The sequence below is a fragment of the Taudactylus pleione genome, unplaced genomic scaffold (genome assembly GCF_031769625.1).
Source record: "Taudactylus pleione unplaced genomic scaffold, aTauple2 ptg001299l, whole genome shotgun sequence".
Classification (NCBI taxonomy): domain Eukaryota; kingdom Metazoa; phylum Chordata; class Amphibia; order Anura; family Myobatrachidae; genus Taudactylus; species Taudactylus pleione.
Genome location: NW_028285699.1, coordinates 618,401 through 906,758, shown reverse-complemented (window position 1 = coordinate 906,758; position 288,358 = coordinate 618,401). Strand labels below are relative to the sequence as shown.

The window sequence follows — 288,358 nt, the reverse complement described above, 5'->3', positions numbered from 1 at the left end:
TATATGTGTACACATCCACCCACCATCCCTGTATATACCCCTATATCTGTATATACCTCCCCTCTATATGTGTGTACACATCCACCCACCATCCCTGTATATACCTCCCCTCTATATGTGTGTACACATCCACCCACCATCCCTGTATATACCCCTATATCTGTATATACCTCCCCTCTATATGTGTGTACACATCCACCCACCATCCCTGTATATACCCCTATATCTGTATATACCTCCCCTCTATATGTGTGTACACATCCACCCACCATCCCTGTATATACCCCTATATGTGTATATACCTCCCCTCTATATGTGTGTACACATCCACCCACCATCCCTGTATATACCCCTATATCTGTTTTTACCTCCCCTCTATATATGTGTGTACACATCCACCCATCATCCCTGTATATACCTCCCCTCTATATGTGTGGACACATCCACCCACCATCCCTGTATATACCCCTATATCTGTACATACCGCCCCTCTATATGTGTGTACACATCCACCCACCATCCCTGTATATACCCCTATATCTGTGCATACCTCCCCTCTATATGTGTGTTCACATCCACCCACCATCCCTGTAAATACCCCTATATCTGTATATACCTCCCCTCTATATGTGTGTACACATCCACCCACCATCCCTGTATATACCCCTATATCTGTATATACCTCCCCTCTATATGTATGTACACATCCACCCACCATCCCTGTATATACCCCTATATCTGTATATACCTCCCCTCTATATGTGTACACATCCACCATCCCTGTATATACCCCTATATCTGTATATACCTCCCATGTATATGTGTGAACACATCCACTCACCATCCCTGTATATACCCCCCTCTATGTGTACACATCCACCCACCATCCCTGTATATACCCCTATATCTATATATACCTCCCATCTATATGTGTGTACACATCCATCCACCATCCCTGTATATACCCCCCTCAATGTGTACACATCCACCCACCATCCCTGTATATACCCCTATATCTGTATATACCTCCCATCTATATGGGTGTACACATCCACCCACCATCCCTGTATATACCCCTATATCTGTATTTACCTCCCCTCTATATGTGTGTACACATCCACCCACCATCCCTGTATATACCCCTATATCTATATATCCGCTCCCAGCTATATGTGTGTACACATCCACCCACCATCCCTGTATATACCTCTATATCTATATATACCTCCCCTCTATATGTGTGTACACATCCACCCACCATCCCTGTATATACCCCTATATCTGTATTTACCCCCCCTCTATATGTGTGTACACATCCACCCACCATCCCTGTATATACCCCTATATCTGTATATACCTCCCCTCTATATATGTATGTAGACATTCACCCACCATCCCTGTATATACCCCTATATCTGTATATACCTCCCCTCTATATGTGTGTACACATCCACCCACCATCCCTGTATATACCCCTATATCTGTATATACCTCCCCTCTATATGTGTATACAACCACCCACCATCCCTGTATATACCCCTATATCTGTATATACCTCCCCTCTATATGTGTACACATCCACCCACCATCCCTGTATATACCCCTATATCTGTATATACCTCCCCTCTATATGTGTGTACACATCCACCCACCATCCCTGTATATACCCCTATATCTGTATATACCGCCCCTCTATATGTGTGTACACATCCACCCACCATCCCTGTATATACCCCTATATCTGTATATACCTCCCCTCTATATGTGTGTACACATCCACCCACCATCCCTGTATATACCCCTATATCTGTATATACCTCCCCTCTATATGTGTGTACACATCCACCCACCATCCCTGTATATACCCCTATATCTGTATGTACCTCCCCTCTATATATATGTGTACACATCCACCCACCATCCCTGTAAATACCCCTATATCTGTATATACCTCCCCTCTATATGTGTGTACACATCCACCCACCATCCCTGTATATACCCCTATATCTGTATATACCTCCCCTCTATATGTATGTACACATCCACCCACCATCCCTGTATATACCCCTATATCTGTATATACCTCCCATGTATATGTGTGAACACATCCACTCACCATCCCTGTATATACCCCCCTCTATGTGTACACATCCACCCACCATCCCTGTATATACCCCTATATCTATATATACCTCCCATCTATATGTGTGTACACATCCATCCACCATCCCTGTATATACCCCCCTCTATGTGTACACATCCACCCACCATCCCTGTATATACCCCTATATCTGTATATACCTCCCATCTATATGGGTGTACACATCCACCCACCATCCCTGTATATACCCCTATATCTGTATTTACCTCCCCTCTATATGTGTGTACACATCCACCCACCATCCCTGTATATACCCCTATATCTATATATCCGCTCCCAGCTATATGTGTGTACACATCCACCCACCATCCCTGTATATACCTCTATATCTATATATACCTCCCCTCTATATGTGTGTACACATCCACCCACCATCCCTGTATATACCCCTATATCTGTATTTACCCCCCCTCTATATGTGTGTACACATCCACCCACCATCCCTGTATATACCCCTATATCTGTATATACCTCCCCTCTATATATGTATGTAGACATTCACCCACCATCCCTGTATATACCCCTATATCTGTATATACCTCCCCTCTATATGTGTGTACACATCCACCCACCATCCCTGTATATACCCCTATATCTGTATATACCTCCCCTCTATATGTGTATACAACCACCCACCATCCCTGTATATACCCCTATATCTGTATATACCTCCCCTCTATATGTGTACACATCCACCCACCATCCCTGTATATACCCCTATATCTGTATATACCTCCCCTCTATATGTGTGTTCACATCCACCCACCATCCCTGTATATACCCCTATATCTGTATATACCGCCCCTCTATATGTGTGTACACATCCACCCACCATCCCTGTATATACCCCTATATCTGTATATACCTCCCCTCTATATGTGTGTACACATCCACCCACCATCCCTGTATATACCCCTATATCTGTATATACCTCCCCTCTATATGTGTGTACACATCCACCCACCATCCCTGTATATACCCCTATATCTGTATGTACCTCCCCTCTATATATATATGTGTACACATCCACCCACCATCCCTGTATATACTTCTATATCTGTATATACCTCCCCTCTATATGTGTGTACACATCCACCCACCATCCCTGTATATACCCCTATATCTGTATATACCTCCCCTCTATATGTGTGTACACATCCACCCACCATCCCTGTATATACCCCTATATCTGTATATACCTCCCCTCTACATATGTGTGTACACATCCACCCACCATCCCTGTATATACTTCTATATCTGTATATACCTCCCCTCTATATGTGTGTACACATCCACCCACCATCCCTGTATATACCCCTATATCTGTATATACCTCCCCTCTATATGTGTGTACACATCCACCCACCATCCCTGTATATACCCCTATGTCTGTATATACCTCCCCTCTATATGTGTCTACACATCCACCCACCATCCCTGTATATACACCTATATCTGTATATACCTCCCCTCTATATGTGTGTACACATCCACCCACCATCCCTGTATATACCTCTATATCTGTATATACCTCCCCTCTATATGTGTACACATCCACCCACCATCCCTGTATATACCCCTATATCTGTATGTACCTCCCCTCTATATATGTATGTACACATCCACCCACCATCCCTGTATCTACCCCTATATCTGTATGTACCTCCCCTCTATATGTATGTACACAACCACCATCCCTGTATATACCCCTATATCTGTATATACCTCCCCTCTATATGTGTGTACACATCCACCCACCATCCCTGTATATACCCCTATATCTGTATATACCTCCCCTCTATATGTGTGTACACATCCACCCACCATCCCTGTATATACCCCTATATCTGTATGTACCTCCCCTCTATATATGTATGTACACATTCACCCACCATCCCTGTATATACCCCTATATCTGTATATACCTCCCCTCTATATGTGTGTACACATCCACCCACCATCCCTGTATATACCCCTATATCTGTATATACCTCCCCTCTATATGTGTGTACACATCCACCCACCATCCCTGTATATACCCCTATATCTGTATATACCTCCCCTCTATATGTGTGTACACATCCACCCACCATCCCTGTATATACCCCTATATCTGTATATACCTCCCCTCTATATGTCTACACATCCACCCACCATCCCTGTATATACCCCTATATCTGTATATACCTCCCCTCTATATGTGTCTACACATCCACCCACCATCCCTGTATATACCCCTATATCTGTATATACCTCCCCTCTATATGTGTCTACACATCCACCCACCATCCCTGTATATACCCCTATATCTGTATATACCTCCCCTCTATATGTGTCTACACATCCACCCACCATCCCTGTATATACCCCTATATCTGTATATACCTCCCCTCTATATGTGTCTACACATCCACCCACCATCCCTGTATATACCCCTATATCTGTATATACCTCCCCTCTATATGTGTCTACACATCCACCCACCATCCCTGTATATACCCCTATATCTGTATATACCTCCCCTCTATATGTGTGTATACATTCACCCACCATCCCTGTATATACCCCTATATCTGTATATACCTCCCCTCTATATGTGTGTATACATTCACCCACCATCCCTGTATATACCCCTATATCTGTATATACCTCCCCTCTATATGTGTGTACACATCCACCCATCATCCCTGTATATACCCCTATATCTGTATGTACCTCCCCTCTATATATGTGTGTACACATCCACCCATCATCCCTGTATATACCCCTATATCTGTATATACCTCCCCTCTATATGTGTGTACACATCCACCCACCATCCCTGTATATACCTCTATATCTGTATATCCCTCCCCTCTATATGTGTGTACACATCCACCCACCATCCCTGTATATACCCCTATATCTGTATATACCTCCCCTCTATATGTGTGTACACATCCACCCACCATCCCTGTATATACCCCTATATCTGTATATACCTCCCCTCTATATATGTGTACACATCCACCCACCATCCCTGTATATACCCCTATATCTGTATATACCTCCCCTCTATATGTGTGTACACATCCACCCACCATCCCTGTATATACCCCTATATCTGTATATTCCTCCCCTCTATATGTGTGTATACATTCACCCACCATCCCTGTATATACCCCTATATCTGTATATACCTCCCCTCTATATATACATTCACCCACCATCCCTGTATATACCCCTATATCTGTGTATACCTCCCCTCTATATGTGTGTATACATTCACCCACCATCCCTGTATATACCTCTATATCTGTATATACCTCCCCTCTATATGTGTGTACACATCCACCCACCATCCCTGTATATACCCCTATATCTGTATATACCTCCCCTCTATATATGTGTACACATCCACCCACCATCCCTGTATATACCCCTATATCTGTATGTACCTCCCCTCTATATATGTGTGTACACATCCACTCATCATCCCTGTATATACCCCTATATCTGTATATACCTCCCCTCTATATGTGTGTACACATCCACCCACCATCCCTGTATATACCTCTATATCTGTATATCCCTCCCCTCTATATGTGTGTACACATCCACCTACCATCCCTGTATATACCCCTATATCTGTATATACCTCCCCTCTATATGTGTGTATACATTCACCCACCATCCCTGTATATACCCCTATATCTGTATATACCTCCCCTCTATATGTGTGTACACATCCACCCACCATCCCTGTATATACCCCTATATCTGTATATACCTCCCCTCTATATGTGTGTACACATCCACCCACCATCCCTGTATATACCCCTATATCTGTATATACCTCCCCTCTATATATGTGTACACATCCACCCACCATCACTGTATATACCCCTATAACTGTATATACCTCCCCTCTATATGTGTGTACACATCCACCCACCATCCCTGTATATACCCCTATATCTGTATTTACCTCCCCTCTATATATGTGTACACATCCACCCACCATCCCTGTATATACCCCTATATCTGTATATACCTCCCCTCTATATGTGTGTACACATCCACCCACCATCCCTGTATATACCTCCCCTCTATATGTGTGTACACATCCACCCACCATCCCTGTATATACCCCTATATCTGTATATACCTCCCCTCTTTATGTGTGTACACATCCACCCACCATCCCTGTATATACCCCTATATGTGTATATACCTCCCCTCTATATGTGTGTACACATCCACCCACCATCCCTGTATATACCCCTATATGTGTATATACCTCCCCTCTATATGTGTGTACACATCCACCCACCATCCCTGTATAAACCCCTATATCTGTTTTTACCTCCCCTCTATATATGTGTGTACACATCCACCCATCATCCCTGTATATACCCCTATATCTGTATATACCTCCCCTCTATATGTGTATACACATCCACTCACCATCCCTGTATATACCCCTATATCTGTATGTACCTCCCCTCTATATGTGTGGACACATCCACCCACCATCCCTGTATATACCCCTATATCTGTACATACCGCCCCTCTATATGTGTGTACACATCCACCCACCATCCCTGTATATACCCCTATATCTGTATATACCTCTCCTCTATGTGTGTACACATCCACCCACCATCCCTGTATATACCCCTATATCTGTATATACCTCCCCTCTATAAGTGTGTACACATCCACCCACCATCCCTGTATATACCCCTATATCTGTGTATACCTCCCCTCTATATGTGTGTACACATCCACCCACCATCCCTGTATATACCCCTATATCTGTGCATACCTCCCCTCTATATGTGTGTACACATCCACCCACCATCCCTGTAAATACCCCTATATCTGTATATACCTCCCCTCTATATGTGTGTACACATCCACCCACCATCCCTGTATATACCCCTATATCTATATACCTCCCCTCTATATGTATGTACACATCCACCCACCATCCCTGTATATACCCCTATATCTGTATATACCTCCCCTCTATATGTGTACACATCCACCATCCCTGTATATACCCCTATATCTGTATATACCTCCCATGTATATGTGTGAACACATCCACTCACCATCCCTGTATATACCCCCCTCTATGTGTACACATCCACCCACCATCCCTGTATATACCCCTATATCTATATATACCTCCCATCTATATGTGTGTACACATCCATCCACCATCCCTGTATATACCCCCCTCTATGTGTACACATCCACCCACCATCCCTGTATATACCCCTATATCTGTATATACCTCCCATCTATATGGGTGTACACATCCACCCACCATCCCTGTATATACCCCTATATCTGTATTTACCTCCCCTCTATATGTGTGTACACATCCACCCACCATCCCTGTATATACCCCTATATCTATATATCCGCTCCCAGCTATATGTGTGTACACATCCACCCACCATCCCTGTATATACCTCTATATCTATATATACCTCCCCTCTATATGTGTGTACACATCCACCCACCATCCCTGTATATACCCCTATATCTGTATTTACCCCCCCTCTATATGTGTGTACACATCCACCCACCATCCCTGTATATACCCCTATATCTGTATATACCTCCCCTCTATATATGTATGTAGACATTCACCCACCATCCCTGTATATACCCCTATATCTGTATATACCTCCCCTCTATATGTGTGTACACATCCACCCACCATCCCTGTATGTACCCCTATATCTGTATATACCTCCCCTCTATATGTGTGTACACATCCACCCACCATCCCTGTATATACCCCTATATCTGTATATACCTCCCCTCTATATGTGTGTACACATCCACCCACCATCCCTGTATATACCCCTATATCTGTATATACCTCCCCTCTATGTGTGTGTACACATCCACCCACCATCCCTGTATATACCCCTATATCTGTATATACCTCCCATCTATATGTGTGTACACATCCACCCACCATCCCTGTATATACCCCTATATCTGTATATACCTCCCCTCTATATGTGTGTACACATCCACCCACCATCCCTGTATATACCCCTATATCTGTATATACCGCCCCTCCATATATGTGTGTACACATCCACCCATCATCCTTGTATATACCCCTATATCTGTATATACCTCCCCTCTATATGTGTATACACATCCACCCACCATTCCTGTATATACCCCTATATGTGTATGTACCTCCCCTCTATGTGTGTACACATCCACCCACCATCCCTGTATATACCCCTATATCTGTATATACCTCCCCTCTATATATGAGTACACATCCACCCACCATCTCTGTATATACCTCCCCTCTATATGTGTGGACACATCCACCCACCATCCCTGTATATACCCCTATATCTGTACATACCGCCCCTCTATATGTGTGTACACATCCACCAACCATCCCTGTATATACCCCTATATCTGTATATACCTCCCCTCTATATGTGTGTACACATCCACCCACCATCCCTGTATATACCCCTATATCTGTATATACCTCCCCTCTATATGTGTGTACACATCCACCCACCATCCCTGTATATACCCCTATTTCTACTTCAGGGTCCATAGGGGGTCCACAGGGTTGACCTTGGGGTTATAGCTGTAACAGGATCCATGGGCACCACACAGTTAAGCTTTTAGCTCCCAGGATGCACTTGGGTCCTCCTCTATACCCCGCCCCCGAGCCACAGGCACCTCAGTGTAAGCTGGTGCCCCGCCGGAGTCGGTCACCGCGCAGGGGGGCTGCAGGAGCAGCCCCCAGAAGCTTTTTATTTTAAGTTAAATTTTATTTAGTTTTAATCTATTTTTACTACAGACGGCAGCGAAGGGCTGTCTGTACAGACGCCCACGCTGCCGCTCTGATCCCCGACTGGCGCCGCGACGCCAGTACTGATCTGGGGATCGCGGCGGGAGGACAGAGTCCGTACTAGCCGGACTCTGTCTACCTCCCAGGACTGCTGCCGGAGTCGCCGGGGATGCAGGTAAGCCGCGCGTCGCTGGCTAGCGGCGGCGCGCGGAATGCCTTAAATGCAGTCCTTTAGCCTCCGGTCCTGGGGACAGACCGGAGGCTGCTGGCAGTGGCGGCGTCCCCCCCCCCATAACCCGTGGGACGACTAGACCACCAGGGATAACCGGCAAGCGGGAAGCCAGCATCCCTGGGGTTATGGCCAGCCAGGGGAGGAAGCCTTCCCTGTCAGCGGCTCCTCCCCTCAGCTCAGCGCGCCTTTCAGCACGCAGTCTGGCGTCGCTGAGCTGCAGATTCCTCGGCCACTCCTCCTCTGAGGTCTCCAGCGGCCATTTTCCCACAGTGGCAGCGCAGATCTCAGGGAGCACGCGGACCGGTCCCCCTGTGTACCTCTCCCCTGATTAAGGACAGCGTACACAGCACTATAGCCCTCCCAGACACTGAATCTGGGCAGGTTGATTGTAGTGTAAAGGTGCAGTGAGTATATCTTCCTGCATGGTATGTGACTTTTTGCTAGTGCTGCCTGTCTGTGCTTATTTTCTACTTACTGTCAGCTTATACCTATCCCTTTACTTCTCCTACAAGCCCTGCAGGTGTGTGGGGGAGGGGCATTTCTACTGACCTCACTTATATAGATCACGTATTTGTGAGGTCCGTCACATACAGTAGTGTGCTACTCAGTGCCATATTGTGGGCTGTTGTTCAGCACACCGGTGAGTGCGTTTCACTTCTACCCTGGTGCCAGATATATAATATATTCTGTCATGTCAGACGAGGAGGTTGAGCGCTCAGTGGCTCCGGTGTTGGCCTCCTGCGGACTCTGTTCTGCAGGAGTAGATAGGGAGGATTTGTCACAGGATGGCCTGTGTAGTCGATGCCAGGTGGCTCCTGGCCCATCCAGACCTTCTCTGGTGCAGGAACCACCGTGGGCGATGTTTTCTCAAGCGCTGGTGTCTATTGCGGACCGTCTGTCGGTCCCGACTGCTCTCCCTACTAGGGCGGTGCCCCAGCCGACCATCCCCCATTCCCCGGGTGTCCCGCAGTTATTGCGGAGTCCTCCTGGGTCTCAATCAGTTGGTCCCTATGCGGGGTTGCCTATGTATATACAGGCTTCCCCTGTGCCGCAGCAGCCTGTGGTACCTTTTCAGGCCCCTTTGGCGACGCCTCCACCATGGGTGGATGTGCTCTCCAACTCCGTGCAAAATTTGGCGGCCGCTTCCTCGGCTTTTCAGTCAATGTTGCAGACTGACATGCCTTCTAGGATTTCTAAACGCCCACTCATGACACGGGCTGCTCAGGTATCGGACTCAGAGGGTTCCTCAGATGATGGGGAGGTCCCTGATGACACTGACTCGGACGCCTCGGTCCAGGAAATGGATACCAAGTCGTCCATTAATGTGCGAGCACTAGTTAGGGCGGTGCGAGCTATTCTTCTTATAGAGGATGAGGCACCGGTTCCTAGGTCGAAGTTTCCTAGTTTCAAAAAAACTAAGGTGGCTTCTGCGGTGTTTCCCCTGTCGGATCAGTTGACGGATCATATGGCGGTAGCTTGGCAGGCGCCCAGTAAGAGATTCCTTCCTCAGAAGCGGTTGGCTTCTAATTACCCCTTCCCTGAGGCACATTGTAAAAAATGGGAAACTCCACCGGCGGTGGATTCCCATGTCGCCCGTTTAACTCGGGGCGCCACCTTACCATTACCGTCGATATCCTCGCTGAAGGATCCCACGGACAGGAAAGTTGAGACTTGCTTAAAGTCTATTTACTCCCTCTCCGGGGCGGTGGCCCGACCGTCCATGGCCATTTCCTGGGTGGCCAAGGCCATTGAGGGGTGGGCCAATGCATTGGAAGATACCTTCCCGGACGACGCTCCGGATGTCCAGCGGGCGTTGTTGGGACAAATGAGGGACGCCGCTTCTTACATTGGAGAAGTTTCTTTAGATGCTAGTCTGCTGACCTCGTGGGTATCGGCTGCAGCGGTGTCTGCCCGCCGATCCTTATGGTTGCGGTCCTGGAGAGCGGACTCTGATTCAAAGAAAGGTCTGGAGGCCTTACCTTTCAATGGGGAATTACTATTTGGTCCGGACTTGGACAAAATAGTGGACACCCTGGCTAAATCCAAGTCGGCCTTCCTCCCTTCGGCGGCACTGCCTGCTAAGGTTCGGAGTTCGGCTTTTCGTTCCTTTCGGGTTCAGGGTAAGGCGAAAGGTCAGTCCTTCCCGAGACAGTCTGCGAGTAAGACGGCCTCTAAACCCAAGAAGCAAGCCTGGAGTGCTCGGCGCCCTTCTTCCAAGCAGGAAGATAAACCTGCGGCCTGATGGGACGGGCCTCCCTCTGGGGGACCTCAGAGTGGGAGGCCGACTTCTTCTATTTGCCCAGTGCTGGCACAATACCACCACGGATGCCTGGGTTCGAGAAGTGGTCTCCCAGGGGTACGCACAGACCACCCCACCAGTTTTTCTGCACAAGTCCTTCTCAGAACAAGACCAAGGCGTTACAGGTTCAGGAGGCTATAGAGTCCTTGCTGAAAGCAGGGGTCATTGTTCCCGTTCCTCTTATCACAACGAGGGACGGGGTATTATTCGTCTCTGTTTCTGGTGCAGAAACCCAATGGCTCTCATCGCCCTATCCTCAACTTGAAGTCTCTGAACAAATTCCTCAGAGTTCCCAAGTTCAGGATGGAAACGTTACGTTCCATCATTCTGGCGATGGAACCGGGGGATTACATGGTGTCCCTGGACATCCAGGACGCCTACCTCCATGTTCCGATAGCATCTTCACACCAGCGGTATCTGAGGTTCGCTATCCTTCAACACCACTATCAGTTCCAGGCGCTACCCTTTGGTCTCTCCACGGCACCGAGGGTGTTCACGAAGATTATGGCGGTCATGGCCGCACATCTTCGGAACCAGAATGTACGGCTACTGCCGTACCTGGACGACCTCCTGTTGCTGGCGAGCTCCCCGGAGGTACTGCTTCAACATCTCCACCTGACGATCGCTTGCCTGCAAGCGCACGGGTGGTTGATAAATTGGAAAAAGTCCTCTCTGATTCCATCACAGCGGATGGTTCATTTGGGAGCCCTGCTGGATTCGCGTCAGCAAAGGATCTTCCTGACTCCGGAGAAGGTCGCCTCACTACAGCTGCGGATACGCAGTTGCCTGAGCCGTTGCCGCCTGTCGGTCCATTCGGCTATGAGAGTTCTGGGGTCCATGGTGTCGACATTCGACATGGTGGAATTTGCCCAGTTCCATTCCCGGCCCCTGCAGGGGCTGATTCTATCAGAATGGAACGGGTTACCTCACCGGATCCGCTCTCAGGTGCTGGTGTTGTCTCCGGACGTTCGGCTATCTTTGGCTTGGTGGCTTCAGACAGCTCATCTGGTCGAGGGGCGCCCATTTTGGATCCCGGACTGGGTCCTGCTCACGACGGATGCCAGTCTCCGGGGTTGGGGGGCAGTGACCGGCTCTTTGTCGCTTCAGGGTCGTTGGTCAGCGGAAGAAGCACTTCTCCCCATCAACATCCTGGAACTGCGGGCAGTATACAAGGCCCTGCAGTCGTCCGGCCCCGCTCTTCACGGAAGGGCGGTACAGGTGCAGTCCGACAACGCCACCACGGTGGCGTATATCAATCACCAAGGCGGAACTCGCAGTCAGGCAGCGATGTCGGAGGTGTCTCGTATCCTGTCTTGGGCGGAGGGTCACATTCCAGCGATCTCGGCGGTCTTCATCCCCGGAGTCCTCAATTGGGAGGTGGACTTCCTCAGCCGTCACGACGTGCATCCCGGGGAATGGTCGCTTCACCCAGAGGTGTTTCAGCTACTCGTGGACAGGTGGGGACTGCCGGAGCTGGACTTGATGGCCTCCCGTCACAATCACAAGTTGCCCGTTTACGGGTCAAGGACAAGAGACGCAGGTGCAAGTCTGGTGGACGCGCTGTCGGTGACATGGACGTTTCACCTGGCGTATCTGTTTCCTCCGATATCCCTGCTTCCTCGGGTTCTGCGGAAATTCAAGCAGGACGGCGGCATGCTCGTGCTGGTAGCTCCGGCGTGGCCCAGACGTCCTTGGTACTCCGATCTGAGGAGCCTCTCCATCGACGCTCCGTACCTTCTTCCTCAACGTCGGGACCTGTTGTCTCAGGGGCCCTGCCTTTACCCGGATCTGGGTCGGCTGTCTTTTACGGCGTGGCTCTTGAGACAGCCGTCTTGAGGTCTCGGGGCTTCTCCAGTTCGGTTATTGGTACGATGCTCAGGGCACGCAAGCCTGCTTCAGCACGGATTTGTCACAGAGTGTGGCACACTTACTTTCAGTGGTGTGAGTCCAGACTTTATGATCCTCAGGTGTTCCGAGTTTCTAGGATCTTGGAATTTCTTCAGTCAGGATTGGATCTCGGCTTACGCCTTGCATCTCTGAAGGTTCATGTGTCCGCCTTGTCCGTGTGGTTTCAACGGCGGATTGCAATACTACCAGACGTTCACACCTTTTTCCAAGGTGTTCTCAGGATCCAGCCTCCCTTTGTGCCTCCTGTGGCTCCTTGGGACTTGGCGGTGGTGCTACGGGTCCTGCAGGGTCCTCCGTTTGAGCCTCTTGAGGCGGTGGAGCTCAAGTGGCTGACATTTAAGACGGTTTTTCTCCTGGCAATTGCTTCGGCCAGGAGGGTGTCTGAATTGGGGGCGCTTTCCTGTCGCCCTCCTTTCCTGATTTTTCACCAGGACAGAGCGGTGCTCCGCACTCGTCCTGAGTTTTTGCCCAAAGTGGTCTCGAAGTTCCATATTAATCAGGAACTTGTTGTGCCAGTTTTTCAGTCCCCTGATCTTTCAGCTGGTGAGACTTCCTTAGATGTGGTCCGGGTGCTTAGAATTTATGTAGACCGGACGGCTTCGGTTAGGAAGTCGGATTCATTGTTTGTCCTCTTCGGTTTTCACAAGAGGGGTTGGCCTGCCAACAAGCAAACGTTAGCCCGTTGGCTTCGTTCCGTTATTTGTGAGGCTTATGCACAGGAGGGCTTACCTGTGCCAGCCTCTGTTAAGGCTCATTCCACTCGTTCTGTGGGTCCCTCTTGGGCTGCTAGACGTGGCGCTTCTGCTGTTAAGCTGTGTAAGGCGGCCACTTGGTCTTCAATTCAAACGTTTTTGAGGTTCTATGCGTTTGACACCTTTGCCTCTCAGGATGCATCCTTTGGGCGCCGGGTACTCCTTTCAGCACAGGAGCGTCCCCGCCCTTAGTTGTACTGCTTTGGGACATCCCCAAGGTCAACCCTGTGGACCCCCTATGGACCCTGAAGTAGAAAACAAGAGATATGGTAAGAACTTACCTTTGTTATCTCTGTTTCTACGAAGTCCATAGGGTCCACAGGGCGCCCGCCCTGACGCACCTGGCTTCAAACGGGCTGTGTGGCTGGTCACCGGTTTTCCGTCTCCTATTGCTGTGAGTATGGTTTCTTGTGTGTTCCAGTCTTCCTTCTCTCTGTTCCATATTCTCCTCCGGCCTAGGCTGCTTACCAACTGAGGTGCCTGTGGCTCGGGGGCGGGGTATAGAGGAGGACCCAAGTGCATCCTGGGAGCTAAAAGCTTAACTGTGTGGTGCCCATGGATCCTGTTCCAGCTATAACCCCAAGGTCAACCCTGTGGACCCTATGGACTTCGTAGAAACAGAGATAACAAAGGTAAGTTCTTACCATATCTCTTGTTATCTGTATATACCTCCCCTCTATATGTGTGTACACATCCACCCACCATCCCTGTATATACCCCTATATCTGTATATACCTCCCCTCTATATGTGTGTACACATCCACCCACCATCTCTGTATATACTTCCCCTCTATATGTGTGTACACATCCACCCACCATCCCTGTATATACCCCTATATCTATATATACCTCCCCTCTATATGTGTGTACACATCCACCCACCATCCCTGTATGTACCCCTATATATATATATATATATATATATATATATACCTCCCCTCTGTGTGTACACATCCACCCACCATCCCTGTATATACCCCTATATCTGTATATACCTCCCCTCTATATGTGTGTACACATCCACCCACCATCCCTGTATATACCCCTATATCTGTATATACCTCCCCTCTATATGTGTGTACACATCCACCCACCATCCCTGTATCTACCCCTATATCTGTATGTACCTCCCCTCTATATGTATGTACACATCCACCCACCATCCCTGTATATACCCCTATATCTGTATATACCTCCCCTCTATATGTGTGTACACATCCACCCACCATCCCTGTATATACCCCTATATCTGTATATACCTCCCCTCTATATGTGTGTACACATCCACCCACCATCCCTGTATATACCCCTATATCTGTATATACCTCCCCTCTATATATGTGTACACATCCACCCACCATCCCTGTATATACCCCTATATCTGTATATACCTCCCCTCTATATGTGTGTACACATCCACCCACCATCTCTGTATATACTTCCCCTCTATATGTGTGTACATATCCACCCACCATCCCTGTATATACCCCTATATCTATATATACCTCCCCTCTATATGTGTGTACACATCCACCCACCATCCCTGTATGTACCCCTATATATATATATATATATACCTCCCCTCTGTGTGTACACATCCACCCACCATCCCTGTATATACCCCTATATCTGTATATACCTCCCCTCTATATGTGTGTACACATCCACCCACCATCCCTGTATATACCCCTATATCTGTATATACCTCCCCTCTATATGTGTGTACACATCCACCCACCATCCCTGTATCTACCCCTATATCTGTATGTACCTCCCCTCTATATGTATGTACACATCCACCCACCATCCCTGTATATACCCCTATATCTGTATATACCTCCCCTCTATATGTGTGTACACATCCACCCACCATCCCTGTATATACCCCTATATCTGTATATACCTCCCCTCTATATGTGTGTACACATCCACCCACCATCCCTGTATATACCCCTATATCTGTATATACCTCCCCTCTATATATGTGTACACATCCACCCACCATCCCTGTATATACCCCTATATCTGTATATACCTCCCCTCTATATGTGTGTACACATCCACCCACCATCTCTGTATATACTTCCCCTCTATATGTGTGTACATATCCACCCACCATCCCTGTATATACCCCTATATCTATATATACCTCCCCTCTATATGTGTGTACACATCCACCCACCATCCCTGTATATACCTCTATATCTGTATATCCCTCCCCTCTTTATATGTGTACACATCCACCCACCATCCCTGTATATACCCCTATATCTGTATATACCTCCCCTCTATATATGTGTACACATCCACCCACCATCCCTGTATATACCCCTATATCTGTATATACCTCCCCTCTATATGTGTGTACACATCCACCCACCATCCCTGTATATACCCCTATATCTGTATATACCTCCCCTCTATATGTGTGTACACATCCACCCACCATCCCTGTATATACCCCTATATCTGTATATACCTCCCCTCTATATTTGTGTACACATCCACCCCTGTATATACCCCTATATCTGTATATACCTCCCCTCTATATGTGTGTACACATCCACCCACCATCCCTGTATATACCCCTATATCTGTATATATCTCCCCTCTATATATGTATACACATCCTCCCACCATCCCTGTATATACCCCTATATCTGTATATACCTCCCCTCTATATGTGTGTACACATCCACCCACCATCTCTGTATGTACCCCTATATCTGTATATACCCCTATATCTGTATAGTGTTCACTCTAGCTCCGGCGGTAGGCAGGGCATCGGAGCTAGAGAGGGCAACGTTGTGCGCGCGCCCGAAAAGGGGGCGTGGCCATGAAAAGGGGGTGTGTCTATAAGACGCGTCCCCTTTTCGTCATACTTGGCGGAGTGTCCGGCACTTACGGACACGCCGGGCAGCCCCCAAGCGCTGCAGATAGGGAGAATAGATGCCGGGCGCATGCGCCCGGCGTCTATTCTCCGGCGGTGATCGGGTCACCGCACATTTCTCCACCCACGGGACACTGCATCCCGCGGGTGAAGGCGGCACCTGCAGGCTGTGAGGGCAGGGCGCCGCGCCCCGCTTAAACAGCCTAGCGGGAACGCTATCTGTATATGATGATGATTATCCGTTTAGTCGACTTTCGGACATTTTATGGATCAGTGAAGGCCACGCTTCTCTTTCTCTGACCGCTTCCTTCAGGTCATTTATGGGCATGTACGTGTCAGCCTTTATTGTGTCCAGCCAACAAGTTCTTTGGCGTCCTCTTCTTCTGGACCCGCTGACGAATCCAAGCATTAGCGCTGTTTCTAGGGAATTAGCCCGCATGACATGTCCAAAGTACGAGAGTCGTTGTTTGGTGATCTTGCCTTCTAATGATACTTTTGGTGTGACCCGCTCTAGGACTGCCTTGTACGTATTCATTGCTGTCCATGGTATGCGCAGCATTCGCCTCCAGCACCACAATTCAAAAGCGTCGATTCTCTTGCAATCTGCCTTCCTGAGTGTCCAGGTTTCGTATGCATACATAAAGATCAGAAAAAAAAATGCATTGACCAACCATGCTTTTGTTGTGCTGCTGATATCGTTGCTCTTCCATATCTTTGTCATTCCTAGCATAGCATCGCGGCCAAGTGCAATTCGTCGCTTTATTTCAGTAGATGATTCTCCACTGCGATCAATCTTGGAACCCAGAAAGAGGAAGTCTCGTACCGATTCAACGTCCTCATTATCGATTGCAATATGGACTTCATCGTCACTTGCCGTAGTCATTAACTTTGTTTCCTTGATGTTGAGGTATAGTCCCATGCTCTCGCTTTCTTCTTTGATTCTTCTGACCAGATATTCTAGGTCTTTCCAACTTTCAGCAAGCAGAGTCGTGTCATCGGCATATCGTAGATTGTTGATGTTCCTACCTCCGATTTTTACTCCAATTGTAGACTCGTCCAAACTGCATCGTCTCATGATCATTTCGGCGTTAAGATTAAATAAAGCTGGCGAGAGAATACAGCCTTGTCGAACGCCTATTCCGATCTTGAACCAATCCGTGTTGCCAAAAGCTGTCCTTAGAGCGATCGCATCAGTTTCTCCAGGTGCTCCGGAATGCCCATCTGCTGTAAACATTTCCATAGCTTGTCGTGATCAACGCAATCGAATGCTTTGCTGTAGTCAATGAAGCAAATGTACACGTCCTTTTGATACTCTAGTGTCTCTTCCATAATCCATCGCAGGTTTGCGATTTGATCTCTGGTCCCCCGACCCCTGCGAAATCCAGCCTGCGTGTCTGGGAGCTCCTTCTCTACAAAGTCGGCCATGCGTCTTTGAATAATCTTCAGCAATATTTTGCTTGCGTGCGATACGAGTGCAATAGTCCGATAGTTGCCACTTTCCTGTGCTTCACCCTTTTTTGGAAGTGGGACAAAGACTGATCTAGTATAATCTTTGGGCCATGAGTTCATTCTCCATATCTGCTGGCAAAGTGCTGTTAGTGTTGAGACAGGTACCCACTTGAGTACTTCGGCTTGTAAACCGTCGACGCCTGGGGCTTTCCTGTTTGGTATTTGTTTTAAAGCCCAGGCAACCTCCTCCTCTAGAACAGGGGTCTTCAACCTTGGCCCTCCAGCTGCTGTGGAACTACACATCCCAGCATGCACTGCCACCTTTTTGATATAACAGCATGCTAAAACTATGGCAGTGCATGCTGGGATGTGTAGTTCCACAGCAGCTGGAGGGCCAAGGTTGAAGACCCCTGCTCTAGAACATCTGGTTCATACTCGCTTGGGTTTTCCTGGCCGATTTGGTCGATTGCCTGCATATAATTCCATTGTGTATTCCTTCCACCTGTGCTTGATTTGTTCTTCATTCAGTAGGATTTTACCATTCCGGTCTTTGATGGTCGCTGCTTTGCGTGACGTAAATGGTGCACGTGCCTGCTTCACAAAGGCAAACCGTTCACGATTGTGGCCTTGCTTGTTTGCCTCTTCCAATTTTATGCACTGGGTCTCATTCAGACCCGCTCGCGAGCGCTGTACGCTCGCAAGCGGGTTGATGTTACCCAAATGCGTACGACGGAGGCTGCTCCGTCGTGCGCATGCACGTCACCCGGCGAGCGACGGGGAAGCCGTCGCTCGGGTTCTCGCACCAAAGGGTGCGTGCTGTCGATGGTGATTGACAGCGTGCCCCCTTTGGTGGGCGTGCCGGTCGCGTGGCTGCCCTGACGGAGGCGTTCCCTTGGGAACGCCTACCGTCTGGGTCCGGCCCCACTGACATCACTAGTGATGTCAGTGGGAGTGTTTTTGGCTCTGATAGAGCCAAAAGCACTGCAGGCTTGCGGCAGACGAGATCCTACCGCAAGGGTCTCGTCGCAAGCCCGATGGTCGCGATGGTCAAGACCATCGCGACCATCTTTTTGGCCGCTCGCATAAGCTGTGGGTTGTCACACAGGCCGCTCCAATTTGAGGTAGGACGGGCCAGATTCAGAGCGAGCGCTCTTGTCAGAGCGTCCGGCTCTGAATCAGGCCCACTGTTCATTCCAGTACCGTTCCTTATCTCGTCTTGCTTCTCTCTGAAATTTCGCATTTAGCAATTTGAATTCGATACTATTGCCAGAGGCCTTGGCTGTTCGTCTCTTTCTTGAAATTTCAATCGACTCATCTGATAACCATTGCGATTTCTTTGCTGGTTCTTTGTACGGAACACATTTTTTCGATTCATCCATTATGATTGCATTCATTTCTTCCCACAGATCGTCTGGGTCTTTTCCAGTTGTACTCGAATCGTTTTTTTTACCTCTCTTCCATATTGTGCTGGAATATTGTTGCTATCAAAACGTTGCATTGTAGACGTCCTTTTGATGGTGTTGAACCAGAGTTTCACTTTAGCGACGAGTAGCTGATGGTCAGAGCCACATTCCGCACCTTGGAGTGTTTTAACTGCTTGTATTGAGCTCTTCCATTGTTGTTGGCAGAGAAAGTAGTCGATCTGATTGCGATGTTGACTGTTAGGAGATGTCCATGTGTATAAGCGGCGTTTAGGCTGTTCAAACCACGTGTTCATGATCAGTAGCCGATTTTCTTGACAGAACTGAACCAGTCGGTCCTTGGCCTCATTCCGTTCTCCTAATCCGAATTTGCCAGCGACCAGTGGCTCTTCTCCTTCGTTTACTTTTGCATTGAAATCTCCAGCAATAAAGATGATGTCTTTAGCAAGAATTTGGTCGACTGCTTGTTGGAGGTCTGCATAAAATTGTTCAATATCCTCTTCTGTTGCATCTGAAGTGGGCACATAAACCTGCAGCAGTGTGATAGTATGGGGTTTCCCGTACAAACGAACGGACATGATTCTGTCGTTGATTGCATTGAACCCCTGAACGGACTTGGCGATTTTTTTCTTTTTCATGATGACAGCTACTCCATTACTTCTGATGTTTTCGTTACTGGAGTAGTAAACTGCATAATCATCGCTGTTAAAGTATCCACTGCCAATCCAGTGAAGTTCGCTGACACCAAGGATATCGATATTTAGACGTTCCATCTCCCTTTTAACGATTTTCAGTTTGTCCGTGTTCATGCCATGTTCCATGTTCCGATGTTGAGAGCCTTAGTAAAACACAGACGACTTCTTTCGCTTGAAGCTGCATCAGCATAACGGAGTCCTGACGACTTTATCCGATCCACATCATAAATGCTCGCATTACTCGAAGGGCGTCGTCGTTCTTCCCTGGTAGCATGTTGGGTGCCTTCTGGCCCAGGGGGCCCACCTTCCAGAAACCTATTCGAAAGCGATTGTTTGTGATCCATAAAGTATTTTGGCAGTAATGGTGGAGTAGTTTGCCATTTCTTTCTCCACCCCTCCCAATTTATCCAGGCTTGGGACCGGCACGTAACTGTTGACAACTACATGGATGGGTTATCTGTATATACTTCCCATCTAAATGTGTGTACACATCCACCCACAATCCCTGTATATACCCCTATATCTGTATTTACCTCCCATCTATCTTTGTATACCGTCTCGTGTATACATCCCGCTCCCCCTATCTTCCAGGAATCTGTAGCATATACAAACATGCATACATGAGAGAAATAAAAAAAGAAATATATATATTTATATTTATTGTAGCAGTCAAATCAGCCTGAAAAGAAAATACTTGTCAGGTCTCCCCGACCATATACCGTGCAGGTGTATGAGATATAAAGAGACTGTATGGCTGATGTGCAGGGCTTGCAGAAAAGATGAAGCTACGCACTGACTCCTGTCTGACAGCGTTTCCTTTCATTAGGGAAAGTCCCAGAGTGCTGCCATAAGCTCGCTCTCTCTCTCTCGTTATAGTGTACAATGCACACCTAATACACCTTGTGGTCGATGATACATACAGAGACCCTCTACAAATCCTTATCATGACGGAGACCAATTTCCTTTCTGTTTCTGCTTTATCGTTCCCCAGATTACCCAGCATGTATAAGGCTACAGCTGGAGAACCGATGTACTGCGCCACCTTCCGCTGTATTCCCTCCGCCTGCATACTGTGCTTTTTCCACTGTATTCACTCCGCCTGTGTATTGCGCCACCTTTTGCTGTATTCCCTCCGCCTGCGTACTGTCACCTTCCACTGTATTCCCTCCGCCTGTGTACTGCGTCACCTTCTGCTTTATTCCCTCCACCTGTGTACTGCACCACCTACTGCTGTAATCCCTCTGCCTGTGTACTGCGTCACCTGCTTTATTCCCTCCACCTGTGTACTGCGCCACCTTCTGCTTTATTCCCTCCACCTGTGTACTGCGCCACCTTCTGCTTTATTCCCTCCGCATGTGTACTGCGCCACCTTCTGCTTTATTCTCTCCACCTGTGTACTGCGCCACCTACTGCTTTATTCCCTCCGCCTGTGTACTGCGCCACCTTCTGCTTTATTCCCTCCACCTGTGTACTGCGCCACCTTCTGCTTTATTCCCTCCGCATGTGTACTGCGCCACCTTCTGCTTTATTCTCTCCACCTATGTACTGCGTCACCTTCTGCTTTATTCCCTCCGCCTGTGTACTGCGTCACCTTCTGCTTTATTCCCTCCGCATGTGTACTGCGTCACCTTCTGCTTTATTCTCTCCACCTGTGTACTGCGTCACCTTCTGCTTTATTCCCTCCGCCTGTGTACTGCGTCACCTTCTGCTTTATTCCCTCCGCCTGTGTACTGCGTCACCTTCTGCTTTATTCCCTCCGCCTGTGTACTGCGTCACCTTCTGCTTTATTCCCTCCGCCTGTGTACTGCGTCACCTTCTGCTTTATTCCCTCCGCCTGTGTACTGCGTCACCTTCTGCTTTATTCCCTCCGCCTGTGTACTGCGTCACCTTCTGCTTTATTCCCTATGCCTGTGTACTGCGCCACCTTCTGCTTTATTCCCTCCGCATGTGTACTGCGTCACCTTCTGCTTTATTCTCTCCACCTGTGTACTGCGCCACCTTCTGCTTTATTCCCTCCGCATGTGTACTGCGTCACCTTCTGCTTTATTCTCTCCACCTGTGTACTGCGCCACCTACTGCTTTATTCTCTCCACCTGTGTACTGCGTCACCTTCTGCTTTATTCCCTATGCCTGTGTACTGCGCCACCTTCTGCTTTATTCCCTATGCCTGTGTACTGCGTCACCTTCTGCTTTATTCCCTCCGCCTGTGTACTGCGTCACCTTCTGCTTTATTCCCTCCGCCTGTGTACTGCGTCACCTTCTGCTTTATTCCCTCCGCCTGTGTACTGCGTCACCTTCTGCTTTATTCCCTCCGCCTGTGTACTGCGTCACCTTCTGCTTTATTCCCTCCGCCTGTGTACTGCGTCACCTTCTGCTTTATTCCCTATGCCTGTGTACTGCGCCACCTTCTGCTTTATTCCCTCCGCATGTGTACTGCGTCACCTTCTGCTTTATTCTCTCCACCTGTGTACTGCGCCACCTTCTGCTTTATTCCCTCCGCATGTGTACTGCGTCACCTTCTGCTTTATTCTCTCCACCTGTGTACTGCGCCACCTACTGCTTTATTCTCTCCACCTGTGTACTGCGTCACCTTCTGCTTTATTCCCTATGCCTGTGTACTGCGCCACCTTCTGCTTTATTCCCTATGCCTGTGTACTGCGTCACCTTCTGCTTTATTCTCTCCACCTGTGTACTGCGCCACCTACTGCTTTATTCTCTCCACCTGTGTACTGCGTCACCTTCTGCTTTATTCCCTCCGCCTGTGTACTGCGTCACCTTCTGCTTTATTCCCTCTGCCTGTGTACTGCGTCACCTTCTGCTTTATTCCCTCCGCCTGTGTACTGCGTCACCTTCTGCTTTATTCCCTCCGCCTGTGTACTGCGTCACCTTCTGCTTTATTCCCTATGCCTGTGTACTGCGCCACCTTCTGCTTTATTCCCTATGCCTGTGTACTGCGCCACCTGCTTTATTCTCTCCACCTGTGTACTGCGTCACCTTCTGCTTTATTCCCTCCGCCTGTGTACTGCGTCACCTTCTGCTTTATTCCCTCCGCCTGTGTACTGCGCCACCTTTTGCTTTATTCCCTCCGCCTGTGTACTGCGCCACCTTCTGCTTTATTCCCTCCGCCTGTGTACTGCGCCACTTTCTACTTTTTCTACTTCAGGGTCCATAGGGGGTCCACAGGGTTGACCTTGGGGTATAGGTTGGGAACCAAATCCGGGCACCACGCAGTTAAAGCTTTTAGCTCCCAGGATGCACTTGGGTCCACTCTCCCTATAACCCCGCCCCCCAGCCAGAGGCACCTCAGTTTAAGTTGGTGCCCGGCCGGAGTCGGGTCACCGTTACTGCAGGGGGGCTGCTTAGCAGCCTCTAAGCTTAAAAGAGTTTTGTTTTATTATTTTTTTACTACTCTTCAGAGCGGCAGCATCAGACTGTCCAATGGACGTCTGAGCTGCCGCTCCTACACCCCGCCGGCGCTGCGACGCCAGTACAGATCTGGGGATCGCAGCGGGACCCCAGAGTCTGTACTAGCCGGGCTCTGGAGGAATCCCTGGGCTGCTGCCGGATCGACGGGGACAGGTAAGTCGCGTGGTCACCGCGTGCGGTGACCCGCGTGTACATGCAGCCTTATGCCTCCGGTCTCTGGGGACAGACCGGAGGCGCTAGCGGTGGCGGCGGGCTCCCCCTCCATGGAGGCATACCCCGCGTGTCCACAGCCCACCAGGGATTATAGCGGCAGCGGGAGCCGGCATCCCGGGGGGTTAATTGCTAGCCAGGGGAGGAAGCCTTCCCTGTCTAGCGGCTCCTCCCCTCAGCTCAGCGCGCCTTTCAATAATACAGTCTGGCGTCGCTGAGCTGCTTCCTCCGCGGGCCACGCTTCTTCTGAGGTCTCCAGCGGCCATTTTCTCTCTGTGGTGCTGCAGAACTCTTAGGATGTCAGTGAGCCCAGTCCCCCTGCGTACCTGGCCATTTTGGGTGAGTGTACACAGCGCTATAGCCTTCCCAGACACTGAATCTGGGCAGTTGAATGTAGCGACATTGTGCAGTATATTATATGTCATGCTTATGTATGTATATATATTTTTCTGCATTGTATGTGACTTATGCTAGTGCTGACTGTCTGCTTTTTCTCTCACCTGTCAGTGTATATCTATCCCTTTTCTTTATCTGCCCTAATACAGGTGTACCTGGGGTGGTTCTGAGACCTCACATATATATATTTGTTAATATCTGTGAGGTTTGTCACATACTGTTGCGTGCTGCACGTTGCCATATTTTAGATGGAACTGTGAGTTGCGTACGCTGATAATGGGTTCCTGCAGCTAATCTTAGCGTCAGTCAGGACCGGTATGGCGCTGCTTAATATTTCCGTCAAGATAGTCAGATATATCTGACCAGGAGATTGCACACGATACTGCACCCATTATTGCTATCCTGCAAGTCATAGCCTGCAGGAATTAGTGCGGAGGATTTTAACTCAGAAAGGTTTACGTATGCGGCACCATCTGGTGCCGGGCCCCTTGCACGACCCCCTTAAAGGGCGTTGTTTCTCAGGATCCTCTCCTTTGAGGATCGCCGGGCGGGCCCCATTGTCGTCACTCGCTGGGAGTTACTTCACCATACTGCCCTTTTGAACTCGGGGTATCTCGCAATTTCTTGCAATTTACCCCTGTGTCACAGACTATCGCTCCCTGCCGGGGTTTTTCACAGTACATGAATTACCTCCGATACCACATCGGTCTGTCATTCCCCTTGCAGGGATTACCACAACGGCCACCCTGGTGGATGTCGTTTTATACGAAATACTAATTGGCGTGATATACGCCCTGTGGTTACTGACCAGTGGCTCTGCCGTGAACTGGATGGTATATTCGGCTCTTTCCCTCTCACATGGGGGGGAGCCGATCTCAAGTATTATTATCCCTGCTTTGGGGCTGGTAGCCAGGCTCATTCTGGATATAGAGAATGTCGATCCTGCACCTGTATCATACATCTCCCGTTTTCTGCCCAGCGGGTGGATCTCATAGCGGGAGTCTGGCTGTCCCCAGATACGAGGAGTCACAAAGGCCTCCTGTTTCCCATTCCCTGAGGGTCCTCACAAGTAATGGAAATCCCCTTCTGGGATGGATTTGTATGTTAATCATCGGGTTACAGGCATTAATACGCCTCCCATCCCGGCCTGGACGGATTTTACGGATCCGTAGGTGGTAACTTTGCCTGAAATCAATGTACTCGTTTTCAGGGCCTGTTGCCCGTCCTACCATGGCCATCGCATGGTGATGCTTTTGTGACGTTTTTCCCCTCCAACACGTCTGAGGTTCAAATATCTTTTTGCCGCTCACAAAATATGCAGTGGTCATATGTGGGATTACCTCATGGGATGCCGGTCTTCTAACTTTCAGGGTTTCGGCGGCATCTGTATCCGCCGCAGTACCCTATGGCTGCGTTATGGGAAAGCAGAGGTGCACACTCCTTCCAGGGGGAAGTTCTTGTTTGGTCCCGACCTTGACAAGATCGTTGCATCATTGGCAGTATCACTAATGGGGAGATACCGTCTTTAGCTACTCCCACTACATTCGGACTAACTCTGTTAAGTCTTTTTGTCCTCAGGGTCAGCCTAAAGGCCTGTTTTTTCCTAGGCTGTCGGCCTCCACGGGGGCCACCATATCCAGTACCGAGCAGTCCTGGACTTCCGGACGACCCTGTTTCTACACCTGAGGATATACCCTCAGCCTGACGGGACAGGTCTACATCTGGGGAATTTCCAGAGTGAGGTACTGATTCTCAACGGCCTCTCATTGCTCATGCAGCCTCCTCACAGGCATTGGTACACGGGCCCTTCTTCAGAACTGATCAGGGCCTTACAATCCCAGAAAGCTATACAGTCTTTGTGGTAAGCAGAGCTATTTCGGCCAACCTCACTATCTCAGTGAGGGACTGGTTGTTCTACTTTCTTTTTGGGGCGGTGACCGACTGGTCCTCCTTTGCCTATACTCTGTCTCAAATCCCTGAATCAGATTCCAACGGTGCCTTGACTCAGGTGGAATCGTCCATGCTCCATCATCCGATGTTTGGAACCTGGGGATTTTATGGTATATCCGAGTATTCAGGATACGTACCTACGGGTACATACAGAGCCCTCTCATCAGCATGGGTTCAGGTTTGCTGTGCCACAGCAACACTTGTAAGTTTCGGGCTCTGCCTTTTGGGGCTGTCCTCAACTCCACCGGGGTTTACCAGCTTTATGGATTTTCTGACAGTTCACCTGTTCAGTGTATCCGAATGCTCCTTTCTCTGGACGGTCTCCTACTTTTAGCAGGATCACCAAGGTACTTTACCGCCAGGTCAGGATAACCGGGGCTTCTTCTCGTCACAGAAAAGTCCTCCCTGCATCCCTCACAGGGTTTTCTTCATCTGGGAGCACTGCTGGATTCTCAGAATCTGAGAATTTTTCTGGCGTAAGACAAGATCTCCACTCTTCAACTTCGAGGGTGCGGATATCTACGCAGTCGACATATGTCATTACTCTTTGTGATGCGCGGTCTACCAGAGTGTCTACCTTTTGGTAGGGTGGAATGTGCTCAGTTCCATTCCAGGCCTTGCCATAATTGACTCCCCTCCAGATGGATCGAGTTTTTTCCATCGGATCACTGTTCGAACGATGATACTTTCTACGGAGGCGAGTTGGTCTCTGTCCGGGTGGCTATGGCCATCTCGTCCAGGGTGTTCTTTGCTAAAGACAGTGTCTGGTCCGCATTCATTTCGGGGCAGTTGGACGTCTGTCGCTTCTGCCCTGCCACTTACCTTGTTGATACTTTAAGCTGTCTTGGACTTTCACTCTGGCCTAACCCATTTGTCACGGTTAACCTGAATAGGTTCAGTCCGACAGTGTCACAACAGTGGCTTCCATCTAGGCAACACTGGTAGTTGGGTGGCAATGTTAGGAATGTCACCCATTCTGACATAGTCCAAGGGTCTTCTCCTGGCCAACTCTGCGGTGTTTATTCCCGGAGCTCTCCATTGGGAAGCGGGCTTCCTCAGCCGTCACGGCGTGCATCCCGGGGACTAGTCTCTTCTCCAAGAGAGGTTTCAACTCCTGGTGAGCAGAGGGGGCCTCCCTGAGGGGATTGATCCCCATGGCCTTCTGACTCGATCACACATTACCGGTGTTACAGTCCAGCTCTAGGAGTACTGAAGCTACCTTCAGTGACTCTTTGTCAGTGAAGTGGTCCTTCCACTTTGTGTACCTGTGTCCTCCGGTCTCCCTTCTTCCTCGAGGTCTTCGGAAGTTTAATTCGAGACGGAGGGGCTTTCCTTCTGGGGGCTCCAGGTCGTCCCAGACATCACTGGTACTAAGATTTTCGGAGTCTCCTCCTCGATGCTCCGTTCCTACTGCTTCACTATCTGGACCTGTTGTCTCAGGGTCCTTGTTTTTCCCTGGATCTGGATCGCTTGTCTTTAACTGCGCCCCTACTGTGGTCCTCGGGCTTCCCTGGCTCTGTCTTCATTGAGATGTTTAGAGCAGATAGGCCAGACTTTGCTGGGATCTGCCACGGACTGTGGCATACATAATTCTTATGGTATCGTACCTGTCGATACGATCCTCCGGTGTCCAGGATTTCCAGATATTCTGGCATTCCTTCCAGCTGGCTTGGGTTTCACCCTTGGCCTGGCCTTCCTGACAGTGCGGATCTCTACACTGTCGGTATGGTTAAGATATGGAATTGCTCCGCTCTGGTATCCAGTTCATCCTTAGGAGTGTTTTCTGGATTATGTCTCCACTTATCCTCCCTAGGGACTCCTGGGGAGTTAGTAGTGGTTCTTTGTTCCCTCCGGGGACAGTCCATGGAACCGCTGGTTGTGATAGCCATTACATGGTCTATTGTTTAAGCTCTCTCTCTCTCTCTCTCTCAGGGTGTTTAAATCAACCAGGAGAGTGTCTGAATGGGGAGCGTTCTCATGTGGCTCCCTCTTCTGGAGGGCATCATGTCAGGGTGTGAGTTGCTCTCGCCCTGTGTTTCTTCTTAAAGTGGTTTTTAGGTTCCATATTATTCTGGAACTTATGGTATGGCCATTCAGTTCCCAGTCCTCTCGGCTGTTGTGGCCTCATGGACTGTGGTCCGGCCTCTTTGGCTTTATGTGATCCGTTCAAGTTCCTTATGGTAAGCGGACTCCTTATTGGTGGTCTGCGGTTTCTGGTTTTAACAGGAAACGATGGCCGGCCTATAATGAAATGTTGACTGGATGGCCTCGTATGTCTTCCTCAGGGGCCTACCCATGGGTGGGCATTTCTGTCGTTGAGGCTTGTTTTTTTCTCGGGCCGTGTAACCCTCGTGGGCGGCTCGTCGTGGCGCCTCGGCTGTTTTGCCTTACTAGGTGTCCACGTGGTCTTCTGTCCATACCTTTTTAAGGTTCTAGGCATTGGTTTCCTTTGCCTCTCAGGATGCTTCCTTTTTGGCGACGGATTCTCCTCTCAGCACAGGAGCGTCCCCACCCTTGGTTGAACTGCTTTGGGACATCCCCAAGGTCAACCCTGTGGACCCCCTATGGACCCTGAAGTAGAAAACAAGAGATATGGTAAGAACTTACCTTTGTTATCTCTGTTTCTACGAAGTCCATAGGGTCCACAGGGCGCCCGCCCTGACGCACCTGGCTTCATATGGGCTGTGTTACTGGTCACCGGCTTCCCGTCTCCTTTTCTGTGAGTATGGTTCTAGAGTGTTCCAGTTTTCTCTCTCTTTTTCTCTCCTCCTCCGGCCTTTGGCTACTTACAATCTGAGGTGCCTCTGGCTGGGGGGCGGGGTTATAGGGAGAGTGGACCCAAGTGCATCCTGGGAGCTAAAAGCTTTAACTGCGTGGTGCCCGGATTTGGTTCCCAACCTATACCCCAAGGTCAACCCTGTGGACCCTATGGACTTCGTAGAAACAGAGATAACAAAGGTAAGTTCTTACCATATCTCTTGTTATTCCCTCCGCCTGTGTACTGCGTCACCTTCTTTATTCCCTCCGCCTGTGTACTGCGCCACCTTCTGCTTTATTCCCTCCGCCTGTGTACCGCGCCACCTTCTGCTTTATTCCCTATGCCTGTGTACCGCGCCACCTTCTGCTTTATTCCTTATGCCTGTGTACCGCGCCACCTTCTGCTTTATTCCCTATGCCTGTGTACCACGCCACCTTCTGCTTTATTGCCCGTGTACCGCGCCACCTTCTGCTATATTTCCTCCGCCTGAGTACTGAGCAAGACTGCAGAGCCCCTTTAAATACATTTATACAGGACAGTCTGCCTTATTCAGAGTTGGGAATAGAGTAAGAGTGTACCTGGACAACCCATGCTGCACTGCAAAGGGTGCCAAAACATACGTATTTATGTTTGCATTTTGGGTAAATACCGGCTGCTTTTGCATGTAGCCTACAAATTTTGGACAGCTTTATTGTTACACTGCAATTTAAATGTCAGTTTGGACACACCCCTCCCACATCTAGCTTTTTGTGCACGTATTTCTGTACATCTGCCCCACCTGCAGTGCAGCATGGGGTTACCAAGATGCACAGTTACTGGCTCTTACTCTATTCCCAACTCTAAATCTGGCCCAGTGATCTTCCCCTGATCATGGAGCTCAGTGACACTTTATTCCAAGACTTAAGGTGCCCACACACATACCGACTTTTCATCCAATTTGGCCGATTTCGACGAATCGTGACGGCAGATCATGTAAAAAATGGCCAAATCGTGAGTTTCTACTCTTGATCACGATGCCGATGCTCGTCCCCGCTTGTCGTACATCGCATCTTCAGATCTGCCGTGCTGTAGGGCAGATTAGCCAATCTGGGATACAATGCATTGGCTGCACGATAGATCTTAAGTCAGATTGGACATTTTTAACTCCAAATCGTGACCACGACTGCCTGGGGAGAGTTCAGGGGAAATCGTGTTCATTGGCTGATTGGGAGCAAGTCGGTATGTGTGTGGGCACCTTATAAAGCTCTTTAAGGGAAGAGGAAGTTTGGAGAAATGAGGAACCTTTCTACAAACTGTGATGTATTTATGAGTTCACCCACTCAATTATTATTGTGCTGTTTCATTTATATAGTGAGTATTAGGTTTTAAAACACTGTCTCCTATCTATTACCCTATGTTGATGTTATGAGAATCTCATTTGAAAAAGTCCACCTCCGCTGCCCAACGCCAGCGACTCTGCAAACCAGGGCGACGCTGAATGGTGTATTGCTTTTGTACTCCCAATTTCCAGGCTACATTGACCGGTAGCAATTCAGTTGTTCATGCCAATGGGCGCCCATTTTTCTGCTCTCACCGTCCTGAGGTGGCAAGCAGAAATCTGCAAAAAGTCAGGCTTTTGGGCACCCAAACTGTGGTTTGGGCAGCGCGCCCATCAATTTGCGCAGGTTTTAGCCGCTTTCTTTGACTAAACCTGGTGTATTTGGGTGCGATAAGTAATGGGCGCCTGTGACCGGACGCCTTTCGTCTAGGCCGGCCCTGGTCACGGGTTAGCGCTTTTGGACTCCCACTCACCGCCAGTGACCGCCTGTCATTGACTCCGCCCACTGCGCCGTGGGCGTTTACTGAAGTTGCCACCACCAAACTCTGCCATCGCTGCCGCCGCTTATTAGGTACACTCAGGCTCCTACCGCCGGCGCCTGGAACCGCTCTGCTGTGTATGCGTCGACTAACTGCGGACACGCCTCCTGTTTGGTGTCGGCTGTTCCCACCTGATCCCTCGCAATGGACCAGGTCTGCACGGTAGCTTGGCAGAGGGCTTGAACTTGGAGACGCTGAGCTCTTACCCAGGGCAGGAGAACGGAATAGCGTTTTGGCGCAATTCTGTTGGTCGCAGGGTACGGATGTAGTCGAAGTAAAAGGCAAGATGTTTATTGCTCAATGGTCTTTAAAAAGACCCGTCCCTTCGGATTGAAGGGGAATAATCAGCATATAGTAAAAGATGTTACAGGAATCTTAACAGCAGTTCTTCTCCACAAAGGATTGTCAGAGATGTACAACATACAGGGCTCACAGTCCCTCTTTTTATATCATTCTTACACACAATATCACAGGGGGGGTAAATCCACCCTGGGTTCCACTCAACCAATCAGGCTGTCTCACATAATATAATTTACCAATATATTACATTCCAAAGGGGTCACCCAATTTCCTCCTTTCTAACCTACCACCTAAAAGCAGTTGCTTCCTAAACATAAACTGATTTAGCATCCAGTATAACTGTCTCCTAAAATGTTGATATAACATTTCACAGGAAATAGTAAATGACATTCATCCTTCCCAATGGAAGTATCAATCAGTTTGGCATTCCCAACCTTCACACATTAAGGTTTTAGAAAGTGACATCAAAAAGGTGCTTCTTAAAACAACCAAATTGACTTTATCAACCTTGCTGGCTATTGCCTTTTCAAATGAAGTGTTGTAAATGAAAGGTTTAGCCATACGACACTATTCACACTGAAAATTTCCAGTCAAGCCTTTCTGTTCATCAGACCTACTGCTAGGGAACGACAATTAGCATCTAGTTCCTGCAGTCACAAGCTTGTCAGGCATATTCAAGAAGTGCATAGCATATTAAATATACTCTGCTTCATGCACCACTAATGCATTGCAGATCAGCTGCAGTGCATTACAGCAATACATATATACTTTAATACAGTTTATTATACACCATGTGCAGTATGCTTTTACACTGTGTCCTGTGACTTTAACTGTTTCAGCGCTGGTCGCAGTGGGAGCTGGCTCTTCCTGTCTCCCAGCGTGCAGCCACACTCTACCCACACTACTGCAGTGCAGCAAGTCCTGGCCGCGGCATATAAAACATTAAAAGCACACTTTTCTACTTCAGGGTCCATAGGGGGTCCACAGGGTTGACCTTGGGGTATAGCTGGATCTGGATCCACGGGCACCACGCAGTTAAAGCTTTGCTGCTCCCAGGATGCACTTGGGTCCGTCCTCCTCTATACCCCGGCATCTCAGTTTTAGTTGGTGCCCGGCCGGAGTCGGGTCACCCTGGGCAGTGGGGCTGCATAAGCAGCCCCTAAGCTTTATTTTAATTTTTTTCAAAGAAGATTTTATTATTTTATTTTTTTTACTATCTTCAGAGCGGCAGCATAAGACTGTCCATCTGGACGTCCATGCTGCCGCTCCAACAGCCCCGCTGCGACGCCAGTACTGATCTGGGGATCACAGCGGGACCCTGGAGTCAGTACTAGCGTGGCTCCGGGAGTTCCCCCTGACTGCTGCCGGATTCTACGGGGCCAGGTAAGCCGCGTGTAGCGCTTCGTGCTGCACGCGGGGGAAAATGCAGTCTTTCAGCCGCCGGTCTCTGGGGACAGACCGGCGGCGCTAGTAGCGGCGGCGGGCTCCCCCCTCTGTGGCATACCCCGCGTGACCGCTGGCCCCCGGGGTGTAAGTACCGGCGGGGTTTAGTAGTAGCAGGGGAGGCAGCCTTCCCTGCTTGAGCGGCTCCTCCCCTCAGCCCAGCGCGCCTTCTCTCATGTGTGCTGGCGTCGCTGGGCTGTTATCTCCTGGCCACTCCTCCTCAGTGCTCTCCGGCGGCCATCTTCCAGGCAGCATCGCAGAGCTCCCGGGCGGATACAGTGGACCAGTCTCCCTGCGTACCTCTCCCCCTGCAAAAGACAGTGTTCGCAGCGCTATAGCCCTCCCAGACATCTATCTGGGAGGTTGATTGTAGCGGAAGGTGCAGTGAGTATAACTTCTCTGCATGGTATGTGACTATTGCTAGTGCTGCTGTCTGCTTTTTCTACTTACTGTCAGCTTTTTACCTATCCCTTTCCTTCTCCTACGGCCCGCAGGTGCGTGGGGGAGGGGTGTTCTTTCTGTATACCTCACTTATATAGATCTACGTATTTGTGAGGTCCGTCACATACTGCAGTGTGCTACTCAGTACCATATTGTGGGCTGTTTGGGTTGCATACTTGGGAGTGCGTGGGTGTTATACGCCTTACCTCTTTTCGGTGATACATTTTTTATTGCAAAAGTTTTGTGTCATGTCTGATGAGGAGAATGAGCGCTCCGTGGCTCCTGTGTTGTTTTACTGCAGACGCTGTTCGGCAGGGGTTGACGGGACGGATTTGTCTCAGGACGGTCTGTGCGGACGGTGCCAGCTGGTACCTGGTCCCTCTAAACCCCCAGTGGCGCAGGATCCTCCGTGGGCGATGTTTACACAAGTGCTGGCATCGATCGCGGACCGGCCTGCGGTCCCTTCTAGGGCGTTGCCCCAGCCTACCATCTCCCGTTCCCCGGGCGTGGCGCGTCTGGTGCAGTCTCCTCCCAGGTCTCAGACTGTGGGTCCTTATGCGGGTTTGCCTGTATACGTGCAATCTCCCACGGTACCGCAGCAGTCGATGGTACCGTTTCAGGGGTATCCTCAAGCGGTACCCCCTCCCTGGGTGGATGTCCTCTCCAGCTCTGTTCAGAGCCTGGCGGCTTCGTCATCGGCCTTTCAAACTATGTTGCACAGTGATTTGCCACCAAGGACGTCCAAGCGACCCGTTCCGGCTTCATTGGCGGCACAGTTTACGGACACGGACGTTTCTTCGGATGACGGGGAGATCCATGAAGACTCTGACTTGGATGCTGGGGCCCAGGAGGTGGAGGCTAAGTCCTCCATTAATGTACCGGCATTGGTTAGGGCGGTGCGGGCCATCCTTCATATAGAGGAGGATGCGCTGGCTCCCAGGTCGAAGTACCCTAATTTTAAGAAGGCCAAGGTAGCTTTGACGGTTTTTCCCCTGTCTGACCAGTTAACGGATCATATGGCAGGGGCCTGGCAGTTGTCCAGCAAGAGGTTCTAACCGCAGAAACGGTTGGCTTCAAACTATCCTTTTCCTGAGGCTCATTGCAGGAAGTGGGAAACTCCGCCTGCCGTGGATTCCCACGTTACCCGCTTAATTAAAAGCACTATGCTGCATTTGCCGTCGATCTCGTCCCTGAAAGATCCCACGGACAGGAAAGTGGAGACTTGTTTAAAGTCTATCTACTCTCTCTCGGGGGCGGTTGCCCGTCCGTCCATGGCCATCTCTTGGGTGGCTAAGGCCATCGAGAGCTGGGCCAACGCTTTGGAGGATACCTTTCCGGAAGATGCTCCGGAGATCCAGAGAGCGTTGATAGGACAAATGAGGGATGCGGCTTCCTACATAAGGGGGAGCATCGTTAGATGCAAGCCTGCTGACCTCTCGGGTGTCGGCTGCAGCTGTGTCGGCGCGTCGGTCCTTATGGCTGAGGTCTTGGAGAGCTGACGCAGACTCCAAAAAGGGACTGGAGGCCTTACCTTTTAATGGTGAGTTGCTTTTTGGTCCAGACTTGGACAAAATTGTGGATACTCTGGCTAAGTCTAAATCAGCCTTCCTCCCTTCGGGTTCTGCACCTACCAAGGTACGGAGCTCTGCCTTTCGGTCCTTTCGGGTTCAGAGCAAGGCCAAAGGTCAGTCCTTCCCAAGGCAATCGGCGACCAAGGCCGCTTCTAAGCCCAAGAAGCAGGCCTGGAGTGCCAGGCGCCCTTCTTCCAAGCAGGAAGATAAACCTGGGGGACCCCAGAGTGGGAGGCCGACTTCTTCTATTTGCCCAGTGCTGGCACAATACCACCACGGATGCCTGGGTTCGAGAAGTGGTCTCCCAGGGGTACGCCCTGTCTTTTCGGCACAGACCGCCCCACCAGTTTTTCTGCACGAGTCCTTCTCAGGATACGACCAAGACTTTACAGATTCAGGAAGCTATAGAGTCCTTGCTGAAAGCAGGGGTCATTGTTCCCGTTCCTCAATTACAACGAGGGACGGGGTACTATTCTTCTCTGTTTCTGGTGCAGAAACCCAATGGTTCTCATCGCCCTATCCTCAACTTGAAGTCTCTGAACAAATTCCTCAGAGTTCCCAAGTTCAGGATGGAAACATTACGTTCCATCATTCTGGCGATGGAACCGGGGGATTACATAGTGTCCCTGGATATCCAGGACGCATACCTCCATGTTCCGATAGCACCTTCGCACCAGCGGTATCTGAGGTTCGCTATCCTTCAACATCATTTTCAGTTCCGGGCGCTACCCTTTGGCCTCTCCACGGCACCAAGGGTGTTCACGAAGATTATGGCGGTCATGGCTGCACATCTTCGGAACCAGAATGTACGGCTGTTGCCGTATCTGGACGACCTCCTGTTGCTGGTGAGCTCCCCGGAGGTACTGCTTCAACATCACCTGACGATCGCTTGCCTGCAAGCGCACGGGTGGCTGATAAATTGGAAAAAGTCCTCCCTGATTCATTTGGGAGCCCTGCTGGATTCTCGTCAGCAACGGATTTTCCTGACTCCGGAGAAGGTCTCCTCCCTGCAGCTGCGGATACGCAGTTGCCGCCTGTCTGTCCATTCGGCTATGAGAGTTCTGGGGTCCATGGTGTCGACATTCGACATGGTGGAATTTGCCCAGTTCCATTCCCGGCCCCTGCAGGGGCTGATTCTATCAGAATGGAACGGGTTACCTCACCGGATCCACTCTCAGATGCTGGTGTTGTCCCCGTAGGTTTGGCAGTCTTTGGCTTGGTGGCTTCAGACAGCGCATCTGGTCGAGGGGCGCCCCTTTTGGATCCCGGACTGGGTCCTGCTCACGACGGATGCCAGTCTCCGGGGTTGGGGGGCAGTGACCGGCTCATTATCGCTTCAGGGTCGTTGGTCCGCGGAAGAAGCACTTCTCCCCATCAACATCCTGGAACTGCGGGCAGTATACAGGGCTCTACAGTCGTCCGGCCCCGCTCTTCACGGAAGGGCGGTTCAGGTGCAGTCCGACAACGCCACCACGGTGGCGTACATCAACCACCAAGGAGGAACTGGCAGTCGGGCAGCGATGTTGGAGGTGTCTCGCATTCTTGCTTGGGCGGAGTGTCACATTCCAGCGATCTCGGCAATCTTCATTCCCGGAGTCCTCAATTGGGAGGCGGACTTCCTCAGCCGTCACGACGTGCATCCCGGGGAATGGTCGCTTCACCCAGAGGTGTTTCAGCTACTCATGGACAGGTGGGGGCTGCCGGAGCTGGACTTGATGGCCTCCCGTCACAATCACAAGTTGCCCGTTTACGGGTCAAGGACAAGAGACGCAGGCGCCTGTCTGGTAGACGCACTGTCGGTGAAATGGACGTTTCACCTGGCTTATCTGTTTTCTCCGATATCCCTGCTTCCTAGGGTTCTGCGGAAATTCAAGCAGGACAGCGGCACACTCGTGCTGGTAGCTCCGGCGTGGCCCAGACGTCCTTGGTTCTCCGATCTGAGGTGCCTCTCCATCGACGCTCCGTACCTTCTTCCTCAGCATCGGGACCTGTTGTCTCAAGGGCCCTGCCCTTACCCGGATCTGGGTCAGCTGTCTTTGATGGCGTGGCACTTGAGACAGTCATCTTGAGTTCTAGGGGTTTCTCCAGTTCGGTCATTGGTACCATGCTTAGGGCACGCAAGCCTGCTTCCGCACGGATTTACCACAGGGTGTGGCGCACTTATTTTCAGTGGTGTGAATCCAGAAACTATGATCCGCAGGTGTTCCGGGTTTCCAGAATCTTGGAGTTTCTTCAATCGGGTTTGGACCTCGGCTTACGCCTGGCCTCTCTGAAGGTTCATGTGTCTGCTTTGTGCGTGTGGTTTCAGCGACGGATTGCTACACTGCCAGATGTTCACACCTTTTTCCAGGGTGTTCTCAGGATCCAGCCTCCCTTCGTGCCTCCGGTGGCTCCTTGGGACTTGGCGTTGGTACTACGGGTCTTGCAGGGTCCTCCTTTTGAGCCGCTTGAGTCGGTGGAGCTCAAGTGGCTGACGTTTAAGACCGTTTTTCTCCTGGCAATTGCTTCTGCCAGGAGGGTGTCAGAATTGGGGGCGCTTTCCTGTTGCCCTCCTTTTCTGATTTTTCACCAGGACAGAGCGGTGCTCTGCACTCGTCCTCAGTTTTTGCCCAAAGTGGTCTCAAAGTTCCACATTAATCAGGAACTTGTTGTGCCAGCTTTTCAGTCACCTGATCTTTCAGCTGGTGAGGCTTCCTTAGATGTAGTCCGGGCACTTAGAATCTATGTGGACCGGACTGCTTCGGTTAGGAAGTCGGATTCATTGTTTGTCCTCTTCGGTTTTCACAAGAGGGGTTGGCCTGCCAACAAGCAAACGTTAGCCCGTTGGCTTCGTTCCGTTATTTGTGAGGCTTATGCACAGGAGGGTTTACCTGTGCCAGCCTCTGTTAAGGCTCATTCCACTCGTTCTGTGGGTCCCTCTTGGGCTGCTAGACGTGGCGCCTCTGCTGTTCAGCTGTGTAAGGCGGCCACCTGGTCTTCAATTCAAACGTTTTTGAGGTTCTATGCGTTTGACACCTTCGCCTCAGGATGCATCCTTCGGGCGCCGGGTGCTCCTTTCAGCACAGGAGCGTCCCTGCCCTTAGTTGAACTGCTTTGGGACATCCCCAAGGTCAACCCTATGGACCCTGAAGTAGAAAACAAGAGATATGGTAAGAACTTACCTTTGTTATCTCTGGCCCTGATTCAGAGCCGGACGCTCTGACCAGAGCGCTCGCTCTGAATCAGGGCCCACCTCCATTAATATGGAGCGTCCTCCTGAACGCTCGTATAGCTGTGGGTCACCACCCACAGCATATACGAGCGTGCAAAATGATGGTCGCGATGGTCTTGACCATCGTGACCATCGGAACTGCGAGTAAAAGCCTGCGGTTGGGTTTTTCAACCGCAAGGCCCGGAGTGATTTTGGCTCTATTAGAGCCAAAATCAATCCCACTGACATCACTAGTGATGTCAGTGGGGCCGGCTTCAGACGGTAGGCGTTCCCTTGGGAACGCTTCCGTCTGGCAGGCACGCCCACCAAAGGGGGTGTGCTGTCAGTCACCATCGACTGCACGCCCCCTTTGATGAGACACTCCGAGCGAAGGAAAGTCCTTCGCTCGTCGGGTCTCGCGCATGCGCGCGACGGAGCTCCCTCCGTCGTGCGCATGCGCAGTGGGGACCATCGACCCACTTGCGAGCGGACAGCCGCTCGTGAGTGGGTCTGAATGACCCCCTCTGTTTCTACGAAGTCCATAGGGCGCCTGCCCTGACACACCTGGCTTCAAATGGGCTGTGTGGCTGGTCACCGGTTTTCCGTCTCCCGTTTCTGTGAGTCTGGTTTCTTGTGTGTTCCAGTCTTCCTTCTCTCTGTTTAGTCTCCTCCGGCCTTAGCTGCATACCAACTGAGGTGCCTGTGGTCGGGGGCGGGGTATAGAGGAGGACGGACACAAGTGCATCCTGGGAGCAGAAAAGCTTTAACTGCGTGGTGCCCATGGATCCAGATCCAGCTATACCCCAAGGTCAACCCTGTGGACCCTATGGACTTTGTAGAAACAGAGATAACAAAGGTAAGTTCTTACCATATCTCTTGTTATTAACAGCGCCTAGCGCAGAGTACACATTTACAATGGGCGCCTTTTGTCCTTTTAAAAATGGCACCGCAGCACGGGGGTTAACCCCTTCAGTGCCACGGCCGCCATTATACATGTACATGTGTATACACTGCGTCCATTGGCAAAACAATTGAATATTGCTAGTTGGACGCCCATTATGGTAGGATGAGACTGACAAAATATGGTCGGCGATTTTGGAGTGCTAGCTCAGCCTACCTGCAGTAGTGTGGTGAGAAAAATGCGCCAAAGTACCATACGAGTCTCGAGACTGCTTTTGAAGTAACCTAAAATCCTGGAAACATTGTTTATAACGCCTATATAATTCCATAGCGGAGTGCTGGAAACAAATATAGACGATGGGAGATTATCCACAGATGAATGTTTTTCCTGTTGCACAACAGATGAGCAGAATGCCAAGACTTAGAGGTGCCCACACACATACCGACTTTTCATCCAATTTGGCCGATTTCGACGAATCGTGACGACAGATCATGTAAAAAATGGCCAAATCGTGAGTTTCTACACTTGATCACAATGCCGATGCGCGTCCCCGCTCGTCGTACATCGCATCTTCAGATCTGCCGTGCTGTAGGGCAGATTAGCCAATCTGGGATACAATGCACTGGCTGCAAGATAGATCTTAAATCAGATTGGACATTTTTAACTCCAAATCGTGACCACGACTGCCTGGGGAGAGTTCAGGGGAAATCGTGTTCATTGGCTGATTGGGAGCAAGTCGGTAGGTGTGTGTCTGTGTGCGGATGTGTGTCTATGTGTTGTGGATCGGTCTCATCAGCCTCGAGTTGCACATAACACGTACAGGCCATTCTCAGCTCCCGCGTCCTTTTGGCGTTATGAATGGTCACTTTAATAGCGGAAGCCACATTGGAAGGATTAGTCGCAGAAACGAGAGTAATTATTTCATTAGTGACAAAAACAAGGCCCAGTGTGACCTAATAGACGTGAGGCACTGGGATCATGTAAGCCAGTCTCTGGCAGGGACAGCCGTGTGAGGGAAGGAGCAGGTATCTGGGAGGAGTGGTATAACTGCAGATGGGAGCTACAAAACAGGAATCGGGAGAAGCGCTACAAGTACGAGGCATGAATCAAGATAAAGAGAGGGAGAAAACAAAGCATGCCAAATCCATCGTTACTTGTAAGAACAAAACGATAGGATTAAAAAGGGAAATTGATCTTATATATACATTAGTTGGTTATGCATTAGAACAACCCTGCACCGATTGGGATAAAACCAACAGGAGGTGGCCCAGTTGGATCCTGGCCTGGTTTTGGGTGGTTAGGAACCCGGTCGGACCTCCCGTTGATCTACGCTGGGCAGAGCTTTGACCCATGGAGCCTATTCTGAGCCTTCCACTGGATGGATTTGGATGAAAACTGCACAGAGGGGTACAATTGGATCCCAAAAGACATACTTGGGGGTTGAGGTTCCAGTCGGACCTCCCGTTGATCTACGCTGGGCAGAGCTTTGACCCATGGAGCCTATTCTGAGCCTTCCACTAGATGGATTTGGATGAACATTTCACAGTAGGGTGGCAATTGGTCTGGAATACTTAATGGAGTGGTTGGGGTCGTGGTTGGACCTCATGGCGGAGTGCGCGGGGAAGAACTGACCCAGGGAGCCTGTTCTGGGCCTTCCACTGGATGGATTTGGACGAAAACGTCACAGAGTGGTAACTTTAGATTCCAGAAGTCATACTAGGTGGGGTTGAGGACCTGGTTGGACCTCCCATTGGTGTGTGCTGGGCATAACTTTGACCTGGGGAGCCTGTACTGGGCCTTCCACTGGATGGATTTAGATGAAAACTTCACAGAGGGGATGGTAATTGGTCTGAGGTGCCTAATAGAGTGGTTGGGCTCCCGATCGGCCCTCACGGCGGAATGCGCCGAGGAGACCTCTGACCCAGGGAGCCTGTTCTGGGCCTTCCACTTGATGGATTTGGATGACACCACATAATAAAACCTAGTAACTTGAAGATTTAAACCCGGGCAATGCCGAGTACTTCAGCTAATAGGATAATAATGAAACCGGTGGGGAAACGATTAAATTGTCCAAAAGTTTTTCTAAATAAATGTAAAGAAAGGACAGACAGTCTGTAACACGACACATCGATAATCTGTGGTCGGTCACGCAAATACCACTGTACAATTATCTGGCCTATCCGCCTAGATCTGGTGGATCGGCCTGATGGTTGTATAATGTATGCCCAGCTTATAGTAACAATTACATACTGCAGAGATCTTTGAACGTTACCTCCCAGCTCGGCGACGATACAGCGGATGACATCTTGTGGGGGGTGCAGGGGTCAGTGACCATTGCTGTGACTGGTTACCGCACTGGCGACCGATGGTGGCATCTCTATGGACGCACCAATCAGTCTATTTATAGATGGAGTGGGATGACGGTACCAGTCATGTACAAGGTGCCACGAATTTACTGATTTCTAAGCGAGGATAACACCCAAAGCAAACCTGTCAGTGCCAGCGAGGGTGTGCATGTAACCGCGTAGAGGTAAAGGGAGGGGGAAGAGGGTGAACGCCGGTGGTTATGCTGCACTATTTCATTCCGTGGCATGAAATTCTCAAGGGGTGTATCTGTCCAGAGAGCAGTATTTCGTTATAGCGGTAATTCCACTGCGCCAACCGTGCTGCATTGTGTACTGGCATTGCCAAATCACTGCGGCAGCTAAGGAAACGGCAGAGCCAAACCCCTCTCTCTTACGCCGCCTCTAGCTGTATAAGCTGGTCAGGGCTGTGATCATTGCCACTCCACAATTTGGCAACCGAACGCCCTCATTTCAGAGTCACTTCTTGTGGGTATAGGAACAAGGGTTAGTAAAGGATCCCATGCAATAAGTATACTGGACAAGGGGCCTTCTGTTGTATATTGGTGTGTGTATTATGTACTGACCCTATACTGTGCATTGTGATAGGAGAGCTGCACTGTGTATACAGGCGATAGGAGAGCTGCACTGTGTGTACAGGTGATAGGAGAGCCGCACTGTGTGTACAGGTGATGAGGAGAGCCGCGCTGTGTGTACAGGTGATAGGAGAGCTGCACTGTGTGTACAGGTGATGAGGAGAGCCGCTCTGTGTGTACAGGGGATGGGAGAGCCGCTCTGTGTGTACAGGCGATGGGAGAGCCGCACTGTGTGTACAGGCGATGGGAGAGCCGCACTGTGTGTACAGGCGATGGGAGAGCCGCACTGTGTGTACAGGTGATGGGAGAGCTGCACTGTGTGTACAGATGATAGGAGAGCTGCGCTGTGTGTACAGGTGATAAGAGAGCTGATAGGAGAGCTGCACTGTGTGTACAGGTGATAGGAGAGGTGCACTGTGTGTACAGGTGATGGGAGAGCTGCACTGTGTGTACAGGTGATGAGGAGAGCCGCACTGTGTGTACAGGTGATGAGGAGAGCCGCACTGTGTGTACAGGTGATAGGAGAGCCGCACTGTGTGTACAGGTGATAGGAGAGCCGCACTGTGTGTGTACAGGTGATGAGGAGAGCCGCACTGTGTGTGTACAGGTGATGAGGAGAGCCGCACTGTGTGTACAGGTGATGAGGAGAGCCGCACTGTGTGTACAGGTGATGAGGAGAGCCGCACTGTGTGTACAGGTGATGAGGAGAGCCGCACTGTGTGTACAGGTGATGAGGAGAGCCGCACTGTGTGTACAGGTGATGAGGAGAGCCGCACTGTGTGTACAGGTGATGAGGAGAGCCGCACTGTGTGTACAGGTGATGAGGAGAGCCGCACTGTGTGTACAGGTGATGAGGAGAGCCGCACTGTGTGTACAGGTGATGAGGAGAGCCGCACTGTGTGTACAGGTGATGAGGAGAGCCGCACTGTGTGTACAGGTGGTGAGGAGAGCCGCACTGTGTGTACAGGTGATGAGGAGAGCCGCACTGTGTGTACAGGTGATGAGGAGAGCCGCACTGTGTGTACAGGTGATGAGGAGAGCCGCACTGTGTGTGTACAGGTGATGAGGAGAGCCGCACTGTGTGTGTACAGGTGATGAGGAGAGCCGCACTGTGTGTACAGGTGATGAGGAGAGCCGCACTGTGTGTACAGGTGATGAGGAGAGCCGCACTGTGTGTACAGGTGATGAGGAGAGCCGCACTGTGTGTACAGGTGATAGGAGAGCTGCACTGTGTGTACAGGTGATGAGGAGAGCCGCTCTGTGTGTACAGGGGATGGGAGAGCCGCTCTGTGTGTACAGGCGATGGGAGAGCCGCACTGTGTGTACAGGCGATGGGAGAGCCGCACTGTGTGTACAGGCGATGGGAGAGCCGCACTGTGTGTACAGGCGATGGGAGAGCCGCACTGTGTGTACAGGTGATGGGAGAGCTGCACTGTGTGTACAGATGATAGGAGAGCTGCGCTGTGTGTACAGGTGATAAGAGAGCTGATAGGAGAGCTGCACTGTGTGTACAGGTGATAAGAGAGCTGATAGGAGAGCTGCACTGTGTGTACAGGTGATAGGAGAGGTGCACTGTGTGTACAGGTGATGGGAGAGCTGCACTGTGTGTACAGGTGATGAGGAGAGCCGCACTGTGTGTACAGGTGATGAGGAGAGCCGCACTGTGTGTACAGGTGATAGGAGAGCCGCACTGTGTGTACAGGTGATAGGAGAGCCGCACTGTGTGTGTACAGGTGATGAGGAGAGCCGCACTGTGTGTGTACAGGTGATGAGGAGAGCCGCACTGTGTGTACAGGTGATGAGGAGAGCCGCACTGTGTGTACAGGTGATGAGGAGAGCCGCACTGTGTGTGTACAGGTGATGAGGAGAGCCGCACTGTGTGTACAGGTGATGAGGAGAGCCGCACTGTGTGTACAGGTGATGAGGAGAGCCGCACTGTGTGTACAGGTGATGAGGAGAGCCGCACTGTGTGTACAGGTGATGAGGAGAGCCGCACTGTGTGTACAGGTGATGAGGAGAGCCGCACTGTGTGTACAGGTGATGAGGAGAGCCGCACTGTGTGTACAGGTGATGAGGAGAGCCGCACTGTGTGTACAGGTGATGAGGAGAGCCGCACTGTGTGTACAGGTGATGAGGAGAGCCGCACTGTGTGTACAGGTGATGAGGAGAGCCGCACTGTGTGTACAGGTGATGAGGAGAGCCGCACTGTGTGTACAGGTGATGAGGAGAGCCGCACTGTGTGTACAGGTGATGAGGAGAGCCGCACTGTGTGTACAGGTGGTGAGGAGAGCCGCACTGTGTGTACAGGTGATGAGGAGAGCCGCACTGTGTGTACAGGTGATGAGGAGAGCCGCACTGTGTGTGTACAGGTGATGAGGAGAGCCGCACTGTGTGTGTACAGGTGATGAGGAGAGCCGCACTGTGTGTGTACAGGTGATGAGGAGAGCCGCACTGTGTGTACAGGTGATGAGGAGAGCCGCACTGTGTGTACAGGTGATGAGGAGAGCCGCACTGTGTGTACAGGTGATGAGGAGAGCCGCACTGTGTGTACAGGTGATGAGGAGAGCCGCACTGTGTGTACAGGTGATGAGGAGAGCCGCACTGTGTGTACAGGTGATGAGGAGAGCCGCACTGTGTGTACAGGTGATGAGGAGAGCCGCACTGTGTGTACAGGTGATGAGGAGAGCCGCACTGTGTGTACAGGTGATGAGGAGAGCCGCACTGTGTGTACAGGTGATGAGGAGAGCCGCACTGTGTGTACAGGTGATGAGGAGAGCCGCACTGTGTGTACAGGTGATGAGGAGAGCCGCACTGTGTGTACAGGTGATGAGGAGAGCCGCACTGTGTGTACAGGTGATAGGAGAGCCTGGATAATGAAATAATGAGGGAATAGCCCACACCTGTCCATGAAATAGCTTTTGAGTTGATAGTCCCATTACTTTTGGCCCCTTAAAAAGTGGGAGGCACATATAGAAACCGTTGTAATTCCTACACCGTTCACCTGATTTGGATGTAATTACCCTCAAATTAAATCTGAAAGTCTGCAGTAAAGCACATCTTGTTTGTTTCATTTCAAAGCCATTGTGGTGGTGAATATAGGCCAAAATATGAAAATTCTGTCAATGTCCCAATATTTATGCACCTGACTGTATATACTGATGTAATCTATATTGGAATTGTTACTGTGATAACTGCTGCTGACAATGATCTGTAAGCGAAGTCTGTAATTGGGGTGCGGCGGTTAGTACTACAGAGGGCGACGTGATTGGCTATGAGACCCTTGGGTTTTGACAGACCAAGTGTATTGTCTTCTATATGCATATTTACAGACACGTATGATTCACATTCACTATACACACAACCCAACCTTCAAACTTCCATGTCAGATCTGTCATTATATCTACCCCATAACCCCCCCCCTCCCCCCCGCACACATACACACGCGGTACCTCTCTCTCTCTCTCTCTGTTCTACCAGATTCAGTATCGTGACATTTCCCTTCCCTCTAGCTTATATGTCTCAGTATTGTCTCCTCTATCTAGACCAGGGGTTCTCAACATGCGGTTGTAGAACTACACATCTCAGCATGTCCTGCCGCAGTGTTCGCATTCCGTAATAGCAAAACTGTGGCATTGCATGCCGAGACATGTAGTTCCCAAACAGCTGGAGGGTCGTATGTTGAGCAACCCTGATGTAGACTGTCAGCTCTTGGTCCTCTCTCTCCCATGTCTCACATATGCGCCTCCTCCATCATCCTCCGCTGACCTTTGTGTCGCCGTATGTTGTGTGATTAGTAACTGGCTGCCTGACGCTGCAGATGATGATGTATACGTAGGCCAGAAACTCGGAATAAAACTGCAGCTCTTCACGTGCACCCCAAAGTATGTGTGTGAGCCTCCTAATAGATCCATCATTGGTCACTATGGTTGTGTTACATGGTATCTCTCCATATAATCTCCTGCCCTCCAGGACTTCAGCAACGTCATCGTCTCTCTTCTCACTGATGGGATGGACCATGTGTGTGAGCCTCCTAATAGATCCATCATTGGTCATTATGAATGTGTTACATGGTTACATGGTATCTCTCCATGTAATCTCCTGTCCTCAAGGACTTCAGCAACACCATATTCTGGCTTATCACTAATAGGAAGGACCTGGTGTGTGAGCCTCCTAATAGATCCATCATTGGTCACTATGGATGTGTTACATGGTATCTCTCCATGTAATCTCCTGCCCTCCAGGACTTCAGCAAGGCCATCGTCTGGCTTCTCACTGATAGGAAGGACCATGTGTGTGAGCCTCCTAATAGATCCATCATTGGTCATTATGAATGTGTTACATGGTATCTCTCCATGTATTTCTCACTTTGTGTCCCCTTTGTCACCATCTTCTGTTCTCCATTACTATTGCCCTCCCTAATAATTTCTCCCTTGTCTCTTCCTGTATAGAGCACAGCAAATTCGGACACCCTGTGGCCTAACATCTCTTCTCCTCTCCCCGAGATGTCCAGCTATTTACAATGAATAGCAAGGAGTGTTCCGAGGTCTCAGGTGAGATTATATCATTTGATGTTCATGTGAGTTTACGTCACTGTACAGCGAGGTCTCTGGTAAGATTACAACACTGTACAGCGAGGTCTCTGGTGAGATTACATCACTGTACAGCGAGGTCTCTGGTGAGATTACATCACTGTACAGCGAGGTCTCTGGTGAGATTACATCACTGTACAGCGAGGTCTCTGGTGAGATTACATCACTGTACAGCGAGGTCTCTGGTGAGATTACATCACTGTACAGCGAGGTCTCTGGTGAGATGATGTCACTGTACAGCGAGGTCTCTGGTGAGATTACATCACTGTACAGCTAGGTCTCTGGTAAAATGACGTCACTGTACAGCGAGGTCTCTGGTGAGATTACATCACTGTACAGCGAGGTCTCTGGTGAGATGACGTCACTGTACAGCGAGGTCTCTGGTGAGATGACGTCACTGTACAGCGAGGTCTCTGGTGAGATTACATCACTGTACAGCGAGGTCTCTGGTGAGATGAAGTCACTGTACAGCGAGGTCTCTGGTGAGATGACGTCACTGTACAGCGAGGTCTCTGGTGAGATGACGTCACTGTACAGCGAGGTCTCTGGTGAGATGATGTCACTGTACAGCGAGGTCTCTGGTGAGATGATGTCACTGTACAGCGAGGTCTCTGGTGAGATGATGTCACTGTACAGCGAGGTCTCTGGTGAGATTACATCACTGTACAGCGAGGTCTCTGGTGAGATTACATCACTGTACAGCAAGGTCTCTGGTGAGATGATGTCACTGTACAGCGAGGTCTCTGGTGAGATGATGTCACTGTACAGCAAGGTCTCTGGTGAGATTACATCACTGTACAGCGAGGTCTTTGCTGAGATGATGTCACTGTACAGCGAGGTCTCTGGTGAGATGAAGTCACTGTACAGCGAGGTCTCTGGTGAGATGATGTCACTGTACAGCGAGGTCTCTGGTGAGATGAAGTCACTGTACAGCGAGGTCTCTGGTGAGATGACGTCACTGTACAGCGAGGTCTCTGGTGAGATGATGTCACTGTACAGCGAGGTCTCTGGTGAGATTACATCACTGTACAGCAAGGTCTTTGCTGAGATGATGTCACTGTACAGCGAGGTCTCCGGTGAGATTATTTCACTGTACAGCGAGGTCTCTGGTACATCACTGTACAGAGAGGTCTCTGGTGAGATTATTTCACTGCACACCACAGTCTCTGGTACATCACTGTACAGAGAGGTCTCTGGTGAGATTTTGTCACCGTACACCGAGGCCTCAGGTGAGAATAAAGTATATCATTTGGACCCCTATTAGTAGAAGCAATAATGAAACATTGGCAATATATGAAATACCGTGTGACGCTTTCCTCTATGTTCTGTCCTCTTTGATCCATTTCTGATCCTGTGAATCTTTCCTTCCCTTAGAGAACGGCCACCATATCAAGGTTTTCCTACCCAAGAAGCTGCTGGAGTGTTTACCTAAGTGCACGGTTTTACCTAAAGAGAGACAACGCTGGAACACCAATGAGGTACGGACCCTGCATTACATAGCTCTGCACTAGACTCCGCAGCAGTGGGGCAAATGCAAAATAGTGATCTATGGGGATGTAACTGCGAATGATGGACACCCATAGCCACATGTGTATTTACCACAATGTGATCAGCCATTGCCCCTCAGATATATTACTTTGTCATCACCTAATGTACTCTGTGCTGCTACTGTCACATGCAGCCCTGTCCTCACTAACACATCACTCATCTCCTGATATACTCTGTGCTGCTGGGGACCCTGCTCCTCCCACTATATAACTCTCAGTCTGTGACTTCCTGCTGCCTCCATTCCCCTCCTCACATCATGTCACTGCCCCTGTCACATGCAGCCCTGTCCTCACTGACACATCACTCATCTCCTGATATACTCTGTGCTGCTGGGTGACCCTGCTCCTCCCACTATATAGCTCTCAGTCTGTGGCTTCCTGCTGCCCCCATTCCCCTCCTCACATCATGTCACTGCCCCTGTCACATGCAGCCCTGTCCTCACTAACACATCACTCATCTCCTGATATACTCTGTGCTGCTGGGGACCCTGCTCCTCCCACTATATAACTCTCAGGCTGTGACTTCCTGCTGCCTCCATTCCCCTCCTCACATCATGTCACTGCCCCTGTCACATGCAGCCCTGTCTTCACTAACACATCACTCAGCTCCTGATATACTCTGTGCTGCTGGGTTACCCTGCTCCTCCCACTATATAACTCTCAGTCTGTGGCTTCCTGCTGCCTCCATTCCCCTCCTCACATCATGTCACTGCCCCTGTCACATGCAGCCCTGTCCTCACTGACACATCACTCATCTCCTGATATACTCTGTGCTGCCCCCATTCCTCTCCTCCCACTATATAACCCTGTCACATGCAGCCCTGTCCTCACTGACACATCACTCATCTCCTGATATACTCTGTGCTGCTGGGGACCCTGCTCCTCCCACTATATAACTCTCAGTCTGTGGCTTCCTGCTGCCTCCATTCCTCTCCTCACATCATGTCACTGCCCCTGTCACATGCAGCCCTATCCTCACTAACACATCACTCAGCTCCTGATATACTCTGTGCTGCTGGGTTACCCTGCTCCTCCCACTATATAACTCTGTCTGTGACTTCCTGCTGCCTCCATTCCCCTCCTCACATCATGTCACTGCCCCTGTCACTTGCAGCCCTGTCCTCACTGACACATCACTCATCTCCTGATATACTCTGTGCTGCCCCCATTCCTCTCCTCCCACTATATAACCCTGTCACATGCAGCCCTGTCCTCACTGACACATCACTCATCTCCTGATATACTCTGTGCTGCTGGGTGACCCTGCTCCTCCCACTATATAGCTCTCAGTCTGTGGCTTCCTGCTGCCCCCATTCCCCTCCTCACATCATGTCACTGCCCCTGTCACATGCAGCCCTGTCCTCACTAACACATCACTCATCTCCTGATATACTCTGTGCTGCTGGGGACCCTGCTCCTCCCACTATATAACTCTCAGGCTGTGACTTCCTGCTGCCTCCATTCCCCTCCTCACATCATGTCACTGCCCCTGTCACATGCAGCCCTGTCCTCACTAACACATCACTCATCTCCTGATATACTCTGTGCTGCCCCCATTCCTCTCCTCCCACTATATAACCCTGTCACATGCAGCCCTGTCCTCACTGACACATCACTCATCTCCTGATATACTCTGTGCTGCTGGGGACCCTGCTCCTCCCACTATATAACTCTCAGTCTGTGGCTTCCTGCTGCCTCCATTCCTCTCCTCACATCATGTCACTGACCCTGTCACATGCAGCTCTGTCCTCACTAACACATCACTCAGCTCCTGATATACTCTGTGCTGCTGGGTTACCCTGCTCCTCCCACTATATAACTCTCAGTCTGTGCTTACAAACTGGCTGCCTCTGCTCTGTATCCTGTGACTTCCAGAGAAGCGCAGACGATTACCCCTTCTCCCGCTGTCCTGAGTGAGCGCTGTGACTCGCCTTCTGCTCGCTAACATAGTCTGAAACAAATTTCAAGTTAAGCAGTCGATGGGAATTTTTGCCGTCACCATCAGGGAGATGCCGCAGAAGCGTCACCATAGATGCGCCCAGAATCCAGCTCTTCCAGGTGCCCTTGTAGGAATGAGTTGTTGTTTGCCCACCATTGTTCCCAGACATCGGAGCTCCAGCTTTCACTGCTCTTTATTCGTGGAAAAGGCCGGTAGTCATCTTCCGGAGGACGCGTTTCAGTCCATTCAGACAAACCGCCAGCATGACGTGCACCGATTTGCCCATCCGCTGGTGATAGCCGTCTGTTTCTCCTATGTGGCCGGAGGTCCGATTCTACTTCTGACGCCTGGTTAAACAGAATTGTACATTGGGAATACCTCAGAAGCCCCCCACCTAGTCCTCTTTACTTTATCAGCTATACTTGAGACAAGGCCTTTATTCTCCAGCTGCTCTGCTCGTTGTGTTGGGGTCTTTCCATTCATATTAGACTAGAAGAGTTTGGGGGTGGTGGGGTTGCACACATCGGCTGGGCGGAAATATGCAAATGTCACAGGCGCCGGGATTTGTACAGAGACGGCCACTGGCGGGGGCTGCGCAACTTCAAGAGACTGCTAACAAAGTCGATGCATCGGTCGCTGATCAGTCGATTATCTGAGTTCTGAGTAACCCCATGGTCGTCCAGGATCGATGCCGGAGCCATTTTTACTGCGTACGGGATCACAGTCGTAGATGGAGACATGCCCCAAAAACTTCTGCGATACGTTTGTGTTTGAGTCTACGGGTTTTGCAGGAGCATCATCTATGTTACAGTCACCGACTTCGCTAAAGGTCCAGGTTTTCCCTCAAAGGAAACGGTCACTTTTACCGTAAGTGTTTCCGCTCTTCTCAGAGTCCCCTATTCCGAATTAGATGGAGCTATGGTTTCTTTTGGCTACATTTTCAGCGAGTAGAGTCTCCATAGCTCCTCTTTCTTGAAGACAACACTGTTCTTCACACTGATCCTTCCTTAGTGTCCACAGTGGTCTTCAGGTCCCATTAAAATCAGCACACCGTCATTCCGTTCTTAGGCTCCTCTATTATCATCTAGATGGTGTCTCGACCTGAGGTCTTCTGTTCATGGAACTCGCACTGTGCGCAGGGCGAAGTTTCTGTCCTCTATGGCAGTGGTTCCCAAACTTTTTTGAATCACGGCACCTTAGAGTGTCAGCATTGTTTTCACGGCACCCCTAAGCTTAAGTTTGTTATTCAGAAATTCAGAAAATAATGAAGTAAATTAAATTGTGCCAACCTGTCATCCTTAGGGTCAGTTATGTGGTGGTAGACAGGTTGGCACTTTTGTTTGTCCACATATTTACATTACATTGACCATAAATTATTTAATTTCTACTTCAGGGTCCATAGGGGGTCCACAGGGTTGACCTTGGGGGTATAGGTTGGGAACCAAATCCGGGCACCACGCAGTTAAAGCTTTTAGCTCCCAGGATGCACTTGGGTCCACTCTCCCTATAACCCCGCCCCCCAGCCAGAGGCACCTCAGTTTAAGTTGGTGCCCGGCCGGAGTCGGGTCACCGTTACTGCAGGGGGGCTGCTTAGCAGCCCCTAAGCTTAAAAGAGTTTTATTTTATTATTTTTTTACTACTCTTCAGAGCGGCAGCATCAGACTGTCCAATGGACGTCTGAGCTGCCGCTCCTACACCCCGCCGGCGCTGCGACGCCAGTACAGATCTGGGGATCGCAGCGGGACCCCAGAGTCTGTACTAGCCGGGCTCTGGAGGAATCCCTGGGCTGCTGCCGGATCGACGGGGACAGGTAAGTCGCGTGGTCACCGCTTGCGGTGACCCGCGTGTACATGCAGCCTTATGCCTCCGGTCTCTGGGGACAGACCGGAGGCGCTAGCGGTGGCGGCGGGCTCCCCCTCCATGGAGGCATACCCCGCGTGTCCACAGCCCACCAGGGATTATAGCGGCAGCGGGAGCCGGCATCCCGGGGGGTTAATTGCTAGCCAGGGGAGGAAGCCTTCCCTGTCTAGCGGCTCCTCCCCTCAGCTCAGCGCGCCTTTCAATAATACAGTCTGGCGTCGCTGAGCTGCTTCCTCCGCGGGCCACGCTTCTTCTGAGGTCTCCAGCGGCCATTTTCTCTCTGTGGTGCTGCAGAACTCTTAGGATGTCAGTGAGCCCAGTCCCCCTGCGTACCTGGCCATTTTGGGTGAGTGTACACAGCGCTATAGCCTTCCCAGACACTGAATCTGGGCAGTTGAATGTAGCGACATTGTGCAGTATATTATATGTCATGCTTATGTATGTATATATATTTTTCTGCATTGTATGTGACTTATGCTAGTGCTGACTGTCTGCTTTTTCTCTCACCTGTCAGTGTATATCTATCCCTTTTCTTTATCTGCCCTAATACAGGTGTACCTGGGGTGGTTCTGAGACCTCACATATATATATTTGTTAATATCTGTGAGGTTTGTCACATACTGTTGCGTGCTGCACGTTGCCATATTTTAGATGGAACTGTGAGTTGCGTACGCTGATAATGGGTTCCTGCAGCTAATCTTAGCGTCAGTCAGGACCGGTATGGCGCTGCTTAATATTTCCGTCAAGATAGTCAGATATATCTGACCAGGAGATTGCACACGATACTGCACCCATTATTGCTATCCTGCAAGTCATAGCCTGCAGGAATTAGTGCGGAGGATTTTAACTCAGAAAGGTTTACGTATGCGGCACCATCTGGTGCCGGGCCCCTTGCACGACCCCCTTAAAGGGTGTTGTTTCTCAGGATCCTCTCCTTTGAGGATCGCCGGGCGGGCCCCATTGTCGTCACTCGCTTGGAGTTACTTCACCATACTGCCCTTTTGAACTCGGGGTATCTCGCAATTTCTTGCAATTTACCCCTGTGTCACAGACTATCGCTCCCTGCCGGGGTTTTTCACAGTACATGAATTACCTCCGATACCACATCGGTCTGTCATTCCCCTTGCAGGGATTACCACAACGGCCACCCTGGTGGATGTCGTTTTATACGAAATACTAATTGGCGTGATATACGCCCTGTGGTTACTGACCAGTGGCTCTGCCGTGAACTGGATGGTATATTCGGCTCTTTCCCTCTCACATGGGGGGGAGCCGATCTCAAGTATTATTATCCCTGCTTTGGGGCTGGTAGCCAGGCTCATTCTGGATATAGAGAATGTCGATCCTGCACCAGTATCATACATCTCCCGTTTTCTGCCCAGCGGGTGGATCTCATAGCGGGAGTCTGGCTGTCCCCAGATACGAGGAGTCACAAAGGCCTCCTGTTTCCCATTCCCTGAGGGTCCTCACAAGTAATGGAAATCCCCTTCTGGGATGGATTTGTATGTTAATCATCGGGTTACAGGCATTAATACGCCTCCCATCCCGGCCTGGACGAATTTTACGGATCCGTAGGTGGTAACTTTGCCTGAAATCAATGTACTCAAGTTTTCAGGGCCTGTTGCCCGTCCTACCATGGCCATCGCATGGTGATGCTTTTGTGACGTTTTTCCCCTCCAACACGTCTGAGGTTCAAATATCTTTTTGCCGCTCACAAAATATGCAGTGGTCATATGTGGGATTACCTCATGGGATGCCGGTCTTCTAACTTTCAGGGTTTCGGCGGCGTCTGTATCCGCCGCAGTACCCTATGGCTGCGTTATGGGAAAGCAGAGGTGCACACTCCTTCCAGGGGGAAGTTCTTGTTTGGTCCTGACCTTGACAAGATCGTTGCATCATTGGCAGTATCACTAATGGGGAGATACCGTCTTTAGCTACTCCCACTACATTCGGACTAACTCTGTTAAGTCTTTTTGTCCTCAGGGTCAGCCTAAAGGCCTGTTTTTTCCTAGGCTGTCGGCCTCCACGGGGGCCACCGTATCCAGTACCGAGCAGTCCTGGACTTCCGGACGACCCTGTTTCTACACCTGAGGATATACCCTCAGCCTGACGGGACAGGTCTACATCTGGGGAATTTCCAGAGTGAGGTACTGATTCTCAACGGCCTCTCATTGCTCATGCAGCCTCCTCACAGGCATTGTTACACGGGCCCTTCTTCAGAACTGATCAGGGCCTTACAATCCCAGAAAGCTATACAGTCTTTGTGGTAAGCAGAGCTATTTCGGCCAACCTCACTATCTCAGTGAGGGACTGGTTGTTCTACTTTCTTTTTGGGGCGGTGACCGACTGGTCCTCCTTTGCCTATACTCTGTCTCAAATCCCTGAATCAGATTCCAACGGTGCCTTGACTCAGGTGGAATCGTCCATGCTCCATCATCCGATGTTTGGAACCTGGGGATTTTATGGTATATCCGAGTATTCAGGATACGTACCTACGGGTACATACAGAGCCCTCTCATCAGCATGGGTTCAGGTTTGCTGTGCCACAGCAACACTTGTAAGTTTCGGGCTCTGCCTTTTGGGGCTGTCCTCAACTCCACCGGGGTTTACCAGCTTTATGGATTTTCTGACAGTTCACCTGTTCAGTGTATCCGAATGCTCCTTTCTCTGGACGGTCTCCTACTTTTAGCAGGATCACCAAGGTACTTTACCGCCAGGTCAGGATAACCGGGGCTTCTTCTCGTCACAGAAAAGTCCTCCCTGCATCCCTCACAGGGTTTTCTTCATCTGGGAGCACTGCTGGATTCTCAGAATCTGAGAATTTTTCTGGCGTAAGACAAGATCTCCACTCTTCAACTTCGAGTGTGCGGATATCTACGCAGTCGACATATGTCATTACTCTTTGTGATGCGCGGTCTACCAGAGTGTCTACCTTTTGGTAGGGTGGAATGTGCTCAGTTCCATTCCAGGCCTTGCCATAATTGACTCCCCTCCAGATGGATCGAGTTTTTTCCATCGGATCACTGTTCGAACGATGATACTTTCTACGGAGGCGAGTTGGTCTCTGTCCGGGTGGCTATGGCCATCTCGTCCAGGGTGTTCTTTGCTAAAGACAGTGTCTGGTCCGCATTCATTTCGGGGCAGTTGGACGTCTGTCGCTTCTGCCCTGCCACTTACCTTGTTGATACTTTAAGCTGTCTTGGACTTTCACTCTGGCCTAACCCATTTGTCACGGTTAACCTGAATAGGTTCAGTCCGACAGTGTCACAACAGTGGCTTCCATCTAGGCAACACTGGTAGTTGGGTGGCAATGTTAGGAATGTCACCCATTCTGACATAGTCCAAGGGTCTTCTCCTGGCCAACTCTGCGGTGTTTATTCCCGGAGCTCTCCATTGGGAAGCGGGCTTCCTCAGCCGTCACGGCGTGCATCCCGGGGACTAGTCTCTTCTCCAAGAGAGGTTTCAACTCCTGGTGAGCAGAGGGGGCCTCCCTGAGGGGATTGATCCCCATGGCCTTCTGACTCGATCACACATTACCGGTGTTACAGTCCAGCTCTAGGAGTACTGAAGCTACCTTCAGTGACTCTTTGTCAGTGAAGTGGTCCTTCCACTTTGTGTACCTGTGTCCTCCGGTCTCCCTTCTTCCTCGAGGTCTTCGGAAGTTTAATTCGAGACGGAGGGGCTTTCCTTCTGGGGGCTCCAGGTCGTCCCAGACATCACTGGTACTAAGATTTTCGGAGTCTCCTCCTCGATGCTCCGTTCCTACTGCTTCACTATCTGGACCTGTTGTCTCAGGGTCCTTGTTTTTCCCTGGATCTGGATCGCTTGTCTTTAACTGCGCCCCTACTGTGGTCCTCGGGCTTCCCTGGCTCTGTCTTCATTGAGATGTTTAGAGCAGATAGGCCAGACTTTGCTGGGATCTGCCACGGACTGTGGCATACATAATTCTTATGGTATCGTACCTGTCGATACGATCCTCCGGTGTCCAGGATTTCCAGATATTCTGGCATTCCTTCCAGCTGGCTTGGGTTTCACCCTTGGCCTGGCCTTCCTGACAGTGCGGATCTCTACACTGTCGGTAGGGTTAAGATATGGAATTGCTCCGCTCTGATATCCAGTTCATCCTTTGGAGTGTTTTCTGGATTATGTCTCCATTTGTCCTCCCTAGGGACTCCTGGGGAGTTAGTAGTGGTTCTTTGTTCCCTCCGGGGACAGTCAATGGAACCGCTGGTTGTGATAGCCATTACATGGTCTATTGTTTAAGCTCTCTCTCTCTCTCTCAGGGTGTTTAAATCGACCAGGAGAGTGTCTGAATGGGGAGCGTTCTCATGTGGCTCCCTCTTCTGGAGGGCATCATGTCAGGGTGTGAGTTGCTCTCGCCCTGTGTTTCTTCTTAAAGTGGTTTTTAGGTTCCATATTATTCTGGAACTTATGGTATGGCCATTCAGTTCCCAGTCCTCTCGGCTGTTGTGGCCTCATGGACTGTGGTCCGGCCTCTTTGGCTTTATGTGATCCGTTCAAGTTCCTTATGGTAAGCGGACTCCTTATTGGTGGTCTGCGGTTTCTGGTTTTAACAGGAAACGATGGCCGGCCTATAATGAAATGTTGACTGGATGGCCTCGTATGTCTTCCTCAGGGGCCTACCCATGGGTGGGCATTTCTGTCGTTGAGGCTTGTTTTTTTTCTCGGGCCGTGTAACCCTCGTGGGCGGCTCGTCGTGGCGCCTCGGCTGTTTTGCCTTACTAGGTGTCCACGTGGTCTTCTGTCCATACCTTTTTAAGGTTCTAGGCATTGGTTTCCTTTGCCTCTCAGGATGCTTCCTTTTTGGCGACGGATTCTCCTCTCAGCACAGGAGCGTCCCCACCCTTGGTTGAACTGCTTTGGGACATCCCCAAGGTCAACCCTGTGGACCCCCTATGGACCCTGAAGTAGAAAACAAGAGATATGGTAAGAACTTACCTTTGTTATCTCTGTTTCTACGAAGTCCATAGGGTCCACAGGGCGCCCGCCCTGACGCACCTGGCTTCATATGGGCTGTGTTACTGGTCACCGGCTTCCCGTCTCCTTTTCTGTGAGTATGGTTCTAGAGTGTTCCAGTTTTCTCTCTCTTTTTCTCTCCTCCTCCGGCCTTTGGCTACTTACAATCTGAGGTGCCTCTGGCTGGGGGGCGGGGTTATAGGGAGAGTGGACCCAAGTGCATCCTGGGAGCTAAAAGCTTTAACTGCGTGGTGCCCGGATTTGGTTCCCAACCTATACCCCCAAGGTCAACCCTGTGGACCCTATGGACTTCGTAGAAACAGAGATAACAAAGGTAAGTTCTTACCATATCTCTTGTTTTGGTGATGGACCACCAACCTGAGGCATCCCTTCAAGTGTCCCGAGGCACCCCAGGGTGCCACGGCGCACAGTTTGGGAACCACTGCTCAAGCAGAGCATTACTAGGTGGATTACATTGGAATGGGGCAGAAAATAGAAGGGCTCATTCTACGAGATGGGAGAATGTCTCCTGCTTGGCGCTGCGTGGAGCATCAGCGTTGTAACTCCGTCATGCGGGCACCTGGTCTCCAGTCCCCGGGTTACTGTGCTTGTATCCTGCGATGCTAGTTGTGTACAGAAGATGCTTCCTCACCAGTTCTGCTGAGCAGAACCAACCTCAGAGGCAGCTTTCCAATGTCCCTGTATTAGTTGAAAGAGAGAACAGTGTTTTATTCTCCTGACAAGCCATTAGGAGCCCCTGTGCACCCCCCTACGCTCCAGTTCCCCTTCATGGCTGGTTGTCGTTGTTCTAGAAGGGTCCCGTCCTCCTCCCCCCTGTTGTGCCTGCTCTTCTGTCCTGTGGGGCTTGGTTGGTAAAATCATCGGCTTCCTGCCTGCGGTCAGATATAGATGGGGAGGAAGTACTGTGGTTAGTGTAGACATTTGGAGTTCCCGCACTCCCTGCTGAGCCTCTATACCCCACGGCCTCCATCATCCCCGGTTGGGAGAAAAATATTTAGGGTAAGAATAAAAATCCTAATTTTCTACCTCTGATGAAGACACAGTCGCACGCAGCCCTCCCCTCACTAAATGTAATCACACAGTCACTGTGTCCCGCAAGATCAACCGACTAATTTCCTGAGATAATCTGTGCTGCTGTGACCATTTTAGTGATTAGGTTGTTGCGTCGGTCCCTCCCACTTCAAAACTGGGCTGACCCGGATGTGCAGGAGGAAGAGCCGCGCTGAGAAGCTGCTACTGAGACCCCAGTCACCCGTCCGTCATTCTGTACGTTATCCTATGGCTGTCATTATGTTACAGGAAGGTCTGTCTCTCTCTTCCCTGCAGGAAATTGCCTCTTACCTTATTACCTTCGAGAAGCATGACGAATGGTTATCTTGTGCCCCTAAAACCAGGTAATGTAGCTGCATGTTTATGGCATGCCATGTTTTCTCTCCCATCAATAAGTTCTTTACAGTAGGTCTGATTTTCTCTGTGTTATTGTCCGACATGGTCAGGAAATGTAACCGTTGCTAATTCTCTACTGCGCAGGTTCTCAAACGCTGTCCTCAGGACCCCAAACAGTGCATGTTTTCCAGGTCTCCTCACAGAATCACAAGTGAGATTTTAGTTCCACCAGTGGAACTTTTAAAATGTGTCAGTGAGTAATGAGTACACCTGTGCACCTGCTGGGTGACCTGGGAAACGTGACCTGCGTGGGGGTCCTGAGGACCGAGTTTGAGAACCACAGCTCTAGGGGACTGTTCTCCTTGGGAGACTTCTGTCCTCATTAATACCTCTGGTCGCAGTTCACATCTTTAGGAAATAAAGCAACAAACTCTGTCCGCCTGTTACTGATCCATTCCTGCAGCCTCGCGGTAACCACAATGGCGGCTGTCTCTCCGCCTGGGCGAATCCGCGGTCACCAAAGAGACGCAGACAAGAGCCCAACCAAGGCCCTTGTGCTGCAGATGATTGAAGTCTGCCCGTCCTCTGCAGGCAGTGCGCACAGCCATTATATGTATTGAACCTACATGCGGCATAAAGGTTCACCTGCCACGCTATTCCCCAGCGGAGTCACTGGCTCCTGTATATATGATTTCATACCCCTGAATATTGGTTCCGCCTCCAAAATGAGTGCTGCCCCCCTCGTGCACTTTAATACCCCGCACAGACTACCAGCAACCCGCAGTGCTTCCATGCTTTTCTAACGTGATGTACAGATAACCATGGCAGTCAGTAAGATACTCATGTTTGCCAATTGAAAGATATTATTGGGAAGTGGGAAACTGTGTTGCTCTATGACCTGTCCTCTCTGTGCTAGACCCCAGAATGGCTCCATCATCCTGTACAACCGCAAGAAGGTGAAATATCGGAAGGACGGCTATTGCTGGAAGAAGAGGAAGGATGGAAAGACGACCCGGGAAGATCACATGAAGCTGAAAGTGCAGGGGATGGAGGTGGGTTCATCTCAGATTCTCTTCTGTCTTGGTTACAGTCCGCGCGCAGTTTTTTGACCGGGTGTTTTACGGCGATGGGATCAGCCGTAGGCGGAGGAAACCAGCCGCTGTAATGTAAATACCGAGCTAAGAACCGGGAGTGCTCATAACTCTGCCGTCTATCACAGACACTCAGTGTAATTGTAGTTGTTTTATTTTCGTAGTGCCTCTACGGATGCTACGTCCACTCGTCCATTGTTCCAACCTTTCACCGGCGCTGCTATTGGCTCCTGCAGGTGAGTAACGGGGGGGCCGGAGGATGTGCTAGGTCTGCGGCCCTAGAGACACCCCGATAAGTGTGAGGGCCCTCTCTGATACCTGTACCGTTGTAGCCTACTGCAGCCACATTGACCTGTACTGACACTGGGTAACTTTATGTAAGCATAGCCAGGATACGGCATATCCTTCCTGAGACCCTTCCTGCCAGCTCCATCTCACTGACAGGCGTGTAGGCGTACTTATTAGTATGTCTTCTGTATTGTCCAGAATGCATCCTTTTCTCTCCCTCCTTCTAGTTATTTTTTATTAATTTTGCAGTTAGTGAAGTGGCCACAAGATGTCCTCAGTGTTCTGAGAGCATTTTCGGTTGCCTATAGATTATTGTAGAAGGAATACTTTGTGTAACTGAGCTCTTAAGGCAGCCCTTGTCATATACAGATAGGGGCCTTAATTCATCTGTTAGTTTTTTGAGTTTTTAGTACGCTGATAATGCCAGTTCTGTAGCTTTTTTAACCTTTAAATTAGTTTATTTTGTTATTCCCTGTGGGCGCGATCCAGTGAAGCGCGTGGTTCCGTCCGTACACACATACATAGTACAGAAGAAAAACCTCTTTCCTTTTAGCTCACAGCTCTGTGGGGTGGAAGTAAGAACTAGTGGGGTCATCCTGCCAAACAACCCACCGTTGCCTGAATCTCCCCCCGTGAGCGCCTGAAGAGAACCTGTCATTGCCTTGTGCACTATGTGTGGCCTAAGAAGTCTACCAGTAGAGTGAGCATGAAGTTTCCCTCCGAGCTGTATGCATATGTCCCCTGTGGAGACGATCTTGTGCTCGCTCACACGCGGCTTCCTCCTACAGCTCCTCTGCACTGCGGGGCATGGTAGATCTTGTAGACAGAGGCTTGCAGTATAGCGCCCGGGGTTAATGATTTGTCCAGATGGAGTCTCGTGAGGACCACCAGCCAGAATCTGGTGACTAAATCTAGTCCTAATTAGCAGTGTCGGCTAGGGATGGGTGGGGGATAATAGGGATGGGTGGGAGATAATAGGGAGGGAGTCGCATATTTGAGATCACACAAATTGAGGCTGACACTTGGGAGAAAAAGTGGTTTTGAGTTGTCCATGAGTAGAAAGTCCTATGGGACAGGACACGAAGGATGGTCCTTCCACACTTAGAGTTGCGAATGGGGAATATGTAAGAGAGGGATCAATAATGACCAATTGTTATTCTTTCAGAACCCAGATATTGTTCTAGTTCACTATCTGAATGTACCAGCCATCGAGGACTGTGGAAAGATCTGTGGCCCCATCCTGTGCTCCACAAGCAGTGACCGGAAGGAATGGATGAAATGGAGCAAAGAAGACCTCATAAGCCAACTGAAACCCATGTGTAAGGGACAAGAGGGGGTGTAGAGAGTAGTGGCAGCTTATCTATCAGCCATAACCCATGTGTAAGGGACAAGAGTGTAGAGAGTAGTGACAGGTTATCTATCAGCTATAACCCATGTGTAAGGGACAAGAGGGGGTGTAGAGAGTAGTGACATCTTATCTATCAGCCATAACCCATGTGTAAGGGACAGGAGGGGGTGTAGAGAGTAGTGACATCTTATCTATCAGCCATAACCCATGTGTAAGGGACAGGAGGAGGTGTAGAGAGTAGTGACATCTTATCTATCAGCCATAACCCATGTGTAAGGGACAGGAGGGGGTGTAGAGAGTAGTGACATCTTATCTATCAGCCATAACCCATGTGTAAGGGACAAGAGGAGTGTAGAGAGTAGTGACATCTTATCTATCAGCCATAACCCATGTGTAAGGGACAGGAGGAGGTGTAGAGAGTAGTGACATCTTATCTATCAGCCATAACCCATGTGTAAGGGACAAGAGGAGTGTAGAGAGTAGTGACATCTTATCTATCAGCCATAACCCATGTGTAAGGGACAGGAGGAGGTGTAGAGAGTAGTGACAGGTTATCTATCAGCCATAACCCATGTGTAAGGGACAAGAGGGGGTGTAGAGAGTAGTGACAGCTTATCTATCAGCCATAACCCATGTGTAAGGGACAAGAGGGGGTGTAGAGAGTAGTGACAGCTTATCTATCAGCCATAACCCATGTGTAAGGGACAAGAGGGGGTGTAGAGAGTAGTGACAGCTTATCTATCAGCCATAACCCATGTGTAAGGGACAAGAGGAGTGTAGAGAGTAGTGACAGCTTATCTATCAGCTATAACCCATGTGTAAGGGACAAGAGGGGGTGTAGAGAGTAGTGACATCTTATCTATCAGCCATAACCCATGTGTAAGGGACAGGAGGAGGTGTAGAGAGTAGTGACAGGTTATCTATCAGCCATAACCCATGTGTAAGGGACAAGAGGGGGTGTAGAGAGTAGTGACAGCTTATCTATCAGCCATAACCCATGTGTAAGGGACAAGAGGGAGTGTAGAGAGTAGTGACATCTTATCTATCAGCCATAACCCATGTGTAAGGGACAAGAGGGAGTGTAGAGAGTAGTGACATCTTATCTATCAGCCATAACCCATGTGTAAGGGACAAGAGGAGTGTAGAGAGTAGTGACAGCTTATCTATCAGCCATAACCCATGTGTAAGGGACAAGAGGGGGTGTAGAGAGTATTGGGATCTTATCTATCAGCCATAACCCATGTGTAAGGGACAAGAGGGAGTGTAGAGAGTAGTGACATCTTATCTATCATCTATAACCCATGTGTAAGGGACAAGAGGGGGTGTAGGGAGTAGTGACAGCTTATCTACCAGCCATAACCCATGTGTAAGCGAGAAGAAGTCATTTCAAACCAACTAAAACCCTTGTCTAATGGACGGTAGGGGTGTGGAGAGTAATGTGGGGTGTGTATATTCGAGTTGAACATGGTGGGTAAGGCGAGATATGGCGAATGGTAGAATTGTATGGTTTACCATCCATCTATGGCCATTTTTAATCAGGGGGAAGTTGTCTTCCTGTTACTTGATACATTATTTGGGGAGAGGCCCATGTTCTGTACGGGGGGAGAGGTTACAGCACCTTTTATCAGTGAGTGAGTGAGGGGTACATCCATCTTTTGTCTTCTTTACAGTTCATGGAGTTAAGTGGTCCTGCAGTAATGGGAACGGAACCAGCGAATTCTCCATAGAGCAACTTGTGCAGCAGACGCTGGAAACGCACCAGGCCAAACCCCCGCCCCGCACCCACACCTGTCTGTGTAACACCACCCTGGGTGAGTCTATGCCCCCCCATACATCCACACCTGTCTGTGTAACACCACCCTGGGTGAGTCTATGCCCCCCCCATACACCCACACCTGTCTGTGTAACACCACCCTGGGTGAGTCTATTCCCCCCCCCCCATACACCCACACCTGTCTGTGTAACACCACTCTGGGTGAGTCTGTGCCCCCCCATACATCCACACCTGTCTGTGTAACACCACCCTGGGTGAGTCTATGCCCCCCCATACATCCACACCTGTCTGTGTAACACCACCCTGGGTGAGTCTATGCCCCCCCCATACACCCACACCTGTCTGTTTAGCAGCACCCTGGGTGAGTCTATGCCCCCCCGATACACCCACACCTGTCTGTGTAACACCACCCTGGGTGAGACTATTCCCCCCCCCCCCCCCCCATACACCCACACCTGTCTGTGTAACACCACCCTGGGTGAGTCTATGCCCCCCCCCATACACCCACACCTGTCTGTGTAACACCACCCTGGGTGAGTCTATGCCCCCCCCATACACCCACACCTGTCTGTGTAACACCACCCTGGGTGAGTCTATGCCCCCCCCCATACACCCACACCTGTCTGTGTAACACCACCCTGGGTGAGTCTATGCCCCCACCCCCATACACCCACACCTGTCTGTGTAACGTCACCCTGGCTGAGTCTATGCCCCCCCCATACACCCACACCTGTCTGTGTAACAGCACCCTGGGTGAGTCTATGCCCCCCCCCCATACACCCACACCTGTCTGTGTAACACCACCCTGGGTGAGTCTATGCCCCCCCCATACACCCACACCTGTCTGTGTAACACCACCCTGGGTTTGTCTATGCCCCCCCCTCCCCCCATACACCCACACCTGTCTGTGTAACACCACCATGGGTGAGTCTATGCCCCCCCCATACACCCACACCTGTCTGTGTAACACCACCCTGGGTGAGTCTATGCCCCCCCCCCCCCCCCCCATACACCCACACCTGTCTGTGTAACACCACTCTGGGTGAGTCTATGCCGCCCCCCCCCCCCCCCCCATACACCCACACCTGTCTGTGTAACACCACTCTGGGTGAGTCTGTGCCCCCCCATACATCCACACCTGTCTGTGTAACACCACCCTGGGTGAGTCTATGCCCCCCCATACATCCACACCTGTCTGTGTAACACCACCCTGGGTGAGTCTATGCCCCCCCCATACACCCACACCTGTCTGTTTAGCAGCACCCTGGGTGAGTCTATGCCCCCCCGATACACCCACACCTGTCTGTGTAACACCACCCTGGGTGAGACTATTCCCCCCCCCCCCCCCCATACACCCACACCTGTCTGTGTAACACCACCCTGGGTGAGTCTATGCCCCCCCCCATACACCCACACCTGTCTGTGTAACACCACCCTGGGTGAGTCTATGCCCCCCCCATACACCCACACCTGTCTGTGTAACACCACCCTGGGTGAGTCTATGCCCCCCCCCATACACCCACACCTGTCTGTGTAACACCACCCTGGCTGAGTCTATGCCCCCACCCCCATACACCCACACCTGTCTGTGTAACACCACCCTGGCTGAGTCTATGCCCCCCCCATACACCCACACCTGTCTGTGTAACAGCACCCTGGGTGAGTCTATGCCCCCCCCCCATACACCCACACCTGTCTGTGTAACACCACCCTGGGTGAGTCTATGCCCCCCCCATACACCCACACCTGTCTGTGTAACACCACCCTGGGTTTGTCTATGCCCCCCCCTCCCCCCATACACCCACACCTGTCTGTGTAACACCACCATGGGTGAGTCTATGCCCCCCCCATACACCCACACCTGTCTGTGTAACACCACCCTGGGTGAGTCTATGCCCCCCCCCCCCCCCATACACCCACACCTGTCTGTGTAACACCACTCTGGGTGAGTCTATGCCGCCCCCCCCCCCCCCCCATACACCCACACCTGTCTGTGTAACACCACTCTGGGTGAGTCTGTGCCCCCCCATACATCCACACCTGTCTGTGTAACACCACCCTGGGTGAGTCTATGCCCCCCCATACACCCACACCTGTCTGTGTAACACCACCCTGGGTGAGTCTATGCCCCCCCCCATACACCCACACCTGTCTGTGTAACACCACCCTGGGTGAGTCTATGCCCCCCCCATACACCCACACCTGTCTGTGTAACACCACCCTGGGTGAGTCTATGCCCCCCCCCATACACCCACACCTGTCTGTGTAACACCACCCTGGGTGAGTCTATGCCCCCCCCCATACACCCACACCTGTCTGTGTAACACCACCCTGGGTGAGTCTACGCCGCCCCCCCCCCCCCCCCCATACACCCACACCTGTCTGTGTAACACCACCCTGGGTGAGTCTATGCCGCCCCCCCCCCCCCATACACCCACACCTGTCTGTGTAACACCACCCTGGGTGAGTCTGTGTGCATGTGTGTATGTGTGTGTTCTCTGTACAGAAAATAAATGTGTGCCCATACTGTGCCTACTCCTCTATTACACCTAAACTAGCTTTTTGTCTTGTTCCTTAAGGTTCAGCCGGGAGCGTCCCACACAAATGTACCAGTACCAAGCACCGCATCATCTCTCCAAAGGTGGAGCCTCGACTGTGCCCATTCCCTGCTCTTACTGAGGTCCAGAACATCTCTTCATCTTCTACAGAGCCAGACCAAGGCAAGGAACGTAGACCTGGGCACAAGGGGGCCAAGGCACCTTTGGCAAATGACCCCAGCTCCTCACATTCCTTCTCAGACCTCCCAGACACCACTCAGACGTCCCCTCCGCTGACGCTCACCAATGGTTTCTACACCGATAGGGAGCTGGCTGGAGTCACCATAACGACTACCCCTGGTGTTCCCGGCATTAGTGCAGTGCTGGTGATGACCGGAATCGCTGAGAAGCCCTTGACATTGACACCAAGCCAACATCTTTTGCCAACAGACACCGGAAACCAACCTGCCACCGTACCAGTCGGTATTTCCATCCTGCCTTCGCCTGTAGAGGGTCTCCTGCTCTCCTCCTCACACAGCCTGGAGGTAGCAATGGAGGCAGCTCCCGGGGGAAGCAATGGAACTTTCGACCCAGACTCCTTCCTCAATAGTCCTAAGGAAGGACAGACTTACGGTGGAGCGGCAAAGGCTGATGTGTTTAAAACGGAGATGATTGATGGAGGGGTGGAGGACCTGGGCTCCAAAGTGGAAGGTTACATGGAAACAGGCAGTCTAACAGAAGCTGGATTAGTAACAAACGTGGCCGAGGAGAAGCCAAGTGTGGTAAATTCGGGAATGGAGGAGGAGAGTGGCGAGGCGGTGGCGGAGGAGGTCAGCCGCGGATCTGAGATTGTTATGGAGGACACAAAGGAAGAACATGTTAGCTCCAGCGATGAGGTGAGGGCGGACATTGTATCAACAGCTGAAGGACAGGAAGATGGCGAAACTCCGGGGACCAACATGAACGATCTCTATTCCATCATCCAAAATGATTTGAGTTCTTCTTCTGGGGCGTCCAGTGTTCACATGGAACTGTCTGCCGAAAACTTCAACATCTCCTTCGACAGCCAGTTCCCGGACCTCATCTCCGATTTGATGACTGACGAAGCTGCCACAGGAGGGTATGAACAGTTTGGGGAACCTCAGGCCAATTCTTCTCCAGTTCAAGCGGTGTCTGGACAACCCCAGCAGATGCAGCCATTGGGAGGAAGTACTTCTGCGGTTACAGACCCTTTCCCTGAGCCAGGAGACACTTCCGCAGGGCTTGTCGAGATTACAGACTTCTCGCCGGAATGGTCCTATCCCGAGGTAAGGGGTCCCCCTACCACCCTGTGTTTCCCTGTGCTGTCATTCCCTTGTTGCTCTTGTGTCAGTAACGGCGCCCTCTGCAGGCTCAGGTAATAGTGAGTGCTCAGCTCAAGATTGTGCCGATGTAAGAAGATCATAACTTGGGTTTAACTAGAGTCTCGCAGCTAACACTGAGCCTGACTCAGCAAGGAGCGCACGCACCCAGCCACTGCGAGAATATGCTAATCAATGCATACGCACGTAGACCGGAGCACAATATGCAGACGTCCAGCCCCGTATTAATCCGCCCATCTCCCTCTACTCACAGCCTGATGAGTACACAAGATAGCGTAAACATCGGTAACATCGAGAACCATCGCCCATATTTGCATAATAGTGGTTGACCAGACCTCGCGCAGGATCTTTGGAACTTCCTGTGTGCACGGAGACTCATCACTGCGTCCATCACCGCACTGGCTTAATTATGGACGCCCCTAAAAAAGCGTCCCAACGCACAGGCACGCCTGCATTCGCCCGACCGCCCCCCCGTCACCACCCACGAACGGCATTTCCTGTCAATCACTACCGAAAGGGGTCTGCGTTAATTTTGCGTGTAGTCTGCGTACACTTACCCGATCGCATCGGCTAGCTCGCGCACTCGCAGTGCGATGCATGCGCAGTGCGAAAACATCGGCCGAGTGCGTGTGTTCTCTCACTTGCGTTGCTTGCTGAATGAGGTCATTTACTAAAGGATGATTAAAAATCAATCTAAATCGATCAATGTCGAGTAAATCACACATTTACGAACACTTCAAAATCACCATAAAACATCGTCTGTTAGTAAATGTGCGATTTAGCCCCAGAAACACAACATTAATGTTGATCGATTAAAATCGACCTTTAGTAAATTTACCCCTTATACGGTCACCCACCAGCAGGAAAATAGCGGCTCTCTACCTCATCCAGACTGGAACGGACATTGGTTTAAATCTCCACTCTTGGGGCCTGATTCAGAGCCGCTCGTAAGCGGACGCTCGTTCGTTATGAGCGATGTTCGCACATCTGCGCATGCGTACGGTTTGTAATACACGTGCGAACCAGTCAGTGCGGCCGAAAATCGTTTGTTCGCTATATAGCGAATGGCTGCTATTTTGAGTGACAGGAGGAGGCGTATGTGGGTGGTAACGGGAAGGTGCTTGAAAATGGGGAGTGGAGATCCGAACGCAGGCGTGCTTAAGGGTCAAAACGGGTGTTTTAAGGGTGTGCATAATTAATACAGCAGCGTCATTGACCACGTCACTTGGTTTTTTTTTTTTACTCAGAACTACTCGCAAAATAGCGGTTGAAAAAATCAACCACAAGAATAGCGAGCAGTTCATACGCTGTACGATGTACTCGATTAATCTATTAAATAGTGGACATGACGTATGGTGCGAGCGGCCAGGGGGCGTATTTTTCAAAATTACAGCCGCAAGTTTTGCTCGCAACAGACTGAACGGATCATTTGAATAGCCACCCCTTGTTTCTACTTCAGGGTCCATAGGGGGTCCACAGGGTTGACCTTGGGGTATAGCTGGATCTGGATCCACGGGCACCACGCAGTTAAAGCTTTGCTGCTCCCAGGATGCACTTGGGTCCGTCCTCCTCTATACCCCGCCCCGGCCACAGGCACCTCAGTTTTAGTTGGTGCCCGGCCGGAGTCGGGTCACCCTGTCGCAGTGGGGCTGCAGGAGCAGCCCCTAAGCTTTATTTTAAAAGAGAAATTTTTTATTTTTTTCTTCTTTTTTTACACTTTTAGAGCGGCAGCATCAGACTGTCCTTTAGGACGTCCACGCTGCCGCTCCTTCTCCCCGCTGGCGCCGCGACGCCAGTACAGCTCTGGGGATCGCGGCGGGACCCCAGAGCCTGTACTAGCCGGGCTCTGGGCGTGCGGCGGCCCGCGGATACTTCAATGCAGTCAGGAGCCTCCGGTCTCTGGGGACAGACCGGAGGCGCTAGCGGCGGCGGCGGGCTCCCCCTCAATTGAGGAATACCCCGCGTGTCCGCTAGACCACCAGGGTATCAGGCTGGTAGCGGGACCGGCAACCCGGGGGTTAATTGCTAGCCAGGGGAGGCAGCCTTCCCTGTCTAGCGGCTCCTCCCCTCAGCTCAGCGCACCTTTCAACAAGCAGTCTGGCGTCGCTGAGCTGCTCTTATCTCTCGGCCACTCCTCCTCTGAGGTCTCCGGCGGCCATCTTTACTGGCACATCGCAGACTCCCAGGCGGTATCAAGTGGACCGGTCCCCCTGTGTACCTCTCCCCTGCTAAAGGACAGTGTACACAGCGCTATAGCCCTCCCAGACACTGAATCTGGGCGGTTGATTGTAGCGGAAGGTGCAGTGAGTACTAACTTTTCTGCATTGTATGTGACTATTGCTAGTGCTGCCTGTCTGTGACTTATTCTCCTTGCTGTCAGCTTATAACTATCCCTTTCCTTCTCCTACGGCCCGGCAGGTGTGTGGGGGAAGGGCGTTTTTCTGAGACCCTCACTTATATAAAACACGTATTTGTGGGGTCAGTCACATACTGTTGTGTGCTACACAGTACCATATCTGGGCTGTTGTGTCGCATACTGGTGATTGCGCGGGTGCTAAAACCGTAATTCCTCTGGTGATACCTATTTCTTGTGTATTTACGGTATCATGTCGGATGAGGAGACTGAGCGCTCTGTGGCTCCTGTGCTATTTTCCTGCAGACGCTGTGCTGCTGGAGTTGATGGGGAGGACTTATCTCAGGATGGTCTGTGCGGGCGGTGCCAGCTGGTACCGGGCCCCTCCAACCCCCCTGTATCACAGGACCCTCCTTGGGCGATGTTTTCACAGGTGCTGGCGTCTATTGCGGACCGGTTATCGGTCCCATCAGCGGTCCCTTCTAGGGCGTTACCGCAGCCCACCATCCCCCATTCCCCGAGGGTTCCACAAATGTTGCGGTCTTCCCCCGGGGCCCAGACTGTGGGTCCTTACTCGGGACTGCCTGTGTATGTGCAGTCTTCCCCAGGGACGTGTCAGTCTGTAGTGCCTTTGCAGAGTGTTGCTCCGACGGCTCCTCCGCCTTGGGTGGATGTTCTATCCAGCTCCGTACAGAGTCTGGCGGCTTCATCCTCGGCGTTTCACTCTGTTGCAAGGTGATGTGCCACCAAGGGTGTCTAAACGTCCGGTTGTGAGTTCACTAGCTGCGCAGTTGTCGGACTCGGAAGTGTCCTCAGATGATGGAGAAATCCATGAGGACTCTGACTCTGATGTCATGGGGCAGGAGGTGGAAGCTAAGTCCTCCATTAATGTTCCAGCCTTAGTTAGGGCGGTGCGGGCTATCCTACATGTTGAGGATGATGCGCCGGCTCCTAGGTCGAAGTTTCCTAATTTTAAAAAGGCCAAGGTGACCTCAACTGTGTTCCCCCTGTCTGATCAATTATCGGATCATATGGCGGCGGCCTGGCAATTACCTAGTAAGAGGTTCCATCCACAGAAGAGGTTGGCGGCGAACTATCCTTTTCCTGAAGCTCATTGCAGGAAATGGGAAACTCCGCCGGCGGTGGATTCCCACGTTACCCGCTTGATCAAAAGCGCGACGTTGCCATTGCCGTCTATCTCCTCTTTGAAGGATCCCACGGACAGGAAGGTGGAGACTTGTTTAAAGTCCATTTATTCTCTTTCCGGGGCGGTGGCTCGCCCGTCCATGGCTATCTCCTGGGTGGCTAAAGCCATTGAGGCATGGGCCAATGCCTTGGAGGATACCTTTCCTGATGAGGCTCCGGATATCCAGAGAGCGTTAGTGGGACAGATGCGGGATGCAGCTTCCTATATTGGGGAAGCGTCTTTGGATGCCAGCCTGCTCACTTCTAGGGTGTCGGCTGCAGCGGTATCTGCTCGGCGCTCCCTGTGGCTGAGGTCCTGGAGGGCTGATGCAGATTCAAAAAAGGGTCTGGAGGCCTTGCCTTTTAATGGTGATTTACTATTTGGTCCGGATTTGGACAGAATAGTGGATACTTTGGCTAAGTCCAAGTCGGCTTTTCTCCCTTCGGCCTCTGCGCCGGCTAAAGTGAGGAGCTCTGCCTTTCGGTCCTTTCGGGTTCAGGGTAAGGCCAAGGGCCAGTCCTTCCCGAGACATTCGGCGACCAAGGCCGCACCCAAGCCCAAGAAGCAGGCATGGAGTGCTCGGCGCCCTTCTTCCAAGCAGGAGGATAAGCCTGCTGCCTGATGGGACGGGCCTCTCTCTGGGGGACCCCAGAGTGGGAGGCCGACTTCTCCAATTCGCCCAGTGTTGGCACAATACCACCACGGATGCCTGGGTTCGAGAAGTAGTCTCTCAGGGGTACGCCCTGTCTTTTCGGTTCAGGCCGCCCCACCAGTTTTTCTGTACGAGTCCTTCTCTGGACAAGACCAAAGCTGGTCAGATTCAGGTAGCTATAGAATCCTTGCTACAAACAGGGGTCATTGTTCCCGTTCCGCAGTCTCAGCGCGGGACGGGGTACTATTCTACTCTGTTTCTGGTACAGAAACCCAATGGTTCTCATCGCCCTATCCTGAATTTGAAGTCTCTGAACAGATACCTCAGAGTTCCCAGGTTCAGGATGGAAACGTTACGTTCCATCATTCTGGCGATGGAACCCGGGGATTATATGGTCTCCCTCGATATCCAGGACGCCTATCTCCATGTGCCCATAGCACCGGCACATCAGCGGTATCTGAGGTATGCTATCCTGAACCATCACTACCAATTTCGGGCGTTGCCTTTTGGCCTTTCCACGGCTCCGAGGGTGTTCACCAAGGTGATGGCGGTTATGGCTGCCCACCTTCGGGGTCAGGGTCTACGTCTGTTGCCGTACCTGGACGATCTTCTGCTGCTGGCGAGCTCCCCGGAGGTGCTTCTTCGACATCTCCACCTGACCATTGCTTGTCTTCAAGCACACGGGTGGTTGATAAACTGGAAGAAGTCCTCCCTGATTCCATCACAGCGGATGGTTCATTTGGGAGCCCTGCTGGATTCTCGTCAGCAGCGGATTTTCCTGACTCCAGAGAAGGTCTCCTCCCTGCAGCTGCGGATACACAGTTGCCTGAGCAGTTGCCGCCTGTCGGTCCATTCAGCTATGAGAGTTCTGGGGTCCATGGTGTCGACATTCGACATGGTGGAATTTGCCCAGTTCCATTCCCGGCCCCTGCAGGGGCTGATTCTATCGGAATGGAACGGGTTACCTCACCGGATCCGCTCTCAGATGCTGGTGTTGTCCGCGGAGGTTCGGCAGTCTTTGGCTTGGTGGCTTCAGACGGTGCATCTGGTCGAGGGGCGCCCCTTTTGGATCCCGGACTGGGTCCTGCTCACGACGGATGCCAGTCTTTGGGGTTGGGGGGCAGTGACCGGCTCATTATCGCTTCAGGGTCGTTGGTCCGCGGAAGAAGCACTTCTCCCCATCAACATCCTGGAACTGCGGGCTGTGTACAGGGCCCTGCAGTCGTCCGGCCCCGCTCTTCACGGAAGGGCGGTTCAGGTGCAGTCCGACAACGCCACCACGGTGGCGTACATCAATCACCAAGGGGGAACTCGCAGTCGGGCAGCAATGTCGGAGGTGTCTCGCATTCTTGCTTGGGCGGAGTGTCACGTTCCAGCGATCTCGGCAGTCTTCATTCCCGGAGTCCTCAATTGGGAGGCGGACTTCCTCAGCCGTCACGATGTGCATCCCGGGGAATGGTCGCTTCACCCAGAGGTGTTTCAGCTACTCGTGGACAGGTGGGAGCTGGACTTGATGGCCTCCCGTCACAATCACAAGTTGCCCGTTTACGGGTCAAGGATAAGAGACGCAGGCGCCTGTCTGGTAGACGCTCTGTCGGTGAAATGGACGTTTCACCTGGCGTATCTGTTTCCTCCGATATCCTTACTTCCTCGGGTTCTGCGGAAATTCAAGCAGGACGGCGGCACGCTCGTGCTGGTGGCTCCGGCGTGGCCCAGACGTCCTTGGTACTCCGATCTGAGGTGCCTCTCCATCGACGCTCCGTACCTTCTTCCTCAGCGTCGGGACCTGTTGTCTCAGGGGCCCTGCCTTTACCCGGATCTGGGTCGGCTGTCTTTGACGGCGTGGCTCTTGAGACAGCCGTCTTGAGGTCTAGGGGTTTCTCCAGTTCAGTGATTGGTACCATGCTTAGGGCACGCAAGCCTGCCTCCGCGCGGATTTACCACAGGGTGTGGCGCACTTATTTTCAATGGTGTGAATCCAGAAACTATGATCCGCAGGTGTTCCGGGTTTCCAGAATCTTGGAATTTCTTCAATCGGGTTTGGACCTCGGCTTACGCCTGGCCTCTCTGAAGGTTCATGTGTCTGCTTTGTCCGTGTGGTTTCAGCGACGGATTGCTACACTGCCAGATATTTACACCTTTTTCCAAGGTGTTCTCAGGATCCAGCCTCCCTTCGTGCCTCCGGTGGCTCCGTGGGACTTGACGGTGGTACTGAGGGTCTTGCAGGGTCCTCCTTTTGAGCCGCTTGAGTCGGTGGAGCTCAAGTGGCTGACGTTTAAGACCATTTTTCTCCTGGCAATTGCTTCGGCCAGGAGGGTTTCAGAATTGGGGGCGCTTTCCTGTCGCCCTCCTTTTCTGATTTTTCACCAGGACAGGGCAGTGCTCCGCACGCGTCCTGAGTTTCTGCCCAAAGTGGTTTCAAAGTTCCACATTAATCAGGAACTTGTTGTGCCAGCTTTTCAGTCACCTGATCTTTCGGCTGGTGAGGCTTCCTTGGATGTGGTCCGGGCACTTAGAATCTATGTGGACCGGACCTCTTCGGTTAGGAAGTCGGATTCTTTGTTTGTCCTCTTCGGTTTTCACAAGAGGGGTTGGCCTGCCAACAAGCAAACGTTAGCCCGTTGGCTTCGTTCAGTTATTTGTGAGGCTTATGCGCAGGAGGGTTTACCTGTGCCAGCCTCTGTTAAGGCTCATTCCACTCGTTCTGTGGGTCCCTCTTGGGCTGCTAGACGTGGCGCCTCCGCTGTTCAGCTGTGTAAGGCGGCTACTTGGTCTTCAATTCAGACGTTTTTGAGGTTTTATGCGTTTGACACCTTCGCCTCTCAGGATGCATCCTTTGGGCGCCGGGTACTCCTTTCAGCACAGGAGCGTCCCCGCCCTTAGTTGAACTGCTTTGGGACATCCCCAAGGTCAACCCTGTGGACCCCCTATGGACCCTGAAGTAGAAAACAAGAGATATGGTAAGAACTTACCTTTGTTATCTCTGTTTCTACGAAGTCCATAGGGTCCACAGGGCGCCCGCCCTGACGCACCTGGCTTCAAATGGGCTGTGTGGCTGGTCACCGGTTTTCCGTCTCCCATTTCTGTGAGTATGGTTTCTTGTGTGTTCCAGTCTTCCTTCTCTCTGTTTAGTCTCCTCCTCCGGCCTTAGCTGCTTACCAACTGAGGTGCCTGTGGCCGGGGCGGGGTATAGAGGAGGACGGACCCAAGTGCATCCTGGGAGCAGCAAAGCTTTAACTGCGTGGTGCCCGTGGATCCAGATCCAGCTATACCCCAAGGTCAACCCTGTGGACCCTATGGACTTCGTAGAAACAGAGATAACAAAGGTAAGTTCTTACCATATCTCTTGTTTTTTGAACGAACGACCGCAAATAGCGTGCGGCTCTGAATGAGGGCCTTGGTCCATATTTGATGTTAACGATTTGTATTTCTGTGATGATATTCGGATTTTTATACATGGGGTATTTTTTTTTTTCTTAATCTATGAAAGGGCACAGGACCCAGAGGATAAAGTGTTACCGTCTCCTTCAGCACGTTAACACTTTAAATGTCCTGAAGTGAGAATCTCCTACCTGTCCTGTATTCCCGTCTGTTTCCTGTAAGCTGCGCAAATCAGAAACGGAAAGAAAGGAAAACCTCTCCCCCCGAAATAAAATAAATCTTTGATGACGTTTAAACCGTAAGACAAATATGGACTTCCCAAAGTCGCCGCACTGGGCGGGGCCGCTCACAGGCTGGCGTTGCGCGGCACCCTACACCCAGGCCAGGCGTCTTCAGCCGCAAACACACAGAATTTGTACAATTTTGTAGAAGTGATCACGGAAAGCCACGTGGCTGTCGGACACCGCGCCGGACCACGCGGCCCATGTCACACATGTCAGGAATGGGTTTTCCTACTATAATGTGGGTCTGACCAACCACAGCACCGATCAGACGGGCGAGTCTTTGGATGCGGGATAGCCCCTTTTGTAGGTATCATCCAATTTACCGGCATGTGGGGCCTGATTTTTAGTCACTATGTCGATTTGTGTTCGTACAGAGTCGCAGTAGCGATTTCAGATGCACACAGAAGTTTGTTGAAGTTTTTTGTAGATGTTTGCCCCTCCCCCATCTCACGGCGCTGCGGAACCCCCGGTGGTGATTGAAATGGAATTTCGGGTGAAAAAGATGGCGCTGTATGGAGAACTGCGTCATCTACATGAAAAGGTCTGAAGGTTTGCCGTGTCCGACACCCTCCGTTCTCTGACCCCCTCCGTTCTCTGACCCCCTCACCCTCCGTTCTCTGACCCCCTCCAGACTGTGGGGATTGTTTTCCATACGAGAAGCTTTATCTCCACTGAGTTAAGTGGATAAATAGGAGATTGTTCTTTGTGTTCAGCAATAGTATGAAGTCCCGAGAGAGTGATGGAGGGCTTCTCTCCTGCCGCGCACCCAGCATAGCAAAAGTCTGTTCTCTCCTGGAAGAAAACAGGAGGGTAGAAACCGAACTTTTAAGAAACTCCTCTTTATCCTATCTCTAAGCCATCCTGCAGAATCAGGAGCTAGCTGACTGGGATTTAGTTGTGGAAAAAGTCTTCCTGTCGCACTGACGGGCGTGGCTTCCTGTCGCACTGACGGGCGTGGCTTCCTGTCGCACTGACGGGCGTGGCTTCCTGTCGCACTGACGGGCGTGGCTTCCTGTCGCACTGACGGGCGTGGCTTCCTGTCGCTCTGACGGGCGTGGCTTCCTGTCGCTCTGACGGGCGTGGCTTCCTGTCGCTCTGACGGGCGTGGCTTCCTGTCGCTCTGACGGGCGTGGCTTCCAGACCCTGTGATAATTCTTAACGGAAAATACAAGTTTTGTGTCTCTGAGAATGGATCCGACCGCACAGTCAATGATCCTCCTTTTCCTTAAGGATCGTGACTTAAGTTGCCACAGGAAGCACTGATTGTAAAACCATCCCTGGGCGCGAGAGTCCAGATTTTCAGGAAGACACCAGGAAGGGCAGACACTGAGACTCAGGGAATTTCCCGGTCTCACGACCACCTTGGTCATGGTAGTGATACTGGCAGCTCCTGCACCTCTTCCCGGTTTTTTATTTTATTTATATTGCTCTGTAGCACTTCCACCAGAGGAAAAAATAGGTAAATTAGGCTGTCATAGCATCGCCTTGTCCTTAAACAGAAGTGCTCTAAATTGTGGTTCAACCGTGAAGCTATAATGTCAACATCTGGCTGAGCCTTTCTCTCCACAATTTGTTGGAAGATATCTGAGTGGAGCAACCGTTCTCCGGAGTCCAGGACAGGGATGCTGAGATAATCCGCACCCCTGGAATGAACATGTACTATATCGCCGATACATTTTGGTCTGCTGAGTGCCTGATACCCCTGTTTAACTTCTTTTGCAAGTTACGATAGTTGATGTATAAAGCTCTTGAACCGTCAGTGAAGGCATGACAGTCCCCCAGCCCCGGAGGCTGGCATATGTCGTTGCAGTTGTCTAACTTATAGGGACAGCCCTTGTTGAAGCTGTCGAGCAGAAGATTAACCAACACGTTCTTGGTGACAAACTGGTCTATTGTCTGGTCAAGTGGTGGCGTGACGTCCAATTTGGAGAGGTGTTCGATCTGGAATGCCGTGATTGGATCCACGCAAACTTCAAGTGTCTCGTTCATCTATCCCTCGACTCTCATGCAGAACTGACATCCATCGGAGTTCCAGAATACTCCTCACATGTTTTTGTAAAGAGGGCTACTTGTCCCCCGGAAGACACCCTCTGCTGTCGATAGGAGATCAAGAATGACCAACCTTGGTGTAGGCACCAAGCTGGATGTCTAGTAGTTGATCATCCAACTGTGTAGTTCTACTGCCTATGCCATCGCTAGCCAGTGTTGCCCGGAGCAAGATCATAGACTGCCTTGGAGATCATCCAGGCAGGGTATTATCATCACCCCTCTGAATCTGAGAAGTGCCACCTTGACTGCCATAATCTTGTGAACACATTCCTTCTATCCCATACCATTTATATCTTCTTCACTAGTCCACTAGTCCATAGGGGACACACAGCTGGGGTATAGGCTGACAGGCGGAGTCTGGGCACCAAACAGGTCATTTCTTCAGAGAAGTGCAGCTCTGGCTCCTCCTACCCTACACCCCACCTCCAGCCCAGGCTCCTCCTCCCCAATACCCCAGCCCAGGCTCCTCCTCCCCAACACCTCAGGCTCCTCCCCAACACCCCAGCCCAGGCTCCTCCTCCCCAGCACTCCCAGCCCAGGCTCCTCCTCCCCAGCACTCCCAGCCCAGGCTCCTCCTCCCCAGCACTCCCAGCCCAGGCTCCTGGTCCCCTACACCCCAGCCCAGGCTCCTCCTCCCCAACACCCCATGCTCCTCCTCCCCTACACCCACCCCCAGCCCAGGCAGGACAGTCTTAAGTTTGGTGCCGCAGGAGCGTGCACCTATAATGGGGCTGCTGCTAAAGCAGCCTCTTATTCTTCTGTTTATTTATTTTTACTTCTTTGAGCAGGCAGCACTGGGTGTTCTATAGGACGCCTGCGCCCCCGCTCTACCAACCCCCTGTGCCGGCGAGTTGGTCGGCAACCTCGGCCAAGTCCTCACAGCACAGAGGGCCACAGCCGGACGCCAGGGGCAGCGATCAGCTAAGAGGCGGCTCCTTGCTACAGGGGTTACTTCTCCACCACTCTCCTCCTTCATGCAGGCCATTTCAGTGCGGTGCTGGCTCCTGTCTCCCTGTATACCTCCCCTCAGGTCAGGTTATACAGTCCAGCTCCTTCCAGCCCACTGGGGTTGGATTGTTGAGCATATTCTGCCTATTATATTGCATTAATGTGACGGTGTGCTTGTTCTCATATTTCACACTATTGTCTCTGTCTATTTTTCATTGCTATAGCTGTGAAAGGGGTTAACTCCCCCTCTGTGGCCCCTACATTCAGTGCACTGTTCCCTATTGCGCACCCCTGTTATATAACTAGGTGTGTGGGACCTTTCTTGGAACACTGTACAATGTCTTCCAGGAACAAAGCGCCCAAGGAGAAAGAAGCGGTCCAGAATGGTCTCTGTATCCGGTGTTACTCAGACACCTTCTACTGCTTCCAATCAGGACACGACATAGGCCGCCAACTTTTCGCAGGTAATGTCGCAGTTGGTGCATCGCCTTACAGCTCCTGCACCTATCCTTCCTACTTTGGGGGTCCAGGCCGCCCCTATTATGCAGCCTCAATTGCAGTTGCCTGTGCAGGAACCCCCATGGATGAGTCTCTGCCTCCTTTCAGCAGATGCTGGATTGGGACCGTACTTCTGGACGCAGACCGTCCAGGCGTGAGAAATCTGTCCCCCAGATGGTTGACTTTTCTGATTCTGAGCTCTCCTCGGACCAAGAGGAGTATTTGCCCGATGCCTCTGAGATTGAGATCTCATCTGTTCAGGAGGAGCCTCTCCCTCTAGTAGATGTTGTTGCCTTAGTTAGGTCAGTCAGATCGGTCCTTTCTATTGAGGACGAGGAACCAGCTCCTAGACCAAGGACTCCGGTTTTCAAGTGTCAGAAAAAGGTCTCAATGGAGTTTCCTGAATCTGAACAGCTTGAGGAAATACTAGCGAAGGCTTAGACTGCTCCTAACAGGCGGTTTCAGGTCTCCAAGCGCATTGCGTCTTTTTACCCACTCCCTGCTGAGGAGCGTAGCAAATGGGAGTCTCCTCCTCCTGTTGATGGCCACATTGCCCATCTCATCAAAAGTTCTACACTTCCTATTTCCAATATGGCTTCCCTCAAGGATCCCGACGGACATGAAGCTGGAAAATTTTCTTAAGGGAATTTATACACATGCAGGTGCTATCACACATTTGGCCATGGCGTCTGCATGGGTGGCTAAGGCGATTAGCGCTTGGTCGGATGCCCTGGAGGAAGGCCTTATGTCAGGGGCCCATGGTGATCAGCTATCTACGGTGGAGCATATCAAGCAGGCTGCTTCCTATCTGGATGAAGCGGCTTTTGACACCGGCATCTTAACTTCCAAGGTGTCAGCTTATGTGTCGGCCAGAAGAGCCCTCTGGCTGCGCTCCTGGTGCACGGACTTGAACTCTAAGAAGGCCCTAGGAGGCCCTTCCTTATTTTGGTGACTTTCTCTTTCTCTTTGGGCCACATTTGGATATAATTGTTGCCACAGTGGCGGCTTCGAAGACATAATTTCTGCCTTCAGCGGCAGCCCCTAGAGCTCGAGCGTCCTCCTTTTGACCGCAAAGGAAAACCAAGGCGCAATCTTTTTCTAGGTCCCAGATTCTTCCGCTAAAACCTCCAAGCCCAGAAGCAAGCAGTCATGGCCTACCAGACGCCTGGCTGCCAAACCAGCCGCCAAGCCTACCAATTGACGGGTCGGGCCTCTCCCTGGGGGACCCCAGTGTGGGAGGCTGGGTTCTGCTTTTCTCCGATATTTGGATGACAACCACGTCGAACGCCTGGGTTCGCGGCGCGGTCTCACAGGGCTACGCTCTGACTTTTAGGAGGCGTCCACCGGCACGGTTTTTTACCACAGGTCTTCTGGGAAATCTGGGAAAAGCAAAAAGCACTGCGGGAGTTAATTCGCTCTCTACTAGCCTCCAGGGTAATAGTTCCTGTCCCTCAGGATTAGAGGGGCTCTCGCTTCTACACCAATCTCTTCTTGGTTCAGAAGCCGAACGGCTCCTTCAGCCCAATTCTCAACCTCAAATCCCTCAACAAGTATTTGCGGGTCCCCAAGTTCCATATGAAGTCTTTGCGCTCCATCATTTTTGCCTTGAAACCGGGAGATTTCATGGCGTCCTTGGATATCCAGGATGCTTATATACATGTGCCTATTTGACACCGTCACCAGCGTTTCCTATGGTTTGCGGTCTAGGAGGATCACTACTAGTTTTGGGCCTTGCCCTATGGTCTTTCCATGGCTCTTTGTGTGTTCACGAAGGTCATGGCAGTTCATTTGCGGCGCAAGGGTATCCGAATTCTCCCTTACCTGGACGATCTTATCCTAGCTAGATCTCCGGATATGCTCAGGGAGCACCATCGCCTAACAATAGATCTTCTACAGTCGCACGGGTGGGTCATCAGTTGGAAGAAGCCCTCCCTGACTCCAGCCGAGGAGATACTCCACCTGGGGGCCCAGTTAAATGTGTTCAGAGAGTGTTTCTTTCAGTGGACAAGATTCAGGATCTGCAGGACAGGATTCACCGCCGGGTGTCAATTCACAACTGCGTGTGGATCCTGGATCTCTGGTCTCCACCTTCGACATGGTGGAGTACACCCAGTTTCACTCCCGGCCTCTTGAGGCAGAGATTCTGACTCGGAACGGATCCCATCTCTAGATCAATCTGCAGACAATAGTGCTATCTCGGGAGGTTTGTCTCTCCCTTTCGTTGTGGCTCCCACTTGGACAAGGGTCGCCCCTTCTGGATTCTGGACTGGGTCCTTCTCACCACGGATGCCAGTTTTTGCGGGTTTACTGAAGCTGCCACCACCAAACTCTGCCATCGGCGTTTTGAACCGCTTATTGGGTACACTCAGGCTCCTACTGCCGGCGCCTGGAACCGCTCTGCTGCCTATGCGTCGACTAACTGCGGACACACCTCCTGTTTGGTGTCGGCTGTTCCCACCTGATCCCTCGCAATGGATCAGGTCTGCACGGTAGCTTGGCAGAGGGCTTGAACTTGGAGACACGGAGCTCTTACCCAGAACAGCTGGAGAACGGAATAGCGTTTGGCGCAATTCTTTTGGTCGCAGGATTGAGGCAATTGAAGTAAAGGCAACGGTGTTTATTGCTCTCAGTCTTAAAGAAGACTCGTCCCTTTAGAGTGAAGGGGAATAATCAGCATATAATTCAAGATGCTACAGGAATCAAACAGCAGGTCTTCTCCACAAAGGATTGTCAAAGATGTACAACATACAGGGCTCACAGTCCCTCTTTTTATATAATTCTTACACACAATATCACAAGGGGGTAAATCCGCCCTGGGTTCCACTCAACCAATCAGGCTGTCTCACATAATATAATTTAACAACATATTACATTTCAAAGGAAATAGTAAATTACTTTCATCCTTCCCAATGGAAGTATCAATCAGTTTGGCATTCCCAACTTTAAAACATTCAGTGACATCCAAAAGGTTCTGAACAACAAACAAATTGTCTTTATAAAGGAAGTTCTGTAACTGAAGGGTTTGGCTATATGACACCATTCACACCTTCAAATAGAAACCTTCCAGCCAGAGGGCCTGATTCAGACCCGGTCACGAGCGCTGAGCGCTCGCAACCGGGTCGATGATGGCCCAGAGCGCATGCGCACGACGGAGCTGTCTCCGTCGTGCGCATGCGCGAGACCCGGATAGCAGCGACGGGCAAGCCGTCGCTTCGGGTCTCGCAACAAAGGGGGCCTGCTGTCGATGTTGAGTGACAGGACGCCCCCTTTGGTGGGCGGGCCGGGGGTGTGGCTGCCGAGACGGAGGCGTTCCCATGGGAACGCCTACCGTCTGGGGCCGGCACCACTGACATCACAAGTGATGTCAGTGGGAGTGCTTTCGGCTCTGTTAGAGCCGAAAGCACTCTGGGGCTTGCGGCAACGAGACCCTACCACAAGGGTCTCGTCGCAAGCCCGATGGTCGCGATGGTCTTGACCATCACGACCATCTTCCTGGCCGCTCGCTATAGCTGTGGGTGGTCACCCACAGCTATACGAGCGGCCAGGAGGCCGTTCTAAAATAAAATAGCCCGGCCCTGATTCAGAGCGTCCGGCTCTGAATCAGGGCCAACCAGAGTTCACTGACCACAACAGGTCTTCCTATTCATCAGACCTCCTGCTAGGAAATCACAATCAGCATCTAGTATCTGCAGACACAGAGGCTGGTCGTGTCATATACAGGCATATATTCAAGAAGTGCTTTTTCTCTACAAAATATACATTTAAACCATATAGTGCATAGCCTATTAAATATATGTTGCTTCGTGCATTAATGTATTGCAGAGCAGCTGCAGTGCATTACAGCAATACATATATACTTTAATATAGTTTATTATAAACCATGTGCAGTGTGCTTTTAAACTGTGTCCTCACTGGGACCATAACTGTTACAGCGCTGGTCGCAGTGGCTCCCAGCGTGCAGCCACACTCTACCTACACTCCCGCAGTGCAGTGGTTCCAGGCCGCGACATGTAAAACATTAAGGCCGCGATATGTAAAACATTAAGGCCGCGACATGTAAAACATTAAAAACACACTTATCAACACTCAGCGCGTAGCACAGAATATACATTTACAATGGGCGCCTGGCGCCTTTTTTGTCCTTTTAAAAATGGCTCCGCAGCTCGGGGGTTAACCCCTTCAGTGCCGCGGCCACCATTCCACACATGAGGCCGGCCACAGATACGTTTGCCTCCGCAGACGCGGCCGTGGGCGACTGTTACTCAGTGCAGCACAGGAGCGTCCCCTCCCTTATGGGGTGTACTTTGGAATGTCCCCCAAGCGTAGTCCCTGTGTCCCCTATGGACTGTGATAAAGAAAAGGAGACTTATGTCTTACCTGTTTAAGTCCTTGGTTTAAGTACATGGTGCGATTTTTTTTACACGATGTGCACGATTTCGATCAATCGCAACGATCAGTTGTGCACATCGTGTGTTGTTTCTGTGTGTATACGATGCCGATGTGCGTCCCCGCAGTCGTATAGTTGGATCGTAAATGTTACTGCAAAACCGTAAGATCTGCGATCTTTTGAGTACAATGTGATACACTTCTATGCATCTTATCCTATGATGGTAACGATCAATCGTACACCATTCGACCACATCGTATGAAGAATTTCAAGGGCAATCGTACAACGCATCTTACCAACTTTGTGTTGTGTATGGGGCCCTTAAGTATTCCCTGTCCTTGATCTCACCTGGGTAACTCTCTCCATCACATTCACCATAGAACCAGTCACCAACGTTATCTACCTCATCTGAAGTCACTGTGACAGTTACATTAATATAACTGAATAACTGAAGGATTTCTTCTCGCACCCCTCCAAGGGTGCGAGCAAAAATCCGACAAAAGTACAGGCGTAATGCTGTTTTCTGCCCTTAGCGAAGCGGAAACAGGATCGCGCCGGAGAATGCCCGTTCTCACGACTAAACACCGTGTTTAAGGCGGGAGGAACGGGCATTGCCCAACCTAACAGCCCGCTGAATTGAATAGCTCCGGGAGCTTCTTCCCGGCACTTTTTAAATTGCGTTCAACTGAATCGAGCCCATTGTGTCCTATATTTAATGGAATGACCCCTCTGTTTTATGTTCAGGGTGTGCGTAAAGCGCCTTGAGTCCTTTTTGGGAAAAGCGCTACATAAAAAAAAAATATATTATTATTAGCTGATACTGCCCCCACCTGACCTGACATTTCTCAAGCAGACGTAAGGCCCCCATATAATAGGCGAAGAATTGCCCGATCGTTCGGATCGGTAACGACGATCCGCCAGTTGGAAATGCCGACTGGCAGCTATCGATGTTCTCTGATCCATCGGAGAATCGGTGAAATTCTCTGTTACATTTCACAGATGTGCAAAGCACGACTGTATTTTGATCGTGATCGGCAAATCAGTGAATTCCAACATCGCGGCGATCCTTCGGTATTGGGCCCCTATAGTCAATCCTTAGTATTAGTAGAAAAATGTTTTAAAAAACAAGGAATTAATGACATTAAACAAATTGAGCAGGATGGAAATACGTAAGGGAGGAGCTCAATATTTCAGTTCACTTAAAGTGCCAAAATCCTGATGGAGACTCTCTGTATCCTGATGGAGACTCTCTATCCTGAAGGTCCAGTGTCCCTCAAATGCTAATTGGGACACTCAGATTATTGAATGTCTTCTGCACCACTCACGGTGGGTGCAGTACCGGCTGGTGATCTGCAGAGGGCCCCTGTGTGCTTAATTCGCATGGATAGTACTGTCGTAAAGCCCAGAGATGAACATACTGTATATTGTGTAAGAGGCACAGGCTCTGGTGACTGTCCAGCCGCTATACACACATTGGGTTCTGGCAGGAGGAAATGCTCCTGTGACTGAGGCGTCAGATTAACTCCAGGAGTAAATATTTGGGAGATAATATCAATGTGTTTAATGGTATCGTCTCCCCAGGCTGTGCGTGTGGTAGTTATATATATGGCTGATGTATGAAACACAATGTTCTTAGGTGTTATGTGCATTCTTGTAATAATCAGAGGATGCCAGCTATGTTCTCCCGTGTAATAATAAGGAGATGACCGTACAGAAGATGACCGTTATCTGCACCTGTGTAATAATCAGGAGATGACCGTTATGTGCACCTGTGTAATAATCAGGAGATGACCGTTATGTGCACCTGTGTAATAATCAGGAGATGACCGTTATCTGCACCTGTGTAATAATCAGAGGATGACCGTTATGTGCACCTGTGTAATAATCAGGGAATGACCGTTATGTGCACCTGTGTAATAATCAGAGGATGACCGTTATGTGCACCTGTGTAATAATCAGAGGATGACCGTTATGTGCACCTGTGTTATAATCAGAGGATGACCGTTATGTGCACCTGTGTTATAATCAGGAGATGACCGTTATGTGCACCTTGTAATAATCAGGAGATGACCGTTATGTGCACCTGTGTAATAATCAGAAGATGACAGTTATCTGCACCTGTGTAATAATCAGAGGATGACCGTTATGTGCACCTGTGTAATAATCAAAAGATGACCGTTATGTGCACCTGTGTAATAATCAGGAGATGACCGTTATGTGCACCTGTGTAATAATCAGAAGATGACAGTTATCTGCACCTGTGTAATAATCAGGAGATGACCGTTATGTGCACCTGTGTAATAATCAGGAGATGACCGTTATGTGCACCTGTGTTATAATCAGGGAATGACCGTTATGTGCACCTGTGTTATAATCAGGGAATGACCGTTATGTGCACCTGTGTTATAATCAGGGAATGACCGTTATGTGCACCTGTGTAATAATCAGGAGATGACCGTTATGTGCACCTGTGTAATAATCAAAAGATTCCCGTTATGTGCACCTGTGTAATAAGAGGATGACCGTTATGTGCACCTGTGTAATAATCAGGAGATGACCGTTATGTGCACCTGAGTAATAATCAGGGAATGACCGTTATGTGCACCTGAGTAATAATCAGGGAATGACCGTTATGTGCACCTGTGTAATAATCAGAGGATGACCGTTATGTGCACCTGTGTAATAATCAAAAGATTCCCGTTATGTGCACCTGAGTAATAATCAGGAGATGACCGTTATGTGCACCTGTGTAATAATCAGGGAATGACCGTTATGTGCACCTGTATAATAATCAGATGACCATTATGTGCACCTGAGTAATAATCAGGGAATGACCGTTATGTGCACCTGTGTAATAATCAGGAGATGACCGTTATGTGCACCTGTGTAATAATCAGGAGATGACCGTTATGTGCACCTTGTAATAATCAGGGAATGACCGTTATGTGCACCTGTGTAATAAGAGGATGACCGTTATGTGCACCAGTGTAATAATCAGAGGATGACCGTTATGTGCACCTGTGTAATAATCAGGAGATGACCGTTATGTGCACCTGTGTAATAATCAGGAGATGACCGTTATGTGCACCTGTGTAATAATCAGGAGATGACCGTTATGTGCACCTGTGTTATAATCAGAGGATGACCGTTATGTGCACCTGTGTAATAATCAGAGGTTGACCGTTATGTGCACCTGTGTAATAATCAGGAGATGACCGTTATGTGCACCTGTGTAATAATCAGGAGATGACCGTTATGTGCACCTGTGTAATAATCAGGAGATGACCGTTATGTGCACCTGTGTAATAATCAGGAGATGACCGTTATGTGCACCTGTGTAATAATCAGGAGATGACCGTTATGTGCACCTGTGTAATAATAAGGAGATGACCGTTATGTGCACCTGTGTAATAATCAGGAGATGACCGTTATGTGCACCTGTGTAATAATAAGGAGATGACCGTTATGTGCACCTGTGTAATAATCAGAGGATGACCGTTATGTGCACCTGTGTAATAATCAGGAGATGACCGTTATGTGCACCTGTGTAATAATCAGAGGATGACCGTTATGTGCACCTGTGTAATAATCAGGAGATGACCGTTATGTGCACCTGTGTAATAATAAGGAGATGACCGTTATGTGCACCAGTGTAATAATCAGAGGATGACCGTTATGTGCACCTGTGTAATAATCAGGAGATGACCGTTATGTGCACCGGTGTAATAATCAGGCGATGACCGTTATGTGCACCTGTGTAATAATAAGGAGATGACCGTTATGTGCACCAGTGTAATAATCAGAGGATGACCGTTATGTGCACCTGTGTAATAATCAGGAGATGACCGTTATGTGCACCTGTGTAATAATCAGAGGATGACCGTTATGTGCACCTGTGTAATAATCAGGAGATGACCGTTATGTGCACCTGTGTAATAATCAGAGGATGACCGTTATGTGCACCTGTGTAATAATCAGGAGATGACCGTTATGTGCACCTGTGTAATAATAAGGAGATGACCATTATGTGCACCAGTGTAATAATCAGAGGATGACCGTTATGTGCACCTGTGTAATAATCAGGAGATGACCGTTATGTGCACCGGTGTAATAATCAGGCGATGACCGTTATGTGCACCTGTGTAATAATAAGGAGATGACCGTTATGTGCACCAGTGTAATAATCAGAGGATGACCGTTATGTGCACCTGTGTAATAATCAGGAGATGACCGTTATGTGCACCTGTGTAATAATCAGAGGATGACCGTTATGTGCACCTGTGTAATAATCAGATGACCATTATGTGCACCTGAGTAATAATCAGGGAATGACCGTTATGTGCACCTGAGTAATAATCAGGGAATGACCGTTATGTGCACCTGTGTAATAATCAGGAGATGACCGTTATGTGCACCTGAGTAATAATCAGGGAATGACCGTTATGTGCACCTGTGTAATAAGAGGATGACCGTTATGTGCACCTGTGTAATAATCAGGAGATGACCGTTATGTGCACCTGTGTAATAATCAGGAGATGACCGTTATGTGCACCTGTGTAATAATCAGGAGATGACCGTTATGTGCACCTGTGTAATAATCAGAGGATGACCGTTATGTGCACCTGTGTAATAAGGAGATGACCGTTATGTGCACCTGTGTAATAATCAGGAGATGACCGTTATGCGCACCTGCATAATACTCAGGAGATGACCGTTATGTGCACCTGTGTAATAATAAGGAGATGACCGTTATGTGCACCTGTGTAATAATCAGGAGATGACCGTTATGCGCACCTGTATAATACTCAGGAGATGACCGTTATGTGCACCTTGTAATAATCAGGAGATGACCGTTATGTGCACCTTGTAATAATCAGGAGATGACCGTTATGTGCACCTGTGTAATAATAAGGAGATGACCGTTATGTGCACCTGTGTAATAATCAGGAGATGACCGTTATGTGCACCTGTGTAATAATCAGGAGATGACCGTTATGTGCACCTGTGTAATAATCAGAGGATGACCGTTATGTGCACCGGTGTAATAATCAGGAGATGACCGTTATGTGCACCTGTGTAATAATCAGAGGATGACCGTTATGTGCACCTGTGTAATAATCAGGGAATGACCGTTATGTGCACCGGTGTAATAATCAGGGAATGACCGTTATGTGCACCTGTGTAATAATCAGAGGATGACCGTTATGTGCACCTGTGTAATAATAAGGAGATGACCGTTATGTGCACCTGTGTAATAATCAGGAGATGACCGTTATGTGCACCTTGTAATAATCGGGAAATGACCGTTATGTGCACCTGTGTAATAATCAGGAGATGACCGTTATGTGCACCTGTGTAATAATCAGAGGATGACCGTTATGTGCACCTGTGTAATAATCAGAGGATGACCGTTATGTGCACCTGTGTAATAATCAGAGGATGACCGTTATGTGCACCTGTGTAATAATCAGAGGATGACCGTTATGTGCACCTGTGTAATAATCAGGAGATGACCATTATGCGCACCTGTATAATACTCAGGAGATGACCGTTATGTGCACCGGTGTAATAATCAGGAGATGACCGTTATGTGCACCTGTGTAATAATCAGAGGATGACCGTTATGTGCACCTGTGTAATAATCAGGAGATGACCGTTATGTGCACCTGTGTAATAATCAGGGAATGACCGTTATGTGCACCTGTGTAATAATCAGAGGATGACCGTTATGTGCACCTGTGTAATAATAAGGAGATGACCGTTATGTGCACCTGTGTAATAATCAGGAGATGACCGTTATGCGCACCTGCATAATACTCAGGAGATGACCGTTATGTGCACCTGTGTAATAATAAGGAGATGACCGTTATGTGCACCTGTGTAATAATCAGGAGATGACCGTTATGCGCACCTGTATAATACTCAGGAGATGACCGTTATGTGCACCTTGTAATAATCAGGAGATGACCGTTATGTGCACCTTGTAATAATCAGGAGATGACCGTTATGTGCACCTGTGTAATAATCAGGAGATGACCGTTATGTGCACCTGTGTAATAATAAGGAGATGACCGTTATGTGCACCTGTGTAATAATCAGGAGATGACCGTTATGTGCACCTGTGTAATAATCAGGAGATGACCGTTATGTGCACCTGTGTAATAATCAGAGGATGACCGTTATGTGCACCGGTGTAATAATCAGGAGATGACCGTTATGTGCACCTGTGTAATAATCAGAGGATGACCGTTATGTGCACCTGTGTAATAATCAGGGAATGACCGTTATGTGCACCGGTGTAATAATCAGGGAATGACCGTTATGTGCACCTGTGTAATAATCAGAGGATGACCGTTATGTGCACCTGTGTAATAATAAGGAGATGACCGTTATGTGCACCTGTGTAATAATCAGGAGATGACCGTTATGTGCACCTTGTAATAATCGGGAAATGACCGTTATGTGCACCTGTGTAATAATCAGAGGATGACAGTTATCTGCACCTGTGTAATAATCAGGACTTTGTCCCTAGCTGTTACACATGTTATATGGATATGGTGTCTGTTACATTACTGTATAGCTACAGGCGTGTATTATTATTACATGTTATTTATAGGGCGCCACACGTGGTCCGCAGCGCCGTACATACAGTACAGGGAACACAGAACATTACATTACAGTAACCAAAATATAAACAGAGCACAAGTAACAATTAGCACCACAAATCTCCATACACAGTACAGCTGGGAAGGTGAAGGCCGTCGTATAAGTGCTAGAGAAGAGGGCTGTGAGACAGTGGGAAGGAGGACCCTGCTCCTAGGAGCTTACAATCTAGGTGAGAGGGGAGACAGACAGATGACCTGAGGCATGAGTGTGTAGAGGGGACCTGAGTGCAGGAGGTGGCGGAGGCAGGAGGTAGAGCGGCCTGGTGACGGGGTTATGCTGTGAGGAACAGGGGCACGTGTGAAGCTATGCCAGGCCTGGGAGAGGATTATACATAGGAGGACTGTATGCCTCTAGCTGCTACACGTCTCTCACGTGACATTATCTAATCAACTTTAACAATCAGTGATAAAGAAAGTAGAGAAGTGTTTTTAAGCCTATAGGGGTTCATGTATCAAGCAGTGTAAATCATGGAGAAGTTGCCCATATCAACCAATCAGCTCCTACCTATTATCTTATAGACTGGACTTGATAGATGCTACTTCAAAGCTGATTGGTTGCGATGGGCAACTTCTCCACTGGCCCACGTCTCACTGCTTAATACATAAACCCCATAGTCACAGTTATACAGGATACATATACCCCATAGTCACAGTTATACAGGATACATATACCCCATAGTCACAGTTATACAGGGTACATATACCCCATAGTCACAGTTATACAGGGTACATATACCCCATAGTCACAGTTATACAGGGTACATATACCCCATAGTCACAGTTATACAGGATACATATACCCCATAGTCACAGTTATACAGGGTACATATACCCCATAGTCACAGTTATACAGGATACATATACCCCATAGTCACAGTTATACTGGATACATATACCCCATAGTCACAGTTATACAGGGTACATATACCCCATAGTCACAGTTATACTGGATACATATACCCCATAGTCACAGTTATACAGGGTACATATACCCCATAGTCACAGTTATACAGGATACATATACCCCATAGTCACAGTTATACAGGATACATATACCCCATAGTCACAGTTATACAGGATACATATACCCCATAGTCACAGTTATACAGGGTACATATACCCCATAGTCACAGTTATACAGGATACATATACCCCATAGTCACAGTTATACAGGATACATATACCCCATAGTCACAGTTATACAGGATACATAAACCCCATAGTCACAGTTATACAGGGTACATATACCCCATAGTCACAGTTATACAGGATACATAAACACCATAGTCACAGTTATACAGGGTACATATACCCCATAGTCACAGTTATACAGGGTACATATACCCCATAGTCACAGTTATACAGGGTACATATACCCCATAGTCACAGTTATACAGGGTACATATACCCCATAGTCACAGTTATACAGGGTACATATACCCCATAGTCACAGTTATACAGGATACATATACCCCATAGTCACAGTTATACAGGGTACATATACCTCATAGTCACAGTTATACAGGGTACATATACCCCATAGTCACAGTTATACAGGATACATATACCCCATAGTCACAGTTATACAGGGTACATATACCCCATAGTCACAGTTATACAGGGTACATATACCTCATAGTCACAGTTATACAGGGTACATATACCCCATAGTCACAGTTATACAGGGTACATATACCCCATAGTCACAGTTATACAGGGTACATATACCCCATAGTCACAGTTATACTGGGAGTTTCACTCGCTATTGGCCCCAAAGTTTTTCTTGTTTACTTGAATGTGGACACACCACCACCGTCAGAAGCAGGAATCCCTACTGACCAGAGGGGGGCGCAGCACAGGCCAAAATTCAAATAGGGGAACTACACCAACTGCCCTCCTCACTGGTTATATCCTCACTGGTTATATCCTCACTGGTTATATCCTCGCTGGTTATATCCTCACTGGTTATATCCTCACTGGTTGTATCCTCACTGGTTGTATCCTCACTGGTTGTATCCTCACTGGTTATATCCTCACTGGTTGTATCCTCACTGGTTATATCCTCACTGGTTATTTCTCTTTCCTCAGGGCTGAGGGACACTGGACCATGGGCGGTAGGTGGGAAGGGCGTGGGTTTGGCACTAAACCCCTGACGTCAGTGTAAGTTAGCGCCTGTGGGGAGAGGCGCGTTGTTTCTGCGCTGCAGCCCTGGTTTAGCTTAGGGATTTTTTGTGTTATGTTTAAGCAGCGCACAGCCAGAGTGTAAATCAGCGGTGAGAGCCGCATCTAAGGGGGGGATGGCGCTTCTCGCCTCCCCGGTTCCACACACTTAGGTCTCTGAGAGCCCGTCTGGGCCCAGGGACCGGCGCTCGCGGTCACCCTGTGAGAGGGTGCCGGCGGAGGGGCGGTCCTGGATGGCGGTAGCCATTTTTCCGGGTTTTTAGCGGCGGCTCCCCTCCATGCAGGGGGTGCGGCGCGCTTGACTGGCTGCCCGGGGGTGCGGGCTTGACCAGAGTTTTCCCCCAAGGGAAGTTCTCCAGGTCTGGGGACCGTGGACCTGGTGGGGGCGAAGCCTGCAGCGCTGCACTCCCCCTCCAGGGGCAGCAAAGACAACGCGCCCTGTATTCACCAGGGAACAGGGCGTCATCCATCAGCGTTTCTCCTGCCCTTCACAGGATGCTCCACAGCTCCCCTGCAACTTCCATCAAGCCAAGTACTGGACACCTGCACTATACTGTGCGGCCTATGTATGTACACTATACTGTGCGGCCTATGTATGTACACTATACTGTGCGGCCTATGTATGTACACTATACTGTGCGGCCTATGTATGTACACTATACTGTGGGGCCTATGTATGTACGCTATACTGTGGGGCCTATGTATGTACGCTATACTGTGCGGCCTATGTATGTACGCTATAGTGTGGGGCCTATGTATGTACACTATACTGTGGGGCCTATGTATGTGCACTATACTGTGCGGCCTATGTATGTGCACTATACTGTGCGGCCTATGTATGTGCACTATACTGTGCGACCTATGTATGTGCACTATACTGTGTGGCCTATGTATGTACACTATACTGTGCGGCCTATGTATGTACACTATACTGTGCGGCCTATGTATGTACACTATACTGTGGGGCCTATGTATGTACTCTATACTGTGCGGCCTATGTATGTACGCTATACTGTGGGGCCTATGTATGTACGCTATAGTGTGGGGCCTATGTATGTACGCTATAGTGTGGGGCCTATGTATGTACGCTATAGTGTGGGGCCTATGTATGTACGCTATAGTGTGGGGCCTATGTATGTACGTTATAGTGTGGGGCCTATGTATGTACGCTATAGTGTGGGGCCTGTGTATGTACACTATACTGTGCGGCCTGTGTATGTACGCTATACTGTGGGGCCTATGTTTCTGTATTATACTTGGGGGCCTATGTATGTACTCAATACTGTGGGGACTATGTGTGTATATTATACTTGGGGGCCTATGTAGGTACACTATTCCATGGGGCCTATGTATGTATACTATACTGTGGGGCCTATGTATGTATGCTATACTGTGGGGCCTATGTATGTACGCTATAGTGTGGGGCCTATGTATGTACGCTATAGTGTGGGGCCTATGTATGTACGCTATACTGTGGGGCCTATGTATGTACGCTATAGTGTGGGGCCTATGTATGTACGCTGTAGTGTGGGGCCTGTGTATGTACACTATACTGTGCGGCCTGTGTATGTACGCTATACTGTGGGGCCTATGTTTCTGTATTATACTTGGGGGCCTATGTATGTACTCAATACTGTGGGGACTGTGTGTATATTATACTTGGGGGCCTATGTAGGTACACTATTCCATGGGGCCTATGTATGTATACTATACTGTGGGGTCTATGTATGTACATTATACTTATGGGGCCTATGTACAGTATGTATACTATACTTGGGGGGCCTCGGTATGTACACTATACGGTGGGGCCTATGTATGTAGATTATACTTGGCCTATGTATGTAGATTATACTTGGCCTATGTATGTACACTATACTGATGAGCCTATGTGTGTACATTATACTTGTGGGGCCTATTATTATTATTATTATCATATATTTATATGGCGCCACAAGTGTTCTGCAGCGCCTTACAAAGTACATAAACAAATTGTAGACAAGCGACTTACAGAACAATACAATACAGGACATGGATAATATATATTGCTACATTAGCGACCATATCACCCAGATAAGCAACAGAGCATAAGCAGCCAAGTGTTAGGTGCCCTGGTGGGGAGTAAGAAGTAAATGACACTATAGTAAGGAGAAGCACAAGAGGGTAGAGAGCCCTGCTCGTGAGAGCTTACATTCTAAAAGGGGGAGGGGAAGATAAACAGGCATGACACAGATGGGGAGGAAGGAGAATGTTGCAGTAAGTTAGGATGAGAGCTGGAAGGCTTTGATGAAGTAGGGGATCTTGAGAGCCCGTTTGTAGGATTGTAGATAGGTGAAGAGTCTGATGGGGAGTGGGAGAGAGTTCCAGAGGTGGGGAGCAGAGCGGGCAAAATCTTGGAGGTGGGAGGAAGTAATCAGCTGGCATGAAAGGCGACGTGCATTAGTTGAACGAAGAGAGAGGAGAGTGAAGGGAGATGAGATCAGAGATGTATATGGGAGAAGATTGGGTGAGGGCTTTGTGAGCGAGCGTGAGAACCTTAAATTGCGTTCTAAAGGGGAAGGGGAGCCAGTGGAGGGCTTGTAGGAGAGGGGAGGCAGATGCAGAGCGTTTTGAGAGGAAGATGAGCCGTGCAGCAGCATTAAGGATACTGGAAAGGAGAGAGATGGGATTTGGGGAGGCCAGATAGGAGGAGGTTACAATAGTCCAATCTGGAGATGACCAGTGAGTGTATGAGGGTTTTTGTAGCATCCTGGGTGAGAAAGGGTCTGATCCTGGGAATATTCTTGAGATGGAAACGACAAGACTGTGAGAGGTTCTGGATATGTGGTTTGAAGGAGAGGGATGAGTCCAGGATAACTCCAAGACAGCGCACTTTGGGACTAGATGAGATAGTTATTCCATCAATTGATAAAGAAATAATGGGACATGATGTTATGTGGGAGGGTGGGAAGATGATCAGCTCTGTCTTAGACATATTAAGTTTAAGAAATCGCTGGGACATCCAGGAAGAGACAGCAGAGAGACAGTTGGAGACACGAGTGAGGAGAGAGGGGGAGAGATCAGGGGAGAAAAGGTAGATTTGAGTATCATCAGCATAGAGATGATAATGGAGGTCAAAAGAGCTGATGAGTTCACCTAGAGAGGGAGTATAGAGGGAGAATAGGAGAGGACCAAGAACAGAACCTGGGGGAACACCTACTGTAAGAGGCTGTGGGGGGGAAGAGGAGTCATGAGAGGAAACTGAGAAAGATCGGTCAGAGAGGTAGGAGGACAGCCAGGAGAGAGCAGTGTCACATAGACCAATGGAGTGAAGGATATGCAGCAGGAGAGGGTGGTCCACAATGTCAAAAGCAGCAGAGAGGTCAAGGAGAATGAGCAGGGAGTAGTGGCCCTTGGATTTGGCAGCAAGGAGGTCATTGCTGACTTTTGTGAGGGCAGATTCAGTGGAGTGGAGAGAACGGAAGCCAGACTGAAAAGGGTCAAGGAGGGAGTGGGAGGAAAGAGAGGTGGTAAGGCGTTTGTAGACAATCCACTCAAGGAGTTTGGAGGCATAAGGGAGTCGAGAGATGGGACGGTGGTTAGAAAGAAGGTTAGGATCAAGGGTAGATTTTTTTTTAAGAATGGGGGAGACAAGGGCATGCTTGAATGCAGAAGGAACAGTGCCTGATGAGAGGGAGAGGTTACTGAGGTGGGCAAGATGGGAGCAGGCAGAGAGAGAGGAAGCGGAGGAGGCGGGAGGGGATAGGATCATGGGGGGAGGTGGAAGGGGGGGAGGACCGGATGAGGGCCATGACTTCCTCTCTAGATACAGGGGAGAAGGATGTTAGAGTTGGTAAAGTTGATGGGGAGGTGTTATCTGGGAAAGGAGGAGGTGGAGTGCTGGGGGACTGGTTGGATATGATGTCCTGACGTATTGAGTCAATTTTGGATGTAAAGTAGGTAGCAAAGTCAAGGGCAGTGAGCAAGGAGGGGAGACGAGGAGGGGGTGGGCGAAGGAGGGAGTTGAAGGTGATGAAGAGACGCTGGGGATTAGAGGACTGAGAGGAGATGAGGTTCTTGAAGTATGACTGTTTAGAGAGGGAGGCCTATGTATGTAGATTATACTTGTGGGGCCTATGTATGTAGATTATACTTGTGGGGCCTATGTATGTAAATTATACTTGTGGGGCCTATGTATGTACATTATACTTGTGGGGCCTATGTATGTACATTATACATGGGGGCCTCGGTATGTACACTATACTGTGGGGCCTATGTGTGTACATTATACTTGTGGAGCATATGTGTGTACATTATACTTGTGGGGCCTATGTATGTACACTATACTGGTGGGGCCTATGTATGTACACTATAGTTGTAGGGCCTATGATGTACACTATACTTGTAGGGCCTATATATGTACACTATACTTGTAGGGCCTATGTATGTACACTATACTTGTAGGGCCTATGTATGTACACTATACTGGTGGGGCCTATGTATGTACACTATACTTGTAGGGCCTATGGCGTACACTATACTGGTGGAGCCTCTATATGTACACTATACTTGTGGGGCCTTGGTATGTACATTATACTTGTGGAGCCTCTATATGTACACTATACTTGTAGGGCCTATGGTGTACACTATACTGGTGGAGCCTCTATATGTACACTATACTTGTACGGCCTATGGTGTACACTATACTGGTGGAGCCTCTATATGTACACTATACTTGTAGGGCCTATGTATGTACACTATACTGGTGGAGCCTCTATATGTACACTATACTTGTAGGGCCTATGTATGTACACTATACTTGTAGGGCCTATGTATGTACACTATACTTGTAGGGCCTATGTATGTACACTATACTTGTAGGGCCTATGTATGTACACTATACTTGTAGGGCCTATGTATGTACACTATACTTGTAGGGCCTATGTATGTACACTATACTTGTAGGGCCTATGTATGTACACTATACTTGTAGGGCCTATGGTGTACACTGTCACTAAATGTACGTGTCTTGTGTTACTATGTCCTATTGACTGCCCATGTCACACTGTATTAGCTGCCTATGTATTAGGTCACATGCTAATGTCTGATTTCTACTTCAGGGTCCATAGGGGGTCCACAGGGTTGACCTTGGGGTATAGGTTGGGAACCAAATCCGGGCACCACGCAGTTAAAGCTTTTAGCTCCCAGGATGCACTGGGTCCACTCTCCCTATAACCCCACCCCCAAGCCAGAGGCACCTCAGTTTAAGTTGGTGCCCGGCCGGAGTCGGGTCACCGTTAGCGCAGGGGGAGCTGATTAGCAGCCCCTAAGCTTATTTTATTTTTTTAGGGACAAAGTTTTTTCATGGACTTTGGACTCTTCAGAGCGGCAGCGTCGGACTGTCCATAGGACGTCTAAGCTGCCGCTCCGTCACCCCGCTGGCGCTGAGACGCCAGTACAGATCTGGGGATCTCAGCGGGACCCCAGAGTCTGTACTAGCTGGACTCTGCGGGCGCCCAGGACTGCTGCCGGATCCACGGGGAGCAGGTAAGGTCGCGGATCACCGCTTGCGGTGATCCGCGCATTTCAAATGCAGTCCTGTGCCTCCGGTCTCAGGGGACAGACCGGAGGCGCCGGCAGTGGCGGCGGGCCCCCCATACCCCGTGTGTCCACTAGACCACCAGGGACTTAACGATCGGTGCAGGGAGCCGGCGTCCCGGGGGTTAATAGCCGGCCAGGGGAGGCAGCCTTCCCTGTTACAGCGGCTCCTCCCTTCAGCTCAGCGCGCCTTTCAGTATCCATAGTCTGGCGTCGCTGAGCTGCTTCCTCCGCGGGCCACGCTTCCTCTGAGGTCTCCAGCGGCCATTTTATCTCTGTGGTGCAGCAGAAATCTCTCAGGATGGCAGTGAGTCCAGTCCCCCTGCGTACCTCACCATCAGGTCAGTGTACACAGCGCTGTAGCCTTCCCAGACACTGAATCTGGGCAGTTGAATGCAGTGTAATAGTGCAGTATATTATATGACATGTTTATGTATATATGTATATATCTGCATTGTATGTGACTTATGCTAGTGCTGACTGTACTTTATTCTCTCACCTGTCAGTGTATATCTATCCCTTTTCTTTATCTGCCCTAATACAGCTGTACTTAGGGTGGTTCTGAGACCTCACATTTATATACTTGTTAATATTTGTGTGGTTTGTCACATACTGTTGCGTGCTGCACGTTGCCATATTTTAGATGGAACTGTGTGTTGCATACGCTGAAAATGGGTCCCTGCAGCTAATTTTTGGCATCAGTCAGGACCAGTATAGTGCTGCTTAATATTTCCACCAAGATTGGTCAGATATGTCTGACCAGGAGAGCGTTATACTGCACCCATTTTTACTATCCTGCAAGTCATGTGCTGCAGGTGTTAGTGCGGAGGATTTGACTCATAAAGGGTTCTATATGTGGCGTCATCTGGTGCCGGCCTCTTTCACGACCCCCTTGGGCGATTTGTTTTCTCGGGATCCTCTCAATTGCGGATCGCCGGGCGGGCCCCATTGTTGTACCTCACTTGGGGTTACTTCACCATACTGCCCTTTTCATCTCAGGGTATCTCGCAGCTTCTTGCACTCTTCCCCTGTGACACAGACTACCGCTCCCTGCAGGGGTTTTTCGCAGTATATGAATTCCCCCTGGTGCCACAATAGTCTGTCATTCCCCTTGCAGGGATTACCACAACAGCCACCCTGGGTGGATGTTGTTTTCTACGAAACGCTAATTGGCGTGGTTGACGCCCTGTGGTTACTTCCCAGTTGGCTCTGCCGTGAACTGGGTACTGTTCGGGGCTCTTTCCCTCTTACACGGGGGGAAGTCTATTTCAGGTATTATTATCCCTGCTTTCTACTTCAGGGTCCACAGGGTGACCTTGGGGTATAGCTGGATCCTGGATCCTCGGGCACCACGGAGTTAAAGCTTTTAGCTGCTCCCAGGATGCACTTGGGTCCAACCTCCCCTATACCCCGCCCCCGAGCCACAGGCACCTCAGTTTTAGATGGTGCCCGGCCGGAGTCGGGTCACCCTGCGGGGTGGGCTGCAGGAGCAGCCCCCTAAAGCTTTTAATTTTTTATTGAACTTAGTTAAATTTATTTATTTTTTACTATTAGTTTTTTCTCTAGAGCAGCAGCGCTGGGCTGTCTGTACAGACGCCCACGCTGCCGCTCCTTCTCCCTGCTGGCGCCGCGACGCCAGCACTGAACTGGGGATCGCGGCGGGGGAAGCCACAGTCTGTACTAGCCGGACTCTGGCTTCCCCCGGGACTGCTGCCGGAAGACGCCGGGGAGATCAGGTAAGCCGCGCACCGCTGATTAGCGGCGGTGCGCGGGTTCCTTGTAAATGCAGTCCCATGCCCCCGGTCTAGGGGACAGACCGGGGGCGCTAGCGGTGGCGGCGGGCCCCCCCTCCAGCGGAGGCATACCCCGCCAGACCACTAGACCACCAGGGTTAATATCGCGGCAAGCGGGATGCCGGCAACCCGGGGGTTAATATGCTAGCCAGGGGAGGAAGCCTTCCCTGTCTAGCGGCTCCTCCCCTCAGCTCAGCGCGCCTTTCAGCTCGGAGTCTGGCGTCGCTGAGCTGCAGATACTCGGCCACTCCTCCTCTGAGGTCTCCAGCGGCCATTTTCTTACTGGCAGCGTGGATACTCTCAGGGAGCACGCGGACCGGTCCCCCTGTGTACCTCTCCCCTGCAGAAGGACAGTGTACACAGCACTATAGCCCTCCCAGACACTGAATCTGGGAGGTTGATTGTAGTGGAAAGGTGCAGTGAGTATATCTTCCTGCATGGTATGTGACTTTTGCTAGTGCTGCCTGTCTGTGTCTTTTTTCTACTTACTGTCAGCCTGTACCTATCCCTTTCCTTCTCCTACAAGCCCTACAGGTGTGCGGGGGAAGGGTGTTTCTACTGACCTCACCTATATAGATCACGTATTTGTGAGGTCCGTCACATACAGTTGTGTGCTACACAGTACCATATTGTGGGCTGTTGTTCAGCACATTGGTGAGTGCGCACGTTTTCTTCCTAAGTCATGTCTGAGGAGGAGATTGAGCACTCCGGGGCTCCAGCATTGTTCTCCTGCAGGCGCTGTTCTGCAGGAGTGGATAGGGAGGATTTGTCACAGGACGGCCTGTGCGGACGGTGCCAGGCGGTCCCTGGTACGTCTAAACCTCCCATTTCGCAGGAGCCACCATGGGCGATGTTTTCCCAGGTGCTGGTGTCCATCGCGGACCGTCTGTCGGTCCCGACTGCCGCCCCTACTAGGGCGTTGCCCCAGCCTGCCATCCCCCATTCCCCGGGTGTCCCACAATTATTGCAGACTCCCCCGGGGTCTCAGCCTGTTGGTCCCTATGCGGGGTTGCCAATGTATATTCAGTCCACCCCTGTGGCACAGCCGGCTGTGGTGCCGTTTCAGGCTCCTGTGACAGCTCCTCCACCCTGGGTGGATGCGCTTTCCCACACTGTCCAAGATTTGGCGGCAGCATCTTCGGCTTTTCAGTCGATGTTGAGCAGTGACGTGCCCTCCAGGGCGTCTAAACGCTCAGTCATGGCACAGGCTGCGCATCTTTCGGATTCTGAGGGGTTCTCGGATGATGGTGAGGTACAGGATGACTCAGCCTCAGATGCCTCAGTCCAGGAGGTAGACACTAAGTCTTCCATCAATGTGCGGGCTCTGGTTAAGGCGGTGCGGGCTATTCTTCTGATTGAGGATGAGGCACCCGCTCCCAAGTCAAGGTATCCTAGTTTTAAAAAAGCTAAGGTTACTTCTACAGCGTTCCCCTTGTCTGATCAGTTGACTGATCACATGGCGGTGGCCTGGCAGACGCCCAGTAAGCGTTTCCTGCCACAGAAACGCTTGGCGTCCAATTATCCATTCCCGGAAGCGCATTGTAAGAAATGGGAAACTCCGCCTGCAGTCGATTCCCATGTAACACGCCTCATCAGGAGTGCTACTTTGCCATTGCCGTCTATATCCTCGCTGAAGGATCCTACGGACAGGAAGGTGGAGACTTGTCTAAAGTCTATTTATTCTCTCTCAGGGGCTGTAGCCCGGCCGTCCATGGCCATCTCCTGGGTGGCCAAGGCCATTGAGGGGTGGGCCAACGCCTTGGAGGACACGTTTACGGATGAATCTCCGGACGTCCAGGGGGCGTTGTTAGGACAGATGAGAGATGCCGCCTCCTACATTGGAGAAGCATCTTTGGATGCTAGCCTGTTGACCTCTAGGGTTTCGGCGGCAGCAGTGTCTGCTCGTAGATCCTTGTGGTTGCGGTCTTGGAGAGCAGACGCGGATTCAAAGAAAGGCTTGGAGGCCTTACCTTTTAATGGGGAATTACTATTTGGTCCGGACCTGGACAAAATAGTAGATACCCTGGCAAAATCCAAGTCAGCCTTCCTCCCTTCAGCTACTACACCTGCTAAGGTCAGAAGCTCGGCCTTTCGTTCCTTTCGGGTTCAGGGCAAGGCAAAGGGTCAGTCCTTCCCGAGGCAGTCCGCACCCAAGACCGCCACAAAGCCAAAGAAGCAAGCCTGGAGTGCTAGGCGCCCTTCTTCCAAGCCAGAAGATAAGCCTTCTGCGTGATGGGACGGGCCTCCCTCTGGGGGACCCCAGAGTGGGAGGCCGACTTCTTCAATTCGCCCAGTGCTGGCACAATACCACCACGGATGCCTGGGTGCGAGAAGTGGTCTCCCAGGGGTACGCCCTGTCTTTTCGGCACAGGCCGCCTGGCCAGTTTTTTTGCACAAGTCCTTCTCAGGACAAAACCAAGGCCTTGCAGGTTCAGGAAGCCATAGAGGCCTTGCTGACGGCGGGGGTCATTATACCCGTACCACAGTCTCAACGTGGGATGGGGTATTACTCTACGCTGTTTCTGGTGCAGAAACCCAATGGCTCTCATCGCCCCATCCTCAATTTGAAGTCCCTGAACAGGTTTCTCAGGGTTCCCAAATTCAGGATGGAAACTTTGCGTTCCATCATACTGGCGATGGAACCGGGGGATTATATGGTCTCCCTGGATATCCAGGACGCCTACCTCCATGTGCCTATAGCAACATCGCACCAAAGGTTTCTGCGGTTTGCTATTCTCCACAACCACTACCAATTCAGGGCTCTACCCTTTGGTCTCTCCACGGCACCAAGGGTATTTACCAAGGTGATGGCGGTCATGGCGGCTCACCTTCGGAGCCAGGGGATACGGTTGCTACCGTATCTAGACGACCTCCTCTTGCTGGCAAGCTCCCCGGAGGTACTGATCCAGCATCTCCACCTGACGGTCGCTTGTCTACAGGCGCACGGCTGGTTGATCAACTGGAAGAAATCCTCCCTCATCCCATCACAACGGATGGTTCATTTGGGGGCCCTGCTGGACTCTCGTCAGCAACGGATTTTTCTGACTCCAGAGAAGGTCTCCTCCTTACAGCTGCGGATTCACAGTTGTCTGAGCAGTGGCAGAGTGTCGGTGCACTCAGCGATGAGAGTTTTGGGGTCCATGGTGTCGGCATTCGACATGGTGGAGTTTGCCCAGTTCCATTCCAGGCCCCTGCAGGGGCTGATTCTTTCAGAATGGAACGGATTGCCACACAGGATCCGCTCTCAGATGCTGGTGTTGTCCTCGGAGGTGCGTCTGTCCCTAGCCTGGTGGCTGCAGACAGCGCATCTCCTGGAGGGGCGCCCCTTTTGGATCCCGGAATGGGTTCTGCTCACGACAGATGCCAGTCTCCGGGGTTGGGGGGCGGTGACAGGCTCCTTGTCACTTCAGGGTCGTTGGTCGGCGGAGGAAGCGATTCTTCCCATCAACATCCTGGAACTGCGGGCAGTATACAGAGCCCTGCAGTCGTCCGGCACCGCTCTTCACGGAAGGGCCGTTCAGGTGCAGTCAGACAACGCCACCACGGTGGCGTACATCAATCACCAGGGAGGGACTCGCAGTCGAGCTGCGATGTCGGAGGTGTCCCGCGTCCTGGCTTGGGCGGAGCGCTATCTTCCAGCTCTCTCGGCAGTTTTCATCCCAGGAGTCCTCAATTGGGAGGCAGACTTCCTCAGCCGTTACGATGTGCATCCCGGGGAATGGTCGCTTCATCCAGAGGTATTCCAACTACTCGTGGACAAGTGGGGGCTGCCAGAGCTGGACCTGATGGCGTCCCGTTACAATCACAAGCTGCCTGTGTACGGGTCAAGGACAAGGGACGCAGGCGCAAGTCTGATAGACGCGCTGTCGGTGAAATGGCTGTTTCAACTGGCTTACTTGTTCCCTCCGATATCTCTGCTGCCTCGGGTCCTGCGCAAGTTCAAACAGGACGGAGGCACACTGATCCTGGTGGCCCCAGCGTGGCCCAGAAGGCCGTGGTACTCCGATCTGCGGAGCCTGTCCATCGACGCTCCGTACCTCCTACCTCAACGGCGGGACCTGTTGTCTCAGGGGCCCTGTCTTCACCCGGATCTGGGTCGACTATCTTTGACGGCGTGGCTCTTGAGACAGCCGTCCTGAGGTCTCGGGGCTTTTCTAGCTCCGTTATTACCACCATGCTGAGGGCGCGCAAGCCTACTTCCGCGAGGATCTATCACAGAGTGTGGCACACTTACTTTCAGTGGTGCGAGGCCAGAAACTATGATCCCCAGGTGTTCCGAGTTTCGCGTATTCTGGCTTTCCTTCAGTCCGGTTTGGACTTAGGATTACGTCTTTCTTCACTGAAGGTACACGTGTCTGGTCTGTCGGTGTGGTTCCAGCGCAGGATCGCTGCTATGCCGGACGTACACACCTTTTTCCAGGGTGTTTTGAGAATCCAGCCTCCCTTTGTGCCACCTGTGGCCCCGTGGGATTTGGCGGTGGTTCTTAGGGCCTTACAGGGTCCTCCTTTTGAGCCCTTGGAGTCAGTGGAGCTCAAGTGGCTAACTTTTAAAACTGTTTTCCTCTTGGCAATTGCTTCTGCCAGGAGGGTTTCAGATTTGGGGGCGCTTTCTTGTCGTCCCCCTTTTCTGATTTTTCATCAGGACAGAGCGGTGCTTCGCACTCGTCCTGATTTCCTGCCTAAGGTGGTTTCCAGGTTCCACATTAATCAGGAAATTGTTGTACCAGCCTTTCAGTCACCTGATCTTTCGGCTGGGGAGACTTCCTTAGACGTTGTAAGGGCACTCCAGGTTTATGTGGACCGGACTAGTTCTGTGAGGAAGTCGGATTCTTTGTTTATCCTCTTTGGTTTTCACAAGAGGGGTTGGCCTGCCAACAAACAGACTCTAGCCCGTTGGCTTCGTTCTGTTATTATTGAGGCTTATATGCAGGAGGGTTTAGCTGTTCCAGCCTCTGTTAAGGCTCATTCCACTCGGTCCGTGGGCCCTTCTTGGGCTGCTAGCCGTGGCGCCTCTGCTGTTCAGCTCTGTAAGGCGGCCACCTGGTCTTCCATTCAGACCTTTTTGAGGTTCTATGCGTTTGACACCTTTGCCTCTCAGGATGCATCCTTTGGGCGCCGGGTTCTCCTATCAGCACAGGAGCGTCCCCGCCCTTAGTTGGACTGCTTTGGGACATCCCCAAGGTCACCCTGTGGACCCCTATGGACCCTGAAGTAGAAAACAAGAGATATGGTAAGAACTTACCTTTGTTATCTCTGTTTCTACGAAGTCCATAGGGTCCACAGGGCACCCGCCCTGACGCACCTGGCTTCATAAGGGCTCTGTGACTGGTCACCAGTTTTCCGTCTCCCATTTCTGTGAGTATGGTTCTTGTGTGTTCCAGTCTTCCTTCTCTCTGTTTCGTCTCCTCCTCCGGCCTGGGCTGCTTACCAACTGAGGTGCCTGTGGCTCGGGGGCGGGGTATAGGGGAGGTTGGACCCAAGTGCATCCTGGGAGCAGCTAAAAGCTTTAACTCCGTGGTGCCCGAGGATCCAGGATCCAGCTATACCCCAAGGTCACCCTGTGGACCCTATGGACTTCGTAGAAACAGAGATAACAAAGGTAAGTTCTTACCATATCTCTTGTTTTAGGGCTGGTAGCAGGTCCATTCTGGTTAGAGTGAATGTTGACCTGCACCTGTATCATACACCCTCAGTATTGCGTGCCTTCGGGTTACCTGTTGCTGACTAGCGGGTGGATCGCATAGCGGGACTCTGGCTGTTGCCAGATAGGAGGTGTTACAACAGTGTTTGGCCTCCTGTCCCAAATTCCCTGAGGGTCATCACGAGCCCCTCCTGGGGGGGATGGGCGTGTTACTCGTCTGATTACAGACGTTACTACGCCTCCCATTCCTGCGTGGTCGGATTCTTCGGATCCGTAGGTGGTAACTCTGTCTGAAATCAGTATACTTGCTTTCAGGAGTTGTTACCCATCCTACCATGGCTATAGCATGGTTGGTTAATACTATTGCATATTGGGTTGATGCATTTGTAACGTTTTTTCCCCTCCAACACGTCGGGGTTCAAATGTATTTGGTCGCTCACGTAATATATGCTGTTGTCATAGGTGGAAATGCCTATATTGGATACCAGTCTCCTAACTTTCAGAGTTCCGGCTGCGACTGTATCCTCCGTAATACCCTATGGCTGCGCTCTGGGAATGCAGAGGTGCAGATACCATCTTTAGGGTTGATATTGTTTGGTCCTGACCTTGACAAGATTGTAGTAACATTGGCAGTATTACTAACGACAAGTTTACCGCTTTCAGCTATGCCCACTACAAGGCCTCAGACTAAGTCTGTTAAGTCTTTTTTGTCCTCTGGGTCAGCCTAAAGGTCTGTTTCTTCGTAGACTGTCGGCATCTACAAGGGCCGACATATCCAGTACCGAGCAGGCCTGGACTGCCAGCCGATCCTGCTTCTGAACCTACGGATAGCTCTTCAGTCTGACGGGACAGGCCTACAACTGGGAGATACCGATTTTCTCAGTTCGCCCGGTATTAGTGTCAAGTTGCCGCGGCTACGTGGGTAGGAGGGTACGCCCTCTTTACAAGGGCCTTACAGATCCAGAAAGCTATGCAGTTGTTGCGGTAAGCGGAGCTAATTAGGCCATCCCCACTATCTCAGTGAGGGACTGGTTGTTCTGTTTTCTTTCTGGTGCGGTGGCTGAATGGTCCTCTTTGGCCTATTCTCTGTCTCAATTCCCTGAACCAGTTCCTAAAGCTACCTGGGCTCAGGAGGAAATCCCTATGCTCCATCATACGATGTTTGGAACCTGGGGACTTTAGGGTATCACTGGATATACAGGACGCGTGCCTACGGGTACTTACAGAGACCTTTCCTCAGCATGGGCTGAGGTTTGCTGTATCACAGCAACACTTACAATTTTTCGGGCTCTGCCTGTTGGGACTGTCCTCAGCCCCACAGGGGTTTACCAGCGTTTTGGATTTTCTGACAGTTCTTCTGTGCAGTATATCCCAATGCTCCTGTACCTGGACGGCCTCCTGCTCTTAGCGGGATCACCGGGGTACTTTACGGCCAGGTCAGGATGACTGTGGCTTCTTCAGGGTGCAGACGTTTAATCAACGGGGAAAAAGTCCTCCCTGCATCCCTCTCTGGGTATTCTTCATCTAGGATCCCTGCTGGATTCTCAGAATCTGAGAATTCTTCTGGCGTAAGACGGAATCTCCTCTCTTCCATTAGGAGTACATGGTTGTCTGCGCAGTCGACAGATGTCTTTACACTCTGGGATGCATGGTGGAATGGGCTCAGTTCCATTCCAGGCCTTTCCATAATTGGCTCATCTCCAGATGGAATGAGTTTTTTCTGTCGGATAACTGTTCAAACGATGATGCTCTCTCCGGAGGCAAGTCGGTCCCTGTCCGGGTGGCTATGGCCATCTCGTCCAGGGTTTTCTTTGCTAGGGACAGTGTCTGGATCGAATCCTTTTCAGTGCAGTTGGACGTCTGTCGATTCCACCCTGTCAATTAACTTACTCTGGCATAACTCTTGTTTCCCGGTGAACCTGAAAAGGTTCAGTCCGACAGGGTCAGGACAGTGGCTTCCTTTTTAGCAACACTGTTCGTTGGGTGGCAATGACAGGTATGTCACATATTCGGACATAGTCCGAGGGTCTCCTCCCGACCATCTCGGCAGCGTTCATTTCAGGAGCTCTCCATTGGGAAGCGGGAGTCCTCAGCCGTCACGACGTGCATCCCGGGGACTAGTCTCTTCCCCAAGAGAGGTTTCATCTCCTGGTGAGCAGGGGGGGCCCCCCTGAGGTGACCCTCATGGCCTTCTGACTTTATCACACTATGGTGTTACAGTTCAGCTCTGGGGATTCTGAAGCAAACTTCAGCGACTCTTTGTCGGTGAAGTGGTCCTTCCACTTTGTGTACCTGTGTTCTCCGGTCTCCCTTCTTCCTCGAGGTCTTTGGAAGTGTTTTCAATCGAGACGGAGATGCTTTCCTGCTGGTGGCTCCTGATTGCCCCAGATGTCAGGGGTACTTGGATCTTCGGAGTCTCTACATCAATACTCCATCCCTGATGCTTCACTGCCCGGACCTGTTGTCTCAGGGTCCTTGGTTTTGCCTTGGACCTGGGTCGTTTGTCTTTGAATGTGTCCTTACAGTGGTCTTACGGCTTCCCTGGCTTTGTCATCGTTGGAATGATTAGAGCACATGGATCAGCTTTTGCTGGGACCTACCACAAACTGTGGCAGCCATAAATCTTATGGTATTGTACCTGTCGATACAATCCTCCGGTGTCCAGGATTTCCAGATATTCTGGCATTCCTTCCGGCTGGCTTGGGTTTCACACTTGGCCTGGTCTTCCTGACAGTGCGGATCTCTACACTGTCAGTATGGTTAAGATATGGAATTGCTTCACTCTGGTATCCAGTTCATCCTTTGGAGTGTTTTCTTGATTATGCCTCCATTTGTCCTCCCTAGGGACTCCTTGGGTGTAAGTAGTGGTTCTTCGTTACCTCCGGGGACAGTCAATGGAACCGCTGGTTGTGATAGCCATTACATGGTCTATTGCTTAGGCTCTCTCTTTCTCTCAGGGTGTTTATATCAACCAGGAGAGTGTCTGAATTGGGAGCGTTCTCATGTGGCTCCCTCTTCTGGAGGGCATCATGTCAGGGTGGGAGTTGCTCTCGCCCTGTGTTTCTTCTTAGTGGTTTTCAGGTTCCATATTATTCTGGAACTTATGGTACGGCCATTCTGTCCCCAGTCCTCTCGGCTGGTGTGGCCTCATTGACTGTGGTCTGGCCTCTTTGGATTTATGTGATCCGTTCAGGTTCCTTACGGAAATCGGACTCCTTATTGGTGGTCTGAGATTTCTGGTTTTCACAGGAAAGGATGGCCGGCCTATAACCAAATGTTGGCTTGGATGGCCTCGTAGGTCTTCCTCAGGGGCCTACCCATGGGTTGCCTTCCTGTTGTTGATGCTTGTTTTTTCTCGGGCCATGTGACCCTCGTGTGCGGCTCGCTGTGGCGCCTCGGCTGTTTTGCCTTACTAGGTGGCCACGTGGTCTTCTGTCCACACCTTTTTAAGGTTCTAGGCATTGGTTTCCTTTGCCTCTCAGGATGCTTCCTTTTTGGCGACGGATTCTCCTCTCAGCACAGGAGCGTCCCCACCCTTGGTTGAACTGCTTTGGGACATCCCCAAGGTCAACCCTGTGGACCCCCTATGGACCCTGAAGTAGAAAACAAGAGATATGGTAAGAACTTACCTTTGTTATCTCTGTTTCTACGAAGTCCATAGGGTCCACAGGGCGCCCGCCCTGACGCACCTGGCTTCATATGGGCTGTGTGGCTGGTCACCGGTTTTCCGTCTCCCATTTCGGTGAGTATGGTTATTGAGTGTTCCAGTTTTCTCTCTCTTTTTCTCTCCTCCTCCGGCCTTTGGCTACTTACAAACTGAGGTGCCTCTGGCTTGGGGGTGGGGTTATAGGGAGAGTGGACCCAGTGCATCCTGGGAGCTAAAAGCTTTAACTGCGTGGTGCCCGGATTTGGTTCCCAACCTATACCCCAAGGTCAACCCTGTGGACCCTATGGACTTCGTAGAAACAGAGATAACAAAGGTAAGTTCTTACCATATCTCTTGTTTTACATAGTGCACAACTGTCCTGTGTTACAAGGGGCGCACAGATAGTGTAATGGTTAGCATTGCTGCCTCACCACAGTGTGGGTTATTTCCCCGCCACAACCCTAATCATCAGGAGTTGGTTGGTAGGGATATTGCTAGTAGGCCTCAGGCTGCATAGGGCCCGGTGACGCGCAGGCACCTGAGGTGCTGAGTCCGCCATGGTGGGGTAAGCGTAGGCTCCTGCTCTCAGCAGGTCCGTGGTTATCCTGGCAAAGTAGCTTCTGCTCCAGGCACAGACTTTGGCAGGCTCTGCGGTGCGAGGCACAGGTGGAGATTGTTTTTGGAGGCGTCTTCCTCCTCATAAACAGTTCTGCATATGTAGGAATTTCCGAAGCCTTGGCCAGTCTCGAATTGTGATGAGGACCCACTGTCCTCTTTGACTAATTGCTGCTGTGTGCCACTTTTTAGTGAATATGGCTTCCCAAGCGCGGGCGACGGGAAGTCACTACTTCACCTTTGGCGATTCTTTCTCCAGTCTCATCAGGGAGGCCTAGGAAACGCCAGATTACCAGGTCATCATTCCTTGCACATTTGCTTCCAACGGCTTAGGTACCCAGGTGGAAGCACATCCCACTGTTCTCGCTGCGACAGACTTTTCGCTCAACGCATGCAACCTATTTTAATGATCTACTAGCTAACCCTTGGAGGGTTGTCTCCTGTCTATTCTCATATGTTCGGGGGACATGACTCTGGCTTGGCGAGCCTTGACATAATTGGTGTCTACTATATTGTCTAAGAATTTACAATAGTTCGCCCTGGGATTCCCTGCCGGTTGGGGGGGCAATTTCTGCGGGGCAGCACAGATGGTGTAGTGGTTAGCATTCCTGCCTCACAGCGCCGAGGCCGTGGGTTTGGTTCCCACTTTGGTCCTGGCTGTGTGGAGTTTGTATGTTCTCCCTGTGGTATTCTGGTTTTCTCACACACTCCAAATATCACTTGTCTAGAGTCTCTGTGTGGGAAGCCATGCAAATACAGGTAGCTGAGGGACTTCAACTGTGGCTGTCTGGGCTCAAAGGCCCTTTTTGGCACTTATACCAGAATGTTCCTTACAATATTTTCTGTTGGGTGGGAATGTTCTTTCTGTGCCAGTACTGGTTGCCATGTTCCCCACAGGTTCAGAAAAATATTTTTTCTTCCGGCAGAGGTCCCCTCCAGAGGGGTCTGTTTTTTTTCCAAGAGTACGCCCCTCTTTTCTGTCTTCCACAGGATTTTCTGGTACCATCACCATTTTGGTGTCAGGGTTCCAGGGGTAGCCTTGGGCCTCTTGAGGTATCTTTTATACCCAGTACAGGTGCAAATAGTGAGTTCAGCAACCATTGAGTGACGTCTTGAGGCATCTGGGTGCTAGGCATCAGGGCTAGGGTGCCACCTTGAACCAAGGCAGTGCTTTTGCAGTGCTTTTGATTTCTCAACGTCGCTCTTCCCCAGGTGCGGCATGGGGGCATTGACCGAGCCATCGTTCTTATCCTCTCAACCGGTGGTTTTGTTACAGTCCTGCCGCAGGCTTAGAAACTAGTTTTCTGATTCCTTTCTGGTTCGATTGCTGGATGGGTTTTTCCGGCCAACCTTGGATCTTCGTACCTCGAGCTCCACGGAGTGGGTAGTTCTATTCAGAGCCCACAGCACGGAGGTCAACTCATACCCGCTCTGTGTATGGAACACATACCCTCACCGTTTTGGGAAGGTCGTTTTCTTCCTCAGTCATTGATCGGATCTGCCCAGTCTGGGCTGGGCCCAACCGTTCGGTGGAGCAGAGGGTCCTTGGGTTTGCATCAGACTACGGGCAGTGATACCACGCATATTGCACATTGAAGGTATCAGAACTAGGCTCTTTTTGGGTTTCAGTTTGTGACGGATACTTGGGCGCCACAGTTATGAACCTTCCTAGGTCGCTGGTTTCACGACCTCCCCTGTTATCTTGTTGGCGCCTTCAGCTCTGAAAGTGGTCTTCGACATTTCTCTCCAACGAGGTTTTGTCGCTTGGGGTGGCCAGTGCACGACCCTTACTGACCTTGGTCTCACCTGTTCTGTGGGTGCCTTGTCCATCGCTCTTGCAGATCATTTGCTTTTTGGGCATGAGAGTCTCCACCTAGCGACCATTCATTGGACTAGTGTCACTTGCGGGAGTTCCATTGGGTACGTCTCCAGGCTTGTAAGAGGTGGCTCAGCATCCCTCTAGTCTAGGTTGCTGGTGCGGTCCGACCACACTCCTCACTCTCATTCAGTGACTGTTTTCCGGTATTCTCCTCTAGGTCCGTTCCTGGGTCCCTCCTGGATGGGTTTGTGGTACCCACGGACATTAGTCTCCTGGACTATAGGGCCATGACGTTGCCTTTATGACTCTAGAGCCGTTGGGTAGCCATGCACAACAGCTCGAGCATTGAGCCATTTTTCTGCCTCTCTTGGGGCCGGCAGGTTTGCAGTCAGTCAAACAACTGCACTGTGGCAAATGTAAGTCATCCCGGGGGGTCCTAGAGCGCTGACACTCTCAGCGGTAATAATGCCTGTAATGTGATAGGGGACAGCGGACTCCCTCCCAGGGCAGTGGTCTCGCTATGCAGTGGTCCCTCTGGCGTTCATTTGGTTAGGTCTTCAGCGAGAGGCTCTTAGGGCCTCTCGGCACGTCTTCAAGACTTGCCTGTGAACATGGTATCTGCTGGTTCTGTAGAGTATGCCTTGACTGTTCCGTGCAAGTTTCGGCTAGCGCGTTGGTTGTGCCGTCCCCACTGTTACCTACGGTTCTCCAGACGCGTAAAACCTTCCAGTATACGGGTAATCCTGGAGGCTCCAGGCTGGCTCCACTATCATGATGTGGGGCCATTCTCAGGCAGTCTGTATGTCCTGAATTGTGTCTTTTACTTCCTGCTACATGGTTCATTGTTTCTACACAGGGACCTTCCTCCTTTGGTTTTCCCGATCTGGCCTTGGTGACCAGGGGTTGGAAAGCTTATGTCTCTCGTTTCCTCTGAGTTGGGAAACTCTTTTTTTTGTGGGGGTGGATTACAAATTTTCACTTCTCACGTTCCTTGGCCTTCCTTCGCGGGGTTTTGGAGGCCGGTTGACTACTACTTTTTGTGACTATACGGGCTTTGGCCCGGTCACTTTATTTCTGGCGACGTTTGGCCTTTCTTCCGAAGGTCCAATTCCTTTTTACTAGGTATGCTGCATATTCAGACACTGTTTCATCCGTAGGTGGTGCCGTGGAATCTGGCTTTGGTCCTATCGGCTCTCACACAGGCGGCATGGGTGTTGGAGCGTTCAGCTGATCTTCGGTTAGTTGCTTCTGAGCTGGTCTTCCTTATGGCTATTGCCTTCCCTTCAGTTAGCATGGTTTCGTGTTGGCATTCCCAAGTCCTTTTTTCTCCTCTTCCAGGAGGATGGTGCGGTGCTCTGTACAGTTTTTTGCACAGGCCGACCCTTGTTTCGGCCTTTCTTCCAACAGGAGGTTGTCTTTCTGATCTTTTGTCCTTCGGTGACTCCTGGGGCTAGGATGAGATGGCTTTGCTTGCTGGGCTGTACGCCACAATGTTCTCTGCGGCTTCTTTTATAGCGCATTAGGGGGTTGACCGGCTGCTCAGCAGACCCTTGCGTATTGGATCCACTCGGGCATCGCTCATGCCTCTTCTGGAGTGGGGCGACCGCCACCAGACCGGGTGTCAGAGCCTTTTGCCAGGGCGTCTGTTTTCTTAGGGGCAGTGCGACCCAAGACCAGCAGCACAGTCCGTTGTACAGTTCTCCGGTCTCCTGCCCGCACGTTTGCTCAGTTTAGCGTTCAGGTTTCTTGCCTCTGGCGGCACACCTCTGGGGTCGTGCAATTCTCCGGTCAGGCAGCCTGAGCGTTCCCTCCCCTGGGGGCGGCTTTTGAACATCCCATGGTCCAGTGTCCCCCAGCCTTGAGGAAGGAGAGAAGAGGATTTTTGGTACTTACCGTTGAATCCTTTTCTCTGAGTCAGGCTGGGGGACACTGTGTTCCCTCCCTCACGCTCAGTCGTATTGAGTAGGAGTTATGATTTGGGTCCTAATTGACCGTCAGTTTTGTTATTTTTCGGGGTGACAGTGTCACTGAGTATTTCCTTCTCCTTAGCAGGCACTTTTTAAGTTGCACTGAAGTCAGGGGTTGCAGAGGGAGGGGGAGTTATAGATTTCAGTGTTTAGGGCCAAATCCACACCTTCCCACCTACAACCCATGGTCCAGTGTCCCCCAGCCTGGCTCAGAGAAAAGGATTCAACGGTAAGTTCCAAAAATGCTCTTATCCTTACTGGTTATCTCCTCACTGGTTATCTCCTCACTGGTCGTATACTCACTGGTTATCTCCTCACTGGTTATCTCCTCACTGGTTATCTCCTCACTGGTTATCTCCTCACTGGTTATCTCCTCACTGGTTGTATCCTCACTTGGTCGTATCCTCACTTGGTCGTATCCTCACTTGGTCGTATCCTCACTTGGTCGTATCCTCACTTGGTCGTATCCTCACTTGGTCGTATCCTCACTTGGTCGTATCCTCACTTGGTCGTATCCTCACTGGTCGTATCCTCACTGGTCGTATCCTCACTGGTCGTATCCTCACTGGTCGTATCCTCACTGGTCGTATCTTCACTGGTCGTATCTTCACTGGTCGTATCTTCACTGGTCGTATCTTCACTGGTCGTATCTTCACTGGTCGTATCTTCACTGGTCGTATCTTCACTGGTCGTATCTTCACTGGTCGTATCTTCACTGGTCGTATCTTCACTGGTCGTATCTTCACTGGTCGTATCTTCACTGGTCGTATCTTCACTGGTCGTATCTTCACTGGTCGTATCTTCACTGGTCGTATCTTCACTGGTCGTATCCTCACTGGTCGTATCCTCACTGGTCGTATCCTCACTGGTCGTATCCTCACTGGTCGTATCCTCACTGGTCGTATCCTCACTGGTCGTATCCTCACTGGTCGTATCCTCACTGGTCGTATCCTCACTGGTCGTATCCTCACTGGTCGTATCCTCACTGGTCGTATCCTCACTGGTCGTATCCTCACTGGTCGTATCCTCACTGGTTATCTCCTCACTGGTTATCTCCTCACTGGTTATCTCCTCACTGGTTATCTCCTCACTGGTTGTATCCTCACTGGTTGTATCCTCACTTGGTTGTATCCTCACTTGGTCGTATCCTCACTGGTTGTATCCTCACTGGTTGTATCCTCACTGGTTGTATCCTCACTGGTTGTATCCTCACTGGTTGTATCCTCACTGGTTGTATCCTCACTGGTTGTATCCTCACTGGTTATCTCCTCACTGTCATCTTCACTGGTTATATCCTCACTGGTTATATCCTCACTGTCATCTTCACTGGTCATTTTCTCACTGGTTATATCCTCACTGTCATCTTCACTGGTTATATCCTCAGTGTCATCTTCACTGGTTATATCCTTGCTGGCCCTGTCCTCGCTGGCCCTGTCCTCGCTGGCCCTGTCCTCGCTGGCCGTCGGTGTGTCTCCCCTATTTGAATTTTGGACTGCGCTGCTGACTAGGGTGGGGAACAGCTGGCCTTCCCTTGGCGCATCCTTGAGCAGCCGGCCTGGATGGTAATGGTGAACACTTCCAGCATCTGCTATGACTTCCTCATGTTTCTCATAGACCGTGGTATGTCTGCGTCACATCTCACTAATTACGTCACTTTTAAAATTTATAAGAAAATCTTTGGAGCCAATAGAGAGTGAAAGACCCTGTATTCCGCCTTATTGTGATTGGGGTAAGAACTTTGAATTTGTTTCTATAAAACGTAAACATTTCATGTACTTTACCCCCTGAGTGCCCCCATGTGGGTCACTGCTCTTGTGTATGATAGGGTTTATTTCCAGGACGTGCCGCTCACAAATACAAATGATACATCTCCTTTGCCAGGTGCGAGTGACGTATACTTGGATGGGTTAGGATGAGCCGTGTTCTCCAGTTTGCGGTGCACTCTGGCGCAGGATGATACTGATCCATCATGTATGAACATATGTGTGGCATACAGGAGGAGACTGGTAGCTGACCTAGTCTGTAAGTGGGCATATTGCCCCTACGTAGTATTCTGTATTATGCTGGCAGGACGAGGGCACTTAGGTAAGTTCTGGTGAGATGCGCTGAGCTATAGGTGTCATTAATACAGAATAGGGGAAACCCATGTAACACATCAGACGTTTGCGGGCCTTTTCTAATAGGAAATAATGATGCCGGTTAGTTGCCACGGGTAACAACACCTCTTCCGTGAGCGACCAGTTTGCACAACACCTCCTGATGATATTACGTGGCACGTGGGGTCTGCTTGCTTTCCTGTAAACTACATTTAAATATAAGTAATCCTGTCCGTTCTCATCACCCCCACTGCCCCTTCTCTGTTACCCCTCCGCCTTCCTGTCACCCCTGCGCCTGTTCTCACCGCTCTCATTATCCCCACTCAGGGCGGAGTTAAGATCCTCATCACAGGACCATGGTTGGAGGACACAGATTCCTATTCGTGTGGGTTCGATCACGTGACTGTGCCGGCCTCTCTCATCCAATCAGGAGTCCTGAGATGCTACTGCCCAGGTCAGGAGATGCTCGCTGTCACTGTGCGTGTGCAGCCTGTCCGTGTCACATACAGAAGGTAACGTTGTGTACCTGTATTCCAGCGCACGAGGCCGGCCTGGTCACCCTGCACGTCCTCCAGCACCAGCAGGTCATCTCGCACTCCGTCATCTTTGAGTACCGAGCCCGGAACTTCCTGTCTCTGCCCAGCACCCAGCTGGACTGGCTCTCCCTGGACGGTGAGTGTCGGCTGATGGGGGGTATCATGCTGGGCTGGTGGAGGGTGGTTACGCTGATTGGATAGGTCTGTGTGTACACAATGTTACATGCCCAGGTGTTGGGATTACATAGTGAGTAACGCTGCTCTGCATTTGTACTCTCTCTTATTACCCTTGCACAGAACATCTTGCCACCTTAGACCCATCTCCTGGCATAGTCCAGGCCTCTCTCAGATGGCATAACCATTCATTCCCAACGTTATTTGTGTATGGTAACATCATACTATTTCAGTATTACCGTTACTTTGTGCTACAGACCCATGTTATGAAAGGGAAAATATATATATATATATATATATATATATATATATATATATAATCTACATCCACAGTGTTTTGGAATGATGAAGGTGGTTTGTGTGTCAACTCTAATCTTCCATTGACTCATAATCTATATTTATATCAATATTGTATCACCAAAGGGGATTGAAATTGTGAATATTAAGCTCTCCTCAGGTTATCATTTAATTTATGTCACTTTCTGACCTCTGGAGACAAGAGAGGTCTAATCTGAGGATTGCTGTTTGGAATACACCAATATATTATTGGATAAATTATTATACTATTGTGGCTTTCTTAGCACATAATTGGTAATTGTCAATATATAAATAAATGTGCCGCTGTGCTGGTAACGGTATGCAGCCGGGAAGCCGGCGGACTTAATCCCGACAGCCGTTTTCCCGACTGCTTTATCCCGGCGAGGGTTAAATGACAGGCCTCTAAATCTAAACGCCTGTCATTTTACCGACGCCGGGAGACCGGCGCCCGGCATCCCCATCGAAAGGATGCCGAGCGCGGACAGCCGTGGAGGGGGAGGGGTAGGTTTAGGGCTCCCGGGGTGGACTTAGGGTTAGGCACCCCCCCGGGGGACTTAGGTTTAGGGGAAGGGGGGGTTAGGTTTAAGCACTGGGGGGGAGGTTAGGCACCCCTAAGGAGGGTTAGGGGGGGGGGGGTTAGGTTAGTGAATACTTACCTGGGGACGATCGGGATTTTCATCCATGTCGGGCAGCCGCTGTCGGGATAAATCATACCGATTCCCTGGTAACTGCTATCACAGGTCGTATAGTTTCCACACAAATCCAGGCTTAGCGTTTATTATTATCCTCTTTCATTGATTAGAAGCCCCACATGGTGTATGCGGCAATGCACAAGAGGTAGACATAAGAACTAGTACAGTATACAGTAAACCATTACAGGCATACAAAGCACAAATCTAAACATTGCAGTAAAAGCCGGACTGACAGGTACAGGAGGAAAGGTAACTCGCTGTAGCTAAAGTCAGCAGACAGTGGTGAGTGGCAGGAGGCACAGCAGCTCTCAGTGACCCTGTACCCAGCGTATGGGAGAGCAGCCAGTGTCATAGTCACTGAGGGGGAGAAGGAGACCAGGAGCACTGATGGTAAGGATAGTGCAGGGGGAGGCACATCAGCTCTCAGTGACCCTGTACCCAGCGTATGGGAGAGCAGCCAGTGTCATAGTCACTGAGGGGGAGAAGGAGACCAGGAGCACTGATGGTAAGGATAGTGCAGGGGGAGGGACATCAGCTCTCAGTGACCCTGTACCCAGCGTATGGGAGAGCAGCCAGTGTCATAGTCACTGAGGGGGAGAAGGAGACCAGGAGCACTGATGGTAAGGATAGTGCAGGGGGAGGGACATCAGCTCTCAGTGACCCTGTACCCAGCGTATGGGAGAGCAGCCAGTGTCATAGTCACTGAGGGGGAGAAGGAGACCAGGAGCACTGATGGTAAGGATAGTGCAGGGGGAGGGACATCAGCTCTCAGTGACCCTGTACCCAGCGTATGGGAGAGCAGCCAGTGTCATAGTCACTGAGGGGGAGAAGGAGACCAGGAGCACTGATGGTAAGGATAGTGCAGGGGGAGGCACATCAGCTCTCAGTGACCCTGTACCCAGCGTATGGGAGAGCAGCCAGTGTCATAGTCACTGAGGGGGAGAAGGAGACCAGGAGCACTGATGGTAAGGATAGTGCAGGGGGAGGGACATCAGCTCTCAGTGACCCTGTACCCAGCGTATGGGAGAGCAGCCAGTGTCATAGTCACTGAGGGGGAGAAGGAGACCAGGAGCACTGATGGTAAGGATAGTGCAGGGGGAGGGACATCAGCTCTCAGTGACCCTGTACCCAGCGTATGGGAGAGCAGCCAGTGTCATAGTCACTGAGGGGGAGAAGGAGACCAGGAGCACTGATGGTAAGGATAGTGCAGGGGGAGGGACATCAGCTCTCAGTGACTCTGTACCCAGCGTATGGGAGAGCAGCCAGTGTCATTGTCACTGAGGGGGAGAAGGAGACCAGGAGCACTGATGGTAAGGATAGTGCAGGGGAAGGCACTGCAGCTCTCAGTGGCTCTGTACCCAGCGTATGGGAGAGCAGCCAGTGTCATAGTCACTGAGGGGAGGAGACAGGAGCACTGGTGGTAAGGATAGTGCAGGGGAAGGCACAGCAGCTCTCAGTGACTCTGTACCCAGCATATGGGAGAGCAGCCAGTATCATTGTCACTGAGGGGAGGAGGAGACAGGAGCACTGGTGGTAAGGATAGTGCAGGGGGAGGCACAGCAGCTCTCAGTGACCTTGTACCCAGCGTATGGGTGAGCAGCCAGTGTCATAGTCACTGAGGGGGAGGACACAGGAGCACTGGTGGTAAGGATAGTGCAGGGGAAGGCACAGCAGCTCTCAGTGACCCTGTACCCAGCGTATGGGAGAGCAGCCAGTGTCATAGTCACTGAGGGGGAGGAGGAGACCAGGAGCACTGGTGGTAAGGATAGTGCAGGGGAAGGCACAGCAGCTCTCAGTGACCCTATACCCAGCATATGGGAGAGCAGCCAGTGTCATTGTCACTGAGGGGAGGAGGAGACAGGAGCACTGGTGGTATGGATAGTGCAGGGGAAGGCATAGCAGCTCTCAGTGACTCTGTACCCAGCATATGGGAGAGCAGCCAGTGTCATAGTCACTGAGGGGAGAAGGAGACAGGAGCTCTGGTGGTAAGGTTAGTGCAGGGGAAGGCACAGCAGCTCTCAGTGACCCTGTACCCAGCATATGGGAGAGCAACCAGTGTCATAGTCACTGAGGGTAGGAGACCAGGAGCACTGGTGGTAAGGATAGTGTAGTGGAAGGCACAGCAGCTCTCAGTGACCCTGTACCCAGCATATGGGAGAGCAGCCAGTATCATTGTCACTGAGGGGAGGAGGAGACAGGAGCACTGGTGGTAAGGATAGTGCAGGGGGAGGCACAGCAGCTCTCAGTGACCCTGTACCCAGCGTATGGGTGAGCAGCCAGTGTCATAGTCACTGAGGGGGAGGACACAGGAGCACTGGTGGTAAGGATAGTGCAGGGGAAGGCACAGCAGCTCTCAGTGACCCTGTACCCAGCGTATGGGAGAGCAGCCAGTGTCATAGTCACTGAGGGGGAGGAGGAGACCAGGAGCACTGGTGGTAAGGATAGTGCAGGGGAAGGCACAGCAGCTCTCAGTGACCCTATACCCAGCATATGGGAGAGCAGCCAGTGTCATTGTCACTGAGGGGAGGAGGAGACAGGAGCACTGGTGGTATGGATAGTGCAGGGGAAGGCACAGCAGCTCTCAGTGACTCTGTACCCAGCATATGGGAGAGCAGCCAGTGTCATAGTCACTGAGGGGAGAAGGAGACAGGAGCTCTGGTGGTAAGGATAGTGCAGGGGAAGGCACAGCAGCTCTCAGTGACCCTGTACCCAGCGTATGGGAGAGCAGCCAGTGTCATAGTCACTGAGGGGGAGAAGGAGACCAGGAGCACTGATGGTAAGGATAGTGCAGGGGGAGGGACATCAGCTCTCAGTGACCCTGTACCCAGCGTATGGGAGAGCAGCCAGTGTCATAGTCACTGAGGGGGAGAAGGAGACCAGGAGCACTGATGGTAAGGATAGTGCAGGGGCAGGGACATCAGCTCTCAGTGACCCTGTACCCAGCGTATGGGAGAGCAGCCAGTGTCATAGTCACTGAGGGGGAGAAGGAGACCAGGAGCACTGATGGTAAGGATAGTGCAGGGGGAGGCACTGCAGCTCTCAGTGGCTCTGTACCCAGCGTATGGGAGAGCAGCCAGTGTCATAGTCACTGAGGGGAGGAGACAGGAGCACTGGTGGTAAGGATAGTGCAGGGGGAGGCACAGCAGCTCTCAGTGACCCTGTACCCAGCGTATGGGTGAGCAGCCAGTGTCATAGTCACTGAGGGGGAGGACACAGGAGCACTGGTGGTAAGGATAGTGCAGGGGAAGGCACAGCAGCTCTCAGTGACCCTGTACCCAGCGTATGGGAGAGCAGCCAGTGTCATAGTCACTGAGGGGGAGGAGGAGACCAGGAGCACTGGTGGTAAGGATAGTGCAGGGGAAGGCACAGCAGCTCTCATTGACCCTATACCCAGCATATGGGAGAGCAGCCAGTGTCATTGTCACTGAGGGGAGGAGGAGACAGGAGCACTGGTGGTATGGATAGTGCAGGGGAAGGCACAGCAGCTCTCAGTGACTCTGTACCCAGCATATGGGAGAGCAGCCAGTGTCATAGTTACTGAGGGGAGAAGGAGACAGGAGCTCTGGTGGTAAGGATAGTGCAGGGGAAGGCACAGCAGCTCTCAGTGACCCTGTACCCAGCATATGGGAGAGCAACCAGTGTCATAGTCACTGAGGGTAGGAGACCAGGAGCACTGGTGGTAAGGATAGTGTAGTGGAAGGCACAGCAGCTCTCAGTGACCCTGTACCCAGCATAAGGGAGAGCAGCCAGTATCATTGTCACTGAGGGTAGGAGACCAGGAGCACTGGTGGTAAGGATAGTGTAGTGGAAGGCACAGCAGCTCTCAGTGACCCTGTACCCAGCGTATGGGAGAGCAACCAGTGTCATAGTCACTGAGGGTAGGAGACCAGGAGCACTGGTGGTAAGGATAGTGTAGTGGAAGGCACAGCAGCTCTCAGTGACCCTGTACCCAGCGTATGGGAGAGCAGCCAGTGTCATAGTCACTGAGGGGAGAGAAGGAGACCAGGAGCACTGGTGGTAAGGATAGCGCAGGGGAAGGCACAGCAGCTCTCAGTGACCCTGTACCCAGCGTATGGGTGAGCAGCCAGTGTCATAGTCACTGAGGGGAGAGAAGGAGACCAGGAGCACTGGGGGTAAGGATAGTGCAGGGGAAGGCACATCAGCTCTCAGTGACCCTGTACCCAGTGTATGGGAGAGCAGCCAGTGTCATAGTCACTGAGGGGAGGAGACAGGAGCACTGGTGGTAAGGATAGTGCAGGGGAAAGCACAGCAGCTCTCAGTGACCCTGTACCCAGTGTATGGGAGAGCAGCCAGTGTCATAGTCACTGAGGGAGAGAAGGAGACAGGAGCACTGGTGGTAAGGATAGTGCAGGGGGATGCACAGCAGCTCTCAGTGACCCTGTACCCAGCGTATGGGTGAGCAGCCAGTGTCATAGTCACTGAGGGGGAGGACACAGGAGCACTGGTGGTAAGGATAGTGCAGGGGAAGGCACAGCAGCTCTCAGTGACCCTGTACCCAGCGTATGGGAGAGCAGCCAGTGTCATAGTCACTGAGGGGGAGGAGGAGACCAGGAGCACTGGTGGTAAGGATAGTGCAGGGGAAGGCACAGCAGCTCTCAGTGACCCTATACCCAGCATATGGGAGAGCAGCCAGTGTCATTGTCACTGAGGGGAGGAGGAGACAGGAGCACTGTGGCATGGATTAGTGCAGGGGAAGGCACAGCAGCTCTCAGTGACCCTATACCCAGCATATGGGAGAGCAGCCAGTGTCATAGTCACTGAGGGGAGAAGGAGACAGGAGCACTGGTGGTAAGGATAGTGCAGGGGAAGGCACAGCAGCTCTCAGTGACCCTGTACCCAGTGTATGGGAGAGCAGCCAGTGTCATAGTCACTGAGGGGAGGAGACAGGAGCACTGGTTGTAAGGATAGTGCAGGGGAAGGCACAGCAGCTCTCAGTGACCCTGTACCCAGCGTATGGGTGAGCAGCCAGTGTCATAGTCACTGAGGGGAGAGAAGGAGACCAGGAGCACTGGGGGTAAGGATAGTGCAGGGGGAGGCACATCAGCTCTCAGTGACCCTGTACCCTGCGTATGGGTGAGCAGCCAGTATCATAGTCACTGAGGGGAGAAGGAGACAGGAGCACTGGTGGTAAGGATAGTGCAGGGGAAGGCACAGCAGCTCTCAGTGACCCTGTACCCAGCACTGAGGGGAGAGAAGGAGACCAGGAGCACTGGTGGTAAGGATAGTACAGGGGAAGGCACAACAGCTCTGTGACCCTGTACCCAGTGTATGGGTGAGCAGCCAGTGTCATAGTCACTGAGGGGAGAAGGAGACAGGAGCACTGGTGGTAAGGATAGTGCAGGGGAAGGCACAGCAGCTCTCAGTGACCCTGTACCCAGTGTATGGGAGAGCAGCCAGTGTCATAGTCACTGAGGGGAGAAGGATACAGGAGCACTCGTGGTAAGGATAGTGCAGGGGAAGGCACAGCAGCTCTCAGTGACCCTGTACCCAGTGTATGGGAGAGCAGCCAGTGTCATAGTCACTGAGGGGAGGAGACCAGGAGCACTGGTGGTAAGGATAGTGCAGGGGAAGGCACAGCAGCTCTCAGTGACTCTGTACCCAGTGTATGGGTGAGCAGCCAGTGTCAGTGTCACTGAGGGGAGAAGGAGACCAGGAGCACTGGTGGTAAGGATAGTGCAGGGGAAGGCACAGCAGCTCTCAGTGACTCTGTACCCAGCATATAGGAGAGCAGCCAGTGTCATAGTCACTAGGGGGAGAAGGAGACAGGAGCACTGGTGGTAAGGATAGTGCAGGGGAAGGCACAGCAGCTCTCAGTGACCCTGTACCCAGCATATGGGAGAGCAGCCAGTGTCATAGTCATTGAGGGAGAGAAGGAGACAGGAGACCAGGAGCACTGGTGGTAAGGATAGTGCAGGGGAAGGCACAGCATCTCTCAGTGACCCTGTACCCAGCGTATGGGAGAGCAGCCAGTGTCATAGTCACTGAGGGGAGAAGGAGACAGGAGCACTTGTGGTAAGGATAGTGCAGGGGAAGGCACAGCATCTCTCAGTGACCCTGTACCCAGCGTATGGGAGAGCAGCCAGTGTCATAGTCACTGAGGGGAGTAGGAGACAGGAGCACTGGTGGTAAGGATAGTGCAGGGTAAGGCACAGCAGCTCTCAGTGACCCTGTACCCAGTGTATGGGAGAGCAGCCAGTGTCATAGTCACTGAGGGGAGGAGACCAGGAGCACTGGTGGTAAGGATAGTGCAGGGGAAGGCACAGCAGCTCTCAGTGACTCTTTACCCAGCATATAGGAGAGCAGCCAGTGTCATAGTCACTGGGGGGAGAAGGAGACAGGAGCACTGGTGGTAAGGATAGTGCAGGGGAAGGCACAGCAGCTCTCAGTGACCCTGTACCCAGCATATGGGAGAGCAGCCAGTGTCATAGTCATTGAGGGAGAGAAGGAGACAGGAGACCAGGAGCACTGGTGGTAAGGATAATGCAGGGGAAGGCACAGAAGCTCTCAGTGACCCTATACCCAGCATATGGGAGAGCAGCCAGTGTCATTGTCACTGAGTGGAGGAGACCAGGAGCACTGGTGGTAAGGATAGTGCAGGGGAAGGCACAGCAGCTCTCAGTGACCCTGTACCCAGTGTATGGGAGAGCAGCCAGTGTCATAGTCACTGAGGGGAGAAGGAGACAGGAGCACTGGTGGTAAGGATAGTGCAGGGGAAGGCACAACAGCTCTCAGTGACCCTGTACCCAGCATATGGGAGAGCAGCCAGTGTCATAGTCACTGAGGGGAGGAGACAGGAGACCAGGAACACTGGTGGTAAGGATAGTGCAGGGGAAGGCACAGCAGCTCTCAGTGACCCTGTACCCAGCATATGGGAGAGCAACCAGTGTCATAGTCACTGAGGGGAGAAGGAGACAGGAGCACTGGTTGTAAGGATAGTGCAGGGGATGGCACAGCAGCTCTCAGTGACTCTGTACCCAGCGTATGGGAGTGCAGCCAGTGTCATAGTCACTGAGGGGAGAAGGAGACCAGGAGCACTGGTGGTAAGGATAGTGCAGGGGAAGGCACAGCAGCTCTCAGTGACCCTGTACCCAGCGTATGGGTGAGTAGCCAGTATCATAGTCACTGAGGGGAGGAGGAGACCAGGAGCACTGGTGGTAAGGATAGTGCAGGGGAAGGCACAGCAGCTCTCAGTGACCCTGTAGCCAGCGTATGGGAGAGCAGCCAGTGTCATTGTCACTGATGGGAGAGGAGGAGACTGGAGCACTGGTGGTAAGGATAGTGCAGGGGAAGGCACAGCAGCTCTCAGTGACCCTGTACCCAGCGTATGGGTGAGCAGCCAGCGTCATTTTCACTGAGGGGAGGAGACAGGAGCACTGGTGGTAAGGATAGTGCAGGGGAAGGCACAGCAGCTCTCAGTGACCCTGTACCCAGCATATGGGAGAGCAGCCAGTGTCATTGTCACTGAGGGGATGAGACAGGAGCACTGGTGGTAAGGATAGTGCAGGGGAAGGCACAGCAGCTCTCAGTGACTCTGTACCCAGCGTATGGGAGAGCAGCCAGTGTCAGAGTCACTGAGGGGGAGAAGGAGACAGGAGCACTGGTTGTAAGGATAGTGCAGGGGATGGCACAGCAGCTCTCAGTGACTCTGTACCCAGCGTATGGGAGTTCAGCCAGTGTCATAGTCACTGAGGGGAGAAGGAGACCAGGAGCACTGGTGGTAAGGATAGTGCAGGGGAAGGCACAGCAGCTCTCAGTGACCCTGTACCCAGCGTATGGGTGAGTAGCCAGTATCATAGTCACTGAGGGGAGGAGGAGACCAGGAGCACTGGTGGTAAGGATAGTGCAGGGGAAGGCACAGCAGCTCTCAGTGACCCTGTACCCAGCGTATGGGTGAGCAGCCAGCGTCATTTTCACTGAGGGGAGGAGACAGGAGCACTGGTGGTAAGGATAGTGCAGGGGAAGGCACAGCAGCTCTCAGTGACCCTGTACCCAGCATATGGGAGAGCAACCAGTGTCATATTCACTGAGGGGAGAAGGAGACAGGAGCACTGGTTGTAAGGATAGTGCAGGGGATGGCACAGCAGCTCTCAGTGACTCTGTACCCAGCGTATGGGTGAGTAGCCTGTATCATAGTCACTGAGGGGAGGAGGAGACCAGGAGCACTGGTGGTAAGGATAGTGCAGGGGAAGGCACATCAGCTCTCAGTGACCCTGTAGCCAGCGTATGGGAGAGCAGCCAGTGTCATTGTCACTGATGGGAGAGGAGGAGACAGGAGCACTGGTGGTAAGGATAGTGCAGGGGAAGGCACAGCAGCTCTCAGTGACCCTGTACCCAGCGTATGGGAGAGCAGCCAGTGTCATTGTCACTGATGGGAGAGGAGGAGACTGGAGCACTGGTGGTAAGGATAGTGCAGGGGAAGGCACAGCAGCTCTCAGTGACCCTGTACCCAGCGAATGGGAGAGCAGCCAGTGTCATAGTCACTGAGGTGATAAGGAGGCTGGAGACCAGGAACTTCCCAGTTATAACCCCCATATACACCGCCCCAGCTTTCACCCCCATATACAATACCCCAGCTATCACCCCCATATACACCGCCCCAGCTATCGCCCCAATACATACCGGCCCAGCTATAACCCCCATATACACCGCCCCAGCTATCATCCCCATACACACCTCCCCAGCTATCATCCCCATACACACCGCCTCAGCTATCTCCCCCATACACACCGCCCCAGCTCTCACCCCCATATACACCGCCCCAGCTATCACCCCCATATACACCGCCCCAGCTTTCACCCCCATATACACCGCCCCAGCTATCACCCCAATACACACCGCCCCAGCTATCACCCCAATACACACCGCCCCAGCTATCACCCCCATACACACCGCCCCAGCTGTCACCCCCATACACACCGCAGCAGCTATCACACCCCCATACACACCGCCCCAGCTGTCATCTCCATACACACCGCCCCAGCTATCACCCCCATACACACCGCCCCAGCTATCACCCCCATACACACCACCCCAGCTATCACCCCCATACACACCGCCCCAGCTATCACCCCCATACACACCGCCCCAGCTATCACCCCCATACACACCACCCCAGCTATCACCCCCATATACACTGCCCCAGCTATCATCCCCATACACACCGCCCCAGCTATCACACCCTCGACCCGGTGATCCAACTCTCTCCCCTTTTACACCAGGGAGCTGCCGGGTTACCCCTGCAATATCCTGGGTTTTAGCTCCGGTGTAAAAGGGGTATAATATATCACATGTAGAGGCGACCCATTAATACTAGGTGTGTTGACCAATTATATACTAACATATACCTGCTGTGTGGGATTTAACCTTACAGCTAAGAGACTCAGGGCCTGATTCAGAGCCGCTCGGAAGTGGCCGCTCGTTCGCACTGAACGATTTTCGCACAACTGCGCATGCGTACGGGTCATAATGCGCATGCGCAAACCAGTCATTGCGGTCGGAAATCGTGCGCTCGTACAACAGCGGGGGGCTGCTAATTTGAGTGACAGAATGAGGCGTTTGTGGGTGGTAACATTGGAAGGTGCCTGAAAACGGGGGAGTGGAGATCCGAACGCAGGCGTGCCAAACGGTCAAAGCGGCGTTTAATTGGTGTGCATAATTAACAAAGCAGCGTCATTGACCACGTCACTTGGTTGTCTTTTAGCCTGAACTGCTCGCAGTGATAGCGGAAAGTAAATCCTAACACAAGCACTGCGAGCAGTTCCGATGCCTTTCGATTTTCCCGATTAATGAAATAAATAGCGGAGATGACGTATGATGCGAATGGCAAAGGGGCGTCTTTACAAAATAGCGAGCGCATTTTTCGGACGCTCGCACAGACATAGAGGCGTCAATAGACCTCAAAGAGCGAGCGCTCAAATTAAATATCCGGCCCCTTTTTCAGAACGAGCGTCCGCAAATAGCTTCCGGCTCTGAATCAGGCCCTCAGAACTACAACATATATTTGTGTATACTGCATAGCTAACAAATATTCATTAAGCATTGCATGGCAATACATAATAAGGATAAGGCATCTAAGTATAGGAAGAGAAGACATTGTATCAGTTTGGAAAACTGACTATACACAATATTAATCACTGCATTGTTTGATACAATTTGCTACTTCCTTCTAGGAGCTGATGAAGGCATTTAGCATTAAGAAATAATTATTTGCAACATAAATAACAGAATAAACTATAATAAATAATGAACCACTGCGCTACTAAACACTGATCATATTGAAACAATGACAAATTGACAACGGTTTTGTTTTGCATATTTTATTGTACACATTAATTTTCATCTCTTTTGCACAATTGTATCTTTTTATATTTCACCATCTTAGCAAATTTAATATAGTGAGATTTAATGCACACCTATTAAAAATATTACATTGTAAATTACCAATGTGGGTCCCAGTGCACCCATTAAAGCTACTTACTTTTCTTCTTTGTATATGTGATTTCTATAATGTTTAAGTAGTGGGTAGCACCTCAGCAAGCTTTATATTTATTCTGTCGATACAGATGAATTGATTAACAGCTAATTGGAGAGTGGACAAACGAAATTGTAAACTATTAATTACAAAATAGATTGCTGGTGCAGGATTGGTGCTCTATTTGTAACTATTGTGTAATGTATATCTGCAGTAGGGAGCAGTCTTTGGGGTCAGTGCTGTGTAATGTACATCTGCAGTAGGGAGCAGTCGTTGGGGGGGGGTCAGTGCTGTGTAATGTACATCTGCAGTAGGGAGCAGCCGTTGGGGTCAGTGCTGTGTAATGTATATCTGCAGTAGGGAGCAGCCGTTGGGGAGGTCAGTGCTGTGTAATGTACATCTGCAGTAGGGAGCAGCCGTTGGGGAGGTCAGTGCTGTGCAATGTACATCTGCAGTAGGGAGCAGCCGTTGGGGAGGTCAGTGCTGTGCAATGTACATCTGCAGTAGGGAGCAGCCATTGGGGAGGTCAGTGCTGTGTAATGTACATCTGCAGTAGGGAGCAGCTGTTGGGGGGGGGCAGTGCTGTGTAATGTATATCTGCAGTAGGGAGCAGCTGTTGGGGGGGGGGGCAGTGCTGTGTAATGTATATCTGCAGTAGGGAGCAGCCATTGGGGGGGGGGTCAGTGCTGTGTAATGTACATCTGCAGTAGGGAGCAGACGTTGGGGGGGTCAGTGCTGTGTAATGTACATCTGCAGTAGGGAGCAGCCGTTGGGGGGGGTCAGTGCTGTGTAATGTACATCTGCAGTAGGGAGCAGCGGTTCTGGGGGGTCAGTGCTGTGTAATGTACATCTGCAGTAGGGAGCAGCGGATGGGGGGTCAGTGCTGTGTAATGTACACCTGCAGTAGGGAGCAACGGTTCTGGGGGGTCAGTGCTGTGTAATGTACATCTGCAGTAGGGAGCAGCCATTGGGGGGGGGGTCAGTGCTGTGTAATGTACATCTGCAGTAGGGAGCAGCGGTTCTGGGGGGTCAGTGCTGTGTAATGTACATCTGCAGTAGGGAGCAGCGGTCCTGGGGGGTCAGTGCTGTGTAATGTACATCTGCAGTAGGGAGCAGCGGTTCTGGGGGGTCAGTGCTGTGTAATGTACACCTGTAGTAGGGAGCAACGGTTCTGGGGGGTCAGTGCTGTGTAATGTACACCTGCAGTAGGGAGCAGCGGTTCTGGGGCTTCAGTGCTGTGTAATGTACATCTGCAGTAGGGAGCAGCGGTTCTGGGGGGTCAGTGCTGTGTAATGTACGTCTGCAGTAGGGAGAAGCCATTGGGGGGGGTCAGTGCTGTGTAATGTACATCTGCAGTAGGGAGCAGCGGTTCTGGGGGGTCAGTGCTGTGTAATGTACATCTGCAGTAGGGAGCAGCGGTTCTGGGGGGTCAGTGCTGTGTAATGTACACCTGTAGTAGGGAGCAACGGTTCTGGGGGGTCAGTGCTGTGTAATGTACACCTGCAGTAGGGAGCAGCGGTTCTGGGGCTTCAGTGCTGTGTAATGTACATCTGCAGTAGGGAGCAGCGGTTCTGGGGGGGGTCAGTGCTGTGTAATGTACATCTGCAGTAGGGAGCAGCGGTTCTGGGGGGTCAGTGCTGTGTAATGTACATCTGCAGTAGGGAGCAGCGGTTCTGGGGGGTCAGTGCTGTGTAATGTACATCTGCAGTAGGGAGCAGCGGTCCTGGGGGGTCAGTGCTGTGTAATGTACATCTGCAGTAGGGAGCAGCGGTTCTGGGGGGTCAGTGCTGTGTAATGTACACCTGCAGTAGGGAGCAACGGTTCTGGGGGGTCAGTGCTGTGTAATGTACATCTGCAGTAGGGAGCAGCCGTTTTTAGGGTCAGTGCTGTGTAATGTACATCTGCAGTAGGGAGCAGCGGTTCTGGGGGGTCAGTGCTGTGTAATGTACATCTGCAGTAGGGAGCAGCCGTTGGGGGGGGTCAGTGCTGTGTAATGTACATCTGCAGTAGGGAGCAGCGGTTCTGGGGGGTCAGTGCTGTGTAATGTACGTCTGCAGTAGGGAGAAGCCATTGGGGGGGGTCAGTGCTGTGTAATGTACATCTGCAGTAGGGAGCAGCGGTTCTGGGGGGTCAGTGCTGTGTAATGTACACCTGCAGTAGGGAGCAGCGCTTCTGGGGGGTCAGTGCTGTGTAATGTACGTCTGCAGTAGGGAGAAGCCATTGGGGGGGGGTCAGTGCTGTGTAATGTACATCTGCAGTAGGGAGCAGCGGTTCTGGGGGGTCAGTGCTGTGTAATGTACATCTGCAGTAGGGAGCAGCCGTTGGGGGGGGGGGCTTCAGTGCTGTGTAATGTACATCTGCAGTAGGGAGCAGCTGGCATGACGTACAGGGGATGTTACCGTGTACCCGCCTGTCTCATGGTGACAGCTGCAGTCACTCTCACTCGTCAGATGCGGCTCATGTAAAGTTTTATCACCCCCTCCTCTTGTTCTCTTTATAATGCTCCATGCCAGGCTGTCCACCCTGTGCCAGGTCTGCAGGCGCCGGGCTGTGAGGGGTGGCAGGATCCTCCTTTCTATTTTTGTCCTCCATCTTTCAGCGCCCGCCAGCAACCTGAGTCTCAAACAGAACTATTTTCCTAGTTGTGGAAGGAGACAGTGACGCTGGTGGCATACTTACCATTCCCAGCACAGCGTGACATGGGCACAGGACAGCCCGCTCTCTAGAAAGCAGCTGGCTTTCATTTACAGTGACACCCAAAGAGAGGGGGCAGCGGGTGACAACTCTCACACTGTTTATAGAAAGTCCTGAGTGTCCTCTGTTACAGACTAGTGCACATTAACCTCTAAGGTGCTGGTGTCACCCTGCAGGGGGAGGGACAGGCTCAAAGCTCCCTTCTGTCTGTGTCACCCTGCAGGAGGAGGGGCAGGCTCATAGCTCCCTTCTGTCTGTGTCACCCTGCAGGGGGAGGGACAGGCTCATAGCTCCCTTCTGTCTGTGTCACCCTGCAGGGGGAGGGACAGGCTCAAAGCTCCCTTCTGTCTGTGTCACCCTGCAGGGGGAGGGACAGGCTCAAAGCTCCCTTCTGTCTGTGTCACCCTGCAGGAGGAGGGGCCCTTCTGTCTGTGTCACCCTGCAGGGGGAGGGACAGGCTCATAGCTCGCTTCTGTCTGTGTCACCCTGCAGGGGGAGGGACAGGCTCATAGCTCCCTTCTGTCTGTGTCACCCTGCAGGGGGAGGGACAGGCTCATAGCTCCCTTCTGTCTGTGTCACCCTGCAGGGGGAGGGACAGGCTCATAGCTCCCATCTGTCTGTGTCACCCTGCAGGGGGAGGGACAGGCTCATAGCTCCCTTCTGTCTGTGTCACCCTGCAGGAGGAGGGGCAGGCTCATAGCTCCCTTCTGTCTGTGTCACCCTGCAGGGGGAGGGACAGGCTCATAGCTCCCTTCTGTCTGTGTTACCCTGCAGGGGGAGGGACAGGCTCATAGCTCCCTTCTGTCTGTGTCACCCTGCAGGGGGAGGGACAGGCTCATAGCTCCCTTCTGTCTGTGTCACCCTGCAGGGGGAGGGACAGGCTCATAGCTCTCTTGTCTCTGTGTCACCCTGCAGGGGGAGGGACAGGCTCATAGCTCCCTCCTGTCTGTGTCACCCTGCAGGGGGAGGGACAGGCTCATAGCTCCCTCCTGTTTGTGTCACCCTGCAGGGGGAGGGACAGGCTCATAGTTCCCTTCTGTCTGTGTCACCCTGCAGGGGGAGGGACAGGCTCATAGTTCCCTTCTGTCTGTGTCACCCTGCTGGGGGAGGGACAGGCTCATAGCTCCCTTCTGTCTGTGTCACCCTGCAGGGGGAGGGACAGGCTCATAGCTCCCTTCTGTCTGTCACCCTGCAGGGGGAGGGACAGGCTCATAGCTCCCTTCTGTCTGTGTCACCCTGCAGGGGGAGGGACAGGCTCATAGCTCCCTTCTGTCTGTGTCACCCTGCAGGGAGAGGGCCAGGCTCATAGCTCCCTTCTGTCTGTGTCACCCTGCAGGGGGAGGGACAGGCTCATAGCTCCCTTCTGTCTGTGTCACCCTGCAGGGGGAGGGACAGGCTCATAGCTCCTTTCTGTCTGTGTCACCCTGCAGGGGGAGGGGCAGGCTCATAGCTCCCTTCTGTCTGTGTCACTGTGTCACCCTGCAGGGGGAGGGACAGGCTCATAGCTCCCTTCTGTCTGTGTCACCCTGCAGGGGGAGGGACAGGCTCATAGCTCCCTTCTGTCTGTGTCACCCTGCAGGGGGAGGGACAGGCTCATAGCTCCCTTCTGTCTGTCACCCTGCAGGGGGAGGGACAGGCTCATAGCTCCCTTCTGTTTGTGTCACCCTGCAGGGGGAGGGACAGGCTCATAGCTCCTTTCTGTCTGTGTCACCCTGCAGGGGGAGGGGCAGGCTCATAGCTCCCTTCTGTCTGTGTCACTGTGTCACCCTGCAGGGGGAGGGACAGGCTCATAGCTCCCTTCTGTCTGTGTCACCCTGCAGGGGGAGGGACAGGCTCATAGCTCCCTTCTGTCTGTGTCACCCTGCAGGGGGAGGGACAGGCTCATAGCTCCCTTCTGTCTGTGTCACCCTGCAGGGGGAGGGACAGGCTCATAGCTCCCTTCTGTCTGTGTCACCCTGCAGGGGGAGGGACAGGCTCATAGCTCCCTTCTGTCTGTGTCACCCTGCAGGGGGAGGGACAGGCTCATAGCTCCCATCTGTCTGTGTCACCCTGCAGGGGGAGGGACAGGCTCATAGCTCCCTTCTGTCTGTGTCACCCTGCAGGAGGAGGGGCAGGCTCATAGCTCCCTTCTGTCTGTGTCACCCTGCAGGGGGAGGGACAGGCTCATAGCTCCCTTCTGTCTGTGTTACCCTGCAGGGGGAGGGACAGGCTCATAGCTCCCTTCTGTCTGTGTCACCCTGCAGGGGGAGGGACAGGCTCATAGCTCCCTTCTGTCTGTGTCACCCTGCAGGGGGAGGGACAGGCTCATAGCTCTCTTGTCTCTGTGTCACCCTGCAGGGGGAGGGACAGGCTCATAGCTCCCTCCTGTCTGTGTCACCCTGCAGGGGGAGGGACAGGCTCATAGCTCCCTCCTGTTTGTGTCACCCTGCAGGGGGAGGGACAGGCTCATAGTTCCCTTCTGTCTGTGTCACCCTGCAGGGGGAGGGACAGGCTCATAGCTCCATTCTGTCTGTGTCACCCTGCTGGGGGAGGGACAGGCTCATAGCTCCCTTCTGTCTGTGTCACCCTGCAGGGGGAGGGACAGGCTCATAGCTCCCTTCTGTCTGTGTCACCCTGCAGGGGGAGGGACAGGCTCATAGCTCCCTTCTGTCTGTGTCACCCTGCAGGGGGAGGGCCAGGCTCATAGCTCCCTTCTGTCTGTGTCACCCTGCAGGGAGAGGGCCAGGCTCATAGCTCCCTTCTGTCTGTGTCACCCTGCAGGGGGAGGGACAGGCTCATAGCTCCCTTCTGTCTGTGTCACCCTGCAGGGGGAGGGACAGGCTCATAGCTCCTTTCTGTCTGTGTCACCCTGCAGGGGGAGGGGCAGGCTCATAGCTCCCTTCTGTCTGTGTCACTGTGTCACCCTGCAGGGGGAGGGACAGGCTCATAGCTCCCTTCTGTCTGTGTCACCCTGCAGGGGGAGGGACAGGCTCATAGCTCCCTTCTGTCTGTGTCACCCTGCAGGGGGAGGGACAGGCTCATAGCTCCCTTCTGTCTGTGTCACCCTGCAGGGAGAGGGACAGGCTCATAGCTCCCTTCTGTCTGTCACCCTGCAGGGGGAGAGACAGGCTCATAGCTCCCTTCTGTTTGTGTCACCCTGCAGGGGGAGGGGCAGGCTCATAGCTCCCTTCTGTCTGTGTCACTGTGTCACCCTGCAGGGGGAGGGACAGGCTCATAGCTCCCTTCTGTCTGTGTCACCCTGCAGGGGGAGGGACAGGCTCATAGCTCCCTTCTGTCTGTGTCACCCTGCAGGGGGAGGGACAGGCTCATAGCTCCCTTCTGTCTGTCACCCTGCAGGGGGAGGGACAGGCTCATAGCTCCCTTCTGTTTGTGTCACCCTGCAGGGGGAGGGACAGGCTCATAGCTCCTTTCTGTCTGTGTCACCCTGCAGGGGGAGGGGCAGGCTCATAGCTCCCTTCTGTCTGTGTCACTGTGTCACCCTGCAGGGGGAGGGACAGGCTCATAGCTCCCTTCTGTCTGTGTCACCCTGCAGGGGGAGGGACAGGCTCATAGCTCCCTTCTGTCTGTGTCACCCTGCAGGGGGAGGGACAGACTCATAGCTCCCTTCTGTCTGTGTCACCCTGCAGGGGGAGGGACAGGCTCATAGCTCCCTTCTGTCTGTGTCACCCTGCAGGGGGAGGGACAGGCTCATAGCTCCCTTCTGTCTGTGTCACCCTGCAGGGGGAGGGACAGGCTCATAGCTCCCTTCTGTCTGTGTCACCCTGCAGGGGGAGGGACAGGCTCATAGCTCCCTTCTGTCTGTGTCACCCTGCAGGGGGAGGGACAGACTCATAGCTCCCTTCTGTCTGTGTCACCCTGCAGGGGGAGGGACAGGCTCATAGCTCCCTTCTGTCTGTGTCACCCTGCAGGGGGAGGGGCAGGCTCATAGCTCCTTCTGTCTGTGTCACCCTGCAGGGGGAGGGAGAGGCTCATAGCTCCCTTCTGTCTTTGTCACCCTGCAGGGGGAGGGACAGGCTCTTAGCTCCCTTCTGTCTGTGTTACTATTTGTGATGTTTTTACCCCATAGTGAGGTGGCAGAAGGTAGTCCGTCACCCCCAGTCTGCACTGTGACGCCTCTCCTCCCACCTCCCCTATTAATCTGATCTTCTTAAATGATTGTGTGAAGCTTCTGTGAGTGTGAGAGAATTAGGGGGGGGGGAGGGATGTGGTGTGGGCTGCTTATGAAGTGATTTATAGCCAGACAGATAGAGTGATTTTCCCTTAACCCCTTATTAGGGTTAAATCCTATTACAGTGATGACACAGAGCTAGCACTCTGTCTTATGGCACGTCATGCTGGGTGTACTGTATGAAGTGCTGCCTGGGTGACCCCGGCTGGCCAGGCTTTTACACCATCTGCTTTGCAATGTTTTCCAAATTAAGTGTCCAGCAGGAATTGTGAGCATTGAGGTATTGGGGATATGTGCGGGTCCTGGGCAGGGGACGCTCGGCTCTGACCCCCGCTGTGCAGGTAACTTTGCTGTAGGGGGAATTTAGTTTCCCTGTTGGGTGACCAGGTGACAGCGCAGTTGTGTATTATGCGGTGACTGACGGGTAGGATGTACCGAGTGCTTTTATGGTGCAGATGTATAGGGTCACCAGGTGGTGGTGTGTATGCTGTGTATAGGAGTGTGATGTATGAATGTAGTGTGTACAGGTAGCTGTGTAGTCTGGTTGTATGTTGTGTATAGGAGTGTGATGTATGAATGTAGTGTGTACAGGTAGCTGTGTAGTCTGGTTGTATGTTGTGTATAGGAGTGTGACGTATGAATGTAGTGTGTACTGGTAGCTGTGTAGTCTGGTTGTATGTTGTGTATAGGAGTGTGATGTATGAATGTAGTGTGTACAGGTAGCTGTGTAGTCTGGTTGTATGTTGTGTATAGGAGTGTGATGTATGAATGTAGTGTGTACTGGTAGCTGTGTAGTCTGGTTGTATGTTGTGTATAGGAGTGTGATGTATGAATGTAGTGTGTACAGGTAGCTGTGTAGTCTGGTTGTATGTTGTGTATAGGAGTGTGATGTATGAATGTAGTGTGTACAGGTAACTGTGTAGTCTGGTTGTATGCTGTGTATAGGAGTGTGATGTATGAATGTAGTGTGTACTGGTAGCTGTGTAGTCTGGTTGTATGTTGTGTATAGGAGTGTGACGTATGAATGTAGTGTGTACAGGTAACTGTGTAGTCTGGTTGTATGTTGTGTATAGGAGTGTGACGTATGAATGTAGTGTGTACAGGTAGCTGTGTAGTCTGGTTGTATGTTGTGTATAGGAGTGTGATGTATGAATGTAGTGTGTACAGGTAGCTGTGTAGTCTGGTTGTATGTTGTGTATAGGAGTGTGATGTATGAATGTAGTGTGTACAGGTAGCTGTGTAGTCTGGTTGTATGTTGTGTATAGGAGTGTGACGTATGAATGTAGTGTGTACAGGTAGCTGTGTAGTCTGGTTGTATGTTGTGTATAGGAGTGTGACGTATGAATGAAGTGTGTACAGGTAACTGTGTAATCTGGTTGTATGTTGTGTATAGGAGTGTGACGTATGAATGTAGTGTGTACAGGTAACTGTGTAGTCTGGTTGTATGTTGTGTATAGGAGTGTGACGTATGAATGTAGTGTGTACAGGTAGCTGTGTAATCTGGTTGTATGTTGTGTATAGGAGTGTGACGTATGAATGTAGTGTGTACAGGTAGCTGTGTAGTCTGGTTGTATGTTATGTATAGGAGTGTGACGTATGAATGTAGTGTGTACAGGTAGCTGTGTAGTCTGGTTGTATGTTGTGTATAGGAGTGTGACGTATGAATGTAGTGTGTACAGGTAGCTGTGTAGTCTGGTTGTATGTTGTGTATAGGAGTGTGACGTATGAATGTAGTGTGTACTGGTAGCTGTGTAGTCTGGTTGTATGTTGTGTATAGGAGTGTGATATATGAATGTAGTGTGTACAGGTAGCTGTGTAGTCTGGTTGTATGTTGTGTATAGGAGTGTGATGTATGAATGTAGTGTGTACAGGTAGCTGTGTAGTCTGGTTGTATGTTGTGTATAGGAGTGTGACATATGAATGTAGTGTGTACAGGTAGCTGTGTAGTCTGGTTGTATGTTGTGTATAGGAGTGTGATGTATGAATGTAGTGTGTACAGGTAGCTGTGTAGTCTGGTTGTATGTTGTGTATAGGAGTGTGACGTATGAATGTAGTGTGTACTGGTAGCTGTGTAGTCTGGTTGTATGTTGTGTATAGGAGTGTGATGTATGAATGTAGTGTGTACTGGTAGCTGTGTAGTCTGGTTGTATGCTGTGTATAGGAGTGTGATGTATGAATGTAGTGTGTACTGGTAGCTGTGTAGTCTGGTTGTATGTTGTGTATAGGAGTGTGACGTATGAATGTAGTGTGTACTGGTAGCTGTGTAGTCTGGTTGTATGCTGTGTATAGGAGTGTGACGTATGAATGTAGTGTGTACAGGTAGCTGTGTAATCTGGTTGTATGCTGTGTATAGGAGTGTGATGTATGAATGTAGTGTGTACAGGTAACTGTGTAGTCTGGTTGTATGCTGTGTATAGGAGTGTGATGTATGAATGTAGTGTGTACAGGTAGCTGTGTAGTCTGGTTGTATGTTGTGTATAGGTGTGACGTATGAATGTAGTGTGTACTGGTAGCTGTTTAGTCTGGTTGTATGTTGTGTATAGGAGTGTGACATATGAATGTAGTGTGTACAGGTAGCTGTGTAGTCTGGTTGTATGTTGTGTATAGGAGTGTGATGTATGAATGTAGTGTGTACAGGTAGCTGTGTAGTCTGGTTGTATGTTGTGTATAGGAGTGTGACGTATGAATGTAGTCTGTACTGGTAGCTGTGTAGTCTGGTTGTATGTTGTGTATAGGAGTGTGACGTATGAATGTAGTGTGTACTGGTAGCTGTGTAGTCTGGTTGTATGTTGTGTATAGGAGTGTGACATATGAATGTAGTGTGTACAGGTAGCTGTGTAGTCTGGTTGTATGTTGTGTATAGGAGTGTGATGTATGAATGTAGCGTGTACAGGTAGCTGTGTAGTCTGGTTGTATGTTGTGTATAGGAGTGTGACATATGAATGTAGTGTGTACAGGTAGCTGTGTAGTCTGGTTGTATGTTGTGTATAGGAGTGTGATGTATGAATGTAGCGTGTACAGGTAGCTGTGTAGTCTGGTTGTATGTTGTGTATAGGAGTGTGACGTATGAATGTAGTGTGTACTGGTAGCTGTGTAGTCTGGTTGTATGCTGTGTATAGGAGTGTGATGTATGAATGTAGTGTGTACAGGTAGCTGTGTAGTCTGGTTGTATGTTGTGTATAGGAGTGTGACATATGAATGTAGTGTGTACAGGTAGCTGTGTAGTCTGGTTGTATGTTGTGTATAGGAGTGTGACATATGAATGTAGTGTGTACAGGTAGCTGTGTAGTCTGGTTGTATGTTGTGTATAGGAGTGTGATGTATGAATGTAGTGTGTACAGGTAGCTGTGTAGTCTGGTTGTATGTTGTGTATAGGAGTGTGACGTATGAATGTAGTGTGTACTGGTAGCTGTGTAGTCTGGTTGTATGTTGTGTATAGGAGTGTGACGTATGAATGTAGTGTGTACTGGTAGCTGTGTAGTCTGGTTGTATGTTGTGTATAGGAGTGTGACGTATGAATGTAGTGTGTACTGGTAGCTGTGTAGTCTGGTTGTATGTTATGTATAGGAGTGTGATGTATGAATGTAGTGTGTACAGGTAGTTGTGTAGTCTGGTTGTATGTTGTGTATAGGAGTGTGACGTATGAATGTAGTGTGTACAGGTAGCTGTGTAGTCTGGTTGTATGTTGTGTATAGGAGTGTGATGTATGAATGTAGTGTGTACAGGTAGCTGTGTAGTCTGGTTGTATGTTGTGTATAGGAGTGTGACGTATGAATGTAGTGTGTACAGGTAACTGTGTAGTCTGGTTGTATGTTGTGTATAGGAGTGTGATGTATGAATGTAGTGTGTACAGGTAGCTGTGTAGTCTGGTTGTATGCTGTGTATAGGAGTGTGATGTATGAATGTAGTGTGTACAGGTAGCTGTGTAGTCTGGTTGTATGTTGTGTATAGGAGTGTGACATATGAATGTAGTGTGTACAGGTAGCTGTGTAGTCTGGTTGTATGTTGTGTATAGGAGTGTGACATATGAATGTAGTGTGTACAGGTAGCTGTGTAGTCTGGTTGTATGTTGTGTATAGGAGTGTGATGTATGAATGTAGTGTGTACAGGTAGCTGTGTAGTCTGGTTGTATGTTGTGTATAGGAGTGTGATGTATGAATGTAGTGTGTACAGGTAGCTGTGTAGTCTGGTTGTATGCTGTGTATAGGAGTGTGATGTATGAATGTAGTGTGTACAGGTAGCTGTGTAGTCTGGTTGTATGTTGTGTATAGGAGTGTGATGTATGAATGTAGTGTGTACAGGTAGCTGTGTAGTCTGGTTGTATGTTGTGTATAGGAGTGTGATGTATGAATGTAGTGTGTACAGGTAGCTGTGTAGTCTGGTTGTATGCTGTGTATAGGTGTGACGTATGAATGTAGTGTGTACAGGTAGCTGTGTAGTCTGGTGTGTATGCTGTGTATAGGAGTGTGATGTATGAATGTAGTGTGTACTGGTAGCTGTGTAGTCTGGTTGTATGTTGTGTATAGGAGTGTGATGTATGAATGTAGTGTGTACAGGTAACTGTGTAGTCTGGTTGTATGTTGTGTATAGGAGTGTGACGTATGAATGTAGTGTGTACAGGTAGCTGTGTAGTCTGGTTGTATGTTGTGTATAGGAGTGTGATGTATGAATGTAGTGTGTACAGGTAGCTGTGTAGTCTGGTTGTATGTTGTGTATAGGAGTGTGATGTATGAATGTAGTGTGTACAGGTAGCTGTGTAGTCTGTTGTATGCTGTGTATAGGAGTGTGACGTATGAATGTAGTGTGTACAGGTAGCTGTGTAGTCTGGTTGTATGCTGTGTATAGGAGTGTGATGTATGAATGAAGTGTGTACAGGTAACTGTGTAATCTGGTTGTATGTTGTGTATAGGAGTGTGACGTATGAATGTAGTGTGTACAGGTAACTGTGTAGTCTGGTTGTATGTTGTGTATAGGAGTGTGATGTATGAATGTAGTCTGTACAGGTAGCTGTGTAATCTGGTTGTATGTTGTGTATAGGAGTGTGACGTATGAATGTAGTGTGTACTGGTAGCTGTGTAGTCTGGTTGTATGTTATGTATAGGAGTGTGACGTATGAATGTAGTGTGTACAGGTAGCTGTGTAGTCTGGTTGTATGTTATGTATAGGAGTGTGACGTATGAATGTAGTGTGTACAGGTAGCTGTGTAGTCTGGTTGTATGTTGTGTATAGGAGTGTGACGTATGAATGTAGTGTGTACTGGTAGCTGTGTAGTCTGGTTGTATGTTGTGTATAGGAGTGTGATGTATGAATGTAGTGTGTACTGGTAGCTGTGTAGTCTGGTTGTATGTTGTGTATAGGAGTGTGATGTATGAATGTAGTGTGTACAGGTAGCTGTGTAGTCTGGTGTGTATGCTGTGTATAGGAGTGTGACGTATGAATGTAGTGTGTACTGGTAGCTGTGTAGTCTGGTTGTATGTTATGTATAGGAGTGTGACGTATGAATGTAGTGTGTACTGGTAGCTGTGTAGTCTGGTTGTATGCTGTGTATAGGAGTGTGATGTATGAATGTAGTGTGTACAGGTAGCTGTGTAGTCTGGTTGTATGTTGTGTATAGGAGTGTGACATATGAATGTAGTGTGTACAGGTAGCTGTGTAGTCTGGTTGTATGTTGTGTATAGGAGTGTGACGTATGAATGTAGTGTGTACAGGTAGCTGTGTAGTCTGGTTGTATGTTGTGTATAGGAGTGTGACGTATGAATGTAGTGTGTACTGGTAGCTGTGTAGTCTGGTTGTATGCTGTGTATAGGAGTGTGATGTATGAATGTAGTGTGTACAGGTAGCTGTGTAGTCTGGTTGTATGTTGTGTATAGGAGTGTGACATATGAATGTAGTGTGTACAGGTAGCTGTGTAGTCTGGTTGTATGTTGTGTATAGGAGTGTGATGTATGAATGTAGTGTGTACAGGTAGCTGTGTAGTCTGGTTGTATGTTGTGTATAGGAGTGTGATGTATGAATGTAGTGTGTACAGGTAGCTGTGTAGTCTGGTTGTATGTTGTGTATAGGAGTGTGATGTATGAATGTAGTGTGTACAGGTAGCTGTGTAGTCTGGTTGTATGTTGTGTATAGGAGTGTGACGTATGAATGTAGTGTGTACTGGTAGCTGTGTAGTCTGGTTGTATGCTGTGTATAGGAGTGTGATGTATGAATGTAGTGTGTACAGGTAGCTGTGTAGTCTGGTTGTATGTTGTGTATAGGAGTGTGACATATGAATGTAGTGTGTACAGGTAGCTGTGTAGTCTGGTTGTATGTTGTGTATAGGAGTGTGACATATGAATGTAGTGTGTACAGGTAGCTGTGTAGTCTGGTTGTATGTTGTGTATAGGAGTGTGATGTATGAATGTAGTGTGTACAGGTAGCTGTGTAGTCTGGTTGTATGTTGTGTATAGGAGTGTGACGTATGAATGTAGTGTGTACTGGTAGCTGTGTAGTCTGGTTGTATGTTGTGTATAGGAGTGTGACGTATGAATGTAGTGTGTACTGGTAGCTGTGTAGTCTGGTTGTATGTTGTGTATAGGAGTGTGACGTATGAATGTAGTGTGTACTGGTAGCTGTGTAGTCTGGTTGTATGTTATGTATAGGAGTGTGATGTATGAATGTAGTGTGTACAGGTAGTTGTGTAGTCTGGTTGTATGTTGTGTATAGGAGTGTGACGTATGAATGTAGTGTGTACAGGTAGCTGTGTAGTCTGGTTGTATGTTGTGTATAGGAGTGTGATGTATGAATGTAGTGTGTACAGGTAGCTGTGTAGTCTGGTTGTATGTTGTGTATAGGAGTGTGACGTATGAATGTAGTGTGTACAGGTAACTGTGTAGTCTGGTTGTATGTTGTGTATAGTAGTGTGATGTATGAATGTAGTGTGTACAGGTAGCTGTGTAGTCTGGTTGTATGCTGTGTATAGGAGTGTGATGTATGAATGTAGTGTGTACAGGTAGCTGTGTAGTCTGGTTGTATGTTGTGTATAGGAGTGTGACGTATGAATGTAGTGTGTACAGGTAGCTGTGTAGTCTGGTTGTATGTTGTGTATAGGAGTGTGACATATGAATGTAGTGTGTACAGGTAGCTGTGTAGTCTGGTTGTATGTTGTGTATAGGAGTGTGATGTATGAATGTAGTGTGTACAGGTAGCTGTGTAGTCTGGTTGTATGTTGTGTATAGGAGTGTGATGTATGAATGTAGTGTGTACAGGTAGCTGTGTAGTCTGGTTGTATGCTGTGTATAGGAGTGTGATGTATGAATGTAGTGTGTACAGGTAGCTGTGTAGTCTGGTTGTATGTTGTGTATAGGAGTGTGATGTATGAATGTAGTGTGTACAGGTAGCTGTGTAGTCTGGTTGTATGTTGTGTATAGGAGTGTGATGTATGAATGTAGTGTGTACAGGTAGCTGTGTAGTCTGGTTGTATGCTGTGTATAGGTGTGACGTATGAATGTAGTGTGTACAGGTAGCTGTGTAGTCTGGTGTGTATGCTGTGTATAGGAGTGTGATGTATGAATGTAGTGTGTACTGGTAGCTGTGTAGTCTGGTTGTATGTTGTGTATAGGAGTGTGATGTATGAATGTAGTGTGTACAGGTAACTGTGTAGTCTGGTTGTATGTTGTGTATAGGAGTGTGACGTATGAATGTAGTGTGTACAGGTAGCTGTGTAGTCTGGTTGTATGTTGTGTATAGGAGTGTGATGTATGAATGTAGTGTGTACAGGTAGCTGTGTAGTCTGGTTGTATGTTGTGTATAGGAGTGTGATGTATGAATGTAGTGTGTACAGGTAGCTGTGTAGTCTGTTGTATGCTGTGTATAGGAGTGTGACGTATGAATGTAGTGTGTACAGGTAGCTGTGTAGTCTGGTTGTATGCTGTGTATAGGAGTGTGATGTATGAATGAAGTGTGTACAGGTAACTGTGTAATCTGGTTGTATGTTGTGTATAGGAGTGTGACGTATGAATGTAGTGTGTACAGGTAACTGTGTAGTCTGGTTGTATGTTGTGTATAGGAGTGTGATGTATGAATGTAGTGTGTACAGGTAGCTGTGTAATCTGGTTGTATGTTGTGTATAGGAGTGTGACGTATGAATGTAGTGTGTACTGGTAGCTGTGTAGTCTGGTTGTATGTTATGTATAGGAGTGTGACGTATGAATGTAGTGTGTACAGGTAGCTGTGTAGTCTGGTTGTATGTTATGTATAGGAGTGTGACGTATGAATGTAGTGTGTACAGGTAGCTGTGTAGTCTGGTTGTATGTTGTGTATAGGAGTGTGACGTATGAATGTAGTGTGTACAGGTAGCTGTGTAGTCTGGTTGTATGTTGTGTATAGGAGTGTGACGTATGAATGTAGTGTGTACTGGTAGCTGTGTAGTCTGGTTGTATGTTATGTATAGGAGTGTGATGTATGAATGTAGTGTGTACAGGTAGCTGTGTAGTCTGGTTGTATGTTGTGTATAGGAGTGTGACATATGAATGTAGTGTGTACAGGTAGCTGTGTAGTCTGGTTGTATGTTGTGTATAGGAGTGTGACGTATGAATGTAGTGTGTACAGGTAGCTGTGTAGTCTGGTTGTATGTTGTGTATAGGAGTGTGACGTATGAATGTAGTGTGTACTGGTAGCTGTGTAGTCTGGTTGTATGTTGTGTATAGGAGTGTGACGTATGAATGTAGTGTGTACAGGTAGCTGTGTAGTCTGGTTGTATGTTGTGTATAGGAGTGTGACGTATGAATGTAGTGTGTACAGGTAACTGTGTAGTCTGGTTGTATGTTGTGTATAGGAGTGTGATGTATGAATGTAGTGTGTACAGGTAGCTGTGTAGTCTGGTTGTATGCTGTGTATAGGAGTGTGATGTATGAATGTAGTGTGTACAGGTAGCTGTGTAGTCTGGTTGTATGTTGTGTATAGGAGTGTGACATATGAATGTAGTGTGTACAGGTAGCTGTGTAGTCTGGTTGTATGTTGTGTATAGGAGTGTGACATATGAATGTAGTGTGTACAGGTAGCTGTGTAGTCTGGTTGTATGTTGTGTATAGGAGTGTGATGTATGAATGTAGTGTGTACAGGTAGCTGTGTAGTCTGGTTGTATGTTGTGTATAGGAGTGTGACGTATGAATGTAGTGTGTACTGGTAGCTGTGTAGTCTGGTTGTATGTTATGTATAGGAGTGTGATGTATGAATGTAGTGTGTACAGGTAGTTGTGTAGTCTGGTTGTATGTTGTGTATAGGAGTGTGACGTATGAATGTAGTGTGTACAGGTAGCTGTGTAGTCTGGTTGTATGTTGTGTATAGGAGTGTGATGTATGAATGTAGTGTGTACAGGTAGCTGTGTAGTCTGGTTGTATGTTGTGTATAGGAGTGTGACGTATGAATGTAGTGTGTACAGGTAACTGTGTAGTCTGGTTGTATGTTGTGTATAGTAGTGTGATGTATGAATGTAGTGTGTACAGGTAGCTGTGTAGTCTGGTTGTATGCTGTGTATAGGAGTGTGATGTATGAATGTAGTGTGTACAGGTAGCTGTGTAGTCTGGTTGTATGTTGTGTATAGGAGTGTGACGTATGAATGTAGTGTGTACAGGTAGCTGTGTAGTCTGGTTGTATGTTGTGTATAGGAGTGTGACATATGAATGTAGTGTGTACAGGTAGCTGTGTAGTCTGGTTGTATGTTGTGTATAGGAGTGTGATGTATGAATGTAGTGTGTACAGGTAGCTGTGTAGTCTGGTTGTATGTTGTGTATAGGAGTGTGATGTATGAATGTAGTGTGTACAGGTAGCTGTGTAGTCTGGTTGTATGCTGTGTATAGGAGTGTGATGTATGAATGTAGTGTGTACAGGTAGCTGTGTAGTCTGGTTGTATGTTGTGTATAGGAGTGTGATGTATGAATGTAGTGTGTACAGGTAGCTGTGTAGTCTGGTTGTATGTTGTGTATAGGAGTGTGATGTATGAATGTAGTGTGTACAGGTAGCTGTGTAGTCTGGTTGTATGCTGTGTATAGGTGTGACGTATGAATGTAGTGTGTACAGGTAGCTGTGTAGTCTGGTGTGTATGCTGTGTATAGGAGTGTGATGTATGAATGTAGTGTGTACTGGTAGCTGTGTAGTCTGGTTGTATGTTGTGTATAGGAGTGTGATGTATGAATGTAGTGTGTACAGGTAACTGTGTAGTCTGGTTGTATGTTGTGTATAGGAGTGTGACGTATGAATGTAGTGTGTACAGGTAGCTGTGTAGTCTGGTTGTATGTTGTGTATAGGAGTGTGATGTATGAATGTAGTGTGTACAGGTAGCTGTGTAGTCTGGTTGTATGTTGTGTATAGGAGTGTGATGTATGAATGTAGTGTGTACAGGTAGCTGTGTAGTCTGTTGTATGCTGTGTATAGGAGTGTGACGTATGAATGTAGTGTGTACAGGTAGCTGTGTAGTCTGGTTGTATGCTGTGTATAGGAGTGTGATGTATGAATGAAGTGTGTACAGGTAACTGTGTAATCTGGTTGTATGTTGTGTATAGGAGTGTGACGTATGAATGTAGTGTGTACAGGTAACTGTGTAGTCTGGTTGTATGTTGTGTATAGGAGTGTGATGTATGAATGTAGTGTGTACAGGTAGCTGTGTAATCTGGTTGTATGTTGTGTATAGGAGTGTGACGTATGAATGTAGTGTGTACTGGTAGCTGTGTAGTCTGGTTGTATGTTATGTATAGGAGTGTGACGTATGAATGTAGTGTGTACAGGTAGCTGTGTAGTCTGGTTGTATGTTATGTATAGGAGTGTGACGTATGAATGTAGTGTGTACAGGTAGCTGTGTAGTCTGGTTGTATGTTGTGTATAGGAGTGTGACGTATGAATGTAGTGTGTACAGGTAGCTGTGTAGTCTGGTTGTATGTTGTGTATAGGAGTGTGACGTATGAATGTAGTGTGTACTGGTAGCTGTGTAGTCTGGTTGTATGTTATGTATAGGAGTGTGATGTATGAATGTAGTGTGTACAGGTAGCTGTGTAGTCTGGTTGTATGTTGTGTATAGGAGTGTGACATATGAATGTAGTGTGTACAGGTAGCTGTGTAGTCTGGTTGTATGTTGTGTATAGGAGTGTGACGTATGAATGTAGTGTGTACAGGTAGCTGTGTAGTCTGGTTGTATGTTGTGTATAGGAGTGTGACGTATGAATGTAGTGTGTACTGGTAGCTGTGTAGTCTGGTTGTATGTTGTGTATAGGAGTGTGACGTATGAATGTAGTGTGTACAGGTAGCTGTGTAGTCTGGTTGTATGTTGTGTATAGGAGTGTGACGTATGAATGTAGTGTGTACAGGTAACTGTGTAGTCTGGTTGTATGTTGTGTATAGGAGTGTGATGTATGAATGTAGTGTGTACAGGTAGCTGTGTAGTCTGGTTGTATGCTGTGTATAGGAGTGTGATGTATGAATGTAGTGTGTACAGGTAGCTGTGTAGTCTGGTTGTATGTTGTGTATAGGAGTGTGACATATGAATGTAGTGTGTACAGGTAGCTGTGTAGTCTGGTTGTATGTTGTGTATAGGAGTGTGACATATGAATGTAGTGTGTACAGGTAGCTGTGTAGTCTGGTTGTATGTTGTGTATAGGAGTGTGATGTATGAATGTAGTGTGTACAGGTAGCTGTGTAGTCTGGTTGTATGTTGTGTATAGGAGTGTGATGTATGAATGTAGTGTGTACAGGTAGCTGTGTAGTCTGGTTGTATGCTGTGTATAGGAGTGTGATGTATGAATGTAGTGTGTACAGGTAGCTGTGTAGTCTGGTTGTATGTTGTGTATAGGAGTGTGATGTATGAATGTAGTGTGTACAGGTAGCTGTGTAGTCTGGTTGTATGTTGTGTATAGGAGTGTGATGTATGAATGTAGTGTGTACAGGTAGCTGTGTAGTCTGGTTGTATGCTGTGTATAGGTGTGACGTATGAATGTAGTGTGTACAGGTAGCTGTGTAGTCTGGTGTGTATGCTGTGTATAGGAGTGTGATGTATGAATGTAGTGTGTACTGGTAGCTGTGTAGTCTGGTTGTATGTTGTGTATAGGAGTGTGATGTATGAATGTAGTGTGTACAGGTAACTGTGTAGTCTGGTTGTATGTTGTGTATAGGAGTGTGACGTATGAATGTAGTGTGTACAGGTAGCTGTGTAGTCTGGTTGTATGTTGTGTATAGGAGTGTGATGTATGAATGTAGTGTGTACAGGTAGCTGTGTAGTCTGGTTGTATGTTGTGTATAGGAGTGTGATGTATGAATGTAGTGTGTACAGGTAGCTGTGTAGTCTGTTGTATGCTGTGTATAGGAGTGTGACGTATGAATGTAGTGTGTACAGGTAGCTGTGTAGTCTGGTTGTATGTTGTGTATAGGAGTGTGATGTATGAATGTAGTGTGTACAGGTAGCTGTGTAGTCTGGTTGTATGTTGTGTATAGGAGTGTGACGTATGAATGTAGTGTGTACAGGTAGTTGTGTAGTCTGGTTGTATGTTGTGTATAGGAGTGTGATGTATGAATGTAGTGTGTACAGGTAGCTGTGTAGTCTGGTTGTATGCTGTGTATAGGAGTGTGATGTATGAATGTAGTGTGTACAGGTAGCTGTGTAGTCTGGTTGTATGTTGTGTATAGGAGTGTGACATATGAATGTAGTGTGTACAGGTAGCTGTGTAGTCTGGTTGTATGTTGTGTATAGGAGTGTGACATATGAATGTAGTGTGTACAGGTAGCTGTGTAGTCTGGTTGTATGTTGTGTATAGGAGTGTGATGTATGAATGTAGTGTGTACAGGTAGCTGTGTAGTCTGGTTGTATGTTGTGTATAGGAGTGTGATGTATGAATGTAGTGTGTACAGGTAGCTGTGTAGTCTGGTTGTATGCTGTGTATAGGAGTGTGATGTATGAATGTAGTGTGTACAGGTAGCTGTGTAGTCTGGTTGTATGTTGTGTATAGGAGTGTGATGTATGAATGTAGTGTGTACAGGTAGCTGTGTAGTCTGGTTGTATGTTGTGTATAGGAGTGTGATGTATGAATGTAGTGTGTACAGGTAGCTGTGTAGTCTGGTTGTATGCTGTGTATAGGTGTGACGTATGAATGTAGTGTGTACAGGTAGCTGTGTAGTCTGGTGTGTATGCTGTGTATAGGAGTGTGATGTATGAATGTAGTGTGTACTGGTAGCTGTGTAGTCTGGTTGTATGTTGTGTATAGGAGTGTGATGTATGAATGTAGTGTGTACAGGTAACTGTGTAGTCTGGTTGTATGTTGTGTATAGGAGTGTGACGTATGAATGTAGTGTGTACAGGTAGCTGTGTAGTCTGGTTGTATGTTGTGTATAGGAGTGTGATGTATGAATGTAGTGTGTACAGGTAGCTGTGTAGTCTGGTTGTATGTTGTGTATAGGAGTGTGATGTATGAATGTAGTGTGTACAGGTAGCTGTGTAGTCTGTTGTATGCTGTGTATAGGAGTGTGATGTATGAATGTAGTGTGTACAGGTAGCTGTGTAGTCTGGTTGTATGTTGTGTATAGGAGTGTGATGTATGAATGTAGTGTGTACAGGTAGCTGTGTAGTCTGTTGTATGCTGTGTATAGGAGTGTGACGTATGAATGTAGTGTGTACAGGTAGCTGTGTAGTCTGGTTGTATGCTGTGTATAGGAGTGTGATGTATGAATGAAGTGTGTACAGGTAACTGTGTAATCTGGTTGTATGTTGTGTATAGGAGTGTGACGTATGAATGTAGTGTGTACAGGTAACTGTGTAGTCTGGTTGTATGTTGTGTATAGGAGTGTGATGTATTGAATGTAGTGTGTACAGGTAGCTGTGTAATCTGGTTGTATGTTGTGTATAGGAGTGTGACGTATGAATGTAGTGTGTACTGGTAGCTGTGTAGTCTGGTTGTATGTTATGTATAGGAGTGTGACGTATGAATGTAGTGTGTACAGGTAGCTGTGTAGTCTGGTTGTATGTTATGTATAGGAGTGTGACGTATGAATGTAGTGTGTACAGGTAGCTGTGTAGTCTGGTTGTATGTTGTGTATAGGAGTGTGACGTATGAATGTAGTGTGTACAGGTAGCTGTGTAGTCTGGTTGTATGTTGTGTATAGGAGTGTGACGTATGAATGTAGTGTGTACTGGTAGCTGTGTAGTCTGGTTGTATGTTATGTATAGGAGTGTGATGTATGAATGTAGTGTGTACAGGTAGCTGTGTAGTCTGGTTGTATGTTGTGTATAGGAGTGTGACATATGAATGTAGTGTGTACAGGTAGCTGTGTAGTCTGGTTGTATGTTGTGTATAGGAGTGTGACGTATGAATGTAGTGTGTACAGGTAGCTGTGTAGTCTGGTTGTATGTTGTGTATAGGAGTGTGACGTATGAATGTAGTGTGTACTGGTAGCTGTGTAGTCTGGTTGTATGTTGTGTATAGGAGTGTGACGTATGAATGTAGTGTGTACAGGTAGCTGTGTAGTCTGGTTGTATGTTGTGTATAGGAGTGTGACGTATGAATGTAGTGTGTACAGGTAACTGTGTAGTCTGGTTGTATGTTGTGTATAGGAGTGTGATGTATGAATGTAGTGTGTACAGGTAGCTGTGTAGTCTGGTTGTATGCTGTGTATAGGAGTGTGATGTATGAATGTAGTGTGTACAGGTAGCTGTGTAGTCTGGTTGTATGTTGTGTATAGGAGTGTGACATATGAATGTAGTGTGTACAGGTAGCTGTGTAGTCTGGTTGTATGTTGTGTATAGGAGTGTGACATATGAATGTAGTGTGTACAGGTAGCTGTGTAGTCTGGTTGTATGTTGTGTATAGGAGTGTGATGTATGAATGTAGTGTGTACAGGTAGCTGTGTAGTCTGGTTGTATGTTGTGTATAGGAGTGTGACGTATGAATGTAGTGTGTACTGGTAGCTGTGTAGTCTGGTTGTATGTTATGTATAGGAGTGTGATGTATGAATGTAGTGTGTACAGGTAGTTGTGTAGTCTGGTTGTATGTTGTGTATAGGAGTGTGACGTATGAATGTAGTGTGTACAGGTAGCTGTGTAGTCTGGTTGTATGTTGTGTATAGGAGTGTGATGTATGAATGTAGTGTGTACAGGTAGCTGTGTAGTCTGGTTGTATGTTGTGTATAGGAGTGTGACGTATGAATGTAGTGTGTACAGGTAACTGTGTAGTCTGGTTGTATGTTGTGTATAGTAGTGTGATGTATGAATGTAGTGTGTACAGGTAGCTGTGTAGTCTGGTTGTATGCTGTGTATAGGAGTGTGATGTATGAATGTAGTGTGTACAGGTAGCTGTGTAGTCTGGTTGTATGTTGTGTATAGGAGTGTGACGTATGAATGTAGTGTGTACAGGTAGCTGTGTAGTCTGGTTGTATGTTGTGTATAGGAGTGTGACATATGAATGTAGTGTGTACAGGTAGCTGTGTAGTCTGGTTGTATGTTGTGTATAGGAGTGTGATGTATGAATGTAGTGTGTACAGGTAGCTGTGTAGTCTGGTTGTATGTTGTGTATAGGAGTGTGATGTATGAATGTAGTGTGTACAGGTAGCTGTGTAGTCTGGTTGTATGCTGTGTATAGGAGTGTGATGTATGAATGTAGTGTTGTACAGGTAGCTGTGTAGTCTGGTTGTATGTTGTGTATAGGAGTGTGATGTATGAATGTAGTGTGTACAGGTAGCTGTGTAGTCTGGTTGTATGTTGTGTATAGGAGTGTGATGTATGAATGTAGTGTGTACAGGTAGCTGTGTAGTCTGGTTGTATGCTGTGTATAGGTGTGACGTATGAATGTAGTGTGTACAGGTAGCTGTGTAGTCTGGTGTGTATGCTGTGTATAGGAGTGTGATGTATGAATGTAGTGTGTACTGGTAGCTGTGTAGTCTGGTTGTATGTTGTGTATAGGAGTGTGATGTATGAATGTAGTGTGTACAGGTAACTGTGTAGTCTGGTTGTATGTTGTGTATAGGAGTGTGACGTATGAATGTAGTGTGTACAGGTAGCTGTGTAGTCTGGTTGTATGTTGTGTATAGGAGTGTGATGTATGAATGTAGTGTGTACAGGTAGCTGTGTAGTCTGGTTGTATGTTGTGTATAGGAGTGTGATGTATGAATGTAGTGTGTACAGGTAGCTGTGTAGTCTGTTGTATGCTGTGTATAGGAGTGTGACGTATGAATGTAGTGTGTACAGGTAGCTGTGTAGTCTGGTTGTATGCTGTGTATAGGAGTGTGATGTATGAATGAAGTGTGTACAGGTAACTGTGTAATCTGGTTGTATGTTGTGTATAGGAGTGTGACGTATGAATGTAGTGTGTACAGGTAACTGTGTAGTCTGGTTGTATGTTGTGTATAGGAGTGTGATGTATGAATGTAGTGTGTACAGGTAGCTGTGTAATCTGGTTGTATGTTGTGTATAGGAGTGTGACGTATGAATGTAGTGTGTACTGGTAGCTGTGTAGTCTGGTTGTATGTTATGTATAGGAGTGTGACGTATGAATGTAGTGTGTACAGGTAGCTGTGTAGTCTGGTTGTATGTTATGTATAGGAGTGTGACGTATGAATGTAGTGTGTACAGGTAGCTGTGTAGTCTGGTTGTATGTTGTGTATAGGAGTGTGACGTATGAATGTAGTGTGTACAGGTAGCTGTGTAGTCTGGTTGTATGTTGTGTATAGGAGTGTGACGTATGAATGTAGTGTGTACTGGTAGCTGTGTAGTCTGGTTGTATGTTATGTATAGGAGTGTGATGTATGAATGTAGTGTGTACAGGTAGCTGTGTAGTCTGGTTGTATGTTGTGTATAGGAGTGTGACATATGAATGTAGTGTGTACAGGTAGCTGTGTAGTCTGGTTGTATGTTGTGTATAGGAGTGTGACGTATGAATGTAGTGTGTACAGGTAGCTGTGTAGTCTGGTTGTATGTTGTGTATAGGAGTGTGACGTATGAATGTAGTGTGTACTGGTAGCTGTGTAGTCTGGTTGTATGTTGTGTATAGGAGTGTGACGTATGAATGTAGTGTGTACAGGTAGCTGTGTAGTCTGGTTGTATGTTGTGTATAGGAGTGTGACGTATGAATGTAGTGTGTACAGGTAACTGTGTAGTCTGGTTGTATGTTGTGTATAGGAGTGTGATGTATGAATGTAGTGTGTACAGGTAGCTGTGTAGTCTGGTTGTATGCTGTGTATAGGAGTGTGATGTATGAATGTAGTGTGTACAGGTAGCTGTGTAGTCTGGTTGTATGTTGTGTATAGGAGTGTGACATATGAATGTAGTGTGTACAGGTAGCTGTGTAGTCTGGTTGTATGTTGTGTATAGGAGTGTGACATATGAATGTAGTGTGTACAGGTAGCTGTGTAGTCTGGTTGTATGTTGTGTATAGGAGTGTGATGTATGAATGTAGTGTGTACAGGTAGCTGTGTAGTCTGGTTGTATGTTGTGTATAGGAGTGTGATGTATGAATGTAGTGTGTACAGGTAGCTGTGTAGTCTGGTTGTATGCTGTGTATAGGAGTGTGATGTATGAATGTAGTGTGTACAGGTAGCTGTGTAGTCTGGTTGTATGTTGTGTATAGGAGTGTGATGTATGAATGTAGTGTGTACAGGTAGCTGTGTAGTCTGGTTGTATGTTGTGTATAGGAGTGTGATGTATGAATGTAGTGTGTACAGGTAGCTGTGTAGTCTGGTTGTATGCTGTGTATAGGTGTGACGTATGAATGTAGTGTGTACAGGTAGCTGTGTAGTCTGGTGTGTATGCTGTGTATAGGAGTGTGATGTATGAATGTAGTGTGTACTGGTAGCTGTGTAGTCTGGTTGTATGTTGTGTATAGGAGTGTGATGTATGAATGTAGTGTGTACAGGTAACTGTGTAGTCTGGTTGTATGTTGTGTATAGGAGTGTGACGTATGAATGTAGTGTGTACAGGTAGCTGTGTAGTCTGGTTGTATGTTGTGTATAGGAGTGTGATGTATGAATGTAGTGTGTACAGGTAGCTGTGTAGTCTGGTTGTATGTTGTGTATAGGAGTGTGATGTATGAATGTAGTGTGTACAGGTAGCTGTGTAGTCTGTTGTATGCTGTGTATAGGAGTGTGACGTATGAATGTAGTGTGTACAGGTAGCTGTGTAGTCTGGTTGTATGTTGTGTATAGGAGTGTGATGTATGAATGTAGTGTGTACAGGTAGCTGTGTAGTCTGGTTGTATGTTGTGTATAGGAGTGTGACGTATGAATGTAGTGTGTACAGGTAGTTGTGTAGTCTGGTTGTATGTTGTGTATAGGAGTGTGATGTATGAATGTAGTGTGTACAGGTAGCTGTGTAGTCTGGTTGTATGCTGTGTATAGGAGTGTGATGTATGAATGTAGTGTGTACAGGTAGCTGTGTAGTCTGGTTGTATGTTGTGTATAGGAGTGTGACATATGAATGTAGTGTGTACAGGTAGCTGTGTAGTCTGGTTGTATGTTGTGTATAGGAGTGTGACATATGAATGTAGTGTGTACAGGTAGCTGTGTAGTCTGGTTGTATGTTGTGTATAGGAGTGTGATGTATGAATGTAGTGTGTACAGGTAGCTGTGTAGTCTGGTTGTATGTTGTGTATAGGAGTGTGATGTATGAATGTAGTGTGTACAGGTAGCTGTGTAGTCTGGTTGTATGCTGTGTATAGGAGTGTGATGTATGAATGTAGTGTGTACAGGTAGCTGTGTAGTCTGGTTGTATGTTGTGTATAGGAGTGTGATGTATGAATGTAGTGTGTACAGGTAGCTGTGTAGTCTGGTTGTATGTTGTGTATAGGAGTGTGATGTATGAATGTAGTGTGTACAGGTAGCTGTGTAGTCTGGTTGTATGCTGTGTATAGGTGTGACGTATGAATGTAGTGTGTACAGGTAGCTGTGTAGTCTGGTGTGTATGCTGTGTATAGGAGTGTGATGTATGAATGTAGTGTGTACTGGTAGCTGTGTAGTCTGGTTGTATGTTGTGTATAGGAGTGTGATGTATGAATGTAGTGTGTACAGGTAACTGTGTAGTCTGGTTGTATGTTGTGTATAGGAGTGTGACGTATGAATGTAGTGTGTACAGGTAGCTGTGTAGTCTGGTTGTATGTTGTGTATAGGAGTGTGATGTATGAATGTAGTGTGTACAGGTAGCTGTGTAGTCTGGTTGTATGTTGTGTATAGGAGTGTGATGTATGAATGTAGTGTGTACAGGTAGCTGTGTAGTCTGTTGTATGCTGTGTATAGGAGTGTGATGTATGAATGTAGTGTGTACAGGTAGCTGTGTAGTCTGGTTGTATGTTGTGTATAGGAGTGTGATGTATGAATGTAGTGTGTACAGGTAGCTGTGTAGTCTGTTGTATGCTGTGTATAGGAGTGTGACGTATGAATGTAGTGTGTACAGGTAGCTGTGTAGTCTGGTTGTATGCTGTGTATAGGAGTGTGATGTATGAATGAAGTGTGTACAGGTAACTGTGTAATCTGGTTGTATGTTGTGTATAGGAGTGTGACGTATGAATGTAGTGTGTACAGGTAACTGTGTAGTCTGGTTGTATGTTGTGTATAGGAGTGTGATGTATGAATGTAGTGTGTACAGGTAGCTGTGTAGTCTGGTTGTATGTTGTGTATAGGAGTGTGATGTATGAATGTAGTGTGTACAGGTAGCTGTGTAGTCTGGTTGTATGCTGTGTATAGGAGTGTGATGTATGAATGTAGTGTGTACAGGTAGCTGTGTAGTCTGGTTGTATGTTGTGTATAGGAGTGTGATGTATGAATGTAGTGTGTACAGGTAGCTGTGTAGTCTGGTTGTATGTTGTGTATAGGAGTGTGATGTATGAATGTAGTGTGTACAGGTAGCTGTGTAGTCTGGTTGTATGCTGTGTATAGGTGTGACGTATGAATGTAGTGTGTACAGGTAGCTGTGTAGTCTGGTGTGTATGCTGTGTATAGGAGTGTGATGTATGAATGTAGTGTGTACTGGTAGCTGTGTAGTCTGGTTGTATGTTGTGTATAGGAGTGTGATGTATGAATGTAGTGTGTACAGGTAACTGTGTAGTCTGGTTGTATGTTGTGTATAGGAGTGTGACGTATGAATGTAGTGTGTACAGGTAGCTGTGTAGTCTGGTTGTATGTTGTGTATAGGAGTGTGATGTATGAATGTAGTGTGTACAGGTAGCTGTGTAGTCTGGTTGTATGTTGTGTATAGGAGTGTGATGTATGAATGTAGTGTGTACAGGTAGCTGTGTAGTCTGTTGTATGCTGTGTATAGGAGTGTGACGTATGAATGTAGTGTGTACAGGTAGCTGTGTAGTCTGGTTGTATGTTGTGTATAGGAGTGTGATGTATGAATGTAGTGTGTACAGGTAGCTGTGTAGTCTGGTTGTATGTTGTGTATAGGAGTGTGACGTATGAATGTAGTGTGTACAGGTAGTTGTGTAGTCTGGTTGTATGTTGTGTATAGGAGTGTGATGTATGAATGTAGTGTGTACAGGTAGCTGTGTAGTCTGGTTGTATGCTGTGTATAGGAGTGTGATGTATGAATGTAGTGTGTACAGGTAGCTGTGTAGTCTGGTTGTATGTTGTGTATAGGAGTGTGACATATGAATGTAGTGTGTACAGGTAGCTGTGTAGTCTGGTTGTATGTTGTGTATAGGAGTGTGACATATGAATGTAGTGTGTACAGGTAGCTGTGTAGTCTGGTTGTATGTTGTGTATAGGAGTGTGATGTATGAATGTAGTGTGTACAGGTAGCTGTGTAGTCTGGTTGTATGTTGTGTATAGGAGTGTGATGTATGAATGTAGTGTGTACAGGTAGCTGTGTAGTCTGGTTGTATGCTGTGTATAGGAGTGTGATGTATGAATGTAGTGTGTACAGGTAGCTGTGTAGTCTGGTTGTATGTTGTGTATAGGAGTGTGATGTATGAATGTAGTGTGTACAGGTAGCTGTGTAGTCTGGTTGTATGTTGTGTATAGGAGTGTGATGTATGAATGTAGTGTGTACAGGTAGCTGTGTAGTCTGGTTGTATGCTGTGTATAGGTGTGACGTATGAATGTAGTGTGTACAGGTAGCTGTGTAGTCTGGTGTGTATGCTGTGTATAGGAGTGTGATGTATGAATGTAGTGTGTACTGGTAGCTGTGTAGTCTGGTTGTATGTTGTGTATAGGAGTGTGATGTATGAATGTAGTGTGTACAGGTAACTGTGTAGTCTGGTTGTATGTTGTGTATAGGAGTGTGACGTATGAATGTAGTGTGTACAGGTAGCTGTGTAGTCTGGTTGTATGTTGTGTATAGGAGTGTGATGTATGAATGTAGTGTGTACAGGTAGCTGTGTAGTCTGGTTGTATGTTGTGTATAGGAGTGTGATGTATGAATGTAGTGTGTACAGGTAGCTGTGTAGTCTGTTGTATGCTGTGTATAGGAGTGTGATGTATGAATGTAGTGTGTACAGGTAGCTGTGTAGTCTGGTTGTATGTTGTGTATAGGAGTGTGATGTATGAATGTAGTGTGTACAGGTAGCTGTGTAGTCTGTTGTATGCTGTGTATAGGAGTGTGACGTATGAATGTAGTGTGTACAGGTAGCTGTGTAGTCTGGTTGTATGCTGTGTATAGGAGTGTGATGTATGAATGAAGTGTGTACAGGTAACTGTGTAATCTGGTTGTATGTTGTGTATAGGAGTGTGACGTATGAATGTAGTGTGTACAGGTAACTGTGTAGTCTGGTTGTATGTTGTGTATAGGAGTGTGATGTATGAATGTAGTGTGTACAGGTAGCTGTGTAATCTGGTTGTATGTTGTGTATAGGAGTGTGACGTATGAATGTAGTGTGTACTGGTAGCTGTGTAGTCTGGTTGTATGTTATGTATAGGAGTGTGACGTATGAATGTAGTGTGTACAGGTAGCTGTGTAGTCTGGTTGTATGTTATGTATAGGAGTGTGACGTATGAATGTAGTGTGTACAGGTAGCTGTGTAGACTGGTTGTATGTTGTGTATAGGAGTGTGACGTATGAATGTAGTGTGTACAGGTAGCTGTGTAGTCTGGTTGTATGTTGTGTATAGGAGTGTGACGTATGAATGTAGTGTGTACTGGTAGCTGTGTAGTCTGGTTGTATGTTGTGTATAGGAGTGTGATGTATGAATGTAGTGTGTACTGGTAGCTGTGTAGTCTGGTTGTATGTTGTGTATAGGAGTGTGATGTATGAATGTAGTGTGTACAGGTAGCTGTGTAGTCTGGTGTGTATGCTGTGTATAGGAGTGTGACGTATGAATGTAGTGTGTACTGGTAGCTGTGTAGTCTGGTTGTATGTTATGTATAGGAGTGTGACGTATGAATGTAGTGTGTACTGGTAGCTGTGTAGTCTGGTTGTATGCTGTGTATAGGAGTGTGATGTATGAATGTAGTGTGTACAGGTAGCTGTGTAGTCTGGTTGTATGTTGTGTATAGGAGTGTGACATATGAATGTAGTGTGTACAGGTAGCTGTGTAGTCTGGTTGTATGTTGTGTATAGGAGTGTGACGTATGAATGTAGTGTGTACAGGTAGCTGTGTAGTCTGGTTGTATGTTGTGTATAGGAGTGTGACGTATGAATGTAGTGTGTACTGGTAGCTGTGTAGTCTGGTTGTATGTTGTGTATAGGAGTGTGATGTATGAATGTAGTGTGTACAGGTAGCTGTGTAGTCTGGTTGTATGTTGTGTATAGGAGTGTGACGTATGAATGTAGTGTGTACATGTAACTGTGTAGTCTGGTTGTATGTTGTGTATAGGAGTGTGATGTATGAATGTAGTGTGTACAGGTAGCTGTGTAGTCTGGTTGTATGCTGTGTATAGGAGTGTGATGTATGAATGTAGTGTGTACAGGTAGCTGTGTAGTCTGGTTGTATGTTGTGTATAGGAGTGTGACATATGACTGTAGTGTGTACAGGTAGCTGTGTAGTCTGGTTGTATGTTGTGTATAGGAGTGTGACATATGAATGTAGTGTGTACAGGTAGCTGTGTAGTCTGGTTGTATGTTGTGTATAGGAGTGTGATGTATGAATGTAGTGTGTACAGGTAGCTGTGTAGTCTGGTTGTATGTTGTGTATAGGAGTGTGATGTATGAATGTAGTGTGTACAGGTAGCTGTGTAGTCTGGTTGTATGCTGTGTATAGGAGTGTGATGTATGAATGTAGTGTGTACAGGTAGCTGTGTAGTCTGGTTGTATGTTGTGTATAGGAATGTGATGTATGAATGTAGTGTGTACAGGTAGCTGTGTAGTCTGGTTGTATGTTGTGTATAGGAGTGTGATGTATGAATGTAGTGTGTACAGGTAGCTGTGTAGTCTGGTTGTATGCTGTGTATAGGTGTGACGTATGAATGTAGTGTGTACAGGTAGCTGTGTAGTCTGGTGTGTATGCTGTGTATAGGAGTGTGATGTATGAATGTAGTGTGTACTGGTAGCTGTGTAGTCTGGTTGTATGTTGTGTATAGGAGTGTGATGTATGAATGTAGTGTGTACAGGTAACTGTGTAGTCTGGTTGTATGTTGTGTATAGGAGTGTGACGTATGAATGTAGTGTGTACAGGTAGCTGTGTAGTCTGGTTGTATGTTGTGTATAGGAGTGTGATGTATGAATGTAGTGTGTACAGGTAGCTGTGTAGTCTGGTTGTATGTTGTGTATAGGAGTGTGATGTATGAATGTAGTGTGTACAGGTAGCTGTGTAGTCTGTTGTATGCTGTGTATAGGAGTGTGACGTATGAATGTAGTGTGTACAGGTAGCTGTGTAGTCTGGTTGTATGCTGTGTATAGGAGTGTGATGTATGAATGAAGTGTGTACAGGTAACTGTGTAATCTGGTTGTATGTTGTGTATAGGAGTGTGACGTATGAATGTAGTGTGTACAGGTAACTGTGTAGTCTGGTTGTATGTTGTGTATAGGAGTGTGATGTATGAATGTAGTGTGTACAGGTAGCTGTGTAATCTGGTTGTATGTTGTGTATAGGAGTGTGACGTATGAATGTAGTGTGTACTGGTAGCTGTGTAGTCTGGTTGTATGTTATGTATAGGAGTGTGACGTATGAATGTAGTGTGTACAGGTAGCTGTGTAGTCTGGTTGTATGTTATATATAGGAGTGTGACGTATGAATGTAGTGTGTACAGGTAGCTGTGTAGTCTGGTTGTATGTTGTGTATAGGAGTGTGACGTATGAATGTAGTGTGTACAGGTAGCTGTGTAGTCTGGTTGTATGTTGTGTATAGGAGTGTGACGTATGAATGTAGTGTGTACTGGTAGCTGTGTAGTCTGGTTGTATGTTGTGTATAGGAGTGTGATGTATGAATGTAGTGTGTACTGGTAGCTGTGTAGTCTGGTTGTATGTTGTGTATAGGAGTGTGACGTATGAATGTAGTGTGTACAGGTAACTGTGTAGTCTGGTTGTATGTTGTGTATAGGACTGTGATGTATGAATGTAGTGTGTACAGGTAGCTGTGTAGTCTGGTTGTATGCTGTGTATAGGAGTGTGATGTATGAATGTAGTGTGTACAGGTAGCTGTGTAGTCTGGTTGTATGTTGTGTATAGGAGTGTGACATATGAATGTAGTGTGTACAGGTAGCTGTGTAGTCTGGTTGTATGTTGTGTATAGGAGTGTGACATATGAATGTAGTGTGTACAGGTAGCTGTGTAGTCTGGTTGTATGTTGTGTATAGGAGTGTGATGTATGAATGTAGTGTGTACAGGTAGCTGTGTAGTCTGGTTGTATGTTGTGTATAGGAGTGTGATGTATGAATGTAGTGTGTACAGGTAGCTGTGTAGTCTGGTTGTATGCTGTGTATAGGAGTGTGATGTATGAATGTAGTGTGTACAGGTAGCTGTGTAGTCTGGTTGTATGTTGTGTATAGGAGTGTGATGTATGAATGTAGTGTGTACAGGTAGCTGTGTAGTCTGGTTGTATGTTGTGTATAGGAGTGTGATGTATGAATGTAGTGTGTACAGGTAGCTGTGTAGTCTGGTTGTATGCTGTGTATAGGTGTGACGTATGAATGTAGTGTGTACAGGTAGCTGTGTAGTCTGGTTGTATGTTATGTATAGGAGTGTGACGTATGAATGTAGTGTGTACAGGTTACTGTGTAGTCTGGTTGTATGTTATGTATAGGAGTGTGACATATGAATGTAGTGTGTACAGGTAACTGTGTAGTCTGGTTGTATGTTGTGTATAGGAGTGTGATGTATGAATGTAGTGTGTACAGGTAGCTGTGTAGTCTGGTTGTATGTTGTGTATAGGAGTGTGATGTATGAATGTAGTGTGTACAGGTAGCTGTGTAGTCTGGTTGTATGCTGTGTATAGGAGTGTGACATATGAATGTAGTGTGTACAGGTAGCTGTGTAGTCTGGTTGTATGTTGTGTATAGGAGTGTGATGTATGAATGTAGTGTGTACAGGTAACTGTGTAGTCTGGTTGTATGCTGTGTATAGGAGTGTGATGTATGAATGTAGTGTGTACAGGTAGCTGTGTAGTCTGGTTGTATGTTGTGTATAGGAGTGTGATGTATGAATGTAGTATGTACTGGTAGCTGTGTAGTCTGGTTGTATGTTGTGTATAGGAGTGTGATGTATGAATGTAGTGTGTACAGGTAGCTGTGTAGTCTGGTTGTATGTTGTGTATAGGAGTGTGATGTATGAATGTAGTGTGTACAGGTAGCTGTGTAGTCTGGTTGTATGCTGTGTATAGGAGTGTGACATATGAATGTAGTGTGTACAGGTAGCTGTGTAGTCTGGTTGTATGTTGTGTATAGGAGTGTGATGTATGAATGTAGTGTGTACAGGTAGCTGTGTAGTCTGGTTGTATGCTGTGTATAGGAGTGTGATGTATGAATGTAGTGTGTACTGGTAGCTGTGTAGTCTGGTTGTATGTTGTGTATAGGAGTGTGATATATGAATGTAGTGTGTACAGGTAGCTGTGTAGTCTGGTTGTATGCTGTGTATAGGAGTGTGACGTATGAATGTAGTGTGTACAGGTAACTGTGTAGTCTGGTTGTATGTTGTGTATAGGAGTGTGACATATGAATGTAGTGTGTACAGGTAACTGTGTAGTCTGGTTGTATGTTGTGTATAGGAGTATAACGTATGAATGTAGTGTGTACAGGTAGCTGTGTAGTCTGGTTGTATGTTATGTATAGGAGTGTGATGTATGAATGTAGTGTGTACAGGTAGCTGTGTAGTCTGGTTGTATGTTGTGTATAGGAGTGTGACATATGAATGTAGTGTGTACTGGTAGCTGTGTAGTCTGGTTGTATGTTGTGTATAGGAGTGTGATGTATGAATGAAGTGTGTACAGGTAGCTGTGTAGTCTGGTTGTATGTTATGTATAGGAGTGTGATGTATGAATGTAGTGTGTACAGGTAACTGTGTAGTCTGGTTGTATGTTGTGTATAGGAGTGTGATGTATGAATGTAGTGTGTACAGGTAGCTGTGTAGTCTGGTTGTATGTTATGTATAGGAGTGTGATGTATGAATGTAGTGTGTACAGGTAACTGTGTAGTCTGGTTGTATGTTCTATAGGAGTGTGATGTATGAATGTAGTGTGTACAGGTAGCTGTGTAGTCTGGTTGTATGTTGTGTATAGGAGTGTGATGTATGAATGAAGTGTGTACAGGTTGCTGTGTAGTCTGGTTGTATGTTATGTATAGGAGTGTGATGTATGAATGTAGTGTGTACAGGTAACTGTGTAGTCTGGTTGTATGTTGTGTATAGGAGTGTGATGTATGAATGTAGTGTGTACAGGTAGCTGTGTAGTCTGGTTGTATGTTATGTATAGGAGTGTGACGTATGAATGTAGTGTGTACAGGTAACTGTGTAGTCTGGTTGTATGTTCTATAGGAGTGTGATGTATGAATGTAGTGTGTACAGGTAGCTGTGTAGTCTGGTTGTATGTTGTGTATAGGAGTGTGATGTATGAATGTAGTGTGTACAGGTAGCTGTGTAGTCTGGTTGTATGTTGTGTATAGGAGTGTGACATATGAATGTAGTGTGTACAGGTAACTGTGTAGTCTGGTTGTATGCTGTGTATAGGAGTGTGATGTATGAATGTAGTGTGTACAGGTAGCTGTGTAGTCTGGTTGTATGTTGTGTATAGGAGTGTGATATATGAATGTAGTGTGTACAGGTTACTGTGTAGTCTGGTTGTATGCTGTGTATTGGAGTGTGACATATGAATGTAGTGTGTACAGGTAGCTTTGTAATCTGGTTGTATGCTGTGTATAGGAGTGTGACGTATGAATGTAGTGTGTACAGGTAGCTGTGTAGGCTGGTTGTATGTTGTGTATAGGAGTGTGACGTATGAATGTAGTGTGTACAGGTAGCTGTGTAGTCTGGTTGTATGTTGTGTATAGGAGTGTGATGTATGAATGTAGTGTGTACAGGTAGCTGTGTAGTCTGGTTGTATGTTGTGTATAGGAGTGTGATGTATGAATGTAGTGTGTACAGGTAGCTGTGTAGTCTGTTGTATGCTGTGTATAGGAGTGTGACGTATGAATGTAGTGTGTACAGGTAGCTGTGTAGTCTGGTTGTATGCTGTGTATAGGAGTGTGATGTATGAATGAAGTGTGTACAGGTAACTGTGTAATCTGGTTGTATGTTGTGTATAGGAGTGTGACGTATGAATGTAGTGTGTACAGGTAACTGTGTAGTCTGGTTGTATGTTGTGTATAGGAGTGTGATGTATGAATGTAGTGTGTACAGGTAGCTGTGTAATCTGGTTGTATGTTGTGTATAGGAGTGTGACGTATGAATGTAGTGTGTACTGGTAGCTGTGTAGTCTGGTTGTATGTTATGTATAGGAGTGTGACGTATGAATGTAGTGTGTACAGGTAGCTGTGTAGTCTGGTTGTATGTTATATATAGGAGTGTGACGTATGAATGTAGTGTGTACAGGTAGCTGTGTAGTCTGGTTGTATGTTGTGTATAGGAGTGTGACGTATGAATGTAGTGTGTACAGGTAGCTGTGTAGTCTGGTTGTATGTTGTGTATAGGAGTGTGACGTATGAATGTAGTGTGTACTGGTAGCTGTGTAGTCTGGTTGTATGTTGTGTATAGGAGTGTGATGTATGAATGTAGTGTGTACTGGTAGCTGTGTAGTCTGGTTGTATGTTGTGTATAGGAGTGTGACGTATGAATGTAGTGTGTACAGGTAACTGTGTAGTCTGGTTGTATGTTGTGTATAGGAGTGTGATGTATGAATGTAGTGTGTACAGGTAGCTGTGTAGTCTGGTTGTATGCTGTGTATAGGAGTGTGATGTATGAATGTAGTGTGTACAGGTAGCTGTGTAGTCTGGTTGTATGTTGTGTATAGGAGTGTGACATATGAATGTAGTGTGTACAGGTAGCTGTGTAATCTGGTTGTATGTTGTGTATAGGAGTGTGACATATGAATGTAGTGTGTACAGGTAGCTGTGTAGTCTGGTTGTATGTTGTGTATAGGAGTGTGATGTATGAATGTAGTGTGTACAGGTAGCTGTGTAGTCTGGTTGTATGTTGTGTATAGGAGTGTGATGTATGAATGTAGTGTGTACAGGTAGCTGTGTAGTCTGGTTGTATGCTGTGTATAGGAGTGTGATGTATGAATGTAGTGTGTACAGGTAGCTGTGTAGTCTGGTTGTATGTTGTGTATAGGAGTGTGATGTATGAATGTAGTGTGTACAGGTAGCTGTGTAGTCTGGTTGTATGTTGTGTATAGGAGTGTGATGTATGAATGTAGTGTGTACAGGTAGCTGTGTAGTCTGGTTGTATGCTGTGTATAGGTGTGACGTATGAATGTAGTGTGTACAGGTAGCTGTGTAGTCTGGTTGTATGTTATGTATAGGAGTGTGACGTATGAATGTAGTGTGTACAGGTTATTGTGTAGTCTGGTTGTATGTTATGTATAGGAGTGTGACATATGAATGTAGTGTGTACAGGTAACTGTGTAGTCTGGTTGTATGTTGTGTATAGGAGTGTGACATATGAATGTAGTGTGTACAGGTAACTGTGTAGTCTGGTTGTATGTTGTGTATAGGAGTGTGATGTATGAATGTAGTGTGTACAGGTAGCTGTGTAGTCTGGTTGTATGTTGTGTATAGGAGTGTGATGTATGAATGTAGTGTGTACAGGTAGCTGTGTAGTCTGGTTGTATGCTGTGTATAGGAGTGTGACATATGAATGTAGTGTGTACAGGTAGCTGTGTAGTCTGGTTGTATGTTGTGTATAGGAGTGTGATGTATGAATGTAGTGTGTACAGGTAACTGTGTAGTCTGGTTGTATGCTGTGTATAGGAGTGTGATGTATGAATGTAGTGTGTACAGGTAGCTGTGTAGTCTGGTTGTATGTTGTGTATAGGAGTGTGATGTATGAATGTAGTATGTACTGGTAGCTGTGTAGTCTGGTTGTATGTTGTGTATAGGAGTGTGATGTATGAATGTAGTGTGTACAGGTAGCTGTGTAGTCTGGTTGTATGTTGTGTATAGGAGTGTGATGTATGAATGTAGTGTGTACAGGTAGCTGTGTAGTCTGGTTGTATGCTGTGTATAGGAGTGTGACATATGAATGTAGTGTGTACAGGTAGCTGTGTAGTCTGGTTGTATGTTGTGTATAGGAGTGTGATGTATGAATGTAGTGTGTACAGGTAGCTGTGTAGTCTGGTTGTATGCTGTGTATAGGAGTGTGATGTATGAATGTAGTGTGTACTGGTAGCTGTGTAGTCTGGTTGTATGTTGTGTATAGGAGTGTGATATATGAATGTAGTGTGTACAGGTAGCTGTGTAGTCTGGTTGTATGCTGTGTATAGGAGTGTGACGTATGAATGTAGTGTGTACAGGTAATTGTGTAGTCTGGTTGTATGTTGTGTATAGGAGTGTGACATATGAATGTAGTGTGTACAGGTAACTGTGTAGTCTGGTTGTATGTTGTGTATAGGAGTATAACGTATGAATGTAGTGTGTACAGGTAGCTGTGTAGTCTGGTTGTATGTTATGTATAGGAGTGTGATGTATGAATGTAGTGTGTACAGGTAGCTGTGTAGTCTGGTTGTATGTTGTGTATAGGAGTGTGACATATGAATGTAGTGTGTACTGGTAGCTGTGTAGTCTGGTTGTATGTTGTGTATAGGAGTGTGATGTATGAATGAAGTGTGTACAGGTAGCTGTGTAGTCTGGTTGTATGTTATGTATAGGAGTGTGATGTATGAATGTAGTGTGTACAGGTAACTGTGTAGTCTGGTTGTATGTTGTGTATAGGAGTGTGATGTATGAATGTAGTGTGTACAGGTAGCTGTGTAGTCTGGTTGTATGTTATGTATAGGAGTGTGATGTATGAATGTAGTGTGTACAGGTAACTGTGTAGTCTGGTTGTATGTTCTATAGGAGTGTGATGTATGAATGTAGTGTGTACAGGTAGCTGTGTAGTCTGGTTGTATGTTGTGTATAGGAGTGTGATGTATGAATGAAGTGTGTACAGGTTGCTGTGTAGTCTGGTTGTATGTTATGTATAGGAGTGTGATGTATGAATGTAGTGTGTACAGGTAACTGTGTAGTCTGGTTGTATGTTGTGTATAGGAGTGTGATGTATGAATGTAGTGTGTACAGGTAGCTGTGTAGTCTGGTTGTATGTTATGTATAGGAGTGTGACGTATGAATGTAGTGTGTACAGGTAACTGTGTAGTCTGGTTGTATGTTCTATAGGAGTGTGATGTATGAATGTAGTGTGTACAGGTAGCTGTGTAGTCTGGTTGTATGTTGTGTATAGGAGTGTGATGTATGAATGTAGTGTGTACAGGTAGCTGTGTAGTCTGGTTGTATGTTGTGTATAGGAGTGTGACATATGAATGTAGTGTGTACAGGTAACTGTGTAGTCTGGTTGTATGCTGTGTATAGGAGTGTGATGTATGAATGTAGTGTGTACAGGTAGCTGTGTAGTCTGGTTGTATGTTGTGTATAGGAGTGTGATATATGAATGTAGTGTGTACAGGTTACTGTGTAGTCTGGTTGTATGCTGTGTATTGGAGTGTGACATATGAATGTAGTGTGTACAGGTAGCTTTGTAATCTGGTTGTATGCTGTGTATAGGAGTGTGACGTATGAATGTAGTGTGTACAGGTAGCTGTGTAGGCTGGTTGTATGTTGTGTATAGGAGTGTGACGTATGAATGTAGTGTGTACAGGTAGCTGTGTAGTCTGGTTGTATGCTGTGTATAGGAGTGTGATGTATGAATGTAGTGTGTACAGGTAGCTGTGTAGTCTGGTTGTATGCTGTGTATAGGAGTGTGATGTATGAATGTAGTGTGTACAGGTAGCTGTGTAGTCTGGTTGTATGTTGTGTATAGGAGTGTGACATATGAATGTAGTGTGTACAGGTAACTGTGTAGTCTGGTTGTATGTTGTGTATAGGAGTATAACGTATGAATGTAGTGTGTACAGGTAGCTGTGTAGTCTGGTTGTATGTTATGTATAGGAGTGTGATGTATGAATGTAGTGTGTACAGGTAGCTGTGTAGTCTGGTTGTATGTTGTGTATAGGAGTGTGATGTATGAATGAAGTGTGTACAGGTAGCTGTGTAGTCTGGTTGTATGCTGTGTATAGGAGTGTGACGTATGAATGTAGTGTGTACAGGTAGCTGTGTAGTCTGGTTGTATGTTATGTATAGGAGTGTGATGTATGAATGTAGTGTGTACAGGTAACTGTGTAGTCTGGTTGTATGTTGTGTATAGGAGTGTGATGTATGAATGTAGTGTGTACAGGTAGCTGTGTAGTCTGGTTGTATGTTATGTATAGGAGTGTGATGTATGAATGTAGTGTGTACAGGTAGCTGTGTAGTCTGGTTGTATGTTGTGTATAGGAGTGTGATATATGAATGTAGTGTGTACAGGTTACTGTGTAGTCTGGTTGTATGCTGTGTATAGGAGTGTGACATATGAATGTAGTGTGTACAGGTAGCTGTGTAATCTGGTTGTATGCTGTGTATAGGAGTGTGACGTATGAATGTAGTGTGTACAGGTAGCTGTGTAGGCTGGTTTTATGTTGTGTATAGGAGTGTGACGTATGAATGTAGTGTGTACAGGTAGCTGTGTAGTCTGGTTGTATGTTGTGTATAGGAGTGTGATGTATGAATGTAGTGTGTACTGGTAGCTGTGTAGTCTGGTTGTATGTTGTGTATAGGAGTGTGATGTATGAATGTAGTGTGTACAGGTAGCTGTGTAGTCTGGTTGTATGTTGTGTATAGGAGTGTGACGTATGAATGTAGTGTGTACAGGTAGCTGTGTAGTCTGGTTGTATGTTGTGTATAGGAGTGTGATGTATGAATGTAGTGTGTACAGGTAGCTGTGTAGTCTGGTTGTATGTTGTGTATAGGAGTGTGACATATGAATGTAGTGTGTACAGGTAGCTGTGTAGTCTGGTTGTATGCTGTGTATAGGAGTGTGATGTATGAATGTAGTGTGTACAGGTAGCTGTGTAGTCTGGTTGTATGCTGTGTATAGGAGTGTGATGTATGAATGTAGTGTGTACAGGTAGCTGTGTAGTCTGGTTGTATGTTATGTATAGGAGTGTGACGTATGAATGTAGTGTGTACAGGTAGCTGTGTAGTCTGGTTGTATGCTGTGTATAAGAGTGTGATGTATGAATGTAGTGTGTACAGGTAGCTGTGTAGTCTGGTTGTATGCTGTGTATAGGAGTGTGATGTATGAATGTAGTGTGTACAGGTAGCTGTGTAGTCTGGTTGTATGCTGTGTATAGGAGTGTGATGTATGAATGTAGTGTGTACAGGTAGCTGTGTAGTCTGGTTGTATGTTGTGTATAGGAGTGTGACATATGAATGTAGTGTGTACAGGTAACTGTGTAGTCTGGTTGTATGTTGTGTATAGGAGTATAACGTATGAATGTAGTGTGTACAGGTAGCTGTGTAGTCTGGTTGTATGTTATGTATAGGAGTGTGATGTATGAATGTAGTGTGTACAGGTAGCTGTGTAGTCTGGTTGTATGTTGTGTATAGGAGTGTGATGTATGAATGAAGTGTGTACAGGTAGCTGTGTAGTCTGGTTGTATGCTGTGTATAGGAGTGTGACGTATGAATGTAGTGTGTACAGGTAGCTGTGTAGTCTGGTTGTATGTTATGTATAGGAGTGTGATGTATGAATGTAGTGTGTACAGGTAACTGTGTAGTCTGGTTGTATGTTGTGTATAGGAGTGTGATGTATGAATGTAGTGTGTACAGGTAGCTGTGTAGTCTGGTTGTATGTTATGTATAGGAGTGTGATGTATGAATGTAGTGTGTACAGGTAGCTGTGTAGTCTGGTTGTATGTTGTGTATAGGAGTGTGATATATGAATGTAGTGTGTACAGGTTACTGTGTAGTCTGGTTGTATGCTGTGTATAGGAGTGTGACATATGAATGTAGTGTGTACAGGTAGCTGTGTAATCTGGTTGTATGCTGTGTATAGGAGTGTGACGTATGAATGTAGTGTGTACAGGTAGCTGTGTAGGCTGGTTTTATGTTGTGTATAGGAGTGTGACGTATGAATGTAGTGTGTACAGGTAGCTGTGTAGTCTGGTTGTATGTTGTGTATAGGAGTGTGATGTATGAATGTAGTGTGTACTGGTAGCTGTGTAGTCTGGTTGTATGTTGTGTATAGGAGTGTGATGTATGAATGTAGTGTGTACAGGTAGCTGTGTAGTCTGGTTGTATGTTGTGTATAGGAGTGTGACGTATGAATGTAGTGTGTACAGGTAGCTGTGTAGTCTGGTTGTATGTTGTGTATAGGAGTGTGATGTATGAATGTAGTGTGTACAGGTAGCTGTGTAGTCTGGTTGTATGTTGTGTATAGGAGTGTGACATATGAATGTAGTGTGTACAGGTAGCTGTGTAGTCTGGTTGTATGCTGTGTATAGGAGTGTGATGTATGAATGTAGTGTGTACAGGTAGCTGTGTAGTCTGGTTGTATGCTGTGTATAGGAGTGTGATGTATGAATGTAGTGTGTACAGGTAGCTGTGTAGTCTGGTTGTATGTTATGTATAGGAGTGTGACGTATGAATGTAGTGTGTACAGGTAGCTGTGTAGTCTGGTTGTATGCTGTGTATAAGAGTGTGATGTATGAATGTAGTGTGTACAGGTAGCTGTGTAGTCTGGTTGTATGCTGTGTATAGGAGTGTGATGTATGAATGTAGTGTGTACAGGTAGCTGTGTAGTCTGGTTGTATGCTGTGTATAGGAGTGTGATGTATGAATGTAGTGTGTACAGGTAGCTGTGTAGTCTGGTTGTATGTTGTGTATAGGAGTGTGACGTATGAATGTAGTGTGTACAGGTAGCTGTGTAGTCTGGTTGTATGCTGTGTATAGGAGTGTGATGTATGAATGTAGTGTGTACAGGTAGCTGTGTAGTCTGGTTGTATGTTGTTTATAGGAGTGTGACGTATGAATGTAGTGTGTACAGGTAGCTGTGTAGTCTGGTTGTATGTTGTGTATAGGAGTGTGATGTATGAATGTAGTGTGTACAGGTAACTGTGTAATCTGGTTGTATGTTGTGTATAGGAGTGTGATGTATGAATGTAGTGTGTACTGGTAGCTGTGTAGTCTGGTTGTATGCTGTGTATAGGAGTGTGATGTATGAATGTAGTGTGTACAGGTAGCTGTGTAGTCTGTTGTATGCTGTGTATAGGAGTGTGATGTATGAATGTAGTGTGTACAGGTAGCTGTGTAGTCTGGTTGTATGTTGTGTATAGGAGTGTGACGTATGAATGTAGTGTGTACAGGTAGCTGTGTATAGGAGTGTGATGTATGAATGTAGTGTGTACAGTAACTGTGTAGTCTGGTTGTATGTTGTGTATAGGAGTGTGATGTATGAATGTAGTGTGTACTGGTAGCTGTGTAGTCTGGTTGTATGCTGTGTATAGGAGTGTGATGTATGAATGTAGTGTGTACAGTAACTGTGTAGTCTGGTTGTATGTTGTGTATAGGAGTGTGATGTATGAATGTAGTGTGTACTGGTAGCTGTGTAGTCTGGTTGTATGTTGTGTATAGGAGTGTGATGTATGAATGTAGTGTGTACAGGTAGCTGTGTAGTCTGGTTGTATGTTGTGTATAGGAGTGTGATGTATGAATGTAGTGTGTACAGGTAGCTGTGTAGTCTGGTTGTATGTTGTGTATAGGAGTGTGATGTATGAATGTAGTGTGTACAGGTAACTGTGTAGTCTGGTTGTATGTTCTATAGGAGTGTGATGTATGAATGTAGTGTGTACAGGTAGCTGTGTAGTCTGGTTGTATGTTGTGTATAGGAGTGTGATGTATGAATGTAGTGTGTACAGGTAGTTGTGTAGTTTGGTTGTATGTTGTGTATAGGAGTGTGATGTATGAATGTAGTGTGTACAGGTAGCTGTGTAGTCTGGTTGTATGCTGTGTATAGGTGTGACGTATGAATGTAGTGTGTACAGGTAGCTGTGTAGTCTGGTGTGTATGCTGTGTATAGGAGTGTGATGTATGAATGTAGTGTGTACTGGTAGCTGTGTAGTCTGGTTGTATGCTGTGTATAGGAGTGTGATGTATGAATGTAGTGTGTACAGGTAACTGTGTAGTCTGGTTGTATGTTGTGTATAGGAGTGTGACGTATGAATGTAGTGTGTACAGGTAGCTGTGTAGTCTGGTTGTATGTTGTGTATAGGAGTGTGATGTATGAATGTAGTGTGTACAGGTAGCTGTGTAGTCTGGTTGTATGTTGTGTATAGGAGTGTGATGTACGAATGTAGTGTGTACAGGTAGCTGTGTAGTCTGTTGTATGCTGTGTATAGGAGTGTGACGTATGAATGTAGTGTGTACAGGTAGCTGTGTAGTCTGGTTGTATGCTGTGTATAGGAGTGTGATGTATGAATGAAGTGTGTACAGGTAACTGTGTAATCTGGTTGTATGTTGTGTATAGGAGTGTGATGTATGAATGTAGTGTGTACAGGTAACTGTGTAGTCTGGTAGTATGTTGTGTATAGGAGTGTGATGTATGAATGTAGTGTGTACAGGTAGCTGTGTAATCTGGTTGTATGTTGTGTATAGGAGTGTGACGTATGAATGTAGTGTGTACAGGTAACTGTGTAGTCTGGTTGTATGTTGTGTATAGGAGTGTGACGTATGAATGTAGTGTGTACAGGTAACTGTGTAGTCTGATTGTATGTTGTGTATAGGAGTATAACGTATGAATGTAGTGTGTACAGGTAGCTGTGTAGTCTGGTTGTATGTTGTGTATAGGAGTGTGACGTATGAATGTAGTGTGTACAGGTAGCTGTGTAGTCTGGTTGTATGTTATGTATAGGAGTGTGATGTATGAATGTAGTGTGTACAGGTTACTGTGTAGTCTGGTTGTATGTTGTGTATAGGAGTGTGATGTATGAATGTAGTGTGTACTGGTAGCTGTGTAGTCTGGTTGTATGCTGTGTATAGGAGTGTGACGTATGAATGTAGTGTGTACAGGTAGCTGTGTAGTCTGGTTGTATGCTGTGTATAGGAGTATAACGTATGAATGTAGTGTGTACAGGTTACTGTGTAGTCTGGTTGTATGTTGTGTATAGGAGTATAACGTATGAATGTAGTGTGTACAGGTAACTGTGTAATCTGGTTGTATGCTGTGTATAGGAGTGTGACGTATGAATGTAGTGTGTACAGGTAACTGTAGTCTGGTTGTATGTTGTGTATAGGAGTGTGACGTATGAATGTAGTGTGTACAGGTAGCTGTGTAGTCTGGTTGTATGTTGTGTATAGGAGTGTGATGTATGAATGTAGTGTGTACAGGTAACTGTAATCTGGTTGTATGTTGTGTATAGGAGTGTGACGTATGAATGTAGTGTGTACAGGTAGCTGTGTAGTCTGGTTGTATGTTATGTATAGGAGTGTGACGTATGAATGTAGTGTGTACAGGTTACTGTGTAGTCTGGTTGTATGTTATGTATAGGAGTGTGACATATGAATGTAGTGTGTACAGGTAACTGTGTAGTCTGGTTGTATGTTGTGTATAGGAGTGTGACATATGAATGTAGTGTGTACAGGTAACTGTGTAGTCTGGTTGTATGTTGTGTATAGGAGTGTGATGTATGAATGTAGTGTGTACAGGTAGCTGTGTAGTCTGGTTGTATGTTGTGTATAGGAGTGTGATGTATGAATGTAGTGTGTACAGGTAGCTGTGTAGTCTGGTTGTATGCTGTGTATAGGAGTGTGACATATGAATGTAGTGTGTACAGGTAGCTGTGTAGTCTGGTTGTATGTTGTGTATAGGAGTGTGATGTATGAATGTAGTGTGTACAGGTAACTGTGTAGTCTGGTTGTATGCTGTGTATAGGAGTGTGATGTATGAATGTAGTGTGTACAGGTAGCTGTGTAGTCTGGTTGTATGTAGTGTATAGGAGTGTGATGTATGAATGTAGTATGTACTGGTAGCTGTGTAGTCTGGTTGTATGTTGTGTATAGGAGTGTGATGTATGAATGTAGTGTGTACAGGTAGCTGTGTAGTCTGGTTGTATGTTGTGTATAGGAGTGTGATGTATGAATGTAGTGTGTACAGGTAGCTGTGTAGTCTGGTTGTATGTTATGTATAGGAGTGTGACGTATGAATGTAGTGTGTACAGGTAACTGTGTAGTCTGGTTGTATGTTCTATAGGAGTGTGATGTATGAATGTAGTGTGTACAGGTAGCTGTGTAGTCTGGTTGTATGTTGTGTATAGGAGTGTGATGTATGAATGTAGTGTGTACAGGTAGCTGTGTAGTCTGGTTGTATGTTGTGTATAGGAGTGTGACATATGAATGTAGTGTGTACAGGTAACTGTGTAGTCTGGTTGTATGCTGTGTATAGGAGTGTGATGTATGAATGTAGTGTGTACAGGTAGCTGTGTAGTCTGGTTGTATGTTGTGTATAGGAGTGTGATATATGAATGTAGTGTGTACAGGTTACTGTGTAGTCTGGTTGTATGCTGTGTATAGGAGTGTGACATATGAATGTAGTGTGTACAGGTAGCTGTGTAATCTGGTTGTATGCTGTGTATAGGAGTGTGACGTATGAATGTAGTGTGTACAGGTAGCTGTGTAGGCTGGTTGTATGTTGTGTATAGGAGTGTGACGTATGAATGTAGTGTGTACAGGTAGCTGTGTAGTCTGGTTGTATGCTGTGTATAGGAGTGTGATGTATGAATGTAGTGTGTACAGGTAGCTGTGTAGTCTGGTTGTATGCTGTGTATAGGAGTGTGATGTATGAATGTAGTGTGTACAGGTAGCTGTGTAGTCTGGTTGTATGTTGTGTATAGGAGTGACACATATGAATGTAGTGTGTACAGGTAACTGTGTAGTCTGGTTGTATGTTGTGTATAGGAGTATAACGTATGAATGTAGTGTGTACAGGTAGCTGTGTAGTATGGTTGTATGTTATGTATAGGAGTGTGATGTATGAATGTAGTGTGTACAGGTAGCTGTGTAGTCTGGTTGTATGTTGTGTATAGGAGTGTGATGTATGAATGAAGTGTGTACAGGTAGCTGTGTAGTCTGGTTGTATGCTGTGTATAGGAGTGTGACGTATGAATGTAGTGTGTACAGGTAGCTGTGTAGTCTGGTTGTATGTTATGTATAGGAGTGTGATGTATGAATGTAGTGTGTACAGGTAACTGTGTAGTCTGGTTGTATGTTGTGTATAGGAGTGTGATGTATGAATGTAGTGTGTACAGGTAGCTGTGTAGTCTGGTTGTATGTTATGTATAGGAGTGTGATGTATGAATGTAGTGTGTACAGGTAGCTGTGTAGTCTGGTTGTATGTTGTGTATAGGAGTGTGATATATGAATGTAGTGTGTACAGGTTACTGTGTAGTCTGGTTGTATGCTGTGTATAGGAGTGTGACATATGAATGTAGTGTGTACAGGTAGCTGTGTAATCTGGTTGTATGCTGTGTATAGGAGTGTGACGTATGAATGTAGTGTGTACAGGTAGCTGTGTAGGCTGGTTTTATGTTGTGTATAGGAGTGTGACGTATGAATGTAGTGTGTACAGGTAGCTGTGTAGTCTGGTTGTATGTTGTGTATAGGAGTGTGATGTATGAATGTAGTGTGTACTGGTAGCTGTGTAGTCTGGTTGTATGTTGTGTATAGGAGTGTGATGTATGAATGTATTGTGTACAGGTAGCTGTGTAGTCTGGTTGTATGTTGTGTATAGGAGTGTGATGTATGAATGTAGTGTGTACAGGTAGCTGTGTAGTCTGGTTGTATGTTGTGTATAGGAGTGTGATGTATGAATGTAGTGTGTACAGGTAGCTGTGTAGTCTGGTTGTATGTTGTGTATAGGAGTGTGACATATGAATGTAGTGTGTACAGGTAGCTGTGTAGTCTGGTTGTATGCTGTGTATAGGAGTGTGATGTATGAATGTAGTGTGTACAGGTAGCTGTGTAGTCTGGTTGTATGCTGTGTATAGGAGTGTGATGTATGAATGTAGTGTGTACAGGTAGCTGTGTAGTCTGGTTGTATGTTATGTATAGGAGTGTGACGTATGAATGTAGTGTGTACAGGTAGCTGTGTAGTCTGGTTGTATGTTGTGTATAGGAGTGTGATGTATGAATGTAGTGTGTACAGGTAACTGTGTAATCTGGTTGTATGTTGTGTATAGGAGTGTGATGTATGAATGTAGTGTGTACTGGTAGCTGTGTAGTCTGGTTGTATGCTGTGTATAGGAGTGTGATGTATGAATGTAGTGTGTACAGGTAGCTGTGTAGTCTGTTGTATGCTGTGTATAGGAGTGTGATGTATGAATGTAGTGTGTACAGGTAGCTGTGTAGTCTGGTTGTATGTTGTGTATAGGAGTGTGACGTATGAATGTAGTGTGTACAGGTAGCTGTGTAGTCTGTTGTATGCTGTGTATAGGAGTGTGATGTATGAATGTAGTGTGTACAGTAGCTGTGTAGTCTGGTTGTATGTTGTGTATAGGAGTGTGATGTATGAATGTAGTGTGTACTGGTAGCTGTGTAGTCTGGTTGTATGCTGTGTATAGGAGTGTGATGTATGAATGTAGTGTGTACATGTAACTGTGTAGTCTGGTTGTATGTTGTGTATAGGAGTGTGATGTATGAATGTAGTGTGTACAGGTAGCTGTGTAGTCTGGTTGTATGTTGTGTATAGGAGTGTGATGTATGAATGTAGTGTGTACAGGTAGCTGTGTAGTCTGGTTGTATGTTGTGTATAGGAGTGTGATGTATGAATGTAGTGTGTACAGGTAGCTGTGTAGTCTGGTTGTATGTTGTGTATAGGAGTGTGATGTATGAATGTAGTGTGTACAGGTAACTGTGTAGTCTGGTTGTATGTTCTATAGGAGTGTGATGTATGAATGTAGTGTGTACAGGTAGCTGTGTAGTCTGGTTGTATGTTGTGTATAGGAGTGTGATGTATGAATGTAGTGTGTACAGGTAGTTGTGTAGTCTGGTTGTATGTTGTGTATAGGAGTGTGATGTATGAATGTAGTGTGTACAGGTAGCTGTGTAGTCTGGTTGTATGTTGTGTATAGGAGTGTGATGTATGAATGTAGTGTGTACATGTAACTGTGTAGTCTGGTTGTATGTTCTATAGGAGTGTGATGTATGAATGTAGTGTGTACAGGTAGCTGTGTAGTCTGGTTGTATGTTGTGTATAGGAGTGTGATGTATGAATGTAGTGTGTACAGGTAACTGTGTAGTCTGGTTGTATGTTCTATAGGAGTGTGATGTATGAATGTAGTGTGTACAGGTAACTGTGTAATCTGGTTGTATGTTGTGTATAGGAGTGTGACGTATGAATGTAGTGTGTACAGGTAGCTGTGTAGTCTGGTTGTATGTTGTGTATAGGAGTGTGACGTATGAATGTAGTGTGTACAGGTAGCTGTGTAGTCTGGTTGTATGCTGTGTATAGGAGTGTGATGTATGAATGTAGTGTGTACAGGTAGCTGTGTAGTCTGGTTGTATGTTGTGTATAGGTGTGACGTATGAATGTAGTGTTTACTGGTAGCTGTGTAGTCTGGTTGTATGTTGTGTATAGGAGTGTGACATATGAATGTAGTGTGTACAGGTAACTGTGTAGTCTGGTTTTATGTTGTGTATAGGAGTGTGACGTATGAATGTAGTGTGTACAGGTAGCTGTGTAGTCTGGTTGTATGCTGTGTATAGGAGTGTGATGTATGAATGTAGTGTGTACAGGTAGCTGTGTAGTCTGGTTGTATGTTGTGTATAGGAGTGTGACATGAATGTAGTGTGTACAGGTAACTGTGTAGTCTGGTTGTATGTTGTGTATAGGTGTGACGTATGAATGTAGTGTGTACTGGTAGCTGAGTAGTCTGGTTGTATGCTGTGTATAGGAGTGTGACATATGAATGTAGTGTGTACAGGTAGCTGTGTAGTCTGGTTGTATGTTGTGTATAGGTGTGACGTATGAATGTAGTGTGTACTGGTAGCTGAGTAGTCTGGTTGTATGCTGTGTATAGGAGTGTGACATATGAATGTAGTGTGTACAGGTAACTGTGTAGTCTGGTTGTATGTTGTGTATAGGAGTGTGACATATGAATGTAGTGTGTACAGGTAACTGTGTAGTCTGGTTGTATGTTGTGTATAGGAGTGTGACATATGAATGTAGTGTGTACTGGTAGCTGTGTAGTCTGGTTGTATGTTGTGTATAGGTGTGACGTATGAATGTAGTGTGTACTGGTAGCTGTGTAGTCTGGTTGTATGTTGTGTATAGGAGTGTGATGTATGAATGTAGTGTGTACTGGTAGCTGTGTAGTCTGGTTGTATGCTGTGTATAGGAGTGTGATGTATGAATGTAGTGTGTACAGGTAACTGTGTAGTCTGGTTATATGTTGTGTATAGGAGTGTGATGTATGAATGTAGTGTGTACAGGTAGCTGTGTAGTCTGGTTGTATGTTGTGTATAGGAGTGTGATGTATGAATGTAGTGTGTACAGGTAACTGTGTAGTCTGGTTGTATGTTGTGTATAGGAGTGTGATGTATGAATGTAGTGTGTACAGGTAGCTGTGTAGTCTGGTTGTATGTTGTGTATAGGAGTGTGATGTATGAATGTAGTGTGTACAGGTAGCTGTGTAGTCTGGTTGTATGTTGTGTATAGGAGTGTGATGTATGAATGTAGTGTGTACAGGTAGCTGTGTAGTCTGGTTGTATGCTGTGTATAGGAGTGTGATGTATGAATGTAGTGTGTACAGGTAGCTGTGTAGTCTGGTTGTATGTTGTGTATAGGAGTGTGATGTATGAATTTAGTGTGTACAGGTAACTGTGTAGTCTGGTTGTATGTTGTGTATAGGAGTGTGACGTATGAATGTAGTGTGTACTGGTAGCTGTGTAGTCTGGTTGTATGCTGTGTATAGGAGTGTGATGTATGAATGTAGTGTGTACTGGTAGCTGTGTAGTCTGGTTGTATGTTGTGTATAGGAGTGTGACATATGAATGTAGTGTGTACAGGTAGCTGTGTAGTCTGGTTGTATGCTGTGTATAGGAGTGTGATGTATGAATGTAGTGTGTACAGGTAGCTGTGTAGTCTGGTTGTATGTTGTGTATAGGAGTGTGACGTATGAATGTAGTGTGTACAGGTAGCTGTGTAGTATGGTTGTATGTTGTGTATAGGAGTGTGATGTATGAATGTAGTGTGTACTGGTAGCTGTGTAGTCTGGTTGTATGTTGTGTATAGGAGTGTGACGTATGACTGTAGTGTGTACAGGTAGCTGTGTAGTATGGTTGTATGTTGTGTATAGGAATGTGACGTATGAATGTAGTGTGTACAGGTAGCTGTGTAGTCTGGTTGTATGTTGTGTATAGGAGTGTGACGTATGACTGTAGTGTGTACAGGTAACTGTGTAGTCTGGTTGTATGTTCTATAGGAGTGTGATGTATGAATGTAGTGTGTACATGTAACTGTGTAGTCTGGTTGTATGCTGTGTATAGGAGTGTGATGTATGAATGTAGTGTGTACAGGTAGCTGTGTAGTCTGGTTGTATGTTGTGTATAGGAGTGTGATGTATGAATGTAGTGTGTACAGGTAGCTGTGTAGTCTGGTTGTATGTTATGTATAGGAGTGTGATGTATGAATGTAGTGTGTACAGGTAACTGTGTAGTCTGGTTGTATGTTGTGTATAGGAGTGTGATGTATGAATGTAGTGTGTACAGGTAACTGTGTAGTCTGGTTGTATGTTCTATAGGAGTGTGATGTATGAATGTAGTGTGTACAGGTAGCTGTGTAGTCTGGTTGTATGTTGTGTATAGGAGTGTGATGTATGAATGTAGTGTGTACAGGTAGTTGTGTAGTCTGGTTGTATGTTGTGTATAGGAGTGTGATGTATGAATGTAGTGTGTACAGGTAGCTGTGTAGTCTGGTTGTATGTTGTGTATAGGAGTGTGATGTATGAATGTAGTGTGTACAGGTAGCTGTGTAGTCTGGTTGTATGTTGTGTATAGGAGTGTGATGTATGAATGTAGTGTGTACAGGTAGCTGTGTAGTCTGGTTGTATGTTGTGTATAGGAGTGTGACATATGAATGTAGTGTGTACAGGTAGCTGTGTAGTCTGGTTGTATGCTGTGTATAGGAGTGTGATGTATGAATGTAGTGTGTACAGGTAGCTGTGTAGTCTGGTTGTATGCTGTGTATAGGAGTGTGACGTATGAATGTAGTGTGTACAGGTAGCTGTGTAGTCTGGTTGTATGTTATGTATAGGAGTGTGACGTATGAATGTAGTGTGTACAGGTAGCTGTGTAGTCTGGTTGTATGTTGTGTATAGGAGTGTGATGTATGAATGTAGTGTGTACAGGTAACTGTGTAATCTGGTTGTATGTTGTGTATAGGAGTGTGATGTATGAATGTAGTGTGTACTGGTAGCTGTGTAGTCTGGTTGTATGCTGTGTATAGGAGTGTGATGTATGAATGTAGTGTGTACAGGTAGCTGTGTAGTCTGTTGTATGCTGTGTATAGGAGTGTGATGTATGAATGTAGTGTGTACAGGTAGCTGTGTAGTCTGGTTGTATGTTGTGTATAGGAGTGTGACGTATGAATGTAGTGTGTACAGGTAGCTGTGTAGTCTGTTGTATGCTGTGTATAGGAGTGTGATGTATGAATGTAGTGTGTACAGTAGCTGTGTAGTCTGGTTGTATGTTGTGTATAGGAGTGTGATGTATGAATGTAGTGTGTACTGGTAGCTGTGTAGTCTGGTTGTATGCTGTGTATAGGAGTGTGATGTATGAATGTAGTGTGTACATGTAACTGTGTAGTCTGGTTGTATGTTGTGTATAGGAGTGTGATGTATGAATGTAGTGTGTACAGGTAGCTGTGTAGTCTGGTTGTATGTTGTGTATAGGAGTGTGATGTATGAATGTAGTGTGTACAGGTAGCTGTGTAGTCTGGTTGTATGTTGTGTATAGGAGTGTGATGTATGAATGTAGTGTGTACAGGTAGCTGTGTAGTCTGGTTGTATGTTGTGTATAGGAGTGTGATGTATGAATGTAGTGTGTACAGGTAACTGTGTAGTCTGGTTGTATGTTCTATAGGAGTGTGATGTATGAATGTAGTGTGTACAGGTAGCTGTGTAGTCTGGTTGTATGTTGTGTATAGGAGTGTGATGTATGAATGTAGTGTGTACAGGTAGTTGTGTAGTCTGGTTGTATGTTGTGTATAGGAGTGTGATGTATGAATGTAGTGTGTACAGGTAGCTGTGTAGTCTGGTTGTATGTTGTGTATAGGAGTGTGATGTATGAATGTAGTGTGTACATGTAACTGTGTAGTCTGGTTGTATGTTCTATAGGAGTGTGATGTATGAATGTAGTGTGTACAGGTAGCTGTGTAGTCTGGTTGTATGTTGTGTATAGGAGTGTGATGTATGAATGTAGTGTGTACAGGTAACTGTGTAGTCTGGTTGTATGTTCTATAGGAGTGTGATGTATGAATGTAGTGTGTACAGGTAACTGTGTAATCTGGTTGTATGTTGTGTATAGGAGTGTGACGTATGAATGTAGTGTGTACAGGTAGCTGTGTAGTCTGGTTGTATGTTGTGTATAGGAGTGTGACGTATGAATGTAGTGTGTACAGGTAGCTGTGTAGTCTGGTTGTATGCTGTGTATAGGAGTGTGATGTATGAATATAGTGTGTACAGGTAGCTGTGTAGTCTGGTTGTATGTTGTGTATAGGTGTGACGTATGAATGTAGTGTTTACTGGTAGCTGTGTAGTCTGGTTGTATGTTGTGTATAGGAGTGTGACATATGAATGTAGTGTGTACAGGTAACTGTGTAGTCTGGTTTTATGTTGTGTATAGGAGTGTGACGTATGAATGTAGTGTGTACTGGTAGCTGTGTAGTCTGGTTGTATGCTGTGTATAGGAGTGTGATGTATGAATGTAGTGTGTACAGGTAGCTGTGTAGTCTGGTTGTATGCTGTGTATAGGAGTGTGATGTATGAATGTAGTGTGTACAGGTAGCTGTGTAGTCTGGTTGTATGTTGTGTATAGGAGTGTGACATGAATGTAGTGTGTACAGGTAACTGTGTAGTCTGGTTGTATGTTGTGTATAGGTGTGACGTATGAATGTAGTGTGTACTGGTAGCTGAGTAGTCAGGTTGTATGCTGTGTATAGGAGAGTGACATATGAATGTAGTGTGTACAGGTAGCTGTGTAGTCTGGTTGTATGTTGTGTATAGGTGTGACGTATGAATGTAGTGTGTACTGGTAGCTGAGTAGTCTGGTTGTATGCTGTGTATAGGAGTGTGACATATGAATGTAGTGTGTACAGGTAACTGTGTAGTCTGGTTGTATGTTGTGTATAGGAGTGTGACATATGAATGTAGTGTGTACAGGTAACTGTGTAGTCTGGTTGTATGTTGTGTATAGGAGTGTGACATATGAATGTAGTGTGTACTGGTAGCTGTGTAGTCTGGTTGTATGTTGTGTATAGGTGTGACGTATGAATGTAGTGTGTACTGGTAGCTGTGTAGTCTGGTTGTATGTTGTGTATAGGAGTGTGATGTATGAATGTAGTGTGTACTGGTAGCTGTGTAGTCTGGTTGTATGCTGTGTATAGGAGTGTGATGTATGAATGTAGTGTGTACAGGTAACTGTGTAGTCTGGTTATATGTTGTGTATAGGAGTGTGATGTATGAATGTAGTGTGTACAGGTAGCTGTGTAGTCTGGTTGTATGTTGTGTATAGGAGTGTGATGTATGAATGTAGTGTGTACAGGTAACTGTGTAGTCTGGTTGTATGTTGTGTATAGGAGTGTGATGTATGAATGTAGTGTGTACAGGTAGCTGTGTAGTCTGGTTGTATGTTGTGTATAGGAGTGTGATGTATGAATGTAGTGTGTACAGGTAGCTGTGTAGTCTGGTTGTATGTTGTGTATAGGAGTGTGATGTATGAATGTAGTGTGTACAGGTAGCTGTGTAGTCTGGTTGTATGCTGTGTATAGGAGTGTGATGTATGAATGTAGTGTGTACAGGTAGCTGTGTAGTCTGGTTGTATGTTGTGTATAGGAGTGTGATGTATGAATTTAGTGTGTACAGGTAACTGTGTAGTCTGGTTGTATGTTGTGTATAGGAGTGTGACGTATGAATGTAGTGTGTACTGGTAGCTGTGTAGTCTGGTTGTATGCTGTGTATAGGAGTGTGACGTATGAATGTAGTGTGTACTGGTAGCTGTGTAGTCTGGTTGTATGTTGTGTATAGGAGTGTGACATATGAATGTAGTGTGTACAGGTAGCTGTGTAGTCTGGTTGTATGCTGTGTATAGGAGTGTGATGTATGAATGTAGTGTGTACAGGTAGCTGTGTAGTCTGGTTGTATGTTGTGTATAGGAGTGTGACGTATGAATGTAGTGTGTACAGGTAGCTGTGTAGTCTGGTTGTATGTTGTGTATAGGAGTGTGATGTATGAATGTAGTGTGTACTGGTAGCTGTGTAGTCTGGTTGTATGCTGTGTATAGGAGTGTGATGTATGAATGTAGTGTGTACAGGTAGCTGTGTAGTCTGGTTGTATGTTATGTATAGGAGTGTGATGTATGAATTTAGTGTGTACAGGTAACTGTGTAGTCTGGTTGTATGTTGTGTATAGGAGTGTGACGTATGAATGTAGTGTGTACTGGTAGCTGTGTAGTCTGGTTGTATGCTGTGTATAGGAGTGTGATGTATGAATGTAGTGTGTACAGGTAACTGTGTAGTCTGGTTGTATGTTGTGTATAGGAGTGTGACGTATGAATGTAGTGTGTACAGGTAGCTGTGTAGTATGGTTGTATGTTGTGTATAGGAATGTGACGTATGAATGTAGTGTGTACAGGTAGCTGTGTAGTCTGGTTGTATGTTGTGTATAGGAGTGTGACGTATGACTGTAGTGTGTACAGGTAACTGTGTAGTCTGGTTGTATGTTCTATAGGAGTGTGATGTATGAATGTAGTGTGTACATGTAACTGTGTAGTCTGGTTGTATGCTGTGTATAGGAGTGTGATGTATGAATGTAGTGTGTACAGGTAGCTGTGTAGTCTGGTTGTATGTTGTGTATAGGAGTGTGATGTATGAATGTAGTGTGTACAGGTAGCTGTGTAGTCTGGTTGTATGTTATGTATAGGAGTGTGATGTATGAATGTAGTGTGTACAGGTAACTGTGTAGTCTGGTTGTATGTTGTGTATAGGAGTGTGATGTATGAATGTAGTGTGTACAGGTAACTGTGTAGTCTGGTTGTATGTTCTATAGGAGTGTGATGTATGAATGTAGTGTGTACAGGTAGCTGTGTAGTCTGGTTGTATGTTGTGTATAGGAGTGTGATGTATGAATGTAGTGTGTACAGGTAGTTGTGTAGTCTGGTTGTATGTTGTGTATAGGAGTGTGATGTATGAATGTAGTGTGTACAGGTAGCTGTGTAGTCTGGTTGTATGTTGTGTATAGGAGTGTGATGTATGAATGTAGTGTGTACATGTAACTGTGTAGTCTGGTTGTATGTTCTATAGGAGTGTGATGTATGAATGTAGTGTGTACAGGTAGCTGTGTAGTCTGGTTGTATGTTGTGTATAGGAGTGTGATGTATGAATGTAGTGTGTACAGGTAACTGTGTAGTCTGGTTGTATGTTCTATAGGAGTGTGATGTATGAATGTAGTGTGTACAGGTAACTGTGTAATCTGGTTGTATGTTGTGTATAGGAGTGTGACGTATGAATGTAGTGTGTACAGGTAGCTGTGTAGTCTGGTTGTATGTTGTGTATAGGAGTGTGACGTATGAATGTAGTGTGTACAGGTAGCTGTGTAGTCTGGTTGTATGCTGTGTATAGGAGTGTGATGTATGAATGTAGTGTGTACAGGTAGCTGTGTAGTCTGGTTGTATGTTGTGTATAGGTGTGACGTATGAATGTAGTGTGTACTGGTAGCTGTGTAGTCTGGTTGTATGTTGTGTATAGGAGTGTGACATATGAATGTAGTGTGTACAGATAACTGTGTAGTCTGGTTGTATGTTGTGTATAGGAGTGTGATGTATGAATGTAGTGTGTACAGGTAGCTGTGTAGTCTGGTTGTATGTTGTGTATAGGAGTGTGACATATGAATGTAGTGTGTACAGGTAACTGTGTAGTCTGGTTGTATGTTGTGTATAGGTGTGACGTATGAATGTAGTGTGTACTGGTAGCTGAGTAGTCTGGTTGTATGCTGTGTATAGGAGTGTGACATATGAATGTAGTGTGTACAGGTAGCTGTGTAGTCTGGTTGTATGTTGTGTATAGGTGTGACGTCTGAATGTAGTGTGTACTGGTAGCTGAGTAGTCTGGTTGTATGCTGTGTATAGGAGTGTGACATATGAATGTAGTGTGTACAGGTAACTGTGTAGTCTGGTTGTATGTTGTGTATAGGAGTGTGACATATGAATGTAGTGTGTACAGGTAACTGTGTAGTCTGGTTGTATGTTGTGTATAGGAGTGTGACATATGAATGTATTGTGTACTGGTAGCTGTGTAGTCTGGTTGTATGTTGTGTATAGGTGTGACGTATGAATGTAGTGTGTACTGGTAGCTGTGTAGTCTGGTTGTATGTTGTGTATAGGAGTGTGATGTATGAATGTAGTGTGTACTGGTAGCTGTGTAGTCTGGTTGTATGCTGTGCATAGGAGTGTGATGTATGAATGTAGTGTGTACAGGTAACTGTGTAGTCTGGTTATATGTTGTGTATAGAAGTGTGATGTATGAATGTAGTGTGTACAGGTAGCTGTGTAGTCTGGTTGTATGTTGTGTATAGGAGTGTGATGTATGAATGTAGTGTGTACAGGTAACTGTGTAGTCTGGTTGTATGTTGTGTATAGGAGTGTGATGTATGAATGTAGTGTGTACAGGTAGCTGTGTAGTCTGGTTGTATGTTGTGTATAGGAGTGTGATGTATGAATGTAGTGTGTACATGTAGCTGTGTAGTCTGGTTGTATGTTGTGTATAGGAGTGTGATGTATGAATGTAGTGTGTACAGGTAACTGTGTAGTGTGGTTGTATGCTGTGTATAGGAGTGTGACATATGAATGTAGTGTGTACAGGTAGCTGTGTAGTCTGGTTGTATGTTGTGTATAGGAGTGTGATGTATGAATGTAGTGTGTACAGGTAGCTGTGTAGTCTGGTTGTATGCTGTGTATAGGAGTGTGATGTATGAATGTAGTGTGTACAGGTAGCTGTGTAGTCTGGTTGTATGTTGTGTATAGGAGTGTGATGTATGAATTTAGTGTGTACAGGTAACTGTGTAGTCTGGTTGTATGTTGTGTATAGGAGTGTGACGTATGAATGTAGTGTGTACTGGTAGCTGTGTAGTCTGGTTGTATGCTGTGTATAGGAGTGTGACATATGAATGTAGTGTGTACAGGTAGCTGTGTAGTCTGGTTGTATGCTGTGTATAGGAGTGTGATGTATGAATGTAGTGTGTACAGGTAGCTGTGTAGTCTGGTTGTATGTTGTGTATAGGAGTGTGACGTATGAATGTAGTGTGTACAGGTAGCTGTGTAGTCTGGTTGTATGTTGTGTATAGGAGTGTGATGTATGAATGTAGTGTGTACTGGTAGCTGTGTAGTCTGGTTGTATGCTGTGTATAGGAGTGTGATGTATGAATGTAGTGTGTACAGGTAGCTGTGTAGTCTGGTTGTATGTTATGTATAGGAGTGTGATGTATGAATTTAGTGTGTACAGGTAACTGTGTAGTCTGGTTGTATGTTGTGTATAGGAGTGTGATGTATGAATGTAGTGTGTACTGGTAGCTGTGTAGTCTGGTTGTATGCTGTGTATAGGAGTGTGATGTATGAATGTAGTGTGTACAGGTAACTGTGTAGTCTGGTTGTATGTTGTGTATAGGAGTGTGACGTATGAATGTAGTGTGTACAGGTAGCTGTGTAGTATGGTTGTATGTTGTGTATAGGAATGTGACGTATGAATGTAGTGTGTACAGGTAACTGTGTAGTCTGGTTGTATGTTCTATAGGAGTGTGATGTATGAATGTAGTGTGTACATGTAACTGTGTAGTCTGGTTGTATGTTGTGTATAGGAGTGTGACGTATGAATGTAGTGTGTACAGGTAGCTGTGTAGTCTGGTTGTATGTTGTGTATAGGAGTGTGACGTATGAATGTAGTGTGTACAGGTAGCTGTGTAGTCTGGTTGTATGTTGTGTATAGGAGTGTGATGTATGAATGTAGTGTGTACAGGTAGCTGTGTAGTCTGGTTGTATGTTGTGTATAGGAGTGTGATGTATGAATGTAGTGTGTACAGGTAGCTGTGTAGTCTGGTTGTATGTTGTGTATAGGAGTGTGACGTATGAATGTAGTGTGTACAGGTAGCTGTGTAGTCTGGTTGTATGCTGTGTATAGGAGTGTGACATATGAATGTAGTGTGTACAGGTAGCTGTGTAGTCTGGTTGTATGTTGTGTATAGGAGTGTGACGTATGAATGTAGTGTGTACAGGTAGCTGTGTAGTCTGGTTGTATGCTGTGTATAGGAGTGTGATGTATGAATGTAATGTGTACAGGTAGCTGTGTAGTCTGGTTGTATGTTGTGTATAGGAGTGTGACGTATGAATGTAGTGTGTACTGGTAGCTGTGTAGTCTGGTTGTATCCTGTGTATAGGAGTGTGATGTATGAATGTAGTGTGTATAGGTAGCTGTGTAGTCTGTTGTATGCTGTGTATAGGAGTGTGATGTATGAATGTAGTGTGTACAGGTAGCTGTGTAGTCTGGTTGTATGTTGTGTATAGGAGTGTGACGTATGAATCTATTGTGTACAGGTAGCGGTGTAGTCTGTTGTATGCTGTGTATAGGAGTGTGATGTATGAATGTAGTGTGTACAGTAACTGTGTAGTCTGGTTGTATGTTGTGTATAGGAGTGTGATGTATGAATGTAGTGTGTACTGGTAGCTGTGTAGTCTGGTTGTATGCTGTGTATAGGAGTGTGATGTATGAATGTAGTGTGTACAGGTAGCTGTGTAGTCTGGTTGTATGTTGTGTATAGGAGTGTGACGTATGAATGTAGTGTGTACTGGTAGCTGTGTAGTCTGGTTGTATGTTGTGTATAGGAGTGTGACATATGAATGTAGTGTGTACAGGTAACTGTGTAGTCTGGTTGTATGTTGTGTATAGGAGTGTGATGTATGAATGTAGTGTGTACAGGTAGCTGTGTAGTCTGGTTGTATGTTGTGTATAGGAGTGTGACATATGAATATAGTGTGTACAGGTAACTGTGTAGTCTGGTTGTATGTTGTGTATAGGTGTGACGTATGAATGTAGTGTGTACTGGTAGCTGAGTAGTCTGGTTGTATGCTGTGTATAGGAGTGTGACATATGAATGTAGTGTGTACAGGTAGCTGTGTAGTCTGGTTGTATGTTGTGTATAGGTGTGACGTATGAATGTAGTGTGTACTGGTAGCTGAGTAGTCTGGTTGTATGCTGTGTATAGGAGTGTGACATATGAATGTAGTGTGTACAGGTAACTGTGTAGTCTGGTTGTATGTTGTGTATAGGAGTGTGACATATGAATGTAGTGTGTACAGGTAACTGTGTAGTCTGGTTGTATGTTGTGTATAGGAGTGTGACATATGAATGTAGTGTGTACTGGTAGCTGTGTAGTCTGGTTGTATGTTGTGTATAGGTGTGACGTATGAATGTAGTGTGTACTGGTAGCTGTGTAGTCTGGTTGTATGTTGTGTATAGGAGTGTGATGTATGAATGTAGTGTGTACTGGTAGCTGTGTAGTCTGGTTGTATGCTGTGTATAGGAGTGTGATGTATGAATGTAGTGTGTACAGGTAACTGTGTAGTCTGGTTATATGTTGTGTATAGGAGTGTGATGTATGAATGTAGTGTGTACAGGTAGCTGTGTAGTCTGGTTGTATGTTGTGTATAGGAGTGTGATGTATGAATGTAGTGTGTACAGGTAACTGTGTAGTCTGGTTGTATGTTGTGTATAGGAGTGTGATGTATGAATGTAGTGTGTACAGGTAGCTGTGTAGTCTGGTTGTATGTTGTGTATAGGAGTGTGATGTATGAATGTAGTGTGTACAGGTAGCTGTGTAGTCTGGTTGTATGTTGTGTATAGGAGTGTGATGTATGAATGTAGTGTGTACAGGTAGCTGTGTAGTCTGGTTGTATGCTGTGTATAGGAGTGTGATGTATGAATGTAGTGTGTACAGGTAGCTGTGTAGTCTGGTTGTATGTTGTGTATAGGAGTGTGATGTATGAATTTAGTGTGTACAGGTAACTGTGTAGTCTGGTTGTATGTTGTGTATAGGAGTGTGACGTATGAATGTAGTGTGTACTGGTAGCTGTGTAGTCTGGTTGTATGCTGTGTATAGGAGTGTGACATATGAATGTAGTGTGTACAGGTAGCTGTGTAGTCTGGTTGTATGCTGTGTATAGGAGTGTGATGTATGAATGTAGTGTGTACAGGTAGCTGTGTAGTCTGGTTGTATGTTGTGTATAGGAGTGTGACGTATGAATGTAGTGTGTACAGGTAGCTGTGTAGTCTGGTTGTATGTTGTGTATAGGAGTGTGATGTATGAATGTAGTGTGTACTGGTAGCTGTGTAGTCTGGTTGTATGCTGTGTATAGGAGTGTGATGTATGAATGTAGTGTGTACAGGTAGCTGTGTAGTCTGGTTGTATGTTATGTATAGGAGTGTGATGTATGAATGTAGTGTGTACAGGTAACTGTGTAGTCTGGTTGTATGTTGTGTATAGGAGTGTGATGTATGAATGTAGTGTGTACTGGTAGCTGTGTAGTCTGGTTGTATGCTGTGTATAGGAGTGTGATGTATGAATGTAGTGTGTACAGGTAGCTGTGTAGTCTGGTTGTATGTTGTGTATAGGTGTGACGTATGAATGTAGTGTGTACTGGTAGCTGTGTAGTCTGGTTGTATGTTGTGTATAGGAGTGTGACATATGAATGTAGTGTGTACAGGTAACTGTGTAGTCTGGTTGTATGTTGTGTATAGGAGTGTGATGTATGAATGTAGTGTGTACAGGTAGCTGTGTAGTCTGGTTGTATGTTGTGTATAGGAGTGTGACATATGAATGTAGTGTGTACAGGTAACTGTGTAGTCTGGTTGTATGTTGTGTATAGGTGTGACGTATGAATGTAGTGTGTACTGGTAGCTGAGTAGTCTGGTTGTATGCTGTGTATAGGAGTGTGACATATGAATGTAGTGTGTACAGGTAGCTGTGTAGTCTGGTTGTATGTTGTGTATAGGTGTGACGTATGAATGTAGTGTGTACTGGTAGCTGAGTAGTCTGGTTGTATGTTGTGTATAGGAGTGTGACATATGAATGTAGTGTGTACAGGTAACTGTGTAGTCTGGTTGTATGTTGTGTATAGGAGTGTGATGTATGAATGTAGTGTGTACAGGTAGCTGTGTAGTCTGGTTGTATGTTGTGTATAGGAGTGTGATGTATGAATGTAGTGTGTACAGGTAGCTGTGTAGTCTGGTTGTATGTTGTGTATAGGAGTGTGATGTATGAATGTAGTGTGTACAGGTAGCTGTGTAGTCTGGTTGTATGCTGTGTATAGGAGTGTGATGTATGAATGTAGTGTGTACAGGTAGCTGTGTAGTCTGGTTGTATGTTGTGTATAGGAGTGTGATGTATGAATTTAGTGTGTACAGGTAACTGTGTAGTCTGGTTGTATGTTGTGTATAGGAGTGTGACGTATGAATGTAGTGTGTACTGGTAGCTGTGTAGTCTGGTTGTATGCTGTGTATAGGAGTGTGACATATGAATGTAGTGTGTACAGGTAGCTGTGTAGTCTGGTTGTATGCTGTGTATAGGAGTGTGATGTATGAATGTAGTGTGTACAGGTAACTGTGTAGTCTGGTTGTACGTTGTGTATAGGAGTGTGACGTATGAATGTAGTGTGTACAGGTAGCTGTGTAGTCTGGTTGTATGTTGTGTATAGGAGTGTGATGTATGAATGTAGTGTGTACTGGTAGCTGTGTAGTCTGGTTGTATGCTGTGTATAGGAGTGTGATGTATGAATGTAGTGTATACAGGTAGCTGTGTAGTCTGTTGTATGCTGTGTATAGGAGTGTGATGTATGAATGTAGTGTGTACAGTAACTGTGTAGTCTGGTTGTATGTTGTGTATAGGAGTGTGATGTATGAATGTAGTGTGTACTGGTAGCTGTGTAGTCTGGTTGTATGCTGTGTATAGGAGTGTGATGTATGAATGTAGTGTGTACAGGTAGCTTTGTAGTCTGGTTGTATGTTGTGTATAGGTGTGACGTATGAATGTAGTGTGTACTGGTAGCTGTGTAGTCTGGTTGTATGTTGTGTATAGGAGTGTGACATATGAATGTAGTGTGTACAGGTAACTGTGTAGTCTGGTTGTATGTTGTGTATAGGAGTGTGATGTATGAATGTAGTGTGTACAGGTAGCTGTGTAGTCTGGTTGTATGTTGTGTATAGGAGTGTGACATATGAATGTAGTGTGTACAGGTAACTGTGTAGTCTGGTTGTATGTTGTGTATAGGTGTGACGTATGAATGTAGTGTGTACTGGTAGCTGAGTAGTCTGGTTGTATGCTGTGTATAGGAGTGTGACATATGAATGTAGTGTGTACAGGTAGCTGTGTAGTCTGGTTGTATGTTGTGTATAGGTGTGACGTATGAATGTAGTGTGTACTGGTAGCTGAGTAGTCTGGTTGTATGCTGTGTATAGGAGTGTGACATATGAATGTAGTGTGTACAGGTAACTGTGTAGTCTGGTTGTATGTTGTGTATAGGAGTGTGACATATGAATGTAGTGTGTACAGGTAACTGTGTAGTCTGGTTGTATGTTGTGTATAGGAGTGTGACATATGAATGTAGTGTGTACTGGTAGCTGTGTAGTCTGGTTGTATGTTGTGTATAGGTGTGACGTATGAATGTAGTGTGTACTGGTAGCTGTGTAGTCTGGTTGTATGTTGTGTATAGGAGTGTGATGTATGAATGTAGTGTGTACTGGTAGCTGTGTAGTCTGGTTGTATGCTGTGTATAGGAGTGTGATGTATGAATGTAGTGTGTACAGGTAACTGTGTAGTCTGGTTATATGTTGTGTATAGGAGTGTGATGTATGAATGTAGTGTGTACAGGTAGCTGTGTAGTCTGGTTGTATGTTGTGTATAGGAGTGTGATGTATGAATGTAGTGTGTACAGGTAACTGTGTAGTCTGGTTGTATGTTGTGTATAGGAGTGTGATGTATGAATGTAGTGTGTACAGGTAGCTGTGTAGTCTGGTTGTATGTTGTGTATAGGAGTGTGATGTATGAATGTAGTGTGTACAGGTAGCTGTGTAGTCTGGTTGTATGTTGTGTATAGGAGTGTGATGTATGAATGTAGTGTGTACAGGTAGCTGTGTAGTCTGGTTGTATGCTGTGTATAGGAGTGTGATGTATGAATGTAGTGTGTACAGGTAGCTGTGTAGTCTGGTTGTATGTTGTGTATAGGAGTGTGATGTATGAATTTAGTGTGTACAGGTAACTGTGTAGTCTGGTTGTATGTTGTGTATAGGAGTGTGACGTATGAATGTAGTGTGTACTGGTAGCTGTGTAGTCTGGTTGTATGCTGTGTATAGGAGTGTGACATATGAATGTAGTGTGTACAGGTAGCTGTGTAGTCTGGTTGTATGCTGTGTATAGGAGTGTGATGTATGAATGTAGTGTGTACAGGTAGCTGTGTAGTCTGGTTGTATGTTGTGTATAGGAGTGTGACGTATGAATGTAGTGTGTACAGGTAGCTGTGTAGTCTGGTTGTATGTTGTGTATAGGAGTGTGATGTATGAATGTAGTGTGTACTGGTAGCTGTGTAGTCTGGTTGTATGCTGTGTATAGGAGTGTGATGTATGAATGTAGTGTGTACAGGTAGCTGTGTAGTCTGGTTGTATGTTATGTATAGGAGTGTGATGTATGAATTTAGTGTGTACAGGTAACTGTGTAGTCTGGTTGTATGTTGTGTATAGGAGTGTGACGTATGAATGTAGTGTGTACTGGTAGCTGTGTAGTCTGGTTGTATGCTGTGTATAGGAGTGTGATGTATGAATGTAGTGTGTACAGGTAACTGTGTAGTCTGGTTGTATGTTGTGTATAGGAGTGTGACGTATGAATGTAGTGTGTACAGGTAGCTGTGTAGTACGGTTGTATGTTGTGTATAGGAATGTGACGTATGAATGTAGTGTGTACAGGTAGCTGTGTAGTCTGGTTGTATGTTGTGTATAGGAGTGTGACGTATGAATGTAGTGTGTACAGGTAACTGTGTAGTCTGGTTGTATGTTCTATAGGAGTGTGATGTATGAATGTAGTGTGTACATGTAACTGTGTAGTCTGGTTGTATGTTGTGTATAGGAGTGTGACGTATGAATGTAGTGTGTACAGGTAGCTGTGTAGTCTGGTTGTATGTTGTGTATAGGAGTGTGACGTATGAATGTAGTGTGTACAGGTAGCTGTGTAGTCTGGTTGTATGTTATGTTTAGGAGTGTGACGTATGAATGTAGTGTGTACAGGTAGCTGTGTAGTCTGGTTGTATGTTGTGTATAGGAGTGTGATGTATGAATGTAGTGTGTACAGGTAGCTGTGTAGTCTGGTTGTATGTTATGTATAGGAGTGTGATGTATGAATGTAGTGTGTACAGGTAACTGTGTAGTCTGGTTGTATGCTGTGTATAGGAGTGTGACATATGAATGTAGTGTGTACAGGTAGCTGTGTAGTCTGGTTGTATGTTATGTATAGGAGTGTGACGTATGAATGTAGTGTGTACAGGTAGCTGTGTAGTCTGGTTGTATGTTGTGTATAGGAGTGTGATGTATGAATGTAGTGTGTACAGGTAGCTGTGTAGTCTGGTTGTATGTTGTGTATAGGAGTGTGACGTATGAATGTAGTGTGTACAGGTAGCTGTGTAGTCTGGTTGTATGCTGTGTATAGGAGTGTGACATATGAATGTAGTGTGTACAGGTAGCTGTGTAGTCTGGTTGTATGTTGTGTATAGGAGTGTGACGTATGAATGTAGTGTGTACAGGTAGCTGTGTAGTCTGGTTGTATGCTGTGTATAGGAGTGTGATGTATGAATGTAGTGTGTACAGGTAGCTGTGTAGTCTGGTTGTATGTTGTGTATAGGAGTGTGACGTATGAATGTAGTGTGTACTGGTAGCTGTGTAGTCTGGTTGTATGCTGTGTATAGGAGTGTGATGTATGAATGTAGTGTGTACAGGTAGCTGTGTAGTCTGTTGTATGCTGTGTATAGGAGTGTGATGTATGAATGTAGTGTGTACAGGTAGCTGTGTAGTCTGGTTGTATGTTGTGTATAGGAGTGTGACGTATGAATGTAGTGTATACAGGTAGCTGTGTAGTCTGTTGTATGCTGTGTATAGGAGTGTGATGTATGAATGTAGTGTGTACAGTAACTGTGTAGTCTGGTTGTATGTTGTGTATAGGAGTGTGATGTATGAATGTAGTGTGTACTGGTAGCTGTGTAGTCTGGTTGTATGCTGTGTATAGGAGTGTGGTGTATGAATGTAGTGTGTACATGTAACTGTGTAGTCTGGTTGTATGTTGTGTATAGGAGTGTGATGTATGAATGTAGTGTGTACAGGTAGCTGTGTAGTCTGGTTGTATGTTGTGTATAGGAGTGTGATGTATGAATGTAGTGTGTACAGGTAGCTGTGTAGTCTGGTTGTATGTTATGTATAGGAGTGTGATGTATGAATGTAGTGTGTACAGGTAACTTGTGTAGTCTGGTTGTATGTTGTGTATAGGAGTGTGATGTATGAATGTAGTGTGTACAGGTAGCTGTGTAGTCTGGTTGTATGTTGTGTATAGGAGTGTGATGTATGAATGTAGTGTGTACAGGTAACTGTGTAGTCTGGTTGTATGTTCTATAGGAGTGTGATGTATGAATGTAGTGTGTACAGGTAGCTGTGTAGTCTGGTTGTATGTTGTGTATAGGAGTGTGATGTATGAATGTAGTGTGTACAGGTAGTTGTGTAGTCTGGTTGTATGTTGTGTATAGGAGTGTGATGTATGAATGTCAGTGTGTACAGGTAGCTGTGTAGTCTGGTTGTATGTTGTGTATAGGAGTGTGATGTATGAATGTAGTGTGTACATGTAACTGTGTAGTCTGGTTGTATGTTCTATAGGAGTGTGATGTATGAATGTAGTGTGTACAGGTAGCTGTTGTAGTCTGGTTGTATGTTGTGTATAGGAGTGTGATGTATGAATGTAGTGTGTACAGGTAACTGTGTAGTCTGGTTGTATGTTCTATAGGAGTGTGATGTATGAATGTAGTGTGTACAGGTAACTGTGTAATCTGGTTGTTTGTTGTGTATAGGAGTGTGACGTATGAATGTAGTGTGTACAGGTAGCTGTGTAGTCTGGTTGTATGTTGTGTATAGGAGTGTGATGTATGAATGTAGTGTGTACAGGTAGCTGTGTAGTCTGGTTGTATGTTGTGTATAGGAGTGTGACGTATGAATGTAGTGTGTACAGGTAGCTGTGTAGTCTGGTTGTATGCTGTGTATAGGAGTGTGACATATGAATGTAGTGTGTACAGGTAGCTGTGTAGTCTGGTTGTATGTTGTGTATAGGAGTGTGACGTATGAATGTAGTGTGTACAGGTAGCTGTGTAGTCTGGTTGTATGCTGTGTATAGGAGTGTGATGTATGAATGTAATGTGTACAGGTAGCTGTGTAGTCTGGTTGTATGTTGTGTATAGGAGTGTGACGTATGAATGTAGTGTGTACTGGTAGCTGTGTAGTCTGGTTGTATGCTGTGTATAGGAGTGTGATGTATGAATGTAGTGTGTACAGGTAGCTGTGTAGTCTGTTGTATGCTGTGTATAGGAGTGTGATGTATTAATGTAGTGTGTACAGGTAGCTGTGTAGTCTGGTTGTATGTTGTGTATAGGAGTGTGACGTATGAATGTAGTGTGTACAGGTAGCTGTGTAGTCTGTTGTATGCTGTGTATAGGAGTGTGATGTATGAATGTAGTGTGTACAGTAACTGTGTAGTCTGGTTGTATGTTGTGTATAGGAGTGTGATGTATGAATGTAGTGTGTACAGGTAGCTGTGTAGTCTGGTTGTATGTTATGTATAGGAGTGTGATGTATGAATGTAGTGTGTACAGGTAACTGTGTAGTCTGGTTGTATGCTGTGTATAGGAGTGTGACATATGAATGTAGTGTGTACAGGTAGCTGTGTAGTCTGGTTGTATGTTATGTATAGGAGTGTGACGTATGAATGTAGTGTGTACAGGTAGCTGTGTAGTCTGGTTGTATGTTGTGTATAGGAGTGTGATGTATGAATGTAGTGTGTACAGGTAGCTGTGTAGTCTGGTTGTATGTTGTGTATAGGAGTGTGACGTATGAATGTAGTGTGTACAGGTAGCTGTGTAGTCTGGTTGTATGCTGTGTATAGGAGTGTGACATATGAATGTAGTGTGTACAGGTAGCTGTGTAGTCTGGTTGTATGTTGTGTATAGGAGTGTGACGTATGAATGTAGTGTGTACAGGTAGCTGTGTAGTCTGGTTGTATGCTGTGTATAGGAGTGTGATGTATGAATGTAGTGTGTACAGGTAGCTGTGTAGTCTGGTTGTATGTTGTGTATAGGAGTGTGACGTATGAATGTAGTGTGTACTGGTAGCTGTGTAGTCTGGTTGTATGCTGTGTATAGGAGTGTGATGTATGAATGTAGTGTGTACAGGTAGCTGTGTAGTCTGTTGTATGCTGTGTATAGGAGTGTGATGTATGAATGTAGTGTGTACAGGTAGCTGTGTAGTCTGGTTGTATGTTGTGTATAGGAGTGTGACGTATGAATGTAGTGTATACAGGTAGCTGTGTAGTCTGTTGTATGCTGTGTATAGGAGTGTGATGTATGAATGTAGTGTGTACAGTAACTGTGTAGTCTGGTTGTATGTTGTGTATAGGAGTGTGATGTATGAATGTAGTGTGTACTGGTAGCTGTGTAGTCTGGTTGTATGCTGTGTATAGGAGTGTGATGTATGAATGTAGTGTGTACATGTAACTGTGTAGTCTGGTTGTATGTTGTGTATAGGAGTGTGATGTATGAATGTAGTGTGTACAGGTAGCTGTGTAGTCTGATTGTATGTTGTGTATAGGAGTGTGATGTATGAATGTAGTGTGTACAGGTAGCTGTGTAGTCTGGTTGTATGTTGTGTATAGGAGTGTGATGTATGAATGTAGTGTGTACAGGTAACTGTGTAGTCTGGTTGTATGTTGTGTATAGGTGTGACGTATGAATGTAGTGTGTACTGGTAGCTGAGTAGTCTGGTTGTATGCTGTGTATAGGAGTGTGACATATGAATGTAGTGTGTACAGGTAGCTGTGTAGTCTGGTTGTATGTTGTGTATAGGTGTGACGTATGAATGTAGTGTGTACTGGTAGCTGAGTAGTCTGGTTGTATGCTGTGTATAGGAGTGTGACATATGAATGTAGTGTGTACAGGTAACTGTGTAGTCTGGTTGTATGTTGTGTATAGGAGTGTGACATATGAATGTAGTGTGTACAGGTAACTGTGTAGTCTGGTTGTATGTTGTGTATAGGAGTGTGACATATGAATGTAGTGTGTACTGGTAGCTGTGTAGTCTGGTTGTATGTTGTGTATAGGTGTGACGTATGAATGTAGTGTGTACTGGTAGCTGTGTAGTCTGGTTGTATGTTGTGTATAGGAGTGTGATGTATGAATGTAGTGTGTACTGGTAGCTGTGTAGTCTGGTTGTATGCTGTGTATAGGAGTGTGATGTATGAATGTAGTGTGTACAGGTAACTGTGTAGTCTGGTTATATGTTGTGTATAGGAGTGTGATGTATGAATGTAGTGTGTACAGGTAGCTGTGTAGTCTGGTTGTATGTTGTGTATAGGAGTGTGATGTATGAATGTAGTGTGTACAGGTAACTGTGTAGTCTGGTTGTATGTTGTGTATAGGAGTGTGATGTATGAATGTAGTGTGTACAGGTAGCTGTGTAGTCTGGTTGTATGTTGTGTATAGGAGTGTGATGTATGAATGTAGTGTGTACAGGTAGCTGTGTAGTCTGGTTGTATGTTGTGTATAGGAGTGTGATGTATGAATGTAGTGTGTACAGGTAGCTGTGTAGTCTGGTTGTATGCTGTGTATAGGAGTGTGATGTATGAATGTAGTGTGTACAGGTAGCTGTGTAGTCTGGTTGTATGTTGTGTATAGGAGTGTGATGTATGAATTTAGTGTGTACAGGTAACTGTGTAGTCTGGTTGTATGTTGTGTATAGGAGTGTGACGTATGAATGTAGTGTGTACTGGTAGCTGTGTAGTCTGGTTGTATGCTGTGTATAGGAGTGTGACATATGAATGTAGTGTGTACAGGTAGCTGTGTAGTCTGGTTGTATGCTGTGTATAGGAGTGTGATGTATGAATGTAGTGTGTACAGGTAGCTGTGTAGTCTGGTTGTATGTTGTGTATAGGAGTGTGACGTATGAATGTAGTGTGTACAGGTAGCTGTGTAGTCTGGTTGTATGTTGTGTATAGGAGTGTGATGTATGAATGTAGTGTGTACTGGTAGCTGTGTAGTCTGGTTGTATGCTGTGTATAGGAGTGTGATGTATGAATGTAGTGTGTACAGGTAGCTGTGTAGTCTGGTTGTATGTTATGTATAGGAGTGTGATGTATGAATTTAGTGTGTACAGGTAACTGTGTAGTCTGGTTGTATGTTGTGTATAGGAGTGTGACGTATGAATGTAGTGTGTACTGGTAGCTGTGTAGTCTGGTTGTATGCTGTGTATAGGAGTGTGATGTATGAATGTAGTGTGTACAGGTAACTGTGTAGTCTGGTTGTATGTTGTGTATAGGAGTGTGACGTATGAATGTAGTGTGTACAGGTAGCTGTGTAGTATGGTTGTATGTTGTGTATAGGAATGTGACGTATGAATGTAGTGTGTACAGGTAGCTGTGTAGTCTGGTTGTATGTTGTGTATAGGAGTGTGACGTATGAATGTAGTGTGTACAGGTAACTGTGTAGTCTGGTTGTATGTTCTATAGGAGTGTGATGTATGAATGTAGTGTGTACATGTAACTGTGTAGTCTGGTTGTATGTTGTGTATAGGAGTGTGACGTATGAATGTAGTGTGTACAGGTAGCTGTGTAGTCTGGTTGTATGTTGTGTATAGGAGTGTGACGTATGAATGTAGTGTGTACAGGTAGCTGTGTAGTCTGGTTGTATGTTATGTTTAGGAGTGTGACGTATGAATGTAGTGTGTACAGGTAGCTGTGTAGTCTGGTTGTATGTTGTGTATAGGAGTGTGATGTATGAATGTAGTGTGTACAGGTAGCTGTGTAGTCTGGTTGTATGTTATGTATAGGAGTGTGATGTATGAATGTAGTGTGTACAGGTAACTGTGTAGTCTGGTTGTATGCTGTGTATAGGAGTGTGACATATGAATGTAGTGTGTACAGGTAGCTGTGTAGTCTGGTTGTATGTTATGTATAGGAGTGTGACGTATGAATGTAGTGTGTACAGGTAGCTGTGTAGTCTGGTTGTATGTTGTGTATAGGAGTGTGATGTATGAATGTAGTGTGTACAGGTAGCTGTGTAGTCTGGTTGTATGTTGTGTATAGGAGTGTGACGTATGAATGTAGTGTGTACAGGTAGCTGTGTAGTCTGGTTGTATGCTGTGTATAGGAGTGTGACATATGAATGTAGTGTGTACAGGTAGCTGTGTAGTCTGGTTGTATGTTGTGTATAGGAGTGTGACGTATGAATGTAGTGTGTACAGGTAGCTGTGTAGTCTGGTTGTATGCTGTGTATAGGAGTGTGATGTATGAATGTAGTGTGTACAGGTAGCTGTGTAGTCTGGTTGTATGTTGTGTATAGGAGTGTGACGTATGAATGTAGTGTGTACTGGTAGCTGTGTAGTCTGGTTGTATGCTGTGTATAGGAGTGTGATGTATGAATGTAGTGTGTACAGGTAGCTGTGTAGTCTGTTGTATGCTGTGTATAGGAGTGTGATGTATGAATGTAGTGTGTACAGGTAGCTGTGTAGTCTGGTTGTATGTTGTGTATAGGAGTGTGACGTATGAATGTAGTGTATACAGGTAGCTGTGTAGTCTGTTGTATGCTGTGTATAGGAGTGTGATGTATGAATGTAGTGTGTACAGTAACTGTGTAGTCTGGTTGTATGTTGTGTATAGGAGTGTGATGTATGAATGTAGTGTGTACTGGTAGCTGTGTAGTCTGGTTGTATGCTGTGTATAGGAGTGTGGTGTATGAATGTAGTGTGTACATGTAACTGTGTAGTCTGGTTGTATGTTGTGTATAGGAGTGTGATGTATGAATGTAGTGTGTACAGGTAGCTGTGTAGTCTGGTTGTATGTTGTGTATAGGAGTGTGATGTATGAATGTAGTGTGTACAGGTAGCTGTGTAGTCTGGTTGTATGTTATGTATAGGAGTGTGATGTATGAATGTAGTGTGTACAGGTAACTGTGTAGTCTGGTTGTATGTTGTGTATAGGAGTGTGATGTATGAATGTAGTGTGTACAGGTAGCTGTGTAGTCTGGTTGTATGTTGTGTATAGGAGTGTGATGTATGAATGTAGTGTGTACAGGTAACTGTGTAGTCTGGTTGTATGTTCTATAGGAGTGTGATGTATGAATGTAGTGTGTACAGGTAGCTGTGTAGTCTGGTTGTATGTTGTGTATAGGAGTGTGATGTATGAATGTAGTGTGTACAGGTAGTTGTGTAGTCTGGTTGTATGTTGTGTATAGGAGTGTGATGTATGAATGTAGTGTGTACAGGTAGCTGTGTAGTCTGGTTGTATGTTGTGTATAGGAGTGTGATGTATGAATGTAGTGTGTACATGTAACTGTGTAGTCTGGTTGTATGTTCTATAGGAGTGTGATGTATGAATGTAGTGTGTACAGGTAGCTGTGTAGTCTGGTTGTATGTTGTGTATAGGAGTGTGATGTATGAATGTAGTGTGTACAGGTAACTGTGTAGTCTGGTTGTATGTTCTATAGGAGTGTGATGTATGAATGTAGTGTGTACAGGTAACTGTGTAATCTGGTTGTTTGTTGTGTATAGGAGTGTGACGTATGAATGTAGTGTGTACAGGTAGCTGTGTAGTCTGGTTGTATGTTGTGTATAGGAGTGTGATGTATGAATGTAGTGTGTACAGGTAGCTGTGTAGTCTGGTTGTATGTTGTGTATAGGAGTGTGACGTATGAATGTAGTGTGTACAGGTAGCTGTGTAGTCTGGTTGTATGCTGTGTATAGGAGTGTGACATATGAATGTAGTGTGTACAGGTAGCTGTGTAGTCTGGTTGTATGTTGTGTATAGGAGTGTGACGTATGAATGTAGTGTGTACAGGTAGCTGTGTAGTCTGGTTGTATGCTGTGTATAGGAGTGTGATGTATGAATGTAATGTGTACAGGTAGCTGTGTAGTCTGGTTGTATGTTGTGTATAGGAGTGTGACGTATGAATGTAGTGTGTACTGGTAGCTGTGTAGTCTGGTTGTATGCTGTGTATAGGAGTGTGATGTATGAATGTAGTGTGTACAGGTAGCTGTGTAGTCTGTTGTATGCTGTGTATAGGAGTGTGATGTATTAATGTAGTGTGTACAGGTAGCTGTGTAGTCTGGTTGTATGTTGTGTATAGGAGTGTGACGTATGAATGTAGTGTGTACAGGTAGCTGTGTAGTCTGTTGTATGCTGTGTATAGGAGTGTGATGTATGAATGTAGTGTGTACAGTAACTGTGTAGTCTGGTTGTATGTTGTGTATAGGAGTGTGATGTATGAATGTAGTGTGTACAGGTAGCTGTGTAGTCTGGTTGTATGTTATGTATAGGAGTGTGATGTATGAATGTAGTGTGTACAGGTAACTGTGTAGTCTGGTTGTATGCTGTGTATAGGAGTGTGACATATGAATGTAGTGTGTACAGGTAGCTGTGTAGTCTGGTTGTATGTTATGTATAGGAGTGTGACGTATGAATGTAGTGTGTACAGGTAGCTGTGTAGTCTGGTTGTATGTTGTGTATAGGAGTGTGATGTATGAATGTAGTGTGTACAGGTAGCTGTGTAGTCTGGTTGTATGTTGTGTATAGGAGTGTGACGTATGAATGTAGTGTGTACAGGTAGCTGTGTAGTCTGGTTGTATGCTGTGTATAGGAGTGTGACATATGAATGTAGTGTGTACAGGTAGCTGTGTAGTCTGGTTGTATGTTGTGTATAGGAGTGTGACGTATGAATGTAGTGTGTACAGGTAGCTGTGTAGTCTGGTTGTATGCTGTGTATAGGAGTGTGATGTATGAATGTAGTGTGTACAGGTAGCTGTGTAGTCTGGTTGTATGTTGTGTATAGGAGTGTGACGTATGAATGTAGTGTGTACTGGTAGCTGTGTAGTCTGGTTGTATGCTGTGTATAGGAGTGTGATGTATGAATGTAGTGTGTACAGGTAGCTGTGTAGTCTGTTGTATGCTGTGTATAGGAGTGTGATGTATGAATGTAGTGTGTACAGGTAGCTGTGTAGTCTGGTTGTATGTTGTGTATAGGAGTGTGACGTATGAATGTAGTGTATACAGGTAGCTGTGTAGTCTGTTGTATGCTGTGTATAGGAGTGTGATGTATGAATGTAGTGTGTACAGTAACTGTGTAGTCTGGTTGTATGTTGTGTATAGGAGTGTGATGTATGAATGTAGTGTGTACTGGTAGCTGTGTAGTCTGGTTGTATGCTGTGTATAGGAGTGTGATGTATGAATGTAGTGTGTACATGTAACTGTGTAGTCTGGTTGTATGTTGTGTATAGGAGTGTGATGTATGAATGTAGTGTGTACAGGTAGCTGTGTAGTCTGGTTGTATGTTGTGTATAGGAGTGTGATGTATGAATGTAGTGTGTACAGGTAGCTGTGTAGTCTGGTTGTATGTTGTGTATAGGAGTGTGATGTATGAATGTAGTGTGTACAGGTAACTGTGTAGTCTGGTTGTATGTTGTGTATAGGAGTGTGATGTATGAATGTAGTGTGTACAGGTAGCTGTGTAGTCTGGTTGTATGTTGTGTATAGGAGTGTGACGTATGAATGTAGTGTGTACAGGTAACTGTGTAGTCTGGTTGTATGTTCTATAGGAGTGTGATGTATGAATGTAGTGTGTACAGGTAGCTGTGTAGTCTGGTTGTATGTTGTGTATAGGAGTGTGATGTATGAATGTAGTGTGTACAGGTAGTTGTGTAGTCTGGTTGTATGTTGTGTATAGGAGTGTGATGTATGAATGTAGTGTGTACAGGTAGCTGTGTAGTCTGGTTGTATGTTGTGTATAGGAGTGTGATGTATGAATGTAGTGTGTACATGTAACTGTGTAGTCTGGTTGTATGTTCTATAGGAGTGTGATGTATGAATGTAGTGTGTACAGGTAGCTGTGTAGTCTGGTTGTATGTTGTGTATAGGAGTGTGATGTATGAATGTAGTGTGTACAGGTAACTGTGTAGTCTGGTTGTATGTTCTATAGGAGTGTGATGTATGAATGTAGTGTGTACAGGTAACTGTGTAATCTGGTTGTTTGTTGTGTATAGGAGTGTGACGTATGATTGTAGTGTGTACAGGTAGCTGTGTAGTCTGGTTGTATGTTGTGTATAGGAGTGTGACGTATGAATGTAGTGTGTACAGGTAGCTGTGTAGTCTGGTTGTATGCTGTGTATAGGAGTGTGATGTATGAATGTAGTGTGTACAGGTAGCTGTGTAGTCTGGTTGTATGTTGTGTATAGGTGTGACGTATGAATGTAGTGTGTACTGGTAGCTGTGTAGTCTGGTTGTATGTTGTGTATAGGTGTGACGTATGAATGTAGTGTGTACTGGTAGCTGAGTAGTCTGGTTGTATGCTGTGTATAGGAGTGTGACATATGAATGTAGTGTGTACAGGTAGCTGTGTAGTCTGGTTGTATGTTGTGTATAGGTGTGACGTATGAATGTAGTGTGTACTGGTAGCTGAGTAGTCTGGTTGTATGCTGTGTATAGGAGTGTGACATATGAATGTAGTGTGTACAGGTAACTGTGTAGTCTGGTTGTATGTTGTGTATAGGAGTGTGACATATGAATGTAGTGTGTACAGGTAACTGTGTAGTCTGGTTGTATGTTGTGTATAGGAGTGTGACATATGAATGTAGTGTGTACTGGTAGCTGTGTAGTCTGGTTGTATGTTGTGTATAGGTGTGACGTATGAATGTAGTGTGTACTGGTAGCTGTGTAGTCTGGTTGTATGTTGTGTATAGGAGTGTGATGTATGAATGTAGTGTGTACAGGTAACTGTGTATTCTGGTTATATGTTGTGTATAGGAGTGTGATGTATGAATGTAGTGTGTACAGGTAGCTGTGTAGTCTGGTTGTATGTTGTGTATAGGAGTGTGATGTATGAATGTAGTGTGTACAGGTAACTGTGTAGTCTGGTTGTATGTTGTGTATAGGAGTGTGATGTATGAATGTAGTGTGTACAGGTAGCTGTGTAGTCTGGTTGTATGTTGTGTATAGGAGTGTGATGTATGAATGTAGTGTGTACAGGTAGCTGTGTAGTCTGGTTGTATGTTGTGTATAGGAGTGTGATGTATGAATGTAGTGTGTACAGGTAGCTGTGTAGTCTGGTTGTATGCTGTGTATAGGAGTGTGATGTATGAATGTAGTGTGTACAGGTAGCTGTGTAGTCTGGTTGTATGTTGTGTATAGGAGTGTGATGTATGAATTTAGTGTGTACAGGTAACTGTGTAGTCTGGTTGTATGTTGTGTATAGGAGTGTGACGTATGAATGTAGTGTGTACTGGTAGCTGTGTAGTCTGGTTGTATGCTGTGTATAGGAGTGTGACGTATGAATGTAGTGTGTACAGGTAGCTGTGTAGTCTGGTTGTATGCTGTGTATAGGAGTGTGATGTATGAATGTAGTGTGTACAGGTAGCTGTGTAGTCTGGTTGTATGTTGTGTATAGGAGTGTGACGTATGAATGTAGTGTGTACAGGTAGCTGTGTAGTCTGGTTGTATGTTGTGTATAGGAGTGTGATGTATGAATGTAGTGTGTACTGGTAGCTGTGTAGTCTGGTTGTATGCTGTGTATAGGAGTGTGATGTATGAATGTAGTGTGTACAGGTAGCTGTGTAGTCTGGTTGTATGTTATGTATAGGAGTGTGATGTATGAATTTAGTGTGTACAGGTAACTGTGTAGTCTGGTTGTATGTTGTGTATAGGAGTGTGACGTATGAATGTAGTGTGTACTGGTAGCTGTGTAGTTCTGGTTGTATGCTGTGTATAGGAGTGTGACGTATGAATGTAGTGTGTACAGGTAGCTGTGTAGTCTGGTTGTATGTTGTGTATAGGAGTGTGACGTATGAATGTAGTGTGTACAGGTAGCTGTGTAGTCTGGTTGTATGCTGTGTATAGGAGTGTGATGTATGAATGTAGTGTGTACAGGTAGCTGTGTAGTCTGGTTGTATGTTGTGTATAGGTGTGACGTATGAATGTAGTGTGTACTGGTAGCTGTGTAGTCTGGTTGTATGTTGTGTATAGGAGTGTGACATATGAATGTAGTGTGTACAGGTAACTGTGTAGTCTGGTTGTATGTTGTATATAGGAGTGTGATGTATGAATGTAGTGTGTACAGGTAGCTGTGTAGTCTGGTTGTATGTTGTGTATAGGAGTGTGACATATGAATGTAGTGTGTACAGGTAACTGTGTAGTCTGGTTGTATGTTGTGTATAGGTGTGACGTATGAATGTAGTGTGTACTGGTAGCTGAGTAGTCTGGTTGTATGCTGTGTATAGGAGTGTGACATATGAATGTAGTGTGTACAGGTAGCTGTGTAGTCTGGTTGTATGTTGTGTATAGGTGTGACGTATGAATGTAGTGTGTACTGGTAGCTGAGTAGTCTGGTTGTATGCTGTGTATAGGAGTGTGACATATGAATGTAGTGTGTACAGGTAACTGTGTAGTCTGGTTGTATGTTGTGTATAGGAGTGTGACATATGAATGTAGTGTGTACAGGTAACTGTGTAGTCTGGTTGTATGTTGTGTATAGGAGTGTGACATATGAATGTAGTGTGTACTGGTAGCTGTGTAGTCTGGTTGTATGTTGTGTATAGGTGTGACGTATGAATGTAGTGTGTACTGGTAGCTGTGTAGTCTGGTTGTATGTTGTGTATAGGAGTGTGATGTATGAATGTAGTGTGTACTGGTAGCTGTGTAGTCTGGTTGTATGCTGTGTATAGGAGTGTGATGTATGAATGTAGTGTGTACAGGTAACTGTGTATTCTGGTTATATGTTGTGTATAGGAGTGTGATGTATGAATGTAGTGTGTACAGGTAGCTGTGTAGTCTGGTTGTATGTTGTGTATAGGAGTGTGATGTATGAATGTAGTGTGTACAGGTAACTGTGTAGTCTGGTTATATGTTGTGTATAGGAGTGTGATGTATGAATGTAGTGTGTACAGGTAGCTGTGTAGTCTGGTTGTATGTTGTGTATAGGAGTGTGATGTATGAATGTAGTGTGTACAGGTAACTGTGTAGTCTGGTTGTATGTTGTGTATAGGAGTGTGATGTATGAATGTAGTGTGTACAGGTAGCTGTGTAGTCTGGTTGTATGTTGTGTATAGGAGTGTGATGTATGAATGTAGTGTGTACAGGTAGCTGTGTAGTCTGGTTGTATGTTGTGTATAGGAGTGTGATGTATGAATGTAGTGTGTACAGGTAGCTGTGTAGTCTGGTTGTATGCTGTGTATAGGAGTGTGATGTATGAATGTAGTGTGTACAGGTAGCTGTGTAGTCTGGTTGTATGTTGTGTATAGGAGTGTGATGTATGAATTTAGTGTGTACAGGTAACTGTGTAGTCTGGTTGTATGTTGTGTATAGGAGTGTGACGTATGAATGTAGTGTGTACTGGTAGCTGTGTAGTCTGGTTGTATGCTGTGTATAGGAGTGTGACATATGAATGTAGTGTGTACAGGTAGCTGTGTAGTCTGGTTGTATGCTGTGTATAGGAGTGTGATGTATGAATGTAGTGTGTACAGGTAGCTGTGTAGTCTGGTTGTATGTTGTGTATAGGAGTGTGACGTATGAATGTAGTGTGTACAGGTAGCTGTGTAGTCTGGTTGTATGTTGTGTATAGGAGTGTGATGTATGAATGTAGTGTGTACTGGTAGCTGTGTAGTCTGGTTGTATGCTGTGTATAGGAGTGTGATGTATGAATGTAGTGTGTACAGGTAGCTGTGTAGTCTGGTTGTATGTTATGTATAGGAGTGTGATGTATGAATTTAGTGTGTACAGGTAACTGTGTAGTCTGGTTGTATGTTGTGTATAGGAGTGTGACGTATGAATGTAGTGTGTACTGGTAGCTGTGTAGTCTGGTTGTATGCTGTGTATAGGAGTGTGATGTATGAATGTAGTGTGTACAGGTAACTGTGTAGTCTGGTTGTATGTTGTGTATAGGAGTGTGACGTATGAATGTAGTGTGTACAGGTAACTGTGTAGTCTGGTTGTATGCTGTGTATAGGAGTGTGATGTATGAATGTAGTGTGTACAGGTAGCTGTGTAGTATGGTTGTATGTTGTGTATAGGAATGTGACGTATGAATGTAGTGTGTACAGGTAGCTGTGTAGTCTGGTTGTATGTTGTGTATAGGAGTGTGACGTATGAATGTAGTGTGTACAGGTAACTGTGTAGTCTGGTTGTATGTTCTATAGGAGTGTGATGTATGAATGTAGTGTGTACATGTAACTGTGTAGTCTGGTTGTATGTTGTGTATAGGAGTGTGACGTATGAATGTAGTGTGTACAGGTAGCTGTGTAGTCTGGTTGTATGTTGTGTATAGGAGTGTGACGTATGAATGTAGTGTGTACAGGTAGCTGTGTAGTCTGGTTGTATGTTGTGTATAGGAGTGTGACATATGAATGTAGTGTGTACAGGTAGCTGTGTAGTCTGGTTGTATGCTGTGTATAGGAGTGTGACGTATGAATGTAGTATGTACAGGTAGCTGTGTAGTCTGGTTGTATGTTGTGTATAGGAGTGTGACATATGAATGTAGTGTGTACAGGTAGCTGTGTAGTCTGGTTGTATGTTATGTATAGGAGTGTGACATATGAATGTAGTGTGTACAGGTAACTGTGTAGTCTGGTTGTATGTTGTGTATAGGACTGTGATGTATGAATGTAGTGTGTACTGGTAGCTGTGTAGTCTGGTTGTATGCTGTGTATAGGAGTGTGACGTATGAATGTAGTGTGTACTGGTAGCTGTGTAGTCTGGTTGTATGTTGTGTATAGGAGTGTGATATATGAATGTAGTGTGTACAGGTAGCTGTGTAGTCTGGTTGTATGTTGTGTATAGGAGTGTGACATATGAATGTAGTGTGTACAGGTAGCTGTGTAGTCTGGTTGTATGTTGTGTATAGGAGTGTGACATATGAATGTAGTGTGTACAGGTAGCTGTGTAGTCTGGTTGTATGTTGTGTATAGGTGTGACGTATGAATGTAGTGTGAACAGGTAACTGTGTAGTCTGGTTGTATGCTGTGTATAGGAGTGTGACGTATGAATGTAGTGTGTACAGGTAGCTGTGTAGTCTGGTTGTATGTTCTATAGGAGTATGACGTATGAATGTAGTGTGTACAGGTAACTGTGTAGTCTGGTTGTATGTTGTGTATAGGAGTGTGATGTATGAATGTAGTGTGTACAGGTAACTGTGTAGTCTGGTTGTATGCTGTGTATAGGAGTGTGACGTATGAATGTAGTGTGTACAGGTAGCTGTGTAGTCTGGTGTGTATGCTGTGTATAGGAGTGTGACGTATGAATGTAGTGTGTACAGGTAGCTGTGTAGTCTGGTTGTATGTTCTATAGGAGTGTGACGTATGAATGTAGTGTGTACAGGTAACTGTGTAGTCTGGTTGTATGTTGTGTATAGGAGTGTGATGTATGAATGTAGTGTGTACAGGTAGCTGTGTAGTCTGGTTGTATGTTGTGTATAGGAGTGTGATGTATGAATGTAGTGTGTACAGGTAGCTGTGTAGTCTGGTTGTATGTTATGTATAGGAGTGTGATGTATGAATGTAGTGTGTACAGGTAGCTGTGTAGTCTGGTTGTATGTTGTGTATAGGAGTGTGATGTATGAATGTAGTGTGTACAGGTAACTGTGTAGTCTGGTTGTATGTTGTGTATAGGAGTGTGATATATGAATGTAGTGTGTACAGGTAGCTGTGTAGTCTGGTTGTATGTTATGTATAGGAGTGTGATGTATGAATGTAGTATGTACTGGTAGCTGTGTAGTCTGGTTGTATGTTGTGTATAGGAGTGTGACATGAATGTAGTGTGTACAGGTAGCTGTGTAGTCTGGTTGTATGTTGTGTATAGGAGTGTGACATATGAATGTAGTGTGTACAGGTAGCTGTGTAGTCTGGTTGTATGTTGTGTATAGGTGTGACGTATGAATGTAGTGTGTACTGGTAGCTGTGTAGTCTGGTTGTATGCTGTGTATAGGAGTGTGACGTATGAATGTAGTGTGTACAGGTAACTGTGTAGTCTGGTTGTATGTTGTGTATAGGAGTGTGATGTATGAATGTAGTGTGTACAGGTAACTGTGTAGTCTGGTTGTATGTTGTGTATAGGAGTGTGATGTATGAATGTAGTGTGTACAGGTAGCTGTGTAGTCTGGTTGTATGCTGTGTATAGGAGTGTGATGTATGAATGTAGTGTGTACATGTAACTGTGTAGTCTGTTGTATGTTCTATAGGAGTGTGACATATGAATGTAGTGTGTACAGGTAGCTGTGTAGTCTGGTTGTATGTTGTGTATAGGAGTGTGACATATGAATGTAGTGTGTACAGGTAGCTGTGTAGTCTGGTTGTATGTTGTGTATAGGAGTGTGATGTATGAATGTAGTGTGTACAGGTAACTGTGTAGTCTGGTTGTATGTTGTGTATAGGAGTGTGATGTATGAATGTAGTGTGTACAGGTAACTGTGTAGTCTGGTTGTATGTTGTGTATAGGAGTGTGACGTATGAATGTAGTGTGTAAAGGTAGCTGTGTAGTCTGGTTGTATGTTGTGTATAGGAGTGTGACATATGAATGTAGTGTGTACAGGTAGGTGTGTAGTCTGGTTGTATGTTGTGTATAGGTGTGACGTATGAATGTAGTGTGTACTGGTAGCTGTGTAGTCTGGTTGTATGCTGTGTATAGGAGTGTGATGTATGAATGTAGTGTGTACAGGTAGCTGTGTAGTCTGGTTGTATGTTGTGTATAGGAGTGTGACATATGAATGTAGTGTGTACTGGTAGCTGTGTAGTCTGGTTGTATGTTATGTATAGGAGTGTGATGTATGAATGTAGTGTGTACAGGTAGCTGTGTAGTCTGGTTGTATGCTGTGTATAGGAGTGTGACATATGAATGTAGTGTGTACAGGTAGCTGTGTAGTCTGGTTGTATGTTGTGTATAGGTGTGACGTATGAATGTAGTGTGTACTGGTAGCTGTGTAGTCTGGTTGTATGCTGTGTATAGGAGTGTGACGTATGAATGTAGTGTGTACAGGTAACTGTGTAGTCTGGTTGTATGTTGTGTATAGGAGTGTGATGTATGAATGTAGTGTGTACAGGTAACTGTGTAGTCTGGTTGTATGTTGTGTATAGGAGTGTGACGTATGAATGTAGTGTGTACAGGTAGCTGTGTAGTCTGGTTGTATGCTGTGTATAGGAGTGTGACATATGAATGTAGTGTGTACAGGTAGCTGTGTAGTCTGGTTGTATGTTGTGTATAGGAGTGTGATGTATGAATGTAGTGTGCAGGTAACTGTGTAGTCTGGTTGTATGTTGTGTATAGGTGTGACGTATGAATGTAGTGTGTACTGGTAGCTGTGTAGTCTGGTTGTATGTTGTGTATAGGAGTGTGACGTATGAATGTAGTGTGTACAGGTAACTGTGTAGTCTGGTTGTATGTTGTGTATAGGAGTGTGATGTATGAATGTAGTGTGTACAGGTAACTGTAGTCTGGCTGTATGTTGTGTATAGGAGTGTGACGTATGAATGTAGTGTGTACAGGTAGCTGTGTAGTCTGGTTGTATGCTGTGTATAGGAGTGTGATGTATGAATGTAGTGTGTACAGGTAGCTGTGTAGTCTGGTTGTATGTTATGTATAGGAGTGTGATGTATGAATGTAGTGTGTACAGGTAACTGTGTAGTCTGGTTGTATGTTGTGTATAGGAGTGTGATGTATGAATGTAGTGTGTACAGGTAGCTGTGTAGTCTGGTTGTATGTTGTGTATAGGAGTGTGATGTATGAATGTAGTGTGTACAGGTAGCTGTGTAGTCTGGTTGTATGTTGTGTATAGGAGTGTGATGTATGAATGTAGTGTGTACAGGTAGCTGTGTAGTCTGGTTGTATGCTGTGTATAGCAGTGTGATGTATGAATGTAGTGTGTACAGGTAGCTGTGTAGTCTGGTTGTATGCTGTGTATAGGAGTGTGATGTATGAATGTAGTGTGTACAGGTAGCTGTGTAGTCTGGTTGTATGCTGTGTATAGGAGTGTGATGTATGAATGTAGTGTGTACAGGTAGCTGTGTAGTCTGGTTGTATGCTGTGTATAGGAGTGTGACGTATGAATGTAGTGTGTACAGGTAGCTGTGTTAATAGAAACAAATGTGGGAGCGATTAATGATTTGTTGCTGCAGCGCACATATTAATAATGAAAAAATAAACACACATTTATTATCTCAATGACATAAAACAAATCAATAAAATTATTTAAAAAATGTATCTTCTACAAATCGTCAGATAATTAAATCCCATTAAAAAAAGGGGGATAGGAAGGTAATATAAAATGGAATGGAATAAAATTATAGATACAAATTATGATATGTTCTGATAATAATTGAGTGAAAATCTCTCGCTCAGAGTTGTCCTAGATGCCCTTTAAAAAATATCATCATCATCATCAATGGTTGTGATATTATTATTTTTTAAACAGCCATCACGACATTTGAGAGTTATCTGATTCTAATACAGTTGTTGCCTATATCATTTTTGGATAATCAAATAAGTGACCGAGTGTAAGACTGTATGTTCTGCAGATACACTTCTGAGGTCATCTAGGACTACTCTGAGTGATTTTCACTCAATTATTATCAGAACATATCATATTTCGTATCTATAATTATATTCCATTACCGTTTTATATTACCTTCCTATCCCCCTTTTTTTTTTTTTTGTTATTTAATTATCTGATGATTTGTATAAGAGACTTTTTTTACTAATTTTATTGATTTATTTTATGTCATTGAGATAATAAATGTTTATTTTTTCATTATTTATATGTGTGCTGCAGCAAACAAATCATTAATCGCTCCCACATTTGTTTCTATATTTCTTGTAAGTTTTCTTGGGGTTTGCCTACCCCATAAGTGGTGAGCTGCATATAGATTTGCATTTTTCAGTTGTTTCTGGAGCGCCTGATTTTGTGTTTTCTTCTGTTTCTAGGTAACTGTGTTGTCTGGTTGTATGTTGTGGATAGGAGTGTGACGTATGAATGGTGTGTGTACTGTGTAGTAGCTGTGTAGTCTGGTTGTACTGTATGTTGTGTATAGGAGTGTGATATATGAATGTAGTGTATACAGGTAACTGTGTAGTCTGGTTGTATGTCGTGTATAGGAATGTGACATGAATGTAGTGTGTACAGGTAGCTGTGTAGTCTGGTTGTATGTTGTGTATATGTGTGTGACGTATAAATGTAGTGTGTACAGGTACAGTAACTGTGTAGTCTGGTTGTATGCTGTGTAGAGGAGTGTGACATATGAATGTAGTGTGTACAGGTAGTTGTGTAGTCTGGTTGCATGTTGTATAGGAGTGTGACGTATGAGTGTATGGTGTGTGGGTGACTTTGCAGTCTGGCTGTATGGTGTGTGGGTGATGGTGCGGTCTGTGTATGTGGGGTGAGGATGCCATCTGGCTATGTGCAGTCTGGCTTTATGGTGACTGTGTGGTTTGGCTGTACAGTATGTTGCTGTGTGATCTGGTGTCTGGGTGACTCTGCAGTCTGGCTGTATGGTGTATTGATGCCTTTGCACTCTGGCTATATGTGTGCGGGTGACTGTGGTCTGGCTGTATAGTGTGCAGGTAACTGTGCTGTCTGGCTGTATAGTGTGCGGGTGACTGTGCTGTCTGGCTGTATAGTGTGCGGGTGACTGTGCTGTCTGGCTGTATAGTGTGCGGGTGACTGTGCTGTCTGGCTGTATAGTGTGCGGGTGACTGTGCTGTCTGGCTGTATAGTGTGCGGGTGACTGTGCTGTCTGGCTGTACAGTGTGCGGGTGACTGTGCTGTCTGGCTGTATAGTGTGCGGGTGACTGTGCTGTCTGACTGTATAGTGTGCGGGTGACTGTGCTGTCTGGCTGTATAGTGTGTGGGTGACTGTGCTGTCTGGCTGTATAGTGTGCAGGTAACTGTGCTGTCTGGCTGTATAGTGTGCGGGTGACTGTGCTGTCTGGCTGTATAGTGTGCGGGTGACTGTGCTGTCTGGCTGTATAGTGTGCGGGTGACTGTGCTGTCTGGCTGTATAGTGTGCGGGTGACTGTGCTGTCTGGCTGTATAGTGTGCGGGTGACTGTGCTGTCTGGCTGTATAGTGTGCGGGTGACTGTGCTGTCTGGCTGTATAGTGTGCGGGTGACTGTGCTGTCTGGCTGTATAGTGTGCGGGTGACTGTGCTGTCTGGCTGTATAGTGTGCGGGTGACTGTGCTGTCTGGCTGTACAGTGTGCGGGTGACTGTGCTGTCTGGCTGTATAGTGTGCGGGTGACTGTGCTGTCTGACTGTATAGTGTGCGGGTGACTGTGCTGTCTGGCTGTATAGTGTGTGGGTGACTGTGCTGTCTGGCTTTATAGTGTGTGGGTGTCTGTGCTGTCTGGCTGTATAGTGTGCGGGTGTCTGTGCTGTCTGGCTGTATAGTGTGCGGGTGTCTGTGCTGTCTGGCTGTATAGTGTGCGGGTGTCTGTGCTGTCTGGCTGTATAGTGTGCGGGTGACTGTGCTGTCTGGCTGTATAGTGTGCGGGTGACTGTGCTGTCTGGCTGTATAGTGTGCGGGTGACTGTGCTGTCTGGCTGTATAGTGTGCGGGTGACTGTGCTGTCTGGCTGTATAGTGTGCGGGTGACTGTGCTGTCTGGCTGTATGGTGTGTGGGTGACTGTGCTGTGTGGTTGCAGTTGCTTTGTTTTTTTACATGTAGATAATGTCCAGGTAAATCACAGTCCATGAAAGCCGCAGAGTCCTGTTGCTTATTTTGACATATTCCAGTGGCTGAGTCGGATTTTCCTTCCCTGTAATGAGTGAGGGAGGGGGATGTCTATTTTAGTAGGGTGAGGATTATAGGACAGAGGAGGACTGGCCCTGCTCATCACAGGACAGCAGGAAATCTTAGTCTCAGGGTGATCCCCTGCAGCCAACTTCAGAGGGCTGTGCCGCAAGGGGTTCCTGGGGGCTGCAGAGGAGGATGCTGGGAAGGATTATATCACTGAGCTATATGAGATGATTGTAGGGAAGGCAATATGTGACACAGGTGAGGTGTGATAATACGCCAGTGCCCTCGCTGGTTATATACCGTATGTGATTTGTGGTTCTCCTGGCCTCATTGTCAACTTCTCCCTTTGGCAGACAATCAGTTCAGGATGTCTATACTGGAGCGTTTAGAGCAGATGGAGCGACGAATGGCTGATATGAGCTCTGGGCAGCTCCAGCATCCCTCAGCACCCATGTGCGGCCCCCGAGGAGGAGACACTCAGGTTAGTGCAGGAGAGCTTTTATCTGTCACATCCTGCTGTCATCCTTCTGACATAGTCACGGGGTCTTCCTGCGTGTCCACCCCTGTCCTTCAGTCTGTCATCCGGCAGCGTGTGTGCCCGTCATTCCATCCTTCCATGTGTGTGTGTGCCCGTCATTCCATCCTTCCATGTGTGTGTGTGCCCGTCATTCCATCCTTCCATGTGTGTGTGTGCCCGTCATTCCATCCTTCCATGAGTGTGTGTGCCCGTCATTCCATCCTTCCATGTGTGTGTGCCTGTCATTCCATCCTTCCATGTGTGTGTGCCCGTCATTCCATCCTTCCATGTGTGTGTGCCCGTCATTCCATCCTTCCATGTGTGTGCGCCCGTCATTCCATCCTTCCATCTGTGTGTGCCCATCATTCTCCATCCTTCCATGTCTGTGCCCGCCATTCCATTTTTCCATGTGTATGGCCGTCGCATTGCAACTTAAGCTGGGTACACATTAGCAGATGTATACCCAGCACGATATCGCGGGCATACACTTGCAGATGCTGGGTCCGATGGGGGAGGGACATGTCATGCTGCATACTGCAGCTTGATAGCATAAGCGGTAGGGCCAATGGTCGATTTCGTTAACGGCCTGCAGGAGCGCGCATATCATGGGTACACACTAGATGATGTACTGGATATGTCGCTCCGATTTGCGGGATCGGACAACATATCGTCTAGTGTGTACCCACCATTAGACGCATCTTCAGCAGAAAAAGGACACCTGGCGCTAGCAGAGTAGCACGGGACTTGGCGGCTCACTCACGCCAGACAAGTCGCGCTGCGTGGCGTATTGAGGCTAGGTGCATGAGAACACATCTATATAAATCAGTTCCTGCCCAACACGTGACCTTTATGACCTGTGTGCAGGCACATACCTATGAATACCAGTCCACCCAACACGTATCTGTGCCTTCATTGCATCGGATAAAGTGGATGACAGAACACCAATCCTTAGGATACAATACACAGTGCTCAGGTCTTAGTGTATAACGCTACACCTCCCCCGTTACACAGAGAGACACAGACCTACATACATGATCCCTGCATGGACTGCTCCATCTTTCTTGTAAGATCCCGTGATCCACTTCTGGGCGTGTGTAACCCATTAGCAGTAGAGAAAGTATAGGGGTATAAGGTGTCCCCCGAGGTGCCTCCCTCTCCAGGTACTCAGGTGTGTGTCTGGTTGGATGGTCTCACCTGTGGGAATGATGTGGTCACAGTCTGTAGTGCGGCTTCCTGTCGTTCCAGGTGTGGATATGAGGATCCCTTGGTCTGTCGTGTGTGTCTAAGGGAAGGTTCCCCTATCACTGACGTCTGTGTGTGAGGTCTGAGGATACATTACAGACATCAACTATTTCACGTCATGAGAGACTGGTGACTTATGTAACATTCTCCTCCCATGTATATATATCTGTCTGTGTCCATCAGTCATTCCCTCCCCCCATGTATATATCCCTGTCTGTGTCTCCATCAGTCATTCCCTCCTCCCATGTATATATCCCTGTCTGTGTGTCCATCAGTCATTCCCTCCCCCCATGTATATATCCCTGTCTGTGTGTCCATCAGTCATTCCCTCCCCCCATGTATATATCCCTGTCTGTGTGTCCATCAGTCATTCCCTCCCCCCATGTATATATCCCTGTCTGTGTGTCCATCAGTCATTCCCTCCTCCCATGTATATATCCCTGTCTGTGTCTCCATCAGTCATTCCCTCCCCCCATGTATATTTCTACTTCAGGGTCCATAGGGTATCCACAGGATACCTTGGGGTATAGGTGTGACGTCAGTCGCAGGGCACCAAAGAGTTAAGCTTTCAGCCTCCCAGGATGCACTAGGTCCCCCTCCTATACCCCGCCCCCGGGCCAAGGCACCTCAGTTTAGTTTGGTGCCCGGCCGGAGTCGGGTGCACCTGTTGGAGTGGGGGCTAGAAGAGCCCCTGAAGCTTTTTCTTCATGCAGCTGTGGCTGCACATCTGGATGAACAGCATGGACAGTCAGTCCTGACGTCCATGCTGTCTTCCCTACACCCCGCCGGTACCAGAACGCCGGTACTGATCCGGGGATGCTGGTGGGCATCTGGGGTCACAGCTAGCGGTGACCCCAGATGCTCCGGACCATGGCCGGATTCAAGGGGGACAGAGGTAAGCAGCGGGGTCCCGCGGTGGGTCCCCGCTGATCACATGGTCCTAAGTCCCCAGGCAGGGGGCTCCCTGGGGACTGGCTGCAGCGTGGAGCCAGGCGACCAACCTGCGCTTCCACTACCCCCTGGGACAGCGGACCGCAGCAGAGCGGTAGCGCTGCGGCGTCCCAGGGGTTAAATGCATGCCAGGGGAGCGCGCCTTCCCTGTCTCACAGCCGGCGCCTCCCCCGCTGCACACAGCCCTCTCTGCACTGTGCTGACTGGTCCTGTGTCAGCGCTCCTCCCCCAGGCCAGCTTCTCTCTGCTCCTCGGCGGCCATCTTCTCTGCAACGCATGGTGAACGCTGCTGGAAGTCTGGAAGGAAGCATCGTGGTCTGGGTCCCCCCGCATACCTCTCCTCCGCTGTGGCTCAGGTCTGTGTATGCAGCGCTGTGTCCTACCAGGCCCTGTGTCTGTGTAGTTGAGTGATCAGCGCTGTTAGTGCAGGAATTGTTATTTCTCTGCATTGTATGTGACTGTGCTAGCGCTGCCTGTAACTTTTCTTCTCTAAACTGTCAGCTTTATTACTGTCCCTGTTCTTTCTGCTAAAGCCCTTGCGGTGCGGTGCTGCAGGGTGGTCTCTCGCCTATTTAATACTTAATTGGTGAGAGAGGTCACATACGTGGTGCCATAATGTCTGAAAGTGATTTTCCCCTCCGGCTACAGTGTACCACGTGCAAAGTACCGTTAGCGGAGGGGGAGGGTAGCGCGGAGGGCCTTTGCCGGCAGTGTTTGTCCATGGCGCGGCCTATTACGGTTACAGCACCGGTACAGGAGCCGCCCTGGGCTTGTTTCGCTCAGGCGTTAACAGCTTTAGTGGGCCAGTTAGCTCCGCAGCCCGCGTTTACTCCGATGGGTTTGTCCCAGCAGTCTGTGGTGTCGTCACCCATGCAGGGGTTCCCACGACAATTGGTGGTACCCCACAGTCTCCCTATTTCCCCGCTCCCGGGTTCTCAGGAGCCAGCGTGGGTTAACTCCCTGACGAGTTCTGTACAGCACTTGTCGGATGTGTTGCAAGGGGAGTCTGTGATGCGGCCTCATAAAAGGCCGGTGGCGTCTCTGTCCGCTCCTTATGAGGATGACGAAGGGACGTCTGATGATGGGGAGATTCTGGATCCTTACGATCAGGAACCTTTCCATACTAAGGACGCTGATGCTAAGTCCAAAGTATATATTCCTGGACTTATTCGGGCGGTCCGCACAGCCTTGGTGATTGAGGACGAAGTTCCCCCAGCGGCTAAATCTAAGTATGCCTTTTTCAAAGATGTGAAGGGCGATGCCACAGTCTTTCCTCTTTCGGGTCAGTTGGTGGACCATTTAGAGGAGGCGTGGAAACAACCTGGCAAAAGATACCAGCCGCAGAGACGCCTGGCGGTGGCTTATCCGTTCGCGGATAATTATTTTGCTAAGTGTGAATCCCCTCCACAGGTGGATTCTCACGTGACCCGTCTTGTCCGTAGTGCCACATTGCCGATGCCATCCATGTCCTCCCTTAAGGATGCTACGGACCGCAAGGTAGAAATCTGCCTGAAGTCCGCTTATTCCCTTGCAGGGGGGGCAGCACGGCCGGCTATGGCCATTTGCTGGGTTGCCAGAGCGATGGAGCGCTGGGCGGATTCATTAGAGGCTTCTTTTGAATCCGACTGTCCGGCCGAACAGGCGGAGTTGATTGGCAATCTCCGTGATTCGGCCACCTACATCAACGAGGCGGTTCTAGACATTAGTACTCTGGTGTCTAGAATTTCTTCAGCAGCGGTAGCTGCTCGTCGCACCTTGTGGCTGCGATCCTGGAAGGCGGACGCAGATCCAAGAAAAGTCTGGAAGCGTTGCCGTTTACCGGAGAAGTTCTCTTCGGTCCGGATCTGGATAAGATTGTGGCCACGCTGGCGGCAGCCAAATCTGCTTGTCTCCCGTCGGCCGCTGCTCCTTCTGGTTCTGGACCATCGTCCTTTCGGTCATCTAGGGCCCAGGGCAGGCCCAAACCACAGTCGTTTCCTCGACAGGCTGGCCCTAAGAAATCGGTCAAGCCCCGGAAACAGGCATGGAGTACCAGACGTCCGGCCCCCAAGCCAGATGACAAGCCTGCGGCCTGACGGTCCGGGTCTCCCCTTGGGGGATCCCAGGGTGGGAGGCCGCCTGCTGCAGTTCTCCCGGTGTTGGTCGTTCACTACGACAGACACTTGGGTTCTGGAGGTGGTCTCTCACGGGTACGCCCTCTCCTTCCGGCACAGACCCCCGGCTCGATTCTTCACCACGGGTCTACCATCAGACCGGAACAAGGCTACGGAGCTGCGGAAGGTATTGCACACTATGCTCCAGGCTGGAGTTATAGTGCCTGTTCCATTCTCCCAGAGGGGCCAGGGTTTCTATTCAAATCTATTTTTGGTACAGAAACCCAATGGGTCATATCGTCCGATTCTCAACCTCAAAGCACTCAACAAGTCTTTGCGGGTCCCGAAGTTTCGGATGGAGACCCTACGGTCCATCATTCTGGCGCTGGAACCTGGGGACTACATGGTGTCATTGGACATACAGGACGCTATGGCGGTCATGGCGGCTTCTCTGCGGCTGCAAGGAGTCCGCATGTTGCCGTACTTGGACGACCTGTTATTGGTGGCAGGATCTCCAGAGCTCCTGTTACACCACTTGGACCTGACCATTGCACTGCTGCAACGGCACGACTGGCTAATTAACTGGCAGAAGTCCACTCTAATCCCGTCTCGGAGGATTCTGCATCTTGGAGCCTTATTGGACTCGGGACAGCAAAGGATCTTCGTGACGGAGGACAAGATCTCTGCTTTACAGTCAAGGGTGCGCAGTTGTCTGCACAGCCGCCGGGTGTCCTTACACTCGGCGATGAGGTTACTGGGCTCCATGGTGTCGGTGTTCGACATGGTGGAATACGCCCAGTTTCACTCCAGACCTCTGCAGCACCTGATCCTGTCCAAGTGGAACGGGCTGCCTCAGTCTCTGAAGTTCCAGACGATTGTGCTCACCCCGGAGGTTCGCCTGTCCCTTGCGTGGTGGTTAAAGACGACCCACCTCAACAAGGGACGTCCGTTCTGGGTTCCAAATTGGGTCCTGTTGACAACGGACGCCAGTCTTCGGGGCTGGGGAGCAGTTTCGGGTCCACACTTGTTCCAGGGCAGGTGGACACCGACAGAAGCGGAGCTTCCAATAAATATCTTGGAACTCCGTGCGGTCTTCAATGCTCTCCTGCAGGCACAGCGGTTTCTCCAGGGTCACCCGGTGCAGGTCCAGTCGGACAATGCTACCACCGTGGCCTACATAAACAGGCAAGGAGGAACTCGCAGTCGGGCGGCTCTCGTAGAGGTCTCTCGGATCCTGGTTTGGGCGGAGCGCAATCTTCCAGCCATATCAGCGGTCTTCATCCCGGGAGTGCTAAATTGGGAGGCGGACTTTCTAAGTCGCCAGGACGTTCATCCAGGGGAATGGTCCCTGCACCCGGACGTTTTTCAACTACTGGTGGACAGGTGGGGTCTTCCAGAAATCGACCTCATGGCGTCCCGGCACAACAACAAGTTGCCGGTGTACGGGTCTCGCACAAGAGACGAAGGGGCGTCTCTGGTGGATGCTCTGTCCGTCCGGTGGACGTTCAGGTTCGCATACCTGTTCCCTCCGGTCTCCCTTCTTCCACGGGTAATCCGGAAATTCAAACAGGAAGGAGGGACGCTCCTGTTGATAGCTCCCGCGTGGCCCAGACGGCACTGGTTCTCAGACCTTCAGGGTCTGTCCGTGGACAGTCCTCTGCAGTTGCCGCTACGACCGGACCTTCTGTCTCAGGGTCCTTGTCTTCACCCGGACCTGACTCGGCTGTCTTTGGCGGCGTGGCTGTTGAGACGGCCATGCTGAGGTCCTGGGGGTTTTCCAGCTCTGTGGTGCGTACCATGTTACGAGCTTGGAAACCGTCTTCCGCGAGGATATACCATCGCGTGTGGCATACGTTCTTCCAGTGGTGTCGACCGAGAGGTTATGCACCGCGGGAGTTTCGTCTGTCTCGGATTCTCGCCTTCCTGCAAGCGGGACTAGATCATGGGCTTCGCCTTGCTTCTTTGAAGGTACAGGTTTCGGCCCTATCTGTCTGGTTTCACCGTAGGATTGCTACAATCCCGGATGTGCGCACCTTTATGCAAGGTGTTCTCCGTATTCAGCCGCCCTTTGTTCCACCTGTGGCGCCTTGGGATTTGGCTGTGGTCCTGAGGGCTCTCCAAGGACCGCCGTTTGAACCACTGGGCTCAGTGGATATTAAATGGCTAACAGCTAAGACTGTTTTCCTTCTGGCCGTTGCTTCAGCCAGACGTGTTTCTGAGTTAGGGGCTCTTTCTTGTAGACCCCCTTTCTTGGTTTTTCATGGGAACAGGGCAGTGCTCCGCACTCGGCCCGAGTTTCTTCCCAAAGTTGTTTCCCAGTTTCATGTTAACGAGGAAATAGTTGTTCCGGCCTTTAACTCACCGGGTCTTTCCGTGGGTGAGGCCTCTTTGGATGTTGTGCGGGCCTTAAGGACTTATGTTGACCGCACTTCTTTGTTTAGGAAGTCGGACGCTTTGTTGTCCTCTATGGCTTCTGTAAAAAGGGTTGGCCTGCTTCAAAGCAAACTTTGGCAGCCTGGATCCGTATGGCTATTTCTGAAGCTTATCTTCATGAAGGCCTACCGGTCCCTCCTTCTCTGAAGGCTCATTCCACTAGGTCTGTGGGTCCTTCGTGGGCAGCTCGACGTGGTGCCTCGGCAGTTCAGATCTGCAAGGCTGCTACGTGGTCTTCTGTCCATACCTTCGTGAGGTATTACAGGTTTGACACCTTCGCCTCTCAGGATGCTTCCTTCGGGCGGCGGATTCTCCTTTCTGCACAGGAGCGTCCCCACCCTTAAAGGATACTGCTTTGGGACATCCCCAAGGTATCCTGTGGATACCCTATGGACCCTGAAGTAGAAAATATGAGATATGGTAAGAACTTACCCTTGTTATCTCTATTTCTACGAAGTCCATAGGGTTCCACAGGACTCCCGCCCTGTCGCACCTGTGCTGCAGATGGGCTTTGCTCTGGTCACCGGTTTTCCGTCTCCCTCTGGTGAGAATGTGATTCTTGTATGTGTCCAGATCTTTGTTCTCTCTCTTCCTTCTCCTCCTCCGGCCTATGGCTTGGTAACTAACTGAGGTGCCTTGGCCCGGGGGCGGGGTATAGGAGGGGGACCTAGTGCATCCTGGGAGGCTGAAAGCTTAACTCTTTGGTGCCCTGCGACTGACGTCACACCTATACCCCAAGGTATCCTGTGGAACCCTATGGACTTCGTAGAAATAGAGATAACAAGGGTAAGTTCTTACCATATCTCATATTATCCCTGTCTGTGTCTCCATCAGTCATTCCCTCCTCCCATGTATATATCTCTGTCTGTGTGTCCATCAGTCATTCCCTCCTCCCATGTATATATCTCTGTCTGTGTGTCCATCAGTCATTCCCTCCTTCCATGTATATATCCCTGTCTGTGTCTCCATCAGTCATTCCCTCCTCCCATGTATATATCCCTGTCTGTGTGTCCATCAGTCATTCCCTCCTCCCATGTATATATCCCTGTCTGTGTGTCCATCAGTCATTCCCTCCCCCCATGTATATATCCCTGTCTGTGTGTCCATCAGTCATTCCCTCCTCCCATGTATATATCTCTATATGTGTGTCCATCAGTCATTCCCTCCTCCCATGTATATATCTCTATATGTGTGTCCATCAGTCATTCCCTCCCCCCATGTATATATCCCTGTCTGTGTCTCCATCAGTCATTCCCTCCGCCCATGTATATATCCCTGTCTGTGTGTCCATCAGTCATTCCCTCCCCCCATGTATATATCCCTGTCTGTGTGTCCATCAGTCATTCCCTCCCCCCATGTATATATCCCTGTCTGTGTGTCCATCAGTCATTCCCTCCCCCCATGTATATATCCCTGTCTGTGTGTCCATCAGTCATTCCCTCCCCCCATGTATATATCCCTGTCTGTGTGTCCATCAGTCATTCCCTCCCCCCCTGTCTGTGTGTCCATCAGTCATTCCCTCTCCCCATGAGTTTATCCCTGTCTGTGTCTCCATCAGTCATTCCCTCCTCCCATGTATATATCCCTGTTTGTGTGTCCATCAGTCATTCCCTCCTCCCATGTATATGTCCCTGTCTGTGTGTCCATCAGCCATTCCCTCCTCCCATGTATATGTCCCTGTCTGTGTGTCCATCAGTCATTCCCTCCTCCCATGTATATATCCCTGTCTGTGTGTCCATCAGTCATTCCCTCCTCCCATGTATATATCCCTGTCTGTGTGTCCATCAGTCATTCCCTCCTCCCATATATATATCTCTGTTTGTGTGTCTGTGTGTCCAGCAGTCATTTCTCCCTCCCATGTACTGTGTGTGTATGTGTGTGTATATATATATATATCTGTGTACACAGGACAATGCTGTATGTATGTCTTATAGTTTGATAATAGCTGCCTGGTAAAGCCATTGTGTTCTGTGAACATTCCCATTGAATAAGACACTGACCACCCTGCACTAATAGTGTCCGTCTGTCTGTCCATGTGCGGCTACTGGATGCGTTGATGTGTTTGTGCGGGTAACGTTCTGTGTGTCTGACGCTGTGACCCACTTCTATACCAGCTTTGAAGAGAAGGGGTGGGGGAATGTGCCTTCTCTTTAAATTTCCATTAGACGTCATATGAGATTTAGTAAGTGGATTATATGCCTCCTAAGTTACAGACAATATTTTCCACAGCGCGTGGTGACTGTGTGGGGCCAGGCTTGTAGTGTCCGTACGGCATCCTCACTCTGTAACCATTACAGGATATATACAGCCATCACACCTGACACCCCAGTGTGGGCCATGGTTTTCCCTTAGTAATGCAGCCTCCCCCATTGTCAGCCTTTGGTGGTAGTCCCTTACAGTTGCCTCAAAAGTGGCACCCATCATAATCCGGAGACCAGCCTCCTCCTGATTAGGCCCGCCGTGCTCTGTCTTCTACAAAGATGCTCTGTATCTCTGTGACAGCCCTAGAAGCAGGAGAGGCTTATATATACTACCACTGCTTCTACCAGAGACAACCCTTATATCAGCAACACTGGCGGCATCAAGTCTTGCCTCCTTACTGTCACAGCGCTGCCAGCGTCAGGCCACGCCTCCTTACTGTCACAGCGCTGCCAGCGTCAGGCCACGCCTCCTTACTGTCACAGCGCTGCCAGCGTCAGGCCATGCCTCCTTACTGTGACTGCGCTGCTAGCGTCAGGCCACGCCTCCTTACTGTCACAGCGCTGCCAGCGTCAGGCCACGCCTCCTTACTGTGACAGCGCTACTAGCGTCAGGCCACGCCTCCTTACTGTGACAGCGCTGCGAGCGTCAGGCCACGCCTCCTTACTGTGACAGCACTTCTAGCATCAGGCCACGCCTCCTTACTGTGACCTCTGCTAGCGTCAGGCCACGGCTCCTTACTGTGACAGCGTTGCGAGCGTCAGGCCACGCCTCCTTACTGTGACAGCATTGCCAGCGTCAGGCCACGCCTCCTTACTGTGACAGCACTGCCAGCGTCAGGCCACGCCTCCTTACTGTGACAGCACTGCCAGCGTCAGGCCACACCTCCTTACTGTGACATTACTGGCGTATGCAGCATATTGCACCATGCATGGCTCTGCCTCTTTAATAGCACTGGCAGTATCAGGCCCCGCCTCTTTCCACTACCAGCCAGGCCCCGCCTCTTTCCACTACCAGCCAGGCCCCGCCTCTTTCCACTACCAGCCAGGCCCCGCCTCTTTCCACTACCAGCCAGGCCCCGCCTCTTTCCACTACCAGCCAGGCCCCGCCTCTTTCCACTACCAGCCAGGCCCCGCCTCTTTCCACTACCAGCCAGGCCCCGCCTCTTTCCACTACCAGCCAGGCCCCGCCTCTTTCCACTACCAGCCAGACCCGCCTCTTTCCTCTACCAGCTTCTACCTGTTTCCTATATAGTGGTAATATAACCTCCCTCTTCCTGCTACTAATACCTCTTCCTATACACAGTACTCGGGGTGAGGTGTTACCAGTATACTATATAGTGGTAATATAACCTCCCTCTTCCTGCTACTAATACCTCTTCCTATACACAGTATTCGGGGTGAGGTGTTACCAGTATACTATATAGTGGTAATATAACCTACCTCTTCTTATACACAGTACTCGGGGTGAGGTGTTACCAGTATACTATATAGTGGTAATATAACCTCCCTATTCCTGCTACTAATACCTCTTCCTATACACAGTGCTCGGGGTAAGGTGTTACCAGTATACTATATAGTGGTAATATAGCCTCCCTCTTCCTGCTACTAATACCTCTTCCTATACACAGTACTCGGGGTGAGGTGTTACCAGTATACTATATAGTGGTAATATAACCTCCCTCTTCCTGCTACTAATACCTCTTCCTATACACAGTACTCGGGGTGAGGTGTTACCAGTATACTATATAGTGGTAATATAACCTCCCTCTTCCTGCTACTAATACCTCTTCCTATACACAGTATTCGGGGTGAGGTGTTACCAGTATACTATATAGTGGTAATATAACCTACCTCTTCTTATACACAGTACTCGGGGTGAGGTGTTACCAGTATACTATATAGTGGTAATATAATCTCCCTATTCCTGCTACTAATACCTCTTCCTATACCAAGTACTCGGGGTGAGGTGTTACCAGTGCCCTATATAGTGGTAATATAACCCCCCTCTTCCTGCTACTAATACCTCTTTCTATGCCAAGTACTCGGGGTGAGGTGTTACCAGTGTCCTATATAGTGGTAATATAACCTCCCTCTTCCTGCTACTAATACCTCTTCCTATACACAGTACTCGGGGTGAGGTGTTACCAGTATACTATATAGTGGTAATATAACCTCCCTCTTCCTGCTACTAATACCTCTTCCTATACACAGTACTCGGGGTGAGGTGTTACCAGTGCCCTATATAGTGGTAATATAACCCCCCTCTTCCTGCTACTAATACCTCTTTCTATGCCAAGTACTCGGGGTGAGGTGTTACCAGTGTCCTATATAGTGGTAATATAACCTCCCTCTTCCTGCTACTAATACCTCTTCCTATACCAAGTTCTCGGGGTGAGGTGTTACCAGTATACTATATAGTGGTAATATAACCTCCCTCTTCCTGCTACTAATACCTCTTCCTATACACAGAACTCGGGGTGAGGTGTTACCAGTATACTATATAGTGGTAATATAACCTCCCTCTTCCTGCTACTAATACCTCTTCCTATACACAGTTCTCGGGGTGAGGTGTTACCAGTATACTATATAGTGGTAATATAACCTCCCTCTTCCTGCTACTAATACCTCTTCCTATACACAGTTCTCGGGGTGAGGTGTTACCAGTATACTATATAGTGGTAATATAACCCCCCTCTTCCTGCTACTAATACCTCTTCCTATACACAGTACTCGGGGTAAGGTGTTACCAGTATACTATATAGTGGTAATATAACCTCCCTCTTCCTGCTACTAATACCTCTTCCTATACCAAGTACTCGGGGTGAGGTGTTACCAGTATACTATATAGTGGTAATATAACCTACCTCTTCTTATACACAGTACTCGGGGTGAGGTGTTACCAGTATACTATATAGTGGTAATATAATCTCCCTATTCCTGCTACTAATACCTCTTCCTATACCAAGTACTCGGGGTGAGGTGTTACCAGTGCCCTATATAGTGGTAATATAACCCCCCTCTTCCTGCTACTAATACCTCTTTCTATGCCAAGTACTCGGGGTGAGGTGTTACCAGTGTCCTATATAGTGGTAATATAACCTCCCTCTTCCTGCTACTAATACCTCTTCCTATACACAGTACTCGGGGTGAGGTGTTACCAGTATACTATATAGTGGTAATATAACCTCCCTCTTCCTGCTACTAATACCTCTTCCTATACACAGTACTCGGGGTGAGGTGTTACCAGTGCCCTATATAGTGGTAATATAACCCCCCTCTTCCTGCTACTAATACCTCTTTCTATGCCAAGTACTCGGGGTGAGGTGTTACCAGTGTCCTATATAGTGGTAATATAACCTCCCTCTTCCTGCTACTAATACCTCTTCCTATACCAAGTTCTCGGGGTGAGGTGTTACCAGTATACTATATAGTGGTAATATAACCTCCCTCTTCCTGCTACTAATACCTCTTCCTATACACAGAACTCGGGGTGAGGTGTTACCAGTATACTATATAGTGGTAATATAACCTCCCTCTTCCTGCTACTAATACCTCTTCCTATACACAGTTCTCGGGGTGAGGTGTTACCAGTATACTATATAGTGGTAATATAACCTCCCTCTTCCTGCTACTAATACCTCTTCCTATACACAGTTCTCGGGGTGAGGTGTTACCAGTATACTATATAGTGGTAATATAACCCCCCTCTTCCTGCTACTAATACCTCTTCCTATACACAGTACTCGGGGTAAGGTGTTACCAGTATACTATATAGTGGTAATATAACCTCCCTCTTCCTGCTACTAATACCTCTTCCTATACACAGTACTCGGGGTGAGGTGTTACCAGTATACTATATAGTGGTAATATAACCTCCCTCTTCCTGCTACTAATACCTCTTCCTATACACAGTATTCGGGGTGAGGTGTTACCAGTATACTATATAGTGGTAATATAACCTACCTCTTCTTATACACAGTACTCGGGGTAAGGTGTTACCAGTATACTATATAGTGGTAATATAACCTTCCTTATAACGAATTTCCAAAAACAAGAAGTCTGGTGGGCGTTTAGAATGATTCTTTGACGATGTCTATGGCGGCTAACGGCGTTCTCCATTCCTACAGGTGTCGGCAGCGGACACCTTTGAGACCCGACTAGTGGCTGTATGTGAGAAAATGATGGCGCAGTCCTGCTGGGTAACGTCCGATCTTCTGGCCCATGAGATGAGTTTCCGAGGGATGACCCTGCTGCACCTGGCGGCAGCACAGGGCTACGCTCGCCTCATTGAGACTCTCATACAGTGGAGGTGAGTAACTAAATTACAGAGTGGGATGCAGTATAGAGCACTGGTGCACCAGCCATGGCCCACGTGACACTGGGCGGGTACCAGAACCCAGACGCTGGGACAGAAATAATACTGCAGTATATGGGCATGTGTCCCGCGTTGTACAGGTCCCACTGTGGATCAGAACAATAGCCTCTGTATTAGTATATGGACAATGGTAACAGATTTGCTGGGTAATGTGTGATCACGCTGGTGGGGGAAGTGTTCATTGTACTTTACATTGGGGAGTGAGGAGTTCATTGTATAGGTGTGGTGGGTGGGATGTGTTACAGGTGGAGGGTTCCGGGTATAAGATGTGTTACCAGAAGGGTTACAGGGGGTGGGGGGAGTAGTACCACAGAGGTGGGGTGGGTGGGATGTGTTACAGGGGAGGGGTCAGGTATAAGACTTGTTAATAGAGAGGTTACAGGGGGTGGGGGAGTAGTACTATACAGGTGTGGTGGGTGGGATGTGTTACAGGGGTGGGTTTGGGTATAAGACGTTTTACCGGAAGTCTAACGGAGGGAGTGTATTACTCTAGAAGCGAGATCGGCCTTATGTGATCCGTGTGACGGGTGTTACTTGCTCCCACTGCATGGGATAGCTGCGCCACATTTGATATACTGCGGCTTTGATATACTGCTACATACATTTCCGTCCCTATGTGAACATTTTACACTCTAAGAGCCTTAGTAAAGAGTTTCCACTTTTTCTGTATTAAATTTTACTTTTACTACAAGTTTAAGCAAGTAAAGCGCAGATGCTGCCTCTCTCTATCCAGGCCCCGAGCCAGGAATATGTTATGCACCACTGGTGGAGAGTCTATGACTGTGACGTTAGGATGTAAAGATGGACGACCTTGGGTATAACTGTGTCTGTTTCCTGTAATGCTGTTTATAGGAGCATCCATTCTCAGAGTTTAGCGGTGGAATTAGAGGTGGACCCTTTGAATGTGGATCACTTCTCGTGCACACCCCTGGTGAGAATACACATTGTCCTCTCTTTCTATGCTCTCAGCCATCAGTGCTGCGTCGCAGAGTTAAAGACCAATTAAAGCCGCTCACCAGCATTACCCGCGGCTAGGAGCTTCTTGTAGCTACCTTCTGCTACCAGCATTTCCTATCTTCTCTTCCACCCTCTCTCCTCCATCATCTGTCTCATGCTCCCCGTTAATGGTCGTCTCTTCTTCCCTCTTCACAGATGTGGGCCTGTGCCTTGGGACACACTGAAGCTGCCACCTTACTCTTCCGCTGGGACTCCCGGGCTCTCTCCATCCCGGACTCGTTGGGCCGACTTCCCCTTGTGGTTGCTCGATCCCGAGGACATGTCAAGCTGGCATCCACGCTGGAGGAGATGCAGAGGCAGGAGGCGGCACCAGGGAACTTTACCGACCTGCACGCGTCCAACTGGCACTCGCTGATGGGGAGCCAGGAGATCAGCCGAGGGCTTTCTCCCCTGTCCACAAGTGCAGATACCGGTAATGGAACCAGTAATATACCCACACAGTAGCTTGTCCTTATTTATTGGAGATGCCCGTCACCAATGCAGCATATATCTCTTTCCCAAGGTCTCAGCAGTCTCCCGTCACCTTCCGAGGTTTCCGATGGCTCCATCTCCATTACATCTGCGTATTCCAGTAGCTCAGCCCTACGAGGCTCCCCTGATTGCAGCCCAGAAAGTAGCCAGGACACCCCTATAGAGTCATCCCCCAATTCTAGAATGCTGGGAGCTGCGGCCTGGGAGCTGGAGGACCCGGTGGAACAAGCTGGCTATCTGGATTCTCCTGGTGTTGATGAAGCAGATCTGCTGGGATACAGAGAGGACACGGAGAACCATGACTACCTGCAGGTAACGTCTCCCTTCTGTATCCCGCTGACACCTTTATCTGTCACTTCTCCCCATCTTACATCTTGGGCACACTTTTCTCTCCTGCACTCCCTCACATCCTTCCTCTTTCGCTCCCACTTTCCCCTGTCCCAGGTTGACATGGTTACCCTCGCAGAACAGATCATAGAGGCCACTCCAGATCGAATAAAGCAGGACGATTTTACAGCAATGGAGCCTGGGGTCCTCCGAGAGAGACCAGGCAACCTTAGCAAGACCATGGCTTGGCTTGCCAGCTACCTGGACACCGCTGACCAGATGCCTGGATTACCCCCCCATGGGTCAGTATTTTACTGTATATAGTGTGTTGTGTATATATACATACCATACATATAAATTAATGGTGTACAAGTGTCTCTACAGGGCTGTGTGTGTATATGGCATGGTGTAGTAGTGTCTGTACTGGGCTGTGTGTGTATATGACATGGTGTAGTAGTGTCTGTACTGGGCTGTGTGTGTATATACAGTCAGGTGCATAAATATTGGGACATTGACAGAAATTTCATATTTTGGCCTCTATTCACCACCACAATGGCTTTGAAATGAAACAAACAAGATGTGCTTTACCTGCAGACTTTCAGATTTAATTTGAGGGTAATTACATCCAAATCAGGTGAACGGTGTAGGAATTACAACGGTTTCTATATGTGCCTCCCACTTTTTAAGGGGCCAAAAGTAATGGGACAAACTAAACTATCCTAAATCTAACTTTCACTTTTTAATACTTTGTTGCAAATCCTTTGCAGGCAATTACAGCCTGAAGTCTGGAACGCATAGACAACACCAGACGCTGGGTTTCATCCCTGGTGATGCTCTGCCAGGCCTCTACTGCAAATGTCTTCAGTTCCTGCTTGTTCTTGGGGCATTTTCCCTTCAGTTTTGTCTTCATCAAGTGAAATGCATGCTCAATCAGATTCAGGTCAGGGGATTGACTTGGCCATTGCATAACATTCCACTTTTTAGCCTTAAAAAAACTCTTTGGTTGCTTTTGCAGTATGCTTCGGGTCATTGTCCATCTGCACTGTGAAGCGCCGTCCAATGAGTTCTGAAGCATTTGACTGAATATGAGCATATAATATTGCCCGAAACACTTCAGAATTCATTCTGCTGCTTTTGTCAGCAGTCACATAATCAATAAATACAAGGGAACCAGTTCCATTGGCAGCCATACATGCCCACGCCATGACACTACCACCACCATGCTTCACTGATGAGGTGACATGTTTTGGATCATGAGCAGTTCCTGTCCTTCTCCATACTCTTCTCTTCCCATCACTCTGGTACAAGTTGATCTTTGTCTCATCTGTCCATAGGATGTTGTTCCAGAACTGTAATGGCTTTTTTAGATGATGTTTGGCAAACTCTAATCTGGTCTTCCTGTTTTTGAGGCTCACCAATGGTTTACCTCTTGTGGTGAACCCTCTATATTCACTCTTGTGAAGTCTTCTCTTGATTGTTGACTTTGACACATATACACCTACCTCCTGGAGAGTGTTCTTGATTTGGCCAACTGTTGTGAAGGGGTTTTTCTTCACCAGGGAAATAATTCTTCTGTCATCCACCACAGTTGTTTTCCGTGGTCTTCCGGGTCTTTTGGTGTTGCTGAGCTTTCCGGTGCGTTCTTTCTTTTTAAGAATGTTCCAAACAGTTGATTTGGCCACACCTAATGTTTTTTGCTATCTCTCTGATGGGTTTGTTTTGATTTTTCAGCCTAATGATGGCTTCACTGATAGTGACAGCTCTTTGGATCTCATATTGAGAGTCGACAGCAACTGATTCCAAATGCAAATGTCACACCTAGAATCAACTCCAGACCTTTTACCTGCTTAATTGATAATGAAATAACGAGGGAATAGCCCACACCTGTCCATGAAATAGCTTTTGAGTTGATAGTCCCATTACTTTTGGCCCCTTAAAAAGTGGGAGGCACATATAGAAACCGTTGTAATTCCTACACCGTTCACCTGATTTGGATGTAATTACCCTCAAATTAAATCTGAAAGTCTGCAGGTAAAGCACATCTTGTTTGTTTCATTTCAAAGCCATTGTGGTGGTGAACTGAGGCCAAAATATGAAAATTCTGTCAATGTCCCAATATGCACCTGACTGTATATGACATGGTGTAGTAGTGTCTGTACTGGGCTGTGTGTGTATATATGGCATGTTGTAGTAGTGTGTGTGTGTATATATGGCATGGTGTAGTAGTGTCCTGGCCTGTGAATTGCTTCTACATGTCAGTGTAGTGTGTGAGAACTCACTCCCTGTTATCCCTTGGCAGTGAGGGGCTGCGTGCTGCTCGTGCCTTGGCTCGCTTTGCTCAGATGAGCCCAGGAGAGGACGGAAGCAGCCTGGGAGCAGAGATTGGAGCATTCGGGCAGCGTACCAAGAGAGTGAACAGGAGATCCATGGAGGGGTTACGTGTCAAGGTGACCAGGTATGAATAACATGTATACAGAGACATATGTAAGTCAGTCATCCGTAACCTAGATGTGCAGAATCCCTGTCATTTAATGTGTTCCCAGGTCGGAGGCCCCACCATCCCCCACAACTCCTCCTCCACTGGGAGAGATCTCCTTTGAGAGGTTTGACCCACCCGGTGCCGCCCGGTGGTCTGAGTTTCTTAGTGCCTCAAGTAGTGGTCGGATGGAAAGTGAGTTTGCTTTGTTGACCCTCTCTGACCACGAGCAGCGGGAGCTGTATGAGGCTGCTCGGGTCATTCAGACTGCCTTCCGCAAGTACAAGGTGAGTTCATGCCAGGGAGCGCGATGTCCAAAAGATAAAAATAAAAATCAGACTTCTGTAAAGGCATTACATTAAGTAACACGCTTGACCTTAGTAAAGACATAAAGAAATTAACCTAGGTGACACCACTGTCAGACCCGCTGTGCCATTGATTCACGTTTGTAGAATATGGCGACTTTAGCAGCCGATTTCGTAGACAGACATCCTCTAGTAATAATTCAATCTGATCTTTTTGAATTCAGGGCCGACGGTTAAAGGAACAACAGGATCTGGCGGCTGCAGTCATTCAGCGCTGCTACCGAAAATACAAGCAGGTAATGATATAAGAGGGGTGTAAGGGTGGTCTCTGCAGGTTTCGGTAACACCATGGGCTCTCCCAGTCCACTATGTGTATGGTACCTAATTTATTTTTTTTGTGATATTTAACAAGACCCTTTCTCTTAACGTATACAAAAAAAGGATGATACATTATAGTCATAGAAGTCTGCCATAATTCTTGAAAATAATTGGAAGACTAGCACATAGACATTACAATAACCATACACACTAGTGACCTAATACAGTTACTGTTCTCAACATGCAGGTTGGAGTACACACTAAATCTAACCCAGACATTCGAGAACGTAGACGTATTGTTGTTGATAAAAGCCAACAGATGTGTCGTTGGGAGAACGTAAACCTGACTGTATTGTTGAGAGAAGCCAAGTGTCATTGCAGTTTATGTGACCATGTTATTGAGAGAACGTAGACATGAATATGTTATTAAGGGAATGTAGACATGAACGTTTTGTTGAGAGTAAGTAGACATGACCGTGTTATTGAGAGAACGTAGACTTGACGTGTTGTTGAGAGAAGCTGACACGTGACCTTGCCTGTGAGAGGAGACTGTAGATACAACTGTGCTAGAAGACAGTAGTTGTGTGGTATTAGACAGCGGATGTGACCGTGTGATTGGGAGAATGCAGTTTGTGACTGCCATTGAGAGAACTTACACATTACTTTTGTTGAGAGAACATAGACATGATCATTTTGTTGAAAGAACATAGACATGATCCTATTGAGAGAATGTGGACATGATTCTTTTGGGAGAACGTAGACATGTTTGTGTTGTTGAGAGAACATAGACATGATCGTTTTGTTGAGAGAACATAGACATGACCGTGTTGTTGAGAAAATGTAGACATGATCGTATTTAGAGAACGTAGAAATGATTGTGTTGGTGAGAGAACATAGACATGATCATATTGAGAGAGCGTAGACATGCTTGTGTTGAGAGAATGTAGAAATGATTGTTTTGTTGAGAGAACGTAGACATGATTGTGATGAGAGAATGTACACATGATCGTATTGAGAGAACGCTGACATGATTGTTTTGTTGAGAGAATGTAGACATGATTGTATTGTTGTGAGAACGTAAAAATGATTGTGTTGTTGAGAGAACGTAGACATGATTGTATTGTTGCGAGAACGTAGATATGATTTGTGTTGAAAGAACGTAGACATGTTTTTGTTGTTGAGAGAACGTAGAAATGATTGTAATTTTGAGAGAACGTAGAAATTATTGTGTTGAGAGAACATAGATATGTTTGTGTTGTTGAGAGAACGTAGACATGTTTGTGTTGTTGAGAGAACGTAGACATGTTTGTGTTGTTGAGAGAACGTAGACATGTTTGTGTTGTTGAGAGAACGTAGACATGTTTGTGTTGTTGAGAGAACGTAGACATGTTTGTGTTGTTGAGAGAACGTAGACATGTTTGTGTTGTTGAGAGAACGTAGACATGTTTGTGTTGTTGAGAGAACGTAGACATGTTTGTGTTGTTGAGAGAACGTAGACTTGATTGTGTTGTTGAGAGAGCATAGACATGATCGTATTGAGAGAACGCGTACATGATTGTATTGTTGCGAGAGCGTAGAAATTATTGTGGTGTTGAGAGAACGTAGAAATGATTGTGTTGTTGAGAGAACGTAGACATGTTTTTGTTGTGGAGAGAACGTAGACATGATCGTATTGAGAGAGCGTAGACATGATTGTTTTGTTGAGAGAACGTAGACATGATCGTAATCGTATTGAGAGAACCTATTGTGTTGTTGAGAGAGCATAGACATGATCGTATTGAGAGAACGCTGACCTAATTGTTTTGTTGAGAGAACGTAGACATGATCATTATTGTATTAAGAGAACGTAGACATGATCGTAATTGTATTGAGAGAACGTAGACATGATCGTAGTCATATTGAGAGAGCGTAGACTTGATTGTGTTGTTGAGAGAGCATAGACATGATCGTATTGAGAGAATGCTGACATTGTTTTGTTGAGAGAACGTAGACATGATTGTATTGTTGCGAGAACTTAGAAATGATTGTGTTGTTGAGAGAAAGTAGACATGATTGTTTTGTTGAGACAACATTGAGAGAACTTAGAAATGATTGTGTTGTTGAGAGAAAGTAGACATGATTGTTTTGTTGAGAGAATGTAGAAATGATTGTGTTGTTGAGAGATTGTAGACATGATTGTGTTGTTGCGGGAATGTAGAAATGATTGTGGTGGTGAGAAAACGTAGACATGTTTTTGTTGAGAGAATGTACAAATGACTGTAATTTTGAGAGAACGTAGAAATTGTGTTGAGAGAACATAGACATGTTTGTGTTGTTGAGTGAACGTAGACATGTTTGTGTTGAGAGAACGTAGACATGTTTGTGTTGTTGAGAGAATGTAGACATGTTTGTGTTGTTGAGAGAACGTAGACATGTTTGTGTTGTTGAGAGAACGTAGACATGTTTGTGTTGAGAGAACGTAGACATGTTTGTGTTGTTGAGAGAACGTAGACATGATCGTATTGCGAGAGCGTAGACATGATTGTTTTGTTGAGAGAACGTAGACATGATCGTAATCGGATTGAGAGAACGCTGACATGATTGTGTTGTTGAGAGAATGTAGACATGATTGTATTGTTGCGAGAACGTAAAAATAATTGTGTGGTTGCGAGAACGTAGACATAATCGTATTGAGAGAGCGTAGACTTGATTGTGTTGTTGAGAGAGCATAGACATCGTATTGAGAGAACGCTGACAATTGTTTTGTTGAGAGAACATAGACATGTTTGTGTTGTTGCGAGAACTTAGAAATGATTGTGTTGTGGAGAGAACGTAGCATGATCGTATTGAGAGAGCATAGACATGATTGTGTTGAGAGAATGTGGACATGATCGTAATCGTATTGAGGGAACGTAGACATGATTATGTTGAGAGAATGTAGACATGACCGTGTTGTTGACAGAAGACGGACCTGACTGTTCCATTGGGAGTAGATTAAGTGGTTACACAAATAGGAGAATATTTCATACAACATGAAGTGGGGGTTTCTGCATTATACACTGTAGGGCTCAATGTTTGCTTATCCACTAATCCAAGTCTTCTTCCTTTGCAAGCTGACATGGATTGCACTGAAGGTAATTGTCTCTTAGATTTTCCAGTCTTGATTCTGCTGCTCATAAGGCAGACATATAACCATTTAAAAAAAATTTTGGTAAATATTTTTATTTATTTACCCCCTTTGCTTAGTATTAGAGACAATAGTCTCCTGGGCAGAATGGTTTAAAGGAGAATGCCAGTCCTAACTCAACAAGACTCATCCCTTCCACTATATGTATGAGAGAGCCAGTAGTCTGGCTTCAGCTGCAGTCCCTCCCAGTTTAAATATGTTGTTGGTTTGTAGGCTTTATATATACAGACATGGACCTTGTAGTGTTTACCTATCTACATTGACTTACAGTAGATGCATTTCTATTTTAATCAGCATTTGTTTTTACTAGGGATGTGCAGGCTCTGATAGGTTCGAGTTTGCACGTTGAGTTCGGATTTTTCCCTCCAAAAAAAACGGAACTCAGAAAGAGGCTAAACGTCATCTTACATGGACGTTTTGTCCAGGAATGATTATGTTCGTCCATGTAAGATGACGTTTAGCCTCTTTCTGAGTTCCGTTTATTTGGAGGGAAAAATCCGAACTCAACGTGCAAACTCGAACTTATCCGAGCCTGCACAACCCTAGTTTTTACACTTCTTATTTTTCATCTGGAGATCCCTATTGAAGTGATTTTTTTTTTTTCATTGAGTAACCTAAAAAAATGCATGTTTTAACTTTAACAATGTAACTATTTGGCCCAGTGTGCATCCTGATACAGTAGCTCTTTTTATCTTGTTTGTTTATTTAGTTACCGCTGGAGTTCAGGGGTAGAACCTAAACCCAGTATATATTACTTGGAGTCAGGGATTGGGCTTCAATTTGATGCCAACAGAATGTATTGAAGATTTGGTATGTGGATGATGCCATACAAATAAATTAAGATAATCATTTCTCACTGGTGGTAAAGTCAGAGTATCAGAAGATTACACACTGGTGGTGTAATCGCAATGGCTGAAGATTGCACACTGGTGGCAGAGTCATGGTATCTGAAAATAGCACAAACGTTGCATTGTAATAATAGCTGTTTTTTAGCTTTGTTATTTTGGTAGTGCTTGTAAATAAAGGTGTGCAAGTAACAAGGCTGTAGTAGCTGAATATAACAGCAGTGGCTGTAGACGAGCTGCAGGTAACAAGGCTGTAGTAGTTGAATTTTCCAGCAGTGGCTGTAGATGAGTTGCAGGTAACAAGGCTGTAGTAGTTGAATATTCCAGCAGTGGCTGTAGACGGGTTGCAGGTAACAAGGTTGTAGTAGCTGAATATTCCAGCAGTGGCTGTAGACGAGCTGCAGGTAACAAGGCTGTAGTAGCTGAATATACCAGCAGTGGCTGTAGCTGAGCTGCAGGTAACAAGGTTGTAGTAGCTGAATATAACAGCAGTGGCTGTAGACGGGTTGCAGGTAACAAGGCTGTAGTAGCTGAATATACCAGCAGTGGCTGTAGATGAGCTGCAGGTAACAAGGTTGTAGTAGCTGAATATTCCAGCAGTGGCTGTAGACGAGCTGCAGGTAACAAGGCTGTAGTAGCTGAATATACCAACAGTGGCTGTAGATGAGCTGCAGGTAACAAGGCTGTAGTAGCTGAATATACCAGCAGTGACTGTAGACGAGCTGCAGGTAACAAGGCTGTAGTAGTTGAATATTCCAGCAGTGGCTGTAGACGAGTTGCAGGTAACAAGGCTGTAGTAGCTGAATATACCAGCAGTGGCTGTAGACGAGCTGCAGGTAACAAGGCTGTAGTAGTTGAATATTCTAGCAGTGGCTGTAGACGGGTTGCAGGTAACAAGGTTGTAGTAGCTGAATATTCCAGCAGTGGCTGTAGACGAGCTGCAGGTAACAAGGCTGTAGTAGCTGAATATACCAGCAGTGGCTGTAGATGAGCTGCAGGTAACAAGGCTGTAGTAGCTGAATATACCAGCAGTGACTGTAGACGAGCTGCAGGTAACAAGGCTGTAGTAGTTGAATATTCCAGCAGTGGCTGTAGACGAGCTGCAGGTAACAAGGCTGTAGTAGTTGAATATTCCAGCAGTGGCTGTAGACGGGTTGCAGGTAACAAGGTTGTAGTAGCTGAATATTCCAGCAGTGGCTGTAGATGAGCTGCAGGTAACAAGGCTGTAGTAGCTGAATATTCCAGCTGTGGCTGTAGACGAGCTGCAGGTAACAAGGCTGTAGTAGCTGAATATACCAGCAGTGGCTGTAGCTGAGCTGCAGGTAACAAGGTTGTAGTAGCTGAATATTCCAGCAGTGGCTGTAGACGAGATGCAGGTAACAAGGCTGTAGTAGCTGAATATTCCAGCAGTGGCTGTAGACGAGCCGCAGGTAACAAGGCTGTAGTAGCTGAATATACCAGCAGTGGCTGTAGACGAGCTGCAGGTAACAAGGCTGTAGTAGCTGAATATTCCAGCAGTGGCTGTAGATGAGCTGTAGGTAACAAGGTTGTAGTAGCTGAATATTCCAGCAGTGGCTGCAGACGAGCTGCAGGTAACAAGGCTGTAGTAGCTGAATATACCAGCAGTGGCTGTAGATGAGCTGCAGGTAACAAGGTTGTAGTAGCTGAATATTCCAGCAGTGGCTGTAGACGAGCTGCAGGTAACAAGGCTGTAGTAGCTGAATATACCAACAGTGGCTGTAGATGAGCTGCAGGTAACAAGGCTGTAGTAGCTGAATATACCAGCAGTGACTGTAGACGAGCTGCAGGTAACAAGGCTGTAGTAGTTGAATATTCCAGCAGTGGCTGTAGACGAGTTGCAGGTAACAAGGCTGTAGTAGCTGAATATACCAGCAGTGGCTGTAGACGAGCTGCAGGTAACAAGGCTGTAGTAGTTGAATATTCTAGCAGTGGCTGTAGACGGGTTGCAGGTAACAAGGTTGTAGTAGCTGAATATTCCAGCAGTGGCTGTAGACGAGCTGCAGGTAACAAGGCTGTAGTAGCTGAATATACCAGCAGTGGCTGTAGATGAGCTGCAGGTAACAAGGCTGTAGTAGCTGAATATACCAGCAGTGACTGTAGACGAGCTGCAGGTAACAAGGCTGTAGTAGTTGAATATTCCAGCAGTGGCTGTAGACGAGCTGCAGGTAACAAGGCTGTAGTAGTTGAATATTCCAGCAGTGGCTGTAGACGGGTTGCAGGTAACAAGGTTGTAGTAGCTGAATATTCCAGCAGTGGCTGTAGATGAGCTGCAGGTAACAAGGCTGTAGTAGCTGAATATTCCAGCTGTGGCTGTAGACGAGCTGCAGGTAACAAGGCTGTAGTAGCTGAATATACCAGCAGTGGCTGTAGCTGAGCTGCAGGTAACAAGGTTGTAGTAGCTGAATATTCCAGCAGTGGCTGTAGACGAGATGCAGGTAACAAGGCTGTAGTAGCTGAATATTCCAGCAGTGGCTGTAGACGAGCCGCAGGTAACAAGGCTGTAGTAGCTGAATATACCAGCAGTGGCTGTAGACGAGCTGCAGGTAACAAGGCTGTAGTAGCTGAATATTCCAGCAGTGGCTGTAGATGAGCTGTAGGTAACAAGGTTGTAGTAGCTGAATATTCCAGCAGTGGCTGCAGACGAGCTGCAGGTAACAAGGCTGTAGTAGCTGAATATTCCAGCAGTGGCTGTAGACGAGCTGCAGGTAACAAGGCTGTAGTAGCTGAATATACCAGCAGTGGCTGTAGCTGAGCTGCAGGTAACAAGGTTGTAGTAGCTGAATATTCCAGCAGTGGCTGTAGACGAGATGCAGGTAACAAGGCTGTAGTAGCTGAATATACCAGCAGTGGCTGAAGATAAGCTGCAGGTAACAAGGCTGTAGTAGCTGAATATACCAGCAGTGGCTGTAGATGAGCTGCAGGTAACAAGGTTGTAGTAGCTGAATATTCCAGCTGTGGCTGTAGACGAGCTGCAGGTAACAAGGCTGTAGTAGCTGAATATACCAGCAGTGGCTGTAGCTGAGCTGCAGGTAACAAGGTTGTAGTAGCTGAATATTCCAGCAGTGGCTGTAGACGAGATGCAGGTAACAAGGCTGTAGTAGCTGAATATTCCAGCAGTGGCTGTAGACGAGCCGCAGGTAACAAGGCTGTAGTAGCTGAATATACCAGCAGTGGCTGTAGACGAGCTGCAGGTAACAAGGCTGTAGTAGCTGAATATTCCAGCAGTGGCTGTAGATGAGCTGTAGGTAACAAGGTTGTAGTAGCTGAATATTCCAGCAGTGGCTGCAGACGAGCTGCAGGTAACAAGGCTGTAGTAGCTGAATATTCCAGCAGTGGCTGTAGACGAGCTGCAGGTAACAAGGCTGTAGTAGCTGAATATACCAGCAGTGGCTGTAGCTGAGCTGCAGGTAACAAGGCTGTAGTAGCTGAATATTCCAGCAGTGGCTGTAGACGAGATGCAGGTAACAAGGCTGTAGTAGCTGAATATACCAGCAGTGGCTGTAGATGAGCTGCAGGTAACAAGGCTGTAGTAGCTGAATATACCAGCAGTGGCTGTAGATGAGCTGCAGGTAACAAGGTTGTAGTAGCTGAATATTCCAGCTGTGGCTGTAGACGAGCTGCAGGTAACAAGGCTGTAGTAGCTGAATATACCAGCAGTGGCTGTAGCTGAGCTGCAGGTAACAAGGTTGTAGTAGCTGAATATTCCAGCAGTGGCTGTAGACGAGATGCAGGTAACAAGGCTGTAGTAGCTGAATATTCCAGCAGTGGCTGTAGACGAGCCGCAGGTAACAAGGCTGTAGTAGCTGAATATGCCAGCAGTGGCTGTAGATGAGCTGCAGGTAACAAGGCTGTAGTAGCTCAATATACCAGCAGTGGCTGTAGATGAGCTGCAGGTAACAAGGCTGTAGTAGCTGAATATATCAGCAGTGGCTGTAGCTGAGCTGCAGGTAACAAGGTTGTAGTAGCTGAATATTCCAGCAGTGGCTGTAGACGAGATGCAGGTAACAAGGCTGTATTAGCTGAATATACCAGCAGTGGCTGTAGCTGAGCTGCAGGTAACAAGGTTGTAGTAGCTGAATATTCCAGCAGTGGCTGTAGACGAGATGCAGGTAACAAGGCTGTAGTAGCTGAATATTCCAGCAGTGGCTGTAGACGAGCTGCAGGTAACAAGGCTGTAGTAGCTGAATATACCAGCAGTGGCTGTAGACGAGCTGCAGGTAACAAGGCTGTAGTAGCTGAATATACCAGCAGTGGCTGTAGCTGAGCTGCAGGTAACAAGGTTGTAGTAGCTGAATATTCCAGCAGTGGCTGTAGACTAGATGCAGGTAACAAGGCTGTAGTAGCTGAATATACCAGCAGTGGCTGTAGATGAGCTGCAGGTAACAAGGTTGTAGTAGCTGAATATTCCAGCAGTGGCTGTAGACAAGCTGCAGGTAACAAGGCTGTAGTAGCTGAATATGCCAGCAGTGGCTGTAGATGAGCTGCAGGTAACAAGGCTGTAGTAGCTGAATATACCAGCAGTGGCTGTAGACGAGCTGCAGGTAACAAGGTTGTAGTAGCTGAATATTCCAGCTGTGGCTGTAGACGAGCTGCAGGTAACAAGGCTGTAGTAGCTGAATATACCAGCAGTGGCTGTAGCTGAGCTGCAGGTAACAAGGTTGTAGTAGCTGAATATTCCTGCAGTGGCTGTAGACGAGATGCAGGTAACAAGGCTGTAGTAGCTGAATATTCCAGCAGTGGCTGTAGACGAGCCGCAGGTAACAAGGCTGTAGTAGCTGAATTAACCAGCAGTGGCTGTAGACGAGGTGCAGGTAACAAGGCTGTAGTAGCTGAATATTCCAGCAGTGGCTGTAGATGAGCTGCAGGTAACAAGGTTGTAGTAGCTGAATATTCCAGCAGTGGCTGTAGACGAGATGCAGGTAACAAGGCTGTAGTAGCTGAATATTCCAGCAGTGGCTGTAGACGAGCTGCAGGTAACAAGGCTGTAGTAGCTGAATATACCAGCAGTGGCTGTAGACGAGCTGCAGGTAACAAGGCTGTAGTAGCTGAATATACCAGCAGTGGCTGTAGATGAGCTGCAGGTAAGAAGGCTGTAGTAGCTGAATATTCCAGCTGTGGCTGTAGACGAGATGCAGGTAACAAGGCTTTAGTAGTTGAATATACCAGCAGTGGCTGTAGACGAGATGCAGGTAACAAGGCTGTAGTAGCTGAATATTCCAGCAGTGGCTGTAGACGAGCTGCAGGTAACAAGGCTGTAGTAGCTGAATATACCAGCAGTGGCTGTAGACGAGCTGCAGGTAACAAGGCTGTAGTAGCTGAATATACCAGCTGTGTCTGTAGACGAGCTGCAGGTAACAAGGCTGTAGTAGCTGAATATACCAGCTGTGGCAGTAGATGAGCTGCAGGTAACAAGGCTGTAGTAGCTGAATATACCCGCAGTGGCTGTAGACGAGTTGCAGGTAACAAGGCTGTAGTAGTTGAATATACCAGCTGTGGCTGTAGACGAGCTGCAGGTAACAAGGCTGTAGTAGCTGAATATTGCAGCAGTGTCTGTAGACGAGCTGCAGGTAACAAGGCTGTAGTAGCTGAATATTCCAGCTGTGTCTGTAGACGAGCTGCAGGTAACAAGGCTGTAGTAGCTGAATATACCAGCAGTGGCTGTAGACGAGCTGCAGGTAACAAGGCTGTAGTAGTTGAATATACCAGCAGTGGCTGTAGACGAGATGCAGGTAACAAGGCTGTAGTAGCTGAATATTCCAGCAGTGGCTGTAGACGAGATGCAGGTAACAAGGCTGTAGTAGCTGAATATACCAGCAGTGGCTGTATACGAGCTGCAGGTAACAAGGCTGTAGTAGCTGAATATACCAGCAGTGGCTGTAGACGAGTTGCAGGTAACAAGGCTGTAGTAGCTGAATATACCAGCAGTGGCTGTAGACGAGCTGCAGGTAACAAGGCTGTAGTAGTTGAATATACCAGCAGTGGCTGTAGACGAGATGCAGGTAACAAGGCTGTAGTAGCTGAATATTCCAGCAGTGGCTGTAGACGAGATGCAGGTAACAAGGCTGTAGTAGCTGAATATTCCAGCAGTGGCTGTAGACGAGCCGCAGGTAACAAGGCTGTAGTAGCTGAATATGCCAGCAGTGGCTGTAGATGAGCTGCAGGTAACAAGGCTGTAGTAGCTCAATATACCAGCAGTGGCTGTAGATGAGCTGCAGGTAACAAGGTTGTAGTAGCTGAATATTCCAGCTGTGGCTGTAGACGAGCTGCAGGTAACAAGGCTGTAGTAGCTGAATATACCAGCAGTGGCTGTAGCTGAGCTGCAGGTAACAAGGTTGTAGTAGCTGAATATTCCAGCAGTGGCTGTAGACGAGATGCAGGTAACAAGGCTGTAGTAGCTGAATATTCCAGCAGTGGCTGTAGACGAGCCGCAGGTAACAAGGCTGTAGTAGCTGAATATACCAGCAGTGGCTGTAGACGAGCTGCAGGTAACAAGGCTGTAGTATCTGAATATACCAGCAGTGGCTGTAGATGAGCTGCAGGTAACAAGGTTGTAGTAGCTGAATATTCCAGCAGTGGCTGTAGACGAGATGCAGGTAACAAGGCTGTAGTAGCTGAATATACCAGCAGTGGCTGTAGATGAGCTGCAGGTAACAAGGTTGTAGTAGCTGAATATTCCAGCTGTGGCTGTAGACGAGCTGCAGGTAACAAGGCTGTAGTAGCTGAATATACCAGCAGTGGCTGTAGCTGAGCTGCAGGTAACAAGGTTGTAGTAGCTGAATATTCCAGCAGTGGCTGTAGACGAGATGCAGGTAACAAGGCTGTAGTAGCTGAATATACCAGCAGTGGCTGTAGATGAGCTGCAGGTAACAAGGCTGTAGTAGCTGAATATACCAGCAGTGGCTGTAGACAAGCTGCAGGTAACAAGGCTGTAGTAGCTGAATATACCAGCTGTGTCTGTAGACGAGCTGCAGGTAACAAGGCTGTAGTAGCTGAATATACCAGCTGTGGCAGTAGATGAGCTGCAGGTAACAAGGCTGTAGTAGCTGAATATACCAGCAGTGGCTGTAGATGAGCTGCAGGTAACAAGGTTGTAGTAGCTGAATATTCCAGCTGTGGCTGTAGACGAGCTGCAGGTAACAAGGCTGTAGTAGCTGAATATACCAGCAGTGGCTGTAGATGAGCTGCAGGTAACAAGGCTGTAGTAGCTGAATATACCAGCAGTGGCTGTAGATGAGCTGCAGGTAACAAGGTTGTAGTAGCTGAATATTCCAGCTGTGGCTGTAGACGAGCTGCAGGTAACAAGGCTGTAGTAGCTGAATATATCAGCAGTGGCTGTAGCTGAGCTGCAGGTAACAAGGTTGTAGTAGCTGAATATTCCAGCAGTGGCTGTAGACGAGATGCAGGTAACAAGGCTGTATTAGCTGAATATACCAGCAGTGGCTGTAGCTGAGCTGCAGGTAGCAAGGTTGTAGTAGCTGAATATTCCAGCAGTGGCTGTAGACGAGATGCAGGTAACAAGGCTGTAGTAGCTGAATATTCCAGCAGTGGCTGTAGACGAGCTGCAGGTAACAAGGCTGTAGTAGCTGAATATACCAGCAGTGGCTGTAGACGAGCTGCAGGTAACAAGGCTGTAGTAGCTGAATATACCAGCAGTGGCTGTAGCTGAGCTGCAGGTAACAAGGTTGTAGTAGCTGAATATTCCAGCAGTGGCTGTAGACGAGATGCAGGTAACAAGGCTGTAGTAGCTGAATATACCAGCAGTGGCTGTAGATGAGCTGCAGGTAACAAGGTTGTAGTAGCTGAATATTCCAGCAGTGGCTGTAGACAAGCTGCAGGTAACAAGGCTGTAGTAGCTGAATATGCCAGCAGTGGCTGTAGATGAGCTGCAGGTAACAAGGCTGTAGTAGCTGAATATACCAGCAGTGGCTGTAGACGAGCTGCAGGTAACAAGGTTGTAGTAGCTGAATATTCCAGCTGTGGCTGTAGACGAGCTGCAGTTAACAAGGCTGTAGTAGCTGAATATACCAGCAGTGGCTGTAGCTGAGCTGCAGGTAACAAGGTTGTAGTAACTGAATATTCCTGCAGTGGCTGTAGACGAGATGCAGGTAACAAGGCTGTAGTAGCTGAATATTCCAGCAGTGGCTGTAGACGAGCCGCAGGTAACAAGGCTGTAGTAGCTGAATTAACCAGCAGTGGCTGTAGACGAGGTGCAGGTAACAAGGCTGTAGTAGCTGAATATTCCAGCAGTGGCTGTAGATGAGCTGCAGGTAACAAGGTTGTAGTAGCTGAATATTCCAGCAGTGGCTGTAGACGAGATGCAGGTAACAAGGCTGTAGTAGCTGAATATTCCAGCAGTGGCTGTAGACGAGCTGCAGGTAACAAGGCTGTAGTAGCTGAATATACCAGCAGTGGCTGTAGACGAGCTGCAGGTAACAAGGCTGTAGTAGCTGAATATACCAGCAGTGGCTGTAGATGAGCTGCAGGTAAGAAGGCTGTAGTAGCTGAATATTCCAGCTGTGGCTGTAGACGAGATGCAGGTAACAAGGCTGTAGTAGTTGAATATACCAGCAGTGGCTGTAGACGAGATGCAGGTAACAAGGCTGTAGTAGCTGAATATTCCAGCAGTGGCTGTAGACGAGCTGCAGGTAACAAGGCTGTAGTAGCTGAATATACCAGCAGTGGCTGTAGACGAGCTGCAGGTAACAAGGCTGTAGTAGCTGAATATACCAGCTGTGTCTGTAGACGAGCTGCAGGTAACAAGGCTGTAGTAGCTGAATATACCAGCTGTGGCAGTAGATGAGCTGCAGGTAACAAGGCTGTAGTAGCTGAATATACCCGCAGTGGCTGTAGACGAGTTGCAGGTAACAAGGCTGTAGTAGTTGAATATACCAGCTGTGGCTGTAGACGAGCTGCAGGTAACAAGGCTGTAGTAGCTGAATATTGCAGCAGTGTCTGTAGACGAGCTGCAGGTAACAAGGCTGTAGTAGCTGAATATTCCAGCTGTGTCTGTAGACGAGCTGCAGGTAACAAGGCTGTAGTAGCTGAATATACCAGCAGTGGCTGTAGACGAGCTGCAGGTAACAAGGCTGTAGTAGTTGAATATACCAGCAGTGGCTGTAGACGAGATGCAGGTAACAAGGCTGTAGTAGCTGAATATTCCAGCAGTGGCTGTAGACGAGCTGCAGGTAACAAGGCTGTAGTAGCTGAATATACCAGCAGTGGCTGTAGACGAGCTGCAGGTAACAAGGCTGTAGTAGCTGAATATACCAGCTGTGTCTGTAGACGAGCTGCAGGTAACAAGGCTGTAGTAGCTGAATATACCAGCTGTGGCAGTAGACGAGCTGCAGGTAACAAGGCTGTAGTAGCTGAATATACCCGCAGTGGCTGTAGACGAGTTGCAGGTAACAAGGCTGTAGTAGTTGAATATACCAGCTGTGGCTGTAGACGAGCTGCAGGTAACAAGGCTGTAGTAGCTGAATATTGCAGCAGCGTCTGTAGACGAGCTGCAGGTAACAAGGCTGTAGTAGCTGAATATTCCAGCTGTGTCTGTAGACGAGCTGCAGGTAACAAGGCTGTAGTAGCTGAATATACCAGCAGTGGCTGTAGACGAGCTGCAGGTAACAAGGCTGTAGTAGTTGAATATACCTGCAGTGGCTGTAGACGAGATGCAGGTAACAAGGCTGTAGTAGCTGAATATTCCAGCAGTGGCTGTTGACGAGCTGCAGGTAACAAGGCTGTAGTAGCTGAATATAGCAGCAGTGGCTGTTGACGAGCTGCAGGTAACAAGGCTGTAGTAGCTGAATATACCAGCAGTGGCTGTAGACGAGCTGCAGGTAACAAGGCTGTAGTAGCTGAATATTCCAGCTGTGTCTGTAGACGAGCTGCAGGTAACAAGGCTGTAGTAGCTGAATATACCAGCAGTGGCTGTAGACGAGCTGCAGGTAACAAGGCTGTAGTAGCTGAATATTGCAGCAGTGGCTGTAGACGAGCTGCAGGTAACAAGGCTGTAGTAGCTGAATATACCAGCAGTGGCTGTAGACGAGCTGCAGGTAACAAGGCTGTAGTAGTTGAATATTCCAGCAGTGGCTGTAGCTGAGCTGCAGGTAACAAGGCTGTAGTAGCTGAATATTCCAGCAGTGGCTGTAGACGAGCTGCAGGTAACAGGGCTGTAGTAGCTGAATATACCAGCAGTGGCTGTAGACGAGCTGCAGGTAACAGGGCTGTAGTAGCTGAATATACCAGCAGTGACTGTAGATGAGCTGCAGGTAACAAGGCTGTAGTAGCTGAATATACCAGCAGTGGCTGTAGATGAGCTGCAGGTAACAAGGCTGTAGTAGCTGAATATACCAGCAGTGGCTGTAGACGAGCTGCAGGTAACAAGGCTGTAGTAGCTGAATATTCCAGCAGTGGCTGTAGACGAGCTGCAGGTAACAAGGCTGTAGTAGCTGAATATTGCAGCAGTGGCTGTAGACGAGCTGCAGGTGACAAGGCTGTAGTAGCTGAATATACCAGCAGTGGCTGTAGACGAGCTGCAGGTAACAAGGCTGTAGTAGTTGAATATTCCAGCAGTGGCTGTAGACGAGCTGCAGGTAACAAGGCTGTAGTAGCTGAATATACCAGCTGTGGCTGTAGACGAGCTGCAGGTAACAAGGCTGTAGTAGCTGAATATTGCAGCAGTTGCTGTAGACGAGATGCAGGTAACAAGGCTGTAGTAGCTGAATATTGCAGCAGTGGCTGTAGATGAGCTGCAGGTAACAAGGCTGTAGTAGCTGAATATACCAGCAGTGGCTGTAGACGAGCTGCAGGTAACAAGGCTGTAGTAGCTGAATATTCCAGCTGTGTCTGTAGACGAGCTGCAGGTAACAAGGCTGTAGTAGCTGAATATTGCAGCAGTGGCTGTAGACGAGCTGCAGGTAACAAGGCTGTAGTAGCTGAATATACCAGCAGTGGCTGTAGACGAGCTGCAGGTAACAAGGCTGTAGTAGCTGAATATTCCAGCAGTGGCTGTAGACGAGATGCAGGTAACAAGGCTGTAGTAGCTGAATATACCAGCAGTGGCTGTAGACGAGATGCAGGTAACAAGGCTGTAGTAGCTGAATATTGCAGCAGTGGCTGTAGACGAGCTGCAGGTAACCAGGCTGTAGTAGCTGAATATACCAGCAGTGGCTGTAGACGAGCTGCAGGTAACAAGGCTATAGTAGCTGAATATACCAGCAGTGACTGTAGACGAGCTGCAGGTAACAAGGATGTAGTAGTTGAATATTCCAGCAGTGCCTGTAGACGAGCTGCAGGTAACAAGGCTGTAGTAGCTGAATATACCAGCAGTGGCTGTAGACGAGCTGCAGGTAACAAGGCTGTAGTAGTTGAATATTCCAGCAGTGGCTGTAGACGAGCTGCAGGTAACAAGGCTGTAGTAGCTGAATATACCAGCAGTGGCTGTAGATGAGCTGCAGGTAACAAGGTTGTAGTAGCTGAATATACCAGCAGTGGCTGTAGATGAGCTGCCAGTAACAAGGTTGTAGTAGCTGAATATACCAGCAGTGGCTGTAGACGAGCTGCAGGTAACAAGGCTGTAGTAGCTGAATATACCAGCAGTGGCTGTAGATGAGCTGCAGGTAACAAGGTTGTAGTAGCTGAATATACCAGCAGTGGCTGTAGATGAGCTGCAGGTAACAAGGTTGTAGTAGCTGAATATACCAGCAGTGGCTGTAGACGAGCTGCAGGTAACAAGGCTGTAGTAGCTGAATATTCCAGCAGTGGCTGTAGATGAGCTGCAGGTAACAAGGCTGTAGTAGCTGAATATTTCAGCAGTGGCTGTAGATGAGCTGCAGGTAACACGGCTGTAGTAGCTGAATATAATAAGTGCATGTGAATAGTTGTGCAGGAATAAGGCTGATGTAATTGGATATTCTGGAAATGGCTGTAAACAAGCTGTACGTGTTGTAAGTCTGAAATAGCTATGGGCCGGAATTCAATTCAAAGCGATGTTGAATATCCCGGGAGCGAGCTCTCACAGCTATACCATTCACTGCGCTGTTTGGCGCCGGCTAAAGTATTTCTTCTAGCACCTTCCTGGGGATGCGAGGAGAAATATGACAAAAGTGCCGGGAGCGCAGCTGTTTGCCGGCTTAGCACAGCGCTGACAGTTGCGCGGCCGGCAATTTAGTCGGAAAATACCGGTTCTGGCAACTAAACACCCAGGTAACGTCGCAAGAACCGGCATTCTCTGACTTAACCAGTTCTCTATCTGGCAAACAGCGCAGTGTATGGAATCGGTCCGGGAGCTCTCTCCCGCAGCTATTCATCAGCGCATCGATTTGAATTCGGGCCTATGAAGGTAAGAAATCTGAGATTGCTGGATATTCTGTATAAAAAGCATTGCTTGTATGTCATTTCCCAGATGGGGATATCCCTGCACTTACTGTATGTGCTCCTTTTAGCCAAAGGTATTTCTCTAACGTTTAGCATCTCCGGGCTGTGTAATAAACCACAGCTGACTGATATTCTGAGTATGGATGTGATGATGGCGTAGTTAGCGGGAGACTTAATGGCTCTTCACTTGATGGGTAGGGACTGAACTGGAGCATGACATCCCCGTTACCTGCGTCCTGTTACGGTTTAATGACTTTGCTTTTCTTTACCCAGTATGCCCTGTACAAGAAGATGACGCAGGCGGCCATCTTGATTCAGTCCAAGTTCCGTAGCTACTACGAGCAGAAGCGCTTCCAGCAGAGTCGCCGGGCAGCGGTGCTGATTCAGCAGTGTTACCGAAGCTATAGGGAGGGGGCTCGCGGGGGCCCCAGTCTGCAGCATCGTATCAGGTGAGCAAATGGCCTTTATACTGCTGCCTCATTCTCAGTCCAACACATAAAGCAGACTTTAAAGCGCAGCCTCTGTGATATGGCTAGTTCTGAGCTAATTGGTAGGCTGTCGTTTAGGTGAAGCCCACACTATAATACTGCACTATACAGTATAAAAATCAGGTCAACATAACCCCCCCCCCCCCCCGCCCTGATCATTCAAGAAGCGGACACTTTTGGTCGAAATCCTGCCCACTTTGTTTTAAGCAAGACTCCTTTGGATGCCCGGAAACCAGGACTGACCCGCCAAAAATAGGGACAATTGGTGAGTGATGCAGTGAGTACTCTTTAAGCTCTTAGTAAATTGTTTGCTGATGCAGGCAGTGATTATGTGGGGATGCAATCGGAAAACCGACTGTCTTAATCCCGACAGCCGGCTTCCCGATTGCTTTATCCCGGCGTGGGATAAATGACCGGCGTCTATATCTAGACGGCTTTCATTTACCCGACGCCGGGAGACCGGCGCCCGGCATCCCCATCGAAGGGATGCTGGGCGCCGCGGTGGACAGCCGCGGTGGGGGAGGGTTAGGTTTAGGGCACACGGGGGGGACTTAGGGTTAGGCACCCCCCTGGGAGTGTTAGGGTTAGGCTAGGGGGAGGGAGGGTTAGGGTTAGGCACCCCCGGGGGGGGACTTAGGGTTAGGCACCCCCCCCCGGGGGGACTTAGGTTTAGGCTGTGGGGAAGGGGGGGTTAGGGTTAGGCAACTAGGGGGTGGATTAGGGTTAGCCACAGGGGGGGACTATAGGGCTAGGCACCCCTAAGGAGGGTTAAGGGGCTAGGTTAGTAGATACTTACCTATCAACGATTGGGATTTCCAGCGCTGTCGGGTTTCCGCTGCCGGGATCTCTGCTTTTGTCGGCCAGGCGCTGACGAGATTCGAACTGTCGGCCACAGGGCCGGCGGTATTTCATACTGATCCCATTATGTGCCACTGACCAGACAGTGGAGAGGCGCCCTGTTCCTGCACACGATCTAACCGTTCCACATTTCACTGGGATAACTTTATCAGCCGTGCCTCCAAAATAATCCCAACAAAAACAAAAAGAGTTATATTAAGTATCACTATTTCTATTGGATATGGTAGAATGAACGATCAAGACGCCAATCAATTTAGTTAGTAAATCAGTTTATAATATATATAAAAAAATGTAACAATAGCAGCAATAACATTAAAACAAAACTTCCTATAGATTCATCTCCTATTGTTAGCAGCAGATTTAATAATAGCAAACTACTTGGCTATAGCTCCTGTGTAGTGCGTGACCTAAGAAATCCTCCTCTAGACTATCCGTGATGAATAGGTTTATGCACGCGTATAAATTGTCCGCCCGGGGACCTCACCCCATCATCCGTAAGGAGAAAACAAAGTCCGCTCCCTGGTCTCCAGACCTGTAGTAAAGAGCGTCGCCTTGGAAAGCTGTGATGCTGCAGCCGCACTTCCGAAGTAACAGGCGATTCTACGGGCAAAGCTTATTACAGCCCCAAGTAGCAAAGACACGGGTGAGTAGTCCCTCCAGTCCGCGGATCTCCAGCTGATAACGGATAGAGAAGAAGGTATTTTGATGTTAGCGGTCAATCCAAAATGGTAATCCAGTGGCAGCAGCAAGTTCGTTGACGCGTTTCGCTTCCTTATTAGAGGCTTTAACAAAGAGCATGTTATACTGAGCCTGGTTAGCTGCTTCTATACCTGTCCACATCATTAATGTTTTACACCTGTCAGGACAGGTGTATATTAAGTAATCAGGTTGAAATAGTGTTGCATACAAACAGAGTTTAAATATATGCATGAATACAATTATATAGCGTCTTGATCTCCACCTCAAAATCACAAACAAATACATATAACTATATATATATATATATATATATATGTATGTGTGTATATATATATATATATATAAAATAAGAGTAGATATCCATTCTCGTAAATTAAAGATAATATATAATAATGACCAAAAACATATAAGATACATCAAGAGGATCTGAACCCCGGTACCTAAATATCCCAACCAGCGTATCTATGCAGAGTCTGATTATCAAAACGTATCATTTCTATTGAGTGTTAGATGTGTAAAAAACCAACAAAAATCGATACGTTTCATCAACGGGATACGAACCCCGGTACCTGAACATCCGAAGTAGTTACTCTACCACTACCCCAACCAACTAAGCTGACTTCCTAATTTGCATGAAGTGCACCTATAAATACCTTTATGCATTTACAACAAGCCTCGATATAGAAACTGACAATAATCCTAGATACATCTACACATTCTAATTCTCCGTTCATGAAACCACCTATGTTCGTGCCTTTTATGCAGTATTTTTGTGAATTCATCATCAGATAATTATAATATTGAGTTGTCTTAACATAAATAAATATATATTTTGGGGTGTCCAACTAGGTTGGTCACGGGTTTGAGCTTACACAGGCTCACATTTCTAATCAGCGCCTGCTAAGTGTGTTTTTTGTCTAAAATAATCCCCCCTCCCCAGTGCATGGCCTGATAGCAGGCATCAGCTTCTAGGGTGCAGCTTCCAGGCTTCTCTCTCAGACTGGAGGCATTTGCCAAAAACGTGGCCTTGGCTAGTGGTTGATGGGAGTTGTAGTCTCACCCTGAAAATCGTGCTGAACCCATAAACTCACTGCACCCCATTTCTGTCTGACTCTCGCAGCTCAAGCACCCCTGTCCCATAACACTGCGCTGTTTCTTATGTCTCCTAGGGGGTCCTTTCTGACCAAGAAGCAGGACCAGGCTGCCCGCAAGATCATGCGTTTCCTGCGACGTTGCCACCACAGGTAATCTGGACAGCACAGGTTTTTCCCGTCCCGGGGCTCCAGGCAGGCTCTACATGACAAGTGGCTTTCAGATTGTGTCTGCAGATTACTCTGCGTCTGAAAGTACATAGGGAATGGCCCTCGGCCTGTTCTTATTGTGGGGAGGCCTCATTCTGGGGATATACTATAGAAAAAAAAGAGGCTGGCAAATTGTAGCTAAAGTATTGTTCCTTTGCAGCTTAATCCACTTTTCTAGCCAATGAATAATAATCATTATATATAATTAATACATTTTTTAATAAATAATATAAAAATATCTAAATCTTTTTCTTAAATGTTTTTTATTAGTGTTCAGTAGGGATGTAGTTATAATCCCGACACCTTCCAGAATCCTGTTGCGGGCATCGTAGCAGTAACTACTGGGGTTAGGCATAAGGGGGAGGATTAGGGATAGGCACTAAGGGGGGGGGGGAGGGTTAGGTTTAGGCAGCGGGAAGTGAGGGTTAGGATACTGACCGGCAATATCGGTATCGTAACCCTGTCGGGATCCCGAGCGCCAGCGTCCTATAACCCAGTGGTTCTCAAACTCGGTCCTCAGGACCCCACACAGGTCACGTTTTGTAGGTCACCCAGCAGGTGCACCGGTGTAGTCATTACTCACTGGCACATTTTAAAAGATCCACAGGTGGAGCTAATATCTCACTTGTGATTCTGTGAGGAGACCTGGAAAACATGCACTGTTTGGGGTCCTGAGGACCGAGTTTGAGAACCTGTGCTATAACCAACCCGTTCAGTATGTTGTAACATTGTAGTAAAATGATGATGGGCAGAAGTCGCAGGACGTGGTAGAAGTCCTGTAATCAGCCCGGATAGACAGTGTGACACAATACCTGCTGTACGTAGCCTAATCCTGCCTCTCACCCTGTCTCCCGCCCATCTCTCCCACAGGATGAAGGAGATGAAGCAGAACCAGGATCTCGATTGTTTACAGAAGAGGGGACTGACCAATTAAACCTGCTCCCCCTCACCCCACCCCTAATCCCGAGCCCGCTCCCCACCTACTGCCTGGTCGCAACTCTCGTCACAGTACATGGGAGCGTGCGTGTGAATGTAAATACTCATGTATGTGCATGTTGTATATATCCAGATATTTGGCTGCATGTACGTGTGAATGTATATATTTATGTGCGCGTGATTTACTCGTGTATATGCAGAAGCTGATGTATATGTTTTCGCTATCACTCGTAACTCTTAATGACTTGCTGCAAGCTGAACTGCGGTGTGTGTGGTATATCTACTAAGCTATGATATTGTCACACACACAGGCACATGTACATAGATTCATTTGTACAAACGATTATATATTTATGCACGTTCTTAACAATGTACGAGAAGCCAGGCACATGGGCATACGTGTACAAGTGTATGTTACTGACCGATATGTGCGCACTCGGGCGAGTATGTATATAAAACATTTCTGTGCGCACACGCAATCTCTGTATTGGGATGCCGTGTTCATATTCTGCATGTGGGTGTGTGTGTGTATATTTGTGTGGATGCCAAAAAAGTGCATCAATATATATATATATATATATATATATTTTATATATATATATATTTTATATATATTTTATTTATATATATATATATATATATATATATATATATATATATATAAAAATATAAATATATATATATATATATATATATATATATATCCGTATAAAAATATATATATAGGGCTGTGTGCATATGTATATATATATTTCTGTATATTTGTGGCAGGGATCATGTGAGCATCACACTCAGGCAGCTTAATTATTTATTTCACCCCTGTCATGTCATGCACTTTGAAATTCATATATGTCTGTTTGTTTTTTGTTTTGTTACGTTACTGATAATCCTAGATATGTTACATCTGCGTTACCATGGGATACTGCAGGTATTGTTGTGATGTCCTGAGAGAGGGGAGAATGGGGAAGTCCCGTGGGAGTCGGGAGGTGCATCTGGTACAGCGCACGCGTCTTTCAGACCTGCGCTGTACCCGACAAGAGGCGTGACTTCGGCGTATTGTTGTCCCCAGGAAACAGCCACCGTAGACCGCCGCCGTGGTGACAATAATCAGACTGTGGAAGCTTAGCACATTGGACTTTTATTAACATTTCGGCACTGCAGTAGAGTTGGGGGGGAGGGGGGTATATTTGAGAGGAGGAAGGGTCCTGCTTTGTGTTTCTATAGAAACATACGCAAGTTACTTAAAGCACTGCCGCTGTTACTGTCCATACCATTCACATGCAGATAATTGATACACAATGGCTGGTCTTGCTGCTGGGGTGTTGTATGTGAAATGGTGAATTCGGAAGTTATCCACCATCAGATCACTTTTAAATTTTATGGCATACACATATATCCTCCTTTCGCTAAGTAATTATCAGTATCCTTCTGTGCTTTTCAGCCATATACTTATATCACAGTTGTTTATTTTCCTTGTCCCGTGACAAACCCCCGATTTGCTATACGCTCCCGTATCCCTGGGTATATTGCAGAATGTGGGACATGCAAGGCAGTAAGTGAAAGCGATCTGTAGGTGGCCAACCCTTATAAATGATCCCATTAACTCAAATATTTAATAGGAAATGTTATTTCAGAGTCTTGGCATTATCACATTTTACTGAAATTGTAATATTGCCATATATTATTACAAATACGCAACAAGCATTAATATATTAAATGGACGTGTGAAAGGGAATGTATGTAAGGCTTTGATAGAGGAAACTTTCAGTTCCTTACAATGGCAAACAGGTTTTAACAACCGCGAATGTGTTGTACAAATGCAAATATATATATTTCAAATTTAATATTTTATGGATCTGAAATGAAGAATATTTAATATATAATTTCCCTCCATTTATTTTCCTATCTTACCTCATCTATATGTACATATTCTTTGCAATGTTGTCAAGGAGACCAGTGTAATTTTTATTCATTTATGAATTTTTTTATTATTATTTTTGTCATCTTGTGTATATATACATATATATATTAACACACGGTTTTATTACTTTCCGTATATTTTCTACGTAACCATTGAATAAATAAAAAAATAAAAAACACTAAGTTCGAATGCTTAAACCTATGTACACAAAAAAATCATTTTCATTGAGAAAATATTTTAAAATCGTAAAAAATAAAAACTTGAACACAACACTATAAACTAGTGTATGGGATAAAGTATATTTAGAAAATAAAAAAAAATATTTTTTAAGAACAGACCGAGGGGGGTGGGAGAAATCTTTTTGCATGAAAAATGTAAATATTGTAATATAAAATTTTCTGAAAATGTAGAATTTATTGCCTGCTTCACATGCAAACATTTTGACAAAAAATTGATAAACCGTTCTCATCCATTTTATCTGATATTTGTCGTGGTTTTTTTTTTACTTTTTTTGTTGCATGAATTTGTAGCCATTTGCATTAAAAATGCGGAACTGGCCGAAAAGAGAAATGTGTCGCTAGCTTTATTTATAACAAGAAGGTCCAGAAACTGCTGTAATTTAGAAAAGTAGTAGGCAATGTGGAATTACACATCCCAGCATGCATTGCAACACTTTTATGGCATACTAAAACGGTGGCAGGGCATGCTAGAATGTGTAGTTCCACTGCAGCTGGAGTACCAAATGTTGCCTACCCCTGGTTTAGATACCATTTAGCATTTTGTTCTGATTTTCTTCTTTAGTAATTTATGGAAAGTGTATAGTCACTGGCTAATCCAGTTCAATAAATATCAAAAACATCACCTGTATAATATATAAAAGATTGACAATAAGAAAAAGGGAACAAGAATATTTCCACCAATTACCATTTTTCCAATTTAGTACATTTTTAACGAAGTTTGTATTTAATTTTACATTGTACAGTATAAACAGAAACCGCAATACCTTTAATTTAAGAATGAATCATTTGAAAATGGATGCGTCGTTTTGGAGTTAAGCAACTGTAATATAAAGAGTTACAAATCTTATCGACACGAGTTAAAAAAAATAGTATTAACAAAACTGATGTCTGCAGTGCTCAGATTTTGTTTTTTTAGATTTTTTAGATTTTGGGAGCAAAAACGTTAAGTTTCACATGTGTGAGCTTTTCATACCCTTCACCCGAATAGGTCCATTGCAGGTGTTCGGGGTTTTTAAATTGTGTCAAATGGCTATTATATGCATTTTTCTTTAATAGTGGAAAAATGATAGAAGTTTTTTGGGGCAAAATAAATGCTGCAGTTTAATAACTGGTACATAAAAATGGGTGCAACTATCTTTTTGTGTCATTTTAGGGTACTTTTGAAAAAAAGTTGTAAAAAAAATACACCACCTGCAATCTCCAAAAACACTTGTCCCCATGCATGTAGCTCCCCCTCAAATTACCTTCCACACTACTTTAAACCCATTTTTCAACACTTTTCACATTTTGACCCCGAAAATGAGATCTCATTGTTAGGGGGAATTCAGTTAATTAAAAGAATATTTTTGCCTTATTAGTCAATATGGGGGGGTGTCCAAAGGGTACTGAACCAAGTTCCTACATATTTAGCCCAAAATAGGGGTTTTGCACATTTTGCTCTGAGATGGTGAAAACTATTCGCCGCTTTTAGCTGCGCAAAATTAGCATGTGCTAAAATCTAGGGCTAATAGGATACCAAGATGTGCATTTTTGGTGAAAAGTTTGCACAAGTGTAAACTTTTTGCCAAACCGCGGCTTTTTGCGGCTAATTGAATCTGGCCCTATGTTTTATGGTGGAAAATATTACAAAAGCATTGCTTTTGAAGTCAACAGTACTGTAGTTTGATCGTTTTTTTTAACTATAAGGTTTGCCTTTTAAGGTCTTTTGTAGTCCATTTCAGAACTAGGACTGTTAGGGTGGCATTCAAATACTTTTTGGGTGCCCGTTAGTAATGGACAATCAACTGAGCTATTCAATTGTTGCTCCAATCGTGCATGAGTGCCGCAGTTATCACACTTGTCACGCCTAAATTCATCAGGTTTAGCCGCGTAAAGTGGCTAAATCCATCTAAAGTACTGTGTAGTGGGCCCAAACAACCTGTTGGATTTCTGCTCTCCATCTCGGGGACCGGTATAAGCAGAAATCTGGACGAACGCGGAACTCGCAACCAATCAGAGCAGCAATTGCATATCTCTTTCGGTGCCCTAAAAACAATTGAAATTCCCTCTAGTGACTCTAGTGTCCTTTTAAATTTGCATGATAAAAGTCAACTGGATTGGTGCGTTTGGAATGTCTTCTATAAGAAATCAGAGCTGTCTTGTCCGATCTGGAGGTAAGTACAATTTGAATAATAAGTTATTCTGCCTCCGGCTCAGGCTCGAAGACCAGGCTCCCATAAACTTCAAATCTACTGAGGTAGGCACATGATCTGACCAGGAGAGGAGATGAGGGTCATCACTGCATCCTAAAGCGAAGAGTTTATATAAATGATATATCCTGGAGGTCATCCTGTGGGGATCCGTTTGGTATAAAGTATTTGGCTATACCAATTCCAGACCTCAAGTACCACCAACAGGTCATGTTTTGCAGATTTTTAGTAAGCATACTAAAGTTAAGCTATTTGGCTGGGTCAGTAGTTATCTCACTGGTTCCACAGATGAAAATCCTGAAGACATGACCTGTTCAGAAAACTTGAGGGTTGAGGTTGTGAACCGCTGGACTGCACCAAACCTGGTGTTATGCAAGTTGTAGTGTGAGTAGAAAGTTTCCTGGTGCTTTAGATGGGGCTGACGTTTTCCCAGTCTTAGACTTATCCAGCTTTGGTTCCGTAACTGTGTTTCAGTTTTTCCGCCACAATCAAGCACTAGTTCAACTTTGAGGGTTGCTGATATATTTTTTTCAATAGAATGGGGCTGGATATGTGTATGGCACTTACTGGTATACAGATGCCAAGGTCACAGATAAATGTTGATATATTTTTACTTTGTAAGAACCTTATGTTGGGTAGAAAATGGGGTGTTATTTCGTATCAAGATTGTGTGCTGACTAGTGGCTGAGGTGAAAAATTACAGAGAATTGTTTCCCTAATATGAGGATCGGCTGCATTACAAAATACAGATGAAAGGTGTAGTGTACCTGCCAGGACCCATACACTGCAATCATCACGTCTGCTAAAGATCAAGACAACTATGACTGTATGTAATCTCTCCAATGTCCTTATTCCTACTAGAGACGTGCACGGAACCCTATGTTTTGTTACCAAATCTTCATCATGTTTAGGTTTTGGTTAAACCATCATATGTTTTTTGTTGGATTTTTTAAAATAAATTATAAACATAGCTAAAATCATGTAACTTAGACCTGTTTTTGTTCCTACAGTATTCCAACATCAATAACATTGATTTGCAGTCATTCCCAGTCAATTGTGACCACCTCGCAGGTCACAATATTGTTTTCACCAATATTGGCCAAAGGCTTGAGCAAGCTGACTGGCTAAACTAAGCGGCAGAGCAGCAGCACAAGCACGCGCCAGTTTAAAAGAATATAGCACATCTATGAAACATAGTGACAGGATGGCAGTTTAATAAACTGAGATCCTATGGAATGTTTTCACTAATCAAGAACTAGATCAGAGGCCAGCACAGGTAAATGGAGGTGGAATATTTGGTGGAAGCGAGATAAAGCATTAATTGATTGACTAACAGTACTAATAACTATAAAGAAAAGTAAATCGGAGATGTGGAAAAAATTATTGAAAAAAGAAATTCTTAGAATGGAAACTGAATCAAACAGCAAATCACAGGCCTCAGGACAATACAAGAGAGTCAAGGCAGAGTAACAGCCTACTAGAAGCTGATTATATGATTTGATGATATCACTATATCTGTGGATAAGCTGCAAGAAATGGCACCTATTCTCCTGGATAAGAAGCTGGTGATGGATGGCCTTGTAAGATACAAAAATAATATGAATGCCTCCGTAAAGTTCAGAAACATGCCATTGAAACACACAATCTTGGCAACGTCCATAATGAAAACTGGTGCTCGATGGAATTGTCCTTGGGCCCTCTCACCCACCCTTATGTTGTATATTAAAAGTATATGCACAGTTTAACAAACCAAGCACTTCAGCAACAGGGATTGCCACTTTCTACTTCAGGGTCCATAGGGGTCCACAGGGTGACCTTGGGGTATAGCTGGATCCTCGGGCACCACGGAGTTAAAGCTTTTAGCTGCTCCCAGGATGCACTTGGGTCCAACCTCCCCTATACCCCGCCCCCGAGCCACAGGCACCTCAGTTTAAAATGGTGCCCGGCCGGAGTCGGGTCACCTTGCGGGGGGGGGGGGGCTGCAGGAGCAGCCCCCTAAAGCTTTTTATTTTAACTTAGTTAAATTTTTTTTTTACTATAGTTTTTTTCTGCAGAGCGGCAGCGATTGGCTGTCTGTACAGACGCCCACACTGCCACTCCTGCTGGCGCCGCGACGCCAGCACTGAACTGGGGATCGCGGCGGGGGAAGCCAGAGTCTGTACTAGCCGGACTCTGGCTTCCCCCGGGACTGCTGCCGGAAGACGCCGGGGAGATTAAGGTAAGCCGCGCACCGCTGACTAGCGGCGGTGCGCGGGTTCCTTGTAAATGCAGTCCCATGCCCCCGGTCTAGGAGGCATACCCCGCCAGACCACTAGACCACCAGGGTAAATTATGTGGCAAGCGGGATGCCGGCAACCCGGGGGTTAATATGCTAGCCAGGGGAGGAAGCCTTCCCTGTCTAGCGGCTCCTCAGCTCAGCGCGCCTTTCAGCACGTAGTCTGGCGTCGCTGAGCTGCAGCTACTCGGCCACTCCTCCTCTGAGGTCTCCAGCAGCCATTTTCTCCAGTGGCAGCGCAGATACTCTCAGGGAGCACGCGGACCGGTCCCCCTGTGTACCTCTCCCCCGACAAGGACAGCGTACACAGCACTATAGCCCTCCCAGACACTGAATCTGGGAGGTTGATTGTAGTGGAAAGGTGCAGTGAGTATATCTTCCTGCATGGTATGTGACTTTTGCTAGTTCTGCCTGTCTGTGTCTTTTTTCTACTTACTGTCAGCCTATACCTATCCCTTTCCTTCTCCTACAAGCCCTACAGGTGTGTGGGGGAAGGGTGTTTCTACAGACCTCACCTATATAAATCACGTATTTGTGAGGTCCGTCACATACAGTTGTGTGGACACAGTACCATATTGTGGGCTGTTGTTCAGCACACTGGTGAGTGTGCACGTTTTCTTCCTAAGTCATGTCTGAGGAGGAGATTGAGCACTCCGGGGCTCCGGTATTGTTCTCCTGCAGGCGCTGTTCTGCAGGAGTGGATAGGGAGGATTTGTCACAGGACGGCCTGTGCGGACGGTGTCAGGCGCTCCCTGGTATGTCTAAACCTCCCATGTCGCAGGAGCCACCATGGGCGATGTTTTCCCAGGTGCTGGTGTCCATCGCGGACCGTCTGTCGGTCCTGACTGCCGCCCCTACTAGGGCGTTGCCCCAGCCTGCCATCCCCCATTCCCCGGGTGTCCCACAATTATTGCAGACTCCCCCGGGGTCTCAGCCTGTTGGTCCCTATGCGGGGTTGCCAATGTATATTCAGTCCACCCCTGTGGCACAGCAGGCTGTGGTGCCGTTTCAGGCTCCTGTGGCAGCTCCTCCACCCTGGGTGGATGTGCTTTCCCACACTGTCCAAGATTTGGTGGCAGCATCTTCGGCTTTTCAGTCGATGTTGCGCAGTGACGTGCTCTCCAGGGCGTCTAAACGCTCAGTCATGGTGCAGGCTGCACATCTTTCGGATTCTGAGGGGTCCTCGGATGATGGTGAGGTGCAGGATGACTCAGCCTCAGATGCCTCAGTCCAGAAGGTAGACACTAAGTCTTCCATCAATGTGCGGGCTCTGGTTAAGGCGGTGCGGGCCATTCTTCTGATTGAGGATGAGGCACCCGCTCCCAAGTCAAGGTATCCTAGTTTTAGAAAAGCTAAGGTTACTTCTGCAGCGTTCCCCTTGTCTGATCAGTTGACTGATCACATGGCGGTGGCCTGGCAGACACCCAGTAAGCGTTTCCTGCCACAGAAACGCTTGGCGTCCAATTATCCATTCCCGGAAGCGCATTGTAAGAAATGGGAAACTCCGCCTGCAGTCGATTCCCATGTAACACGCCTCATCAGGAGTGCTACTTTGCCATTGCCGTCTATATCCTCGCTGAAGGATCCTACGGACAGGAAGGTGGAGACTTGTCTAAAGTCTATTTATTCTCTCTCAGGGGCTGTAGCCCGGCCGTCCATGGCCATCTCCTGGGTGGCCAAGGCCATTGAGGGGTGGGCCAACGCCTTGGAGTACACGCTTACGGATGAAGCTCCAGACGTCCAGAGGGCGTTGTTAGGACAGATGAGAGATGCCGCCTCCTACATTGGAGAAGCATCGTTGGATGCTAGCCTGTTGACCTCTAGGGTTTCGGCGGCAGCAGTGTCTGCTCGTAGATCCTTGTGGTTGCGGTCTTGTAGAGCAGACGCAGATTCAAAGAAAGGCTTGGAGGCCTTACCTTTTAATGGAGAATTACTATTTGGTCCGGACCTGGACAAAATAGTAGATACCCTGGCAAAATCCAAGTCAGCCTTCCTCCCTTCAGCTACTACACCTGCTAAGGTCAGAAGCTCGGCCTTTCGTTCCTTTCGGATTCAGGGCAAGGCAAAGGGTCAGTCCTTCCCGAGGCAGTCCGCACCCAAGACCGCCTCAAAGCCAAAGAAGCAAGCCTGGAGTGCTAGGCGCCCTTCTTCCAAGCAAGAAGATAAGCCTTCTGCGTGATGGGACAGGCCTCATTCTGGGGGACCCCAGAGTCGGAGGCCGACTTCTTCAATTCGCCCAGTGCTGGCACAATACCACCACGGATGCCTGGGTGCGAGAAGTGGTCTCCCAGGGGTACGCCCTGTCTTTTCGGCACAGGCCGCCTGGCCAGTTTTTTTTGCACAAGTCCTTCTCAGGACAAAACCAAGGCCTTGCAGGTTCAGGAAGCCATAGAGGCCTTGCTGACGGCGGGGGTCATTATACCCGTACCACAGTCTCAACGTGGGATTGGGTATTACTCTACGCTGTTTCTGGTGCAGAAACCCAATGGCTCTCATCGCCCCATCCTCAATTTGAAGTCCCTGAACAGGTTTCTCAGGGTTCCCAAATTCAGGATGGAAACTTTGCGTTCCATCATTCTGGCGATGGAACCAGGGGACTATATGGTCTCCCTGGATATCCAGGACGCCTACCTCCATGTGCCTATAGCAACATCGCACCAACGGTTTCTGCGGTTTGCTATTCTCCACAACCACTACCAATTTAGGGCTCTACCCTTTGGTCTCTCCACGGCACCGAGGGTATTTATCAAGGTGATGGCGGTCATGGCGGCTCATCTTCGGAGCCAGGGATTACGGTTGCTACCATATCTAGACGACCTCCTCTTGCTGGCAAGCTCCCCGGAGGTACTGATCCAGCATCTCCACCTGACGGTCGCTTGTCTACAGGCGCACGGCTGGTTGATCAACTGGAAGAAGTCCTCCCTCATCCTATCACAGCGGATGGTTCATTTGGGGGCCCTGCTGGACTCTCGTCAGCAACGGATTTTTCTGACTCCAGAGAAGGTCTCCTCCTTACAGCTGCGGATTCACAGTTGTCTGAGCAGTGGCAGAGTGTCGGTGCACTCAGCGATGAGAGTTTTGGGGTCCATGGTGTCGGCATTCGACATGGTGGAGTTTGCCCAGTTCCATTCCAGGCCCCTGCAGGGGCTGATTCTTTCGGAATGGAACGGATTGCCACACAGGATCCGCTCTCAGATGCTGGTGTTGTCCTCGGAGGTGCGTCTGTCCCTAGCCTGGTGGCTGCAGACGGCTCATCTCCTAGAGGGGCGCCCCTTTTGGATCCCGGAATGGGTTCTGCTCACGACAGATGCCAGTCTCCGGGGTTGGGGGGCGGTGACAGGCTGCTTGTCACTTCAGGGTCGTTGGTCGGCGGAGGAAGCGATTCTTCCCATCAACATCCTGGAACTGCGGGCAGTATACAGAGCCCTGCAGTTGTCCGGCACCGCTCTTCACGGAAAGGCCGTTCAGGTGCAGTCAGACAACGCCACCACGGTGGCGTATATCAATCACCAGGGAGGGACTCGCAGTCGAGCTGCGATGTCGGAGGTGTCCCGCGTCCTGGCTTGGGCGGAGCGCTATCTTCCAGCTCTCTCGGCAGTTTTCATGCCAGGAGTCCTCAATTGGGAGGCAGACTTCCTCAGCCGTTACGACGTGCATCCCGGGGAATGGTCGCTTCATCCAGAGGTATTCCAACTACTCGTGGACAAGTGGGGGCTGCCAGAGCTGGACCTGATGGCGTCCCATCACAATCACAAGCTGCCTGTGTACGGGTCAAGGACAAGGGACGCAGGCGCAAGTCTGATAGACGCGCTGTCGGTGAAATGGCTGTTTCATCTGGCTTACTTGTTCCCTCCGATATCTCTGCTGCCTCGGGTCCTGCGCAAGTTCAAACAGGACGGAGGCACACTGATCCTGGTGGCCCAGAAGGCCGTGGTCCGATCTGCGGAGCCTGTCCATTGACGCTCCGTACCTCCTACCTCAACGGAGGGACCTGTTGACTCAGGGGCCCTGTCTTCACCCGGATCTGGGTCGACTATCTTTGACGGCGTGGCTCTTGAGACAGTCGTCCTGAGGTCTCGGGGCTTTTCTAGCTCCGTTATTACCACCATGCTGAGGGCGCGCAAGCCTGCTTCCGCGAGGATCTATCACAGAGTGTGGCACACTTACTTTCAGTGCTGCGAGGCCAGAAACTATGATCCCCAGGTGTTCCGGGTTTCGCGTATTCTGGCTTTCCTTCAGTCGGGTTTGGACTTAGGATTACGTCTTTCTTCGCTGAAGGTGCACGTGTCTGCTCTGTCGGTGTGGTTCCAGCGCAGGATCGCTGCTATGCCGGATGTACACACCTTTTTCCAGGGAGTTTTGAGAATCCAGCCTCCCTTTGTGCCACCTGTGGCCCCGTGGGATTTGGCGGTGGTTCTTCGGGCCTTACAGGGTCCGCCTTTTGAGCCCTTGGAGTCAGTGGAGCTCAAGTGGCTAACTTTTAAAACTGTTTTCCTCTTGGCAATTGCTTCTGCCAGGAGGGTTTCAGATTTGGGGGCGCTTTCTTGTCGTCCCCCTTTTCTGATTTTTCATCAGGACAGAGCGGTGCTTCGCACTCGTCCTGAGTTCCTGCCTAAGGTGGTTTCCAGGTTCCACATTAATCAGGAAATTGTTGTACCAGCCTTTCAGTCGCCTGATCTTTCGGCTGGGGAGACTTCCTTAGACGTTGTCCGTGCACTCCAGGTTTATGTGGACCGGACTAGTTCTGTGAGGAAGTCGGATTCTTTGTTTATCCTCTTTGGTTTTCATAAGAGGGGTTGGCCTGCCAACAAACAGACTCTAGCCCGTTGGCTTCGTTCTGTTATTATTGAGGCTTATATGCAGGAGGGTTTACCTGTTCCAGCCTCTGTTAAGGCTCATTCCACTCGGTCTGTGGGCCCTTCTTGGGCTGCTAGCCGTGGCGCCTCTGCTGTTCAGCTCTGTAAGGCGGCCACCTGGTCTTCCATTCAGACCTTTTTGAGGTTCGATGCGTTTGACACCTTTGCCTCTCAGGATGCATCCTTTGGGCGCCGGGTTCTCCTATCAGCACAGGAGCGTCCCCGCCCTTAGTTGGACTGCTTTGGGACATCCCCAAGGTCACCCTGTGGACCCCTATGGACCCTGAAGTAGAAAACAAGAGATATGGTAAGAACTTACCTTTGTTATCTCTGTTTCTACGAAGTCCATAGGGTCCACAGGGCACCCGCCCTGACGCACCTGGCTTCATATGGGCTCTGTGACTGGTCACCGGTTTTCCGTCTCCCATTTCTGTGAGTGTGTTCCAGTCTTCCTTCTCTCTGTTTTGTCTCCTCCTCCGGCGTGGGCTGCTTACCAACTGAGGTGCCTGTGGCTCGGGGGCGGGGTATAGGGGAGGTTGGACCCAAGTGCATCCTGGGAGCAGCTAAAAGCTTTAACTCCGTGGTGCCCGAGGATCCAGGATCCAGCTATACCCAAGGTCACCCTGTGAACCCTATGGACTTCGTAGAAACAGAGATAACAAAGGTAAGTTCTTACCATATCTCTTGTTTTTGTGGTTCAAATGCTTGGTCTGTTTTGTCTCCCAGAAACCAAGCTACCAATAGGCTTAATGTACCTAACAGTCGTTAATCATTGTCATAGTTGGAAGATATCATTATCATCATCACCATCATCACTTAATAGCACACAATATTAGATAATCCTCACTGTAATCCACCATTAAAGAAGTCTTTGTACTTTGTTGTAATTGGCGGCAAAGGTCTTCCCTACAATTTGTAGTTAATTTTTTATCAACAAGTTTTTCCACATTTTATTGGAAGTAGCCTCTTATGCTGATTGCTCTCTAGGTTCCCAGCTGTGCTAAACACTCTATCCCAGTACACAATGGAGGGAGGGATGCTAGAAAATCTAGTTTGTACAAGGCTCCAAATTCATTTTTTTCCCTCCTGTTGTGTGAAAGATACTGCTGCTGCTGAAGGCAATACACCCAGTGTACTGTCATACTCATGTAGTCTTTAGTTTTGACCAGTACCACTGTAAACATATCTGTAGTTAAGTGGACAGTGGCATTTTTTAGGCCAAAAATAACTTTTCTACTTCAGGGTCCATAGGCTATCCACAGGATACCTTGGGGTATAGGTGTGACGTCAGTCATCGGGCACCATAGAGTTAAGCTTTCAGCCTCCCAGGATGCACTAGGGTCCCCCTCCTATACCCCGCCCCCGAGCCAAGGCACCTCAGTTTAGTTTGGTGCCCGGTCGGAGTCGGGTGCACCTGTTGGAGTGGGGGCTAAGAAGAGCCCCTGAAGTTTTCTGCATGCAGCTGTGGCTGCACATCTGGATGTACAGCATGGACAGTCAGTCCTGACGTCCATGCTGTCTTCCCTACACCCCCGCCGGTACCAGAACGCCGGTACCCCAGATGTTCCGGACCATGGCCGGAATCAAGGGGGACAGCAAGGTAAGCAGTGGGGTCCCGCGGCGGCTGTTACATGGTCCAGAGTCCCCAGGCTGGGGGCTCCCTGGGGACTGGCTGCAGCGTGGAGCCAGGTATATAACCTGCGCGTCCACTACCCCCCTTGGACAGCGGACCGCAGCAGAGCGGTAGCGCTGCGGCATCCTGGGGGTTAAATGCATGCCAGGGGAGCGCGCCTTCCCTGTCTCACAGCCGGCGCCTCCCCCGCTGCACACAGCCCTCTCTGCAACACGCCGACTGACCCAGGGTTTCTATTCCAATCTCTTTTTGGTGCAGAAACCCAATGGGTCGTATCGTCCGATTCTCAACCTCAAAGCTCTCAACAAGTCTTTGCGGGTGCCGAAGTTTCGGATGGAGACCCTACGGTCCATCATTCTGACGCTGGAACCTGGGGACTACATGGTGTCATTGGACATACAGGACGCTTACCTGCATGTCCCTATTCTTTTGCGCCATCAACAGTTCCTCAGGTTTGCAATCCGCAGTGACCACTTTCAGTTTCGGGCGTTGCCTTTTGGCCTGGCGACAGCACCGCGTGTGTTCACCAAGGTGATGGCGGTCATGGCGGCTTCTCTGCGGCTGTAGGGAGTCCGCATGTTGCCGTACTTGGACGACCTTTTATTAGTGGCAGGATCTCCGGAGCTCCTTCTGCGCCACTTGGACCTGACCATTGTGCTACTGCAACGGCACGGCTGGTTAATAAACTGGCAGAAGTCCACTCTAATCCCGTCTCGGCAGATTCTGCACCTCGGAGCTTTATTGGACTCAAAGGATCTTTGTGACGGGGGAAAAGATCTCTGCTTTACAGTCGAGGGTGCGCAGTTGTCTGCACAGCCGCCGGGTGTCTCTACACTCGGCGATGAGGTTACTGGGCTCCATGGTATCGGTGTTCGATATGGTGGAATATGCCCAGTTTCACTCCAGACCTCTGCAGCACCTGGTCCTGTCCAAGTGGAACGGGCTGCCTCAGTCTCTAAAGTCCCAGACGATAGTGCTCACCCCGGAGGTTCGCCTGTCCCCTGCCTGGTGGTTGCAGATGACCCATCTCAGCAAGGGACGTCCGTTCTGGGTACCAAATTGGGTCCTGTTGACAATGGACGCCAGTCTTCGGGGCTGGGGAGCAGTTTCGGGTCCACACTTGTTCCAGGGCAGGTGGACTCCGACAGAAGCAGAGCTTCCAATAAATATCTTGGAACTCCGTGCGGTCTTCAATGCCCTCCAGCAGGCACATCGGGTTCTCCAGGGTCGCCCAGTGCAGGTCCAGTCGGACAACGCTACCACCGTGGCCTACATAAACCAGCAAGGAGGAACCCGAAGTCGGGCGGCTCTCGTAGAGGTGTCTCGGATCCTGGTATGGGCGGAGCGCAATCTTCCGGCCATATCAGCTGTCTTCATCCCGGGAGTGCTAAATTGGGAGGCGGACTTTCTCAGTCGCCAGGACGTTCATCCGGGGGAATGGTCCCTGCACCCGGACGTTTTTCAACTGCTGGTGGTCAAGTGGGGACTTCCAGAGATCGACCTCATGGCGTCCCGGCACAACAACAAGTTGCCGGTGTACGGGTCTCGCACAAGAGACGAAGAGGCGTCTCTGGTGGATGCTCTGTCCGTCCGGTGGACGTTCCGGTTCGCTTACCTGTTTCCTCCGGTTTCCCTTCTTCCACGGGTAATCCAGAAATTCAAACAGGAAGGAGGGACGCTCCTCTTGATAGCTCCCGCGTGGCCCAGACGGCACTGGTTCTCAGACCTTCAGGGTCTGTCCGTGGACAGTCCTCTGCGGTTGCTGCTACGACCGGACCTTCTGTCGCAGGGTCCTTGTCTTCACCCGGATCTGACTTGGCTGTCTTTGACGGCGTGGCTGTTGAGACAGCCATGTTGAGGTCCAGGGGGTTTTCCAGCTCTGTAGTGCATACCATGTTACGAGCTCGGAAACCGTCTTCCGTGAGGATATACCATCGCGTGTGGCATACGTTCTTCCAGTGGTGTCGACCGAGAGGTTATGCACCGTGGGAGTTTCGTCTGTCTCGGATACTCGCCTTCCTACAAGCGGGACTAGATCATGGGCTTCGCCTTGCTTCTTTGAAGGTACAGGTTTCGGCCCTGTCTGTATGGTTTCACCGTAGGATTGCTACAATCCCGGATGTGCGCACCTTTATGCAAGGTGTTCTCCGCATTCAGCCGCCCTTTGTTCCACCTGTGGTGCCTTAGGATTTGGCTGTGGTCCTGAGGGCTCTCCAGGGACCGCCGTTTGAACCACTGGGCTCAGTGGATCTTAAATGGCTAACAGCTAAGACTGTTTTCCTTCTGGCCATAGCTTCGGCCAGACGTGTTTCTGATTTAGGGGCTCTTTCTTGTAGACCCCCTTTCTTGATTTTTCATGGGAACAGGGCAGTGCTCCGTACTCGGCCTGAATTTCTTCCCAAAGTTGTTTCCCAGTTTCATGTTAACGAGGAAATAGTTGTTCCGGCCTTTAACTCACCTGGCCTTTCAGTGAGTGAGGCCACTTTGGATGTTGTGCGGGCCTTAAGGACTTATGTTGACCGCACTTCTTCGTTTAGGAAGTCGGACGCCTTGTTTGTCCTCTATGGCTTCCGTAAAAAGGGTTGGCCTGCTTCAAAGCAAACTTTGGCAGCCTGGATCCGTATGGCTATTTCTGAAGCTTATCTTCATGAAGGTCTGCCGGTTCCTCCTTCTTTGAAGGCTCATTCCACTAGGTCTGTGGGTCCTTCGTGTGCAGCTCGACGTGGTACCTCTGCAGTCCAGATCTGCAAGGCTGCTACGTGGTCCTCTGTCCATACCTTCGTGAGGTATTACAGGTTTAACACCTTCGCCTCTCAGGATGCTTCCTTCGGGCGGCGGATTCTCCTTTCAGCACAGGAGCATCCCCACCCTTAAAGGATACTGCTTTGGGACATTGCCAAGGTATCCTGTGGATATCCTATGGACCCTGAAGTAGAAAATATGAGATATGGTAAGAACTTACCTTTGTTATCTCTATTTCGACGAAGTCCATAGGGTTCCACAGGACTCCCGCCCTGTCGCACCTGTGCTGCAGATGGGCTTTGTTCTGGTCACCAGTTTTTCCGTCTCCCTCTGGTGAGAGTGTGATTCTTGTGTGTATCCAGATCTTCTTTCTCTCTCTTCCTTCTCCTCCGGCCTATGGCTTGGTAACTAACTGAGGTGCCTTGGCTCGTGGGCGGGGTATAGGAGGGGGACCCTAGTGCATCCTGGGAGGCTGAAAGCTTAACTCTATGGTGCCCGATGACTGACGTCACACCTATACCCCAAGGTATCCTGTGGAACCCTATGGACTTCGTAGAAATAGAGATAACAAAGGTAAGTTCTTACCATATCTCATATTTTTAATGTCCTGGTATGGGTGAGGAATTGCTGTTCTGATAAAAATGGAATTTGTTAGCGGGGACACAGGACCTCAATTAATTGTCTAAAACCAGATTCATTGACATGCGATATTTGACACAGATCTAATGCTAACATAGCCACCATGGCTTCAGTGGTCCATTGTGTGATGAAGATTCACCCCTAGCAGCAGCCCTAGCTTGCAAGGGTTTTTTCCTGGGAATCCTGGATAGGGAAAGAGTCAGCCTTTGCAAATTGGATGCAGGAGGACTATCCGATTATTAATGATGAGGCTGGGGATGAAGGTGTTGGCAGTGGAGATCATGTGTGCTGGAATCTATGCTGCTGGTAGCTGATGCTGGACTAGTTATTTTACAGGATTTTTGAGATTTTGATAAATAATTAACTTGCAAATGACAGGGAGCAGGTGCATAGATGATTCCTACTTCTTTGGCCTCACAAACTGTACCCATGGCTTGATAGATGTTATCAGTATTTGGGAAGAAATTTTTCCACATGAAAAGAGGTGGCTTTTTTGGTCTTATGTCTAGATATTACAATGTCCTCTTCATAACTGACAAGAACTGCTGCCACTGGTGGCTCTTACTTTGACACAAACAATATCTTACTCCTGAATTTTATCAACTTCTTGTCCCGCACAATCATTATCAACATCATTAGCGTCAGACACAGAATTATCCCCGTCATCCTGTTGCAGTTCCACAGTAGCATCCTCAATTTCTGTTATTATTTTGTAAGTCCTCACATTTGCAGAGGGTTCAGATATGGTGGAAGGAGGCTTCTCTGCGATTACAGTGTTAGAAATGCCAGACTCGCATAGCACCCTTAGACTCTCCTTAGGGACCTGTGAAATTTGTGAACAGATTTTTTTTTTTCAGCCCTAGTGTCCTTTTGTTCACTCATTTGCCTGTTTTAAAGGTGACACTTCTAGGGTGGTATCCAATTAGCCCCGAACATTGTTCGGGCGCTAATGGATCCCCCGGGGCTATCCATTTAGCCCCGAAGTCCGCTGAATGCTGGCACTTATCTGAGCTTTTTTCAGGACCTAATGTGTCCTGAGAAAAAAATCCACGAAAAGTGTTTTTTTCACCCCCTAAATCGTGAAAACACATAGGTCCGTGAACTTATAACGGATCCTATGTGTTTTCGCCCCCGAAATACCCTACTATTTCGGATGAAATAATTGGATAGGGAGAAAAAAAACTTTGACAAATAACGGGGACAATCGGCAAACAATCCTTGTTATTTTTCACCATTTGCCACCAATTTGGTACCCCCCTAGACTTGTAGCGATAAGGTGTTGTATGCAAGGTTACAGAAGATGCCTGACTGTGTTTGGCCCTGGCTTTTGTAATAGGCATTCTAGTGCATTAAACAGCAGTAACAGGACCATCATTCACAAAGAAAGGCCATAGTGTGACGTGTTGGCAATTTAAAAAATTTTCGCCATAAATTTCCTTCATAAATAGAGGTGATGTTTTCTTTACAATTGTCAACTACGGTTTAGATTTGAGGTGCCCTTTTATAAACCTTTTCCCCTGGACCTTAGATGATGATAAAGTGCTATGACTGGCTGCAGCACTAGTACTTGGTTGCTTTTGCTCTCCTGTCAACTGATTCATGATTGGTTTTTATTTTCTACACCAGGACAGTAGTAAAGCTACTGTAGAAGAACCTAAAAGCCACCACTGCAAGTGAACGTACAGTGTGTTACCATTACAATTCAGTTTTATTGAAAGACAAGATTTTTGTTGACACCAAATAAATGTAAAATGCCTTGTTTCCACTTATTTAGTTTTGAGATGCAGCTCTCATGGACACAGCTTGTCTACACACACCCACTAAGCACAGTAATATATGCTGCCTTTAGGAAACACTCTTGAAAATACAAATTCTATTTAAATTATTATAAAAAGCCTTAAAGTTTTTTTTTTATTACACACCACTGAAAAAAAAGTCTTTTATTTATTTTTTAGAATGTAGCTGTCGCGAACACTTCTACTCTACACACACCCTCTAAGCACGGTTATATATGTTGCCTTTAGGAAACACTTGAAAATAAAATTCATATTTTGATTGAATTATTATAAAAGCCTTGAAATTGTTTTTTTTTTCTATAACAGAAAAAGAGGTCTCATTTGGGGTACAGCTCATTCAGTGACATAATAGTAATTATTGGACAAATAAGCTTGAAGTTGAAATCGGACTGTCTCTGCCCTCATATGCAATTGACTGACATATATATAACTGCACAAGATGATCCCCTTTCCTGTGCTTTAATTAGAATATTAACATATCAGCCAACAATGTTGTTATAACTTAAATCTTAGCTGCATCTCCTGAGAAGAACCCACCAGCGAGAGTTTTATGTAAAAACCTAATTTGGAACAAAAGGGAGCTTAGGTAGACACAGTGTGATGGCTTCCTCTTAGTACGTTACATATGTTGTCTAACTGTTTTAGTCTCATGAATGTTGATATATCATTAATTCAAATGTACCCAATAGTGACACATTTTGATGTAAACAAATTACAAATTTATTAAAACAATGTTTCCATATAAAAACTTTTTACAATACAAATCACAATTATCATACATGTAGCAAATAGCTGGAGATCTGATACCACTTTTTCTGCCTGATGGAATGCTGACACTTTGTACCGTCCTTGATGGAACACAAGCTTGTACCCAGTGTGGCTTTACAGTATTGTGTACATAGATTTCAAACACCCAACGCGTTTTGACGTTAACTTCATCAGGGGTAGTGCAGGATAGGAAAGTATGACAACATCCAAAAATGTTTTAAACATATATATGAATAACACACTATACGGCATGTAATCAATCACTGGTGGTTACATTGTAAGGCTATTTCCAGCTCTTTATAAACATTGCAGCAGCAGTCATAGTGCTCAAATTAACAGCAAGATGGCTGTTCTTAAAGGTTAGGTGTCACTAGTCAGTGGGGAGGAGATGATGGTATAAGTGAGGGAAGGAAAAGCACGTGAGGGAAGAGGGCCCTGCTTGTGAGAGCTTAGTCTAAAGGAGGGGGGCAGATGGGTGACACAGTGGAGAGAGAGAGAGGCATGGAGCAGTGGTTTATAATGAGTGCTGGAAGGCTTTGATAAAGATGTGAGTCTCTAGAGCCGGTTCAAAGTTTAGTAGAGAGTCTGAGAAGGAGAGAGTTTCAGAGGTAGGGAACAACACAGGCAAAATCTTGGAGGTGGGAACCACACATAATTTGGGAGTCTCACTGACATTCCATACATGCTCTAGATCAGGGGTTGTGGCACTCCTACATGCCTTGCTACAGTTTTGCTGTTAAGGCATGCTAAAACTATGAGAAGACATGCTGGAAATTGTAGTTCTACAGCACCTGGAGTGCCACAGGTTGCCTGCCCATGTTCTAGATCAGTGATGGGTCACATTTTCTTCTTTGCACTCAAAATTGCACCATTGTGGGTGCAATATTAAAGCACTTATGGGGGGCATCCACTAGACGATTTTAGCAGGCGATTGAACGATATCGATCAATCATTTAAAAATTGTTTGCAAATCGTGCAGTAATTGTTTCTAACGATGTACGATTCGCGCTCCCGCTGGTCGTTTGATCGTCTCCTCCATCGACTGAACATGCAGGTCAATTTCACTTGATTGCTTTCAAATCGTTTGATCGTTCAGCGTGAACGATGTGTAAACGATGAACCACTATCTGCCCACTATAGCTGAAAGCTCTCAATCACAGATTATTTATCGTTAGATCGTTTGCAAATTGTTCAGAGTGGAAGATCAAATTTCAAGGGAAACTTCAAGGGAAAATCGTTGAGGTTGGACAGGGATAAAATCATCTAGTGGATGCCCCCCATTACAGAAATGAAATAAAAGTGATATTTACATACAGTGGTGCTTGTAACTTTGTGAACCCTTCAGAATTTTCTATATTTCTTCTGAAATTTGTCCTAAAACTACTTCAGATTTTCACACAAGTCCTAAAAGTAGATAAGGAACCAAATGAGACACAAAAATTAGACGTGCTCATTTTTTTTATTGAGGAAGATGATCCAATATCACATATCTGTGAGTGGCAAAAGTATGTGAACCTTTAGGCTTAGCAGATATTTTGAAGGTGAATTAGAGTCCGGTATTTTCAATCTATGGGATGACAATCCGGTGTGAGTGGACAACTTATCTTTTTAAAAGAACAGGGATCTATCAAAGTCTGATGTTCACAACATGTTTGTGGAAGTGTATCATGCCACGAGCAAAGGAGATTTCTGAGGACCCCAGAATAAGAGTTGCTCCCTCACACTCCAGACCCATCTTCTGCTGCATCACCCACTGAGCAAGAAAAGGAGCACAGCCTGGGACAGAAATTAAGCAGTCATACTGCAACACTATGGGATGGGGCCCTCGAGTGGCCTCTTTACTGGCCTCGAGCCAGCCATGCCTCCGTGTTTGCATCTTTTGAAATAGTTGCATCTTCTACTATACCTTACCCTGGTATACAAGCGTGCCTGTGAGCAGGCACGGACTGAGATTGCCACCTTCACCGTCTTCGGATGCTATTATAGATTTTTAGACGCCACCACCGGTTGCATCATAGCTCATACCACTGAAACTTGGGTGGAGCTGTGGGTAAAGTGGGTGGAGCTACAGTGGGGGTTGGGCATCAATTGGTGTGCAATAAATTAAAATTGTCAAAACTTGGGCTGTGGGGGGGTGTTATTATAACATGTCAATCTATCATATAAGTATATATAACTACACAAATACAAAAACGTAGGAAAGAGAACTGCTGTAAATTCACACGTACACCCACAGAAAACCAAAATCCATACAAAAAAATAATAGGGAAGGTCACATCAAGACGCAACAATACATTACATAAAGAAGAAAAGCTGGATCCATATTGATATTGAAAAAGTCAGATCCACCTAAAATACAATAAAAATGCCATATCCACATACTGTAAAATACTTTGAAAAAGGCACATCCAATAGGTATTATGGCGCTAGAGTATCGCCATAACACTTGTGTGGTTCATATGGGGAAACCTTCACTGGCGAAAATTGGCAAATGATACCGCTGTCAGGCTTTTCACCAGCGATAGCAGCGTTAGAGGGAAAAAATTTTTAAATCAGAACATTGTGCTCACTTTCCATGCTCGGGTTTCTCCACGTCGCTTCTGATTGTTGGCCAGCAGAACTCCTTTGCCTTCAGCAGAAGAGGAGGAGGATGTAAGGGATGAGGAATGGAGAAGTGGAAGATGAAAGGGGGTGTTGGGAAAAGGAAAATTGGTTTGTGAGGGACACGGGGGAAAGGTGGGTGGTGGGGCAATATATGGGAGACCAGTATTGTCTGAATATAGGAAGGCTGTAGCTGGAGGGTCACAAGATAGGGAAGACTGGACCTGAAGGGCAAGGGCTTGATCTGGGGGCACAGGGCAGTGAGGGCTGGACCTGGGGGCACAGGGCAGTGAGGGCTGGACCTGGGGAGCACAGGGTAGGGAGGGCTTGACCTGGGGGGCACAGGGTGGGGAGGGCTTGACCTGGGGAGCACAGGGTAGGGAGGGCTTGACCGGGGGAGCACAGGGTGGGGAGGGCTTGACCTGGGGGGCACAGGGCAGGGAGGGCTAGAGTAAGAGGATGTTTATATTTGATCCAAATCATGTGAGATCTGAGATTTCCCGGAAAACCTTTTCTTGCTCATTGTCACATCTGGATTTGGCTGTGACTCAGTTCAGCTCCTTAGTCCAGAGGTTCCCAAACGCCATGGTCAAGGCTCCCCAACAGTTCAGGTTTTAGAGATATCCATGGTTGAGCACAGTTGGTTAAATTACTGAGGTACCAATTAAGTCACCTGTGCTCAACCATGGATATCTCTAAAACCTGAACTATTGGGGAGCCTTGAGGGCCGTGTTTGGGAACATCTGCCTTAGCCTAAAATCCAATTCTGTCTAATTAAGCAAATTCAGACCACTCATCTCTAGTTATTTTAGTTTTTTTTTAGATCCTCAAAACCCAGTTTTATTAAATATTTTGCTACTTGCCATTATTGGTAGGTGACATACATATTCTGATAAATCTAACAGTTGAAATTACGTCACTGTTTGCAAGTGACACTTTACAGTAAATGTATGCATATATATATAATAAATTCTGTCTCCTAACACCATCCAGCACAGTTAGATTTACCATACTATCTTTTTTAAACCAGGACACTCATGAATTACACAGGTTCTGTGGCTGATTAAAGCCAGGTGAAACGCAGGATTGAAGTCAGCCAGCCACAGGACATGTGTAATTCATGAGTGTCCATAATTTCCCTGAGTGATAAATTTACTGTATTACTCACAGAACAGAACTGCATAGGCATGAACATGGGCTGTGCAGGGTTTAAGAGATGTGATGACCCATGTGCAGGTTCTGTGTGGGGCGCCCTCCTCTCTGCGGCACAATAGACTATGCCTATGGATCTCTTGGAATATGGCGCCTCATTTTCCCTTTGTTTTCTCCTGCTCTTGTAGGGCCGGTCGCCGGAGATGTGAGTATAATTATATGGGTGTGGTTTGGGCCCCCTGGACACCGCACACCTTTCACTCATTATAGATATACCAATGGGCACACCCCTTTACGCAGTGCCAACTTGAATAATCAGTGAATAGACTAGGATAAGCAGACACAGATCCTGGGGGTGGGACAGTCTCATCAGCGGCCACTCCAATCCACCGCCATTATGTCATCAGCCAGTCCCCACAAACATTTGAGTGTGCTGAGTTGGGACTAGCTCTCTGGGGGTGTGACTGTCTGGGGGTGTGGCTAGACTATGCACACACACCTATGCAGAACTGGACTCAGAAAGTGAATTATAATGCATTATTACATTGCAAAGCACTCGTATGTTGGTAAATGTGTGTAGCACTAATGAAGGGAGTGTAATAATGAAGTAACACTGTATCATCAGCAGTTTTTTTGATTCTAAGAAATATTAGGTTGAAAAAAAGATTAGGAATGAGGCATGCTGGGAGCTGTAGCTCAGCTATCCTTGTATTATATATAAAACAGTCAATGGTTTTCCAGTAGGTGGAGCTTTACACAAACAGCATCACAGCTCTTGATTAACCCGATACCTTTATACAACCTGTAAGCACATATAATGCAGCATGAAGGGGCTCAGTGAAGGTGGCAGTGTAGGTGTGTAAGTGTCTGATGGGGTCACATAGAGAGTAAAAGGACAGCTGTCCGGCCTCATAATCCAGGTATATCCTCACTCTGTCACAGGGGATATTGTCAGGCAACCGGATCTCTTTAATGTCATGTATCACTGAGTACTGATTATTATACCAGCCCCTACACAATCCCCAGGACTTATTATTATATCCAATGTATGAGTGATATCCTCTCCTGTCTATACTGGGATAACACATCCCCACCCTCCAGCTCTCTGACTTACTGACATCCACTTCCCAGTAAAGTCGCCCTGAGGAGAATCTCCTGGTGCTTATTACCTGGTAATACAGAAATCTCTCTGGTGTTTCTGGACAATTCTGATTTATACCTGACCAGGATGCAGTTTTGTTGTCATCTGATATATGTATATTATTACCAGCTGTGTTTACATCCAGTAAAATGTCTGCAGGTTCCTGCACATAGATCCATGAATTTAAATCAGTTATCACATTAGATATTCCCGTGTGCAATGTCCCTGAGATGAGACCTAAATCCAGATCTCCTACATCATGTAGTTGGCTAAATTGAGTCTCTCTGTCCCCAGTATCACACAAGTCACCTGTGCCTGGATCCTGTAAGACAGTCACTGGATCAGACATGTTACACAGCTCCTCAATGTGATGCATCTTCCTGGACAGCTCGTCCTTCTTTATTTCCAGCTGCTGGATCAGATCAGAGACTGAGAGTGAAACGTGCTGTTCCCACCTAGAGATCTCACTCAGGACTCTCTTCTCCAGGTCTTCCAACTGTCTCCTAATATCTCTAAACAGGGCAGTGACTCTCTCTGTTACATCAGCTGCTTTTACTTGACTTTTTCTCCTGCGCTCCTGCAGACTTTGCGCTCTGTTCTCAGTCTCCTCTCTCTTTGTGGTCAGTTTCTGCAGAACATTTCTCAGTTTCTCCTCCTTATTCTCAGAGGCTTCATCCAGGGACTCCATCTGGTGTCCTCTGTGTTCTCCATCCACTGTGCAGGATACACAGATACAGGCAGAGTCCTCAGTGCAGTTATATCTGAAGATCTCCTTATGGACGGAGCATTTCCTGTTCCCCAGGGAAGTGGTGGGATCAGATAAGACATGATCTGGTGACTTGCTGTGTACTCTCAGGTGATTATAACACAGATGAACTTCACAATGCAGACATGATTTAACAGCAGGTACAGGAGAGAGAATACAGTAAGTGCAGAAGATCCCAGTCTCCTCCTGATCTGTGCAAGTAGATCGTAATCTCCCCACTATGTTACACAGAGTTGTGTTCCTCTGCAGTGCAGGATGCTCCTGACACTCTGCTCTGCACTCAGGACAGGTATAAACCCCAGACTCCTCCTGTATATTTAGCACTTGATCAATACAGTCTTGGCAGAAGTTGTGGCCACATGTCAGGGTTACAGGATCTGTATAAATGTCCAGGCAGATAGAACAGACCAGCTCCTGTCTCAGATCAGCAGACGCCATCGCTGGCAGCAGGAGAGAGAAATAAAAATTAAAGGGCGAATGTAATATCCTATACATTTCCAGCAATTTATAATTTCCCATAAATCATGGTATTTTTTGTTGAAGCTGGTGTAGTGGCTGAGACAGAATCAGTGTAAAATTAGCTTGGAGCGATGCCATCTTGCAAATAGCAACCAGACTCCATCTAAAAATAAGAATCTGCAAGATGCCATTTTGCAACCAGCGCCATTTTAAGTTACAACTCACGAGCTAAGTACAGATGGCAATGTTTTTGATAATCTTTTTAGAAGCCATGACAGGCCCATTCTGGGGACAACCTTGCATAGAGCAATACCAAAACAACTAGAAAAACAGCCTCCTGAGAAAAGTAAATAGAATAGACAATACACCAGGAACTGTGGGTGGTTTTGCATGTAAAGGGAGAGACCCCACATGTGGACAGCTGTAGCTGTGGCAATTGTAATATGGCCCAGACACTAAAATTTGACTGAATGAACAATGGTAAGAAATCTGCTCTTTTAAACTCACTATCAGACAGTTTGGCACCAGCACACAGCTGGGGGTCTCCACCCTGTTTGAGAGTGAATCTCATTACTAATAAAACATTGCATTGCAATTTAAAAATGAGTGATATATATGTGTATGTATATGTATATATATATATATATTAAATCCATTATAAAATAGAATCTCATGCATAAACACCGCACATTACGCGCAGTTGTGCTGTGAACATGATGCACATTAGCGAATGCACAATTTCCTGCATGCGAACGCTGTTTATTAGCTGCATGCGTGCACATCTGCCCCAAATCAGATAAACCTAACTAGCGTCTTTTCCCAAACCCCTAATACTTACATAATGCACACTCACATTAAAGGTTCCATAGCTTTAAAGTATAAGATCCAAGTTTTATTCATTTATTACAAATACTGTGAAATAAAGGCTATTTTTGGTATCTAAGGTTTAATACATGATAAGTAAGCCGTGTTTGGTATTATACTGATCTGCACTTTCTCAACAGTTTCCCGGTATCATCGGTGTGAAGATCGCAACATGCATTCTCAACTTATGGACCGTAGAGATTTAAAGCACCAAAATGTACATTTTTAAAACCAACAGCCAAGATTTGCATGAGGAGGGAAAACAGAGGCAACAAGCTGTTAGAGGCTGTTCTGTGTCCATTTGAATCAACCTGTTAAATGCCCTGTAACAGATGCACCCACACTGGGAACCAATGGGATCAGCAACAAACTTCTCTATAGTGTTGTCTGTTTCTGTGAGGGTATAAATGTGTGTGTTGTGACCCCAGTCTGGAGTCTTCTTGCTGATTGCTGATTGACGGAGGTTTCTTGCTGATGCCGATATCTGGTCCAGAGCGCGTGCGTATGTATAACTGTATCTTGGGTCTGTATAATTTCTTTGCGCTAAATTGTACTTAGATCACAGTGTGTAACTGACTGTACTTTACTTGAATAATACTTTGTGCATGGGAAACACATGTTCAAGGTATAAAGTCTTTATTTTACTGTATGACTGCGTGCGCAAATAGCGTCAATTTTAGAGGTTTATAGGCAGGTTTTAGAAGGTATAGGTAGGAGTGTATAGAGGTTCAAATTCAGTATCCTTAGTTGGGGGCTCATAGTGTGAGATCACTTACCTGTTCACACAATAAAATACGGTTATCGATATCTCACTAAAGGGTGGATAGTGGCCACATGCAGTTTTCCCTGCAACCACTCGATGCTGAGAGATCGCTATCCGTTATTGTGTGAGTCAAGGTACGCTGACTAGAATCCAGGGACAAGAAAGGAAAAAGTTTGTTTTCCTTTGTTGATAGTATTTCACGTTAAAAAGGGGTGCCGCAGTATTGCATACATGACTGAGTCGCATGTCTGCGGGCACAGTAGAGACGCACTTTTGCATACGCAGCTAAAGGATAAGTCATACGGTTGTGTGGTAGTCGCATTATTGTATATGCAACTAGTCGCACAATAGCGTATACGTATTTCCGGTTGTGCTGCCACGTGTTTAAACAAAGCCATTGAGGTTTACATTTTCTTTTCAATCATTGCCAATAACTGGGTTAACGTGTATTTTTCTGCGCAGGAAAAAAGTGTGTAACTGTGAGTATTTGTTTAGGGTGTAACATGGGACCTAAATTTTAAGGGTATCGTAGGACCCTTAAGTGCTAGGCGCAGGAGTTGGCCTAATAACTCGGTAGCAGCTTACCGTTTACTTTACACAAAGCAGGTGTATGGGTTGTTATTTTTGTTAGGGTTCGGCTCCCAGCGTGATTATAGCGTTCAGTAATCAATGTGTGTGATCTGTTAGGCTTATTTGAACACTATAATTGAACCGCATAATTTTGGTTAGATTATGATTGTGAGCTGGTGAGAGGGTGGACGAAATCAACTGGAAAATAAAGGGTACTTTGCTGCTCCCTAGCAGTTGAAAGGTAGTCAAAAAGGGATTTTCTGCGTGGGAGCAGCTTTTCTCCCATAGATGAGTGGAGGCGTCTAGAGGTCCTCCATAGGGTTCGTGGATACACCCTTTTTCAAAGGCATCCACAGGTAAGTGAAAGTATCTTGATTGTCTTTCACCAGTTTAAATTTTTATTGAAAAATGTAGGAGTTGTCCCAAGATGGGAGCCACGCAAACAATAGAAATGTTAGACAATGATGTGCTGCTAATGGAAGCGCCGCTTGGATCGGCCCATCGTATTATGCATACTAAGTACGGTGCTTATGCAATAAGGTATTGTGATGTATGGTTTAAAATAACGATGAAGAGTGTTAGATCGTTTCCCAGAATTGGTAGTTTTGATAAAGATGTATTGGACAGTGTCCGAGATCACATCAGTCTGATGCGCTCTCGAGAGAAAAAGGAAAAATATTATGAATGTTTAAAGTTGTGGCAGCATGAAGGGAATGCGTGGCTTAAAAATGTGCAAGCGACGCAAACTAGCGTTGCGAACGCATTGCCAGAAAATACACCCGCGGCGCTACATTGCAATGCATGCATGCCGCAAAATGGTGCGCATGTGCGGCAAGGTAGCATTGCGGAAGGTATTGCCAGCAGTTCACGCGCACCACCACCACCTTATGTGGATGGAGGTGCAAGTGCAGTTATCAAAAATACCCAAAAAAATGTAACAAGCAATTTGTACCCTCTCTTAAGCGACCATAAAGAAAATGTTTATGATGTGGATGATGAGCCTATTGTAATGTCTGCCATTTCCCATGCTGTAAACATGTTATATGCTGCACCACGACAATCACGAGTGGTGCCGCCATCTCCATCGGTAACAGCAAGGGAAGTGCTAACATCCTCTGCACCCATAGAGGAAGTTGTGAATACTATACGTTGCAGCAACAGACTAAACCCCCAGCCAGGTAATAAGGTCAAAGGTAGCAGCGCTGCCGGTCTGCATCCCATTCGGACACTAACTGTTCCGAATGGAAATGCGGATGCGAATGGAGTAGTGCCTACGAGGGAAGTGGTAATGCATTGTCCTTGGACAAGAGCGGAACTAAATTCCATCATGAATGATTTCCCCAATCCCAAAAAGGAACTAGCCAAATGTCAAAGATTTTTGAGGAATTTGGGTAGTTCTCATGAGCCAACTAACAAAGATTGGCGTGTGGTGTTAAGGGCCTGTCTATCACGCAATATCGACGTGACAACATTTATCACGGATTGTGTATTGGATGGTGACGTTCCATTAACAGACGAAGTGACCCAAGGTAACATTTCCCGCATCAAAACTCAATTGGGTATATATTTTCCAGTAGTAGTTAACTGGAACAAAATCTTCACAATCAAACAAAAGGAAAGTGAATCTGCAGAGGTTTATTGCGACCGGGCTCTGCAGGCTATCACCCAGTACACTGGGTTAGAAGATATTAAAGATAGCACTCACCACAGGGGAATGATAGTCACGGTACTCATGGATGGCCTTAAAGAAGACCTAAAGACCCGGGTTCAGACCTCACAGCCTGGCTGGAGGGGAGTCACAATAGATACCCTCATAGAATCCGCCATAGAACATGATAAAAACATCTCAAAGAAGAGAGAGATCCAGAGCGAGAAACTACTGGCCATTAGTATTTAAGCTCTAGAAGTAATGCAGATAACACCACAATGCACTTACCACACACGGTCAAAATACACACCCCACACAACATCCAAACTCATATCCTCATGCACAATCTCAATCTTTCCAATCTTTTCAACCTGCCAATGGATCTGTTCTAATGTAAAATATGTATGATTTATTGTTGTATTTAGGTCATGTTTAAATGATATTAAACTGTTTTGCTTTATCTCTCACACACAGGACACAAGGTTGCTAAGGACAAACGGCAGCCATGCCAGGCTAAGGTCAAATACTCTGAATACTGTCCAACCCAGGGGCCCAGGCAATATCTAGAGCAGTATCTATTGATAACAGGATTCAATTGCAGGAATTTGTATGCAGATACGATATCCCTAGAATTATTAAAAGTGATAGGGGTGACTTCTGGTTCCGGCATGGAGGAGTGAGCAGCTGCCTCCACAAGCTCTGTCTCTCCAGCCGCCTAACTATTCACACGGCTAAATTATAAGCCTCCCAGCTGGCAATAAACAACCCCGATTGACTGCCTAGCTGCCCATGGATAAATTTCTCACCCAACAGCAGACGCCACAAATCGCGCAGCCGCTACCTCCCAGACAGGAGAAACGCCGAGCTGAACCAAACCAGGTGCTGATAAAGCCGCTGGAACGCCTGCAGCGAAAAAGCCAAATCCCACGCTGACACAAGACACAGCATCTGCTCAGGTATGCAGACCACTTGATTCTCCTATCACTTACAGTGACATTGTTGACGCCATCAAAACGACCATGACCCCCCTGCTAACACAAGCGGTTTCTGACATCACCGCTCAATTACACCAGTTAACCCATAGGGTTTCAGTAGCTGAAGACAGAATTGGGGTAAATTTTGAAGAGGTCTCTCAACTTAAACGATCCTTCCAAAATTTGGAAAAAGAAAACTGGCAATTATGGAACAAAGTTGACGACCTGGAGAACAGGGCTCGCCGCAATAACATTCATATAGTGGGAATCCCTGAATCAATTAAAGGTCCGTCCTTATCCCATTTTGTTCGGAATACCCTCCCCTCACTCCTGGGTATTGAATCTGAATGCGCTGATCTAGTTATAGAAAGAATCCATAGAATTGGCAGAAACACCCCTTCTTCCACTAAACCAAGGGTTACATTATTCAAATGTCTCAATTACCTGCATAAGGCTGTGAATTGGTCCGCCTCTCGTAAAAAAATTCCCTTGCAATGGGAAGATCACAAGTTATACATATTCCAGGATTTTTCTGTGGAACTGTCTAGAGCGAGAAAAGCATTTGCACCAGTATGCGCCTCTCTTATTCAAAGCAAGCGCAAATTCTCCCTGATGTACCCAGCTCGTCTGCGCTTATTCGAGGGGTCCTCATACAAAGATTTCACCAACCCGAGGGATGCCAAAGCCTACCTACAGGAGGAAAATGAAGAAAGGAATCATGATATATCTGATGTCCCATCTATCACACCAACTTGAAATATTCGGGACCTAGTCACTGAATTATATTTCTTCATCGAGGTCAATTCAGTTTGCCGTGGCAGACAATGTTCCTCGCAAGGTTCTTCTTTTCAAGGTTGCTTATTAATATTAATACATAGCAAGTGAAAATAAACCAAAAAAAACAGCGTGTTATTGTTTGCATAGCGTGGGTTGTTATTTTGCTTAAACTTATCTGCCTATAAATAATAAGAATAGGTGGTAATGAGGTGGGTTGCTCAACTAAGTTTACACTCAGTATTATGTCTTTTTTCGCATACCTGAAGTCACTTATTCTCCAATATTCTGCTCGTTTATGATTTGTTTCGATTCTTAATTCCGCTGTCCCTCCATTGTACTGTCTTGTCTCTTTCCCCAACCCCTCCCTCAATGTTACATCTTATAGGAAAGTGACTTTAAATGTGGTATTTACCTTGTGCTTTACTATTCTTGTTTTTATTATACCATGGCTTCACTAAAATTTGGTACTCTCAATGTAGGAGGGATCAATTCCCCAGCAAAACGTAGGAAAATGTTGTTATACTTAAACAATTGTAATATTGATATCGCTTTTCTTCAAGAGATGCACTTGACACTTGCTGAAACTAAAAAACTCCAAATGTTGAAATGGTCCATATTAGCTTTGGCATCGTTTAACTCAAAAGCACGAGGAGTTGTGATACTAGGCAAAAGAGACATAAATGTGGAGGTGTTGAATATTGTGGCTGATTCGGAGGGTCGATACGTTTTTGCAGAGGTTCTAATTAAAGGTTCTAAATATAATTTATGTAACATCTATGCCCCAAACATATATAAAAAGTCCTTTTATCGTACCATACTAGCCAAACTAATTACTTTAGATCCAGCTACTCTAATATTGTGTGGAGATTTTAATTTAATTTCGTCCCCCTATCTCGATCTCTCTAATACCTGAAAACAAATATCTCCTCTTCCAAAATTTGGAGTTCCAACGCTAGCCAAAAGACTTAATTTAGTAGATATTTGGAGAGCCCTTCACCCTATAGAAAAAGATTTCACCTGTTTATCTGCAGCCTACAAGACTCTTTCGCGAATTGACTACACCTTAATTTCATAATTTCTTTTCTCAAAAATACGGTCCTCCACTATTGAGACCATCTCTCTTTCTGACCGTGCTCACGCAGACACAGACCCGGCCTTATTTTGGCAAACGGCCAAGTCAGTTTTACGTGGAGTGATAATCTCCTATGCCATTAACATAAAGAAACAAAGAGAAAAATCCTACACTGAATTGCAACAAGCACTAACTGAAGCATACCAAAATTTCAAAATGTCACCGAATCTGACAAAAAAAACTTCTTATCAAGTGGCAAAAACGCATTTTGATGAATTTCTTACTATAATGGGTGATAAATACTTATTTTCAGTAAATCATAAGTTTCACAAATTTGGCAATAAGACAGGGAAACTCCTCACAACTCTGCTCACAGGCAATAGACCACAGATGACTGTTCATCCACTTTCTAAATCGGATGGTGGTCTTACTGACTCTAACAGTCAAATCACAAGTATTATGAGAGAATACTACGAATCATTATACTCTATCCCTGCACGCTCTAATATTAGTAACATCCCCCCCTCGAACGGTCAGTTGGATACACAAACTGAAGTAACCCCCCCTATATCTCCGAATACACAAACTGAAGACCTATTTTGGTCAATGCTACAAAGACCTCAAATTACATCAGAGGTGAGACAAATCCTTACTGACCCAATTACCCTTGAGGAACTCCAAAGTGCCTTGAAAAAATTAAAGCCAGCTAAAGCACCAGGCCCTGACGGTCTATCTAGCGATCTCTCTCTTCCTGGCTCATATAGGCCAATCTCACTTTCAAACATTGATTATAAATTGTTTACAAAAATTCTGGCTGAAAGAATCAACATTTTTTACCTAGTATTATTCATTCTGACCAGACTGGCTTTATAAGAGGAAGGCACTCTGTGGTGAATGTTCGGAGAGTCTTGTCGGTCATTCAACATATTGGGTATCCTCGGGGAGAGAATGTTAATACTAAGATTGTTCTGGCCTTGGATGCAGAGAAGGCCTTTGACCTAGTGACCTGGCCTTTTCTGTATCTGACGTTAGAAAAATGTGGTTTTCCTATATCATTTATAGATACTTTGAGGACCTTATACTCTCTGCCATATTCCCAAGTTTCATGCAATGGATATCTCTCTTCTCCCTTCTTAATTAGCAGGGGCACAAGGCAAGGATGCCCCCTCTCGCCTTTACTCTTCGCTATAGTAATGGAGCCGCTAGCGATTGCGATTCGCTCCTCCACGGCAGTGCAAGGGATCACTATTGAAAAGGTAGACCTGATAATAGCATTATTTGCAGATGATACATTACTTTTTCTATCAAAACCATCTCAGTCGCTACCAGCTGTTATGGATTTAATTTCCTCATTTGGCTCAGTATCAGGATATAAAGTCAATATCACCAAATCAGAAATACTCCATCTATGTGGTCCCCCATTGTCTCAATCGGATTTACTAAACATACCCCCATTTAAAATAGCCTCTACACATATAAAGTTTCTTGGAATCAATATAGGGTCTGATCTCTCATCTTTATACAATTTAAATTACTCAACAGTAATAGGTAAAATTTCTCTACTCCTTGATAACTGGAGGTCGTTACCTCTATCATTATTAGGAAGACTAGCAGTGATCAAAAGTATAGTCTTCCCTAAAAATTTTTATTTTATCCAAATGCTCCCTATTTCCTTGACACGTAAAGATATCACTAAACTTGAGGCAATATTCTCAAAATTCTTATGGCAAAACAAAAGACCGAGAATAGCTAGGCAAAAATTAAAGACATCAAGAAGAGAAGGAGGTTTGGGAACACAAGACATTCTTGCATATTCTTTATCAGTTTTTTTCCGTTATATTGTTGATAGGTTATTGGAGAGAAATGAATATACGGATAAAGCTTTAGACAAAGCTCTCTTCCACCCCTATTCTCCAGCTGCGCTTCTTCAGACAAAATCCACTTTAATACCGCATAATATACTGAATAATATAATGTTTAAACTTTAAAGATACATATCAAGCATGGCTTGATATTAACAAAAAACATAACCGAAACCCTCATATTACCCAATTTATCCCGCTATGGGGAAACCCCTCTTTCCCTCCATCTCTACACAACTCCACATTTCAGATTTGGTGCGTTAAAGGATTTGATCCTGGAGGCAGTATTCTTTCTTTTTCTGAGCTTCAGCGGAGGTTTGACCTTCCAAATCAGCACTTCTACATGTATCTTCAGATACGCCATTATTTATCCTCTCTTAAAATGCTGTCGATGACAGACCCTGATCCAACTTCATTAGACTCCTTACTTAGTGGTTTAAATAAAAATAATATCTCCTTCAAGACAAAATATTTATAACCCCATTTGATTCCAACTATCTCATCACCTCAGTGGGAAGTTTTGCTCACAAAATGGAGAGCAGACATACCTCAAATTTGCGATATTCAATGCCTACTCACACATTATGAAAAATCCCTAAAACTCTTACAATCTGCCTATCTTCAAGAGGTGCACTTTCGCACGATACACATAGCCTACATCACTCCAGCACAACGCAGACATATGGTTGCCAATGAATCAGGCAAATGTTTGAAATGTGGTATGCAATCAGCCAATTTCATTCATTGCATGTGGGAATGTAGGAAAATAAAAAAATTCTGGAACAAGCTCCTTGACTACATTAACAAGCTCTTCTCTGTTAAGATTTTACCAGATCCATTTACATGCCTAAACCTAAATTTTAGAAATTGCGATCTAGGTTCACACAAAAATTTTCATATTCCTTTACTTACGATCATACTTACCTTGGGGAAAAAAGCCATTTTAACTCATTGGACTACTAAATCAGCACCCTCCATAATGTTGGTTAAACAAAAACTGTTACAATTACTTTATTATGATAGGAAAGCCACAATACCAGATATCGAGAAAGGGGTTGAAAAATTCTACATAAAATGGGAAAAATACATTGACTCACTAGATATCCCAACTCAGCAGCACATATCCAAACTCTTCGAGAACACAGATTGGTATTTGCTCAAGCACCTCTCTTGAAATATGCTGAAATATGTTGATAAATAAGCTGGCAACAATGATAAAGAGTATTTTAAAATGTATTGTGAAAATTATTATTAATATCCTCCTGCATCATTCATTCTACTTTAAGTATATTGAAATACAATAAAACACCACACCTCCTAACTCCTTATGTGTTTTCCCTTGTCTTCCTTACCTCCCCCCCTTCCTTTCTTTTTTCTTTTCTCATGCTTTGAGACATGAGACATAAATCTTTATTAATTACGTACAAATTTAGGAATGTGTTCTATCTCCTCCTCGGATTTACTCATGACATATTTGAGTATTAATCTTTACTACATTCCAGAGATTCTTGCATGATGTTCATTTTACAATATCATACGTAAATCTTTATGCTATATCTTCTATGTATGGTCTTTGTATAAGATATGAAAACATTAATAAAAATATGTTAATAAAAAAAAAAAAAGTGATAGGGGTACTCATTTCACAGGTGACATCTTCCAGAACATGTGTAAGATGATGGGTATTAATATCAAGATCATCCCAGACTGTCTTTTTATCTGTCCCCCTTTGAGATACTGTTTAACAGGCAGCCTCATGTGAAAATATGATAATGAGGTTACTGTGCAGGGTCTCACGAAGATGAGTAAGAACTGAAATTGTAAATGTTATTTTCTAACATGTCTGATGAAAACTGTCATGATGTCAAACCTGGGGAATTTGTTATGATCCAAATTTTTTTTAGCTCAGGTTGTTTGACTGATCGTTGGGAAGGTCCGTATCAGGTGTTGCTGAAGGTGGCCGAGAGAGATACCTGGGTCCATTCCATTCCACTCACTGTAGAAAGGTCAACCAACCGGTGGAGATATGGGGCGGAGTCGAGGCAGATAAAGTGAACCTGTCGATTGCGAGCCTGTTCTGGGAGGGTTAAAAGGTGCTGTGAGATACCTGAGCTAAAGAAATGTGTAGATCAGTGCTTCCAGCAATGGAGTGGTCTGCTGTGGTCATCCTAGTTCTTTCTTCCAGAGTTTCTGTCGTGATGATCTGTTTGGGGATACCCAGTTTCTGTGATGGGGGACAGATAGAGGAGATGGGAGCTGATGGCAGTGCTGATGGAGTGGAGTCAGGAGGAGGAGTGCTATGCCAAATCAGGGGACTGTCTGACCAATCTTAGTCTACTTAGTAGTTATTTGGGAAGACTACTTCCAGAAATTATGACCCTTACACATGGTGAAATGCTTGGTATTCATAAAAACACACCATCACCATATCTTCACACACAGTATGAACACAGAGACAAAAGAAACATGATACCTGGTGACGTACATAAAGCCACTCAGTTAATTAGTGAGACAACTGGCTTTCAGGTTTTAGTAGCACTGGATCCCACCAGGATCGCTCGGGGTACACTAAATTTTAGATATATTCAGGAACTTGCTAAATTGATAGATAATATCACCGAGATGTATGATGACACTTTCAGGTATACAGGTAGGGAATTGCAAGCGTACAAGATAGAACTGGTGCAACACAGGCTAGTGTTACATTATTTAACTGCTGTCACTGGAGGATATTGCGTAACTTTGACCACCCAATTTGGAGTAAAGTGTTGCACCTATGTCACCAATGATACCAAGGAGGTGATAGATCGGAAGATGGATGAAATTCTGCAGCTGAAATGGGAATTTCGGAAGAACCATAATGCTTCAGTGGCTGAAGTAGAGGAAAAGGTAGAGGCCTAGGTTCTCAGGCCTAGGAAAATGGGCCCAGGAATTGATCACAAGTGTAGGTAACTTCCTGATCCTTATACTGGTTGTCATCATAGTAATTGGCATATGTGTCCGGTGTGTTCCTATTGTGTTGAAGTGTGGAAAATTTAAGAATAAGGTAAAATGAAAGAACGAAATTAAAATGGTGGTCAGTAATGACAATATGAATAATGAGGTAAATATAGAACTCCATTACAACCCTGAACTTGGAAATACCATCATATAATGTATTATATTTAGATGTGCATAAAAAAGTATTATTAAAATGTTATTTTTCTCATTCAAACATCTTAGATGATGTAAGTCTCTATTCCCCATCAAAACTTCCTTTATAGGACTGGTGCATCCCCACATCTTTCACATGATCTCAAAAGGTCAGCGATGTGCGTATAATGGTAGTTTTATGTCCCCTCCTAGAGACACATTATTTATAGATTAAGAACCACCTTGTGCCATAATAACATTAGGTAATATCTAACATGTACGCCTGTATTAATTTCAAATCAGAGTGTGATAGCATGTTGTTCGCTATCAAAGGGTGGACTGTCGAAGCTGGTTTAGTGGCTGAGACAGAATCAGTGTAAAATTAGCTTGGAGTGACACCTTCTTGCGAATGACAACCAGACTCCATCTTAAAAATAAGAATCTGCAAAACGCCATTTTGCGACCAGCGCCATTTTAAGTTACAACTCACAAGCTAAGTACAGATGGCAATGTTTTTGATAATCTTTTTAGAAGCCATGACAGGCCCATTCTGGGGACAACCTTGCATAGAGCAATACCAAAACAACTAGAAAAACAGCCTCCTGAGAAAAGTAAATAGAATAGACAATACACCAGGAACTGTGGGTGTTTTTGCATGTAAAGGGAGAGACCCCACATTTGGACCGATGTAGCTGTGGCAATTGTAATATGGCCCAGACACTTGAATTTGACTGAATGAACAATGGTAAGAAATCTGCTTTTTTAAACTCACTATCAGACAGTTTGGCACCAGCACACAGCTGGGGGTCTCCACCCTGTTTGAGAGTGAATCTCATTACTAATAAAAC

At 47.0% G+C, this 288,358-nt stretch overlaps 2 protein-coding genes and 1 pseudogene across 5 annotated transcripts; 1 reads left to right on the top strand and 2 right to left on the bottom strand.

Moving 5' to 3' along the window:
- Positions 1 to 19,913: 19,913 nt before the first annotated feature.
- On the bottom strand, positions 19,914 to 20,983 carry LOC148443335 (protein CFDP2 pseudogene; annotated as a pseudogene).
- A 24,630-nt stretch (positions 20,984 to 45,613) lies between these two features.
- CAMTA2 (calmodulin binding transcription activator 2) lies at positions 45,614 to 250,765 on the top strand. 3 transcript variants are annotated; one of them, XM_088462966.1, is made up of 23 exons: positions 45,614 to 46,570; positions 47,984 to 48,087; positions 58,280 to 58,347; positions 59,256 to 59,391; positions 59,595 to 59,666; positions 60,884 to 61,037; positions 62,737 to 62,877; positions 65,420 to 66,684; positions 114,801 to 114,927; positions 115,011 to 115,145; positions 211,613 to 211,740; positions 224,824 to 225,005; positions 225,924 to 226,002; positions 226,224 to 226,500; positions 226,591 to 226,871; positions 227,031 to 227,188; positions 229,186 to 229,341; positions 229,430 to 229,649; positions 229,892 to 229,963; positions 233,078 to 233,098; positions 246,663 to 246,838; positions 249,604 to 249,678; positions 250,606 to 250,765. In XM_088462966.1, exons 1-23 carry the CDS (start codon positions 46,540 to 46,542, stop codon positions 250,667 to 250,669), a joined length of 4,122 nt encoding a protein of 1,373 aa, XP_088319092.1. In that variant the 5' UTR covers positions 45,614 to 46,539; the 3' UTR covers positions 250,670 to 250,765. The 3 variants fall into 3 exon arrangements, with proteins under 3 accessions (XP_088319092.1, XP_088319090.1, XP_088319091.1); XM_088462964.1 differs by having other exon boundaries at positions 45,615 to 46,570; positions 227,004 to 227,188; XM_088462965.1 differs by lacking the exon at positions 233,078 to 233,098 and having other exon boundaries at positions 45,616 to 46,570; positions 227,004 to 227,188.
- A 23,496-nt stretch (positions 250,766 to 274,261) lies between these two features.
- On the bottom strand, positions 274,262 to 275,827 carry LOC148443333 (E3 ubiquitin/ISG15 ligase TRIM25-like). Of its 2 annotated transcripts, XM_088462973.1 has the most exons (2): positions 275,180 to 275,827; positions 274,262 to 275,068 (listed from the first exon to the last, which is right to left on the bottom strand). In XM_088462973.1, the coding sequence occupies exons 1-2, from the start codon at positions 275,825 to 275,827 to the stop codon at positions 274,262 to 274,264; spliced, it is 1,455 nt and encodes a 484-aa protein (XP_088319099.1). The 2 variants fall into 2 exon arrangements, with proteins under 2 accessions (XP_088319099.1, XP_088319098.1); XM_088462972.1 differs by having other exon boundaries at positions 274,262 to 275,827.
- Positions 275,828 to 288,358: the final 12,531 nt, after the last annotated feature.

What these genes read in the sequence shown, in the direction of transcription:
- CAMTA2 (XM_088462964.1), top strand. Translation starts at nt 46,540, where the DNA reads ATGAATAGCAAGGAGTGTTCCGAGGTCTCAG. An exon ending in GCTACCGAAAATACAAGCAG is followed by an intron (nt 229,964 to 233,077) that starts GTAATGATATAA and finishes TTCCTTTGCAAG; the next exon opens with CTGACATGGATTGCACTGAA. An exon ending in CTGCGACGTTGCCACCACAG is followed by an intron (nt 249,679 to 250,605) that starts GTAATCTGGACA and finishes TCTCTCCCACAG; the next exon opens with GATGAAGGAGATGAAGCAGA.
- LOC148443333 (XM_088462972.1), bottom strand. Translation starts at nt 275,827, where the DNA reads ATGGCGTCTGCTGATCTGAGACAGGAGCTGGTCTGTTCTATCTGCCTG.